Genomic DNA, 288,358 nt, shown 5'->3' with positions numbered 1-288,358 from the left:
CTGGGTGTGAAACTTCAATGTTCATTACTAAGAGTGGCTTGGTAGTGTAGTATAAAGGCCTGACACATATAGGGTTAACGTGGGACTGAGTACAGTACTGCCCACACAGTGACATAAGAGAACACGTGACCCACACCTATTAGTCAGTCTAGTGTTGGACAGAGAAGCATGCACCAGCAACCATGAAGAGAGCTCCAAGATTGAGCCCTTTACTGTATACATGTACATAGCTCTTGTAGTTAATAAATGCATACAGTTAACCTACTTAACAACAAAAACTTCATTAAGGCCTACAGAGTGGTACCCAACACCCTACAACAGATAGCACCACCACTGACAAAGATGGCCATATTTTCCAGACTAGACCTGCAACAAGTGGTGAGAGAACCAACACAAGAAAAATCTATTTGACTTCATCCTCACCAATCTACCTCCTGCTGATACATCTGTCCAGAATAGTATCAGTCGGACTTACAACCACAGAGCCCTTATGGAAACAAAATCCCGTCTTCACACCAAGCATACCCTTATCGTGTTATGTGGCACTACCGCCATGCAAATTGGGATGGACTCAGAACAGATCTAGCAGCTCCAAGCTGGGCCTCCATGTGGACCATCAGCAGCAGAATTGTATTCAACCACAATCTGTAACCTCATGACCTAGCATATCCCCCAGTCTACTATTACTAACAAGCCAGGTGGCCAACCTGGTTCAATGAAGAGTGCAGGAAGGCATGCCAGGGGCAGCACCAGGCATACCTAAAAATGAGGTGTTAACCCGCTGAAACTACAACACAGGATGACTTGCATGCCAAACAGCAGAAGCAACATCTGATAGCCAGGGCTAAGTGATGCCACAACTAATGGATCAGATCTTCAGATCTAAGCTCTGCAGTCTTCCAGGTCGCGAATGTTGGAATATGAAACAACTAAGAGTTGAGAGAGAAGGAGGCTCCAGAAACATCAAAATCCTCAATGATGGGGGAGCCCAGTATGCCAGTACAAAAATCAAGGCTGAAGCATTAGCAACCACCTTCAGATAGAACGATCCATGTTGGCTTCCTCCTGAGGGTGGCTACATTACAGATATCAGTCTTCAGCCAATTTGATTCACTCCACATGATATCAAGAAGTAACTGAAGGCACTGCATACTGCAAAGGCTATGGGCTATGACTACATCCCAGCTGAATTACTGAAGACTTTTGATCTAGAACTAGCGGCATCCCTAGTCAAGTTGTTTCTGTACAGCTGCATCTACCCAGCAATGTGGAAAATTGCCCAGGTATGTCTTGTCCACAAAATACAGGACAAATCCAAAGCAGCCAATAATTGCCCATCAGTCTATTGTCAATCGTGAACAAAGTGATAGAAGGTATTGTTGACAATGCTATCAAGCACCACCTACACAGCAATTACCTGCTCACTGACGTTCACTTTGGGTTCTGCCAAATCCACTCAGCAACAAGTCACCTTACATCCTTGGTCAAAACATTGCAAAAGAGTTGAATTCAAGGTGTGAGGCAAGAGTCACTGCTCTTGACGTCATGGCAGCATTTAACCGAGTGTGGCATCAAGAGGCCCTAGCAAAATAAAGCCAATGGGAATCAAGGGAAAAACTCTCCACTGTTGGAGTCATACTTAGTGCAAAGAAAGATGGTTATGTTTGTTGGAAGTCAGTCATCTCACCCTCAGGACATCACTGCAGTAGGTCCTCAGGATGGTGTCCTAGGTACAACCATGGTCAGCTGCTTCATCACTGACCCTCTCTCCATCATAAGCTCAGAAGTGGGGGGGGGGGGGGGGGGTTCACTGATGATTGCACAATGTTCAGTGCTATTTGCAACTCCTCAGATAGTGAAGCAGTCCGTGTCTGCATGCAGCAAGACCTGAATAACATTCAGGCTTAGGCTGATATGTGACAAGTAACATATGTGACACCCAAGTGCCAGGCAATGACCATCTCCAACAAGAGAGAATCTAACCATCACACCTTGACGTTCAATGGCATTATCATTGCTGAATCCCCCACTATCATCATCCTGGGGGTTAGCATTCAGAAACTGAACTGGGTCAGCCATTTAAATACTGTGACTTCAAGAGCAGGTCAAAGGCTGGGAATTTTGTAGGGAGAAACTCACTTCCTGACTCTCCAAAGCGTGTCCAAGATCTAACAGTCAGATGGAATATTCTCCACTTGCCTGGATGATGGTAGCTCCAACACACAAGAAACTCGACACCATCCAGAACAAAGCAGCCCACTGGATCAGGACCCCATCCACCACCTTAAATACTCACTGGGGGTCAGTTAGCTCAGTTGGCTGGACAGCCAGTTTGCAATGCAGAGTGACATCAACAGCATGGGTTCAATTCCTGTACTGGCTGAGGTCATCCATGAAGGCCCCATCTTCTCAACCTAGCCCCTCACCTGAGGTCTGTTGACCCTCAGGTCAAACACACCACTGGTTATCTCTCTCTAATGAGAGAGCAGCCTATGGTCCTCTAGGACTACAGTGACTTTCATTCATTTCATAAATATTTACTCCCTCTACCACCTGTGCACAGTAGCAGTATTAAGTACTATATGCAAGATGCAATGCAGAAAATTGCCACAGCACCTTTCAGACCTGTGTTCTCTACCATCTAGAAGCGTGGCAGATGCATGGGAACATCACCATTTGCAAGTTCCTCTCCAAGTCACACTCCATCTTGACTTGGAAATATATCACTGTTCCTTCACTGCCACTAAGTGAAAATCCTGGAACTCTCTCCCTAACAGCATTGTGGTTGTTCCTACAACTCATGGACTGCAGTGTTCAAGAAGTCAGCTTGTCACCACCTTCTCAAGGGCAATTAGTGATGTACAATAAACATTGGCCCAGCCAGAGGCATTCACATCCCAAGAATGAATTTTTTTTTTCATTGTTTCACCTCTCAATCTGCTTATCATGTCATTGGTCAATTTCAGTCTTATAATTTAGGGACTGATTCCATGATTCTGTGGAATAGGCTCTGAAATTGGTTGAGGGATTGCTCATCCAATTTAGTAAGCAAACTACGCCAATTACAAATCTGATCTTGTTGCAGGTGAAGACATGGAATCAGCCCTCTAGCCTGAAAGAATTGACTTCATGGGAGAAGAGCAGAGGAGTGGAAGCTATTGAACAGTTTGTTCAAAGAACTGACACAGACACTGAAAGGCTGAATGGCCTCCTTCTGTGCTTTATGATCCCATGATTCTTTTATGATAGAACCACCCGACTTCTCTTAGTGGGACATTGTCATCCTTAAAGTTAAAAAAAGCATTTTGGCCCAGTCAATATTCACACAACACAGCAATTTCAGTAACAAAGAAGGAAATAGATAGATTTCTGGACTCTAAAGGCGTCAAGCATTATGGGGAGAGCGCAGGGGCACGGCATTGAGATGGAGGATCAGCCATGATCATCTTGAATGGCAGAGCAGGCTCAAAGGGCCGAATGGCCTACTCCTGCTCCTATGTTCTGTGTTTCTAAATACTATTGCACCATGGAATTTACTGTGTTAGCTGTTGTAAAAGAGATGACTATAGAGAAAGTGGATGCATTGGTTTTGGTCTTTCAAAATCCCCTGAATTCAATAACAGTCACAGTGGCTTGGAATGTGGCAAATACAACCAAATTCAAGGAAGAGACAGAGAAAATAGGACTACAGGTCAGATAGCCTAACATCAGTAATCAGGAAAAAGCTGGAATTTAGTTTTAGAGATTTGGTAACAGAGCGCTTAGAAAATCATGACCTGAGTGACCAGAGTGAACACAGTTCTGAAACAGAAATCTGGCAAGGCTTTTCAGCATCTTTGAGGATGGCCTTTGCAGTGGGTGGGGCCAAGAAAATAACATGGGGTGGAATTGGCCCTGGCCAATGAGGATACAGTGAAGTGCAAGGCATCCTCAGACAAAGAGGGTGATGAGGATGACCAGCTGCAGCATCGGGAAAGACATTGTCAACTTACACTGTTGCCGTTTACCTTGGGTGCAAGGCCAGCCACCCTTGCCCAATGTTACCTGGTTCACAATCAAAAAGATGACCACAAACTCCATGGACCCTCCAAAACAGCACTTGGAGTGATCCATGGTACTCCTGCACTTCCAAAGGGACAGTAGATAGAAATGACAATGAAACAAATCACCCCTTTATTATAAACATTGGCACACACAAACACGCTGAACTTCCATCATCTGTCAACTCTAAAGGTAGGTCATCAGCCTGGGGCTCAGCAAGGGAGGGGATGGCTGAAGCAGGTATGGAGGGGTTGGCTGAAGCAGGTATGGAGGGGATGGCCGAAGCAGGTGTGGAGGGGATGGCTGAAGCAGATGTGGAGGGGATGGCTGAAGTAGGTGTGGAGGGGATGGCTGAAGCAGATGTGGAGGGGATGGCTGAAGCAGGTGTGGAGGGGATGGCTGAAGCAGGTGTGGAGGGGATGACTGAAGCAGATGTGGAGGGGATGGCTGAAGCAGGTGTGGAGGGGATGGCTGAAGCAGGTGTGGAGGGGATGACTGAAGCAGATGTGGAGGGGATGGCTGAAACATGTGGAGGTGATGGCTGAAGCAGGTATGGGGGGATGGCTGAAGCAGGTATGGCGGGATGGCTGAAGCAGATTTGGGGGGATGGCTGAAGCAAGAATGCGGGGGATGGCTGAAGTAGGTGTAGGGGGGATGGATGAAGCAGTTCTGAAAAAGGCCTTTTGCTGCATTCCAGTGCTGCCAACTCTTTAATGGTCATCCTTAGCATGGATCGAGAAAAACAGAGAGTAGGAATAAACAGGTTTTTTTGGGTCAGCAGGCTGTAATTAGTGGGGTAAACCAAGGCTAGCAGTGGACTTCAGCTATTTACCATCTCTATTGATGACTTAGATTAGGACATCATGTGTAGTGTATCCAAGTTTGCTGACAATACAAAGTTAGGTGAAGAAGTAGATTGTGAGGAGGACACAAAGAGATTGCAAAATGATTTAGACATTTTGAATAATTGGGCAAGAATGTGACAGGTGGAGAATAATGTTGAGAAGTCACAGTGGTGGTGCCCAGAATTTTCCATTCATTTAAATAAATGGTCAGAACATCACATGGAGTGAATCCAACAGCATCCATGATTTCCTAATATACGCTTTCAGAAGCCAAGGCTCCCTGCCAGGAACAATCATTGTCAATAGTAACCTTGTTATTTCACTATTATAATTTTTTTTTGTGTTTAACCCCAACTATACTACAACAATAACGTTCATTTATGTAGTATCTTAAGAATAGTAAAACATCCTCAGTTGTCTCACAGGACCAAAAGAAAAGACACCACACAAAATAAATAGCCATTAAAGGGAGCTGATCAAACATTTGGTCAAAGAGGTAGACTTTTAAAGTGTCTTAGAGAGGGAGAAGTAGATATGCAGAGAGGCATGGAATTCCAGAGTTTAGGGCTTAGATGGCCAAATTTAACTTTGTACTATATCATCAGAATTTTATGGAAACATATAGATTAGAAATATTCAGATCAGTCATTCTGTTCCCTATTATTATTGCAATTTCAAATGTAACCTCATCCACAAGGACTGGAACATTGCATTAAAACGTTGTAACATTAGCCCGTTTCTGCTATCTGAAAGATGTGCTTCTGTGTAAAAATGCAGAGAATTTATCCCTTTTGGATTTGAAAACTCCATGACGTCCTTAGCTGCCACTGAGTGATAGAATAGCACAAAACGTTAAACAGTTAATTCTTGAAGTGTTCTGACCTTTGAATTCTTTTCTTATCAATGATAGCTAATTTGGTGGAAAAATTGCAAGTTAGCTACAGATTATCACAGTAGATGAACAATGGCCCTCAATGGTCAGATCAGAAGAGATTAGAGCTATTTCCAGGATATTTGGTATGGTAAGCTTCCAGGTACACATTATTGACAAAACAAAGTCGTGTCCATTCTCGCCCTTTATGAACAATATTTACACATGCAGTTAGCACAGGTGCTGAGTGTTAACTTGTCAAAACACAATAAAATTGGTTAAAAAAAAGACACATTCAAAATAATACAATGATTTGTATTTTGACTGATTACTATATTCCTTCATCTCAGTGGTCTTCAAAACAGGAAATACAAATATCAGGCGCTTTTCATATCAGACTATATTACCCTTACACCCCAATCCATCCCAATCATTGATTTATGTATGACCTAGTACATTTGCTTAACGACTTTCCTTCCAGCCACCTAACTTCCCCAAATCTACACAAGACTAGTGCATAGCACTGGAGGTCTGCCATTGTCCACAGAACAATAACCCATCACAGATCAGTGTTTCTATTAGAATAGCATTCAAATATCACATTAAAAAGGCATGAAAAGCAATTGGCTTTATATCAGAGTTATATTTCTGGTAAAATGCGGATGTGAAGAATATACGTTAACTGAAGTTTCAAACTAGGAACAGACCTTTCAGGTCCCTGCTACCTGTGTCAGTGTTTAATCTATATCAGAGATATGGTGCGCAATTTTCAATTGTCAGCTGACTGCCTTTTACTTGGAAAAGGGGAACCTGCAGTTCAAAACTATAATATGGATACTAAGGCCCAGCTGATGCAATTTTCAGGCGGGCCTATAATTGAGTGCACAAAAATTCCGCCTATTTAGGCAGGAAACTACTTAAATATGTGCATCAGGGCTCGACATCGTAGTAGGATCCAGATTGAAATTTTGAAGTACAATTGGGCAGTGAGTGATCCAAACAACAGTAACCACTGATGACTGCTCCACAAATGGGAGAAGGAGCACTCCACAAAGTACTGCAGCCAGCAGGTGGCCCAATCCAACCACTGCCATTATCACCCAACAGGATCCATTCAAGATCAGCTTGACCTCCATCCACCTCAACATAGGAATTAGCTAATTTTTTGCCCTCCCACAATCAGCAAGAGAACATGTTGTGTGCCCACAGCCTATCAGCTACATTCAAACAAGACCCAAACCTGCTTTTATTCCTTTCCTTCAGAGCTTCTCTTCTTCAAGTACACATCTAATTCTATCTTAAGTATCATTGTTGACTCATTGATTGAGTGAAAATAGCCACACTGTGTGTCAAAAAGGGATAATTAGAATATGGAAAAAGACAAAATGATGCTCTCCGCTTTATACTCATGCTGACCTCTTAAGTAAAATTAACAAGGATTACTTATTCTGATCCAGAAGAAAGAAATCCTTTTTCTGTTATGCATCCTCCAACTCTCAATTAAAGCAAAGGAGTCATGTTTTTAATGGGGAGATTTGAATATGTTCATCAGTGAATCCTGTCAATGACTGCAATATTAGTATTAGCTCCCAATCTAGCTGACCAAGATAACTTACCAGAGTGTCTTTAAAAGAGTCTTTTTGGAGCAGATTTTGAAGTTTGCACAGGTTTGTATCATGCTATGTTAAACATCTGTCAACCTTGACTTCAGCGCTGGTTAGAAAGTGGTTCAAATACCACTTAAACCCTTTCAATTTGTTTATGAGTTATCAAATCCTGAAAAATGCTGATAGTGTAATGTTTTACACCAACAGCAAGTTTGCAGCCAGGGTTAGTAATCTTACAAATTACTACAGTTATGCATTTCCTATCCATTCAGCACAGAGCTCAAAATTACTGCAGGGCTTTTCAGCAGGTAATCTCCCCCAGGTGGTCCATTCTGATCACTTGCTATGTAAACCTGTTCACTAATGCTACGTAACGGGGCTATCCTGTAACATTGACAGATTTGTGTGCCATACACACATCCACTGATTTCAAGTGAAAGTCATGTCAACAGAGTTTAACTTAAAGGCAACTAGGCAATTCTTGGCTTCAGTGATTTTTTTTTCAATAACCCCTGTCACTTTTTTTGTGCAACACCAGAGATGATTGTCCACACCTGCAAATATGCCACTCTCCAGTGGCTAATTCAAAAACCAGCGTTAACAGAATGGATTAGACTCAAAATAGTGTCGCTAGACATACTGCCTGATCAACACCAACAATTTGAAAGGGGGCTTCCCTTGGGCACACAGAGGAATGCCAAGTTATGCAGTTAAATGCTCATTAACGGCATTTGCCAGAATGTGTAGAACTGTGCTGTTAGTTGTTACCTTTAGTGGGAAGGATCAGGATGCTGCATAGTTCTGACTCACTGACAATGATAGCATGCTGCTCCTCGGATCAACAATGAAAGAAAAAACAAATGTTGAAATGATGAATCCCTGACATACCATCAATTGACGTTAAATTGAAAGCTATTGTATGTGATGTTTTGCAGTGCACAAACCTTTATGTGGAAGTAGTGAGAAGGGGAACAACACATAAGAGCAGAGGAGTCCTTTCCATTCAACTTTCCCTATACTTTCTACACTCTGAAATTCCAGTGGCTTCTGTTAAAGGCCTGTGTTTGTCTAAGTAGTTTGAACTTCTTCTATCACAGAAATGGGAAGGTAGAATTGAGGTGCTGCAAATTCAAAGAGAATGAACAATAAAGGCCACATGTGTGTCATGAAGTAATCATGTGGCATAGGTAGTGTTAACCTAACCACTGGTGCAGGCAAGTCAGCATGTATCAGTGCCAGTCCCCAGCTCGGATAAATGGGGAGCGTTAGCAGCAGGAAGGGCATCCGGCCGTAAAATAACTCGCCCAATCCAAAAGCAATAGTTAACATGAAGGGTGATCAATCAACATTGCAGTGATTCCATCTAATAAGGAGAAAAGCTGAAAGAGAGAGGTGGCAAAAGTTGTGATACAATGCTTTGAAGTGGGAAACCCCTATAAAATGTGACTGCAACAAGATTTTCAACTCTATGGGCAGGATTTTCAGGTCAGCGGGCAGGCGTGGGGGACGGCCCCGAGAGCGGCCGGGAAATGGCTAGCCGCCCGCGATCGGCCCCTGACCGTGATTTCATGCTGTAGGGCTAATTAATGGCCATGCAGCGTGAAACACGCACTGAAAGGCTCAGCGCTGCTGGGATGGGGGTGGGTGGAGGATGAGTGATGAAGTCTGCGCAGGCATGAGGGAGCGCTTAATGAAAGCTTCCTGAAGACAGAGAGCTACCTCAGGGAGCTGAAAAATTTTAAAATCAAGAATAAAGATTTGGAAAATCTGAAAAAAATGTCCCCACATAGGGCTCACTCACATGAACATATACATGATAAAAATTATGTCAAACCATTTTTATTTTTTTAATTAATGTTGGAAACCTCACCCTGCCCGTGGATGAGCTTTCCTCAAAAATGCAAAGACCGCCTGGCCGATTCGCCTGCCCACCAACTGTAATGTTGGATGGGCAGTGAAAAATCTCTCTTAGTTAACACTTCAATGGCCTTAATAGGCCTCTAAATTTTTGGTGGGGGTGCTGCTGGCTCTCGCAAAAGCCCACTGGCCAAAATATTACACTAGTGCACGATGATATCAGGACGCTCACCTGGCGTCTTCACACAAACATTACACCCGACCGAGTCAGGTGTGCGCCCACCCACAGGATGTAAAATTCTGCCCTATGTTTCATCTTATCTGGGTGTGCTTTGCTAAGGTATGTGAAGGTTTAGCATGAGAAAACATTCATGTGAAGCGAGTTGACAAGCAACTCATTCTAGCATGAAACCTTAGGTCATCTACTCGGTTCATGGTACTGGTGAGTGGTCTTAACTGCAAGATTCCTTGAATTATGCCACCTCTGCAGCATTTATTGCATGTCCTGTAAGTACCACACACCATACCGAGCATGACAGTCAGCACAATTTAGTTCCAACAGGCCATTAAATCAGTCCTAAATTGTCTTCATATTTTAAAAATATACAGCAATTCCCAATGAACTTAGTTATTATAATTAGAAGACATTGGCTACAACAAAGAAAAAGCCATCTGGTTTTCAGTGGTATAGAAAGTTGGTATCAGCTCAGAGGATACTGTTTCATCCTGTTGGATATTGTTAAATATTTGCTTGGACAACCCAAACATGCCTGTGAGGTTAACAAAGGGACCATTAAAACTGTGAAGTCACACCCAGCAGATTGGTAATTATTTGAAAAAATTAATTTTCTTATTCTCTCAGGTTTGGCAATCTTCTCAGCAGTTTTATCAAAGTATTGTTAGTGTCTAAAGATAATTAACTTCAGGACCTCCACCTATTTCAACAAACAAGGAAGACAAAAACATTGCAATGCTCTGTCCACTGGGTATTCCCACTAATTACTGATTATTATGGATGACCTGGATGACAAGCAGATGGAACAGATGGAATCACTTGAGGCACTATGTCTGGACACTGAGCCGATCTCACTACTGCCTCTCACAGAGAGTGTACAGGAACAGGTCCTATTGGAAGAACTGGGCATTTACAAACTGCGCTTCATCAAGGAAGCAATTGGCCACCTCTGTGAGATATTATGGCTTTGGTTACTTCCAGTCAGACACTGGAACCATATGTCACATCAGCTGAGGGGCTATGTGGACCAGCATTCAATGAGTGACAGGTGCCCTCATCTGCAGTTCGTCTGGCTTTATTATTTATGGCATTTCCACTGAGCAGCAAAGTTTCAGTTCCATCAACTTCCCCAGGATTACTGGCTCCCTTAGGGTGCACATGGGTACTGATGGCCCCATGTGATGTTAAAGACTCCTTTTGAGGACTCTGTCACTTTCACAACAGACAGGGGTGCCACTCTCTAAATGTGCTAATTGTCAGCAATGCTCAACTGAGGATCTGGTATTTAGGCAGCAATCACATCGCCGATTTATCTAACACGGAGGGACAGGGGATGGACGGGGGAAAATGGCCTACCCTTGGAGCCATCACCAACAATGCGGCATGGGAATGGTACAAACATACACATGTGGCCCCAGCATCACAGATGCCAATTTGATTCACTCCGTGTGATATCAAAAAACGGCTGAAGGCACTGGATACTGCAAAGTTTTTGGGCCCTGATAATATTCCGGCAATAGTGCTGAAGACTTGTGCTCCAGAACTTGCTGTGCCCCTAGCCAAGCTGTTTCAGCATAGCTGCAACACTGACATCTGCCCAACAATGTGGAAAATCGCCAGATATGTCCTGTCCACAAGATGCAGGACAAATTCAACTTGGCCAATTATCACCCCATCATTTTACTCCTGGTCATCAGCAAAGTGGTGGAAGGGATCATTGACAGTGCTATTAAGCAGCACTTACCTGCTCACTGATACTCGGTTTAGGTTGCTCCAGGGCTACTCAGCTCCTGACCTCATTACAGCCTTGGTCCAAACATGAACAAAAGAACTGAACACAAGAATTGAGGTGTGAGTGACTGCCCTTGATATCAAGGCAGTGCTGGACCAAGCATGGCATCAAGCAGCCCTAGCAAAACTGAAGTTCATGGGAATCAAGGGGAAACTCTCCACTGGTTAGAGTCATACCTAGGACAAAGGAAAATGGTTGTGGTTGTTGAAGGTCAATCATCTCAGTTCCAGGACTGCAGGAGTTCCTCAGGGTAGTGTCCTTGTCCCAACTATCTGCAGCTACTTCATCAATGACCTTCCTACCATCATAAGGTCAGAAGTGTGGGTGCTCATTGATGATTGCACAATGTTCAGCACCATTCGCAACTCCTCAGATACTGAATCAGTCCATATCTAAATGCAGCAAGACCTGGACAATATCCAGGCTTGGGCTGACAAATGGCAAGTAACATTCATGCCGCACAAGTGTCAGACAATGACCATCTCTAACAAAAGAGAATCTAACCATCTCCCCTTGACATTCAATAGCATTATCATCACTGAATCCCCCACTATCAACATCCTGGGGGTTACCATTGACCAGAAGCTGAACTGGACTAGCCATATAAATATGTGACTACAAAAGCAGGTGAGAGGCTTGGAATCCTGTGGCAATTAACTCACCTCCTGACTCCCCAAAGCCTGTCCGCTATCTACAAGACACAAGTCAGGTGCATGATGGAACACTCCCCATTTGCCTAGGTGAATGCAGCTCCAACAACAATACGCCATGCAGTACAAAGCAGCCCTCTTAACTGGCACCCCATTCACTTTCTCCATCATCAGAGTATAGTCATAGCAGTGTGTACCATCTGCAAGATGCACTGCAGCAACTCACAAAGGCACCTTCAACAGCACCTTCCAAACCTGCGAACTCTACCATCTAGAGGAGATGAACATCATGGGAACACTATCACCTGCAAGTTCCCTTCAAAGCCACACAGTATCCTGACTTGGAACTATATTACCGTTCCTTCATTGTTGTTGGGTCAAAATTTTGGAACTTCCTTCCTAACCTACACCACATGGACTGCAGCTGTTCAAGAAGGCAGCTCACTGCCTTCTCAAGGGCATTTAGGTTTAGGCAATAAATGCTGGCCTCATCAGCGACACCTACATCCCATGAAAGAATAAATAAAAGAATGAGTGATGGACAGTATCAGTGATATTTTCAAAGCACTCTTTCGGAACCTGGACAGATTGGTGAGAGGAGGGGGACGTCCTACACTAGGCCTCCAATAAAGTGGCAATGATTGTGCTGGCCTGCTACGCAGTGAACCATTTCTCTCTGTAAGGAAGGCTCTTCCTTGACTTGGCACACAGGTACTCATGGAAGAATGCTAGCGCACATGTTCCTGGGCACATTAATGGTGGTTCTCCTCCTCCATATAATCTTTCCTCTCTATATTCACAGCTACCCCCTCAACCTCGTCATCTCACGTGGTCTATCTACTCCCATTGTGTCACTTACAGATAAACCTACCTCTGATCACTTTCTTGTATCCCTCTCCACTCACATCCTCAATTCCCCTCCCAACCCTGTTTCCTTCTGTGTCCATCCATGGAAAAATTCTCCGCCAAATTATCTGCAAGGGAACTATCAAATTCCTAGCTATCTCGCCATTGTCCCTCCATTTGCCATATTTCTGTAGCTACCAATCTGCCTAATCACACTCTCAATTACACTTTGATCCCTTGTCCTTATTGAAGCCATTACACTCTCACCCTTATCATTTCCCCTAGTACAGATCCCAACTCCACTCCCTTAAGTCCAAAGAATGCAAATGAACATTTATGGTGCACATTGCCATATAAAGCACTATCAAATCCAATTCTCCTCTGTTGAAGCTGTTCCCAAGAATTCAAAGCTAATTTCCACTAATGTTCCCTTCCCCTAGAACTGAACTTTCATCTTTCTCTAGTTTCTTGCATACCTCCCTTCATGCCCAGTCTCAAGTTTAACTTATCCATAAGAGCCACCTTATGCTCCCTCAACTTCAATCCCATCAAACTCTGGACCACAAAATTTTCCTTTCTGGCTGCAATGCCCTCTCTATAGTCTCTGAACACATCTTCGCCTCCCAAATCCATGTCCAGTTTTTACTCCACTTCACCTTTGAGACCTTCCAATTGGGTTTTGTGCTACTTTCCGAGCACTGAAATGATGCTTATCACATCTACAAATGACAGCCTAAATGACTGTGACCATGGTAACCTCATCCCTTTTGTTCTGTCTGCAGCCTTTGACAGAGTTAACCACACTTCCACACCTATAACATCTCCCCTCCATTGTCCAGCTGGGTGGAGCAGCCCTAATTCTATTTCTATCCATCTAGTTGTAGCTAGAGTATCACCTGCAATGGCTTCTCATCCCACTCCAGCACCATTACCTCCAGAGTCACCCAAGGATTTATTTTTGGCCCTCTCTTATTTCTCACTTACATGGTGTCCCTCAGCAACATCAGCCAAGTATACAATGTCAGATTCCACATGTATGCTGCAGACCACCAGTTCTCTCTCACCATCATCTCTCTCAACTGCTCCACTGTCTCTGATGTGTCAAACTGCTTGTCCAACATAAAATATTCCTCCAGTTAAGTATTGGAAGACTAATGCCATTATCTTCTTTCTTTGCCATGAACTACATTTCCTAACCACCGACTCCATTCCTTTCCCTGGCCACTGTCTGAGGCTGAACTAGGCTGTTGACAAGCTTGGCCCTAAGCTGAACTTCTGATCCTATACCTTCAAGATCACCAAGACCACCTACTTCTACCATTGTAACATTACCTGTCTCTGTGTCTGCCTCAGCTTGTCTGCCACTGAAAATCTCATTCATACCTTTATTACCGCCAATGCTCTCCTTGCTGGTTTCCCATCTTAAGCCATCTGTAACCTTGAGCTCATTCAAAAATACATGACTTGTACCCTAACCCACACCAAGTCCAGTTCAACCATCAACCCTGTGCTTGCAAGGCTACATTGTCCCCTGGTCTGGTAATGGCAAATTTAGAAAGTCTTATCCTTGTTTTCAAATCCCTTCATCACTTCATCCATCCCTGTCTCTGTAACATCATTCAGCCCTCCAATGCTCCAATGTCTGCACTCCTCCAATTTCTAGTCCCTTGAACATCCCTGAACTTCTTTGCTCCAACATTGGTGGCTGTGCCTTCCTCTGCCAAACTCCTAAGCTCTGGAATTTCCTCTCTACCTCTCTCTCCTCCTTCAGGAAGCTTCTTAAAACCTACCTCTTTGACCAAATTTTTTGGTCATCTGTCTTTATATAACTCACCATCAAATTTTTTTTGATAATGTGTCAGAGAGGTACCAGATGTTTAAACATGCAATCTAAATGCAAGCTGTTAGTTTTACAGCTGTTTTGTATGTTCATCCCTCAAATCATATGGTCAGTTTTACACTGAATGTGCAAAACATTGCAATCTGACCTAAATGCCTTATGTGCACACTGAAATTTCTTGAAATATACCTAAGTAAAAGTTGACATTAGCAAAAAAACAGGGAAGCCTTTTGTCTGAAGAAGTCCATATAGATGTTATTGGACTCAAAGCACAGATTTTACACTAGCAGAGATAGCAAAACAGTGAACATTCAAAGCATAACATGGCTGCAATGCAAAAAATAATTTTTGAGGAGAACTTTTTAAGGTAAGAGTCCTTTTCACATCTGTCATTCTCTACTTTTATCAGCACCACCGTTTGGCCAATTTATTTTGTGGAATTTGTAATTATTTTGAGCCCCAGCACTCTCATACCTACTTTCTCCCACTTCAATAAATCTCCTCCAATCACAGCAGCACAGTTCAGTCAACCTCCTTCTGCTGCTACCTGCACACATTGAACCTGCTACTGTCCTCATTATTACTTTCCACCAGCAGCACCCATGAGTGGAAACAGTTTTTCCACATCCAGCCTATAAAACTGATGCACAATTTTAAAAATGTCTTTTGTCAAGAAAATTTTGGTATAAGTATAGTGCTAGATGGACAGAGGGCACAATACCCATCTAATGACACAAAAACAAAAATTGCTGGGAAAACTCAGCAGGTTTGACAGCATCTGTGGAGAGGAAGACAGAGTTAATGTTTCAAGTTTGTATGACTCTTCTTCAGAACATACAGACTCGAAACGTTAACTCTGTCTTCCTCTCCACAGATGCTGTCAGACTTGCTGAGCTTTTCCAGCAATTTTTGCTTTTGTTTCAGATTTCCAGCATCGGCAGTATTTTGCTTTTATCCATCTAATGATATATGCCACTAATCAGGGTGTTCCAGCAAATCCCAGCCTATTATTATCACAATGCTTTGGAGTATGGTACAATTGGAGACATTGCATTCCAAAGTAATTGACAGAAATATGTTAATTCTCAGCAAATGAAGGGATGAGGAAGCCTTCTTTGTTCTCTTTAGAGAACATGAGCTCAGCGTCTTTTGTATTAATTACACTGCTACTTTTCAAGGCTTCCTATAAAGAACAGTTTCCACTTAGTACAAAGGTATTATTTACACCTGAATGAGACAGCAAAATTAATTACAGCTGCTACAGCCCTGAAGGACTGAGAAATTCCAGAAGTAAAGAGATTGTTCTTTGCATGATACTGATGGATTCAATACTGACATCTAACCACTGCACTAAGATCAGTGTAAAAACCATCTGCACAGTACCAGTAATGCCTGGTAGACATAACCTTTAGTCTAGCTGGCATTGCAAAATGAACAAATATATCTAAATAGTATATTTATGATATTAACATAGGAATAGGAAGCCTGTTGTATGAAGAAATCCAAACGCATATTCCATGACTCAGAGCAGAGATTTTATCCAGGCAGATTGCCTCACATTAGCAAGGCAGAGATGAAAGAGCAGATGAACATTCAAAGCACTACACATGGGACCTGACTACAATTGCAGAAAGAAGTTCATTGATCTGAGCAGAATTGCTATGGTAAGACTCCTACTCACATGTTACTCTCTGCTTTTCCCTGCAGGGCTTGGAGCCCTAGCACTAACAAACCTTCACTTTCCCACTACAATTGCTCACTTCCAATCACAGCAGCACACTTAACTGAACCACTTTCTGCTGCTACCTGCACACTGAACCTGCGACTGCCTCACCATTACTTCTTCCAGCCTCTCAGGGCTGTGTCATCTTTCCTGCCCCACCAAAACCTTTCCACCCTGTCAAGCACATCTTCATACACTTTTATAGACCACACGCTAAAATATTCTTTTCTACTCTCCTCCGTCTAGCTGAACTTGTCCTCACACTGAAAAATTTCTCCTTAAACTCCTCTCACTTCCTCCAAATAATAGGTGTGGCTATGGGTATGCGTATGGGCCCCAGCTATGCCTGTCTCTTTATGGGGTATGTGGAACATTCCTTGTTCCAGTCCTACTCCGCCCCCCTTCCACAACTCTTTCTCCAGTACATCAGTGTTGCTTCATGCTATCGTCTGGACCTGGAAAAATTTATTAATTTTGCTTCCAATCTCCACCCCTCCATCATTTTCATGTGGTCCATCTCTGACACTTCCCTTCCCGTCCTTGACCTCTCTGTCTCAATTTCTGGTGATAGACTGTCCACCAATATTCATTAGAAACCTACCGACTCCCACAGCTACCTCGACTACAGCTCCTCACACCCCGCTTCCTGTAAGGACTCCATCCCATTCTCTCAGTTCTTTCGCCTCCGTCGCATCTGTTCTGATGATGCCACTTTCAAAAACAGTTCCCTCTTCCTTAACTGAGGTTTTCTACTCACAGTGGTTGACAGAGCCCTCAACCGTGTCCAGCCCATCTCCTGCGCATCCACCCTCACACCTTCCTCTCCCTCCCAGAAACATGATACTGTCCCCCTTGTCCTCGCTTATCACCCCACCAGCCTCCGCATTCAAAGGATCATCCTCCGCCAACTCCAGCATGATGCCACCACCAAACACATCTTCCCTTCACCCCCCCACAGTGGCATTCCACAGGGATCATTCCCTCCAGGACACCCTGGTCCACTCCTCCATTACCCCCTACACCTCAACCCCCTCCCACAGCACCTTCCCATGCAACCACAGAAGGTGCAACACCTGCCCCTTTACTTACCCTCTCCTCACCGTCCAAGGGCCCAAACACTCCTTTCAAGTGAAGCAGCATTTCACTTGCACTTCCCTCAATTTAGTCTACTGCATTCGTTGCTCCCAATGTGGTTTCCTCTACATTGGAGAGACCAAACGCAGACTAGGTGACCGCTTTGCGGAACACTTTCGGTCTGTCTGCAAGCATGACCCAGACCTCCCTGTCGCTTGCCATTTCAACACTCCACCCTGTTCTCATGCCCCCATGTCCTTCCTTGGCCTGCTGCATTGTTCCAGTGAAGCCCAACGCAAACTGGAGGAACAGCATCTCATCTTCCGACTAGGCACTTTGCAGCCTTCCGGACTGAATATTGAGTTCAACAATTTTAGATCATGAACTCTCTCCTCCATCCCACCCCCTTTCCGATCCCCACTTTTTTTCCCCAATAATTTATATAGATTTTTCTTTTCCGACCTATTTCCATTATTTTTAACTGTGGAAATTTTAAATTTCCATCCATTGTTTTATCTCTACATTTTAGCCTATTTCGATCCCTTCCCTTCACCCCACCCCAGCCCCACTAAGGCTATCTGTATCTTGCTTGTCCTGCTTTCTACTCTTAATTAGCACATTCCTTATCACCACCTTCAACACCTCTTTGTCCTTTTGTCTATGACATCTTTTGGCTATCTCCACCTATCACTGTCCCTCTATCCAGCTCTACCTGTCCCACCACCACCCCCCCCTCCCCCCAACTTAAACTAGCTTATATCTCACCTCTTTTCTATTTTTACTTAGTTCTGTTGAAGAGTCATACGGACTCGAAATGTTAACTGTGTTCCTCTCCGCAGATGCTGCCAGACCTGCTGAGTTTTTCCAGGTATTTTTGTTTTTGTTTTGGATTTCCAGCATCCACAATTTTTTGCTTTTATCATTCTCTTCTTCATGCAGGGCAAGCTGTGATGCTGGAATAGATGGGGGAGGGCCATCAAACATCCGCATCTTGTCCCCATGAGGAGAGGCAGCCACAGCAATTGTAGGGAGGAGGCAGGTTAAGAGAATTGTGACTGGTGAGGCTGGAGGAAACTTATACATTATTTGCACCTTCGATCCTGTGATCATTAATCCATCACACAGCCAATTGATTGGCAACAAAAATAGTGGCTGGAATTTTTTGCCTCTATTGGCCTCGGGTGTCAAGGCGGGCATGAGCAGACAATACGGCGAGAAGGCCAAAATTCAGTTTTATGCAGCCGTGAAACCAGTTTGCAATCTTCCACTCCACCCATCAATGGCGGGCTGCCTTTCCCACCATCCAACGTCAGGAACTTAATTTCAGTTCATTTGTATCTCAACATCTTGCTTGCCTGCCAGAATCATCACTCCATGTCAAATTTACCTCCCACATTGGCAGGAATACACATCCGCCCAGAACACGTCTGGACAAGTGTGACGTACAAAAGTCAGGACTTACTGTCAGGGCCTTGCTCAGATCACGGACATCCAAGGAACAGAAGATGCTGGAACCCTACCACTACCGGACCCTGGAGGAACACACGTATCACATGGACATGGCTCTGCCACAGACAAGCTCGCTGAAGGTGGGAGGTCTCCGTTGATGTCTGGGATTCGCTTCAGGACATTGCGGTCTTAGCCATGGACTGCTATAGATGATAGGCGAGGGGTGGGAGAGGAAAGTCTGGCTGTGAATGGGAGAGGAAGGTGAGCGATGGGGCAATGTTCGGAGGGGGAAACAGAAGTGTCAGGGTGGAGTGAGGTTGGGAGGGCGGGAGGGGATGATTGTCTCAGGGTGGGGTGAGGTTGGGGGAGGGGAATGAAGGTTTCGGGGGCTGAGATTGGGAGGGGATGAAGGAGTACGGAGGGAGGAGGGTGTAATGGGGAGAACGTGGCAACTGGAGAGGTAGGTGTGAGGAGGTTTAAGAGGAGTTCGGAAGAGGGAAGGACTTTGCAGGGGTGAAGGAGTTCAAGGGGTGAAGGTGCCCCAGGGGGATGGGAGTAGGGGTGGGGTTATCCAGGTGAATGTGCAAGGGATGGGTCTGTGGATCAATAACTGCCTGCTGGGGGGGCAAACTGAGGATGGGTGTGGTAAGTATGAGCGGGTGCAGAGTGAGCCAGAAAGGTGGGAGGCTGAGGGTGCGGCGGTAGCGGTAGAAGGGTCAAAGAAGGAGGTTGTTAGGGACTCAGAGGCAGACACAGGCCCTGGGGGTGGGAAGGAGGAGGTCGGAGAGGTCAATGTAAGCGGGGGTAGGATTCTCAGGAAGGTAGGGATCATGCACATTCACCTGGACATCCTGGAAAGGCAAGGGTTCTGGTTGGTAGGTTACGGTGGAGAAGTGGAAGGTGATGCTGGGGGGTCAACAATGATGGGGCAAAGGACATGGGTGACTGGGGGAGGGGAAAGGATGGGGGAGCTGAGAAGAAGCTTAACGACAGCCATGTTTTTCAAATCAAAAGTGAGCAGAGCCTGATGCTGGACGGGCACTGGTGCTGCATGGGAGTGTGGTCAGTGGGTGGGTGGAGATGCAGATCACCTCAGATGGACAACTGAAAGGGAACCCCAACAGTTAGCATTGAAAATGTTTGGGACATTGAGATGAGTGTGATGGAGGAAGGCTCCACTTGCATGGAAGGGTGCTTGCATGAGGCTCCAAAAGCCCTGTAACATACAAACTTCTCCCTCCAGAATCACTCATAGTCTGGCTGCGTGTAGCTGGACTGCTCATGAGGAGCAGGTGCAGTGGGAGGACTCATGAAGCCTGTCAATAAAGCTGAAAGACACCATTTCACATTATTCAGTGAAACTGAATATATTTCCAGATTATAAAGTGACAAAACATGTTCACCAGTGCAACCACTTGTGATTAGACATTTTTAACTTTTCTAGTTAAGGCCTACCACTTCTTCTAGGCACTCCCTTACATCCACTGCAGGCATGGAGACAGCCTATGTAATGGTTGGCCCTGATGCCCCTGATGACTTCAGAGTACATCCTCTGGAGAGATGAGGCCTTGAGAGCCCCAGCTTACTTTGACTGTCTTCCTGTGGGCCAGCTGCTCTCTCTGTAATGACAGAGGGTGTCACAGATGAAGAGGACTCGGAGGGAGCGGACAGCCTCTGAGATTCCTGAATGGATGACCCAGGGGTGTCCAGCTGCTGCTCCTCCTCCCTTCGGGTGCCTGAGGGCCCCAGCCTGACTCTTTGAGGGGAAGGTGCACCTGGAGGGAAGCTGAGATGCCCTGTTTCCCTCTCACTTTACTGTAGGAACTCACCCATCGCTATCACGATGGAGTGCAGGTCTGCGCTCACATCCATGTTCTGCTGGACCTCTCCATGGGTCTCCATGGTGTCCATCATCCTTCCCATGGAGACCTCCATACACGCACATGTGGGCACCACTTTATCAGAGAGCTCTTTAATGGAGGAGATGCCTTCTTTCCTCTTGGAGGTGAGGGCCTGGATGGAACTGAGGAACTAGCTGGCTAAGTCACTTGGCAGAGCCCCCTGTGAACCAAAGTAGAGATAATTAGTGCATGGCAACAGAGTCAAAAACAGGAGTGAGAGCACTCACAGTTGCGTTAAGAGAGGGGTGATGTGGTTCAGGATATTCACGTGGGTGTTTGCCACAGACCTCACCGTTGCCACAGGTAGGGTCCATGTCCTCACCAGTCAGTGCGATGGCACACTCCTCAAAGTGAGTGTGGGGTCTAAAGTCGGCCACTCCATCCAGGATCTCTCACTGCTGTTGTCTTCCAGCTTCTCCTTCATGAAAACAGATGGAGAAAGTGTGAGCAAGACACATGGCACTGCGTGGAGTGTTTGTGTGGTGAGCAGACCCATGGACAGGATGAGGACCCAAGCTCCAGAGGATATGAGCCTGATGGAGATGTGAGGGTGTGTGTGAGAGTTAGTGGTGTTGTCCTTTGAGGTGTAAGATCCCTTTGGATGTGTGATGGGTTTGGGATTGTGTGACTTGAGGCAGTTGATTTACCCTGGTGGAATGGATGAGAGCATTCATCCTCTTCCTGCACTGGATGGCTGACCACCTCTGTGCTCCGGTAGCACTGACTGCTGCTGCCACTGCCTCCCAGGCCAGATTGGTGACTCTGGTGGACCTCCTGTGGCCAGACCGGGAGTTGAGGGCATCACGGTGGCCTTCCACTACATCCAGCGGTGCCCCAGAGAGGTATCACTAAATTTGAGGGCTGCCACCTTCTTTGTTTTTGGGTTCATCTGTTGCCTGGAACAGTCCTGGTCTGAAGACCAAGTCTCAATACATGACATTGGCAGCAGCCTGGTGCAATTTAAATATGCCACACGCCAGCAAGTCAGCATGTTTCCCGTGGATTATTTTTTTTATTCATTCACGGATTGTGGGCATCGCTGGCTAGGCCAGCATTTATTGCCCATCCCTAACTGCCCTTGTTCAGAGGGCATTTAAGAGTTAACCACATTGCTGTGGGTCTGGAGTCACATGTAGGCCAGATCAGGTAAGGACAACAGATTTCCTTCCCTAAAGAACATTAGTGAACCAGATGGGTTTTTACGACAATTGACAATGGTTTCGCAGTCATCATCAGACTTTTAATTTCAGATTTTTTTTATATATTGAATTCAAATTTCACCATCCGCCATGGTGGGATTCGAAACTGGGTCCCTGGAGCATTAACCTGGGGCTCTGGAATACTAGCCTAGTGACAATAGTGAGGTGTGACGCGCCAGGAATGGGACAATACGACGCAAAAAGCTGCCATTGCGGCCGACAGGTAAAATGTCCTTTTTCCGGCCCACTACTGCACTTGGTGCAATTCGGAAACAATCCCGCCCATTGGTTTATGCTGCTACTCCAGCACGGCTGCTCATGACAAATGGGGAAAAAAAACTCATCTGTAGGGAGATGATGCTTCATAGGTCTCACTTACCTCATGATGGTCCAAGCAAAGTTGGGGGAGCCCCTACAGGCAGCAATGAAAGGCAAATGCATCATCAGATGTCTCTGTACTAATGAGGCAAATGTACCAGAATGTCATAATGGGTAATGTTATTCATAACACCCGAGGTAGCTGAAGGTATTACAGCATTTTAATATTGCATCTGTAATGTGGTAGGCTTTACCAAATTAAGAAAGCTAATCCTTACTTGTTTTTATTATATTTAAAGAAACTTGGGCTGCAACATAAATATAAAGCTCTTAATCACAGAATCACAGTCACAGAATCACAGAATCTTTACGGTGCAGAAGGAGGCTATTCAGCCCATCAAGTTTGCACTGGCTCTCTGAAAAAGCATTCCACACAGTCCCACTCCCCTACCTCATCCCCATAACCTTCCATAACCATTTTCTTTCTTATCAGATAGCGTCCAATTCCCTTTTTAATACCTCGATCAAACCTGCCTCCACCACTCTCTCAGGAAGATCGTTTCAGACTCCAACCACCCTCTAGTTGAGGAATTTATTCCTCACATCACGTTTACTCCTTATGTCATTATTTTGAATCTGTACCCTCTAGTTCTTAATGCTCCCTTGAGTGGGAACAGTTTCTCACTATTTACCCTGTCCATACCCCTCAGGACCTTGAATATTTCTATCAATTCTCCTCACAGCCTTCTTTTCTCCAAGGTAAATAGTCCCAACTTCTCCAATCTATCCTCATAGCTACAGTTCTTCATCCTGGGAATCATTCCTATGAGCCTCCTCTGTACTCTCTCTAATACCTTCACATCCTTCCTCAAGTATGGCGCCCAGAACTAGATGCAGCACTCCAGATGAGTTCTAACTAATGTCATGTACAAGTTCAACATGACTTCCTCACTCTTGTACTCAATGCCCCTATTAATAAAGCCTAAGATACTATATGCGTTATTAACTGCTCTCTCAACATGCCCTGCCATATTCAGCGACCTATTTTACATATACATCAAGGTCCCTCTGTTTCTGCATCTCTTTTAGAGTTTCTTCCTGTATTTTATACTGTCTCTCCATATTCCTCCTGCCAAAATGAATCACTTCACACTTCTCTGCATTGAACTGCATCTGCCACTTGTCTGTCCAATCCATCAACATGCATATGTCCTCTTGAAGATAAATACTAACCTAATCACTGTTGACAATGGCTCCAAACTTTGTATGAAATGCAAATTTTGAGATCATGCCTTGAACACCACAGTCTGGATTTTTAATATATATCTGGAAGAGCAAGGGTCCCAACACTGGCCCCTGGGGAACTCTACTACAAACCTTCCTCTAATCTGAAAAATATCCATTAACTATTACTCTTTGTTTCCTGTCACTCAGTCAATTTCTTATCCAAATGCCTACTTACCCTTTTATTTCATGAGCCAGAATTTTGCTCACACGTCTGTTGTATGGCACTGTATCAAATGCCTTTTGAAAATCCACATATACCACAACAACAGTTTTGCCCTTATCAACCTTCTCTATTACCTCCTCAAAAAGTATTGTTAAGTATAATTTTCCCTTAATTATCCTGCACTTGTCCAAGCAGCTATTGATTTTGTCCCGAACTATAGCTTCCAGAAGTTTCCCTACCACTCAAGTCAAACTGACTGGTCTGTAGTTGCCGGCTTTATCCTTGCATCCCTTTTTGAACAAGGGTGTAATATTCGCAATTCTCCAGTCCTCTGGCACCACCCCTGTGTCTAAGGAAGACTGGAAGATTATCACTAATGCATCTGCAATTTCCACTTTCACTTCCCTCAGTATCTTTGGATGCAGCTCATCGGCCCTGGTACATTATCAATTTTAAGTAAAGATAGCCTTTCTAACACCTCCTCCTTGTCAATTGTAAACCCTTCTGGTATACCAGTTGCCTCCTCTCTCACCTCAGCCTGGGTAGCATCTTTTTCCTTTCAAAAAACAAATGCAAAGTACTCGTTTAATACCCCCACTATTTCTCCTGCCTCCATGTGCAAGTCCACATTTTTATCCCTAATCGGCCCTACTCCCTCTTTTCCCAGAGATAAAAACAAAAAAACTGCGGATGCTGGAAATCCAAAACAAAAACAGAATTACCTGGAAAAACTCAGCAGGTCTGGCAGCATCGGCAGAGAAGAAAAGAGTTGACGTTTCGAGTCCTCATGACCCTTCAACAGAACTAGGTGAATCCAAGGAAGGGGTGAAATATAAGCTGATTTAAGGTGTGTGTGGCGGGGAGGGGGGGGGGCGCGGGGTTGGGGGTTGGTGTGGGGGGAGAGAAGTGAAGGGGGGTGGTGTGGTTGTAAGGACAAACAAGCAGTGAAAGAAGCAGATCATCAAAAGATGTCACAGACAACAGAACAAAAGAACACATAGGTGTTGAAGTTGGTGATATTATCTAAACGAATGTGCTGATTAAGAATGGATGGTAGGGCACTCAAGGTATAGCTCTAATGGGGGTGGGGGAGCATAAAAGATTTAAAAATATTTAAAAATAATGGAAATAGTTGTCTCCTCTACATTGGAGAGACCAAACGTAAACTGGGCAACCGCTTTGCAGAACATCTGTGGTTTGTCTGCAAGAATGACCCAAACCTCCCTGTCGCTTGCCATTTTAACATTCCACCCTGCTCTCTTGCCCACATGTCTGTCCTTGGCTTGCTGCATTGTTCCAGTGAAGCCCAGTGCAGACTGGAGGAACAACACCTCATCTTCCGACTAGGCACTTTACAGCCTTCCGGACTGAATATTGAATTCAACAACTTTAGGTCTTGAACTCCCTCCTCCATCCCTACCCCCTTTCTGTTTCTTCCCCCTTCCTTTTGTTTTTTCCAATAAATTATATAGATTTTTCTTTTCCCATTATTTTTAAATATTTTAAATCTTTTATGCTCCCCCCACCCTCACTAGAGCTATACCTTGAGTGCCCTACCATCCATTCTTAATTAGCACATTCGTTTAGATAATATGACCAACTTCAACACCTATGTGTTCTTTTGTTCTGTTGTCTGTGACATCTTTTGATGATCTGCTTCTATCACTGCTTCTTTGTCCCTACAACCACACCACCCCCCTCCACTTCTCTCCCAACTCCGCACCACCACACACACACACACCCCCCCCACCCCACCCCCCCCACCCCCAACACACACCTTAAACCAGCTTATATTTCAGCCCTTCCTTCGATTCACCTAGTTCTGTTGAAGGGTCATGAGGACTCGAAACACCAACTCTTTTCTTCTCCGTCGATGCTGCCAGACCTGCTGAGTTTTTCCAGGTAATTCTGTTTTTATTTTCCCACCCTTTTATCATTTATATGCTTATAGAAGACCTTGGGATTCCTTTTTATATTAGCTGCCAGTCTCTTTTAACGCTATCTCCTTGCTTTTCTTATTAGTGTTTTCACTTCCCCCTGGTCCTTCTATATTCAGCCTGATTCTCCATTGTATTTTCCACCTGACATCTGCTGTATGTGCACTTCTTCCTTTACATCTTCACCTCTATAAAAAAATTAAATTTTTTGATGAACAAGGACGTTGTGACAAAACTGATAGTGAAGCTGCTTCAGTGTTTTTCTCAAGTAAAGAAAATAATTGACATCGATCTCTTTACTTGCTAGAAGTGTTACATTGAGTAATGATAAAAAAACTATGTCCAGTATTCATGTTATAAATATAAATACCCACTAAAAAATGAAAATCAACTTATTTCAAAATTGGCATGAAAATGCTGCAAAAACAAATCATGGACTGTGTCAGCATTGACTGACCATTGACTGCCTCTGCAATGTATAATAAGTGTTTTTTATAATCTCTCAGGCACAAGCCTGGGAAAATTTTATGGAGACCCTGGGCTGCCCAGGCATCAGGGTCCCCTTCTCGACCTCCCCGGCTGGGTCCAAAGGAATGCAAAGCATGACATTTGGCACCGGCTTGGCTGCAGAAGATGTTGGAAAGATGATATATTGAGATATCAATCCACCTTTGGGCTCCACTGCAGATTTTTTGTCAGGGTTTACCCTCTTAGTCTTCAACTCTCCCAAGGTATCCACAAAGTAGTGGAGCTATTTGCCCACAGCTGGCAGTTTGGTTCATGAGTGCCAAGGCATGTCCACATGTTAGACGGCCTGCTCGCTGCATGTCTGGGGGTCCAACCTCTTCTGAGTTCCTCTGAAACTTTAGCTTGGGACTGCAAGGGACCCAGCTTCCAGATGTCACCATGAGGAGGCACAGCTGAGCACTTACCAATGGAGAAGCTAGGTAGACAGAGAAAGGCTTATACATCTGGGTCTTTTTTTCACATTGCTGCTAGCCAATGGTGTGGGTTGAAAATGAGAAGCAAACTAGCACACAAAAGCAGGAAGCATGCCAACTCTCTTCAGCCATCGACGAGATGTATTACATCGACTTGTTGTTATATCAAGAGAAAGTACCGCTTGACACAATTTCGTAGTGCAATCTCTATCTGCTATTTTAAGTCTATTCTATATATAAATAAGCCCGTTTGTTTTAAATGGTAAGCTCAGTGTTATGCAAACAATGAAAGCATGGTGGCATCCAGTAGTAGAAATGTGACAAATAGAGAAGATGTTTGGAGTGAGGAAAATAAAAAGGGATGTCAAAATAAATGGCAAAGGTTTTCATCATCTTATCTTCAATGTTTCTGAATTTGGTTAAATGATTCTAAACTTCAAGGAGCTGTTACTCCTTACAGCCAAGAACTCTTAAGTGAGTAATGCAAATATTGTTGCTTTATTTGTTTTAATAGCAAAACTCACCAACAAAGTTTTCCTAAAATATTTGGCAAATTTGAGAAGTGCCAGTTCCTGTGATTTCTGTTTGGCTTGACCTCTGTGCAGTCATTTCAGCTGAAGTTACAATTGAGAAAATAAAATAAAGATCCTTTCTTCATGGACAGCAAAAGCAGTTTTTGGTGTTGTAGGTTTAATCAAGGATGAGTAGAAGAATAAACTAATGGCCCAGATTTCATTGTAGATACCCCTGCACATCACAAAACAAAGAGATGATTATGGAGTGAGTGCATTACACTATTAATTATACAACTCTATATTTTCCAGGGAGTTTTGCATCAGTTCTCCCGTTACCCTTGACAGAAATGGTGAGAATATGGTTATCATAGCTCGATTCTCCCCATTAAAATTAATGTCAATCGCAATTTGAGTCTGTCATCACATTGCTGCTACTTAAACTTAAAAATAAAACACTGGCGAACTGACTGGTGTGATTTATTACTCCAAGATTCAGTTTAGACTCCTAGTTAAAAGTGTATTCCTGTTGCAAAGATTGAACAAGAAGGATTTTTGAATATATGCATCCTGCGCCTGGGACTTTCTATTTTTAGTATTGCCACACTATTGCCTAGATAATAAATGCAGGCTGGATGGGAGCGGGTTGGTGGAGATCGGAGGGGGGTGGGGAGTCGGGGGAGGCAGGTTGGGGAGGGGGGAGTGGGTGGGGAGAGGGGGGTACTTGGAAGGTCAGATTTCCTGGAGGTCCTGTCAAATGTAATGGCTTGAGAGGTTAGCTGTGTGTCGGGAGGGGAAAACACATGGAAAGGGGAGCAGAGATGAATCGTACATTGGGTGTCAAGTGTAGGATCACTGGAAATTGGATGTTGGATATCCAAGGTAGGTGAGTTGGATATGGGAGGTCAAAGATCAGGGTGGGCGGTGTGGTTCTGGGCACAGGGACTAAATCTGATAGGCTAGATAGGCTGGGAAGAAGCATTCCCGCTTCCCCGGTCCACAAGCAGTGCTTACCCTATTACACCTGGCCATTTCCAGCTGTCAGGTCACCTGAGGCTCTGGAAAAGGATGTACCAGAATTAATCCTGGGAATTGATAACGTTTGAGGCATGCAGCCTAATTAAATTATTTAAATGGCAGCCCTGCTTCTGGAGAGCAAGTTCATAGCCAAATCCCCACCCTCACAATCTGCCTTCGTTCAAAATAAAAGTGAAGATGGTATTTGCCATTGAAAAAATTTTAACTCACCGCCCCCATACTGGGTGGGGTTACAATTACTCCCTATATATACAAAGCCATCCCAATTATATGATTGTATTTACATTTTAAGTGACCTGTTTCCATGGATGCGTCCCTGAATCGGTGAGGGGGGTGCTGCAGTCTTCTTGCCTTTCAGGGTCATGTCTTCTGTGCAGCAGTCCTGGGCTGGAGGCACTGAGAGTTGTGCACGTGGCTGCAGGTGAAAATGGCACTCGGCATGAGGAAGCAGTGAGGTGACAGTGTGGCGGGCAAATGAGAACCCACCTGCCATTGAAACAGCGTGTTTCCTAGGAATGCATGATTAATGAGGCGGGATTGGGACGATACGACATGAAAAGCTGCCGTTGCAGCCAGCAGGTAAAATGTTCTTTTTCTCACCTGCTACTGCATTTAAGACCATGAGACATAGGAACAGAAATTAGACCCATCGAGCCTGCACTGCCATTCAATCATGGCTGATATGTTTCTCAACCCCATTCTCCCACCTTCTCCCCGTAAACTTTGATCCCCTTACCAATCAAGAACCTGTCTATCTCAGTCTTAAATACAATCAGTGACCTGGCCTCCACAGCCTTCTGTGGCAATGAATTCCATAGATTCACCACTCTCTGGCTAAAGAAGTTTCTCCTCATCTCTGTTCTAAAAGGTCTTCCCTTTACTCTGAGCCTGTGCTCTCAGGTCCTAGTCTCTCCTACTAATGGAAACATCTTCCCCATGTCCAATCTATCCAGGCCTTTCAGTATTCTGTAAGTTTCAAATCAGATCACCCATCATCCTTCTAAACTCCATTGAGTATAGACCCAGAGTCCTCAAACTTTCCTGATATGTTAAGCCTGTCATTCTTGTGAACCTCCTCTGGACCTCTCCAGGGCCAGAACATCCTTCCTGAGATACGAGGCCCAAAATTGCTCACAATATTCTAAATGTGGTCTGACCAGAGCCTTATAAAGCCTCAGCACCACATCCCTGCTTTTATACTCTAGTCCTCTCGAAACAAATGCCAACATTGCATTTGTCTCCCTAACTACCAATTCAACCTGCAAGTTAACTTTAAGAGAATCCTGGACTAGTACCAAGTCCCTTTGCACTCCAGATTTCTGAATTCTCTCCCCATTTAGAAAATAGTCTATGCCTCTATTCTTCCTACTAAAGTGCATGACCTCACACTTCCCCACGTTGTATTCCATCTGCCACTTCTTTGCCCATTCTCCTAACCTATCCAAATCCCTCTGCAGCCTCCCCGCCTCCTCAATACTACCTGTCCCTCCACCTATCTTTGTATCATCTGAAAACTTAGCCAGGATGCCCTCAGTTCCTGCAACTAGATCATTAATGTATAAAGTGAAAAGTTGTGATCCCAACACTGACCCCTGTGGAACTCCACTAGTCTCCGGCTGCCATCCTGAGAAGGACCCCTTTATCCCCTCTCTCTGCCTCCTGCCAGACAGCCAATCTTCTATCCATGCCAGTACCTTGCCTCTAACACCATGGGCTCTTATCTTACTGAGCAGCCTCCTGTGCCGCACCTTGTCAAAGGCCTTCTGGAAGTCCAAGTAGATAACATCCATTGGCTCTCCTTTGTCTAACCTACTTGTTACCTCCTCAAAGAATTCTAACAGATTTGTCAGGCATGACCTCCCTTTGATGAAACCATGCTGACTTTGTCCTATTTTACCATGCACTTCCAAGTATTCTGAAATCTCATCCTTAATAATGGACTTTAAAATCTTACCAATGACCGAAGTCAGGCTAATCAGCCTATAATTTCCCATCTTTTGCCTCACTCCCTTCTTAAACAGGGGGGTTACATCAGCGATTTTCCAGACCTCTGGGACACTCTCTGACTACAGTGATTCCTGAAAGATCACCACTAACGCCTCCACTATCTCTTCAGCTATATCCTTCAGAATTTTGGGGTGTAATCCATCTGGTCCAGGTGATTTATCCACCTTCAGATCTTTCAGTTTTCCTAGCACCTTCTCCTTGGTAATGGCCACCATACTCACCTCTGCCCCCCACCCACCCCCCCCACCCCCCCCCCCCCCCCCCCCTCCAACTCTTTTGAACTTTGGGGATGTTACTTGTGTCTTCCACTGGGGAAGACTGACGCAAAGTACCTATTCAGTTCCTCCGCCATTTCTTTGTTCCCCACTACTACTTCTCCAGTGTCATTTTCCAGTGGTCCAATGTCCACTTTTGCCTCTCTCTTACCCTTTCTATATCTAAAAAAAAAACTCTTGCAATCTTCTTTTATATTACTGGCTAGTTTACCCTCATATTTAATCTTCTCCCTCCTTATTTCTTTTTTAGTTGCCCTCTGTTGGTCTTTGTAGGCTTCCCAATCCCCTGGTTTCCCACTGCTCTTCACCGCATTGTATGCTTTCTCTTTAGCTTTTATGCTGTCCCTGACTTCCCCTGTAAGCCATGATTGCCTCGTCCTCCCTTTAGTATGCTTCTTCTTTTTTGCTGTGTCTCCCAAATTACTCCCAGAAACTTCTGCCATTGCTGTTCCACTGTCTTTCCTGCTAGGTTCATCTCCCAGTCAATTCTAGCCAGCTCCTCCCTCATGCCTCCGTAGTTGCCTTTATTCAACTGTAATACCGTTACATCTGATTCCAGCTTTTTCCTCTCAAATTGCAGGGTAAATTTTATCATATTATGGTCACTTCCTCCTAAGGGTTCCTTCACCTTAAGCTCCCTTATCAAATCTGCCTCATTACACATCACTAAATCTAGAATTGCCTGTTCCCTAGTGGGCTCCACCACAAGCTGCTCCAAAAAGCCATCTCGTAGACATTCCACAAATTCCTTTTCTTGGGATCCACTACCAACCTGATTTTCCCAGTCTACCTGCATATTGAAATCCCCCATGATCACTGTAACCTTGCCTTTCTTACACACCTTTTCTATTTCCTGGTGTATCTTGTGCCCCACATCCTGACTATTGTTCGGAGGCCTATACATTATGGTTTTTTTACCATTGCAGCTCCTCAACTCTACCCACACAGATTCTACATCATCTGACCCTACGTCATTTCTTGCTATTGATTTAATTTCATTTCTTACTAACAAAGCAACCCCACAGCCTCTGCGAACCTGCCTATCTTTTCAATAGGATGTATATCCTTGGATATTTAGCTCCCAGTCCTGATCCCCTTGCAGCCATGTCTCCGTGATGCCCACCACATCATACCTGCCAATTTCAACCTGTGCCACAAGCTCATTTACCTTATTTCATATACTGCGTGCATTCAGATACAACACCTTCAGTCCTCTATTTCCTGTCCCCTTTCTCATTGTCGTCCCTTTATCTGATGTGCTTGAAGTTAGATTCCTAGCCCTTTCCAAACACTCTGTCCTATTTTGTGTTCTGGAGACTTTAATAGCCTTTCCTGGGCTCGCCTTTCTTTTCAGTTTTTTCATAATTTTCCATCAAGTTGAATCCACCCCCCCACATGCTAACCTGCTGCTTTGTTTCCCATTAGTCATACTTCTTGGAGTTTAACCCTTCCCTCCGCACCCCCCCCCCCAGATTTTCTTCTTTAAAGTCCTGTTGACCACCCTATTTACCCTTTTCGCAGGAAGATATGTCCCAGATCGGTTCAGGTAGAGACCGTCCCAACGGTGCAGATCCCTCCTGTTCCAATACTGATGCCAGTGCCCCACGAAATGGAACCCCTCTTTCCCGCACCACTCCTTTAGCCACGAGTTTACTTCCCTTATTCTCACGTCCCTATGCCAATTTGCACGTGGCTCAGGTAGTAATCTGGAGATTATAACCCTTGAGGACCTGTTCTTTAATTTAGTTCCTAGTTCCTGATAATCCCCAAACAGGTCCTCTTTCCTCTTCTTACCTATGTTATTTGTCCTGATGTGGACCACAACAACTGGATCCTTCCGCTCCCTCTCCAATATCCTTTCAAGCCGATCAGAGATGTCCCCGTCACCCTGGCACTGGGCAGGCAACATACCATGCAGGACTCTCGATCCTGCTTACAAAGGATGCTATCAATTCCCCTAATTATAGAATCCTCTACAACTACCACTTGTCTTTTTGCTCCCCCCTCTTGAATGGCCTCCTGTGCCATGGTGCAAACCTGGGATGATTCTGCCCAAAGTGTTAAACCCAAGCCCCACTCTGCTGTTCAGAGGAAATGGCAATATTTGAAGAAAAGTAGGAAGGTTTCCTCTTGTCCTTGGTTAACATTCATCCCTCAACCAGCTCTACAAAAACAGATTTGACTATTCATTTTCTGTTTGTGCCACCTTGATGTGAAATAATTGGTTGCTGTTTTGTGAGTGCACTTCAAAAGTCTAAATGTAAGTTCTTTCTTTACTCCTCCTCAGCCACCAAACTCAGCCGAGCACTTCCTAATGCAACAGCAGAAAACATTCCTAAACTGGACATCCTTACCTGCAAATTTAGACTTACGATTGTATAAGAACATGAAAACCTATAGGACTGACATATCAGAATGCTTATAGGGTTGAGGCTGTCCAGCTGTGCCAGGTATTATTGGAATACATTTCATCAGATTTCAATTAAGCTATGAAATTGATTTCTCCCAATATTGGTTCTGTCATCAATAAGGAAGGAGGCTTTTTTACAAATTCACCTCCCATTGACTTTTGTATAAGTGTCTGTGGCTGGGATTTTCTGTACCTGCAAGCGTTGGGCATATTCGATGGCATGAGTGGACAATATGGCGAGAAGGTCAAAAATCGGTTTCACAACATCATGAAACCAGTTTGCGATCATCTAGTCCGCCCGCTGATGGCGGGCCGCTTTCCCCACCATCGGATGACGGAACCTCAATATAATATATCAGCACATCAATATAAGGCCAGCCCACTGGAATTATGACCTCCGCCCACTGCCTCCGCTGGATTGTGCACCCATGTTGGCAGGAAAACATGCCAACATGTTTCACAACAGCATATAGTGCCCTTGGCGGGCTGCACTTTGCTCAGGACTTCGAGGTTTGTTTTCTTACCTTGCTTTGGGCAGCACTCGCAGTCATCAGCACCAGGCTTCACAGACAGCACCACATCACTTTTAGGGGGGCTCACAGACAGGTCTCTACCTACCAGATCAGCCATATGTGGGTGGCTTTTCAATAGCTGCAGGGCTAGGGCTTGGTTGGGGAAGGGGGAGAAGTGGCCTCAGGCAAGGGAAGAGGCTGCAGGATGAGAGCTGCACTGGGGAAGGAGGATATCCCAGAGTGTGTGTGGGGGCACATGTTGATTTGTGCAAGTGGCCTCAAGATGGTGAGGGCTGAGGAGGCAGAGTCCAGAGGAGTTGAGGCCAGATGGACATGTGAGGGTGAGTGTGAGAGAGTGAGAGGTGATGTCTCTTAAGCTGGCAGTGAGTGAGATGCCAGTGAAAGCCAGTGAGTGTGTGATGGCCTTTTGAGTGTGAGAGTTTAGAGAGATGAGATGGTTGCCATACCCTGGCAGCATGGATGAGATCATTCATCCTCTATCTGCATTGGATGGCCAACTTCTTCTGTGTGACATTGACACTGATCACAACTGCCATCACCTACCAAGCCAGAGTGGTAATGTAGCTGACCCTCCTGTGGCCAAAGCAGGGGTAGAAGACATCACGGTGGGCCTCCATGACATCCAATAGGGACTTGAAGGCTGCAGCCTTCTTGCCTTTTAGGGCTATGTCTTCGTTGCAGCAGTCCTCGGCTGGAAGCACTGAATGCAGCTGTACTTTAAATATGGTGCCTGGCGTGATAAAGCGGCGAGGTGATTGCGTAGCAGGTGAAAGAGAGCCCACCTGCCATGGAGACGCATGTTTCCCGGGGATTCATAATTAATGCAGTGGGTTTGGGACAATTCAGCGTGAAAAACCACCATTGTGACTGGCGGGTAAAATGCCTACCCACCTGCTACTGCATTTACTGCAAATCTGGGATGATTCCATCCTATGTTGAGCACATGCACGCCTCCAAACTGAAGGAGACAAATTAGAGTCGAAAAAACGCTGTGAGCTCAAAATTAAAGCAAACTAATTAAAAAAAAATAATCTGTCAGTACTGTTCCTGCTCTCGCTGGGTGAACATAAACCAAGAATCAGCCAGAAGCAGCATTTTTTACTCTCTTCATCCTCCCTTTCACTGTGTTTAAAAGTCAACGAACAAGAGATCACAAGGTAAAATGTTCAGATGAAAGACATTCCCTCACAGGGCAACAACCCTCATTCATGTGTCAAACAGCAGAGGCATGCTGGTAATAGAGCCACTTTTACCTCAGCAAGTGTGCCTTCTTCAGGAATTCAGACATTTCATGGTCTGTGGTACCTTTCTTCATTTCTACTCAAAATAAAGACAAAACACCATTTAATCCTGCTTTATCACTGTCAGCCTCTAGCCCTGAAGAAATAATGCGGGTGCAGCATCTTCCTAGACCCACGACCCACCCATGGACACCTTAAATAAGAGGTACTTGGTTCAATGCATAAGAGGCTACTCAGGTTTTTAAACAGCAGGCCTGTTAGGCACAAGCGTGCAAACCATCTTTGTAAGCTGGTTATTTTGACAAGAGCTCCATTGTTTGTTGCCAGCTGTCCCTATCTGTATCTGTAAATGGGAACAATGTTTCAGTGTAATGTTACATGAGTGCCTGAACAGGCTGAAGTTCAAATATTCTAATGCTTATGTTAGCAACACCATTTATTATAAAAGAAATGTGCAATGAAATTAACCATACACATCATCAGAGCCTCATTCTCTTTGATCAGCTTGTCAATTTAAATGTTAGCCAACTCAGTGTAAAAGATGGAAGGCCCTGATGAAAAACCAAGGGAAGAGATAATTGGACACTCAAATTAATTGCACTGAAAGCCAAGTTTCCTGACCTGGCAGTTAAAATGTTAAGTCCTTTTGACAGAGGAAGCTGGAAACATGCCACCTGACAGTGATTATTCAGAAGACGAGTCTACAGCTCTTTTACACCTATCTCCGTTTAAGCTAATTCATTCATCTGGCAAGAAATCACAGTGGCCGTGAAGAAATTCTTCCTCATCTCAGCTCTAATTGGATCAGCCACTTACCCTGAGACGGTGCCCCCATGTTCTAGATTCTCCAGCCTGGGGAAACAACGGGTGAAAATTTACAGTCCTGTTGGGGCAGGACTGGGGCCGTAAAATGCGGCAAGTCCATCGACTTCGCCAGGACCATAAAATCCCACCGGCGTAAAATCTACCCAGTGTCTCAATATCTATCCTGTCAAGCCCCTTCATAATCTTGAATGATTTAACTGGATTACTTGTCATTTTTCTAAACTCCAGAGAAAATAGCCCCAATTTACTCAGCCTCTCATCATAGGACAACTCTCTCACCCCATGATCCAATCTAGTGAACCTTTGCTGTACTGCCTCCAATGCAAGTGTTTCCTTCCTTAAATATGGAGACCAAAATTGCACACAAGTATTCCAGATATAGGTTTCACCAAAGCCTCGTACATTTGTAGGAAGACTTCTTTATTCTTGTACTGCAATCCCCTTACAACAAAGGCTACCATGCCATTTGCTTTCCTTATTGTTTGCTGTACCTGAATATTACACTCAAGTCTATCCGAATATCAAGATTTACAAGTTTCATGACTCTTAAAAACATTCTGCTTTTCTATTCTTATGACGGAAGTGAATAACCGCACACTACCCCACTTTATAATCCATCTGCCACCTCATTACCAACTCATTTAACCTGTCTATAGCTCCTTGCAGCCTCTTTGTATTCCCTTCACAGTTTGCATTCCCAACCTAGCTTTGTATCTTCAGCAAACTTAGATATGTTACTCTGTGTCTCTTCATCTAAGTCATAAACATAGCTTGTAAATACCTGAGGCGCCAGCACTGATTCTTGTGGCACTCCAGTAGTCACAGCCTACCAACTTGAAAATGCCCAATTTCTCCCTACTCTCACCTTGCTGCCCGCTAACCAAATCTCTATCCATACTAATATACCATCCCCAAATCCAGGAGCCCTTTAACTTGTACTTATCTTTTTGTGTGGCACCTTTTCAAATGCCATTTGGAAATCCAAGTATACCACATCCGCTGGTCCCCTTTTATCTACCCTACTGGTTATGTCCTCAAATAACTCCAATAAATTTGTCAAATATTATTTCCCTTCCGTAAAACCCTGTTGACTTTTTCTAACCATACTACACTTTTCTAAGTGCATTGTTAAGACTAACTTAGTAATTTATTCCACTTTGCTGCGTTAAATTTTATCAGATATGTATCTGCATATTTCACTGGTCTGTCTATGCCCTCCTGAAGTCTGCTACTATCTGTTTACTACTGAGTTTACTTCTGAGTTTCATAACATCTATAAACTTTGAAATTATGCCATGTATACCAGAGTCCAGGCCACTAGTCTTAACACCTTAGGGGCATCACTGTATACTTCCCTCCAGGATGAAAAACAATCATTCACCAGTAGTCTCTGCTTTCTATCCTTTGGCTAAGATCATATTCGGGCACCACTGCTTATTTAATCCCAATAGGCTTCAATTTTGCTAACATCTCTATTATATGTTACTTTATCAAATACATTTGAAAAGCTTACACATTGAAAGATTATGTGCAAAAGATCCACGGCATATATAATACTTGAAAGGGTACCTTCCAAATGGAGAGGGTGTCCTCAACTTAGTTATATGCTATAGTTGATGGTTCCACAAGACATAGAGCCTTATTAGTTTATAGTAAGAGGCCATTTAGCCCATCACTCTTTGCTGAAGTAATCCAAAAATCCAGGTCATCGTGAGAATTCCCCTGCTCTGCATTTAATAGTTTCCTGGAATCTTTCACGCCCACGTGGGAGGGTAAAATGGTGCCTTAAATAAATAGCTGATCCACAAGAGTGCAGCACTCCCACAGTCTCCATTGTGCAATTGTAATAAAAGTCTCCATTTTGCAGCTGGCTGCAGCCATGTAAAATTCCAGACTAGTGTGCCACAGGGTAAGCTACCTGGGACCAGATTTTTCTGTGCTGCAGACTATTCAAACTAATGGGAAGCGACTTGATTCAGAAAATTTGGCAAGGCCCATGCTTGGATTGCAGATGCAAATGAGCCCAGGCATGCGGCCACCTCAGCATTGTATTATTTGAGTTTAGCCAAGCCTGATCCTGTTCTCATCTAACACCAATTCAAGTGTACTTCCCAGCAAAGTTTGATCAAAGAGAAAAAGAACTTGAACTTAAACAAAAACAGGAAAGACGCTGGAAAGACTCAGCAAGTTTGGAAGCATCTGTGGAGAGAGAAGCAGAGTTAATGTTTCAAGTCCACATGACTCTTCTTCAGATTTCCAGCATCCGCAGTACTTTGCATTTAAGAACTTGAACAAATTTAGTACCTTTCATGACTTCCAAACTGCTTCTCAACCAATTAAGTATCTTTCATGAATAATCACTCTTGTAATGTAGGGAATCACAGCAGGCCAATTTGAGCAAAGAATCTCATGATCTCTAGAAACATAGCCAGGTGATTGGTTTTGCAGGTATTAGAAATGGTAATCTCAGTTGATTTTTTCTCTTGGTTTTCCAGGGCAGCTGAGGCTACAGCACTCTCATAACTGCCAACTTTAAGAAGGGTTAGATCGTGTCTGATTTTTCTGTGTAAGTGACATTGAAAAGCACAATGACATAGATCAGCTAGACTTCCAGAAAGTCTGACAAAGTTCTATATGAACATACACTTGGCACAGTGTCCAAACTAACTAAAGCTTTGAACGATCAAGAAATTGGCTGAAAGAGAGAAAGCAGTAAATATAAATGAGAGCAATGTTAGGCTGAGTAAGGAATGGAGTACCTAAGGATTGGTGCTGGAGACCCTAGTCTTTCTGATCTACAAAGGAGACATGTTTTCAGAAATGTATCACAATCCCAGATAGTACTAAACCATGAGAGGCAGTGGAGTCCGATGAAGTAGTCAAAGGATTGAAGGAAGCCCAGATATCATGCTGCAGCTGTATAGAACCTTGGTTAGGCCACACTTGGAATATTGCATGCAATTCTGGTCGCCACATTACCAGAAGGATATGGAGGTATTGGAGAGGGTGCAGAGGAGGTTTACCAGGATGCTGCCTGGTCTGGAGGTTCTTAACTATGAGGAGAGGTTTGAAAAACTTGGATTGTTCTCACTAGAGCGACCGAGATTGAGGGGTGACTTGATAGAAGTTTACAAAATTATGAGTGGCATGGGCAGAGTAGATAGTCAGAAGCTTTTTCCCAGGGTTCAAGAGTCAATTAATAGAGGACATAGATTTAAGGTGAGAGGAGAAAACTATAGAGGAGATATGCAGGGCAAGTTTTTTACGCAGAGGGGAGTGATTGTCTGGAATTCGCTGCCAGAGGAGGTGGTGGAAGCAGGTACGATAGTGGTGTTTAAGAGGCAGCTTGACAAATACATGAATAGGATGGGAATAGAGGGATATGAACCCCGGAAGTGCAAAATGTTTTAGTTGACGGCCAATATGATCGGCGCAGGCTTGGAGAGCCAAAGGGCCTGTTCCTGTGCTGTACTTTTCTTTGTTCTTTGTTCTATAATAACCGATCATTGCATAGTATAGTAGATTCAGCACAGTTTAGGTATATTGCAATAAAAAATGAGTAAGTATTTAGTAAATGGTATTGAATAAGCCAAGAGAAATGCTGAAAACTATCTGGGAGTGATAGTAGGACTCATGCTCACTCATTGCAACAATCAACAAAATAAGAACGTTGAACTATATTTCTAGCTAAGTATGTAAAAACCTGAGGCCCTCATGCTGAAATTGTGTAGTAACCTTGTCAGGACATATCTTTAGTTCTGCATTCAGTTCTGGTCAACAACTCACAAAGGAAATACTAAAGAATTGGGCGAGATCATGTGGGATGGAGATCCTGCTGCCTATCCACCTCCGTCTGATTAAGACCAGGGCAGGAAGGCTCAAGGATGGCCTTGCTCCAGAGGCTAATGGAGGGCCATGAATGGCCACTTAAGGGCCTCATCCCGCTATCATTGTTTACCCAGTGCCGGACAGGGGCCACACTACATGGCCTCTTTGCCAGGAAAACCCTGGCAGGTACACCTGGGGCCTGGTAGGGGGTGGGTCCTTCCTTGTCAGACCCTGGTTGGAACAGAAGGACCCAGGTTAAGATCCCCTTTCCCCTACCCCCCTCTTCATCAGGGCTCCCTGTCTGGCTCCGGAAAACCCGCCCAATCATTTGTTTCCCAGGGCTCCAACATCGAACCCTGCTATAGGCTGTAGTGCAGTACTGGAAGTGGCCACCTCTTCTGGTGGTGCTGCTTATATGGGAGAACTGCTGAGCTCTAATTGGCCAGATATCTGTCCAGCACCCAGATTTATGGGTGGAAATTCCCCTCACAGGAGCTGGGAAGCCCGACAGTGGACAGACAGGTACCCAATTGGGATTAAATCCATCGAACCTCCCAAATATGGCTTCAGCAGGGCTGACACTGGTTTCTCAGCTGTTGGATAGACCTATGTCAAGACCATGAAATTCCATCCCAAAGCTTGGAACTGTGAAAGGAAGCATTCTGGGGCAGATCCTACTGACAGAGGTTTGAGCTTTGGGTGAGCAGCTGAAAAAAAATGTACTTGACTACAATGAAAGGAGGTAAATAAGAGAAACACCTCATGAGGGATAAATATGGGCCAGGATACAGGGGAAACATCCCCTATTCCTCTTTAAAATTGTGCTATTGAATCTTTCATGTCCACCTGAGAGTTTGGCAGGGCCTTGGAAACATACCACATCTACAAACTTTCCACAGACATTACCAACTTTAGAAAATAAATAGCTTTTTATTCAACTATGATGCTCATGCATGTGGCATTTTCACTTTTCAAACAGTTGATTTTATATGGAATTATTATCTTTCAGTAGCAACAATCCCACAATTAACATAATCTTAATCACAAAGTTAAAGCAAACACAATCACTGTAACTAGCAGCATGCTGAACACCATAGCCACAGCATCCTTCATTCTTACAGGAGGATCTTCAACAAAATCCTATCATTCCAGACTTCTTTCTGAAGTATATTGACCACAAAAATAATGGTATTTGCTGACAACCCATCAGTGATACATACTTTGAAGATTATATGATCTGATGTGTGCAACCAGGTAGGTATAAATAATCACAGACAACACAAATCCGCAAGAATTACTGCAAGATGAGATAACCAGGGCTGCTGCAAGAAGTATTATAATTTTGCTTTTGTTTATGAGGGAATCGTGAATAGGAAGTGATGCATAAGTATGAAAATCAGATACAATTTGTGGTTTCTCAATCACAGATGATTATAATGTATCAGTCCTATTGAAAGTAAAGGTAATGTTGAACAGTATTATTTTCACCAGGGTTTTCAGTGAAAATAGAGCAGTGGATCAGCAGAACTCATGTGGAAATTCTTCCCCTGCAATTTTACAAAATCGTAAATGTGAGTATGATTTACATATTTACAATGCTGCAACATATAAATAACAGGAAACCTTCCTGCACACTTTGCCAGTGTAAAAGAGTAATCATATTAACTAAGTAATGCCTGCTTGTTAGACTACAGCATACAAAGTAACAAGATTCACTCATAAAAATGTTGAAACAGCAGTTTTACATAAATTGGAAATAAAATTTATTCAAATTGGCGATCATTTTCAGTGACATTTCCTTACTCGTAGCTACATGCAGAGCAATATTTTAGTTTTTACCACTTTCCTTACTGACATCACAGTTCTCTCCCAGACCAATTGTATTTACAGCTGCCACTCTGAACTGGAATGCTCCTTTCACATACTCAGCCTGCCAGGTGCAGAGGCTGGTGCTACAGGACACGTTCCACTCCACTTCCCACGGCTCTGATGCACTCATCTTTCCCTGAGAGCCTTTCGCTACATCAAACTACCTGTGGATTGATTGTAAAAACAAGCGAGATAGAATCTTTCTGCCTTGCTTTAACGTGCTTTGCGCAATTGGGAAGGTCACAGAGATGAGTGAAAAGTACTACACATCTCCCAGATTTCTTTCATTTATCAATCTTAAATTGACAATTCACAATTAAGGAGACAATAATCTTGGCCTTGCAGATCTATTGATTAATAGATTCTAAAGTAATCAGACTGTAATACTTACAAGCATTTCAAAACGTTAGCACTTTTTGCAATGGCTGGTAATATTGCTCACTCCATTTTCCAAAGAATGTTACAGGTTTTGGCACCATACACTTGGCACTTACACTGGCCATAATATCTTACTACCAGAGTGCCTGAGATGTACCAATCTGGAAATGACCAGGCGTTGCAAATCTCAGAGATGATTGAAGACTCAATGCACCAGAATGAACTTTGCTGCAAATTTTCATTAAGTATTTATATATATAAGGTTGCCACTTGTAATGCAAAATCAATGCTGTTGATACCTTAACTAGAACTGAATCTACAATAGCAGGTATTTATTAACAGCAGAATCTTAATCAGGGAGTTCTCATTTGCAGAAAGCCTGTTTTTTTAAGCGGTTTATCAAAGTATTCAGTGTTTCTATTGCATATTATTGTCATGTTCAGCAATATTTTAACCATTTTTCCATGGAAGAATTTGAAAAAAAAGTTACTTTCAATTTTTTACAAAGCATTTTGCACTCAAATAAGTTGAAAAGGCTAGCTAGTTAAGACATTAATGAATAAGCTTTTATAGCTTTTATGAATAGTTTCCTCACAGATTATAAATAATAAACATTACAATAGTTAGTCTAAAAAACCTTACATCCATTGTATTTGAATTCGTTGATCAATTTTTGGCTGTGAACAGAGAGAGACTTGACAGAGGCTTAAACCCAGATTGGAATGTGAGCACTTTGAAACAAGATGCTACACAGCCAATTAGGTTTTTGGAAAGGGAAATCTATGAAGCAGTGACACTCTGAAAAAGCTACAAGAAAGATACAATGCAGGGGGCTTTGGAAATCAGCTTGTTTTTGTCAGGAAAGATCGCTCACTGATACAGAGAAATTTGGCATGTTCTCTATTTTGTACTATTACACAAAGTCGAGTTGTCCAATTGTAACCAAAATTCTGTATGTTCAGCTTATTATGAGAAATAGCAGTTTAACAACTGTATGTCATGTCCCTTTATATTATGAACTTTGTCAATATTTTTAAAATTTGGCATACACAGGCTATTAAAACAGCTGCTGCAAATCATGTGACCTTTGACATTTGAGCTTCAGACAGTCCTAAGTCTGAAACAAATACCTAATTAAATATGGACATTCACAGCCATCCTGGGAATCCACACATCCTTTTGTTTAAGGATGGATAAAAACAAGAGGACTATGGAATTCTGGCTGACCTGATGCTCGGACCTGAACAAAAAGGGGGCATCAAAACTCAATATGTGTGTAGAAACACACTCTGGGAGGCTTCTTAGTCAAACAAAATGAACTTTATTTACACAAGAGCTTCCGTGGCTGCTCGTATACAGCCAGTCCCTCGTACAGCTATTTTTTCCTAGGAAACCCCTCCCTAGAATTTATCCCCCCACACCAGCCACACACTGGTTGAACAAATCATGTGACCCCTATTCAGTTGAACTGATCTTAAAGTGACAGTCATCACAGTGTGGAAAACAGATGTGAATCTATCTAATAACCTTCCATTGATGGTTCCCACATCCAACCTACTGGGTGAATCTCAGGGTGTCAAACAACAACACGGGATGATTGGAATCAACATACACACCACCCTTTTGTTTGGTAAAAAGACTTTTAACTTGTGGAAGTCACAGGATGAAGGAACCATTTTTGCAATCTACTTTTAAATCAGCAAGAAGCTGCTTGCAAGCAGACAGATCCAATAGAAAGTCAGCAAATTAACTGCAAGTCACCCAAGCAGCCAAGGTAATAAACAACAATACCTTGAAAGTGGGAGATCCTAACAGAGAGAAGAAATCCCTCAACCTGTTCCAACTTCAAGACTACCTGAGGATGAACCTCCTAGAAATTTGACTACAAGAAAGCTCACTGCCTGCTGAGAATCTTTTGCTTTACAAGACCTTCACTTCAACTTTATAGTGTCAATTTCATCTAAGAAACTACAGGCCTGCCATGAAAGAGACCAAGATAGTGATAAGCTGAAACAGTATAGTACCTTCATCTGTATCTAATCTTTGTGTGTTTGAGAGTGTATGTGAGATGAGTGAGTGAAATGTTGTATTATTTTCAAGGTAAGTGAGTGAGAATAAATGATCTTCTCTGTTATTAAATTCTCAAAAGCTTGCTGTTGAAATTATTTAATTTAGTGTCCACACTCTGAAGGTAAAAAAACACAAACCTCTTACATTCAAACATACTGACCAAGGGCAGTGAAAGGATACATAAATTCTGTTTGTAACAGATGTTGCACTGTGTTTGCTCAGCCTATCAATGGTAGCTGAAAGGAATGATAGAGAGCTAGGAAAAGGTGGTGGGGTAGCTCTGTTAATTAAGGATGTCATTAGTACAGTAGTGGGAGATAACCATGGCTCGAAAGAGCAAAATGTAGAATCAGGTTAGGTGGAGATAAGAAATAGTAAAAGTAAGTGGTCATCATTATTTTAACATTGATCCTATGTTCAATTGCGCTCCAAACAGTCAGTGTATCATTTGATATCAAACCGTGTAACTTGGAATCAGTCTTGATCACAAAAACAGTGCTCGTTATCATCAAATAATCACTCAATTAACATCATGATTTTCCTAATCCTATGGTCATCAATGTGCTTAAATGCTTTCAAAAGCCATCACAGCTTGTTAAATTTGTGGAAGTGATCGTTGGCATTAAAAATCAATCATTAGGCATTATAGGCAACAAGGCAATCAGATAGGTATCAGTGCAGCTTCCTACATGTCATGATGAGAAAAATAAACAATTCTTATTTCTTATTTTTAAGATGTTTCCCAAGAATTTCTCTCACCCCTTCCATTTCAGCTGGTATGTTACCACTTCCTTCCAATCATTCTCCAGCAACTCTGCTATGCCAACTCTGCCAGGGTCACCAATTCAGGGGAAAAATAAGTGAAGCTTCACCAGAAGGTGGGGGGGTGGCGGGGGGGTGGGGTGGTGGCGAGGAGGTAGAATGATAAAGGAATAGTCAACAACTAAAGTAACAAAGTAAATGTGGCACCATTAAGAAATAAGGGTGCAGTGGAATTAAATTTAAAAGTATATAATAAAATAAGAAAGCTAGCAACTCACCATGCCTCTTCGACAGCATCTTCCAAACCTTTGACCACTACCACTTAGAAGGACAAGGGCAGAAGATGCATATGGACACCACCTCCTGTATGTTTCCCTCCAAACCACACACCATCCTGACATGGAACTATATCACCGTTCCTTCACTGTCACTGAGTCCAAAATCTGGAACTTCCTTCCTAACAGACAACTTGGCCACTGACCTCGAATATCTGACTGAGCTGGTGGTCAACATGGCCCAGGACAACAAGAAGACCCATTCAGTCTCCACTACCTGCAGCTTGCCATCTGCAATAACAAGGAGCTCAACAAGCTGCTGGAAGGAGTCACAATAGCCCAGGGCAGGGTCCTGCCCAACATCCAGGCCATGCTACTGCCCAAGAAAACTAGGCAGCTCATCAAGGTTTATTTCTGAAAGGGGAAAAATCAGAAAAAGGTAAAAATGTATTGTGAATAAAAAAATTTTAAAAAGAAAACAATCTACCGCCCAATGCATGGTCCCACTCCCCTGGTCCCATTCTTCCTTCATCCGTCTTCCCCTTCTGGAAGTCAGCACCACCCAACTCTCAGGCCTAGACCTCTTCCCTCCCACAAAAACCTGCTGGAAATGTACCTGCATGGGCCTGTGTACCAGCATCTCCCACCCCCAACCAGGTCTCAGGGCCTACCCCCCACCATGACCTCTCCTTCACAAGCCTCAGGGAGTACCACCATTGTCTACCTCTACCAAGTCTGGGGGAGTTAGTCTTGCCACCCCCATGATCTCCAGTCCATTCCTCCCCCCACCACAAGGACCTCCCGGCCATTTCCACACCCGCCCCTCACCAACCTGATCATTTACCTCCCTCTTGCTGCCATTGCTGGTCCCATACTGGCTGTAAACTTGCAGCAGAGCAGGCCTTACTGTCACTTCTGCTTCCGGTCAATCCTGTGATCCAAGCTCTTAACTGTGGGGTGGGCAGGTGTGGGGGGTTGGGAAGGAATGGGGTGGAAACTGCTGCAATCCAGGAGGGTAATCAGGATGGGTTTGTGGGGTCAGGTGGAGTTGGGGCATCAGCAGATGTCAGGAGGATTGAATTCTCAGCACCTTGCTCCATGGTTGTAAACCATGGTTGGCTTTGGAACAGAAGAGACAGAGGGGAGATTTGATTGAGATGTACAAAATTGTGAGGGGCCTAGGTAGAGTGGATGGAAAGGGTCTATTTACCTTAGCAGAGAGGTAAGTGAATTGGGGGCATAGATTTCAATTGATTGGTAGAAAGATTAGAGGGGAGATGAGGAAAAATGTTTTCACCCAGAGAGTGGAATAGGTCTGGAACTCACGCCTGAAAAAGGCAGAAACCCACAAGTCATTTAAAGGGTGTCTGGATATGCACCTCAAGTGCTGTAACTTGCAAGGCTACGGACCAAATGCTAGAAAGTGCAAAGTGACAGGAGCTACACATAAGACTTGGGGTACAGGAAGAAATAAGTGGGACATGTCAGAAAGATTTGGCAATTATCACGGGTGACTTCAATCTACTCATAGATTGGATGAATCAGATTGGCAGAAGTAGCCTGTAACATGACTTTATAGCATATATTCAGGACTGTTTCTTAGAGCAGTACATTCTAGAGCCAACCAGGGAGCAGGCTATTCTAGGCCTGGTAAAGAGTAATGAGACAGAATTAATAAATAACCTCATAGTAAAGGAGCCTCTACGTGTCAGACATCATAACATGATAGAATTTCACATAAAACAGAAAATGCTGGAGAAATTCAGCAGGTCTGGCAGCATCTGTGGAGAGAGAAGAACAAAGTTAACATTTCGAATCTGTATGACTCCTCTCCAGAAGAGTAGGACCACAGCAGGACCCCAAAAGCAGGCCAGGGCACTCCAGGTCCTGGCCCTCCAGACGATGCCTGCTAAGGTCATTATAGATAGGGTTCAGCAGGCTGCCTCCACCTCCACTGTGGATGTCGAGGGAGCACAAAGATGTAGCAGCAGGGTTAGGAAAGTTAAGAAGACGTAAATGCACAGCCTGGGCACGGGTGTTAATCACTTGTACATAATGTTCATTATTGTCAATAAACTCCCAAGAATGTCTCCCTGCCTGTGGCTCCTTGTTCTGATGAGCAGTGTTCATGTCGCTCAGATATTAAACTTTTCTGCACAAGATAAAGGCAGGTGTCTCAGTCCAGGGCCTCTTCCCTGTGCTCTTTGCAGCCTTCAGACCAAAGTGATAGTCCAGCCTCACACTTCCTGGACACATTACTGATGCCTGCTCCTCAACGGTGCTCGTCCTTGCTGCCAGAATGCAGTGGGCAGGTGCCACAGAGTTCTTTCATTCGCTTGGTGTGCTCTCAGCACCCCTAATGTGGGATTGGCACCCATCTCTTCAGTGTCTGTGACCAGTGACATTGTGAAGGGGTCGGGTGCTGAAGACGGACAAAGGATCATATACATTTAAAGTTTCATGGCTACATCTCCGTGATATGACCCTGATCACAAAGTGCAAGCGAGCTGCCCATGCCAGACAGAAGTCAGACATTCACAGAGGCTATGTGAAGATCTATGGAGTGTCCTCGCTGCATGTCGTCATCATCCTCTTCGAATCAAGTGACGATTAGGGCCTCTTACTGTGTCTCCATGACAGAAGCATTATCACAGGAGGTATTTGCACAGCCATAAGCCAAACTGGAGTCAAATATTCACAGATGCCATGTGAGGATCTATGATGTCTCCTCACTGTATGTTGTCACCATCCTCCACAAATCTAGCAGCTATGAGAGCATCCTGAGTGTGCCAGCCTCGTCTGGCTAGTGGGAAGGCCGCATAGTCTTCATCGTCTCTTTTGAGGACCTCCTCACCCTCATCCCTGTCAACGTCCTCCTCACTAGGGCAGATCTCCAGCTCTTCTATCTCCTCCTCAGCCAGCTCTCTCCCTGTTGCAGCGCTTGGTTGCAAAGGGTGCAGCAGGTAACAATGATACGTGACGCCTTCTGTGGACTATATTTCAGGGCTCCATCAGACCGGTCCAGGCACCAGAACCTCATTTTCAGTAGCCCAATGGTTTATTCCAACAAGTTGCAAGTTGCAGCACAAGCCTCGTTATACCTTTACTCTGCTGCTGTGTGAGGCCATCGCACTGATGTGATCAGCCACGGCCTCTGCGGGTAGCTCTTGTCCCCAAGGAGCCATAGCTGCAGCCTCTGTGCACCTCTGGAAGATGTCAGGGATCCGTGACCGACTGAGAATGTAGGAGTCATGGACACTCCCTGGAAACCGTGCACACACCTGCAGGATGTATTTGTGGTGGTCGCACATTCAACAAATGGAAGCCCTTGCAGTTGATGAAGTTGACCGCTTGTTGCAACAGAGGTCTGAGCTTCATGTGAGTGCAGTTGATAGCACCCTGCACCTGTGGGAAACCTGAGATCTGGGCAAATTCAACTGCTCTTGCAACCTGGCTTACCTGATCCTGGGTGAAATGCACAAAGGTGTGTGCCTTCACGAAGATGGCATCTGTAACCTCATGGGTGCATTTGTGGGTGGAGGCTTGACCTCTCACAAAGGGGACCTGTGAAGCCCTGAAAGGACCCACTGGCGTAGAAATTGAGCGCCAAGGCAACCTTCATGGCCACAGGAACTGGATGCCCTCCATGTCCCCGTGGCACCAAATCCTGCAGCAGCTCGCAGAAGTGAGGGACCATTTCCCTAGACATGCGCAGTCTTTGGCGACACTGGTTCTTGGTCACCTGCATAAATGAAAGATGGCGTCCATAGACTTTGGGTGTAGTTAGGTGCTGAGCAGTGGCAGCTCACTGTGGCTCTTCAGCAGCATGTGTGGGAGCCCCGGCTGCCCCTTCTTCCTGAGGGTGCTGCTTCTCAGGTACCCCAGGTGCCTCAGTTTCTCTCTTCTCCATTGTCCTAGCTCTCTGCATGCCATGAGGCATACAGCTAGTCCAGTAGGCTCCATGCTCCTGATGTACTCCTCCTGCCAGATGAAAGAGAGTGACACGTTAGCTTGCGTGTTCTAAGAACCTCTTTTGGTTAAGTCTTAATGCATCCCAGAGAGTGCTGGCCACTGCATGGGTTGCCAGAGATTAGTGCACTGCATGGCCGCCCAAAACCCCACTCTCTTCCGCCCCAAAGCACCTGACCAATTGGCGGTAGCTTTGCCCACTGGACTGCATGCTGTGCTCTCAACTCAAGTGCAGGCATCTCCTAACCTGCACTGCAAGGCTGCACTGTTAGCTTGAACCATGGGGGAGGCTGGTCCAAAGCTGAATGATGACATTGCAAGGAGCTGTGAGCACCTCCACCAGTGACTACTCCATGGCCAGCTTTCGCAAGGAAGTACAACATACGCAGTCATCCAATTGTTCTTCAGCCCACTAAAATGCTTATTAGTTTACAGTCCATGCCCAAGGGTGAAAAGCTCTGGAGCACTTGGTGGCATTTTCAGGCCTCTGCATTGGGCAGAGAAGCTGGAGGCCTAACTTTAAGCATATAAATGCTGCTCCATCTGAACTGTCTCAGTTGTGGAGCAACAGTCACTTTATACAATGTTTCTCTATTGCGTGGCCACTTCCCACCTGCCCTCCCCAAGCACATGCTTGTGCACTACCATCAGCCGCAGGACAGCCCTTCCCATCCCCATGAAGTCACCTCAACCTTGGTGCAGCCCTTGCACCTCCCCAACTCACCTCAATCCCAGGACAACCCTTCCCCCCCCACCAAATTGCCTCAAATACAGGACAGCCCTTGCCCCCCCAACAAAGCACTTCAACGTTGAACCCAACAGGCAACCCTCCTGAGCACTCCACAACGTTACTGTGCACTCACCTCTGAGTTCCCCTCAAAGTGCAGCTCGTCAAGTGCACGCTTTATATATGCTGTTGTGAAACATGTTGGTGTGCAATCATGCCAATGTGCTCGGATGATCCAGCGTGGGGGGGATGATTCTGGCGGGTGGGGCTTATAAAGATATGCAGGTGTATTACAATGAGATTCCTGACATTCAACAGTGGGAAACACAACTATTGACTGGCAGAATGGACGATTGCAAAATAGTTTCACAACGTGAAACTGATTTTTGGCCTTCTCGCCATATTGTCTGCTCATGCCGCCAAACATGCCCGATGTTAGCGGGCATGGAAAATTCAACTTTAAGACTAGTATTTTAAACCTAAATAAAGGTAATTATAAGGATATGAAAGCAGAACTCATGGAAGTAAATTGCGAAACTTGGTTAAAAGGTAGGAGCGTAGAGATGCAGTGGCAGACTTTTAAGGAGATATTTAATAACTCTCAGCAAAAAGTTATCTCAGTGAGAAAGAAAGACTTTAATACATCATCCATGGATGAATAAGGAAGTCGAGGATAGTATCAAATTGAAAGAAACACTGTACAAATCTGAAAAGATTAGTCGTAGGTCAAAAGATTGGTCAAATTTTAAGAACCAGCAAAGAATGACTGAAAAAAATAGAGGGCAAAAGAAGAGTGTGAGAGAAAGCTAGTTAGTAATATAAAAGCCAATAGTAAGAGTTTCATCAAGTATATAAATAGGAAAAGAGTAACTAAAGCTACTGTTGGTCTTTTAGAGAGTGAATTTGGGGAATCGATAATGGAAAACAAGGAAATAGCAGAGGAGTTGAATGGGTCTGTCTTCATTGTGTAAGACTTAGAAAACTTCACAAAAATACTTGAAAATCAAGAGGTGAACAGGAGGAAAGAACTTAAAACAATCACTATTGCTAGGGAAAAGGTACTGGGAAAACTATTGCCTGAAGGCTGACAAATCCCCAGGACCAGATGGCCTGCATCCTAGGGTCTTAAAAGAAGTGGCCGCAGAGATTGTAGATGCTTTGATTATAATCTTCTAATATTCCTTAGATTCCGGAACGTTCCCAGTGGATTGAACAAAAACTAATGTAACACAATTATTCAAGAAAGGAAAGAAACAGAAAGTAGGAAACTGCAGGCCATGACCCGAACATCTGTCATAGGGAAATTGCTGGAATCCAGTATGAAGGAGGTCAAAGCGGAATACTTAGAAAATCACAATGTGATCAGGCAAAGTCATCATGGGTTTGTGAAAGGGAAATTATGTTTAACTAGCTTATTAGAGTTTATTGAAAAAGTAACAAGGAAGGTGAATAAAGGGGAACCTGTAGACGTGGTTTACTTGGTTTCCAGAAGGGGTTTGATGAGATGCCACAACAAAGGTTACTACATAAAATAAGATTGCATAGCGTAGGGCATATTAGCATGGATAAAGGATTGGTTGGTTAACAGGAAGCAAACAGTAGGTATATGTGGGTATTTTTTGGGTTGATAAGCTGTGACAAGTGGAGTGCCATGGGGATTTGTGCTGGGGCCTCAACTATTTACAATCTATGTCAATGATTTGGATGAAGGGACTGAATGTATGGTAGCTACATTTGCCAATGGCACCAAGACAGGTAGGAAAGTAAGTTGTCAAGAGGAGGTAGAGGGTCTGCAAAAGGATATAGACTGGTTAAGTGAGTGGGGAAAAAATGGCAGATTGAGTATAATGTGGAAACATGTGAACTTGTCCAATTTGGCAGGAAGAATAGAAAAGCAGGATATTATTTAAATGGAGAGGGATTGCAGAACTTAGTGGTACAGAGGGATCTGGGTGTCCCGGTACATGAATCAGGGAAAGTTAGTATGCAGGTGCAGCAAGCGATCAGGAAGGCAAATGGAATGCTAACATTTGCTGCAAGTGGAATGGAATATAAAAGTAGGGAGGTTTTACTGCAGCTGTAGAGGGCTTTGCTGATACTACATCTGGAATACTGTGTACAGTTTTGGTCTCCTTATTTGAAAAAATATATAATTGCATTAGAAGCAGTTTAGAGAATGTTCACACAACTCATTCCTGGGATGAGGGGCTTATCCTATGAAGAAAGTTTAAACAGGTTGCACTATACCCATTGGAGTTTAGAAGAATGAGGGATGATCTTATTGAAACATATAAGATCCTGAGGGGATTTGATAGGGTAGATATCAGGAGGAAGTTTCCACTTGTGGGAAAGGCTAGAACCAGGAGTCACAATTTAAGAATAAGAGGTCCACCATTTAGGATGGAGATGAGGAGAATTCTTTTCTCTCAAAGGGTCATTAGTATGTGGGATTCTCTTCCCCAGAAATCAGTGCAGGCTGTGTCACTGAATTTATTCAATACAGAATTAGACAGGTTTGATAGACAAAGGAGTCAAGGGTTATGGGGGGCAGGCAACAAAGTGGAGTTGAGACACAAGCAAATCAGCCATGATCTTGTTGATTGGTGAAATAGCTCAAGGGGCTGAATGGCCTACTCCTGCTCCTAAGTCCTATGTTCCTATGAAATGAAGGATGCATAAAAGTCAAAAGCTGAAGGAAGAGGGAGTTCTCAGTTGGTGGGTTGGGGTGTGGGATTTAGGAATAAAGGAGATTACAGAGATAGGGAGGGAATGTTGCTATGAAGGGATTTGAACACAAGGATGAGAATTTTAAATTCAAGGTATTGGAGGACCAGGAGCCAATATAGACCAGCAAGCACTAGGGTGATGGGTCAGAAGGACCTCATGAAGTTAATACAACCTCTTCCACTCTCCCATATCCTAGCAAGTCTCCAGTCAAAACTACATAACTCCTACCTCACTGTGACAAGTATCACAGCAGAAACGTTAGAATGCAGCATTGACCACAGAGAGTCAGAGGTTTTGGTCTGAACAATATGTATTCAACTGTGGGTGACATAAGTTTCAATTCTATAACTAAAATATATGAGATGGATGTTACCATGCTTGACTTGCAGGTAATTATTGATGAAGAAATTCATAGACCTTTCTTGTGCTATGCAATCACTGTTGATAATTGACATTAACCTTTGGAGAATGTTAACCACAGCCCTGTGTGTGAGAGCTTCATCCCAAATATAAATGAATCAGTTCATATTACATGATCATAAAACGTGGATTTTAAAGTCAGATTCAATGAGACTTGCAATTGAACCACACCATCTGATCTTAATGCAAGCAAATTCTTGTCAATTTCCTAATCCAAAGAAACTGTTATTAAATTCCCATACTGGCTGCACCCTAGAAGCCCAATGAGCAAGTAGGTTGCTCAGTGCGGTTTTTAACCAAATCGATCAGAAAGGTTCAATGATTGTTCTTTGTTCTACATCGCATTACCTGTTTTCAGCTAGAGCACAGTTAGAACACAGTCAGCAGAAGTTTATAAATCTTTATCATTACTTTGTGGCATCTATTCAAAAGTTCATTTGTATGGAGCATGGGTGAAGATAGAGACTATACTCATTCTCCCATGCTGAAATAGTGGCACCAGCCTTATTGTACATCAAGTATCATTCACGCCACACAAGTGCCAGGCAATGAACATCTCTGACATTAGAGAATCTAACCATCGCCCCATGACATTCAATGGCATTACCATCGCTGTTGAATCCCCCACTTTCAACATTCTGGAGGTTACCATTGACCAGAAACTGAACTGGACTAGCCACATAAATACTGTGGCTACAAGAGCAGGTCAGAGGTTGGGAATTCTGTGGAGAGTAACTAACTCATCTCCCAACATACCAAAGCCTTTCCAAGATCTACAAGGTGCAAGTCAGGAGTATGATGGAATGCTCTCCACTTGCCTGGATGAGTGCAGCTCCAACAACACTCAAGAAGCTTAACACCATCCGGGATAAAGCAGCCCACTTGATTGATACTCCATCCACAAACATTCACTCTCTCCACCGCTGATGCACAGTGGCAACATTGTGTCCTATCTACAAGATGCACTGCAAAAACTCACCAAGGCTCCTTAGACAGCATCTCCCAAACCCACGACCGTTACCATGTAGAAGGACAAGGGCAACAGACACATGGGAACATCGCCACCTGGAAGATCCCCTCCATACCACTGATGATCCTGATTTGGAAATATATCGCTGTTCCTTCCCTGTCACTGGGTCAAAATCCTAGAACTCCCCCCGAACAGCACTGTGGGTGTACCTACACCACATGGGGGTCTGCAGCGGTTCAAGAAGGCAGCTGACCACCACTCTCTCAAGGGCAATTAGGGATGGGCAATAAATTCTGGCCTAGCCAGTGATGCCCACATCAGATGAATGATTATAAAAAGTAAATAAATAAATAATAAATTTTAAGACTTTCGTTGGAACTGAAAAATTATAGGGAAATTTAATTCTAAAATGTTATTTTACATTTTCTCAATGAAATAAATCTAATATTCTAAATGATAAAAGCCACTTTGAATAATGAGGCAATTAATTTAATAAAACCTACCCTATGAAAATTGTCTTGCAGGATGTTGTACTTTTAAAAGTAATATCCTTAAATGTTCATCCTTATTTGTGGTATAATTGCTTAAGTTCCATAATGTTTTAGCATGTGAATAAAATGTGTCCAATATTATAATGTAATTCTCCTCCACAGGAACCACAACACCGTGTGAAATTGTACGTGTGAAACATTTAGGAGGATTTTCCCTTTACAGGTGGATGTGGCAGGCAGGCCCAGGAGCAGCCGTGCAAAAGTCTGCCACCCGCAAACGGGCCCCTACCGCGATTTCATGCTGGTTGGCCAAGTAACAGTGCCAGCATGAAAGCCGAACTGAAACGCTCAGCGCTGACTAGGTGGGGTCGGGAGGAGGCTGAGCACAGATGTCAGCGCATGCATGCGGGCATGCTCAGTGAAAGCTCCGTGAACATATGAACATATGAAATAGGAGCAGCAGTAGGCCATTCAGCCCCTCAAGCCTGCCCTGCTGTTCAATAAGATCACAGCTGATCTGCCCCAGGCCTCAACTCCTCTTTTGTATCACTTCCTCATAGCCCTCAACTCCCTGATATTTCAAAAATCTATCTACCTCCTCTTCAAATGCTTTCAGTGATCTAGCCTCCACAACCCTCTGGGATAGAGAATTCCAAACATTCACTACCCTCTGAGAGAAGAAATTCCTTCGCATTTAAGCTTTAAATGAGTGCCCTCTTATTCTGTAACTATGTCCCCTAGTTCGAGGATCCTCCAACAGTGGAAACATCTTCTCAACATCTACCCTGTCAAGACCCCTCAGAATCTTGTACATTTCAATAAGATCACCCCTCATTCTTCTAAACTGTAATGAATAAAGGCCTAACCTGCTTAGCCGTTCTTGATAAGTCAACCCCTTCATCCCAGGAATCAGCCTAGTGAGTCTCTTTTGAACTGCCTCCAATGCCAGTATATCCTTTCTTAAATATGGGGACCAAAACTGTATACAGTACTCCAGTAGCGGCCTCACCAACACCCTGTACAGTTGCAACAAGATTTCCTATTTTTAAACTTAAACCCACCAGCAATACAGGCCATAATTCCATTTGCCTTCTTAATTACTTGCTGCACCTGCTAACTTTTTGTGTTTAATGCACAAGAACACCCAGATCCCTCTATGCTTCACCTTTTTGGAGTATCTCTCCATTTAAATAACGGTCTGCCTTTTGATTCTTCCTAGCAAAGTGCTTGACCTCATACTTTCTTATATTAAACTACATCTGCCAAGTTTTTGCCCATTCACTCAACCTATCTATATCCCCTTGCAGATTCCTTATGTCCTCATCACAATATGCCTTCTCACCTATTTTTGTAACATCAGCAAATTTGGATATATTACATTCTGCCCCCTGCTGCAAGTCATTAATATAGATAGTGAATACTTGAGGACCCAGGACTGATCCTTGTGGCACTTCACTAGTTATATCTTTCCAGCCTGAAAAAGATTCATTAATCCTGACTCTCTATCTTCTGTATGTTAACCAATCCTCAATCCATGCTAATACATTACCCCCAATACCCGGAGCTCTCATTTTGTGCAATTACCTCTTATGTGGCACCTTGTCAAATGCTTTCCCTTTATCAACTCTGCTTGTTATATCCTCAGAGGACTCTAGCAAATTTGTCAAACATGATTTCCCTTTCCCAGAACCATGTTGACTCTGATTGCGTTAAGCTTTTCTAAATGTCCTGCTATTTCTTCCTTAATAATGGACTCTAGCATTTTCGCAATGACAGGTATTAGGCTGACTGGCCTGTAGTTTCTTGCTGTTTGTCTCCCTCCCTTCTTGAACAGGGGGGTTACATTAGCAGTTTTCCAATCCGCTGGGACCCTCCCAGAATCCAATAAGATTTGGGATGTTTTGACCAATGCCTCCACTATCTCTCAGCCACTTCCTTTAAAACCCTTGGATGCAGGCCATCAGGTCCTGGCAACTTGTCTGCCTTTAGCCCTATTAGTTTGACAAATACTTTGTCCCTCATGATAGAGAGTGTTACAAGGTCTTTCTTCCCATTAGCTCCTTGCTTATTTGGAATGTTTATCGTGTCCTCCACAGTGAAGACCAATGCAAAAGGCACAGGGCTGCCTCAGGGAGCTGAAGATTTTTAATTTTACAAATAAAGATTTCAAAATTAAGGAAAACATCTCCCCTCATGTGACTCTGTCACATGAGCAGGGACATGTTAAAAATGAGTTGTAAAAGTTTTTTTTTTAATCATTCTTCGAAACCCTATCCCACCCATGGATGAGGCTTCACAAAAAATGCAAAGGCAGCTTGGCCTATTCGCCCGCCTGCCAACCATAAGGTTGAACAGGCAGGGAAAAATTCAATTTAATTAATTTATTAATGGGCTTAACAGCCCTCTTAATTGTCAGTGGGCGCACTGCTGATTCTTGGGCGTGCGCCGACTGAAGTAGCACACGAGTGCATGTTGATGATGTTGGGACTCTCACCTGATGTCATCACATGCTACTTCACGCTCGTGCATGTCAGGCGCATGCCTGAACGCTGAGGTGAAGTTAGTAAAATTAGTATCGGGTCTTCAGGCACAGGAATCTATTCATCTCTAAAGCAAGTATTAGGCACAAGCAGACATGTTGGGTGGAATTTTACGGCCTCTTTGGAGCAGGAGCGGGGCCATAAAACGCAGCGAGCTATTCAAAAGTCCATCGACTTCGGCAGAACCATAAAATCCTGCCATCATAAAATTCCTCCCATTACATGTCAGAGTAGATATGGTAGAGAATCCAGGGATGAAGCATAGGTTGAAGGGGAAGGGGTGAGTTAGGTGTTGGCAACATTGGGAACTGAGGCTTTCAACTGAAATTTTTTTTTTAATTTTGAGAGTAGCAGTGCGGTGAATGGAATTGGGAGATTTGCCTCAATTTTACTTTAACGTGAAGGACAGCAGGTCTGAAGAGAATGGGACTGCGTGGTTGAATTGATTTATTTTCAATGTTAAGGGGATTGGGGCTGAGATAAAGAGGAGCAGGAGCTTGATCTCAATTTTTGTTTTACATAATAGATACTGGTCTGGAGTCACTGAAACCACCAAGGTCTTTATTCACGTGAAGGGTAGCAGAGCTTACAGAGCAGGAGTTACCTGGAAGGGGGAAAAAATAATGGCTCGAATTTTTCCATCAGTGGTGAAGGGAAGGCATTTGACAAAATCTCGAAAAAAGCTGCCCACAAAGATATGGCAGGCCCCAGAGTGTCCTTTTCCTCTATTCCAACATGACTTTGAATCTGGCGCCATCCATAGCGAATCCGTGGCATCCAGCAACAGGGAAATCATCAGGCAGGCTGATCAGCCAATCAGATTGAAGAATTCTGGTTCAGGTAGGAGAATTGCTTCCTGAACAGCCTGGGCAGCAACGGCCTCCGGCCTGCTGAGTACCCTTCTCCCCTCCTCCTCACTCTCCCAGCAATCTATCTGCTCTGGATGAGGCCATGGAGTGATTTGAAAGAAAGATTTGCATTTATATCATGCTTTTCATGACCACTAGACATCTTAAAGTGCTTTACAGCTAATGAACAAATTTTGGAAGTGTAATCACTGTTGTAATGTCAGAAATGCGACAACTAACTTGCACTGAGCAACCTCCCACAAACAACAATATAATAATCAGCTAATCTGCTTTTTATCATGTTGTTTGAGGGATAAATATTGTCCAGAACACAGAGGATAACTCCACTGCTCTTCTTCAAAATAGTGCCAAAGGATCTTTTATGTCCACCTGCACGGGCAGATGGGGCCTTGATTTAATGTCTCATCTGAAAGGCAGCATCTCTGACAGTGCAGTTCTCCCTCAGTGCTGCACTGGAGTGTCAGTTTTAATTTTTGATCTCAAGCACAAGAGGGACTTGAGTAATTAGACTTGAGTGCCCTACCAATTGAAACATGGCTGACACTAATTAAAGCAAGCACAATTTTAAAATCAAGGCATTACTTACCAAGGGGCTAATGTAGGTCAGTGAGCACAGGTGTGATGGATGAACGGGATTGGTGTGGGTCAGGGCACAGGTAAAAGAGTTTTGGATGACATCAAGTTTACAGAGGGTAGAGTTTGGGAGGCCAGCAGAAGTACCTTGATTTAGTCCAGTCTAGAGGTAACAAAGGAATGAATCAAGCATTTGAAACTTTGCCACACAAAGTCATTTCTTTTTGTCGGGATACATGAAATGTCATGTCACCTCCTGAAAAGAAAAAATAATTTATCTTTCTGAAAGTCATGTTATCTATGGTTTATGCTTGACAATCTTCTGAGAGAGTCTTTTTTTCAATATAAGTTGGCCATATTGGTTTTCTACCTAGGTATGAGTTTGAGTTCCTGGAGAGCTGATCACACATATTAATCTATGAAATAGAAACAGAAAGTGCTGGAAAAACTCAGCAGATTCGGCAACATCTGGTTCAGGTAGGAGATTTGTTTCCTGAACAGCCTGGGCAGAAACAGAGAGGAAACAGAGTGGAGAGAGAAACAGAGTTAAAGCTTCAAGGCCAATTTAACTTCTTCAGAATTATTTTATGAAAGTTGGGTGAAGTTCTGTTTGTTTGATGGAAATTTTGGGGAGACATCATGCTCAATCACCATCTGGAACAGGAAAGTTGTTTTGCCTTGTTGTTTGAATCATGTTTGTTGACAGGGAGCTCCATGAGGTTAATATTGTCAAATATCTTGTTTTAGAATGGACAAGGTCATTTTTTTCTTGTCTGAAAGACACAAAAATAAAAAAAAGTGAAATCTTTGTTTCATGTGAACATACTGTCATGGAAAGTATTATTTATTTAATATAATTTCTGAATGGTAAATACTTGAAAGAGGACAACAATATCCTTCCAGGGAACATCAAATTGAAATTGTAGAATTAAATTAGTCAATAAATTCACAAAAACTATCTAGTGTGCTTTACCTACCGAATGCCTAATATTAGCAAACAATGTTTGCAAGCAGACACAACAGCTGAGCTACAGACATGGCTTGAGCAGTGACCCATGGAATTTTCATGCGAAGTAATCACAAAGTTAATTGGACTCTAGTTTATATATAAAAATGAATGAAATATTCTCACCTAATGTGCCATTTCATCTGTCACTGCAGGTTCCTGTAGAAGCACTTATCTATTAAATTGTAATTACAAAACTTAGTAATCGATATGTGGCTAGTGATGAAACATATGTATTTATGATAATGCACTGTCAAATTAACTACATCTAAGAATTTATTTTCACATGCAAGTCAATAATAAGATACGTTCCTGGCATTTCTTGGAGAGATATGCAGGGACGTTCCTACTTAGTCTTTCGTTATATCAGCGAGGTCACAAAGATATTCAATTTATAGAAGTTTAAACAAAGGAAACAAATGAACCGTAAAGTAAATCTTCTGATTGCATTTTTATATTTCTTCTTGGTGTGAATGTCTAATAAGATCAGTAATGTAGGCCTAGGCCACACAATCCGTCCTCACAGGACAATCCCCTTACCCCAGCAACCAGTTTAGTGAACCTTTATTGCATTCCCTCTAGGGCAAGTATGTCCTTCCATAGGTAAGGAGACCAAAATTGCACCTAGTACTCCAAGTGTAGCCTCACCAATGTCTTGTATAATTGCAGTAAAATTTCTTTACTCTTTTACTCCAATTCTTTTGTAACAAAAGCTAACATACTGTTTGTATTCCTAATTGTTTGCTGTAGCTGCATATTAACTTTCTATTCTTCATGTACAAGGACACCCAGTTCCCTCTGTATGCAAACATTTTCCAGACTTTCACTATTCAAAAAGATTTTTTTTTTATTTTTCCTACCAAAATTGATAACCCTACACTTCACCATGTTGTATTCCATCTAAAATGTTCTTTTTCTGTTCACCCAATCTGTCTATACTCCTCTTTGTGTCCTCCTCACAGCTTTCCTACTGAACTTTGTATTGACAGCAAACCTGGATATGTTACACTCAGTCTCCTCATCTCAATTATTCATATTGATTGAAATTAACTGAGACCCAAGTACTGATCCTTGCAGAACCCCCCTAGCTGCAGCCTGCCAACTTGAAAATGTTCCATTTATTCCTACCATCTCTGTCAATTAACCAATCTCAATCCATGCTAATATTTTACCCTCAATTCCATGAGTCCTAATTTTGTTCAATAACCTCGTGTTGACACCTTATTGAATGATTTTTGAAAATCCAATCACACTACACCCATGTGTTCCCCTTTGTCCATCTTACTACTTACACCCTCAAAGTACTTGAATAGATTTGCCAAACATGATTTCCCTTTCATAAATCCATACTGACTGTGCTTAGTAATCTTATGATTTTCTATGGGCACTTTCATCACATTCATAGCAATATATTCTAACATTTGCTTATTACTGATGTTTGTCTAACCCTAAAGAGTTTCCCTAAAAAGACTCTAAATTTTGGATTTAATTAAATCACTTTCAAAGTCAACATAAAATTCTATCATATCATGGTCACTTTAACTCCCAATGCTGATGTTCAGATGCCAGGAACATTTGCTTATGCGCACTTGGCTCATGCTTGTCTGCTGCTGTATGCACAAGTTCTCCCACTGCTAGCAGCATTGATGTGCACTCGTCAGCCAGTGCCGTTACTGGTTTGCACTTGCGTGTGCTGACATCACTCACTAAACCACGCTCTCCAACTCTAGGCAACAGCATGCTGGTCACTCCGCCTCCACCTCTCATTGCCTGCAGCTCAGAGAGCCACCCTGTCCACTACTGGAACGCTCCTTCTGTTGCCTGTCTCCCTCTCTTAAGCGTTCACTGGCCCCACTCCCAAACCTTCACCTACCCTCTCCTGTGCCCCTGCTGGCCCTCTCCTGAGCCCTTGCCACCTCTATCCTGCAGAAGTACGTATATGATGCAGCATTGTTTGCAGTTTCCAATTCAAGTTTTATTTTTTTTCCCACCATGACCCAGTGTTAAAATTGCAAACAGAGCTTTTAATACAAAAATAATTATAATCAGTGTCTCTACTCAGGTCCAAACAGCAGATGAATACGGCCACTGCAGTTCCCCAGGGATTCAGTACTTTGCTGTCTAACCCAACAGACCTGCTCCTCCCCTCCTTCTAACTTTGTTAGCTCTGCACTATTCTTGATGTAGGCAGCTCCCTGGCATGTCACTGGCTTTGACAATCACAGGCACTACAACTACACATGTGGGAAGTGCTCCCTCTACAGTTGCAGCATCACCAAACTCAGCCAATTTAGCTTATCAAGTCTAAATTTCCTGATTTATACTCTGCTCTATGCAAGTACTCTTAGGGGGCCTATAAAAAGCTCCCACCAGTGTTTTCTGCCCCTTGCATTTCTTAGTTCTACCCAAACTGATTCTACTTCTTCATTTTCTGAGCCAAGATCCTAATAACTTAAACTCGAGTTATCAGTCTGGCCCACAATATCCAAATGCACCAAAAGGATTTAGCACAGGAACTGGAGATTCCCAGTCTCCATCTTTGTGAGGGAATTCCCTTTCAGCCTTGTAAGACAAGGAGCCTGCGGCTGTGAAAGAGGCTTGAGGACCAATACTCATTATTTCAGTTCCATCCTTTCAAACTCTCTTCAATAGAGGTTCATTTGGTGAGAATGGATGTAAATACCTGCCTATGGTATAAAATGGACCACAACTCGAGATCCCGGTTAGGATCATGACATGTGTCCCTCTAGAAGAACCCAAAGGGAATTTTTTTTTTACAGAGAGGCCAACAATTAAAATTCCCTTAATTTTTCTTTGCACAGGGCGGGTCACAAACTGTCCTGAGCACAACTACCATTTCTGGTACATCGATGATTACTTCGGTGCCGCTTCATGCTCTCGTCGGGACTTGGAAAAATTTATTAATTTTGCTTCCAATCTCCACCCCTCCATCATTTTCACGTGGTCCATCTCTGACACTTCCCTTCCCTTCCTTGACCTCTCTGTCTCAATCTCTGGTGATAGACTGTCCACCAATATCCATTACAAACCCACCGACACCCACAGCTATCTCGACTACAGCTCCTCACACCCCGCTTCCTGTAAGGACTCCATCCCATTCTCTCAGTTCCTTCGCCTCCGTCGCATCTGTTCCGATGATGCTACCTTCAAAAACAGTTCCTCTGACATGTCCTCCTTTTTCCTTAACCGAGGTTTTCCACCCACGGTCGTTGACAGGACCCTCAACCATGTCCGGCCCATCTCTCGCACACCCGCCCTCACGCCTTCTCCTCCCTCCCAGAAACATGATAGGGTCCCCCTTGTCCTCACTTATCACCCCACCAGCCTCCGCATTCAAAGGATCATCCTCTGCCATTTCCGCCAACTCCAGCATGATGCCACCACCAAACACATCTTCCCTTCACCCCCCCATCGGCATTCCGTAGGGATCGCTCCCTCCGGGACACCCTGGTCCACTCCTCCATCACCCCCTGCTCCTCAACCCCCTCCTATGGCACCACCCCATGCCCACGCAAAAGATGCAACACCTGCCCCTTCACTTCCTCTCTCCTCACCGTCCAAGGACCCAAACACTCCTTTCAAGTGAAGCAGCATTTCACTTGCATTTCCCCCAACTTAGTCTACTGCATTCGTTGCTCCCAATGTGGTCTCCTCTACATTGGAGAGACCAAACGTAAACTGGGCGACCGCTTTGCAGAACACCTGCGGTGTGTCCGCAAGAATGACCCAAACCTCCCTGTCGCTTGCCATTTTAACACTCCACCCTGCTCTCTTGCCCACATGTCTGTCCTTGGCTTGCTGCATTGTTCCAGTGAAGCCCAACGCAAACTGGAGGAACAACACCTCATCTTCCGACTAGGCACTTTACAGCCTTCCGGACTGAATATTGAATTCAACAACTTTAGGTCGTGAGCTCCCTCCCCCATCCCCACCCCCTTTCTGTTTCCCCCTTCCTTTTTTTTCCAATAAATTATAAAGATTTTCCTTTTCCCACCTATTTCCATTATTTAAAAAAAAAACACCCCCACTAGAGCTATACCTTGAGTGCCCTACCATCCATTCTTATTTAGCACATTCGTTTAGATAATATCACCAACTTCAACTTTAACACCTATGTGTTCTTTTGTACTATTGTTGTTGACATCTTTTGATGATCTGCTTCTATCACTGCTTGTTTGTCCCTATAACCACACCCCCCCCTCCACCTCTCTCTCTCTCTCTCCGCCCCCCCACACACACACGTTAAACCAGCTTATATTTCAACTGTTTCTTGAATTCGAACTCAAGTTCTGTCGAAGGGTCATGACGACTCGAAACGTCAACTCTTTTCTTCTCCGCCGATGCTGCCAGACCTGCTGAGTTTTTCCAGGTAATTCTGTTTTTGTTTTTGTTTTGGATTTCCAGCATCCGCAGTTTTTTTTGTTTTTACCATTTCCATAAGCTGCTTACATTTTAAACATTACTGAACTTTCACAAAGTTGTGACTGCCCTGTTTATTTCTGTGCAAATTACAATCCAGATTGCTACACAGCCGCACTTTTGCGCCTCTTAAAGGGAACATTGCTCTCCTCCCACTGATCCCATTCTATATCTCCACCACTCTGTGGCCCCAACACACTCCCTCTAACAGGTCACATTATGCTTCTAAATTCTCAGGTCCCAACCAACCTCATGTCCCATTCTTCCTCTCCTCTGACTGGTTCTATTCTCCCTCTCCTCACACACCTTCCATTTCTGCTGTTTTCACATATCCCAAGCCAGCTCTACTCTCACACCTCCCATTCTAACTCACTGCTTGCTGGCTGCGATCTCTATCCTCACACATTCCATTCTACCCCTCCACATATTGATTCCAGTCTACCTGCCCGCACGCATACCACACCTGGGTTTTCAGCTCCCCTTTCCTAGCACAAGAGTGTGCACTTGTATAGATGGAATGAAAAAGGAGCAGGGAGGATGCTCATAAAGCGTCTTAAAAACTATTCACCATGTCAAACAGCAAAAAAAAAACATAGGTTTGGATTTTTGCAAAGTTGGGGAGACTCAGGGGACCTTTTAAGGACCTTCTAGGGCCAAATCCACCCCCATTTCCAGTAAATTATATTTTCACTAGGTGGGGGGGGTTGTGCAGAAATGGAGCCAGGACCTAACTGCCACATGTGAGGAACCCAAACTCAGCAGGGCCATTTGAACTCAGTGCTGTGTTTGAACAGGCCTCATATTTTGTGCCACAATGGCCTTATCCCACACTGTAGAAGTTACAAATCTTTAGAGAAGATGTAAATGTTCATGAAGTGGGGTAAAGTATGTAGAACTGTGAAGCTGTGAAGTTATTTAAATGGCCAGCCTTTTAAAACTGTCTATGAGAGCTGGAAAAAAATATGTTCCTGAAGTCTCAATAGCTGTTTGTTGACGTAATATTAAGTGGTATCATTACACCATTAATAATGCTTGGCTGAATTCTCAACCTATCGTTATCATAGTGGGGGTGCTGTAAGTTCACAGTTTGAGTGACAGCTCAAAGAGGTTACTAAAGGATTAGCTCTCTTTGATATGGGGTTAGGAATATAGATGTTTGTTTTTATAATGGTCTAAGACCTTGAGGGGATTTAGCTTGAATTGGCTTTCATGAATGGGGCTGTTTTGTTAGTTAATGAACTCAGTAACAGATAGAACTTTATTTCATCTCAACATGGCTCCTGAGATCTGTCCATGATGGATACTGGGTGAGTTGGCATGGTGGGTGGGGGGATGGTTGGAGGGTGAGGGGGCGTGATTTATGAGGGCTAGAGAGCTTAGTATTTCACAAAACAACTGGGACAAAGTCCCAGAGAACTGAGGAGGGCCTTTTAAACAGACTGCCTCGGCACTTGGCAGGTCCTGTAGCTGCCTCCAATCTTCATCCAATTCCATCCTGCAGTGGTCCCCCAGAAGGAAGATCCCACAATTTGGGGCACTTTTTTCTGAGGCAGGTGCAGAAAACCAGGAAATTTTCCAACTCCTGCTATCTAACTCGGGAGCAAAAATCCAGGCCAAACAATCTGGTTTCTGATCAATTATCCATGAACCTAGACTGCTTCATTTAACTTGTGGTTTCCAGGCTGGTAGATGTGACTTATTCAATACCAGATGTAGGTGTTCATTGGCCATGATACCTATATATGATCAATAACCAAAATTGTGTCATAGAACAATCCATCAAAAAGCATTAGCTTCCCATTGAGAATAAATTAATTGATCATTTTCATCCCTGACTGTGGTGATCTGGTTATGCCCACTGCCTGTGTGACCTTCAGCTGCTGTGAGTCTTTCTAGGCCATTCAGCTCCAGATTAAGGCCTGGGGCATTGACAGCTGCTGAATGGGGTCACATCATGTTAACTGTATATTAATCGTGTTTACACAGGAACATTAGGACCAGGAGCAAGTCATTCAGTCCTTCAAACATCCTGTACCATTCAGTAAGAATGTGGCCGATCTGTTAGTGGTATCAACTCCACTTTCTTGCCTGACCTCATAACCCTTGACTCACTTGTCTATCAAAAATTTGTCTATAAGTAAATCTGATTAATTGTGGGCAGGTGGTATGGCATTAACCGGGCATTCATTTGAGCCTCTATAAATGGGCACAGGCTAAAACAACAGCTGTTGTGTTGGGAGGTCTATGCTTATAATGTCTAACTCTGTAAATAAATATAAATATGTGTGAAGATTGGTTCCAGTTCTATCCTTCATCAATTGGCTTTCGGGAATAGAACACATAGTGTCTAGCTCTAATCCAGGGCTGGTAGCCAGACATTCCGCAGGCCTCCTCACTTCTATCCAGCTCAATCACTCACCTTCCCAGCCATAAACAAAAACAGAAAATGCTGGAAAAACTCAACAAGTCTGGCAGCATCTTTGGAGAAAGAAACAGATTTGATATTTCAAAACCGTATGACTCTTCTTCAGAGCAAAAGAGTGGTAGAAATGTGATGGATTTTATACTGTTAAGAAGTGGAACGGGCGGAGCAAAATATAAGGTCAGGGACAGGTGAGAGCTCAGGAGAGATTTGAAAAAGATGTCAAGGACACAAAACAAAGGGGGTGGTTAATGGTAGTGTTAAAGACTAAAGAAGGTGCTATTAGTGGAATAAAGGTAAGATGGCAGAATGTGTTAATAGCAGAACAAGGGTCAGTGCTCTGTGAAAGCAAAACGTAAGCAAAAGCGACAGATGGCCCTGTGGGGAGCAGGGGCAGGTGAGCTGGGGAAACAAATTGGATTAAAAAAGGGGTCAAGATGGAAGAGAGAGTTCATGGTCTGAAGTTGTTGAACTCAATGTTATGTCCAGAAGGCTGTAAAGTGCCTAATCAGAGGATGAAGTGCTGTTCCTCCAGTTTACATTGAGCTTCACTGGAACATTGCAGTAGGCCAAGGATGGACATGTGGGCATGAAAGCAAGGTGGTGTTGAAATAGCAAGCGACAGGAATGTCTGGGTCATGCTTGCAGACTGAGCAAAGCAGTCACCCAGTCTACATTTAGTCTCCCCAATGTAGAGGAGATCGCATTGGGAGCAGCGAATGCAGTAGACCAAATTGAAGGAGGTGTAAGTGAAGCACTTCTTCACCCTAAAGGAATGTTTGGGGCCTTGGACAGTGAGGAGGGCGGCAGTAAAGGGACAGTTGTTGCACCTTCTGTGATTGCATGGGAAGGGGATGAGTTGGAGGTGTTGGAGGAGTGGACCAGGGATTCATGGAGAGATCGTTCCCTATGGGTTGCTAACTAGGAGGGGGGGTGGGAGGGTAGGGGGGTGAGTGGAAGTTGTCTTTGTTGGTGGTATCATGCTGGAGTTGGCTGAAATGGCAGAGGATGGTCCTTTGAATACAGAGGCTGGTGGGGTGAAAAGTGAGGACAAGGGGGACACTATCATGGTTCTGGGAGGAAGGAGAAGGGGTGAGGGTAGAGATTCGGGAGATGGTTGTGGGCCTTATCAGCCACTGTGGGGGGGTGGAATCCTCAGTTCAGGTAAAAGGAAGGCATGCCAGAGGTGCCATTTTGGAAGGTAGCTTCATCAAAATAGATGCAACGAAGGCAAAGGAACTGGGAGAAAGGGATGGAGTCCTTACAGGAAGCAGGATGTGAGGAGCTGTAGTCAAGGTAACTGTGGGAGTCAGTGGGCTTGTAATAAATATTGGTGGACAGCCCATCACCAGAAATGGAGACAGAGAGGCCTAGGAAGGGAAGGGAAGAAATGAACAATGAGAAGGTGGGAGAAGGATGGAAATTGTAAGCAAAATTAATAAATTTTTCCAGGTCCAGACGATAGCTTGAGGCAGCACTGAACCAGTCATCGATGTACCAAAAAAGGAGTTGTGGGAGGGGGCCTGAGTCAGACTGGAACAAGGAATGTTCCACATACCCCATAAAGAGACAGGCATATCTGGGACCTATGCAGGTACCCATAGCCACACCTTTTATTTGGAGGAAGTGAGACAAATTAAAGGAGAAATTGTTGAGTGAGAGAACAAGTTCAGCCAGACAGGGGAGAGTGGTGGTGGATGGAGATTGTTCGGGCCTCTGTTCAAGGAAGAAGCAGTGAGCCCTCAAACGTTATGGGGGGATGGAGATGTAGAGGGATTGGACATCCATAGTGAAGAGGAGGCGGTTAGGGCCAGGGAATTGGAAATTGTTGATGTAATGGAGGGCATCAGAGGAATCACAATGGTGGGAAGAGACTGGACAAAGGGAGAGAGAACGGAGCCAAGATAAGAAATGAGTTCCGTGGGGCAGGAACAGGTTGACAAGTTAGGTCTACCAGGACAGTCCGGTTTGTGGATTTTGGAGAGGAAGTAGAAGCGGGCGGTCCGAGAATGGGAGACTATGAGGTTGGAAGCTGTGGAGGGAAGATCTCCAGAGGAGATGAGCTCAGTTACAGTCTTGGAAACAATGGATTGATGTTCGGTGATGGGGTCATGGTTCGGGGGGAGGTAGGAGGAAGTGTCTGAGAGTTGGCGGTCAGCTTCTGTGAGGTAGAGGCCAGTATGTCAGGCAACAATGCACCACCCTTGTCGATAGGTTTGATAATAATTCAGGGTTGGAACTGAGAGAACGGAGTGCGGCAAGTTCAGAAGGAGACAGTTCAGTAGGTGAGAGGAGCAGAGAAATTAACACGGCCGATGTCATGCCAACAGTTCTCAAAGAAAAAATCAAAAGCAGGTAAGAAGCCAAATGGAGGGGTCCAGGTAGAGAGAGAATACTGGAGGCGGGTGAAAGAATCTGTTGAACAAGGGAGGACTCCTGCCCAAAGAAGTGAGCATGGAAATGAAGACGGCAGCAGAAGAGTTCAGCGTCGTGTCGAGCCCAAAATTCATTGGGGTGAGGGCGTAAGGGAATGAAACTGAGTCCTTTGCTGAGCACCGAATGTTCAGTGTCAGAGAGGGGAAGGTCAGACGGTATGATGAATACACAGCAAGGGCTGGAATTAGAAGAAGGGATGGAGTCAGAGGGAAGGGATGGAGGGTCCTAGATGGGCGCTGGTATCAATAAATTGTTGGAGCTTGCATCCTTTAACACCTGAAAGGAAGAGAAGAAGTTTCTTGTTCAGGCATTGGATGAGATGAAGAATGAAATGGAACTGGGGACAAGGACAGCTTTGAGATAGGGTGAGGCGGTGCTGCTGGAGGGAGAGGTCGAGTGTGTTCATATAGTGGTGCACGGCACTGAGAGTGGATCTCAGGATGCCAGGATTCAAGCATGCTTTCCCAGCCAGCTACAGGGAAATTTTCCCAAGTCTCTCCCCCTCCTACAACCTTCAACCACTGAATCTGAAGCACTTCCGTCTTTGGAATCTCTGTCTATCCCTGGGCTCTGAGACCTTATCCAACTCTTCTCCTCCTACTCTTCTCACCACATGCAGCTCATTTCTGAGCACACCTCCCCCTTCTTCCAACTCAAGATCACTGCTCCTCAAATCACAGCTGCACTTTCTCCTCTGCTCTCTCCAGCAGCTCGCTGATTCTCCAATCTCAGATTCCCTCTCTCCCATGCACGCTGTTCTTCTAATTACAGATTCCCTCTGTCCTGCACTGTCTCCAGCAGCTTGGATTTTGCCATTGAGGTTTGATATTTTCATGAACTCGCCATTGTGTGCGAGCTGTTGGTTTCAATGCATGTTACATACCAGATAGGTGCATGTGAGCATCTTAAAGGGAATACTGCCCACAATGGCACGTGTTTTTGCTTTCTAGTGGGGTGATGGGGCAACATGAAGATGAGGCCAGGTTAGCTCTGCTGTTGCTGGACAGTGGAAGTTGGTGCTGAGGGATTATCCCAGTAGAGGGTGCTATCGTACCAAGTTCTGTCTGTGATTATAGTTAAAACATCTCAACCACCTTAAATGAAGACAAATGTAAACTTTGATTTAATTTGAAACCTCAGAGCACTTGTGGCGATTAAATTTTACACTCACAATAACATGTCAAATTCACAATTATATATTTAATTAAACTATGAACAAGTCATTTTGGAGCAATACATTGCTCATTTGGTCACAAAATATTCTTAAATTCAGTTAACATTATGGCAATCAAATTCCACCAGACTGGAGCTTTAATCATTTGGTTTATACTTCTGCCACTAGTAACATTTTGCATTTGCATTACCTGGACTAAATTGCTGCTGCGCAATGCACAATTCCCAGCAGATTATGCAAAATATTTTCAAGCCCAAATGTGACAAAAGAGCAGGTAGAGGAAAGGATATTTTAAAATTTCTTTGAAAAACACTTATCAAACAATTTAATTATTAGAAGATTTCAAAAATAAATATATTCCTGCACTAATCACTGTACAGTATATTGTACGTTTAATTATAAAATACTATAATATTACAACTGTTTTTTACAGTCCTGGCTGATAAAGCTTGGGACTACTGGGAATGTTGTTTAGGTACTCTGCCAAATCCTAACATTTGGATGGGTTTGATGTACTTTCAAGGCAAACTTATGAACATAAGAAAAATGATAGACAGTAAAAACGACCCTAACTACCCTCCCAGAACTATGTAATCTCAAGGGAAAGAGGAAAAGACAGATTAAAAAAAACCCAGGTAATTGAGAGAAACCAATCTTGAAAATTCCTCTCTGACCCCCTTTAGGTCATCAAAGCTAGTGCCAGAGGTCACATCGACCTTGATTTATGTTACTGGATACTTATCTCTTGTATGAGATGATATCTTTTCCAGCTAGGAATAACTGCAGCTCATTCTTGAAGGAATTCAGTGAACTGTCTTTCACAGCATGAGTGGCCATCATTCCCTGGGAATATCGTCCAATTTAGCTTTTTTTTAATTCATTCACAGGATGTGGGCTTTGCTGACAAGGCCAGCATTTATTGCCCAATACTAGTTACCCTTGAGAAGCTGGTGGTGAGCTGCCTTTTTGAACCACTGCAGTCCATGTGGTGTAGGTACACCCACAATGCCATTAGGAATAGAGTTCCAGGATTTTGACCCAAAGACAATGAAGGAACAGCAATATATTTCCAAGTCAGGATGGTGAGTGACTTGGAGGGGAGCTTCCAGGTGATTCCATCTATCTGCTGCCCTTGTCCTTCTAGATGGGTTTGTGGGTTTGGAAGGTGCAGTTCTAAGGAGCCTTGGTGAATTCCTGCAGTGTATGTTGTAGATGTTACACATTGCTGCTACTGTGCATTGGTGGCAGAGGGAGTAAATGTTTGTGGGTGTGGTGCCAATCAAGCGGGCTGCTTTGTGCTGGACTGTGTCAAGCTTCTTGAGTGTTGTGGGAGTGGTACTCATCCAAGCAAGTGGGGAGTATTCCATCATACTCCTGATTGTACATTGTAGATGGTGGCAGGCTTTGGGGAGTCAGGAGGTGAGTTAATTGTCACACAATTCCTAGCCTCTGACCTGCTCTTGTAGCTACAGTATTTATATGGCTAGTCCAGCTCAGTTTCTGGTCAATGGTAACCCCCAGGATGTGATAGTGGGGGAAGTTGATTCAGTGATGGTAATGCCATTGAATGTCAAGGGGTGATGGTTAGATTCCCTCTTGTTGAAGATGATCATTGCCTGGCACTTATGTGGCATGAGTGTTACTTGCCACTTGTCAGCCCAAGCCTGGATATTGTCCAGGTCATGCTGCGTTTGGGAATGGACTGTTTCAATATCTGAGGAGTTGCAAATGGTGCTGAACATTGGGCAATCATCAGCAAACATCCCCACTCCTGACCTTATGATGGAAGGAAGGTCATTGATGAAGCAGCTGAAGATGGTTAGGTTGAGGACACTACCCTGAGGAACTCCTGCAGTGAAGTCCTGGAGCTGAGATGACTGACCTCCAACAACCACGACCATCTTCCTTTGAGCTCGGTATGACTCCAACCAGTGGAGAGTTTTCCCCCTGATTCCCATTGACTCCAGCTTTGCTAGGGCTCCTTGATGCCACACTCAGTCAAATGCTTCCTTGATGTATGGGGTAGTCACTCTCACCTCACCTTGGGAGTTCAGCTCTTTTGTCCATGTTTGAACCAAGGCTGTAATGAAGTCAGGAGCGGAGTGGCCCTGGCACAACCCAAACTGGGCGTCAGTGAGCAGGTTATTGCTAACTAAGTGCCACTTGGTAGCACTGCAGATGACCCCTTCCAATTCTTTACTGCTGATCGAATGTAGACTGAAGGGGGCGGTAATTGGCCGGGTTGGATTTGTCCTGCTTTTTGTGCATTTTTGGGCAATTTTCCACATAGCCAGGTAGATGCCAGTTTTGTAGCTGCACTGGAACAGCTTGGCTAGAGGCGCGGCAAGTTCTGGAGCACAAGTCTTCAGTACTATTGCTCTGACCTTGCATAACTTGGAAGTGTGACCTGGGTGCTCCCTAACCTATACAATTGAAACAACTGCTCGATATAAATATAATCTAATTCCTTCATTATTAACCCCATTATAAACCTTGATTAAATCTCCTGTGTTTGTGCTTTTCATAAGCATACAGACCAAGCTCTTTGTGCCTATGGTAACTGAGGTGTTCCACTGATTATTGATATTATCGGCCTCCTCTTCATCCTTCCAGAATCTCAATATTCCCAGCATGTCAGGAGACCAATATTCCAACTAAGGCCTGACCAAGGCCTTTTTTGGGGGGTTCCCAACCTTCCCGCTTTTGGTGGGAGTCTCCCAAAATAATCTCTCAGTGCAGCTGCTGTCGACTTGGGAGAAGCAATCCTGTTTGTGCATTTTGTGCATATGTGGCCCACTGGCTGTTGTGGGCCTGCAACCAGGCTGCATTGCCTGAGTGCTGCAAGCTCCCTTGATTTTTCAGACCTCACTGCTCCATTGTGAGTTGTGAGAATGACAGCAATGAGGTTAATGTAAATTGCCTGGAAACTCTGGGAGTCCTGAGAGAGTAACTGTGAGAGAGATAGAGAGAGGGAAACATAAAGTGGGAAAGGGTGAGAGAAGCACAAACTGGGGTGATAAGGAGCTCCTGTTGGCCAGTGATGTGCATTGTTGTGTGTTTTATTCCAGGAGTCAGGCAGTTTTTGTGCTTCTCACTGAGGATCGAACATTACCTCCCTTAAGCTGCACTTCAGAGCTAGGATGTGGAAGTCAGTTAATTGAATTAGGTTTGGTTCTTGATTTATTTATGAATTTTATAACTTGCCACCCATCATATTGTTACATTATTTGTAAAGAGTTAGGAACTAATTGTTAGTCAGGTTAGCAGAGATATAGAATATACAAGAAAGGATATAATGTTGGAATTGTATAAAACACTGGTGAGGCCACAACTGGAGTATTGTGTGCAGTTCTGGTCACCACAGGTGACAGGAAGGACGTAATAGCTCTGGAGAGAGTGCAGAGGAGGTTTACAAGAATGTTGCCAGGGTTAGAAAAGTGTAGCTATGAGGAGAGATTGGATAGGTTGGGGTTATTTTCCTTAGAACAAAGAAGGCTGAGAGGTGACTTGATTGAGGTGTACAAAATTATGAGTGGAATAGATAGAGTGGACAGGATAAAATTGTTTCCCTTGATGGAGAATTCTAATGGGATTAGAAAGGGCAGCTGGGTGTCCTCGGGCTGACATGGACAAGATGGGCTGAATGGCCTTCTTCTGTGTTGTAACTTTTCTATGGTTCTATGGTTCTATGTACATCCAGGATGCCACAATTTTTGCTGCACTGCAGTCAGGTGCCAAAGACAATGTATCAGTCCACCAGCCACATGGACAGCAGCAAGAAATGGACTCAATAAAGCTCCAGCAAGGTTCAAAATATACAAGGGATGGACAAATCTACCCTCAAAAACACCCAAAAAGTCTGGGAAAATTCAATCATGGGTTGACCACTGAAAGGAAAGTTGCCCCATACGTGGAAGTGACAAAATCTGTGAGCAGCTACTCCTCCAATCACAGGCTGTTTCTTTCCCGAGCATGCAGCTGATAAGCTCACTAGTGGCAGAGGCTGCTCCGGTAATGCTGCCAGTGCAGCAGCCTCTGGAGGTGTCCCCGACACCTTCACACCAAGGTCGACTGCCAAGGGCATCTCAGTCCCAGACAGACATTAGCAAGCAGTCTGCTTCCACCTCATCCTCAGCCACGGTGGGGGGGCAACTTCTAGGTGTGTCTGTGAGTGGAGGCCACTGCATTGGTAATGTCACTTTGTGGGTCACTTGGGTGTTTCTGTTGTAAATGATGTCAAACTGTTCTGGATAAAGCACTGGGCATGTTGTTGCGCTAAGGAGGACCTGGTTGTTTCCAATTCACCATGACAAAAGGAAGGAGAATGGAAATTAAGGGATAGCAGAGCAAAGGAGTGTGTTGGGAGGAGTGGTCTGAACTTAGTGCTTGCGGTGGGGGGTTTCACTGGTGGGGTTGAAAGCGAGCAGTCCCTATTAAGGACACCCAGCCATTCACCTACCCCAGGAACTGCCAGCCTCTCAGAAGGCTGGCAACTCAACAACCTCCATAATGCTATCAGGAGCAGTGCTCCCTGCTAGAAATTCATTGGAGGAAGAGCACATATTGGAGCAATTGTCTACTCGGTGATGACCATTGTGCTCAGGTGGCATTGTTTGTAGAATCTCTCAGCCTCTGTGGCAAGGTTATGAACTGGAGTCATCAACCCCCTCCTCACGTGATAAGGCTTACCTGCCAACAGCCATTCATGACTTCCAAAGGCACCATGAAAAGCTGCAGCATCTCGATTGCTCGAGGATGAAGGCAGTATGGCAGATTCAGGAGAGCATGCACAAACCTGCATAAAGCACTTGCTTTGGTTGTAGACCAGCTGACTGTTTAGGGAGTGGAATCTGTTCCTGTTGAGGAATATCTCTGCCTGGGCAGTCAATGCCTTGATGGCCAACACATGGGGCAGCATTTTCCCCCCATCTGGGAGGTTGCGCAGGAGTGGGCGGGTTCCCGATTGGCGCCATAGTTGGGGCCGCGCTGCCATTTTACTTGAATTGGCCCACCCAGCTGTGCACTCTCTGTGCGGGCGGTTGGGGGGTGGTGGTGGGGGGGTGCAATTCCCTGAGCCAGGAGTGCGCTCTTGCATGCATGCGCACGAAAGAGTGCGCAGATCTCCCTGAGGCGGAGTGCCGCATGAGGGAGATCAGCTCAAGATTGAAAGTTCCATCAAAGGCAGAAGAAAATATCCCTGACACATCCCCTCACATGACACTGTCACCTGAGCTGGGACATGTCAAATCCTTTTATCTAAACATTTTGTACAAATTTTAAAACCCTGATGAAACCTCATCCCGCCTTTGGGATCCAGGTCCATTAATCATTTTAATTACTTTTTTAATGGCCTTAATAGACCTTCGACAGTTCACAATAGGCTGTGTGCCCGCTGAACTGAAAATCTAAATGAAGCAGGGTAACACATGCCCGATGTCACCCCGCATTATTTTACGCGTTGGCGAGCAGGCCTCTCCCTAGCTCACTGACTGGAAGATACAGCCCATGGATGCAATCAATGATTCCCTGCTTCTGAGGGAATCCAGTGAGAGAGGCATATCCCACTGACCTTTGAGCTTGAACGATGTGATCCGCCTTAAATTCAACACAATTGTAATTGTAATTATAACTGTAATTGTAACTGTAATCCCCTGCCCTCTCAACCTAACAACCGTCACCTCTGCCACACAATGTTGCATTGCTGCCTACAAGATGGCACCCATTTCTGCTGCTGCTGTGACGCTTACAGCCACAGGAAGGCCATGATGATGGTTCCTGTGAACCCTTGGATGATCCTCAACGAAGTACACAGGTCAGCAAACATCAGCCTGGGCAGGCACAGCCACCTGAGGCTGTGATGCTCCAACATGTCCACTTAGCTTCTTCTTCATTTCTTCTCTGATATTCACGCTGGGGGTGGGGACCAAGGGTAAAATCTCGGCCCAAGAGCCTGCATCAAACTCAGATTGTGCATGTGAAGAGCCGCTACATTCCCTCTACTCCATACCACAAGATATTGATGATCGCTGAGTTGAGCACAAGCAAAAAACCCATGAAGTATAAGAGCAAAAAATGTAGAAGCCGAAGGCTGAAGGTAACAGCCTTGTAACAGATTGAGGTGGGAGAGGGGAAGGGGGAGGGGGAGAGGGGGAGGGGAGGGGGGGCAAGGGGGCAAGGGGGAGAGGAGGGGAGGGGAAGGAGTGGGAGAGGAGAATGGAGGGGAGGAGAGGGAGGGAGGGGGAGGGGAGGAGGAGATGGGAGGGGAGGGGAGGAGGGGGAGAGGAGGAGAAGGGTGAAGAGGAGGGGTAAGGGGGAGAGGAGGGGAGGAAAGGGGAGGTGGAGGGAGAAGTGGGGGAGGACATTTGACATGCTCATTTCCTTTTTCTATCTTTCTCATCCCATAGAAATTGGTTCTTGCTCTACTACAGGGAAAGGAGCTAATTGTTTGGTGAGTATCTGGTAAGTGGGTAAGTTCTATTCTACCCCTAAGGTTTAAAATAGTACACAATTTGATGGTAAAGTTAATAAAATAGATAAGAAAGCAGCATAAATAAGTGATTAATATAATTAAGTAATTATTTAAAACACATTAAGGATGGCAGGACAGGTGAGGTGTCAAGGCTGCAGCTTGTGGGAGCTCCTGGATAACATTGTGATCCAGGGCAAACACATGGGCAGTAAGTGTTTGTGGCTTGAGGAACCTCAGCTCAGAGTCATTGAGCTGGAGAATGAGCTGCAGACTCTGTGACACATCAGGGAAGGTGAAAGTTACCTGGATGCTTTATACCAGGAGGCAGTCACACCACTTAGGATAGGATCTTCTGATTTGGTCAGTGGCCAGGGACAGGAGAGTGTGACTGCAAGTGAGGCAAGTAAGGGGACCTAGAGGGCAGGAGTGTGGGAGTGTGAGCCTCTGCAATTGTCCAACAGGTTTGAGGTGTTCTCAGCTTGTTTGGATGAGGGTGGGGGCTGCAGGATGGATGAGTAAACTGACTATGGCACCGTGATACAGGAAGCCATTCAAGTCAGGGAAGCAAAAAGGAGTGTAATGGTAGTAGGGGAAATTAATTTGAGGAGCATTGACACTGTTCTCTGTAGCAAAAAGTGAGAGTCCAGATAGACTTGTTGCCTGTTCCGTGCCAAGGTTCAGGGCATCTGCTCAGGGCTGGGGAGGAACTTGCAGTGGGAGGGCAAGGATCCAGTGGTCATGGTCCAGGTAGGTACCAACAACATAGGCAGGATGAGGAAGGAGACTCTGCGTAGTTAGTATGACAAGCTAGTATAAGAAGCAGAACCTCAAAGATAATAGTTCCTGGATTATTAGCTGAGCCACATGCAAATTGGGGTAGGAAAAGTAAGATTAGAGAAATGAATGTGTGGCTCAAAGACTGGTGTGGGAGAAGTGGGTTCCAGGTCTTGCGGCACTGGCACCAATATGGAGAAAGTGGGATCTGCACTGTTGGGATGGTCTACACCTGAACCCCGTTGGGACTGGTGTCCTCGCCTAATTAGGGAAGTAGAGAAGATTTTAAACTGAATAGTGGGGGCAAGGATCAAATTTGGAAAGATGTGGTAAACCAAAGAGTAGAGATAAGGCAAGAAAGAAAGTTATTAATATAGGAAATGATAACTGGACTACGACAGGAAGGGACAGAGAAAACAATTCTATGAGTAAATCAGCAGATAAGGTTAGACACTACAAAATAATAAAAGGCCAAAATTAAAAGGTCTGTATCGAAACGCACATAGCATTTGAAACAGAAGAGTTGAACTGATAGTGCAAATAGAAATGAATAAGTACGATCTGATAGCCATTACAGAGACATGGCTACAGGATGACAGATTGGGACCTGAATATTGAAAGGTATGTGACATTTAGGAAGGACAGGAAGTTAGGAAAAGGTGGAGGAGCGGCTCTGTTAATTAACGCTGGTATTAGCAGATTAGAGAGCGTTGACCTAAGTTCAGGAAACCAGGATTTAGAAACAGTTTGAGCTGAGATGAGGAATGATAAAGGCAAGAAGTCACTTGTGGGGGTGGTGTACAGGCCCCCTAATTGTAACTACACGGTGGGACAGAGTATAAAAGAAGAGATAATGGGAGTTTGCCAGAAAGGTACAACAATAATCATGGGGGATTTTAATCTACATATAGACTGGAAAAATCAGATGGGCAAAGATAGCATAGATGAAGAGTTCATAGACTCTTTCCGGGATAGTTTCTTAGAACAGCACATTCTGGAGACAACCAGAGAGCAGACTATACTAGGCCTGTATTGAGCAATAGGATAGGATTAATTGTTGACTTCCTAGTGAAGGCACCCCTAGGTAGCAGCAGTCACAATATGATTGAATTTAACATTCATTTTGAGGGAGAAATGAGTACGTCCAAGACTAGTATTTTGAACATAAATAAGGGCAATAATGAGGGCATGAAAGCGGAGCTAGCTAAAGTGAACTGGCAAATGAGGTTAAAGCAGGTTAATAGATGTTCAGTGGCAGACATTTGAAGGGATGCTTCAGAGTACACATAATATATACATTCCAATGGGAAAGAAAAATTCCAAAGGGAGGGCCCACCTGTGGTTAACTAAAAAAGTTAAAGGCAGTATCAAACTTAAAGAAAAAGCATATAACTACACAAAGACGAGTGGCAGGTCAGAAGATTGGAAAGAATATAAAGAACAGCAAAGAATAACTCAAAGTTTAATAAGGAGGGAAAAATTAAAGTATGAAACAAAGCTAGCTAGTAATATAAAGATGGATAGTAAGAGTTTCTATATATATTTAAATAAGAAAAGAGTTAACAAAGTGAGCATTGGTCCGATAGAAAGTGCATCTGTGGAATTGATAGTGGAACGTAGCGAGATGGCGGATGAATTAAACAGGTCATTTACTTCGGTCTTCACTATAGAGGATGCAAGTAACATCCTGGAAATAGCTGTTAAATCAGGAAATGGAAGGGAAGGAGGAACTCAGGAAAATTACAATCACCAGGGAAGTGGTATCAAGCAAATTGTTGGGGCTGTGGGCTGACAAATCCCCGGGTCTGGATGGACTTCACCCTAAGGTTTTGAAAGAAGTGGCTAGTGAGATAGTTGATGCATTGGTTTTAATTTTCCAAATTCCCTAGATTCGGGGAAGGTTCCATTTTATTGGAAAAAAAAACAAATATAACTCCTTTATTCAAAAAGGGATGGAGACAGAAAGCAGGAAACTACAGCCCAGTTAGCCTAGCATCTGTCACAGGGAAAATGTTATAAGCTGTTATTAAAGATGTTATAACAGGGCACTTAGAAAAATTCAATGCAATCAGGCAGAGTCAACATGGGTTGGTAAAAGGGAAATCATGTTTAACAAATTTATTGGAGTTCTTTGAAGGAGTCACATGCGCTGTGGATAAAGGGGAACTGGTGGATGTACTGTGCTTAAATTTCCAAAAGGCATTTGATAAAGTGCCACATCAAAGGTTATTGCAGAAAATAAAAGCTCGCAGTATAGAAGGTAACATATTGGCATGGGTAGAAGATTGGACAGCTATCAGATTTGGCATAAATGGGTCTATTTCTGGCAGGGTGTGATGAGTGGTGTGCTACAGTGTTGTAAATCTTTGGAACTCTCTTCCTCAAAAGGCAGTGAAAGCAGTGTCTTTGAATATTTTTAAGGCAGAGCTAAATAGATTCTTGATTAACAAGGACGTGAAAGGTTATCGGGGGTAGGCAGGAATGTGGGGTGAGGTTAAATTCAGATCTGCCATGATCTTATTGAATGACAGAGCAGGCACGAGGGGCCAAGTGGCCTACTCCTGTTCCTAACTTGTATGTGCATATGTTCTTATGTATGTATGTTTGTATTGATATTAATACTCATTAACATTTTGAGTACTGACAATTTGAGGTTAATTTGAATTTGGGTATCAAATAACAAAGAAAGAAGATTACACTATTCAATTTTACCTGTTCTATGTAGATAGATGAAAATGTTAGTTATTAAAGAGGGCAGTAATTTTTTAAATTCAGATTGGCTGCTAAGATCATAAGATTACTTATAGCGCAGTTTTGCAACACAATTAAAGATATTGAAAGGTACCAATGTAGCTCTCATGACTTGTGGAGACAGTCTCCCATTACTTTGGGTTTGATATGTTATGAGACAGCCTTTCGGTAAAGCTGAGTTATTTAAAAACCCCAGAGGGAAACTTTAAACAACTGTCATAACCTATATTTTTAAGTGGTATGTGTGAGATGCAACTCTAAATTCAGGAATCAGACCATCAGTTCTCAAGAGGTTTTATTTTAAACTAAATGAAACATTTTATTAAGTTACAACACATGAAACACATATACATGGCTACAAATTACTACTATCATAACTTCTAACAAATTCCCAAACTAATCTCCATTAAGGCAACAGTAATCCAAAGACTTTCAATAGACATCAGGCAAAGCATTTTCACCATACAAATTCAAAATGAGGTTCCTCTCACTTTGGTTCCTGTGGAGACAATTGGAGGCTTACAGCCACTTTGACCTTACATTGCCTCTCCTCTGCACACACGAAAACTGCTGAAGTTATACCTAGCACAGCTCATTGGATGTAAATTTTCATTGTATCACCAGCCTCTTTTAACAATAAAACCCCTTTCATAGTACCAATTTTATTAGTAATATAAACATATTGCTTGGTCTCTGCTAGCTACTTACCACATTTCACTCACCTTCTTGAATGCTCTATTCAAAAAATGCAAATGCACTCTACCTCTCTTACATCTCAAAACTAGTACACATCAAAGCACCCAGACTAGTTGGCTTTAATCCTATTAGGACACAGCCACAGACTAAACCTCTATTTTAAAAGAAAAATATTTTCCAATCATATGATATACATTAATAGCTTCATGACAGCTATCACCATGTAGTCAAGTGTAGCACCAGGTTTGTAAAGAACTCAGGGGGTCCTTAAGCACTTTTTAAACTTACCTGGAGTTGACTTAAATGTTTGGCCAATTCCTGCATGTCTCCAAACATAACATTTCAATGGGTGGGAGAGAAGCTCTGCATGTATGTAAGCATGACAGTGCAGGCTTCGCTTCAGTACAGAATTCTACTTGGAAGCAGGCAGTGAAAACAAGGTCTGGCTAGAACTAACATTGCAGCAGCTTATCCCAAAGCAGTAGATGCATCATCATGCATCATAAGTTTATTTTCTCCTGTTATAATTCCCACTGTGCTGCATTGAGAGAATTTCCTGGAATTGGCCTCTGACAGCATTAATCTGAACCAACTGTTATGAAGTGGACAACAGTGAATCCTTTACTATCTGATTCTATCTGCCTTTCTGCTTCTTCCTAAGTGGTTCTAGCTGAGACTGGAAATTTAGCCTGTGTAATACTCTCCACAACCAGTCTGTTAAAATCAGTCTCATTTTAATTACCATTAATCCATACCTTTACAATGATTGTAAATATTATGTTTACAAAAGGACTTAAGAAAAATGTTGTCCAGTTCGCATTTTGCAGAACCAGTACTGTTTAGTAAATGCAAGATCAAAGATGTCATCAAACTGCCTCACCAAACTCTAAACAACAGTAAAATGCATTTACATTGCACTCTTCACATAGTAAACCATCCTAAAGCAGCTCAAAAGAACATTACCAAACAAAATTTGGCACTGGCTGGGATTTTCCATGCCCACCAGCGTCAGGCATGTTCGGTAATATCAGCGGACAATGTGGCATAACCAGTTTCACAATGGCGTGAAACTAGTTCATGATCGTCCGCTCAGCCCACCATCCCACCATCGGACATCGGAAAGCTCATTGTTACGCATCTACATATCATTATTAGGCCAGCCCACTGGAATCGTCCACCCCCACTGGATTGGCTGTCCACTGTGGGAAAGCATGCCAACATGTTTCACAACAGCACATAAAAGGTGTGCATTTGGTGGACTGCACTTTGAGGGGAACTCTAAGGTGAGTATGCAGTAACATTGTGCAGCGCTCGCCAGGGTCACCTGTTGGACTTAAAGCTTGAGGAGGATTGGAGGCAGGGGGCAAGGCCAGCCCTGCCATTGAGGCACCTTGTGGGGCAGGGGGGGCCAAGGGCTGCCCTAGCGCACAAGCATTTGGGATGGGAGGGTAGTGTGGGTGAGGGAAGTGGCCATGCATTAGGGAAACCTGTAGAAAGTGACAATTCCTCTGCAACTGAGGCATTTCAGGTGCAGCCACATTGATACAATTGGAGCCGGGCTCCTAGCTTATCTGCCCACTCAAGCAATGCAAAGGCATCAAAGTGCTACCAAGTGCTCCAGAGCTTTTCATTCCCCCAGCACAGGCTGCAAACTCAGAAGCATTTTAGTGGACTGCAGAACAGTTGGATGATTCCACTCATTGTACAATCTCATCGCTAAAGCTGGTCATGGAGCAGTCAGTGGTGGAGGCACTCATAGCCCCTTGCAATGTCAGCATCCCAGTTTGGATCAATCTTCCCGAGGGTTCAATCTAACAGCGCAGCCTTGTAGTGTGGAGTGAGGGAAGTGGCCACACATTAGGGAAATCTATAGCAAGTGACCATTCCTCTGGATTGCATGCAGTCATGTGGGCAAAGCTGCTGCCAATTAATCGGGTGGAGTGGTTGGAGGAAAGTGGGATTTCGGGCAGCCATGCAGCGCACTAATCTCTGGCCATCCAAGTGGTACCCAGCGCCCTCTGGGAAGCATTAAGGGGCCTTCACTCTTAATCAGGGCATGTTCTAAGTACACCCATGCTAACCACATGTCACACTCTTACATGCTGCCTGGCGGATCATGGAGCCTGATGAATTAGCAGTATGCCTGATGGCCTACAGAGAGCAAAAGCGATGGAGGCGAGAGTGACTGAGGCTCCTGGCTGTGCAGAGGCAGGAGCAGCACCCTCAAGAAAAAGGGGCGGCTGGGTCTCGCACACACACCACCAAAGAGCCACAGTGAGCTGTTGCTGGTTGACGCCTGGGACACCCAGGGTCTTTAGACACCACCTTTCATTCCTGCAGATGACCAAGAACCAGTGTGGCTGAAGACTGCACATGTCTATGGAACTGGTCAGTCACACCTTCCAGCTCCTGCTGGATTTGGGTCCACGGAGACATGGAGGGCATCCATTGCCATGAGAGTGACTGCAGTGCTTAATTTCTCAATTTCTATGCCAGTGGCTCCTTTCAGGGCTCCACAGATGACTTCTGTGGGATCTCACAATCCGCCACCCACAACTGCATCCATGAGGTCACGGATGACATCTTTGTGAGGGCACACAACTTTGTGCATTTTGCCCAGGACCAGAACAGCCAGGATGCAAGAGCAATTGAATTCAGCCAGATCTTGAATTTCCCAGAGGCAAAGAGTGTGATCGACTGCGCTCATGTGGCACTCAGATCTCCATTGTACCACACAGGGAACTATATCATTAAAGGGATTCCACTCGCTGAATGTGCAGATGGTGTGCGACCACCAGAAATGCATCCTGCAGAAGTGTGCACAGTTTCCATAGAGTGTGCACAATTCCTACATCCTTAGTGGGTCACAGACCCCTGAAGTCTTCCAGGGTCCACAGAAGCTGTAAGGATGGCTCCTCGGGGTCAAGGGCTACCCGCTGGGGATGTGGCTGATGACACCCGTGAGGCAGCCTCAGACTGCAGCAGAGCGATGATATAATGAGGCTCATGCTGCAGCTCGCAACTTGATGGAGCAGACCATCGGGTTGCTGAGAATGAAGTTCCAGTGCCTGGATCAGTCTGGTGGAGCCTGGCAATACAGTCTGCAGAGGGTGTCATGTATCATCAACGTTGTCTGCTGCGCCCTTTACAACCTGGTGCTCCAACTGGGGGATGAGCTGGCTGGGGCAGAGATGGAGGAGCTGGAGGTCTCCTCCAATGAGGAGGCCGCCGATGAGGGTGAGGACATCCTCAAAGGTGACGATAATGGGGATGAGGCCCTCGCACTGGCTAGATGAGGCAGGCGCGCTCAGGGGGCCCTCATAGCTGCTAGATTTGTGGAGGGTGATGACAACATGCAGTGAAATGACCCCATAGATCCTCACATTGCACCTGTGAATATCTGTGACTCCAGTCTGGCTTATGGCAACGTGAATACCCTCTGTGAGAGTGCTCCTGTCATGGAGATGTGGTGGAGGCCCTAATAGTCACTCGATTGCAGGAGGATGTTGACGACATGCAGTGATCCATAGATCTTCACATAGCGTCTGTCAATGTCTGTCTCCTGTCTAGCCAAGGGCAACTCGCCTGTACTCTGTGATCAGGGTCGTATCATAGAGATGCAGCCCTGAAACTTTAGAAGCGTCTGATCCTTTGTCCATCTTCAGTACCTGAGCCCTTCGGGAACACAGCATCACTGGTTACAGGTGCTGAAGAGATGGGGGCCAGCCCCACCTTAAAGGTGCTGAGAGCACACAGAGAGAATGAGAACTCTGTGGCGCCTGCCCACTACATTCTGGCAGCAATGAGAAGCATCATTGAGGTGTTGGCATCAGTAATGTGCCCAAGGAGTGTGAGGGCGGACCATCATTTTGATCTGAAGGCTGCACAAAGCACAGGGTAGAGGATCTGGACTGAGACACCTGCCTTTATCTTGTGCAGAAAGTTTCATATCTGAGTGACAAAAACACTGCTGATCAGAACAAGGAGCCATAGGCAGGGAGACATTCTTGGGAATTTATTTACAATAGTGAACAGAATGTACAAGTGATTAGCACCCATGCCCAGGTTCTGCAACTAATTCTCCTTCACTTTCCTAACCCAGTCACTATGTATTGGTGCTCCCCAGTAGGGGTGGAGGCAGCCTGCTGACTGTGACACCCTGTCTGTGATGACCTTGGCGGGCATCCTCTGGAGGGCCAAGACTTGGAGGGCCCTGGCCTGTTTTCGAAGTCCTGCTGTGTGGTAGTGGCACCCTCCTCAGCCAGTTGTGCTGGAGCTGCTGGGGGCATGATAAGAAGGGATTCGGATGGGCTGGACACTCCCGGAGTCGCCTGGATGGATGACAACGGGATGTGCACCTGTGGATCCTCATCCTTATGGGTGCCCGGGGGCCCCAGGCTGACCTTGAGGAGAAGGGGTAGCTGGAGTGAGATCAAGCTGCCTGGCGTCCCTCTCGCGTACACATTGTTGGAGGCCAACTATGACATCAGCAATGGATTTGAGTCTGCGCAGCAGTGACGTCCTGGACCAAGGTCTCCATGGCAGCCGCCATCCTGCCAGTGTTGACCTCATTGCAATGCTGGTGCTATCACTTCAGGGTGAAGGCAGGCGGACTCCTGCATCGTGCCTTGCAACCTGAGGAGAGCAGTGAACATCCCTTTCTGGTGTTCCTGAGCTTGCCTTTGCAGCTCCAGCAACTGTGACATGATCGAGTCCAGAGGCTCGTCATCTGGCTCAGATTCAGCAACGTTCTGGCCTCCAGCAGTTCTCTGAGTGCCAGAAACCTGGGAAGTCCCTGCCTCCGCCTGCTGTGGATCAGACAGTGCGATGTTCTCACTAGAATGTGATTCCGAGGCTATTCTAAAGCTAGGTCCCACCAAGGTATGCGTCTCTATGCTGGTGGACGGTGTGGGTGAGCGCTGTGATAGGTCTTCCAGGAGGGTGCCTTCAGGTTCCTCTTCCAAGGTGTCTTTGGGGTTTGATTGGAGGCCCTGGGTCATGGACTCTGTCGGCTGTTTTCCAGGTGTGCCTGCGAAAATAAGGGGAGATAATTAGTGTATGGCAGTGGCCTGTGAAACAGGACACATCACTCACAGCATGGTTGTCTCATGGATGTTGCACTGCTGAATCCTCACTTGGTAGAACACCGCTAACATCACATCAGCACAGGAACGGTCCAGATCCTCACCGGTCAGCTGGATGGCTCTGTTTTCAAAGTCCGTGAGGACCTTGATTTCAGGCATTCCACCACCAGTCTGCAGCCTCTTCATGTTGTAGTGTTCCAACTTGTGCTGTGTGGAGAGAGATGGAGAGAGTGTAAGCAAGACGCTTACCAGGCCAGATGATAAGCATGCCTGGCCTGTGTGGGTGGTGCGGTCCCACAGATGGGATGAGGTCAATGAAGATGTGTGTGAGAGTGAATGGTGATATCCCTTGAACTGGCAGTAAGTGAGGGCTTTGTGGATATGTGATGGGTTTGTGAGTGTGTGAGTTGAGAGTGATGAGAAGAGTGATTTACACTGGTGGAACAGAGGGGATCATTCATCCTCTTGCAGCACTGGGTGGCTGTCCTTTTTTGAAGGGCACTGGTGCTGACCACTGCTGCCACTGTCTCGCAAAGCTGGTTGGTCATGCTGCTGCCTATCCTGCGGCCAGAGCATGGGTAGAGGACATCCCGGCAGGGCTCTACCACATCCAAAAGGCATCCCAGTGATGCAACGCTAAACCTGGGGGCTGCAGTCTTTTTGCCTTTCGTGGGCACCTTTCCTGCAGTAGTCATGGGCTGGAAGCACTGAGATGTGTGCATACGGCTGGACTTTAAATATGGGGCCCGGCGTGATGAAGCAGTGAGGTGATGGCGTGGTGGGCGATTGAGAGCCTGCCCACCATGGAAATGGTGTATTTTCCAAGAGTACATAAATAATGTGGCGGGATTGGGACAATACGGTATGAAAACTCACCATAGCAGCCAGCTTGTAAAACATCGTTTTACCTGCCCACTACTACATTTAATGCAAATCTGGGACGATTCCACCCACTGAGCCACTTAAGGAGATAGTGAACTGCAAAAGAACAAAGACACCTTGGTGTGCATGTTCATAAACCCCTGAAGCTAGATAAGGACAGATAGATAAGGCATACAGGGCATTTTACATTATTAACTCATACATAAATATATGAACAAGGAGGTTATGCTAGAACTGTATAAACACTAGATGGGACGCAGCTAGGGTATTGTGTTCAGTTCTGGGCACTATCTTGCAGGGAGGACGTGATCGTATTATAGAGGGTACAGAGGAGATTCACGAGGATGTTGCCAGGAGAATTTTAGCATTCAGGAAAGATTGGATAGGCTGTGGTGTTTTCTTTAGAAAAGAGGAAGTTGAGGGGAAATTTAATTGAAGTGTATAAATTATGGGGTGCCTGGATTAAATGGATAGAAAGGATCCAGCAGAAAGGTCATTAATCGGAGGGCATCGATTTTAGGCTATGGACAGAAGGATTACAGAGAAATTCAAAAGAATTATTTTCACTCAGAGGGTGCTGGGGGCCTGGAACTCACTGCCTGAAAGGGTGGTAAAGGCAGAAACCCTTGCTGCATTTAAAAGGTACTTGGATATGCACTTGAAGTGTTGTAACCTACAGGGCTACGAACGGAGAGTTGGAAAGTAGGATGAGGTTCGATAGCTCTTCTTCAGTTGGCACAAAGACTGTATATTGAACACCCTCCTTCTGTGCCGTAAATGTTCATGATTCTATGCTTCTACAAGAATGTTAAAATTAAAGCATTGCTTAATCAGAAGCCAATTATGTCTCTTTTATGACCTGATCACCATTTGTGAGAGTAAAATAGGTTTTCTTATGCTAGAAATCGATTGAAGGAGTCACAAAGTAAAAAGATAAGCTATCATTGAGGAAAAAGTAATAATTGACCCAAGTTAATAAAATAAAACATTTATTTTGAAAAATATACTTTATTCATAAAATATCTGAAAGAACATTACAAAACATCTCTAAATCGCCATCACAAAAAGTGCAATCAGATTCAACTTTTACACATGGATCAATGCAATCAATGAATATTACAATAATTTCAATATGGTCATTACAGACAGTCAGACAGTGCAATGGTATTGGAGTTATCAACATTCATCATGTTGCACTCTGAGATCCTTCAATACAATTATAATGCAATTAGTATTTACTACGTACATTTATTGTGAGCCGTACAGCCCGAGGGGTCTATACCTTTCCCAGCCCCTCGGTGCACTATGGCAGAAAGGTTTTAAACAGTGACCTTTCACCATTGTGCCTTTGCAGCGGCTGCCCCACGCTTTAGTGTGTCCCTTAGCACGTGGTCCTGGACCTTGGAATGTGCCAGTCTGCAACACTCAGTCGGGAACAATTCTTTTCACTGGAAGACCAACAAGTTTCGGGCGGACCAAAGAGCATCTTTCACCGAGCTGATGATCTTCCAGCTGCAGTTGATGTTTGTCTCGATGTGTGTCCCTGGGAACAGCCCGTAGAGCACAGAGTCTTGTGTCACAGCATTGCTCGAGATGAACCTCAACAAAAAGCATTGCATCTCTCTCCAGACCTTCTTTGCAAAGGCGCATTCCACGAGGAGGTGAACAACAGTCTCTTCCCCGCCACAGCCACCTCGAAGGCAACATGCAGAGGGGATAATACTCCTGGCGTGTTGGAAGGATCTGATGGGGAGGGCTTTTCTCACCACCAACCAAGCTACATCTCGGCCCTTGTTGGAAAGTTCTGGCAATGAGGCAATCTGCCAAATGACTTTGACAGTCTGCTCGGGAAATCATCTGACAGGATCAACCATCTCCTTTTCCCACAGGGCCTCTAGGATGTTATTTGCCGACAACTGCCTGATGGACTTGTCATCAAAGGTGTTTCTCTGAATAAATTTTTCCACGAGGGACAGGCGGTACAGCACAGTCCAACTTCTTGGAACGTTCCACAGCAGATTTGCCAGACCCATCCTTCGCAACACCGGGGACAGGTAGAACCTCAGCACGTAGTGACACTTGGCGTTTGCGTGCCAAGGGTCTATGCACAGTTTGGTGCAGCCACACACAAAGATGGCCATCAGTATGAGGGTGATGTTGGGCACGTTTCTTTCCCCCTTTATCTAGAGGCTTGCACATCACATCCCTGTGGACACGAATCATTTTCGACTTCCAGATAAAACAAAAGATAGCTTGGGTGCTTGGACTACAGATCCAGAGTAAAATCCTTCCAAAAACTGCAGCTTCTCTCCATCAATCAGTTGCCAACATCAATGCTCTTTATCCTCAGACTGTCGGGGCATCACCCTAGAAATCCCATCTTCTGTCAGGAAGTAAAAGCATCCTAACAGAAGGTGATGATTTTACCTTATACACTGCCCACATTATAGCAAAGAAATGTTAGTATCACAGAAATTCTAACCAGTTTAATAAATATGTTAAATTGTAATTCTGATCAGATTTCTTCAGTCTGAGCTTTTTATTTTAGCCTCATATAACAGGACACAAGTAAGAGCATACCAGCAATTACCTGGAGGTATGGTAGTGTTGTGGCTTATCTAACCGAACTAGTAATCCAGTATCCTACAGTTCAATATGAGTTCAAATCAAGATTTCAATTCAGTTAAATAAATAAATTTGGAGTAAAAAGCTAGTGTCAGTAACAGTGACCATGAAGCTATTGGAGTGTTGTAAAATCCCAACTAGTTTACTAATGCCCTTTGGGAAGGAAACCTATTGTTCTTACCCTGTTTGGCCTAATGTGATTCCAGTCCTACAGAAATGTTGATTTGTAAAATAGTCGTATATGTGTGTGTGTGGGTGTGTGTTTGTCACACTTAATTGGATTAAAGGCAGCTGGTCTGTAGGCTTTGATGTAAATATGGGGGAAGTTTAGAATGTAAGGTGTAAAAGGACATTTGCATTTTTAAATAAACCAGCCCAGATTGTTTTCAAAGGAGGGGTGAAACGTGTTGCCTAACCAGGTGAAGTTTAGAAACAGTGTGTTTATTTTTCCCAAAGATCACTTTTAAAAGTTAGTGCTATGAGAGATTTTTATTATCAGAAAGATAAAGTCCAAAGACATCACGAAACAATGGGAATCTGCATTCAAAGGGGAAAATATGTATAAAAGAGTGAAAGCTGTGTGTAAGGGTATGTATTTTTAAGATCTAGTAAGTGTGAAAAGCCTTCAGCATCTATGCCTCAAGCTGCTGTTTTTAAAGAACTAAAGTTAAGAAAACTCACTTTGAATTCGACTGGTTCAGGGTATTTGTGTCACCTTGCCTGGGTCTTTTAAAATCTATGTGTCTTACTGTTGCCTTAATGAAAATGTAACTGGGAGTCAGATTAAGTAGGGGATTTAGAAGTTATCATAGTAATAATTTGTACATCTATGTATGTGTTTAAAATCATTTCCCTTATTAATAAATGTTTAATCTAGTTTTGTAATCTGGTCTTATTACTACTGAATTCAAGGCACACATCTCAAAATTTATACAAATTGCAAAACAAGTTGTGGCAGTAGTTTAAAGTTTCCCTTTCAGATTTGAACTCAGCATTTACCATTGGCTGTGCCATTTGAATAATGAGGAAATGGGCCTGGGAGTCCTCCACATTGACTCCAGGCCTCATGAAGTCTCATCACAGGAGTAAGATTAGGACATTTAGCCTCAAGCATGTTCCACCATTTAATGAGATCATGGTTGATTTGCAACCTAATACCATGTATCTGCCTTTGTCCAATATCTCTAAATACCTTTGCTTCACAAAATTCTATCAACCTGTGATTTAAAATTAACAATGTATCTAGCATCAATTATCATTTGCAGAAGACAATTCCCAACTGCTTCACCCTTCGCAGTTGGAAAAGCAAAATATTTCAAATGCTGAAGATCTGAAATAAAAACAGAAAATGCTGGAAAAACTCAGCAGGTCTGGCAGCATCTGTGGAGAGACAAACAGAGTTAATATTTTGAGTCCAATGCAACTTTGAGTTCCGAAGAAGAGGCAAATCATACTTGAAACATTAACTCTGTTTCTCTCTCCACAGATGCTGTCAGACCTGCTGAGTTTTTCTGTTTTCATATCAATTGGAAAATGCTGCTTGACCAAGTTTGCAGTAGGTGTCAAGAGAATCCAACTACTTGACCTTGTGCTCACCAACCTACCTAGGCAGATGCATCTGTTCATGGCAGGAGTGGCCACTACAGTCTTATCAAAGACAAAGTCAAATTTCACATTGAGGACACTTTCCATCATGTTATGTAGAACTTCCACCATGCTAGATGGGACATCAATTGTGGGCATCCATGAGGCACAATCGGTGATTAGTGGGGGCAAATGTATTCCATCACAATTTGTAACTTCATGGCCTGGCATTTCCTCACTCCACTATTACCATCAAGACAAGCCTAGTTCAATGAAAAGTGTAGAAGAGCATGCCAGGAGCAGCAACATCAGTTTCTGAAAATGAAGTGCCAAAGATGAAGTTACAACACAGGAATGCATACTATCCTGCAGAAACGATGTGCTGTCAAGAAAGCTAAGTAACCCCAGAAACAAAATATCATATCAAAGCTCTGAGGTCCTCTTGTACCCAGTCATGAATGGATATGGATAATTAAACAATTAACAGGATGAGGAGCCTCTACAAACAACCTTATCCTCAATGGGATCAAGAACATAAGTGAAAACCATAAAGCAAAAGTGATAGCAATCATTCAAGGCTTCAGCCAATTTAATTTACTCCACATAAGATCAAAAAATGTTTGAGTACATTGGATACAGCAAATGCCATGGGCCTTGATAACTTCTCTGTTATAATGCTGAAGGCAATGCTCCAGAACAAACCATCTCGCTAATCAGTCTGTTCCAGTGCAGCTACAACACTGGCATCTACCTGACAATGTGAAATATTTCCCAGATATGTCCTGTTTGCAAAAAGCAGGGCAAATCCAAATGGCCAATTACCTGCCCATTATTCTACCTCAATCATCAGCAAAGTGATGGAAGGTGTCATTGATAGTGCCACGAAGCAGCTTTAACAGAGCGACAACCTGCCCACAGATGCTGAATTTGGGTTTCACTAGGACTAGTCGGCTCTAGGTCTCAGTGGAGTTTTAGTTCAAAAATGAACAAAAGAGATGAATCCTAGAGGTGAGGAGAGTGTGGATGCCCTTGATATGAAGGCAGTATTTACTAAAGTGCGGCTTGAAGGAGTCAACTAAAGTCAATGGGAATTGGAGGAAAACTCTTGCTTGTTGGAGACATACTTAGCACATAGCAAGGTTGTTGTTATTGCTGGAGGCCAAGTATCTTTGCCTAGGACAACACTGCAGGAGTTCCTCAGGGTAGTGTCCTCAGCCTAACCATCTTCAGCTGCTTCATCAATGGCCTTCCCTCCATAATCCAACCTCCAGAAGTGGAGATGCTTGCTGATGATTGCTCAGTGTTCAGTATCATTTGCAGTTTCTTAATTAATGAAGCAGTCTCTGCTCACAGCCAACAAGACCCTGTACAACATTTAGGCTTGGGCTGTTAAATGACAAGCAACATCTGCACCATAGAAGTGCCAGACAATGACCATCTCCAATGAGAGTCTAACCGCATCCCCTTGACATTCAATTACATCATCATCAAATTCCCCATCATCAACATCTAAGAATTACCATTGCCCAGAAACTTAACTGCAATAGCCACATAAACACTTCAGTTACAAGAACAGGTCAAAGGCTTGGTATTCTGTGGCTAATGTCACGTTCCAGTATATTATAAACTTTCAGTCAATACGTTAAAGTTTTGAATACAAATAGACTATTAAAACGACTGCTGAAAATTATGTGACTGATGGCATTTTGAGCTCCAGACAATCCTGAGTCTCAAGCATATACCTAATTAATATATGGGGAATTCACAGATTTCTTTGTTTAAAAATGGACCATCAACAAAAGAACGATGGCATTCCAGCCAGCTCATCTGCTCATTTTCACTCCTGTAGTTTGATTCCATCCAGGAAAAAGCAGCCTGCTTGATCAGCACCCAATACACTACTTTAAACATTCACCTCCTCCATCATTGTTGCACAGTGGCAGAAATGTATGCTCCCTACAAGAACTGCAGCTACTCACTAAAGTTCCTTCACAGCACATTTCAAAGTTGCAATCTTTACCACCCCTAAGCCACTGGTCGGGAAACGAGCCACTGCCCGTGATTGGCCCCCGACCAAGATTTCACACTGGCTGGCCAATTAACAGCCAGCCAGTGTGAACTGCACACTGAAATGCTCAGCACTGACAGGGTGGGGGCGGGGAGAAGGCGGGCGATGACATTTCCGCAGGCATGGGTGAGCGCTGTGAGAAAGCTACCTGAAGGCAGACAGCTGCCACAGGGAGGTGGAGACCTGAAAGTGCTAAAATAAAGTTTTTGAAAGCTGAAAAAGTTGATTATGATGTCCATGCATCATAATCAATCACCTGAAAATATAGCTGATAACAAATGTTGTTTAAAAAAGATTATTTTTATTTTATTTCATCATGGAAATTTCATCCCACCCTTGGATGAGGTTTGATGAAAAATGCAAAGGCCACCTGGCCATTTCGCCCATCCGCCAACCATAAGGCTGGACGGGCAATGAAAAATCGGAGTCAATTTTGCCATTGGGCTTAATTGCCCCCTGAACTGTCGGCAGGCATGCATCTGACTTAAACATGTGCCCACCGAGAGAAATATCACGCAAGTGCGGGATGACATCAGGACGCTCAACATCTTCTTGCGCTATTTTATGTCCGATTGGGTTAGGTGCGTGTCTGCCCATGAGACATAAAATTCAGCCCCAGAACTTTTTGGAGAATGGACTTTAAACCTGTACAAGTCACATGGCAAGGAAGCTATTTTGTTACTTGATTTTAAAATAACAGCAAGAAGCTGTTCTGAAGAAACAGAATTCCATCAGAAAGCCATCGAACCAGCTGCAAGTCATCCAAGCAGCCAAGGTAATAAATATAGATACCCTGAAAGCGGGAGTAGGATTCCCCCCAACCTGTTCCACTTCAAGTTCACCTGAAAACCAGCCTCCTGGACATTCAACTGCAAGAAGCCTCACAGATTACTGAGAATCCTCTGCTTTACAAGACCTTCACTTCAACTAAAGCATCGATGCATCTAAGAAGCTACAGGCCTGCCATGAAACAGACTGAGATAATTGTAATTGTATTGTTTTACCTTCATCTGTATCTAATCTTTTTGTGTGTGATAGTGTGTGTAAGTCAAGTGAATGAGACAGTGAGTTTTAAACCTCTGGGACAAGTGTGTGATAATAATTTTTAGAAAATTCACAAAGCTTGCTGCTGAGATTATTTAAATTGGGACCATCGCTCTAAAGGTAAATTTTGTCCATGACACAAGTGACTCACCTCCTGATTCCCCAAAGTTTTTCCACCATCAACAAGGCACAAGCCAGGACTGTAACGGAAAACTCTCCACTCGGCTGGATGAGCAGCTCCAACAACACTCCAGTAGCTTGACTCCATCAGGGCAAAGCAGCCTGCTTGATCAGCACCCCATCCACCACTTTAAAAATTCACCCCTTCCAACACCGGTGCGCAGTGGCAGAAATGTATACTATCTACAAGAAGGACTGCAGCCAATCACTAAGGCTCCTTCAACAGCACCTTTCAAACTTGCAACCTTTACCATCCTGAAGAACAAGGGCAGTAGGCAGAAAGGTAACACCACTAAATTCCCCTCCAAGTGTCACACAGTTCTGACTCGGAACTATATCGCTGTTCATTCATTGTCACTTGTTAAAATGCTGGAACTTCCTCTTTAAAAGCAGTGTGCATGCACCTCCATGACATGAACTGCAAAGGTTCAAGAAGGTGGTTCACCATGGCCTCCCCTGGAACAAATAGGAATGGACAACAATTGTCAGCAACACCCAAATCCCATGAATGAATATATTTAAAAGAATTTCTTACCCCATCCTATTACTACAATCTGCTCAGATCCACATTCTTCCTAAATGCTATGCTTCAGTGTCTCAAGCTTTGGGCACAGAAGTTCCGGCCATTCTCATAACTCCCTCCCTGAACCTCACCTCTACCTCTTTTTAAACTATTAAAAACATTCTTATAACCCACATAACTGTCCAACCTTTTTGGTCCCACTTCTTAATCTCTCTCACTTGGGGTTTACTTCCCTACAGCTTCTTGTGAAGCAGCTTTGAAGATTCTTTTACTTAACAGTGCTCTTATAAATGCAAGTTATTGTAGTGCCATTGGGTTACATGGCTGATGGACATGGAGGAAACAATAGATGGAAAGTAGGGGTAGAAAAAATCCAAGAGTGAGAGCAGGGATCCAGGTCAAGTGGGTAAAAATCATTCAGCAGCTGAGGGACCAATTGCTGGTTGTGGCAAATGGACCCATCTGACAAAGTGCTATCAATAGGCCTTGAAAATGGAGCAGCATAGGCAGGAAATACAGGGGACTGAAGGCCTGAAAATACAAAATGGGGCTGTTAGTAGTTGGAAAAATCATCAAGGGTCAGAAGTTCAAAAATTGTTTTTAGAAATAACTTTAAAACTAAAACTTAGTACTTAGCTAGCTGCTTACTTCATATAGCAGAGAACAAAACTAGTGACACATTGAGAATGAGAAACATTAAAAAAAACTGCAGCTCAGAGCCATACAGCAGCCCAAACATGGAAGTACAACATTAAGAAGCAAGTGAGGCACTGAAACAGTGTTATATATTGCCACATGACATTGGAATGTCCTATTAGGCCAGCATTATCTACAGGTAACACATGAAAGAATTACAAAGGATTATTCAATAGAATGTGTCAGAACATTTGACAATATGTAGTTTAAAATATAAACATTATGTTATAAGTCACAGTTGAGTCTTGATTTTTGCAATCAGCAGGTAATTCTGAGTGTATAACACAGCATGTCTATATTGTTCCACGTGTCTATATGGTTCCACATGCAAATGTTGCATGAAATAATATGTAAGTAAAAGTAGCCTGTAGGTTTATTTACATTCTTTAATTATAAAATTATTGAAACAAATAAGTTATTTTTAATGCAAAGAAACATTGAAGTAAAGAACATGACAGTTTACATTTCTTCAGTGCTTCTCTAATTCAGGAAGATGTTGCATTCCATTTTAAATTAGAAAAGGAAAAAAAGTGACAAATAATAAATAAATGATGGCATGGGAGGACAAAGTACACTTCTAAATGCTTTCAAAAGACCACATGCAGCTCTTTTCCCACCACCCATTTCATAAACACACTCTATTTCATCCACACTCAATTAACGGAGGCATTGTACCTGATTGAATCCTTCATTCCCTCATCAGCTCTTCTCTAATTCTCCCAGTTAATATTGGCACCATTCTTTCCCCCTCCCTTATTAATTCAACCTGGTACTCTTCTCCTCTCCAACCTATTTAAGATGGTGCTCTTCTTCCATCTCCCCTTTCAATCTGGTACTCTTCAATCACCCCTCCATAGTTGTTGCTGGCATCTTTTGCTATCCATATTCATGCTTTCATTTCAGCTTACACTGTCACTTTATTTCCTTCCCCATCCCAAAGTGCTACTCTCAGCTTTTGCCTCTTCCACCCTCCTCTTTTTAACTATTGATTTTCTCTGTTGTTATCCATTTGCCTTTCCCTTCATCGCTATCAATATCTTGTTCTTTCATTTTCCCTTTTCTGTTCTTTCCACTATCAACCATTCCCCTCTTTCATTGTCACCCTCTCCCATTGCACCCAATTTCCTCCCAATTAACACTCTACCCTTCTCCATGCCAAACAGTTTTATCCTTCACTTCAACATGCATCTTGGCTCCTCCACTCTCCATGCCATGTATTATGTTTTACTAAATGCATTTGCTCCCCTCCCCTTCCTTTGGAATTAATTTTTCCTTTGCTCCCATTTCTGTTAATGTACCAGACAAGCCTACTCCTCCTGAGTCCTTCCAGCGTTAATGACCCAGACAGTGTGTATACTGGAGCTAGGAATGCCAGCAAGAATGGGAGTTCCCATCTCCAATATACAATGGTAGTAGGCCAGCCCATTAGCACTGAATGTCTGGATTAAGTGCCTTAGGGGCAAGGGGATGTTATGTTAGGGAGGAAAGGGTGCTTGAATTTTTTTGACTTCACACCACAAGTATGAATAGGGGCCTAAATATTGACTGCTCATGTAAAAAGTGGGTATTTAGCATTTTTGTCACCTGATAAAGGCCTAAAAGATTATGAAGAGTTATGATAGGATAATTGGTAATTGATTACTTCGACTTGTTGGCAAGATAGCAATAAGTTAAAAAAAATCACAAAAATAATGGGAAGGTGGTATTAAAGCACCTTGGGAGGTTTTACTATGTTAAAGGCGCTATATGAATGCAAGGTTTTTATTGTAGTATGCGTTTCCACCTCCCCCCGTCCCATCATCATTAAAGCAGAGTCCACAGATTCTCTTCAATGGAAATTAGACGAGTGTTTTGAAATACAAATATTAAACTTTCTGTGAGGGAGCAGAACAATGGGATTCGACTGGAGAAAAGCACAGGGCTGATGGGTTCATTGATCTGTTTCCACTTGTTTAAACTGGGAGACATAGGGTTAACCAGTGCCATCAAATAAGAGAATGAAAAGCGTCTCTTTTTATTAAAGGAGCACCACTAATAAAACACAGATCATAAACAAAACTTAACATTGAATAATAATATTATTTCCTGCATCTACTTCACAGTCCAGTGTCCCTGCAGTGGCCTGTGAAGGCTTGTGCTTTGTAGGTGACGACTTGCGGCTTTGCCGCTGTGCTGTTTGATTGCTGTAATTCTCTGCCGGGGTGCCGGCTGAAACTTGACTGGAGGCGGAGACTGGCTCAGTGAATGAGTCTCTCCCGCCCACAGTCTGCGCCAGCTCTCCCAGCCCAGCCCGCCCCGCACAGGGAAAGCTGCTAGAAAGTTACAGGCAATGTCCTGTCCCGCCGCCTTTTGTTTTCTTCAGGAATTAATAATAATGTGGCCAACTCTCTGTTCTTTAAGGGTTGTGACCCTCTTGATGCCGTTTTCTTCGGCGCAATTGACTGGGTCGCGGGGACAGGGTGAGTGAAAGTTTAGTTGAACTTCATTTAAAGGGGAATCTCTTCGACTGTACACTGGGCACAAAGTGTTGGCTGGGGAAACCAAGGGAAGCGGGTGGGTCTGACTACGCATGCATTGAGTGTTTTACCAAAATCCTGGGATGCCTGACTTCTTCCCCGAATACAATCAAAAGTTGGAAAAGTCCAAAAGTGTCCATTAATTCCTTTGCATGCGGTCTTCCACCACCTCCCCCGACTTGTTACTTCCTGGAGAATGGTTGCTTTGCTCCAATAAGACCAGTGTTGAGCAGGTAGTATATATACTGTGCTGAAATCTGATTCTCTCCGCTTCACAAACAAGGACGTTACTATATAAGTAGGGTACACGCCTTTACTTTCTGGTTAGTTTTGCAGAGGTTAATTTCTTGCGTGTTTGTGTCAATTTCTTTCTCTCTGACAAAGTTAGCTATTAGAGCAGCCTCGTCTTTGCTATAATGATTTTCACATAGAGGTGAATTTCTTCCCGAACTAAAATCAGATTTAGAAATCGTATTCAAAACGCTTTTATTCGGATGGTCCCTCTTTTAAAGTTTGTTTCACAAAAAAACTGTGCATAGGTGTATTGCAGAATAAATGTTTCAAGCGGTACATACAATGCAACTTTGACATTGTGAATTGATAGCCTTTATTATTCTGCTTACACTGCCAAGTGAGGGAATGGTAAAGCTTTGTGCATTTGTATTCTCACATGGTGTTTGTCATGTCAGTGCCGTCAGCAATATTTCGACCCATTAAGAAGAGATCACTGATTTAGTGTGCATGTTTTAATCATTAGTTTCTTTTAAGTGGTGCAGTAGATTCGGAGTTTCAGTAATGTTTGTTTTGTTTTTGAGAAAAATGTGGCTCCGATAGTGCAGCCCTTGTGTATTACTGCTTTATCTAAGTAATAGCATTTATAGGTAGATTTATAATCACACCTGAAGTACTGTTAAAAACTGCACTTTCCTGAGACACAATCTCCAGTATAAAATGAACATAAAAATAGGAACCTGGTCATCTTTAATTATTGTGCTTCATCCTAACTGAGGGAATAGACAGCTGAATTTTATTTATTTTTCTGTAGGAGCTATTGATCATTTTTATAGTCCCTGATGGTATTGATACTATCTCTGGACCTCCTCAACACTATTAGCAATAACAACATTCATTTATATAGCTCCTTTTATTTCCCAAGCTGCTTTCTGGAGCATTACCAAACAATATTTAAAATTAAAACAGAATTACCTGGAAAAACTCAGCAGGTCTGGCAGCATCGGCGGAGAAGAAAAGAGTTGACGTTTCGAGTCCTCATGACCCTTCGACAGAACTTGAGAGAGTGCAGTAAGTTCAGAGAGAGAGAGATTAGAATGGGTGAGAGGAGCAGAGAAATTGAGACGACTAATGTCGCGCCGACAGTTCTCAATGAAAAGATCAAGAGAAGGTAAAAATCCAGAGGGGGGGGTCCAGGTGGAGGGAGAATACTTGAGGTGGGTGAAAGGATCCGTTGAATGGGGAGAGGACTCCTGCCCAAAGAAGTGAACCCGGAGACGAAGACGGCGGAAGAAGAGTTCAGCATTATGCCGAGTCCGAAATTCATTGAGGTGAGGGCGTAAGGGTATGAAACTAAGTCCTTTGCTGAGCACTGAACGTTCAGCATCGGAGAGGGGAAGGTCAGGGGGTATAGTGAATACATGGCTGGGGCTTGGATTGGAAGATGGGGTGGGGATGGAGGGACAGGCAGGGGTGGAGGGTCCTAGATGGGTGTTGGTGTCGATGAGTTGTTGGAGCTTGCGTTCCTTAGCACTTGAGAGAAAGAGAAAAAGTTTCTTGTTGAGGCGTCGGATGAGCCGAAGAATAAAATGAAACTGGGGGCACGCGCAGCTTTGAAAAAGGGTACGGCGGTGCTGCTGGAGGGAGAGGTCGAGTGTGTTCATATGGCGGCGCATGGCACTGAATGTGGATTTCAGAATGTAACGGGAACAGCAGTCCGAGAAACGTTTTATGTCCCGGAGATATCTGTAATCCTGGGTGGGTTCGAAACATGAGGGGTGAAATTTCAGTTGAAATCCACGTGGGGTAAGTCGGAGACGGAGACAGTCACTGAGAAAGGAGATATGGCTGTGAAAGCGGGTTTTAGTAAACACCTTGTCAAACACCAGGAGGGAAATGGAAAGCAATGAAGGTGAGCAAGGCAAAAGAGAGGTACGGAAATCTTGTCGCAGAGAAGAACAGAACTTCTTCAAGGAGGTAGGCATTTCTTGAAGAGCAGTGGCAGTCAATTAAACACAGAGATAAAAACAAAAAAACTGCGGATGCTGGAAATCCAAAACAAAAACAGAATTACCTGGAAAAACTCAGCAGGTCTGGCAGCATCGGCGGAGAAGAAAAGAGTTGACGTTTCGAGTCCTCATGACCCTTCGACAGAACTTTTAAATATTTAAAATTGACCATATAAGCCAAATCTGGCCTTTTGTACATCCCTGATGCTCATGGCTCTAAAGTGAGCTGCTGCCTCAGCCCTATTCTCTGGGATTCCCTCCTTAAATTTCCCTATCTTTGTTCTCTCCTTTAAGATGCTCCTTAAAATCTTTATCCTTTTTGACCTCATATTACCTAATGTGGCTCAGTGTTAAATTTTGTTTCATTATGCACCTTGGGAAGTTTTACAATATTAACGATGCTATAGAAATTAAAGTGTTGGTTGATTGATTCAATCCATACAATTTTCAGATTGTAGGGAATAAAGTCAACTGACCGATTGGTGTGTAGCCATTAAAAAACCATTCAACAAATGTCTCAAATTGTAACTTACTATTGGAAGAAATTAATGTTAATATAACAAGGTAAAGTAGTTGCATTGTTCATGGAATATAAACTTTTGTTGCACATGCATGGTATCAGATATGGTTTGCCTGCTTTTCTGATCAGGTTTTCCAGGGAATAAAGGGACATAGGAACAGAGCTGGCCTTTGGGATTAGGACAGTAGCTCATGAAGGATCAACACCAACATAGACTGGCTTGGTTGAATGGCCTAGTTTGATGCTGTAATTTCTCTGTAATTTTAATGGAACAGAATGCTCACTGTTTATGTGGTGAGTCTGGAATGTATCCCCTACATAAGAGGAACTTAACAATTCACAATTGCTGCAGGCTCAAAGTGAATTGTATACTTCACTGACAGGGATGAAGTCTGTACTGAACATCCAGTAATGAACATTTGTGGCACAAAAATAAGTACAATTTCCTAACATTTCTTCTAAATTTGTCTCAGGAGGTATTAAAGCAAAAAGTTCATAATTTTACTTTAATACTTTTAGCTGGAAGCCAAATTTCACATTTTCTACATTTGTTTTCAGGATGTAGGTGATGCAGGTAAGGCTACATGCTGCTCATCTAAAGTTGATCTGACAAGGTGCTGGTGGACTTTGTCCTTTAACATCTGCAGTTCATTGGCAGTGTTGTCCAGTAGAAATTGTGGCTATGGGAACACAGTATTTACAATATGCGATAATTGTAGTAAAAAATGCTTCACACAATATATGTGAAAGTATTTCATGTATATATTTACTTAATAAGTATGCCCTTTCAGTGCAAAACTTTGCAATCTTTCTTTCACCAAAGTTTGAAATCCTGGCATGAATTTTTCAAGCACAATGTATCTTAGTATAGTTTCCAGGTTTTTGACCAGCAGTTACAACTGGTACTTTGACATCATGAGTGATTGCTAAGAATCATGGCACAGTGAAACATGCAAGATCTGTCCCCACTCATCCACGAGAATGTCGTTCGATGATGAGTGCCCTTTCCGCAATGTGCCCTGTTGGAGTTGTTAATTGGAGTTGTTCTGATGATGTCATCTGGACTCAAAGCGTCAACAGTATTCCTCTCCGCAGACACTGTCAGACCAGCTGTGTTTTTTCCAGCTATTTTTGTTTTTGTTTTAGATTTCCAGCATCCGCAGTATTTTGCTTTAATCATGGAGTTGTTAATTATTGGCTAGGTGTCCTTCTGCTGGTCTGGAGCCGTTATTCAGATTGGTTGGTTTGTCCACAATGACAAGTGTCCTCTACCGATATTGTTGCTGGTGTTTCTGTAGTATTGACCTCCATTTTTAGTGTGATGCATGCCATTTTAATAGCCAATAAGACACACAACAACTACAAAACTCATACATTCTTCTTTCTGTCTTACCATTTCATCAATGAATATGAACAAAATGTTGAAGTACAAATGCTGGGTGAATGAGTATTGAGATTTCATGTCTGATGATGGTGCCCTTTGCTCAATTTTATTTACTAATCAGAAATGCAATTGGCCTCATCTGGATTGTCAGCATATTGCTAATGTATTGGACTGCATTGTTTTTGTATGATATCTCCAAAATGGTTTAGAAAGGGAATTTCAGAGTATTGGTCCAAAGTGATGAAAGAACAGCAGTATATGGGCAAGTCAGGATGACGTGTGCTTTGGAGACAATCTTGGAGGTAATCATGGCCCCACAAAGTTGCCACTCATGATTTTCTCTGAGGCATAGGTTGCTGGGGAGGGAGTGCTGTCAAGCTAACCTTGGATAGTTAATACACTGGGTCCTATAGTACATAATCCAGATTCAGCACATGGTGTTGGATATGGGAGTATAGTGAATCTAATAATGCAGCGATTTAGATGAATAACTGTCAAGCACATGAGTTATTGGAACTCTACCTATGAGGTCAGAAACGGGGATGTTGGCTGATGATTGCACGATGTTCACAACTCCTCAGATATTGAAGCAGTCCTTGTCCAAATGCAGCAAGACAATATCCAGGCTTGGGCTGACAAATACCAAGTAACATTAGTGCCACACAAGTGCCAGGCAATAACCATCTCCAACAACAGACAATCTAGCCATCGCCCCTTGACATTCAATGACATTACCATCGCTGAATCTCCCGCTATCAACATCCTGAGGATTACCATTGACCAGAAACTGAACTGGACTAGCCATATAAATACTATGGCTATAAGATCAGGTCAGAGGCTAGGAATCCTGTGGCAAGTAACTCACCTTCTGACTCCCAAAGCCTGTCTGTCCATCATCTATAAGGCACAAGTCAGGAATGTGACGGAATACTCCCCACTTGCCTGGATTAGTGCAGCTTGAACAACACTCAAGAAGCTTGACATGATCCAGGACAAAGCAGCCCGCTTGATTGGCACCCCATCCACAAACATTAACCCACTCCACCACTGACAAACAGTGGCAGCAGTGTGTACCATCTACAAGAAGATCTTATGATGGAAGGAAGGTCATTGATGATGCTGCTGAAGATGTTTGGGCTTAGGAGACTACCCTGAGGAACTCCTGCAGTGATGTCCTGGAACTGAGATGATTGATCTCCAACAACCTAACCATTTTCTTCCAGCTAGGCATGACTCCAACCAGCAGAGAGTTTCCCCCCACCCTGGATTCCCATTGACTCCAGTTTTGGCAGGGCTCCTTGATGCCTCACTCGGTCAACTGCTGCCTTGATGTCAAGGGCAATCACTCTCACCTCACCTCGGGAGTTCAGCTCTTTGTCCTTTTTTGAACCAAGGCTGTAATGAGGCCAGAAGCTGAGTGACGCTGGCAGAACCCAAACTAAGCATCAATGAACAGGTTATTGGTAAGCAAATGCAACTTAATATTATTGTTGAGAATAGACTGATGGGGTGGTAATTGGCCGGATTGGATTTGTCCTGCTTTTTGTGTACAGGGCATACCTGGGCAATTTTCCACATTGCTGGGTAGATGCCAGTGTTGCAGCTGTACTGGAGCAAGTTGTGGAGTACAAGTCTTCAATACTATTGCTGGAATATTGTCAGGGCCCATAGCCTTTGCAGTATCCAGTGCCTTCAGCCATTTCTTGATATCACGTGGAGTGAATCAAATCAGCTGAAGACTGGCATCTGTGATGCTGGGGACATCTGGAGGAGGCTGAGGGGCTCATCCTTGACACTTCTGGCTGAAGATTGTTGCTTCAGCCTTATCTTTTGCATTAACTTGCTGCGCTCCACGATCATTGAGGATGGGGATATTTGTGGAGACTCCTCCTCCAGTGAGTTGTTTAATTGTCCACCACCATTCACGACTGGATGTGGCAGGACTCCAGAGCTTAGATCTGATCCATTGGTTGTGGAATTTCTTAGCCCTGTCTATCACTTGTTGCTTATGATTTTTGGCACAAAAGTAGTCCTGTGTTATAGCTTCACCAGGTTGACACCTGATTTTTTAGGTATATCTAGTGCTGCTCCTGGCATGTCTTCCAAAACTCTTCATTGAACCAGAGTTGATCCCCAGCCTTGATGGTAATGGTAGAGTGGGGGATATGCCGGGACCATGAGGTTAAAAATTGTATTTGCGTACAATTCTGCTGCTGCTGATGGCCCACAGCACCTCATGGATGCCCAGTCTTGAGTTGCTAGATCTGTTTGAAATCTAGCCCATTTAGCACATGGTAGTGCCACACAACATGATGGAGGGTATTCCAAATGTGAAGATGGGACTTTGTCTCCACAAGGACTGTGTGGTGGTTACTCCTACCAGCACTGTCATGGACAGATGCATCTGCAGCTGGCAGTTTGGTGAGGATGAGGTCAACTATGTTTTTCCCTCTTGTTGATTCCCTCACCACCTGCCACAGACCCAGTCTAGCATGTCCTTTAGAACTTGGCCAGCTCGGTCAGTAGTGGTGCTATCGAGCCACACTTGGTGGTGGACATTGAAGTCCCCCAACCAGATTACATTCTGCACCCTTGCCACCCTCAGTGCTTCCTCCAAGTGGTGTTCACCATGGAGGAACACTGATCCATCAGCTGAGAGGTGTGGTACATGGTAATCAGCAGGAGGTTTCCTTGCCCATGTTTGACCTGATGCCATGAGACTTTATGTTGAGGACACCCAGGGCACCCCCTCCCGACTGTACACGACTGTGCCGCCACCTCTGCTGGTTCTGTCCTGCCGGTGGGACAGGACATACCCATGGATAGTGATGGTGGTTTCTGGGTCATGATCTATCAGGTATGATTCTGTGAGTATGACTACATACTCATGTGAGTACGAGGCAGCTCTCCCAATTTTGGCACAAGCTCCCAGTTGTTAGTAAAGAGGACTTTGCAGGGTTGACAGGGCTGGGTTTGCCCTTGTCGTTTCCGGTGCCTAAGTTGATGCCAAATGGTCTATCCAGTTTCGTTCCTTTTTATTGACATTTTAGCGATTTGATGTAACTGAGTATCTTGCCAGGCCATTTCAGAGGGCATTTAAGAATCAACCACATTGCTGTGGGTCTGGAGTCATATGCGCACCAGACCAGGTAAGGACAGCAGATTTCCTTCCCCAAAGGACATCACTTAACCAGATGGGTTTTACAACAATCGACAATGGTTTCATGGTCATCATTAGATTTTTAATTCCAGATTTTTATTGAATTCAGACTCTACCTTTTGCTGTGATGGGATTTGAATCTGGGTTCCCAGAGTATTACCCTGGGTCTCTGGATTACCACTCTGCTGGCAAGCTCTGAAGAAGAGTCATACAGGCTCAAAACATTAACTCTGTTTCTCTCTCTACTGATGCTGCCAGACCTACTGAGTTTTTCCAGCATATTATGTTTTATTTCAGATTTCCAGCACCTGCAGTATTTTTGCTTTAATCTTTGTATCCACTGGAGTTTAGAAGATTAGGAGGCAACTTGATTGAAACATATAAGATCTTGAGGGGTCTTGACAGGATGGATGTGGAGAGGATGTTTCCTCTTGTTGGAGAATCTAGAACTAGGGGTCATTGTTTAAAAATAAGTGGTTGCCCATTTAAGAGACAGATAAGAAGAAATTTCTCTCTGATGGTAGTGAGTCTTTGGAATTCTCTTCCTCAAAAAGCAGCGGAAGCAGAGTCTTTGAATATTTTCAAGGCAGAAGTAGATAGATTCTTGATAAACAAGGGGCTGAAGGGTTATCGGGAGTAGGCAGATACAGTCAGATCAGCCATGATCTTATCGAATAGCAGAGCAGGCTCAAAGGGCTGAGTGGCCTACTTCTGCTCAGTGCATTTTACTTGCTATTTTGCTGGTTATGAGAATACTCCAAAATGATTGTGCTTACCCTACCCGAAAGAATGTCCTTCAGTCAGTTCTTGATGCTTGAGAGCTTGAGTGGCAGCTGGATGCACTGAGATGCATCCACGAAGCTGAGAGTTTTGTGGATAGCATATTTTTAGATGTGGTCATCCCACAGCTTATGGAAGTACAGACCGAGAGGGAATGGGTGACCATCAGTCAGAAGAAAAGTGTCAGGCAGCTAGTCAGGAAATCCCCAGGGTGCATCTCGCTCGAGGACCGTTTTTCAATGTTGGATAATGGTGAGAGTGACGGTTCCTCTGGGGAGTGGAGCCACACTCATGGCAGTATGAATGGCTCAGCTGCACAGAGGCGGAGGGAAAAGAGGGAAAGAGCAATAGTGGTAGGAGATGCGATAGTAAGGGGAACAAGACAGGCATTTCTGCAGCCGTAGATGTGACTCCAGGATGGTACATTGCCTCCCTGGTGCCAGCGTCAAGGGTGTCACTGAATGGCTGCAGGGTATTCTAAAAGAGGAGGGCAAATAGACAGAGATCGTGGTACATATTGGTACCAATGACATAGGTAGAAAGAGGGATGAGTTCTTGCAAGCAGAATTTAGGGAGCTTGGAAACAGATCAAAAAACAGGACCATCAAGGTAGTAACCTCTGGATTACTTCTGGTGCCAAACGCTAGTGAGTATAGAAATAAGAGATTAATCCAGATGAATGCATGGCTGGAGAGATGGTGTAGGAGGGATGGCTTTAGATTTCTGGGACATTGGGACCATTTCTGGGGGTGGCGGCACCTGTACAAGGTTGGCAGGTTGCACCTTAACCGGAATGGGATCAACATCCTTGCGGGAAGGTTTGCTAGTGCTGTTGGGGAGGGTTTAAGTTAACTTGGCAGGGGGGTGGGATCCTGAAAGGAGATTAAGCAGGGAAAGATGCGCAGCCAAAATTAGACGAGAGAGTAAGTGAGTCTGGAAGGCATAGAAATTATAGGCCAGTTAAAGCACAAGGAAGTTTGGCAAAGTTGGATGATATTTATTTGAATGCAAGGAGTCTGACGAATAAGGCAGATAAGTTGAGGGCACAAATTTACACATGGAAATATGATGTCATTGCTGTCACAGAGACATGGTTGAGAGAGGGGCAGGATTGGTAGCTCAATATTCCAGGATAAAAGGGTCTTCAGGTGAGCAGGGAAAGAGGTAAAAGAGGAGGGGGTATTGCAATATTGATCAAGGAATCAATTACAGCAGTAAGGAGGGATGACATCTTAGAAGGCTCCTCAAATGAAGCCATATGGGTAGAACTTAAAAACAAAAAAGGAGCAATCACATTGCTGGGAGTGTACTATAGGCCCCCAAACAGTCTAAAAGAAATAGAAGAGCAGATGTATAGGCAAATTTCAGCAAAGTGTAAAAAGGTTAGTAGTAGTGGGGGATTTCAACTTCCCCAACATTAACTGGGTTAATCATCATGCGATAGGTTTAGAGGGAGCAGAATTCATAAAATGCATCCAGGAGAGCTTTTTAAGCCAGTACGTAAAAGGTCCTACAAGAGAGGGGACGCTCCTGGACTTAATTTTAGGGAATGAAGCTGGGCAAGTGGTAGAGGTATCAGTGGGGGAGCATTTTGCAGATAGTGATCATAACTCCATTAGATTCAAGGTTGTTATGGAAAAGGACAGGGATGGGCCAGAAATCAGAGTTCTAAATTGGGGGAAGGCCAATTTTAATAAGATCAGATGTGATTTGGCCAGAGTGGACTGGGAGCAGCTACTTTTAGGTAAATCTGCATCAGAGCAGTAGGACTCATTCAAGAAGGAAATAGGGAGAGTACAGGGCCAATATATTCCAGTAAAGATAAAGGGTGGTACCAACAAATCCAGGAAACCCTGGATGTCGAGGGATATACAGGATTGGATAAAAAGAAGAAGGCTTATGGCAGATACTGAAGGTTCAAAACAGCGGAAACCCTAAGAGGAGTACAGAATGTGTAAGGGGGAACTTAAAAAGGAAAGTAGGAGAGCAAAAAGAGGGCATGAAAAACATTGGCAGATAAAATAAAGGAAAATCCAAGTTATTTTACAAGTACATTAAGAGTAAGAGGATAACTAGGGAAAGAGTAGGGCCCATTAAGGAGCATAGTGGTAATTTGTGTGTGGAGTCAGATGATGTAGGTAGAATTCCAAATGAATACTTTGTGTCGGTGTTCACAAGTGAGAGGGACAATGGGGGTATGGAAATCAGGCAGAAGGACTGTAATATAATTAAAGAAATTAGCATAGAAAGGGAGGAGGTTCTAAGTGGCCTGGTAGGTTTAACAGAAGATTAACCTCCAGGCTTGGATTAAATGTATCCCAGGCTGTTGAATGAGGTAAGGGAGGAGATAGCAGGGGTACTGGCAATAATTTTCAATACCTCTCTGGCCACAGGAGAGGTGCCAGAGGACTGGAGGACAGCCAATGTGGTACTCTTATTCAAGAAGAGAGGAAGGGATAAACCAGGGAAGTAAAGGCCAGTCAGTCTAACCTCAGTGGTGGGGAAGCTATTCGAAGCAACTCTGAGAGACAGAATTAATCTACACTTGGAAAGGCAGGGATTAATCAAGGACAGTCAGCATAGTTTTGTTAAGGGCAGGTCATATCTGACCAATTTGATTGAATTTTTCGAAGAGGTAACCAGGTGTGTAGATGAGGGCAATGCATTTTATGTAGTCTGCTGGGAGACTGATAATGAAGGTAAGAGCCCATGGGATCCAAGGCAATTTGGCAAATTGGATCCAGAATTGGCTGAGTGGCAGGAAGCAGAGGGTGATGGTCGAGAGGTGTTTTTGTGACTGGATACCTGTGTCCAGTGGGGTTCCACAGGGATCGGTGTTGGGTCCCTTGCTGTTTGTGGTGTATATAAATGATTTAGATTTGAATGTAGGAGGGTTGATCAGTAAGTTTGCAGATGACATGAACATTGGTGGGGTGGTAAATAGTGAGGAGGATAGCCTGGGGTTACAGGAGGATATGGATGGGCTGGTCAGATGGGCTGATCAGTGGCAAATGGAATTTAATCTGGATAAGTGTGAGGTGGTGCACTTGTGCAGGACAAACAAGGCATGAGAATAGTAGGACCCTGGGAAGTAACGAGGATCAGAGAGACCTTGGTGTGCATGTCCACTGGTCCCTTAAGGTAGTGGGACAGGTAGATAAAGTGGTTAAGGAGGCATATGGGATACTTTTCTTTATTAGCCGAGGCATAGAATATAAGAGCAGGGAGGTTATGCTGGAACTGTATAAAACGCTGGTTCGGCCACAGCTAGAGTATTGCTTGCAGTTCTGGAATCCCCATTATAGGAAGGATGTGATTGCACTAGAGAGAGTGCAGAGAAGATTTGCCAGGATGTTGCCTGGGCTGGAGAGTTTTAGTTATGAGGAGAGATTGGATAGACTGGGGTTATTTTCCCTGGAGCAGAGGAGATTGAGGGGGGGACATGATTGAGGTGTGTAAAATTATGAGGGGATAGAGAGGGTAGACAGGAAGGAACTTTTCCCCTTGGTGGAGGGATCAATAACCAGGGGTCATAGATTTAAGGTAAGGGGCAGGAGGTTTAGAGGGGATGTGAGGAAGAATTTTTTCACCCAGAGGGTGGTGGAAATCTGGAACTCACTACCTGAAAGGGTGGTAGAGGCAGAAACCCTCATAACATTTAAGAAGTATTTGGATGTGCACTTGTGATGCCATGGCATACGAGGCTGTGGGCCTAGTGCTGGAAAATGAGATTAGAATAGTTAGGTATGTGTTTGACCGACAGAGAACAGATGGGCCTTCTTCTGTGCTGTGGACCTCTAGGACCCCAGGACTCTATGACTTGATGACATCACTGTTGATGCCTGAGAATCCCCTTGAAATGGCATCAGATTCAAACTGATCTCATGGAAAGAAGAAATCCACAGTACAACGATCACTATATTGTTTCACATCTGTCCATGAAATCTGGGCTTTTGTATCAATCACTTGCCTTCAATTCCATGAGCTTTATCTTTATCCCTTATTGAGGACTTCATTGAGTAGCTTCTAGAAGTTCATGGAAAGAACATCATAGACATTCCCCCATCCCCAACTTTAGTCGCCTGCTCAAAAAAGTCAGTCATATTGATCAGGCATGACCTACCATTTACAATTCCATTTTGGCCCCTTAATCAGCTGAAAATTTTTATGGTGGTCAGTTACCCCATCCTTAATTAATGGATTCTAGTAATTTACTGACCATAGGCATTAGACAGACTGGTGTGCAATGTTGTAACATGCCTTAAAGAGATTAAAGCATGACCTCACTAGAAAGAAAGTGTGGCATGCGATCCAGTTTAGTTTCACTTTTGTTTTCAAGCAGAGCACACACACACAGCTCTGCTGCTGATGTGTCTTCAAGCTTTATACTTGTTTATATCTGCTCTCATGTGCCTAGTCTTAATAAATGAACACACGGGATGTTTACCCAATCCTTTATGAATGATTGGTGCTTTTATATCATTATAAAAGCATGATATACAATTCCCTTGGCCAGGATTTTAAAGCCTTGTCATGGCATGTTTCACCCTGGTGGATGTGGTGAGCCATTTAAATCCCCCTTCAGTTCGGCGGGACCACAATCCCGCCAGGTGAGAGGAGCTGTAAAATCCTGGCCCTGTTTTCCCCCACCCACCTTTTTTTTGAGTGAATTTGGATTGATTGGCAGTAGTCCTGTCCACACCCTCTATTTAGTTATCAGCATTCTAATGGCTACTAAGGTAGTCAGTTTGTATTATTGTTTGTTTCAATCATTCACAGAATCTCACAGTGCAGAAGAGGCCCTTCGGGCCATTGAGTCTGCACCAACACGTGAGAAACATCTGACCTACCTACCTAATCCCATTTACCAGCACTTCGCCCAAAGCCTTGAATGCTATGATGTGCCAAGTGCTCATCCAGTTACTTTTTAAAGGATATGAGGCAACCCCCCTCCACCACCCTGCCGGACAGCGCATTCCAGACCATCACCACCCTCTGGGTAAAAAAGTTTTCCCTCACATCCCCCCCAAAACCTCCTGCCCCTCACCTTGAAATTATGTCCCCTCATGACTGACCCTAAGGGGAACAGCTGCTCCCTATCCACGCTGTCCATGCCCCTCATAATCTTGTACATCTCAATCAGGTCGCCCCTCAGTCTTCTCTGCTCCAACAAAAACAATACAAGTCTACCCAATCTCTCTTCATAACTTAAATGTTTCATCCCAGGCAACATCCTGGTGAATCTGCTCTGCACCCCCACCAGTGCAATCACATCCTTCCTATAATGTGGCTACCAGAACTGCACACAGTACTCCAGCTGTGGCCTCACCAAGGCTCTATACAACTCAACATGACCTCCCTATTTTTGTTATCGATGCCTCGATTAATAAAGGCAAGTGTCCCATATGTCTTTTTCACCACCCCACTAACATGCCTCTCCACCTTCACAGATCTGTGGACACACACACCAAGGTCCCTTTGTTCCTCAGAACTTCCTAGTGTCATGCCGTTCATTGAATACTTCCTTGTCAAATTACTCCTTCCAAAGTGTATCAGCTCACACTTCTCAGGGTTAAATTCCATCTGCCACTTATCTGCCCATTTGACCATCCCGTCTATATCTTCCTGTAGCCCAAGACACTCAACATCACTGTTAACCACCTGGCCAATCTTTGTGTTAGCCGCAAACTTATTAACTCTACCCTCACATGGTCATCTATGTCGTTTATATAAATGACGAATAATAGGGGACCCAGCCCAGATCCCTGTGGTATGCCACTGTACAGAGTCACTAAAGCATCCTTCTGTCATCACCCTCTGTCTCCTACCACTAAGCCAATTTTGAATCCACCTTATCAAATTACCCTGGATCCCACGTGCATGTGCCTTCCTTATAACCATGGCAAAGGCTTTGCTGAAATTCGCATAAGTTACATGAACTGCACTACCCTCATCTACACACTCGGTCACCTCAAAAAATTCAATCTAATTTGTTAGGCATGACCTCCCTCTGACAAAGCCATGCTGACTATCCCTGATCAAACCTTGCCTCTCCAAGTGGAGATAGATTCTCTCCTTCAGAATTTTCTCCAATAGTTTCCCTACCATTGACGTGAGACTCAGTGGCCTGTAGTTCCCTGGCTTATCTCTACAACCCTTCTTAAATAGCGGAACCACATTAGATGTTTGCCAGTCCTCTGGCACCTCCCCCGTGGCCAGAGAGGAATTAAAAATTTGGGTCAGAGCCCCTGCAATCTCCTTCCTTGCCTCCCTCAGCAGTCTGGGACACAAATCATCCTGACCTGGAGATTTGTCCAATTTAAGCCTGCCAACACCTCCAATACCTTGTCACTCCCTATATCAATTTGCTCAAGAACCTCGCAGTCTCTCTCTCTCTCTCCAAGTTCCATACCTTTATCCTCATTCTCTTGGGTGAAGACAGACATGAAGTATTCGTTCAACATTCTACCGATGTCCTCTGGCTCTACTCATAGATTGCCCCCTTGGTCCCTAAAGGGCCCTACTCTTTCCCTGGTTATCCTCTTCACATTGATATACTTATAGAATATCTTGGGATTTTCCCTACTTTTACCATCCAGAGCTTTCTCATATCCCCTCTTTGCTCTCCTAATTGCTTTCTTAAGCTCCACCTTGCACTTTCTGTACTCCACTAATGCCTCCGGTGATTTGCTCCCCTTGTACCTGCTAAAAGCCTTTATTTTCCCTCTGAATCCTGAATATCTCTGGTCATTCATGGTTCTCTGGGCTTGTTACTCCTTCCTATCACCCTAGAGGGAACATGTTGAGCCTGTACCCTCCCTATTTCCTCTTTGAACCCCCTCCCCACTGCTCCTCTGTAGATTTCCCTGCAAGTAGCTGTTCTCAGTCTACCTTGGCCAGATCCTGCCTTATTTTACTAAAATCCACTCTCCCCCAATTCAAAACATTTTTTTGCAACTTGTCGATTTCTTTGTACATAACAAGCTTAAATTGTACCATATTGTGGTTGCTATAAATTAAATGCTCCCCCACCACCACCTCAGCCACCTTTCTGGCTTCATTCCCCAGAATTAGGTCCAGCACTGTGCCGTCCCTTGTTGGACCCTCTACATATTGACCTAAAAAGTTCTCCTGTACACATTTCAAGGACTCCACTCCATTCAAGCACTTAACACTAAGTCTATCCCAGTTAATGTTGGGAAAGTTGAAATCACCTAATATAATTACCCTATTATTTTTATACATACCTCCACAAATTGTGCTCCTCAATTTCCCACTGTCTATCTGGGGGCCTATAATAAACACCTAACAATGTGGCTGCCCCTTTTTTATTCCTAAGCTCTACCCACGAGATATCATCTCTACTTACTGCAGTAACTGATCCCTTCACTAATAATGCAACGCCTCCTCCTCTTTTACCCCCTCCTCAGTCTCGCCTGAAGATTCTATATCCCGGAATGTTGAGTTGCCAATCCTGCCCCTCCCTCAACCACGTCTCAGTGGTGGCTACTATATCACAATTCCACATGTCAATCTTCACCCTTAACTGATCTGTTTTACCTGTAATACTCCTGGCATTAAAGTTGAGGCCATCCAGCCTTGCCTTACTCCCTTGAAACTTAATGCAGCTGTACTCCCTCTGACTTGATTGTTTTACTGTATTATGATGTATTCTGCTAACATTCTGTGTCCCCTCCCCTGCCGAATTAGTTTAAACTCCTCCCAACTGCGGTAGCAAACCCGCCCGCAAGGATGTTAGTCCCGCTCTGGTTCAGATGTTATTATTACTACATGAGTAATAATGCTACTTTGATATCTAGATTGACATTACTGTACTAAAATACACTTTAAAGCAATCTTAAGCAAAATATGTAATCTTTTTTCTCAATGTCCACCTTTCAAATCTATTTTATGTTAAAGTTAGAAAGTACTTTTAATTTGAATTATATTTAAAACTATTACCCAAACTGATTTTTCAGAGGACTGAATCCTGATCTCTAACCTGTTTACATCATTGCAATTATCAGGAGGAATGGTAGTGTGACATTCAGGCTAACAGCGAGCGGCCTGGATTAGAATAACTAGGTCCTTTAATCATGCAAGATGCTGACCCTTAGCAAAATGAGCTATTGCATCAGAGGTGCTTAAAGAATTTGTTGGCTTCTTGGAGTAGCATGTTCTGTGATCCTTGCAAAAATGCCTCTGTTTGATTTTGATTATGAGCGAACATGGTTGTTGATTCAGTTTTGTTTGTGTGGACGATCATCTTCAATGTGAAGGTGTAATGCAATATTTCTACCTGTAATGGGAAATTTTACAGTTTTGCACAGTGCCTTCAGTAATGCAAGTATGCATGAAAGTTATTCAGTGAATTTTTACCAAATCATCTTTAAATCCATGTTGAAATTTGGTAGTTCTACCCTCCTTGGAGCCTAAGAATTGAACTTTGAATAGGCTGAGGCTAAGTAATGACGTGGCTGATACTTAGTAGGGGTACTGTTGTCTACAGTTGATGTATCTTTTTGAAAATATAATTTAAATAATGAAGTTAAGACAAATAAAATGTGTGAACCTGCCTTTGTGTTCTATGTCCTTGACAGATTTACTTGAAAAGACAGAGTAAATAACTGGCAACTTTGTTGCTCCAGAAATTGTTTTTGTAATCATATAAACATCTGTATCCAAAATGTAGTGGGTTAGCAATTTGAAACATGATTGGAAAGGTTAAATCTGAACTATTGCTGCTGAACTGTGAAAAATTAAATTAAATGCTTCCAGTTGAAAAACTTTCAATTTTCTTGTCCATACACTGTGTTCTCAATTATGAGTCCAGATCATGTGTAGTTTAAACATTTTGGGAGTAAGTTTCCCTCTGAGTGATTCTCAGAAATATTCCCTTTTCTGTTTTAGAAAGGTCAATATTATTGTTCATAGTATTGAAGGTTAGAAAATTACAAAGTAGAATTTTATGACTTTGAAACATGTTTGTGAAGGGAACAAAACTTTCATCTTTATTTAGAAATACCAATAAGTTCAGCTTTGACAGAAACTTTTGTGTAAGTATATCCTTCCTTCATTATCTGAAATCTTGTATTGATTAAAAAGAAAACTTGATATTAGCCTGTTATGCTTCAGTGGATAAAAATGTATGGCTGGGATAGTTAGTCATCCTTGTTATATTTACTGAATGTAATTTATTTTAACTTGTTTAAACATAGGGACCATAAATATAAGAAAGTGCCTTAATGAATTCAATGAGGAATTCTGAAAGAAATTATTTACTTAGAGAATGGTAAGACTGAATTTCACCACCACATGGGGTGGTTGAGGAGAATTGGAAAGATGCATCTAAGAGGAAGCTAAAGAACTACGTAGGAAAGGAATAGAAGAATATGTTGTAGGTAAGGTGAAGGAAGATAGGCTTTCATCCATGTGGAGCATAAACACAGCATAGATCCATTGCGCTAAGCACCCTCTTCCTGACCTAGCATTTGCCGGAGTGTAGTATCTTACAGCATGCTCTGTTGGTAAGGCTTGTTCTTTTTTTTTTCCCTGTAAGTTACTGGAAGTGTGAGCTGATCAAAGTTCAACGAGGGCAACCTTGGTGCACTACAGGATCGTAGTATCTCCTTAACCAATGAGACTAAAGATTGAGAAATAAATAGAGGAAGGGCTGAGAATGAAGGCGAATCAAAGGGGTGAATTCAATGTCAAATCAGGTACAGAAAGGGGAGGAAAGGTTGATTAAGCAAAAGAGTAAGGTGAGACAAAGGAAAAGGAAGAAATAAAAATTGCCATTTTTTCAATCTCCAACAATAATTCACAATCTGACGGAGCAAGACTTAACACGTAAATTCACTTTGTAGGTTGGAGAGGTAGATTTACAGTCAATATCCATTACCATATTGTTAAGGGTTCTTGCGGAATTAACTACTGGACTTAACTTTCTTTGCAACTCCTGAGATACTGAAGCAGTCCATGTCCAAATGCGGCAAGAACTGGACAATATCCAGTCTTGGGCCGCCAAGTGCAAAGCAACATTTGTGCCACACAAGTGTCAGGCAATCTCCAACAAGAGAAAATCTAACCATTGCCCCTTGATGTTCAATGCCTTTACCATCATTGAATCCCCCACTATCAACATCCTGGGGGTTACCATTGACCAGAAACTGAACTGGACTAGCCATATATATACTGTGGCACAAGAGCAGATCAGAGGCTAGGAATCCTGCAGTGAGTAGCTCACCTCCTGACTTCCCAAAGCATGTCCACCATCTACAAGGCACAAGTCAGGAGTATGATGGAATACTCCCCACTTGCCTGGATGAGTGCAGCTCCCACAACCATCAAGCAGCTCGACAGCGTCCAGGACAAAGCAACCCACTTGATTGGCACCATATCCCCAAACATTCACTCCCTCCACTACCGACACACAGTAGCTGCAGTGTGTACCATCTACAAGATGCACTGTAGAAATTCACCAAGGCTCCTTCGACAGCACCTTTCAAACCCACGACCAATACCATCTAGAAGGACTAGGGCAGCAGATAGAACACCACCAACTGGAAGCTCCCCTCCAAGTCACTCAACAACCTTACTTGGAAACATACTGCCATTCCTTCACTGTTGCTGAGTCAAAATCCTGCAGCTGCCTTCCTAACAGCACTTTGGGTGTACCTAGAGCAGTACAAGAGGCAGTCACCATCACCTTCTCAAGGGCAATGAGGGATGGGCAATAAATGCTGGCCCAGCCAGTGAAGCCCTCATCCTGTGAATGAATTAAAAAAAATTGTCCTGCAGCTTTCTTCCACACTATCAACCAACATGGCCATTTTTCCTATCAAGTGCAAAATTCTTAATCATGCCCCTTACATTTAAGTCAAAGTCATTGACATATACCATGAAAAGCAAGGGACTGAATACTGAGCCTTGCGGAACTCCACTGGAAACATCGACCATTCAACTTTTTTTCATCCCATTGAACCAACTGAACCAACTGTGGTTTGAGCTTGCCACTTGTCCTTGGATCCCATGGCTTCAAAACTTTCTGATCCGTTAACCATGTGGGACTCAGTCAAAAGCCTTGCTAAAGTCCATGCAGACAACTTCAAAAGTGTTACCCCCACCGACTCAACTTTTTACCACCTCAAAATACTCAGTCAAGTTAGTCAGACATGGTCTTCCCTTAACAAATCGATACCTACTGTCCTTAACAAAAACAGAATTGCCTGGAAAAACTCAGCAGGTCTGGCAGCATCGGCGGAGAAGAAAAGAGTTGACGTTTCGAGTCCTCATGACCCTTCAACAGAACTGGGTGAATCCAAGGAAGGGGTGAAATATAAGCTGGTTTAAGGTGTGTGGAGGGGGTGGGGTTTGGGTGGGGGGAGAGAAGTGGAGGGGGGTGGTGTGGTTATAGGGACAAATAAGCAGTGATAGAAGCAGATCATCAAAAGATGTCACAGACAACAGAACAAAGGAACACATAGGTGTTAAAGTTGGTGATATTATCTAAACGAATGTGCTAATTAAGAATGGATGGTAGGGCACTCAAGGTATAGCTCTATGGGGGTGGGGGGAGCATAAAAGATTTAAAAATATTTAAAAATAATGGAAATAGGTGGGAAAAGAAAAATCTATATAATTTATTGGAAAAAACATAAGGAAGGGGGAAGAAACAGAAAGGGGGTGGGGATGGAGGAGGGAGCTCAAGACCTAAAGTTGTTGAATTCAATATTCAGTCCAGAAGGCTGTAAAGTGCCTAGTCGGAAGATGAGGTGTTGTTCCTCCAGTTTGCGTTAGGCTTCACTGGAACAATGCAGCAAGCCAAGGACAGACATGTGGGCAAGAGAGCAGGGTGGAATGTTAAAATGGCAAGCGACAGGGAGGTTTGGGTCATTCTTGCGGACAGACCGCAGGTGTTCTGCAAAGCGGTCGCCCAGTTTATGTTTGCTCTCTCCAATGCAGAGGAGACCACATTGGGAGCAACGAATGCAGTAGACTAAGTTGGGGGAAATGCAAGTGAAATGCTGCTTCACTTGAAAAGAGTGTTTGGGCCCTTGGCCGGTGAGGAGAGAGGAGGTGAAGGGGCAGGTGTTACATCTTTTGCATGGGCATGGGGTGGTGCCATAGGAGGGGGTTGAGGAGTAGGGGGTGATGGAGGAGTGGACCAGGGTGTCCCGGAGGGAATGATCCCAATGGAATGCCGACAGTGGGGGTGAAGGGAAGATGTGTTTGGTGGTGGCATCATGCTGGAGTTGCCGGAAATGACGGAGGATGATCCTTTGAATGCGGAGGCTGGTGGGGTGATAAGTGAGGACAAGGGGGACCCTATCATGTTTCTGGGAGGGAGGAGAAGGCGTGAGAGCGGATGCGCGGGAGATGGGCCGGACACGTTTGAGGGCCCTGTCAACGACCGTGGGTGGAAAACCTCGGTTAAGGAAGAAAGAGGACATGTCAGAGGAACTGTTTTTGAAGGTAGCATCATTGGAACAGATGCGACGGAGGCAAAGGAACTGAGAGAATGGGATGGAGTCCTTACAGGAAGCGGGGTGTGAGGAGCTGTAGTCGAGGTAGCTGTGGGAGTCGGTAGGTTTGTAATGGATGTTGGCGGACAGTCTATCACCAGAGATTGAGACAGAGAGGTCAAGGAAGGGAAGGGAAGTGTCAGAGATGGACCACGTGAAAATGATGGAGGGGTGGAGATTGGAAGCAAAATTAATAAATTTTTCCAAGTCCCGACGAGAGCATGAAGCAGCACCGAAGTAATCATCGATGTACCGGAGGAAGAGTTGTGGAAGGGGGCCGGAGTAGGACTGGAACAAGGAATGTTCCACATACCCCATAAAGAGACAGGCATAGCTGGGGCCCATGCGGGTACCCATGGCCACACCTTTTATTTGGAGGAAGTGAGAGGAGTTGAAGGAGAAATTGTTCAGTGTGAGAACAAGTTCAGCCAGACGGAGGAGAATAGTGGTGGATGGGGATTGTTCGGGCCTCTGTTCGAGGAAGAAGCTAAGGGCCCTCAGACCATCCTGGTGGGGGATGGAGGTATAGAGGGATTGGACGTCCATGGTGAAGAGGAAGCGGTTGGGGCCAGGGAACTGGAAATTGTTGATGTGACGTAAGGTGTCAGAGGAATCACGGATGTAGGTGGGAAGGGACTGGACAAGGGGAGAGAGAAGGGAGTCAAGATAATGAGAAATTAGTTCTGTGGGGCAGGAGCAAGCTGACACGATCGGTCTACCGGGACAGTTCTGTTTGTGGATTTTGGGTAGGAGGTAGAAGTGGGCCGTCCGAGGTTGGGCGACTATCAGGTTGGAAGCTGTGGGAGGAAGATCCCCAGAGGAGATGAGGTCAGTGACAGTCCTGGAAACAATGGCTTGATGTTCAGTGGTGGGGTCATGGTCCAGGGAGAGGTAGGAGGAAGTGTCTGCGAGTTGACGCTCAGCCTCCACGAGGTAGAGGTCAGTGCGCCAGACAACAACAGCACCACCCTTGTCAGCGGGTTTGATGACAATGTCAGGGTTGGACCTGAGAGAATGGAGTGCAGTAAGTTCAGAGAGAGATTAGAATGGATGAGAGGAGCAGAGAAATTGAGACGACTAATGTCGTGCCGACAGTTCTCAATGAAAAGATCAAGAGAAGGTAAGAATCCAGAGGGAGGTGTCCAGATGGAGAGAGAATATTGGAGGTGGGTGAAAGGATCCGTTGAACGGGGAGAGGAGTCCTGCCCAAAGAAGTGAGCCTGGAGACGAAGACGGCGGAAGAAGAGTTCAGCATCATGCCTACTGTCCTTAATTAGTCCATGCATTTCTAAATGGCAAATTGTACTGTCCATCAATTTTTTGCAATAATTTGCCCACCAGCAAGGTCAGTCTGACTTGTGATTACTCAATCTATCCCTTCCTCCCTTTTTAATCAACTGTACAGCATTAGCAGTCCTCTAGCACTCTGGCACCACACCTCTAGCCAGAGTGGATTGAAAAATAATGGTCAGAGCCTCCATAAGTTCCCCCTTTCTTCTTGTAGTAATTGCAGCTTTAAGGAATGTAGTGACTGTAGCTTTAAGACTTATTGTGTCGTTTGGTATCATGAATTGGTAGACATCGTTAAGGGGCACTTTCAACCCAAACCCTCAGTCGCCATGCAGCGGTTCAGATTTAATTCAAGGATTAGAGGCCCAGGGGAGACCATTGCTATATATGTGGCGAAATTGAAACAACTGACTGAACACTCTGATTTTGGGGAGACCTAAGCAATATGCTGAGGGATCTTTTCATCTGCAGTGTGCATGATGATGCCAATCGACGACAATTATTATTTGAAGTAAACCTTGATTTATAAAAAGCACTGGAAATAATGCTTATGATGAAAAGCACCAGATGGGACGCGCAGGCTATACACGGTGCACAATATGGTGCCGTTTTCCAGTTGGAGTGGGAACGGACAGCCAGGCATGGTACGAAAAGCCTGGACTCCGCCGCAAAGCGGGAGACGGACCCTGCTACCTGAAAATTTAAAATAAGTACAGGAAACAACTCAGCAGCAAATTTGAAAACGAATTGTTACCGATGTGGAAGCAATCATGCTCCTGAAACTTGCCGTTTTAAAGAGGTGGAGTGCTATTTTTGCCATAAAAAAGGGCACGTACTAAAGTATTGTGAAGCAAGATTGTGACAGACTCCCAGGCAACAAACTAAGTTAATCAAAGTACATAATGTAGAAGAACCAGAAACCAGTAATTCTGACATTTACTTCCTATTTAGTGTGAAAGTAGGGAAGACAGAGTCAATCACTCTTACTCTGCAGGTAAATGGAAAACCTTTAATGATGGAAGTGGACACTGTTACTTCAACCACTGTCGTGGGAGAGCATACTTTCAAATATTTAGACAGTACTCAACAATTGAATTTGGAGCAAACTTCAGCTAAATTGAAAACTTATACTGGTGAACCAATCAAAGTGAAGGGTATTACCACTGTACCTGCTTATTATAAGCACCAAACAGCACAACTTCCAGTGATAGTAGGAGAAGGTGAAGGACCAAACCTCCTAGGTCATGATTAGTTGAAAGAAATTCAACTAAATTGATCTGAAATTTTCCAGCTACGAGTAGGAGGACTGCCAGAGTTGCTAAAGAAATATGACAAGGTTTTTCGAGATGAACTGAGGAGAAGCAAAGGCCTAAAGACTAAGATCTACGTTGACTCGGAAGCAACTCCTCATTTCTTTAAAGCAAGGCCAGTAACCTATGCTCTGAGGGAGAAGGTTGACACTGAATTAAACCGTTTAGAGAGGCAAGGGGGTATTACAGTCAGTTCAATTCTCAGAGTGGGCAGCACCTATAGTCCCTGTCTTAAAACTGGATCAGACCATCTGGATCTGTGGGGACTGTAAGCTAAAAATAAACAAAGCTGCCATCCAATCCCCAAGGATGAGGATCTCTATGCTAAATTAGCAGGAAGAACAATTTATACTAAACTAGATATGAGTCACGCGTATAGCAGCTGGAATTGGATGATACCTCCAGAGAGTTTGTGACCATAAACACCCACAAAGGGTTATATCGATACATGCGTCTGCCTTTCGGTGTTTCTTCAGCCTGCGCAATGTTCCAAGGATGATGGAGAGTTTGCTGCTAGGACTACCTCAAGTTATGGTCTACCTGGGCGACGTCCTAATAACGGGGTTCACGGAAGCTGAAGACTTGGCTAATTTGGGGGAAGTCTTAACGATTTTTGGAAGAAGGGGTGTGCTTAAAATAAGAAAAGTGTACATTTCAGGCAAACAAAGTCATTTATTTGGGTCAGCAGGTGGCCCAAAGGGCTACACCCAGTAAAAGAAAAAGTTAAAGCTGTTTGCCTAAAAATGTATCTGACCTCCTAAGTCATTCTTGGGTACAGTTAATCATTATGGTTAATTCCTACCCAACTTATCAATGGTCCTAGCCCCTCGACACATTATTAAAGAAAAACTAGCTTTGGGTTTGGAAGTCACTCCACGAAGAAACCTTCACAAAAGTTAAACAACTCTTACACTCTTCAAACTTGTCAGTACACTACGACCTGACAAAGGAACTGGTCCTAACCTGTGGCGCGTTCCTCTATGGCGTGGGAGTGGTACTATCGCACAAAATGAATGACGGTTCAGAAAGGCCGATAGGCTACATGTCCAGGACCCTTTCCACAGCTGAAAAAGGGTATTCGCAAATCGAGAAAGAAGGTTTATTGATTATTTTCAGAGTTAAAAAATTCCATCAACACGTACATTGCTGACACTTTATGATAGTGTCTGACCACAAACTGCTCTTGGGTCTGTTTAGCGAGGAAAAGGCTCACCTCCCACAGCTTTTGCATGGATTCAAAGTTGGGCTCTAATTTTATCCGCATATGAATACACTTTTGTGCAGAGACCAGGGGTGCATATAGCCAATGCTGATGCCCTAAGTCGCCATCTTCTGCAGGAGAGCAATAAACATGCCCCAATTCCCCAAGAGACAAAAACATAAAAACAAAAAAACTGCGGATGCTGGAAATCCAAAACAAAAACAGAATTACCTGGAAAAACTCAGCAGGTCTGGCAGCATCGGCGGAGAAGAAAAGAGTTGACGTTTCGAGTCCTCATGACCCTTCGACAGAACTTGAGTTCGAGTCCAGGAAAGAGCTGAAATATAAGCTGGTTTAAGGTGTGTGTGTGGGGGGCGGAGAGATAGAGAGACAGAGAGGTGGAGGGGGTTGGTGTGGTTGTAGGGACAAACAAGCAGTGATAGAAGCAGATCATCAAAAGATGTCAACGACAATAGTACAATAGAACACATAGGTGTTAAAGTTAAAGTTGGTGATATTATCTAAACGAATGTGCTAATTAAGAATGGATGGTAGGGCACTCAAGGTATAGCTCTAGTGGGTTTTTTTTTATATAATGGAAATAGGTGGGAAAAGGAAAATCTTTATAATTTATTGGGAAAAAAAAGGAAGGGGGAAACAGAAAGGGGGTGGGGATGGGGGAGGGAGCTCACGACCTAAAGTTGTTGAATTCAATATTCAGTCCGGAAGGCTGTAAAGTCCCTAGTCGGAAGATGAGGTGTTGTTCCTCCAGTTTGCGTTGGGCTTCACTGGAACAATGCAGCAAGCCAAGGACAGACATGTAGGCAAGAGAGCAGGGTGGAGTGTTAAAATGGCAAGCGACAGGGAGGTTTGGGTCATTCTTGCGGACAGACCGCAGGTGTTCTGCAAAGCGACCATACTGGCAATGAATTTCCTGGATTCCTCACTGGTCCGTGCAAGGCAAATAAGAAACTGGACGAATCTTGATCCAGTTCTGTCTGGGGGGAGGGACCAAGTGTTGGAAGGATGGTCCCAGGAATCAGTCCCTTCACCCAAAGGAATGAATTGAGCAATAAGGATGGTATCCTGTTAAGGAGTGTGCGAGTAATTGTTCCTTCACAAGGAAGGGAACTACTCTTAGCAGAGTTGCAGAGCGCACATCCAGGAATCTCAAGAATGAAGATGATCACACAGATTTACATTTGGTGGCCAGGCATGGACAATGATATCGAGAAGGTGGGTAATCACTGTACACAATGCCAACAACCACAGAAGTTACCTGTTGTGGCCGCACTACACCCTCAGGAATGGCCTGGAAGACCCTAGGTGCACGTAGATTATGTCAGTCCTTTTCTAGGCACTATGTTCCTACTCATAATTGACACTCATTCCAAATGCCTAGACGTGTACGAGGTTAAGTCACCAACATCAGGTGCGAATATAGAAAAATTACGTCAAAGCTTTTCTATACATGGATTGCCAGAAGTAATCGTCCCAGACAATGGTACTAGCGCTGAATTTCAAAGATTTGTCAACCTAAATGGTCTCAAACACGTAAAGATAGCACCATATCATCCATCGTCTAATGGATGAGTTGAGAGAGCAGTACAGACTTTTAAAGCTGGGATGAAAAAAATTATCAGGAGGATCATAGACTAAAATTTCACATTTCCTGTTTCAATAGAACAAACCCCCTTGTCGTACCATGTAGAAGTGGAGAGTCGGATCATCGACAAACATGTGGATCATTTGAGAAGAAGGGAGATACCCGAACAAAATGATGATCCACCTGTAACTATTGTAGAACCTGTGGTCCCTGTTCAAATTGTTCAACCAAGGATAGACATACCAGAAGTCTCTGTTGAAGTAGATAACACTGAACTGCCTTTACCTAAAGAGGTACCTGATGTTGCAGCAGTTCCAGACAATGTGGATCATGTAAGAGATTCAAAAGTCATGAAGCTATGATGTTCCACCCGGATCAGGAAACCACCTGAGAGACTGAACTTATAATTCTATGACCCGTATTTATATTTGTAATGTCACAAAGGTAGATATTCTTGTAAATACAAACCGTACCAAAAATTTAAAGGGGGAGGAATGTAGTAAACATGGCTTTAAGGAATGTAGTGACTGCAGCTTTAAGACTTATTGTGTAGTATCACATGACAGTATGAATGAATCAGTTCTAAGTGTGGGGAACCTTAGAGTGGGAGCTCTTCTTCGACTTGTGGAGCTTGATGGAAGCATGTAACTGCTGCTGCAACGTGTAAACAAAATTCAGTGTTTCTAAAGAGAAACCTGTCTGGAAAATCAAGTCCATAACGCTTCTCTTAGCCTATGATAAATTTCACCTGGGCCTGGTGAATTGTCCATTTCACAGAATCACAGTGCAGAAGAGGCCCTTTGGCCCACCAAGTCTGCACCAACACGTGAGAAACACCTGACCTACCTATCTAATCCCATTTACCAGCACTTGGCCCACAGCCTTGAATGTTATGACATGCCAAGTGCTCATCCAGGTACTTTTTAAAAGATGTGAGGCAACCCACCTCCACCACCCTCCCAGGCAGTGCATTCCAGACTGTCACCAGCCTCTGGGTAAAAAAAGTTTTTCCTCTCATTCCCCCCCCTAAACCTCCTGCCCCTCACCTTGAACTTATGCCCCCTTGTGACTGACCCTTCAACTAAGGGGAACAGCTGCTCCCTATCCACCCTGTCCATGCCCCTCATAATCTTGTACATCTCGATCAGGTCACCCCTCAGTCTTCTCTGCTGCAACAAAAACAATCCAAGTCTACCCAACCTCTCTTCATAACTTAAATGTTTCATCCCAAGCAACATCCTGGTGAATCTGCTCTGCACCCCCTCCAGTGCAGTCACATCCTTCCTATAATGTGGCTACCAGAACTGCACACAGTACTCTAGCTGTGGCCTCACCAAGGTTCTATACAACTCCAACATGACCTCCCTGATTTTGTAATCAGTGCCTCGATTAATAAAGGCAAGTGTCCCAAATGCCTTTTTTACCACCCCACTAACATGCCCCTCCGCCTTCAGAGATTTATGGACACACACGCCGAGGTCCCTTTGTTCCTCAAAACTTCCTAGTGTCATGCCGTTCATTGAATACTTCCTTGACAAAAGTATTCCTTCCAAAGCGTATCACCTCACACTTTTCAGGGTTAAATTCCATCTGCCACTTATCTGCCCATTTGACCATCCTGTCTAAATCTTCCTGTAGCCCAAGATACTCAACCTCACTGTTAACCACCCGACCAATCTTTGTGTCATCCGCAAATTTACTAATCCTAACACTTGCAATGTTTCTTCTCTCAATATGCTTATCTCATCCTGGTAGGATGAATCTAACTTGGCTAATTAGTTCCCTATTTCTTGTAGCTTGGATGGAGCTAGGTAATCTTGTACATTGTTGGTAGATGCCAGTGCTATAGTTTTACTGAAACAGTAAGGGGGGGCAGCTAGTTCATGTGAGCAAGTCTTGAGTCCTAAAGCTGGAATGCTGTCAGGACTGGTTGTATTTTGTGGTAAAGTGAGGTACCCTGTTCCTTTAAGAGAATGCAAGTGTACTGATCATGTGACAGCACTGACAAATCATTGTACAGTGAGGGCAACTGGGAACTATAAGTCTAGTTCTGGAAGTTTCTGAGTGAGCACATTTGATCTGGTACTCTGCCCTATGTATCAATAAGCTATCACTGCTCCCCATTACTGATTGCAAGCAACAATTGAGGAGAACATAGGAAGACTTGCAGTTAGAGTTTGGTTGGCTAATGAACGCATTTATCCAACACATAAAACATTTGCTATCTGTAGTGCATCCTGCTACTTCTAAATGTCCCTTGGGATTAACCAAATTGACACTGGTATTTATGTTGAGGAACTTGGGAGGAGGCTATTTTGGATGAAGTCATTTGCAAATGCTTCAGCAGTAATGTTCTGCAATATTTAAAATGGAACAATCTCCATTTTATCTTTCGTGTGTTGTTTTATCTATACTACGAGCTTGCATTTTATTCATTGCCGTTTGGTTTTGCCCCAGCTTGTCAGTAGTAAAAACCTGTTCCTTAGGCAATTAATTTGGTTGCCCAACACAAAGCTTGGAATGAATAAATGATCAAAATGTTGACCAAAAGCCCTTGAGGTTCTTGTACATTTAAATGTTTTAGTGCTTTTCTGACATTGCTCCTACCCATGCAATATTCATTATAGCCATGTGACAAGTTTTCATTAGAAAGCCAGATTGAGTTACTGTAGAGTGTATGCTAACAGTTTAGCTTTAAGCAATGTTGCAGTGGCATAGGAGTTCTAAAGTGGCTATACTCATTGCGTTTTGGTGATATGCTTGTCACTGTGACATTTATAAATTGTGATCACAGTCATTTTAATTCAGATCTGTTTGAAATAAAAGAAATTATCACTTAAAAGGAGAAGGATTGTTTTTAATTCCTTTGGAAAATTAAATGGGCAGTATCTCAACTGACAGTTAGGAGCTAATATCCAACAATGATTTTCCAGATCTCATAAAAAGTCACCTCCTGAATCTTGCAAGGGTCTAGCCCTGGCCCTCTCTTCTTCCTTATGTACAAGCCTCAATGACATCATCTGCAGGCACATCATCTGCCGATACTGCCCTCCTCTACCTTGTCATCACTTCCCTTGACTCTAAAACCAAATCTCTGCTCTGACTACCCCTATGACATTATTAATTTTGTCCAAATGAACATCTGGAGTACAATAAAAAAAAGTTGGAAAAACACAGTAGGTCAGGCAGCATCTGTGCAGCAAGGAAGGTTGGGTAAATGTTTTAGGTGAGTAATCTTCCATCATACAACTGAAATGTTAACCCTACCTTCCTCTTCCCCCTGATGTTGCCTGGTTTGCTGAGTGTTTCCAGCAATTTCTGTTTTGTTCTGTGCTTTGTTGCTTTTTGAACATCTGGAGGCCATCATTTTTGATCAAAAGCAAAATACTACGGACACTGGAAATCGGAAATAAAAACAGAAAATGCTGGAAAATATCAGCATGTCTGACAGCATCTGTGTAGAGAGAAACACAGTTAATGTTTCGAGTCTGTATGGCCCTTCTTCAGAGCTCTGAAAACCTGCTGAGTTTTCCAACATTTTCTGTTTTTATTTTATCATTTTTGATCCCTGCCTTGAACTCCATTCCCTAGTTACAGGCTCCAGTGAAAGTGACTGTGTGAATCCAGCATCTTGTTCCACCCAGGGCAAAGTTTCAAATTCCACATTTTATCAATCAGCAATTTGCTTACTTACAGCTGTGCATCATTACCTGCCCCTGCCTCTCCCTTCTCTGCCCCTCCCTCTTCCTTATCACAGCTCTAGTCTTGATCTATGCATTTGTCATCCTTAGGCATAATTTTGCCCACTCCATTCTCATTGGTCTCCCATCCACCATCCCCCATAAACTCAACGGACTGTGGGTGGGGTTTTCCAGGTTTCCCAACCACTGCCAGGATCATCCAGTCCAGCTGAGAGACAATGGACGTTTAGTTGGACTGCCGCTTCCCCCGCGGCAGGCCCAGAAAATCCTGGCCTGTATCCCACTAAAAATTTAGCACTCATTCATCCCATTCCACGACCCCCTCCCCCCAACCTGCCACCCACCAATGTACAACTTAAAATTCTGATCTTCATCTTCAAATCCTTTTAAAACCTAAGCCCCACGATTTTTTTTTGTTGCAACTTACGTAAGCATAAATGCTCCACCAGCTGTTTTTGGCCTTCAGGCACTCATTTGGGCATCCTGCCCTTTTGTCCCACAATTTGTGACAGAACTTTCAGCTTCCTTGGTGGTTCTTGCTGGGATTTCTCCCTAAACCCTTTCCTACTAGAGTACCGGGAGTGTGCTGTACAATTGGAGGTGCAGTCTCTCGGATAAGGAGTTAAACTGAAGTCTTCTCTGTCCTGTTATATGTACATCACTGATCCTGCCCTCCTGCCTCAGGTGCCCAAATCGTGGGTTGAGAATCAACCTATTCATTCACATGAAGACCCTTGGCAGAAACCTGCACCCCTAAGTATACGTCATCCTCAAATCGAAGGACCACTGATAATGAGGATGACATCACAGATCCTGTGACATTAATTGAAGGAGAGCTGAGAAGTTCTCCTGAATAAAAACAAAAATTCTTGGAAAACCTCAGCAGGTCAGACAGCATCTGCGGAGAGGAATACATTTAACGTTTCAAGTCCGTATGACTCTTCAACAGAACTAAGGAAAAATAGAAAAGAGGTGAAATATAAGCTGGTTTAAGTGGGTTTGGGACCGGTAGAGCTGGATAGAGGGCCAGTGATAGGTAGGGATCACCAAAATATGTCATATACAAAAGGACAAAGAGGTGTTGAAGGTGGTGATCTTATCTAAGGAATGTGATAATAGGTGATATTAAGGGTAGAAAGCAGGACGAGCAAAGTACAGATAGCCCTAGTGGGGGTGGGGTGGGGTGAAGGAATCGAAATAGGCTAAAAGGCAGAGATAAAACAATGGATGGAAGTACATTTAAAAATAATGGAAAGAGGTGGGAAAAGAAAAATCTATATAAATTATTGGAACAAAGGGGGATAGGAAAGGGGGTGGGGATGGAGGAGAGATTTCATGATCTAAAATTGTTGAACTGAATATTCAGTCCGAAAAGCTGTAAAGTGCCTAGTCGGAAGATGAGGTGCTGTTCCTCCAGTTTACGTGTTTACGGAGCCTCCCCGTCCACCCGCTGGATCCATCGCTCCCTCCACCCCGCCGGTCGCTCCCTTTCCCATTGAGGACCCGACAAAAAAGTTCTCCTGAATGTTTGACCAACATTTATTCCTCAACCATTACCATTAAATTATGGCCATTTATTTTGTTGGACCTCGCTGTGTACAAATTGGCTGCCAGGTTTCCCATCGACTGCGCTTTGGAAGAACTTAATAGTGTGTCAAATGCTTTGCTTATGAAATGCAGTGCATATAAACATTGTATAGATGCAGGTCCAGCCCCTCTAATCAATATACATAGTGAGGTGTTGACATTGAAAAATGGGTTTCTCTTTTCCTTGTTTCAGTCAGGGGATAAACGCCCCACCCCAAAATATAACTAGCTACCAAAATACTGGCACCAATCTAATCTCTTACATACGAACATATGAAATAGGAGCAGGAGTAGGCCGCTAGGCCCCTCAAGCCTGATCTGATATTCAGTAAGATCATGGTTGCTCTGAATGTAACCTCAGAACTTTCCCCAACCACACATAAGCCTAAACGTTTCATTTCTACCTCTTCCCAAGGTACACAAACTATGTTAACTGAATTGTTCTGGTAGATTAATTCATTCAGTTTCTCCTTTCCTATCATTTAATTCCCTCTGATGTTGACTATTCCTCCTTGTATATTACAAACCCCGCATCCATGCCCACTTCCAGTCTACTAAGCCCTGTTTCCTACTGTTTAGCGTTTGTTATATTTTTTATTTTGCTACATTTTTCTGTTATAAACTGCTATGTCCACATTTCTAATGGAAACTGTTTATATAAACTTGTCACCATAAATGATATGCTCCTGCTAGTGATGGTACTGTAGCTCAGTGTTGTTTCCCAGCTTCTTGGCTTGTACTGCAGAGAGTTCATGCATCTGCCACTCTTGCTTCCCAAATTGCCATAAATTATACTATTAACTGTAAAAAAATAATGTATAGTAAATACAAAGAAGTAGGGAATGACTTTAAAATGGGAAGTGAATTATACCTGCACGATTTAGTTGGCAATCAAAAAAAAATCTCGTTAAAAATTTGTTTTGATGAAGGGCCAAGCGATGGGGGAACAATTCCATTGTGTTTCAAATCCTTAAGTACTTTTGTGTTGTCTCTTTTAATATGAACGATATGTAGGCCAAGGCACTGGGCTGTTTAAATGGAAGCTGTGAATTCTACTTAGGATGAAACATCATCTGTCATCGTGTGAGTGTCAATACACAACCTGTTCTCTGGTTTGTCACTGAAATGTGAAGGGTTTCTCTTAATTTTATTGATGCCTTTTGTCAATAAGCAATTGTCATGAGGTTGAGTGATCATCCAGGCAATTTGGGCTTGTGAAATGTTCACATGCAAGATTGCTACTGTTGCAGGTGATGTATAAGGTTGCTTGGGGCCAAACTACTCTAATGTCTGTCAAAGAGTGAAAAGCCACTGCCTGGAATATATAATTGGTTTAAAAACTTTTTTTTTAAACCACTATTTAGAATCAGTAGCTTCTTTTTTTAATAAAAAAGGTACTTCAGGAAGAAATACCTTTAGGTGCGGGAGGCTGTCTGGACCGGGTATAATTACTGTCTTCTATCCCTTGTTGTTTGCACTCAGTTCAACCTTATTTCCAGGGGACATACTAACTTAGAATTCTGTAGAGCAAAGGTGCATATTTACATGAAAAAAACCTCATTAAAAAGATTTTTGGAGGGGTGGGGGGGGGAAACGCTAAAGAAATGCAAACACGTTCTTACTTTTATCTCAGTGAACTATTTTAAAAAAACTGGTATTTAAGCTTGTTCATTTAACTTGCCTCTGCTTGTACTTACTTAGTAATAAGATTGATTAGCAGTTTTGGTGTCAGGTATTTGATCTGCCGGGGTTGGTTTCCCACCCAGCCTTCAGAGGTGAGGAGTGCATTGTGGGAAACCCATGCCATTTCTGGTGTGTGTACCATTGGTACAAGGATAGATTGTTAAACTGGAACACATTATTCCCAGTCATTTTTTGTACAAGGCTGAGATCCAGTTAGGAGGTGCACTGCTTCCAGCAGAAGCTACCTTTTTCAGCCAATGCGGATAGAGTTTGGGTTGAAGAAATTTATTTCTAATAATTGTGAAAGCTCTTTTGTACTGCAGTACCTACCTATTAAGAATTGTGTTGTATATATTAATTTCTTCTTGAACTGCTTTTGAACAGCCTGTTCAAATGTCATTCCAATCCCACCCCCGCCCCAGGACGCAAACGAAAACTATTTCTTTAAACGGTGTGCCAGCTGGCCTTTAAAGAATATCAGGCTTAAAGAAAAATAAAGACGACCAGAATCTAGAAAAGAACACACTGTAAAAAAAAAAATCATTTTTGATTAATGACCTATTTTAACAGGTGATGGATGCGGTCACATGCTGTTAGGTCCAGGCAGTGGAACGTTGACATCAAGGAATTATCCTGGAACCTACCCAAACCATAGCTGGTGTGAATGGCAAATCCAAGTGCCTGAAGGAAAGAAAATTTTCCTGAAATTTGGAGACTTAGATTTGCAGCAGTGCATCTCCGATTACCTCAAAATCTTCAAAGGAACGTCTTCATCAATGACTGAATATGGTAAGTTCATGACTGTAATTGTTCAAATCTAGTAAATGCACTGAATTTAAATGACAAGCCAAACCTGAAGTGGTTGATTCATAGGTAATAACCAATGTGACTGTGGAGCAATTACTTGCAAATCAAGTCTGGAACAGGTTAGCAGAAATGGAATGAAGACTTCATTGGGATTTTATCTTCGTTAAATGGTAAATAACATAACCTCAAAGTAAACTGTGTTTTGAAGTGGAGGTGCCCAGACCTAAGTGAATCTTGTTGTATTTTTGCCAACGCCTGCTCTTGTGTTCACCGCTAGACTACAGCTTTCAGCAGCAGATCAAACCTATTATGAACTAAATCCTGGGTTTTTATCCAATATTGTGAACAGGTTTAGCAATTTGCATCTAATTGTGATATGTTGTGCACTGGAAAATATGTAGGATGTCTGCCACCTTCTGCCATCACCCTCAAAGGTGTAAAATAACATGCCCTTGATCAATCCATTCCATTAAAATTACTTCAATTAAAATTCACAGGTCAAAAATACAAAAGCAAAAATGCACAACAAGATATTTAGTACAATGATCAAACTTGTACAACACTGCAGCTATTTACATTAAAAAGAATCTGACTGTCTTGAAGTTCTTTTTAATAAATTCACAAAAATACAGCCTTTAGTGCTTAGTTATAAGAAGCTCCCGGGGGCACCTATAACAGGAAATAGGGAACTGAAAACCTTGGGAAACTTTGTCAGTTTTAGAGAATTTTTTCTCTTGAATATCAAGCAACCTCTTCTCAATAAGCAGGTAATCAAAACATTAACGGCTGAGTTTTTGCTCCTGAGTCGGGTGCACAGAGTTGGAACCCGTCTCGGGACAAAGTGCCCTGGATCTTCAGCTTTTTCATGGTGGTGGGGGGATGAGAGAGTGGTGGTGTTAACGGGAGTCAGGCCCACCACCCCCAGAAAGAGTGCAGAGGTGAAAACAGGAGCTGCAGGGTGCCGAGTGGGCCGATTAAAAGCCCCGCTTCTGTGCTCTGGAACTTCGTCTCAGCGGGAAAAAAAATAATAAAACCAAGAACAGCCATCTAGCCCTCACCCCCCACAACTCCTCACCCCCCTACACACTGTCTCATCATGCCAACTCATGCCCTCCAAGCCAACCAAACCCCCCTACCCATCCCCATGACCCCTTCATACCTCCATGCTGACCTATGTTCCTCTAACCAATCCCATGACCATCTCATACCCTCCAAGCCAACCTATGCTCCTCTACTGACTCCCATGGCACTTTACAGCTCCTTTGTCAACTAAGTGCCAACTCAGGGCTACACTTGAACCCCACCCCCCCCCCCCCCACCCCAAAATCAAACTCATTGCCATGGCCCTTTAAAGTCCCTATACCATTTGTGGAGGATGACGGGATAGATGTGCAATGGCAATAGGATGAGGATGAATGTTGGCTGTTGATATGGAGATTTGAGGAGGTGCCCAGAGAGAAAGGAATGTGTGTAAACAGTAAGGTGTCAGTCAGAGGAATGCTGTGCAGGAGAATGCTGGGGAAGTGAGAGAGTGATGACTGACATCAGAAATTGGTATAAAGCTCATCAATCTTGACCTAATGAAGTTACTTTTTTTATTCATTCACGGGATGTGGGCTTCACTGGCTGGGCCAGCTTTTATTGCCTATCCCTCGTTGCCCTTGAGAAGGTGGTGGTGAGCTGCCTTCTTGAACCACTCCAGTCCATGCGGTGTAGGCGCACCCACAGTGCTGTTGGGGAGGGAGTTCCAGGATTTTGTCCCAGCAACAATGAAGAACCAGCGAAATATTTCCAAGTCAGGATGGTGAGTGGCTTGGAGGAGAACTTCCAGGTGGTGGTGTTCCCATCTATCTGTTGCTCTTGTCCTTCTAAATGGTAGTCATCATGGGTTTGGAAGGTGCTTTTGAAGGAGCCTTGGTGAATTCCTGCAATGCGTCTTGTAGATGGTACACACTGCTGCTACTGTGTGTCGGTGGTGGAGGGAGTGAATGTTTGTGAATGTGGTGCCAATCAAGTGGGCTGCTTTGTCTTGATGTCTAGCTTCTTGAGTGTTGTTGGAACTGCACTCATCCAGGCAAGTGGAGAGTATTCCATCACACTCGTGACTTGTGCCTGTAGATGGTGGACAGGCTTTGGGGAGTCAGAAGGAGAGTTACTCGCCGCAGGATTCCTAACCTCTGTTGTAGCCACAGTATTTATGTGGCTGGTCCTGTTCAGTTTCTGGTCAATGGTAACCCCCCAGGATGTTGATAGTGGGGGATTCAGTGATGGTAATGCCATTGAACATCAAGGGGTGATGGTTGGATTCTCTCTTGTTGGAGATGGTCATTGCCTGGCACTTGTGTGGTGTGAATGTTACTTGCCGCTTGTCAGTTGAAGCCTGGACATTGTCCAGGTTTTGCTGCATTTGGCCATGGACTGCTTCATTATCAGAGGAGTTGCAAATGGTGCTGAATATTGTGTGATCATCAGCGAATATCCCCACTTCTGACCTTATGATGGAAGGAAGGTCATTGATGAAGCAGTTGAAGATGGTTGGGCCAAGGACACTACCCTGAGGAACTCCTTCAGTGATTTTTTGGAGCTGAGATGGCTGACCTTCCTTTGTGCTAGATATGACTCCAACCAGTGGAGAGTTTTCTCCCTGATTCCCACTGACTCCAGTTTTGCTAGGGCTGCTTAATGCCATACTCAGTCAAATGCTGCCTTGATGTCAAGGACAGTCACACTCACATCACCTCAGGAGTTCAGATATTTTATCCATGTTTGAACCAAGGCTGTAATGAGGTCAGGAGCTGAGCAGTCCTGGCAGAACCCAAACTGGGTTATAGCTAAGCAAGTGCCACATGATAGCACTGTTGATAACTCCTTCATTACTTTACTGATGACGGAGAGCAGGCTGAGCAGGCAGTAATTGGCCAGATTGGATTTTTCCTGCTCTTTATGTACAGGACATACCTGAGAAATTTCCACATAGCCAAGTAGATGCCAGGGTAGATGTCATTACACCCCTTCTGACACTGTATTCAGGTTCTGGACACCACACTCCTGCTGCTCACATCCTCCGCTACTTCCAGCCATGTATGTTTCATCAGTTTGTCTGACATCTTCCTCCCATCCTGAGGAAAAAGCACATTCCTTCTGGTCTTTACTGCTGCTTGTATGGCCTGCAGGGAGGAGTCAGAGAACCGAGGAAGATGGCAGGGGAAACCTTCATAATTCTTCCTCTTTGTTTTACCTCACAGTCAATGTTTCCCACAACTATTCTAACACCCTGCTGCAGTCCATTTAAGTAGAGATGCTTTATTGACAAAAATGCCGGTCATCATCCTGCTGCGCTCTGTGATTAGTTATGAAACCTCGATGTGGAACGCTAAAGCCTAAGCTAAGCTGAGTGGCTAAGTTCAAGGGCCATGGCATTGCTCGCTTCAACTGTAAATGAGTTCCTGGCCCACTACCAGCCTCCCCGCTGTGTGCCAGATAAAATTCTGCCTACTATTTGCGACTTTTTTTTTAGGAGATGTTGTCTTCCCTAGTTGCCAGGTTAACTGCTGTGTGGGTGTGAGGGTGGTGTGGAGAATGGTGGAAAAGTGATCTGTTTGCCTTCCTTTCTAGGTGAGCAACTGCATTTCATTTGGTACTTATCAATTCTTTGAATCAGTTAGTAAGCAAATTTAAGGAATTGTGTTTATTCATTCATGGGATGTGGGTGTTGCTGGCTACATTGTTCTTGATTTTACAAAATCTTCTCAAATTACAGGTGAATTTATTCATATCAGTTTTCACCCTGGAGAACAGGTGATTGTCATTCATCTAGTTTAAAATGGGAGTGCACCAAATGAAATGTGTCCAACTGGATTTAATAAGCTGTAATTATATGACCCATTCTTTGCAGGATTTGAATGAGAGTTTGGCATATTGACCTGACTCTTTCCACCCACTGCAATTTGGTAATTACCTGCTATCTATCCCCCCACCTCACCATTCCTATTGCACAGCTAATATTTTGAATTTGCAGGCCTGTCTTCTTTTTTGCTCACCAGTATACAGTTGTCTGCATTTTAAAACAAATGGAAAATTATTAAACTGCTATGTCCAAGTCGGATACTAGAGCAAAGTACTGCAGTTACTGGAAATCTGAAATAAAAACTGAAGATACTCGACAGGTTTGGCAAGATCCATGGATAGAGAAACAGAGTTAACATTTCAGGTTGGTGCCACTTCGTCACCACTGAAACTTTTTTTTAATATGTTCATTCTTGCACTGTGGATGTCATTATCAAGTCTGGCATTGATGGTCCATCCCTAGTTGCCCAGAAAAGGTGGTGGTTGACCTTCAAAGAGCAGTCAAAAGTCAAACATTGCTGAGGGAGTAAAGTCAAGTGTACGGTTGGTAAGACAGGTTTGCTTCTCTAAAGGATATTAATGAATTAGTTCAGATTTAACTAGAATCTGAAGCTTCATGATTACTTTTACTGATGCCAATTGTTAATTTCAAGATTCATGTCCTCTGAATTATTATTCCCATAACATCATCATTGCACTCCTCCCTCATTAAATGGTCTCATGTACTAGAGCCTCTCATTATGCTGGTCTCTTCCAATACCAGTTTTTGGATGAAACAGTTTGTTGTATTTAATCTCTCCTATCCTCTACCTTATCACAGATCTTTCCTTTTGCTGTCCTTCCTATCCTCCTCCCTTTAACTTGCTCAAAACCTATTACATTTCTAATTTTTCCCAGTTTTGATGAAAGGTCATTGATCTGAAATGTTAACTCTGTTTCTCTCCACAGATGCTGCCTGACCATCTGAGTATTTCTAGAATTTTGTGTTTTTATTTCAGATTTTCAGCATCTGTAGTATTTTGCTTATGTAGTGTAGTTTGTTGTATTGTATTCATTGGCTAAGAGTTCATTCTAACTATAAAGGTCAACACTGTTCTATTAATGACCTATCAATGGAAAAAGCACTTTCGCATATTAGCACCATTGAATTAAGCAAATAGATACTCTATTTTCTACAAGCAGGGAGAAGGAGTAAGAAAGAACCTGAGCTGGGTAATTCTGTTACTTTGAAACCAGTTAGGGATCGTGTTCCTCAAGCTTTTGAATTCCTTATCACGTGATGCTAAATATTTGACGAGCAACATTTTAGAATAATATGGATTATATATTATACTATATGTTAAAAAAAAGTCCAGCTTCAGATCTGCCTTTTGGCTTTATTCTGATTAGGTTATAGCCCATTTTCAATTAAAGAATGGAATAAAGACCTTAAGCTGTGTGATTATCTAATTCCTAACTCTGTCCTCTGTTGGCAAAAGTTTAACATTTTTGCAATCCAAAGTTGAAATATGCTAACTACCTGAAATGAATTGCTAATGTTCCACAGTACTCTAAAATTATTAAATATATCCATTTAATTTTGATATGTTGGCATTCATCAGAAAGACAAATGTCATGGTCCAGGATGTTGCCAACCCACCACCAGCAATCTGTCACTTGATGAAATGAACAGATGCATTGCAAAAACTGCAGCTGTTATGTCCTAGAGAGTGTGGAACAACAGTAACCTGACTGAGAACACCAAGCCGCAAGTCTATTCAGCCTAAGCCTGCACGCACTCTTCTACAGGATGAACAGTTTCCACCTACCCTGTCTCAGACATCCTTGGCATCTCTTAGCAGAACAAGGTCACCAACTCAGAGTTGCTAAGCCAACGACACCTGCGCTGGCTCAGTCATGTTCATCAGATGGATGACAGCTGTGTACCCAAAGACCTTCTGTACAGTGAACTGGCCACTGTGACCTCCTGGGTGTTTATACCTCCGCTACAAAGAGACCTGCAAGTAAGATATAAAGATGGTGGATATTGACACTGATAACTGGCAGACAGTCGCTGACAGCTGTGAACTCTTGAGGCTGATTGTTTCGAAGGGCATTGAAAGAGGTGAGCAGAAATTAAAATCTCAACTGACCAAGAAGAGGGTCCAGAGAAAACAGCGGCCAGCGAATTGGGCACCTTCTCAGCCCACTCTCTTCCTCTGTAGCAAATGTGGCAGCTACAGTCATGCCAGAGTGGGGCTCCTGAGCCACACCAGGCGATGTTTACGCAAACCATCACTTACGAGACAGAAGGCTACCACAGGGTGCAGGCCTTGTGAGCATTGAATTTGAAAGAAATTAGGAAGCTCTTTCCAAATATGTTTTCCCCCATAATTATTTCCATTCAGTCTTCATTGAAGACAGGATTTCCTGGAATCAAAGAACTTTTACAAAGCTTGTAGCATAGGTTCTGTGGTATTGTAATTAGTATGTGGCTAGATGAGGATGTCAAACAGGAATTATAGGAGCAGCATGAGGGGGAGGAGCAAATTGCATTGGGGAAATGGAGCCAAGATAATTGCAAAATTGCTGTAACTTGAAAAAAGTAGAAATGGAAATGAAAGCAAGGAAGCTTAGTAATGTTCACATGTTTCAACCAGTTGGTTAAGGTTTTAAAAGCAAAATGTGTTCATCTGTAAAAAGTTGAGGTTCAATAATAAAACACGTGGACGTCTGTAAAAGGATGAAGAATCATTTTGAGGGATAAACAAACCTGCATTTTCAGCTTCTCTCGCTCTAGTTTTGTGTTTATGTACCATTGGTCTTTAATGTTGACTTTGTTCCTATAACTCTGCAAGGAACTCGCTTTATGACTCCCGTCTCATTAGGTGGCACTAAGACAGACTCACTAGAACTCTGTTTTATCTTTGGTTTGTGTCAAAGTTTTGGATCTGAATTGAGATAGCATTTGGGTATGGAGTTAAATAACTAGGAAAGAGAAACATCATCATGTTTCGGCCCCCATTTACAACCATTAGACTCCTACTGAAAAGCTGATTTGTATAGACTTTTGGTGTTCTTTGTGGTTGAGAAAAGCCTGCTGATACTTGTTGTCTAGGCTCACACAAAAGGCATAACCTTATATGTCAGTTGTTGGTGTCTATGGAACCATACACCAGCAAGATTCAGCCCCTCAGGGAGTACAGCTGTATTTCTATTATTTTTCAAAATATCATTTTTAGAGAGTAAGCTTTTTTTGTATAATTGAAAGGAAACTAGTGTTAGTGATTAATTTAGTCATAGTCCCCAAATGGTCATTGTAATCAAATGATCATGAAATAAGAAGTTGTCAGTCCTGTGATGATCTATAGGGCAGCTTTTAAACCTCAAGCTGGTAACTGAGCAGAGAACTGCTCAACTTTTGAAGTGCTCCTGATGTTGAACAGCTGAAATACCTAATTGTACTAAACTGTAAATGAACTTGGAGAAACTTGGCATGTGTCGTATTTCAGGATGTTTGACCATGTAGCATTGGAAGGATTGGATATGCTTCAAACTGAAGGCCACAAAAGGATTAACCTCCTGCCTGTTGCCAGAGCTGGAGGCAGAGGGAGGGAGAGGAAAAGAGATACGTAGTTAAGACTGACCATTCCAATCCAATAGGGTGGGGAGTGGAGAGGGATGGAGTGATGCTGATGTAAAACCATTCTGTGGATCATTCACAATTCATTCTGAAAGCAGAGTTTAAGGAAACTAGCTTACTGCTGAGGAACAGGAGAAAGGAAACAGCAGGTTTGATATTAATTGCAAAACTCCGCTGAGAGAGGAAGGTAAAGCCAAAACCAGCCTATGTTAAATCAAGAGAGTAGACTAGGCTCAGAGCAAAGTTGGTTTGATCCAGTGATGGAATTGTCCAAGAGGCATATTGCTATTGCTTACATGTTAGGAAGAAGGATGCTGGGTCAAGTCCTATTGTGGTGAGGCTTACTTCAGATGTTTATCTATTCACTCAATGACTGAAGTATAAACATTAATAGTTTCATGCCTGGCGTTGACTTTTGAATGATTGATAAAACTAGCAAGAAAAGTAAACAGAAAAGCTTGCATTTTATATGGCATTTTTTTATGACCTCAGGTTAGCTCAAAGTGCTTTGCAGTTAATGAAATACTTATGCACTTTTATTTTGTAATGTTGGCAAACAGCAACCAGGTTATCACAGTAAGATCCCACAAAGGTGCACATTTGGAATATTAACCTACAATTTGATCAAAACAAGTTTTTGAAAATTGACATACTTAATAAGGTAATGAGCAGATAATTTGTCTTCAGTGAAGTTGCTTAAGGGATAAGTATTGATTAGGACATTGGGGAGAATTCCCTTGCTCTACAAACTCATAACATGGGATCTTTTTCACTCTAAGGGCAAACAGGGCCTTAGTTTGATGTCTCATCTGAAAGATGACACCCCTGGCAGTGCGGCACTCCATCAGTACTACACTGGAGTATCAGCCTAGATTTATCAATCCTCTGAAATTGGATGAAATGTGGAAGATTACAGTCTCCTGTCCATATAACAAGGGGTTCCGAAGGTTATGCTATTAGTGTCTCGATATTTGATAGTGAAAGTAAATCTCTGTACATTAGGGTCCTGCTTAAACTGAGAATATCCAGTACAAATCTAAAATTTGGAACATTGCATCACCAGTATCCGGAGATTATGTTCCAATTAAGCTCTCAGTTGTTACATTAAAACAGCTGAATGAAAACTCTCAAATCTGTGATGTGTTGCTAAACCTCTTCTTTTCCTTTTTGGTGTACCCTGAAATATTTTAAAGCTTTAGCAATGCTGTTCAAGCTTTTTAAACTGTCAATACCATTAACAAGAGAGAAAAAAATGCATTTAATGTGCAAATATAGACCAAGGCCTCTTAGATGCTGGTAGCTTATCAAGGCTGTTAAAGTTAACTTTCAGTTTAATACTAATGGCTGCCCTTAGGTATTGGCAAGCAAGGATTTGATGCCTGCATTTGCATGCAGCTTTCACTCTTTTTCAAAATCAACTTGGGCACTTTCATCCCCACTAATTCAAACATTGTTGATGGCTAGCTTTTGGAATCCACAAACAAATACATTCTGTATATATGTGCATCTGTGTGTGTGTCTATGTGAGTGTGTATATGAAATCAAAGTGTATATGAAAATGGAGAAATGATGGCAGAAAATTGTTCAGAAACCACTTTAACTACTCTGCAATGTTTAGAATATGGAATTGATCATGTGGCATTTTGAGATCATTATAGTAATTGCCACAAGGTTAAAGTGAACTATATCATTTGTTCCGCCACGTGATCATTTACAGTACTGAACATGTCAACTTTCAAAAACTCGATTTAACCAAATTGCAGGTTAATATTTCAAATGTGCACCTTTGTGAGAGGATGAGGCCCTTCGTAAAAATGCTTTGCTTCTCTCAAAGACAGATATATTTTTTAAATTATTCTGCTGCCCCAGTAGAATGAATGCAGTAGGACACACACTAATATTCTGTAGTTGAGCCTTGTAAGTAGTGGCAGTCTTCCATCTCTTAAGACAATGGTTTTGTGTCGGGCTTATAAATACAATAACCAAAAGCCTGAAAGGATGATTAAAACAGATTCTGTACTAAATTTCAACAGGGAATTAGATAAACAGTGTGTGAAAGGGTCAGTGTGTGTGTGTGCCAGGCTCACTCCCAGTCTCGGGGTGCTCACTCACTCAACCTCACCCACTGTGATTGGTGTGTGCATGTATTGGTGTGTGGTGGTGAGAATAAGTGAGAAACCTGAGACTGGGAGTAAGGCAGACACACATTCACTCTCCATACCACCCCTAACTCGGAGCCACACATGTATTCACTCTCATCGACTCCTACACAAAGACACTCTCTCTCTGTCTCTCCTTGAAATCCAGATAGACCACCAGTTACATCCTCAAAAAATTCCAGTAGATTAGTTAAGCATGATTTCCTTTTCGTAAACCCATACTGACTTTGTCTAATCCTGTAAATGCTTTCCAAGTGTTCTGTTACCACATCTTTTATAATTGACTCTAGCGGTTTTCCCACTGCTGAGGTTAGGCTAACTGGCCTGTAATTCCCTGTTTCTCTCTCCCTCCATTTTTAAATAGTGGGATTACATTGGCCACCCTCCAGTCTCCAAACATAAATTCATTCTCATTGACTCCTACACAAAGACACTCTCTCTTTTCTCTCTCTCTCTCTCTCTTTCTCTCTTCTCTCTTCTCTCTCTCTCCCCCTCCGAATAGGAACTACTCCATGGTCTATAGAATTTCAGAAGATGACCACCGATGCATCCAATATTTCCAGGGCCACTTGCTTTAGTACTCTGGGATGTAGATTATCAGGCCCTGGGGATTTTTCAGCCTTTAACCCCATTAATTTTTCTAGCACCATTTTTTTTACTAACACTGATTTTCTTCAATTCTCTCTCACTAGACCCTTGGTTCCCTAACATTTCTGGGAAATTATTTGTGTCCTCTTTTGTGAAGACAGAACCAAAATATGTGTTCAATTCTTCTGACGTTTCTTTGTTTTCCATTATAATTTCCCCCGTTTCTGGCTGTAAGGGGCCTACATTTGTCTTCACTAATCTTTTTCTCTTCACATATTTATAGAAGCTTTCACAGTCAGTTTTTGTTTCCTGCAAGTTTATTCTCATATTCCATTTTCACTACCTTGATCAATCTTTTAGTCCACTTTTACATGATCAGAGTCATACAGACTCGAAACGTTAACTCTGTTTCTCCCTCCACAGATGCTGCCAGACTTGCTGAAAATTTCCAACATTTTCCTTTTTACTTCCGATTTCCAGCATCTGTAGTATTTTGCTTTTATATGAAAACACCTGTTTGTTCACTGCTAGCAGCTAATGACTTCAAGCAGTCAATTTATGACTAACATAATACAATATTTGACTTGCTGGATAGTGGCCCTAATTTTGCAGCAACAATAATAGTGAGGTCAATAGCATTCACTGTTATTGCGGGTTAAGTCAGATCATTTCTGGGGCAGGACTTTTAGAGCCAATGGAAGCGGAAACTGAGACAGGCAGCCAATTGATGTAATTAAGGGGGCAATTAAGACTTATTTCCTGCGCTGAATGGAATTTTCCAGTATTCATTACATTTTTTTTCACCCCTGTCTCCTTGTTGGCACCAGTAGCCCCCACCTTGTAAAGTGAAACTGCTGGTGTGTCATCGCTACAGGGCCTCTTATTGGCCCAACAGCCTTAAGAGCCTGTCTGCTGTCCTTAATTAGACAACAAACATGCTCTCTGGGCATTAATTGGCTAACCCAGCTAAAATAGATGTCAGGCTACTGCAGCCGACATGGTGTGAAGTTGGGACCCACACTCCGGGTCCGGACCCATAGGAGAAAATCCTCTCCCTGGTATCTGGCAGGTGCAGTTAAACTCTGAAATCCAGAATTGCTTTCAGAAATACCCAGCTGTCCACTGGACACTCTGTTCTGGATAGGGCAGATAGAGGGAAACTGTTTCCACTGGTGGAAGGGTCAGGAACCAGAAGGCACTGATTAAAGATGATTGGGAAAAGAAACAATGGTGACATGAGGAAAAGCTTTTTTATGTAGTATGTGGTTAGGACCTGGAATGCTCTGCCTGAGATGGAGCAGGAGACAGTTTCAATCGAGACCTTCCAAAGAGAATTAGATAATTATCTGAAGTGAAATAATTTGCAGCACACTGGGGAAAGGGCTGGGGAGTGGAACTAAGTGATTTGCTCTTCCAGAGAGCAGGAAAAACACAATGGGGTGAGTGGCCTCTTTCTGTGCTGTGGCCATTCTATGGTTCTATAAAGAGCAATCATATAAATTGGGTATGTTCTGCCTGGAAAAGAGGTTAACTGGTGATCTGAATGCTGTTTTTTGGATTCTGGATCAAGTCAACCATGACATTAGGACCTTGTTATAGTAGATAACATTAATCTTTAGGGACTATTGACCAGTGATATGTGTAGTTAGAATATGAATTAATCATAAAGTTATCGTAAATCATGTTAGTGCAAAATGTTATATCCATCTGAATTTTTAATTAGCCAAGACACAGAATTTGAATATAGAACGATGTCACCCAACTGCATTTTTAACTAGAACTAATGTATTTCTGAATAATAAGAAGAGAGTGCTCAAATAATATTCTGGAATCCGAATCTATTTAAATCAGATCTTATTAGGCTAGATGTTTTGTTTGTTGAAGTTGTTTGCATCTGAAAATTCTTGGCTTGTCACTCGAGGAAGTAATATAAAGTGGGAAAGTTTTGATTAATTGTGAACCATAGATATTTATAGTGCAGAAACCATTCAGCCTGTTAGCTCAATCAAAATCAATCACATTACCTTCTTTGGTAGGCACCCAATTTAAATGATAAGTCTTTTCTGAGAGAGAAAAAGTGCTGATCATAATGTGAAAACCTGTTTAAAAAGTAAGCATGTGTCAATAAGAAAGATGAGCTCAAACTTATAGCACACCTTATGTCTGCAAAATATCTTAGTCACTACACTTCAGAAATGCATTCTGTTATGTATACAAATAAAAAGATGTAAGTTGGGACTCACCTTTACTCTAAGCCTCATTTAATAACTTTTTGTTTATCTATAGGTACTTTTTGTGGAAACTTAAACTCGATCTCCAGAGAAATCCATATAGACAGCAATGAAATGAGCATTCAATTTAAAAGTGGCTCCCACATATCAGGACGTGGCTTCTTGCTGTCATACACCACTAGCAGCCATCCAGGTAAGGCATTACAAACTAATAGGCTTATCTTGATTCTAACAAATTAATTATTTTAGTTAGACCTATAACGAGATTTTAAAAAGATCAGCAGATAGATGACAGTCTTAAAAAGAGGCAAAATCACATCAAAATTGCACATTAGTAATTAAGTACATTTGATCATCAGACATGAGAACGCAGACGGACTCCTCCATTGTCCACTCTAGTCTGCTGGGTGACTGTTGAATTGCTGCTTGATGTTCCGCTGCCTGTCGTTGCATCTCCAGCATTGATTTGGTGGCCGCTTCCTGAGGATCATCATCTGACTTGGACTGAGTGGTTGGCTGGTCTCCAGCAGCCTTCTGAGTGTCAGAGACCTGGGCTGTCTCTGCCTCCAGTTGCTGCGGGGATGTGTCAGTGAAGTGTTCCCCGGAAAGTGAGCCCGAGCCTAATCTACATCTGTGCCCCACCTAATCCCTGAGCTGGCGGAGGGTGTGTGTGAGTGCTTTGATGGCTCTTCTGCAGCTTTGTCCTCAGATATGAGGTCCGGGGGCTCGCACTTGTGGTGCTGGACTGGCTTAGGGGCCTAGATGTGCTTGTGCCAAGAAAATAAAAAAGAGAGTTTCAGTTAATGACCATGAGCTAAAAGACTACACGTGACTCAGTGGATGTTAGGATTTGATGAGGTGATGGAGCCCTGATCGTTACTAAGTTGGTTGGAGAGGCTGATCTCCCCTTCCCCTATCCTTGCTAGCCAGCTTGGTTGAAGCCTCCTCAAACTCGCTGAGGGCAATGATGTCAGCTGTACCTCCCCCGGTCTGCGCTCTCTTGTGCCTGTTGTGCGCTAGCTTGGCCTGTATGAAGAAGAAAAGAAGGCATGTGATGAGAAGAGATGGAGCAGAGGTTGGGTGAGATGCATGTCCCCTGTGTGTGGTGAGCCCTACCCAGAAGGGCCAAAGGATGGAGTGTGAGCAATGTGATAGATGGGATGGTGGTGATGTGAAAGCCTCAATGAGAGAACGAATGTTGAAGTGTGTCCCCTGCTTATGGTTGTGTGAGATCCCTGAAGAGATTAGCCGTTTGAATGCCTGATGCCGTGATGAGAGTTTGATATTAGAGGGTGTTGAAGGATGACTTACCATGATGGAGCGGATAAGGTCATTCATCCTCTTCCTGCACTGAGTGGCATTTCGGGTGCGGGTATCAACCATGTTGACTTGTTCTGCCATGGTGTCCCACGCCCGATAGATGCTTCCTGCAGCCAACAGTGCAGTAGAACACATGCCATTGTCCCTGCACCCGTCTGACCAAGGCCTGAAGGGCCTGGTGGGTGAAGCGGGATGCAGTCTTCGTCCTGAGGCCCTCAGCCTTTCTCTTATGCATTGCAGACATCTCTGTTGGGCTGGAGAGATTGAGATTGTGTTGGACTGGCGTTTAAGTATGGCACCTGGACCTTCGAACCCACAAGCTGACGGCAGGCAAACAAATTTGCTGTGAAATGTCAATTTCAAATGTCAAACTTGAGTGAAATACGCCTCTGAATAATTAATGAGACTCCAAGCACAGGATCAGGCGCGAGTTGCTGCCATTACGGATAGCGGGCTGGACGCTGTCAAAATCACCCGTCACCGCACTTAGTTTCATTTTGGGAAAGCTTTGTCCATTAACTCTGCTTCCCTCCACAGATACTGCCATAACTTCTAAGTATTTCTCACATTTTCTGTTTTGTTTTAAAGAAGTTGTTGCTCCTGAGAATACAAATGAAAAGATTAGAGTTATGAGTTAACATGTGGAGTTAACTCACTGCAGCAGTTCCTCAGGGTAGTGTCCTCAGCCCAACCATCTTCAGCTGCTTCACCAATGACTTTCTTTCCATCATAAGGTCAGAAGTGGGGATGTTTGCTGATAATTGCACAATGTTCAGTGCCATTCGCAACGACTCAGATACTGAAGCAGTCGATATCCAAACGCAGAAAGACTGGGACAATATCCAGGCTTGGGCTGACAAGTGGCAAGTAACAGTCGCACCACACAAATGTCAGGCAATGACCATCTCCAACAAGAGAGAATCCAACCATCGTCCTTAGATGTTCAATGGCATTACCATCACTGAATCTGCCACTTTCAATATCCTAGGGGTTACCATTGACCAGAAACTGAACTGGGCTAGCCATATAAATACTGCGGCTACAAGCAGGCCAGAGGCTAGGAATTGTTTGATGAATAACTCACCACCTGTCTCCCCAATGCCTGTCCACCATCTACAAGGCACAAGTCAGGAGTATGATGAAATACTCCCCACTTACCTAGATGAGTGCAGCTCCCACAGCACTCAAGAAGCTTCACTACATCCAGGGCAAAGCAACCTGCTTGATTGGCACCACATCCACAAACATTCACTCCCCTCCACCAACAATGCACAGTAGCAGCAGTGTGTACCATCTGCAAGATGCACTGTAGGAATTCACCAAGGCTCCTTCGACAGCACCTTCCAAACCCACGGCCACTACCATCTAAAAGGACAAGGGCAGCAGATAGATGGGAACACCACCACCTGGAAGTTCCTCTCCAAGTCACTCACCAGCCTGACTTGGAAATATATCACCGTTCCTTCACTGTCGCTGGGTCAAAATCCTGGATCTCCCTTCCTAACAGCATTGTGCGTGTACCTACACCACATGGACTGCAGCAGTTCAAGAAGGCAGCTCACCACCACCTTCTCAAGGGCAAGTAGGAATGGGTAATAAATGCTGGCCCAGCCAGCGAAGCCAACACCCCAGGAGTGAATTTTAAAAAATGATAAGCAATTTTGATATCAGTGTGTGTGACAGTTTGTTTTATTCCCTTTCGTCCATTTTGATATACATCTTCTGGCATCATTCCCATTAAGTTAGATATTCTGCTTGAGGACAGAAGTATTGAGTCACAATATTAGGGCTGAAGACATTCAGAAAGAATAGGCACATAGGACAAGATATGTGGCGAGAGAGTACATGCCAGTGTGGGAATAGAGCAAGATTTAACTCACTGAAATCTATTTATTTGTGTATTTATTATAATAATTAAGTTAAAAATTAAACGTAATCTCACTATTTCACTTCAGCCCTTGAAGACTGGAGAACACGTGTTGCTAGATATGAGACTTCAGTAGCTGGTATTCATAACAAGATTTCATTGTTAAATCCCTAGGTCATGCTGTCATTTAACAAATTATTGTGCAGTAAAAGATGCACTTAAGATTGTAGGGGACACTGGGTCCACTCATGGGAATGACTAATAATGCTGCAGCTGTGATAATATTTAATACAAACCCGAAAAGTTGGCAATAAGTTATGTATCAGTAATCTGGTCAAAAGTAATGATCTACCATTTACCAGTCATATGTGTAGTTAACTTAGTCTAGCTGTTTTCTATTTTTAAAATAATGTAGACTATCTTGGAAATATAAATGCCACTAAAAACTAAAATTTTAATATTATTGTATTCAATAATGTGAGTTCAGAGTAAATTGCATTATGTGTAGCATCACTCTGTTATATGCATAGACAAATAGATGGAATTACCAATGTGATTTGCAACATAATAGTAGAACACTCACATTCCATGTAAGAAAATAAAATTTGACTTACTAAACTAGCCTCAATTATATGTTAAGAATTGTAGATTTATAAAAAGAAATGCTGCTTATAGTTGATATTTGATGAATCCTTCCCTTTTAAAGGTTAGCCTAGCTGCAGTACATATAGATTTATAACGTATATTAATCTTGATTTTTACTCCATGCAGATTTAATTACATGTTTGGATAAAGGAAACCACTATGATGAACCACAGTTCAGGTAAGAAAAATGAATGGGGACATTATTCCATATAATATTTTGTAATATCGATTGTACTAAAAGCTTATAGCAAGGAGTTTCCAGGAGGTTGTGCCAATTATTTTCAGCGCAATCAAACAAAGTGGCCAAAAGAGTTCCAGGAAATCGCGGAAAGGAGCACAAATTACATCAGTACAATTTTTTCCATGTTTCCATGACTTTCTGCGTTAACTCAAGAAACTTTGGCCAGAATTCCTGCCTTGACATGGAGGCAAGAACTGAGGCAAGCAGGGGCACTGTAGTGTGCCAGTTTGTTGGCACCATCCCTCCCAGGAACTATTTGCTGGAGGCTAGTTCAGGGACAGAATGGCAACCTGCCTGAGCTTGTCGAGTTAACAAAGTCCAATTGAGGTCAAACATAAGAGTCCAACTGGCATTCCAGTCAGCTTGTGGACGTGCACCACCAAGACCACCACCACCATCCCCCGCCCCCTGCCCCCACCGGCCTTGGCATCGGGAGCGAGGTAGCCGCATGAAAGTGGTAAACTGGCAGCAGACTGAGGGGCCAAGATGCCTCTCAGACATTCCCTGTCTATTTGGCCATAGCTGCAGCTGCAGGCCCCTCTCCACAGTGGTGGCCCAACAGCTGTGGTAATATTTTCTTTCAAATGTTTTAAAATGGCTGAGAGTGTGCCTCAAGGTGGAAGTGACCTCTCTCTCCCTTACCTCCAATGGTAGGCTGCAGCCCCTTCAGTGCTGGAGGGCCCCTTGTTGGCCCTCCAGCTTTGAGGTCCTGCCCACCATCCTTAATCTGGCCCCTAATTGACCTATTTAGGCAAAATCACTGTCAGGCGACTGATTCCAATACATTGTGGGGTCCGGACCCACATTTGACCCCAACATCAGGGACCTGACCCAAACTGCCAAATCCTGCCACTGAGTGAGGCCAGATTCTTGCATACAAAACTGGCCACACCCCAGATCAACTTAATCACCTTTTTAAGGATGGCAAGCTGTTACTAGTGGGGTGCCACAGGATTCGGTCCTTGGGCCCCAACTATTTACAATCTATATTAATGACTTGGATTCAGGGATAGAAGGTACTATAGCTAAATTTGCAGCTGACACCAAAATAGGTGGGTAAGTAAGTTGCAATGAAGAAATAAGAAATTTACAAATGGATATGGACAGGTTAGGTGAATGGGCCAAAATTTGGCAGATGGACTTTAATGTGGACAAGTGTGAGGTTATCCATTTTGGTCGGAAGAATAAAAAGGTGACTTATTATTTAAATGGAGAAAAACTTCAGAATGCTTCAGTGCAGAGGGATCTGGGTGTCCTCATGCATGAATCACTGAAAGCTAGCATGCAGGTAATAAGGAAGGCAAATGGAATTTTGGCATTTATTGCTAAAGGAATAGAGTATAAAAATAGGGAAGTGTTGTTGCAACTGTACAAGGCATTGGTGAGACCGCACCTGGGGTACTGTGCTCCGTTTTGGTCCCCTTACTTGAGGAAAGATGTAGTTGCATTGGAGGTGGTTCAGCAGAGGTTCACTTGATTGATTCCAGAGATGCAGGGCTTGTCTTATGAAGAGAGATTGAACAGTTTAGACCTATACTCACCAGAGTTTAGAAAGATGAGAAGAGATCTAATTGAGGTATATAAGATGTTAAAGGGGATAGACAAAGTAGATGTGGAGCGGATGTTTCCCCTTGTGGGGCATTCTAGAATGAGAGGCCATAGTTTTAGGCTAAGGGGTGGTAGATTTAAATCAGAGATGAGGAGAAATTACTTTTTTCAAAGGGTTGTGAATCTGTGGAATTCACTACCTCAGAATGCAGTGGATGCCGGGACACTGAATAAATTTGAGGAGATAGATTTTTAATTAGTAACAGGTTGAAAAGTTACGGGGAGAGGGTGGGAAATTGGAGTTGAGGCCAAAGTGAGATCAGCCATGATCATATTGAATGGCAAGGCAGGCTCAAGGGGCTGAATTGCCTACTCCTGCTCCTAGTTCTTATGTTCTTAATTGAACCTGTTTTCAGGCCTTTGAGGAGGATCTTAAAATTAAGCTTTCTTTGTAGGTGCAAGGACACTAATAGGTACATTGATTTTTTTAATTTACTGTACAACAATGTAACTAGTAAATGCTTCTGTACAGTTTATTAAAGCCATTTTCAGTTCTTTCAGTCAGGTTATGCAGAGGCAGTGATTACAGGAAAGAGCACAGTGAGGAAAATGCTAGTATTTTGTGATCAGTGCCACTTTCAACTTTATTAGAGCTGCATCAGGTATTCACTCTTAAATGTTGTGTTAAAAATGCTCCATAAAAAAAAATACATCTGAAAACACAGCATGATTGTGTCGGTTCATGACAGGTTTTATGTTTGATGTGTAAATCAGTCTGAATGGAAACTTGAGCAAAAATTCGCTTCCCCAGAACTAATACAGTTTTGAGTGCAATTGATCTCTGACCACACCCAAAGCAGAACTCCTGGGATTGAATTCTCATTTGTGGGTTCTGATCCTGCTATTGAGAGGAAATATGGATTGGGAATGCACACATGGCATCAGGACCCAGAAGGCAATTTTTGTAGAGGCAGCTAATTTAGCGATTGCCTTATGGAGCCACGTCCAATTAAGGCAGGGGGATGTCCAATGGGAGGCCCTCCAGCACTGACACATCGGCAGCCTCACTGTCGGAGGTGGAAACTGCAGATGAATGTAGGAGAGAGAGGGAGCTTCAAAATGGAAGCGCCTTCTGAAGACTTTTAAACAACTTTAAAGTAAAATAAAAAGAGGCCACAACTGCCAGATTGTCACCGTAGAGGGGGAATCCCTCCAAAATCTGGCCTGCAGTTGACCATTTTACAATCATGGCTATGGGGAGGTGGGGGGAGGGCAAGGTAATGGTGGTTAAAAATGGTAGGTGGAGGGCTGGCCCCTGGTCTGCAGCTGGAAAGCTACCTCCATGCATTGGCCAGGATTCGGCCTTAGCCGGGAGCCCACCTGCCAACTGGAAAATTCCAGCTGGCGTCTTCACACTGATCTTAATAGGTGGGTTTAAAAGGCTGAATTGTCTACACCGAAACAGGTTCTTCCAAAATGGCCCCAACGTGGGAACATGTCAGCAAATCAGCATGCTGGCAGGAGGAGGGAAATTGTGGGCCGGTCTGCCTCCAGTCCCGCCAACGCAGTCATTTAGAAATTCAGCACATAGCCTTCGGCCAGAATCGTCCGCTCTCGTTGGTGGCAGGCGTCATGGCGGGCGTGAGTGGACAATATGAGGAGAAGGCCAAAAATCAGTTTTACGCCATCGTGGAACCGTTTAAAATCATCCGCTCTGCCTGTCAATCGCGGGCCACGTTTCCCACCGTCCAACGTCGGGAACTTAATTTTAATGCATTTGCATTTCACTTTTGTGCCCTCAGGCTGGAATCAACTCCCACATCAAATTTACCTCCCACATCGGCGTGATTTACAACTGCCTTTAAAAGACATGCACCTGGCAAGCTGAACTTTGCGGGGAATTTGGATGTGAGGGCACACAGCTTTGCACAGCGCTCGTAAGCATCACCCAGAGGACATCAAGGAAAAGGCACGGCACATTCTTGGGGGTGGGGATTGGGGGGGAGAGGGTGAGGGAAGCGGCCACACACTTGGAAAAGCTTATCAAAAGTGAGCATTCTTCCGCAGCAGAGACCGTTCAGAAGCACCTCCATTGTTATGCTTGGAGTCAGGCCTCTGAAGCTTTTCTGCCCACTCAAGCAATGTAAGAGCATGAAAGTGACACCAAATGTTCCAGAACTCTTTCCCCTCGGGCGTAGACTGCAAATTAATGTGTGTTTTAGGGGGCTGCAGAACAATTGGATGACTAGGCAAGTTGTACAATCCCCTTGCAAAAGATGGTCATGGCGCAGTCACTGGTGGAGGTGCTCACAGATCTTTGCAATGTCTTTATTAATGTTTGGACCTGTATCCACCATGGATGAAGCCAACAGCGCAGCCATACAGTGCAGGTTAGGAGAATGCCTGTGCCTGAGCTGAAAGCACAGCATGCAGTCCAGTGGCTGAAGCTGGTCAAGTGGAGGAGGACTGAGGTGGGTGGGGTTTCGGACAGCCATGAAGCTCACTACACTCTGGCCATCCAAGTGGTGGCCAGCACTTTCCTGCATGTTTGAAGGGGACTTGAACCAAGAGAGGTCTTTAGGACACATATGCTAACCCAAGCGTCTCTCTCTTTGATCCTGCAGAAGGAGAACATCAGGATCATGGACTCTGGTGATTTAGCAGTATCCCTCATGGCTTACAGGGAGCAGAGGGAAATGAGAAGAGCACATAGGAGGCACCTGGCTCACCAATGGGAGGAGCACCACCCTCAAGATTAAGGTGCAGCAGGGCTCTCCTGCGCACGCAGCTGAAAATCCACAGCGAGCCATCACTTGTAGGCGGCTCGCTAGACCCAGGGTCTATAGATGATGCTTGTCATTATACAGATGACTGAGAACCAGTGTCGCTGAAGACTGAGCATGTCCAGGGAACTGGTCGGTCACATATGCCACCTGCTGCATGATTTGGCATCATGGGGACATGTAGGGCATCCACTGCCAATGGCCGTGAAAGTGACTGCAGCGCTCAATTTTTATGCCAGAGGATCCTTCCAGGACCCCACAGGTGATCTCTGTGGGATATCGCAAGCCTTCACCCACAAATGAGGAGGTCACAGGAGCCATCTTTGCAAAGGCACAGAACACCCGGTATCAGGAAAGCCAGGAAGCAAGAATGCTGGGATTTGCGCAGGTCTCTGGTCTTCCACAGGTGCAGGGCGCCATTGACTGCAGTCACATGGTACTTAGATCTCCAAGGCAGCAAGCAGTCCAGTACATCAACCACAAGGGCTTCCACTCAATGTTCAGCTTGTCTGCAACCACTTCAAATGCATCCTACAGGTCTACACACGATTTCCAGGGAGGGCCATGACTCCTACATCCTTAGCCGCTCTCAGATCCCTGACATCCTCTAGGGTCCAGAGTGGCTGCAGGGTCGGCTCCTTGGGAACAACGGTTACCCACAGAGGATGTGGCTGATGATACCCGTGCAGCGGCCACAGACTACAGCAGAGAGACAGTACAATGAGGCTCATGCCACAACCTGGACTTTGGTGGAACAAACAATAGGCTAATCGAAAATAACATTCCGGTGCCTCAACAGGTCTGGTGGAGCACTGAATACAGTCCCCTGAGGATGTCATGCATTGTCGTAGCTTGCTGCCCGCTACACAACCTGGTGCTGCAATGTGGGGAGAACTGGGCTGAGGAAACATAGCAACATAGAAAATAGGAGCAGGAGTAGGTCATTCGGACCTTTGAGTCTGCTCTGCCATTCAGTATGATAATGGCTGATCTCCTCTATTTCAACGCTGTACTCTCACTCTCTCCCCGTACCCCTTGAAGCCTTCAGAGTCTAGAAATCTATTTCCTCCTTAAATATATTCAGTGACTTGGCCTCCACAGCCTCCTGTGGTAGAGAATCTATAGGTTCACCAACCTCTTGAGTGAAAAAGTTTAATCTCATCTCAGTCCTAAATTGTCTACCCCGTATCCTGAGACTGCGACCCCTTGTTCTAGTCCCCCCAGTCAGAGGAAACATCATCTCTGCATCCAGTCTGTCCATTCCTGTCAGAATTTTATATATTTCAATGACATTTCTTCTCATTCTTCTAAACTCCAGTCAATACGGGCCTAGTCAGCCCAAACTGTCCTCATACGACAATCGTGCGGTCCCAGAAATCAGTCTGGTGAAACTTCACTGTACTCCCTCTATGGCAAGTATACCCTTTCTTAGGTAAGGAGACCAAAATTGCATACAATACTCCAGGGGCTGACTCAGTGTGCAGGTCACATGAGGAGACATGTTTTCCTTATTTTTTTAATTTTATTTTTAATGTTATAAATCTTCAGCTCCCTGAGGCAGGTCCATGCCTGCAGGGAGCTTCCTGTGAGCACTCCTGCGCGCATGCGCAAACTTCTGCGCGTGCCCTCCTCTCCTCCCCTCCCCCAACACCCCTCCCACCCCACATCGGCAGCGCTGAGCATTGCAGTGTGCGATTCATGCTGCCTGGCTGTTAATTGGCCAGCCAGCGTGACATGGCAGTCAGGGCCCAATCACAGGCGGCGGACCGTTGCGTGGCTGCCCCCAGCTCTGCCGGCCATACCCGCCCGACAAAGGGAAAATCCTCCCCTAGATGTGGTCTCTCCAAGGCCCTGTATAGCTGCAGTAAGACAGCCTTCCTCCCTTACTCGAGTCCTCCAGCAATAAAGGTCACATACCCTTTGCCTTCTCAACCGCTTGCTGCGCCTGCATGCTTGCTTTCAGTGATTGGTGTACAATGACACCCAGGTCCCTTTGTACATCAACATTACCCAATCTATCACCATTTAAATAACACCCTGCCGTTCTCTTTTTCCTACCGAAGTGGATAACTTCACACTTATCCACATTACGCTGCATCTGTCATGTATTTGCCCACTCACTTAACCTGTCTAAATCACCTTGAAATCTATCAATACCCTCTTCATCGCTCACATTTCCACCAAGTTTCATGTTGTCAGTAAACTTGGAAATATTACATTTGGTTCCCTCATCCAAATCATCGATATATATTGTGAATTGCTGGGACCCAAGCACTAATCCCCACTAGTCACCAGCTGCCACTTCGAAAAGAACCCATTTATTCCTATTCTCTGTTTCCTGTCTGCTAAACAATTCTCAAACCATGCCAATATATTACCCCCAGTCCCATGCGCTTTAATTTTACACACTAACCTCTTACGTGGGCCTTTATCAAAAGATTTCTGAAAATCCAAATGCACCACATTCACTGGTTCTACCTTATCTATTCTGCTAGTTACGTCCTCAAAAAACTCCAGTAGCTTTGTCAAACATGATTTCCCATTCATAAACCCATGTTGACTTTGTCTAATCTCGTTGATATTTTCTAAGTGTCCTGTTATCATATCCTTTAATAGATTCTAGCATTATCCCTACTACTGATGTTAGGATAACCGGTCTCTAATTACCTGTTTTCTCCTCCCTCCTTTTTTAATTAGCGTGGTTACATTTGTCTCACACACAGGAGGAGATGGAAAAGCTGCACATCCCCTCCAGTGAGGAGGATGTCGAACGGCTTGAGGGTGATCAGGTCCTTGAAAGCAAGGATGCTGGTGATGAGGTCATTGGCCAGATGAGGCAGGCATGCTTGAGAGGCCCTCATAACTTTGTGAAGGATGATGATGCAGTGAGGCCAGTCCTGACATCCTCACCTTGCATCTGTGAATGTTTGACTCCTGTGTTTCTGATGGCAGCGCATATACCCTCAGTGCTCAGGCTCATGTCATGGAGAGGCAGCGGAAGCCCTAATAGTCACTAGATTTTAGGAGGATGATGACGACACGAGGACACTCCATAGGTCTTCACATAGCCTCTGTGATCATCTGACTCCTGTCTGATTGACGGCAACTCACTTGCGCACTGTGATCAGGGTCATGTCATGGAGACACAGCCGTGACACTTTAAATGCATCTGTTCCTTTTTCCACCTTCAGCACCTGATCCTTTTTCCACCTTCAGCACCTGTCCCCTTAAGGAGCACACTGTCACCGGACACAGATGCTGAAGAGCTGGGGGGGCCAGCGCCACCTTAAAGGTGCTGAGAGCTCACAGAGAGAATGATGCAACTCTGTTATGCGTGCCCATGATATTCGGGTAGCAATGACAAACACCATCGAGGTGCAGGCATCACTAATATGTCCAGTGAATGTGAAGCTGGACCATCGCTTTGCTGTGAAGGTTACACACTGCACAGGGAAGAGGCCCTGGACTGAGACATTCTTGGAAGTTTATTTACAATAGTGAACATTATATACAAGTGATAACACCAAAGGCCTCTGGCTTACTCCTTGAGGAGAAGGGAAAGCTGGAATGAGATTGAGCAACCCCGTACTCCTCTCACGTTGACACTGTTGGAGGCCAACTACAATGTCAGCGATGGAGTTCAGCCTATGCAGTGGAAGACCGATATCCTGGACCAAGGTATCCATGGCAGCTGCCATCCTGCCAGTGTTGACATTGGTGTGTTGGCATGCTGGCGCTAATACCTCAGACCAAATGCAGACAGACCCCTCTATTGTCCCTTGCAATCTGAGGAATGCAGCAGACATTTTTCCTGATGTCCCCTTGATTGTCTTTGCAGCTTCACCAACTGATTGAGGACCGAATCCAGAGTCCTGACTCGGACTCAGCAGATTCCTTACCTCCAACTGTCCTCTGAGTGCCGGTGACCTCAGATGAACAGATTGTGTGCTGGACTCACCAGATTGTGATCCTGAGGCTGCTCCACATCTAGGTGTATGTCACTGCGCTGGTGGAGGGTGTGGGTGAGCGCTGTGATGGGTCTTTCAGTGCTGCCCTCAGGGTCCTCATCTGAGGTGGTCCCAGCGCTGGGGTTGTGGTCAAGGTTGCTTGAGAGCGATGTGGCAGATGTGTGTAAGGGAGAAATTGGAGATTATTAGTGCTTGGCAGCAGAGTTGCACACAGAACAGTGGACTCAAAATAGCATTGAGAGAAGGATGATCTGGTGCATGCTCCTCACGTGAATGCTTGTTGCTGACCTCACTGTTACTACAGGAATGGTCCACGTCCTCTCCGGCCAGCTGCAATGCATGACTGTTGAACAGAGTGAGGACCTTGATGTCCGGAACTCTACCATCGGTTTGGGACCTCTCCCATTGGTTGTGTGTGATCTCATCCTGCATAAAGATGGTTGGAGAGAGTGTGAACAAGGTGCATGCCAGGCCAAATCAGAAGGATGCCAGGAGTGTGTATGTGCTGAGTAGAGCGAGGGAAGGAATGAGCAGGCGATCTCCAGAGTGGATGAGGCAGATGCAGATCTGAGGGTGTGTGTGGTGATGTCCCTTGAGCTGTCAGTGAGTGAAATGCCAGTGAATGTGTGATGGGGTTGAGAGTGATGAGATTGTTGACTTGCCCTGGTGTCACAGATGAGATCATTCATTCTTTTTCTTCACTGAATGGCGGACCTCTGTGTACAACGTTGGCACCTCTGCCACTGCCTCTCAAGCCAGAATGGTGAGATTGATGGAACTCCTGCAGCCAGAGCAGGCGTAGAGGACATTGTGGTGGGCCTCCATAGTGTCAAAAGGACGTCCCAGGGATAGATCACTGAATCGGGGGGGGCTGAACTCTTCTTGGCTGTTGGGGCCATGTCTTGAGCGGAGCAGTCCTGCGCTGCAAATATTGAGAAGTGTGTGCTCGGTGTTATGACACAACAGTTGTTAAAAGCGGAGTTATTTAAAATCGGAGGGAAACTTTAAACAACTGTTATAACCTATATTTTCAATTGGTACATTTGAGATGCAACTCTAAATTCAGGAATAAGACCACCAGTTCTCAAGAGGTTTTTATATAGCATTTTCACCTTACGAAATCAAAATGAGGTTCCTTTTAATTTGGTTCCTTTGCAGACAGTTGTAGGCTTACAGGTTTAGATCTTACATGCCTCTGACCTGCACACACAAACTCTTCTCAGGTCACACCTAGCCTTTGTCTTTGAATGTAAATTCTCATCATATCACCAGGCCCTAGTACCAATTTTATTAGTAATATAAACATTGCTTTGTATCTCCTAGCTAGATGCAAGATTTCACTCCCATTCTTGGATGCTCTATTCAACAAAATGCGAATGTACCCTCTACCTTACTGTTTACATCTCAAAACTACTGTACATCAAAGCACCCAGACTAGCTGGCTTTAATCCAATTAACACGCACACAGACTAATCCTCTTTTTTTTAAAAAAAAAAATTTCCAATAACAATATCTCTTCCTGAATATGGCTGTAGTTTAAATATGCGCCCAGAGTGAGGAAGCAGTGAGGTAATGGCATGGCTGACAAATCAGAGACCTGCTGCTAGTGATCCAGGGTGATTCCTATGACTGCATAATTTATGAAACGGGAAGGGAATGATACGGCATGAAAATCCGCCATTGCGGCTGATGGGTAAAATGTCCTTTTTCACGCCCACTGCTGTACTTAGTGCAAATCTGACATGATTCCGCCCTGTGTCTTTAATGATTATTATTATAGGTAACAATGAGGGACTATTTAACATTGCCTTTATGATCCCATGTTAGAAGAATTAAGTTCAAATGTATTGACTGCGAGGTTCGTGTAGCATCTGTCATAGGCAGAGCCAAACCACAGGATAATGATGTGGTGGGAGAGGAAATGGGTGCACAGAAAGCTATTTTGAGGTGTGACTGGAAACCAGTATGTTATCCACAATGCATGGCTTTCTGCCTGTCCGTGACTCCTGGCAATCATTGAAAGAGTGGAGGTTAAATGCATCATATCCACACTTCAAACTTCTTTAGGGAAGAGGAAGAAGTGAGGGAAATAATTTTTCTAAACTTAAGTTGATTTGTGGAATGATAAAGATCATTTGTAGTATTAAGCCTGCTCCTTCAACAGAGAATGTATAATATACTCCATAATGTACTCCATCATGGGCTGGATTTTACACACACCAGCCGACAGGTTTAAAAGTGGGGTTGGCTCATAAAATCCCGCATGTGGTCTTCCCGACATCAACCCACCTGCTTCCAATCTGAGTGAAATTTTATAGGTGGTGAGGAGACATTGACAGCCTGCCCACCTTTGGGCCTATTAAGACCTTTATGTGAAACAAAAGCAAAAATTGCTGGAAAAACTCAGCATGTCTGACAGGATCTGTGGAGAGAAAGGCAGAGTTAACATTTCAAGTCAGTCATATATATGGACTCTGCCTTTCTCTCCACAGATCCTGTCAGACGTGATGAGTTTTTCCAGCAATTTTTGTTTTTGTTTCAGATTTCCAGCATCCCGCAGTATTTTGCTTTTATCTCAAGGTCTTAAAGTGGCTAGTTATGTGGCTGTTTATTTTGCCAGTGACAGGCGGAGGCCCACACCATGCAGGAAGTCCAGCAGCTTTAGCAGTGCGGGCTGTTGTCAGGCAAGGGCAGGAGACCTTCCTTTGTGGGCCCCTGGGCCCTTGGATGCATCCCCCCCTCCCCAACCTGGTCATTGCTTCCCCCTTTTAACTACCCCCCCGCCCACTTCTGTCCTTGAGCTGGCCTCTTGAACCCAGCCCCCAACCCCTCTCATGACACTCACTGGGACTCTTGATCCTGCACTTACCAGGGCTCCTTGGCATGGTGGGACTGCCTGTAGTCACAGCAGTGGCCACCGCACCCGCACCCCTCTAGCGATGATGGGACCATGGAGCTACCAGCCATCCTGTTGGCCAGCAGCTCTCTAAGACAGGGCATCCTCCTGTAATATGTGTGGAAGCCTTGCCTTAAAGGAATTAATGCTGGTCCCAGCATTAAATTGCACTAGGGCAGCCATCAGGCTCATGGGTGAGCTGCCCTGCTAATTTTTAGCCAGGGAACGGGGTCCATGGTACCCCCTAAACTTAAGACCCTTGTCTATTTTTCTCATATAGATTTAAATGTGCTGTATAAATACTTCCTTATCCAATTTCCAAGTTTAACTTGGCAGAGGTGTGGGAATCAGGAGATAATCAGAGAGGGATACCAAGGTGCAAAGAATATTGGGAGACACAGATAATACTGGAGTGGGAATGGTAAGGCATTAGGTGGGTTCAGTGTAGGAGGGAAAGTAGTGAAGTCTAAATTAGGATTACAGCGCATGTTTGTGAATGCGCGGACTGTGGTAAATAAGATTGGTGAGTCACAGATAGCTATGTGGAAATAAGATATTGTGGCGATAACAGAAAGCTGGCTTAAAGAGGGACAGAACTGGGTGTTAAATATTCCTAGATACAAGGTGTCCAGGAAAGGGGGAGGGGTGGCATTATTGATTAAGGAGAGCATTGCAGTACTGGAGAGAGAGGACGTTCCGAGGGGTCAAGGAAAGAATTTATTTGGCTAGGGCTAAGGAACTAAAAAGATGCAGCTACATTGCTTGGTGTCATCTATAGGCCACCAACTAATGGGAAAGATATAGAGGAACAAATTTGCAAGGCAATTACAGATCTGCATGAATGATGGAGTAGTTATAATGGGAGACTTTAATTATCTGAATGTAGACTGCGATACTGGTAGTGTAAAGGACAGAGAGGTCAAGAGTTCCTAGAATGTGTCCAGGAGAGTTTTCTACAGCAGTATGTTTCCAATCCAATGAGAAAGACTGCCAGACCTAGTTCTTGGGAATGAGGTGAGCCATGTGGATCAAGTGTCTGTAGGGGACAGTGATCATTGTATCATAAGGTTTAGGTTGGCTATGGAAAAGGACAAGGAGCAACCCACAGAGTAAGAATAATTAACTAAGGGGTAGTGGGATGCGGTGGGGTGGGGGGGTGGGGCGGGGGTGGGGGTAGTGTCAGGAGGTGCAGGGAAACCAACTTCAATGGGGTAAGAATGGACCTGGCTCAGATAAATTGGAATCCAAGAATAGCAGTCAAAACTGTAACTGAACAATGGGCTGCCTATAAGGAAAAAATACAGTCAAGGTACATTCCCACAAAGGGGAAAGATAGGGCAAAGAAACCCAGAGCTCCCTGGATGATGAAAGAGATAGAGATTAAAATGAAGTAGAAAAGGTGTGGTTATGACAGATGTCAGGAGGATAATACCAGGCGGAGAACCAGGCTGAACACAGAAGTCTCAAAGGGGAATTGAAAAGGCAAATAAGAAAAGCAAAGGGAGAGCATGAGAAGAGATTAGCAGCTAACGCAAAAGAGAATTTAAAGCCCTCTGTGGACATATAAATAAAAGAGGGTGGTAAGAGGGGAAGTGGAACCAACCAAAAAGGGGATTTGTGCATGGATACAGGGGGCATGGTTGAGGTATTAAATGAATACTTTGCATCTCTTTCCCAAGAAAAACTATGCTGTCCAGGTTATGGTGAAAGAAGAGGTAGTTCAGACACTTGAAGGGTTTAAGACTGATGAGGAGGGGGTATTAGATAGGTTGCCTGTACTTAAAGTTGAAAAGGTATCAGGACGGAATGAGGTGGAAGTGAGAGTGTAAATTGTGGAGGCCAGTCAGTTAAACCTCATTGGCGGGGAAGCTTTTAGAAACGATAATTTGGCACAAAATTAATAATCACTTGTGCAATTGTAGGTTAATTAAGGAAAGCTAGCATAGATTTGCTAAGGGAAAATTCTGTTTAACCAACTTGCTGGAGTCTTTTGAAGAGGAAACAGAGGGTTGATAAGTGTAATGCTGTTGATGTGGTGTACATCGACTTCCAAAAGGCATTTGATAAAGTGCCACTCAATAGACTTAAGCAAAGTTAGACCTTATGTAATAAAAGGGATGGTAGCAACATGCATACACAATTGGCTGAGTGACAGGAAACAGAGTGGAGGTTTTTCGAACTGGAGGTTTATAGTAGAATTCCCCAGGGATCAGTGTTGGGATCCCTGCTCTTACTGGTATGTATTAATAACCTAGAGTCTAGGTCTTAGACCTTGGTGTACAGGTACAATTTTAAAATTAGCGGATGATATAAAACTTGAAAGTATTGTGAACTGTGAAGAAGAGTGTGTAGAACTTCAAAAGGAAATAGGTTGGTGAATAGGATGGACATGTGGCAGATGAAATTTTATTCTGAGAAGTATGAAGTGATTCATTTTTGTAGGAAGATGTGTTTTTGAAACAATTCCTATAGAAACTTAATGCCAAGCTCTTAAAAATAGATTATTGTCTCTCAGCTTTTTCCATATCCTTCCACCCTGAGATATTTCAAGGATGAAAATTCAGCCAAGTGCTATATCTGTAGAAAAATTTGTTTGAAATTCATGGCCCCTTTTAGGCTGTTGCAGTCCTTTTGTTACATTTTGGAACAAATTAGATGAGTAATTAATGTCACCCTTGAAATGACAGAGTTGGAAGGTCGACTATAGTAATAGGGTTTTTTTGGTTGAAGATCCTTTAAATAAAGATGTGGAGTTGAGCGTTATGTTAAAGTAGGCTATCTATTGGAACTTCAGTGATTCTAACACTGTAGCTTGCATCCGGATTTACTACACTTACACTTTAGAAGAATGCTTAATTCATTTGATATTTTTCATTTTGTTTTAGTAAGAATTGTCCTGCTGGTTGCAAAGCTGTGATAGGAGAAGTTTCTGGTGATTTTTCTCAAGGATATAGGCATGTGAGTACAAAACAAAAGAAAATTGTGCATTTGTTCTCTACAAATTCCTTTTATAGACCATCTTTGTGAAATTAAAATGTTTGGAGTTCAAACCTACCTTGTCACAAATCTATAGGTTTAATAATTGATGTTGTGGTGGCTGAGGAGGGAACGAAAAGGAGAAATTTATTTTCAAGCACTATGTACTTCTTAACTAATTTGGATGTAGTTAAACATAAAAAGTTGATTCAGTGACAAAGATTTTGAAATGTAGCATAATACATCTGTCCACTTTCTTTCATTTTTAGTTTCACCTTCATGATTGCATAGTTTGTGTTTATTTCATGTTTTTTACAGCTTTGCATCAGAAACAAATTCTGATTGGCTAGGTATCCCCTGCTCTCCTATTTTGTAAAATGAGTAAAAATGGCTTTAAAGATTTCCTGAATGTTAACAACTGCCAGCACTTAAATAAATCTGTAATATATTTTTAAATTTTATTCATTCTTGGGATATGGGTGCCACTGGCAAGACAACAATTATTTCTTGCTCATCCTTAGTTGCCCTTGAGATGTTCCCAAATATATTATCCGAGTTAATGCCTTATTTACAAAAGAATTTGCCTTTCCGGAAGGTGTACAGGAAAATTTTTAGCACGATAAAAGGTTGACACAAATGATTTGTAATACAACAAAAGGATTTATAAACTACTGATTTCTTGCAGGTTGCACTATAAACAAATTGCTGGTCTGGATAAGTTTGTACTCTAAATCAATACATGTGCTTTATTCAGAGAATTAGGTAGTTCTCTTTTTAGTATTTCTGATCTGAACATTCTGGGTTGAATTTTCTCTCGGTTGAGGGTGGGATTGTGCACGCAGAAGCGCTCGAAGGAGTACAGAAATCTCCCTGAGGCACAGAGTTGCCTCGGAGATTAGTTTAAGTTCCGAAAATTTTAAGACATGTCCCCTCATGTGACAGTGTCACATGAGCTGGGCCATGTCAATGAACTTCAATGAAAAAAATTATTTAATTTATAACCCCTTCATGAAACCTCATCCCGCTCATGGATGAGGTTCCATGAAAAATGTGAAGGCCGCCTGGGCTCTTTGCCTGTCCGCCAACCTTAAGATTGGACGGGCAGCTCAGGTAATTGGTTAATTGCCTTTTTAAATGGCCTTAATCGGCCTTTGACAGTTCGGCAGGTGCGCAGCCGAGTCAAAGATTCAGACCTCTGTTTTATTAAGCAGGGGTGGGGTTGGTGCTGTGGAGCAGGGATGGGGGAAGGGAGCGGGGTTTCTCCTCATTTGCAAGAGATTATGAACACGAGTCACTCCGAGTACATTGCAATAAAGACTGGTCAACCTGTATGGCTATTTGACTCTAGCCAAAGAATCAACTTTTCAAACACAGCGCCATCATTTTTATGGTGCCTTTTAACATAGTAAAACATTCCAAGGTGCTTCACAGAGCCAAATAAGGAATTTTTAGGACAAGTGCTCAAAAGATTAGTCAAAGAGGTAGGTTTCAAACAGTAAATAAAAACAGAAAATGCTGGAAATACTCAGGAGGGTAGGCAGCATCTATGGAGAGAGAACCAGTTAACATTTCATGTCAATAACCTTTCACCAGAACTCACTTTTGTAATAGGTTTTAAGGAGCCTCCTTAGTGAAGGAGAGAAGGGAGAATGGCTGCATAATTCTAAGGTGCAGAGGGATTTAAGTGTTCTGGTACATGAGTCACAAAAAGTTAGTATGCAGGTACAGCAAATAATTAAGAAGGCTAATGGAATGCTATCCTTTATTACGAGAGGGGTTGAACATAAAGTAAGGATGTTATGCTTCAGTTATACAGGGCATTGGTAAGACTGCACCTTGAATACTCTGTGCAGTTTTGGTCTCCTAATTTAAGGAAGGATGTAATTGGAGGCGGTTCAAAGGAGGTTTACTAGATTGATACCTGGAATGACTGGGTTGTTTTATGAGAAAAGGTTGGGCAGACTGAGCTTGTTTCCACTGGAGTTTAGAAGAGTGAAGGGTGATTTGATTGAAGTATACAAGATCCTGAACGGCCTTGACAAGGTGGATGTCAAAAGGATGTTTCATCTTGTGGGTGGGTCCAGAACTAGGGGGCATTGTTTTAAAATTTAGGACAGGGATGAGGAGAATCTTTTTCTCTAAGCCTTGTGCAACTTTGGAATTCTCTGCTTCAGAAGGCAGTGGAGGCGGGGTCATTGAATATTTTTTAAGGCAGAGGTAGATAGATTCTTGTAAGGCAAGGGAATCAAAGGTTATCAGGTTTAGATGGGAACATGGAAATCGAAACACAAGATCAGCTATGATCTTATTGAATGGTGGAGCAGGCTTGAGGGGCCGAATGGTCTACCCCGTTCCTATTTCTTATGTTCTTATGTAGGTAGACAAACTGAAAAGTTTACAGAGGGAACTCCAGAGCTTAGAGCCAAGGCAGCCGAAGGCATGACGTTGGAACTGTGCAAGAGGCCAAAGTTTAGGCTATACAGAGATTTCAGAGGGTTGTAGGGAGGGAGGAGGCTACAGAGATGTGGAGGGTTGAGGTAATAGAGGGATTTGAAAATAAGAATGAGAATTTTAAATTTGAGGTGTTACTGGACCAGGAGCCAATGTTGGGAGAAAACTCGACTTGGTGATGGGACTTGGCGTGAGGTGGGACACAGGCAGCAGAGTTTTGGATGGTAGAAGTTGGGAGGTCGGCCAGGGGACCATTGGAATCGTCAAGTCTAGGGGAAATAAAGGCAGGGATGAGGATCACGGCAGCAATTAGACAATTCTTCATGCAGAAAGTTGTTGGAATACGGAATGCTGTGCCCCACAGGCAAAGATCATTGTTAGCCATCCTGTCAGTGGTCTGGTAGTATAGCAGTTGATGAAAAATTAGGAGACTGGTTAATGGCCAGAATTTTATGTTCAACGAGCGGGTGTGCACCCAACCTGAAATCACGTGAAATAGCGCAAGTAGTCATCGGGCATGAGTCCCAACGCCTTCATACTTATGCACAACATTATAGTCGGCGGGTGCGCGCGGGAGTTGGAAGCACGGCCGTCAACAATTAAGCAGGCAATTAAGCCCACTAAATAAGCGATTACTAGAGATTTTATGTGGCTTTCGCACTTTTACATTTGGCGGCTAGGCGGCCTTCACGGTTTTGCTTCATATTTGATCCAGGGCAGGATAAAATGTCCAGGACGAAATAAAGTAAAGATGGTGTTTGAAGCTTGAGGTGTTATGAGTTCTGCTGTCAGTTGCTTGAATTTGCATTACAGAGAGAATTTGTGGCATTTTCTTTTGCGTAAATGTAATTGAAACAAAACTGCAGCTCCCTGAGGCAGCTCCACAGCATTGGTCAGCCTTCAGGGAGCTTGTTGGAAACGCCCGCCTGCATCTTCACTTCTCTTGGTGCCTCGCATCTTCCTGTCATGCCCCCCCAAAACAGCACTGAGCCTCTTTCAGCGCACATTTCACGCTGGCTGCCCACTAATTGGCCAGCCATCGTGAAATCGCATACAGGGTCAGATTGCGGCTGGACACAGACATCATGACTGCTTCCGGGCCCATTGATCAAGTGCGCCCGACAAGCGCAAGATTCAGGCCAATGTTTGTGATTCAGCAAGTTTTTTGCACTAATGGAGTAAGCCAGAAGATGTGTCAGAGGTTGCCATATTCCTGGATTTTCTGAAACATGCTTCAGCATTCCTGAAAATGAATATTTGTAGTGATGTTATGGGTTAAATGCTGATCAGGACACTGGGAGTATTTCCTTGCTCTTTATTGACCATACAATAATCTCGCCCACCTGAGTGGGGAAAATAGTACCTTGGTTTAACGTTTCATTCAAATGGCAGAATTCCCTCTATACTGCATTGGAACATAGCCTCGATAATGGGCTCAAAACTCCAGAGTAGTGTTTGAGTCTATAATCTTCTGATGTGGGATTGTTACCACTGAGCCAAGGCCGATTCCCAAAGAGGAAATAGTCTTTCCCTATTCACAAGATCAAAACCCTTCACCATTTTAAAAAAATTCTTGAATCTCTCCTTAACTTTCTCTACACCAGTGGAAATAGTCCCAGGATCTCAAGTCTCTCATCACACTCGAAAGGTAGGATTATGCTAGGGATGGGAAACTATGATTATGAAACATCTGTTTATTCTTTGAGCATCAAGTAAGTAATTTATTAGCACATTAATGTTACCCATTTGACCAACTATTATTTTTTTTTAGACATCTGCCCTTTGTAAGGCTGCCATTCATGCTGGTGTAATACTGGATGAACTAGGTGGCATGATAGATATTGTTCAGCATAAAGGTCTGAGTCGATATGAAGGCATCCTGGCAAATGGTGTTTTGTCAAAAGAGTAAGTAACAAGTTTCCTTTAATTTACTTCAAGTATAAATTCATTTGAAAAATAGAATTTTTTTGTTGCCATAACAAATGTAAAATAAATTGAAATGTTAATTTTCTCCCCCATTCTGCTCAAAGGCAACTTGAAAAACAAAATGTGTGGTAGAAAAGACAATCAAATTTAGCGTTTTCTCTCATAGAAATTTTTCTTGACATCTAGGAGGAAAAATTGTTTGCATAGTGCCGCTTCAAGCAAAATTATGCAGACATACGCGATTCCCCACGGGCAGACAAGCTCATAAATGCAAACATTCCCTCATTTTTTTAATTCACTCATGGGATATGGGCTTCACTGACTGGGTCAGCATTTATTGTTCATCCCTAGCTGCCCTTGAGAAGTTGGTGGCGAGCTGCCTTCTTGAACCGCTGCAGTCCATACAGTGTGGGTATACCCACAGTGCTGTTAGGAAAGGAGATCGTGGATTTTGACCCAGTGACAGAGAAAGAATGGTGATATATTTCCAAGTCAGGATGGTGAGTGACTTGGAGCGAAACTTCCAGGTGGTGGTGATTGATATTGAGTATCTCACACTGGCTGTGCAGTCTGCCCCTGGAAAATCACTATTGTCACCGTTACCCTGCTTGAAGTGGCACTACACAAACAAATCTTTCCCCCATTGTCTTAAGGGAAAGAAAATGAGTAAGGCAGACAATGTAGCATTTAATCTGTATTTCATTCCTGTGTCGGCTTAGATTATGTGCTGAAATCTGTGGTGGGGCTTGAAGCTACAACCTTCTGACATAGTGCGCTAAGCCAAGCTGCAACTTGGGATAAAAGCCATTCATGCTCACTTTTAAAATGTTTCAATTCAAAATATATCGTATTGACTTTATCCTCTTTGTTATATTTTCAGTGGATCCCTGTCAGATAAGCGGATTGTGTTTGGCACTAATGGTAAGATGGCATTGTTACGAATAGGAAGTTTATAAGATTGTCATGTTTTGGGACTGTCTCTTTAATTTAGGGTAAAATGGAGGAATGAAGGGTCATGTGACCAGTTCTGCAATCTGCTTGGGTGGCTTGGTTGTTAAAGGGGAGCCCAGGTTATTTTATTGAGACGACAGTGCAAGGCATTCATACCTGTGGATTATGATCAGGGCATCTGTGATGACTTTGGGTAGGCTGTTAGGCCTGGACTTTTGTCCGTGTGTTAGGTGCATAGAGCCAGGAAAATTCCCGGCTTTGTGAACCCAACTTCTTTAAATGTGGACCCAAATGCCTAATTTTCAGTCCAGTGTGAGCGGTCTATATTAGTAAAAGGGGTGGGTGACCCTAGTGAATGATCAGAGGTGGGCCCAGCATGGGTTTGCTGACTCGGCCACATATAAAAAGCGGGCCTTTAGGAAGGCTCGTTTGAGGGGTCAAAAAGTGATGGTCGGGTATACATGCTTCAGAGAAGATGTCATTGACTCGTTAGGTAAGTGGGGTAAAGGTTGTCCAACTGTTAGCCAACCCTGGGTCAGATGGCCCGTCATGGGCTTTCCCTGGGAAAAAGCTACTTTTTGCTGCCTGTTCAAAGTGTACTCTACTAAAGCACTGAAGTCATGGAGCAGATTCACAAAACACAGCCATGGAGGTAGCATCGTCCTGGCACCACTACCTGTTAAAGGTATGCAGTAACGTAGTTTGTTTTGTCGTTCATGGGAGGTGGGCATCGCTGGCTAGGCCAGCATTTATTGCTCATCCCTAACTGCCCTTGTTCAGAGGAGATTTAAGAGTCAACCACATTGCTGTGGTTGCAATGTAGGCCAGACCAGGTGAAGATGGCAGATATCCTTCCCTAAAGGACATTAGTGAACCAGGTGGGTTTTTACAACAATCGACAATGGCTTCATGGGGCAGTATTTTTAGGTCGGCAGACAGGCATGATAAGCGGGCCAGGGAGCGGCCGGAGACTGGACCACAGCCCGAGATCAGTCCCTGACTGCGATTTCACGCTGGCTGGCCAGAAGTGCAAGCTGAAGTGCTCAGCACTGTCAGGGTGGGGGCATGGTAGGAGGGCAGGTGCTGATGTAAGTGTTGGCACGGGCGAGCGCTGAATGAAAGCTCTCTGAAAGCAGAGAGCTGCCTCAGGGAGCTGAAGACTTTAAAACGATTAAATAAAGATTTTAAAATCCAGGAAAAAAATTTCTACGTATCAGAATCAGTCACTTGAACATATACATTATGTTCAATGAAAATAGTGCTCATACATTTTTATTTTTTTAATTTAACAACGGAAACCTCATCCTGCCTTTGGATGAGGTTTCATCAAAAATACAAAGTCTGCCTGGCCGATTCGTCCATCCACCAACCATAAGGTTGGATAGATCATGAAAAATCTGGGACAGTTGGAACCAAAACAACTTTTATTGTCGTCTTAATTGATGGTGGGTGTACCTCTGACACTCGCGCATTCCCACCAACCAAAATATCATGCGAGCGTGGGATGACGTCAGGGCCCTCACCCAATGTCATCACAAGCAATTTTGCATCCGATCGGGTCGGACGCCTGCCCACACACCGACCAAAAAATTCTGCCTGTGGCCACCATTAGATTTTTAATTCCAGATTTTAATGGAATTCATATTCCACCATCTGCCATGCTGGGATTTGAACCCTGGCCCCTAGAGGATACCCTAGGTCTCTGGGATACTAGCCCAGTGACAATACCACTATGCCACCACTTCTCCCGCAATCCCACAGATGAACAGCCTCATGGATATTATCCCATCCACTTGCCTTCTTGCCACCCATCTCATAGATTGTGCCCACAAGGCTGAGCCTTAACCAGGTCCTTCACATTTGCACACTCTCATGGCAATGCAGTGTGACTAAGAGGGAGTAAATCAATAGGGCTGTCCGTGGTCATGGAGATCAGCATGCTGCCTTGGAGTCACAGCTGCAGCATAGAGCCATTTTCTCCACCGCAGCTTACCAGTAATCATTGATGAAATGTTTAAAATGGTCAATTCATGTAGGCTTGCAAAGTGATTGGGAGCATTGTAATCTGAATGGCTCACAACTCTCTTCGCCTTACATTTGTATTGTTAGAATGTCACACAGAGGAACCGCTGGGGAAGGGTTGGGTCTAATTGCCCCATGCTTCTTAGATCGGGACCTGCACGTTTTGGTCTACGAGGTCCAGAAGAGTAGAGCAGTTCTGTCCCCTGCTGGCTGGCGTAATCCACCAGTCACCACAAAGAAGGCCTGGATTCAAATTGCAGCTGTGGTGAGTGCAGCAGGTGGCTACAAGAGACATGGATACAGTGTCAGAAAAGGTTCAGTGACTTGCTGCATTCTGGCAAAGTGAGTAGCTTGGCTCATCCACATAGAGGTCCAAGGGAAGGGTCATATGTACATTTGTAGCTCAGGTGCGAGACATGGCACATACCCCTGCTTCAGCATTGAGGCTTGTATGTGTAAGCTGCTCATTTAAGTGTGCACAGAACACATGTGAATGAGCACTGTGATGCACGGACACAGCGAAGAGAGATTTCCCTGCATGCATTATATATCAGGCTAACAATAAATCATGTGAATGTGAAAAACACCAAAGTGATGGCCCAACTGAGGGTGGCTCAGTCTAGCTGAAACTGATTCGCTCGGTGTAACAGGTGGAGATTTCCAGGGTGCCAGAGCAGCTGTCTGTTGGTAATGGTGAATCACTGGTAGCGGGTGATAAAGGTAATGGTAAATTCACCTTCAAACATGGTGGTAATTGTGGAGGTCATGATGTCAGTTCACTGAATACAAGTGGAAATTAGCATGAGAGGGAGTTCAAGGGTGGGGTTGCATATGAGGGCAGCATGGACATGTTTAAGGCAATGGCATGCATTAATGAGAAGGGCTGTACCTAAATAACCCCTTCTGTACCTCACACAAGTCCCAGCTCCACTTTCTCAATCCCTGGCGTAGATCACCCCTCGGACATCAGGAGAAGGAAGAGATGTCCGAGAAGGCAGCGTCACACCAAACAACCCCACAATCCACCAACTCAGATACCAGCATATCAGAGGGATGTAGCGCGTGTAGAGTCGATGGCACAAGGTGAAAGTCACCGCACCAGATTTCAGGAGGAGGTGTCAGGTCCTCCTAGGAGGAGGGGGGAAAGTCACGATGATGTCCCAGTGGGCAGGAACCTGGAGCCTCTGGAGTCACCTTTTGAGGCACAGTATTTAGATAATCAGCAGCAGATGTGTGGACATTTGGCAGAGTTCCCTGAGGCAGAGGGAATTCCAGGACTCCAAATGGAGTAGTCCATCAATATCATGAGCTTCACATGGCCCCAGGGTTTCAACTGCATGTGCTCTGTCCATGAGAGGTTGGCCAATCTTGTGGAGAGATACATGCAGCAACACTCAGACTGCATGCAAGAATAATGTCTCGGCCAGGAAAGGGTGCAAGCCTCCCTCCGTAGCCTGGGTCAGTCCACTCAGAGTTTGAGCGCTGACATATAGTGCATTCAGGGTATCTCTCTTTACTGTGCCTGTGCATCACAGTGCTCATTCACATCTATCCTGTGTGCACCTTAATGAGTAGCTTATACATGAGCTGCATACCCTGAACAAGATGGTCGCACTGTTGGTACAGTGGTTGCTGGAATGGACAACTTCTGTGCACTAGCAGCCAGCCTTATCAGCCCCATCTGAAGGCCAGCCAAGAGCTATGGAGGTCCACCTCCCCAGCCCCTCTGCCAGAGCATTTGTCTGCTCCACATGTGTCAGTGACCATGGCTGCTCATGCAGAGACTGCAGCCTGAAGGAGGTCCCCAGTGGCTGTCTGCACAATGAAGCTGGTCACCATGCTCCTCATTGCTGTATAGACCAAGAAGTGAGCAGCCTACCTCCACCTCCTCGGAAGCAACACGGGGTTGGGGGGAGTATGAGTGAGCACAGGGCACCGTCTCAGAGCACTAATAGGTTCACCGTGGTTACACTTTTCACATTGTAAATATCACATTTGAGCAATTTTTCAATATATGCACATTGACTCACAGATGACTTGGTATGTGCTTGTACACCGCAAAACTCAAAAAGAATGTTAATATTATGAAGGGCGTTCTTACTAGTGATAGTGAAGATGGCATGCTGAGGTCCATCTTGCATTGATGTAATCAGGAGGAAAGGTATGACCATATTTATGACTCATCGGAAGGCTTCTTCCTTCTCTGGTCTATCACATAATAATCCAGTGTTCAAAGGCTCAAGCACTGAGAAGCTCCTTACTTCTTTCATTGTTCATCCATGCTGTGCATTACTAATGCTCTGGAGGACGAATTCCTGGAATGTATAAAAGATGGTTTTCAAGAACAGCATATTGAGGAACCATGTAGAGAATGGGCTCTTTTAGATCTAGTATTGTGCAATGAGAAAGAGTGATTAATAATCTCGTTGTAAAGGAGCCCAGAGGGAAGAGTATCCATAATGTGATAGACTTTACGTTAAACTTGAAAGTGATGTAGTTCAGTCCGAAATTAGGTTCTTAAATCTAAACAAAGGAAACGACAAAGGTATATGGGGGTAAATTGGCTATGGTAAATTGGGGAAACTACATTAAAAGGTATGATGGTGGACAGGCAATGGCTTTCATTAAATGAATTAATACATGGTTTACAACAAATCTACATTCATTTGAAGCACAAAACCCAGCAGTAAAGATGATCTAACCATGGTTAACAAGAGAAGTTAAAGATTCTATTAGATCAAAGCAAGAGGCTTATAAATTTGCTGCAAAAAAGTAGTAAGCCTGATGATTGGGAGCACTTTAGAATTAAGCAAAGGAGGACCAAGAAACTGACAAAGAAAGAGAAGATAGAATATGAAAGTAAACTAATGAGAAACATAAAAACTGACTTTAGAAGTTTCTATAGATATGTAAAAAGGAAAAGATGAATAAAGACAAATGTGGGCCCATTACAAGCAGAGACACAAGAATTTATAATGGGGGATAAGGAAATGGCAGAGAAACAAAACATGTACTTTGTGTCTGTCTTCAAGGAAGAAGATTAACCTCCCAGGAATACTAGAGAACCAAGGGACTAGCAAGAATGAGGAACTGAAAGAAATTAATAAAAATGTAGAACTGGAGAAATTAATGGGACTGAAAGTTGTTAAATGCCCTGGACTTGATGATCCACATCCCATAGTGTTGAAACAAGTGGCCGTAGAGTTAGTGGATGCGCTGGTGGTCATTTTCCAAAATTCCATGGGCCTGAATTTTTCAGATGGCGGGCTCTTGCTAGCCATTACCCCCTGCTGACTCCCAAGTGTCCCACAGCCATTTCACGCTCAACTGAGCATTAAGTGGCTGCAGGTGGGACTTCCGCCCCTCACTTGGAAGGAAGTCCCGCCTATGAGAGCTGCCAGCCAATCAGATTGGCCACTTAATTGGGGCAAGGGCGGGCTTCCCATCTGAGGCCTTGCCCACCTCAGTGTAAAATTACTGTGTAGTCAATGCAGGCAGGAACCCGGAGGGAATCCAGTTCCTTCAATTTCATGCACCCACCAATCCCCCCGCCCCCCGCACCCACCCCCCGGCCCCGATCTAAAAACCCGCTGGCGGGTGAGCATGATATTCTGGCCATAGATTCTGGAACAGTTTCTGCAGATTGGAAGGTAACAAATGTAACACCACTATTTAAGAAAGGAGGAAGAGGGAAAAGGGGGAACTACAGATCTGTTAGCCTAACATCAGTAGTAGGGAAAATGCTATAATCTATTATAAAGGATGTGGTAACTGGAAACTTAGAAAATAATGGTAGGATTGGGCAGTGTCAATTAATAAAATAGAAATCGGGTCTGACAGATCTGTTAAGAGTTTTTGAGGATGTAGCTAGCAGAATAGATAAGAGAGAAGCGGTGGATGTTGTGTATTTGGATTTTCAGGAGACTTCGTACAGGAAGTTAGTAAGCAAAATCAGCCATGATGGTATTGAATGGCAGAGTAGGTTCGGTGGGCCGTGTGCTCTACTCTGGGTCCTATTTCCTATGTTCTTATGGGATTGGTGGTAATATACTGGAATGGATTGAGGATTAGTTAACAGACAAAAAACAGAGAGTAGGAGTAAAGGGTCATTCTCAGGTTGGCAGGCTATGACTAGAGGGGGGGTAATACAAGGATCAGTGCTCCAGATATTCACAATATGTATCAATGATTTAGATGTGGGGACCAAATGCAATATTTCCAAATTTGCTGATGACTCAAAACTTGATGGAAATGTGAGTTGCAAGGAAGATATAAAGAGGCTTCAAGAGAATTTAGGCAGGCTAAGTGATGAGCAAGAACATGGCAGCTGGAATATAATGTGGAAAAATGTCAAGTTATCCATTTTGGTAGGAAAAACAGAAATACAGAGTATTTCTTAAATGGCGAGAGATTGAGGAGTTTTGATGTACAAAGGGATCTGGATGTACTTGTTCATAAGTCACTGAAAGCCAACATGCAGGTGCAGCAAGCAATTAGGAAGGCAAATGTCCATTATATCAAGAGGATTTGAGTACAGGAGTAAAGAAGAGTTGCTTCAATTGTATCGAGCCCTGGTGAGACTGCACCTAGAATATTGTGTACAGTTTTGGTCTCCTTATTTAAGGAAGGATATACTTGCCATAGTGGGAGGCTCACTGGACTGATTCCTGGGATGACAGAATTGCCTTTTGAGGAGAGATTGAGGAGACCGGGCCTTCATTCTCCAGAGTAAAGAAAAATGAAAGGTGATCTCATTGAAGCATACAGAATTGATACAAGACTCGACAGGATAGATGCAGGAAGGATGTTTCCCCTGGCTAGGAGGGCTCTAGAGCCAGGGGACACAGTCTCAGTATAAGAGGTAAGCCATTTAGGCTTGAGATAAGTGAGTGAAAAAATTCCTCCTCATCAATTGTGGAATTCTCTACACCAGAGGGCTGTGGAAGCTCAGTCATTGAATATGTTCAAGACTGAGATCGCTAGATTTTTCTAGATTTGAAAGATATCAAGGGATATTGGGATAATGCAGGAAAATGGCATTAAGGTAGGATATCAGCCATGATCTTATTGAATGGTGGAGCAGGCTCAAGGGACCGAGTGGCCTACTCCTCCTATTTCCTATGTTCATGCTTAATTTGACGGGAAGCTTAATGAGAAGAATCTACGAGCAGTTCAGGTCAGCAGGCACATCGCAAGCATGAGTGTGGGTCCAAGGCAGTCATCTGCATGGCAGTGTTAGGTATTGGCCTGGGTGTTAGCATCACAGGGCGAGATGATGTGTATGCTCCAGAAAATATTGCTAGTCTGCTGTCCCCACTACTTTGGCAGCATTTCCATTGCAGGTGGCAGAGAATGTGCTTTGTATGGGAAGCTGAGGTCTGGAAGCCAAGAATGTTGCATGTGCCACCCACTGCAGAAACTGGACCATTAGCTAGAATGGATGGTGTGCAAGTTCATTCAAAGAGATTTTGTTGAACAGTTGTGGGCTTATCCTGCGCTATATGCCTCATCTGCACATACAATTATATCAGCACGTATTGTGTCTGAAGCCTTAAGAAATAATAACATTCTCAACATTGTGGGCATGGTTTAAGTGTGCACAGGGTGGCGGCTTTCACACCTCATTTACAGGCAATGGCATTTATGTGAGGGGCCCAAGTTGTGAAGGACTTTTTACCATGTGTGTTTACAATATGTTAAAGCCCAGGGTTATGCTGGTGTGGGTTGCAGCCATTTTATTTTGTCTGAGTCAAGCTCATCGATGTTCTTTCTCTCCCTTGTCAAGGTTAGGCATTCCTCTGAGTAATTGTGGAGTCAATGTAAAAGGTTGTTTGGTTGGAAGTTGTTCATGGCAAGTGTGGGATTGGAGGACCCTATGAGAACCTATTCTGCATAAGGACATGCCTGGTAATGAGCCCATCCAACACAGAGTCAGCCCTGGCTACATGGCCATGTCTCTCAGCTTCTCTGCTATCGGTGGCCTCCTGATCCTCCTCTGTTTCAAAATTGTTTGAATGGCTAGGGGCTTCCTCCTCCTCCTGCTCCATATTGTCCTCATCATCCTCCACCTCCTCAGAGGTGCCAATGACATCTTCCTCTTCGAGTTATGGGCCTCTATAATTCAGGATACCCTTGCTGGGGCTTACTGCAGAGCTCCACCCAACGATCGAGACACTTGAATCACATTTTTAGAATGCCAGTGGCCTGCTCAACTGTACTCCTTGCGTTGACACGGCTGCTGTTGTAGTCATGCTCTGCCTCAGTTTGAGGGCTCCTAAAGAATGTCATTAGTTAGGTTCTTAAGGGGTGCCTCTTGTCCCCTAGAAACCAGCCAAGCATCTGCAAAGATGGCTGAAATAGCTGACAGAGTTGGGAACTCCTTAGTACGAAGATGTCATGGCAGCTACCAGGGAACTTTGCACACACTTGAAGAAAGACCTTGTTTGGTCACAAACCACCTGTCCATACATTGAGTGAGTGAAAGGCCTTCTGAATGATGAAGCTGTCCACATGTTGAGTTGGGGCCTTTAAGATGACAAGGGTGCAACCAGTAACCCCCTGTACCTGAAGGAAGCCTGCTCACTGGGCAAAAGCCGTGGCGCACTCTGTCTGAGATGCCAGATCAGCAAGGAAATTGTGATCACTTACATGAGCACACAGAGCATTAGTTACAGACTTAGCACAGCTGTGTGCTACTGACTGGGATATAACAAACAGGTCTCCTGCTGATCCCGAAAAGAGCTTGAGGAATAAAAATTGAGAGCAATGATTACCTTTACAGTCTGGGCAAGGGAGTGAATAGAGTTTGGTTCAAGTTGTTGGTGGACCATGCAATATATGTCAGTTACCCCTTCACAGCTTAATCTCAGTCCCCTTTGGCACTGGTTCTCTGTCATATTGAGATAGGATGTCTGGTGTTGGTACACCCATCCCATAGTGTAATATCTGGTTGCCCTCCCTCTCCTCCTCCTCCCTGGTGTGCATGGCACTGCCTCTGTCTCCTGATCTTGTGCCCTCCCTCTGATCTTCAGCTTCTATGGCATCTATGTGTGAGGGTGCTATGCCCATCTTGTATTTTCTTTCACACAAAGCGCTATGCGCCTTTCTCAAGCACAAAGTTCTTCCTGTCACCTCCGTGCATGAGTCAAGAGGGGAAAATAATATTGCCCTGCAAGTCTAGAAGGCCCACCCTCCTCCTACCTTGAGTTTAAGCCAAACAGCTGGTATCGAGTTTTTACCACTTATACGGCAGTAAATAAAACTTTAAAACAAATTCCTGTCCAAAATGGGTGCCCTGGCTATCTTAAAAAAAAATCCACAAAGTTCAAATCAGCTTTTACCAGGTCTAAGCTATGCTTGTCAAGTTTCACACTCCGACTTCACCAAAATCACACATACTTGGAGGCAGCTGCTGATTTAAATGGGCAGCTGCAACCGCGAAATATGCACGCATGAAACGTGACCCAGCCCCATTCCCGTCCCAGAGAAAATGGTAAGTGCCCTGTTCGGAGGCGGGACTTTTGATTTCCGGACCCGTCCACCATTTTTGCACCAATGGAGAGTCTATCCATCATTCCGAAAATCCAGGCCTTAGTCTCACAGGGAGGTGTTAGGAATGTCAGGTTTTAGACAATTTAAAATATAATTGTTTATGTTTAATTCCAAGAAAGAATGGAGTTGCGGGTTCAGGAGAGTATTTCTACCTGGATGCAAGGCCCATGTGATTCATGTTGCCATGGAGTTGGGCTTTGAGAGGGGAACAGGTCATAGAAAGCCATTGTAGTATCAGCTTACAGGGTTTTCTTAAGATTTCCCCGGACTCCTCAGACAGGTCAGTCTGCAATAATCTGGGAGAGAGAGGTCAAAGAGATAGAGGCAGCCAGTCTGTATTGTTCACTACGCAGAATGTGAGTGGGAGCTCGCACTCAAATTGAAAAGTTCAAGGTCGTGAGGTGTTAAACAGGGCTGGAAGATTTGGCTAGAGGGAAAAAATCTCCAGAGTAACTCTCACTGTGAAAGTCAGCTCAGGGATTAGAAGTTATCAGGCTGGAAAAGGAAGCAAGTCAGCAGGAGCTGAGAATAGCTTTGGAATAGTTCCTAGAGAATGAAGTAACCACTAAAGGGATAGTATAAAGTATTACAACAAAATGGGATTTTCAGTAATTTTGAGGGGAGATGGTAGTGTAATGGTAATGTCACTGGACTAGTGATCCAAAGACCTCAGCTAATGCTCTGGAGATAAGGGTTCAAATCCCAACAAAAAATCAGGATTATAAAGCTAGTCTCAGTAATAGTGACCATGAAACTATCATCAATTCTTTTAAAGACCCATCTGGTTCAATGATGTCCTTTAGGGAAGGCCTATATGTGACTTCAGGCTCATAGCAATGTGATTGACTCTTAACTGTCCTCTACAATGGTTTAACAAGCCAATCAGTTCAAGAGCCATTAGGGAAACGCAACAAATGGTGGCCTTGCCAGCGATGACCACATCCCATGAAAGAATAAATTAAAAAATGTTAATTGGGGAAGGTTTTTTCTGTAGCTTAAAGTGTAAGTTGCATACAAAAATAGTGTTTAGTCATTGTTGCTTTTAATTAGTCTGTTACAGTAAAAGTCTTAAAACTTGAAATCTTGTCATGTGATCCCCTCAGTCAGTCACTGGAAGTTTAAATGACAAAACATTTTAATTGCATGCCCATAAGTATGTTTTCTCATTGAAATGTAACATCTTTAGGATCAGCATTTGGACAAAATTCAATTATTGACACACTGATTTAGCACTAGGTGCAACTCTTGTTGTGGAAATGCTCTAAAGAAACTTATGTTCGCACTCCAGCCAAAGTTATACACGTTCATGCAAACGTCACCTTATTGAGTACAGTTTGTACTTGCCCTTTTCCAAAAGAATATCTAACCTCTGCTGAACCTCACCAGGATTGACTGGGAAGGTGCTGGCCATAAAGAGGATTCAAAAGTCCTGTCTATCTACTCTTCTCCAAGACCTAGGGTTGCTGAACTAGACGTAGCCAGTAATCGAACAGATTTTGGGGAGCATAGCTTCTTCCCCAACCCCTGCTATTATTTAGTTCTGTATTGTTCCTTCCTTTCCAGATGTTTCCCAGTATCACTGTAAGATGACAGATAGCAGGAAGGCCTGACATTGTCATGTAAATACTCAGAGTGGCATTTGATCTACATGACGTTCACACTCTGTGTTTACAGAAAGGAAAAGACAATTGTTTCTTTAAGCTTTATACAAAAATAAATCAAATTCACAATCCAGTTGAGGCAATATAAACTCATATCCTTTTCACCTTCAAATATCAACCCGCCTGTATCTGGCTCCCTGCAACAAAGGTTTGGACAACCCTGCAACAAATGAAGATCTAACCAGTTTTCAAGCAGTTTAGTTGATATGGGGCAGGATTTTTTGGATGGTGGGGTTTCCTGTTCTGCCACCCAAAGAGCTGGTGGGAGACACATCCCTACCGAATACATCAGCTGCTAGCCAATCTGATTGGTTGTGAGCTCTGTATTCTCAGCAACGCTAGTGGCAGAAGTGGCCAGGACTGGGACTGGAAGTAGCGTCCAGTTTCTAAGTCCTGAGATCCAGGGCCAGGTAGGTGTGAGGGGGGGAGGCGCATCCTGAAACCCAGAAGGGGAGGTGAGAACCCGGGGGGGGCGGGTGGGGTTGATGGGGTGGTGAGGGAGGGAGAGGACTTGATGGAGAGGCTGGGAGGGAAAAGGGGCCCTTGAGGGAGGCACTCCCCTTCCTACCTGAGACCCAGCAGGGAGATCTGCCAGGCTTCTCCACTGCTGTTGATCTCTTCCCTCCAGCCTCAAAATTAAGGTCAGGTGGGAAGCACCACTTAAGGGCCCCAAATGGGTCAAGGTTGGGCAAGCCACCCTCCATAAAATTGTGGGAAGATCTGCGACAGGAATTACTGGCCACCTCACCTGCAAACCTGCCAGTGGGGGACTGTAAAATTTTGTCACTGGTTTTGGAAGTAATGAGTCATGGCTTACAAGCCTATTGCAATTCTTTGAGGAGTTAAAGTATTAATGAATGATGGTAATCCAGGTGTAACACAATTAGATTTTCAGAAAGCCTTAGGCAGATTTCCTTGTGTGCAGCTAGTAAACAAATTCAAAGATCATGGATTAGCCAATGGCCTAAGTGGATTGGCAACTGGCTTGGCAATGGAAGACAGGTTAGTGATGAAAGGAAAATGTTGTACTTGAGCAAAGAACCATTGGACTTCCATAGGAATCTTTGCAGAAATCTATTTATAATATTTATGAATGATATGCAATTGGGCAATTTTAATGCTAATTAATGTACTGATTATTTAATATTTTTGGAATGTATTAGTGTCTTCTACTGTAAAGACTGATGCGAAGTATTTATTCAACTCCTCTGCCATTTCCTGGTTCCCCATTATTATTTCCCAGCCTCATTCTGTAAGGGGCTTATGTTCACTTTGGCCTCTCTCTTCCTTTTTATGTTTAAAGAAGCTCTTACTGTCCGTTTTTATATTACATGCTAGTTTACCCTCAAAGTTTATTTTCTCCCTCTTTCTTTTTTGGTCATCTTTTATTGTTACTTAAAACTTTCCCAATCCTCTGGCTAACCACTAACCTTTGCCACATTGCATGCTTTTTTTTCCAATTTGATACTATCCTTAACTTCCTTCCTTCTTCCTCACAGGGATATATCTTTGTTGTGAGTCATGAACTATTTTCTTAAACATCTGCCATTGTTCATTAATCATTAAATTCAATAATTTTCTGCTAAACTCCTTTCTCAGTCCACTCCAGCCAACTCTGCCCTTATTCCTTTGTAATTACCCTTATTTAAGTTTCACACAGTTGTTTCTGACCCAATTTTCTCATTCTCATGCTAAATTCTACCATGTTATGGTCACTGTTTCCTAGAGGATCTTTTACTCTGAAATCAATTATTAAACCTACCTCATTACACATTACCAGGTTCAAAATAGCCTGATCCCTGGCTGGATCCACAACATATTGTTCCAGGAAACTGTCCCGAATACACGCTATGAATTCTTGCTCATAGCTACCTATGCCAATTTGATTTTCCCAATCTACATGAAGATTAAAGCCACCCATGATTAACCTACTGCCTTTTTTACATGCCTTCATTATCACCTGATTTATTCTCTTTCCTACAGTACAGTTAGGGGGCCTATAGACTACTCCCACCAGTGCCTTCTTCCCCTTGTTATTTGGTACCTCCACCCATATGGATTCTACATCTTCTGATCCAAGATCATTTCTTGCTATTGTACTTATTCCATCTCTTCCTAACAAAGTTATCCCACCACCCTTTCTTTCCTGCCTGTCGTTTCAAAAAGTCACATACCCCTGAATATTTAGTTCTCAGCTTTGATCTCCTTGTAACCATGTCCCCATAATGGTTATAAGATCATGCAAATTAATCTCTTTGTGGCATTAGTTCATTTATTTTGTTCCAAATATTAAGTAAAGAGTCATTAATTTTGAGTTTTTACCATTTTTTCCCTTTTTGACTATATTTGCTGATTTTTTAAAATATTTGTACACTCTGTCCCTTCCTGTCACACTCTGGGTATCACACTGAGTATCATTACCCAAGTAGCTGCCCTGCAATGCCACCATATCCTTTTGTTTTGTAAGCCTACGTATCCCTTACCCAGAATCCTCCCCACCTCTATTTAGTTTAAGGCCCTCTCTACAGCCCTAGGTAATTGATTTGCCAGGGCACTGGTCCCAGTATGGTTCAAGTGAAGCCCATCCCACCAGAACAGCTCCTTTCTATCCAGTACTGGTGCCAATGCCCCATGAACCAAAACCCATTCCTCCCACATCAATTTTTGAACCACGCATTTAACTCCTTGACTTTATTTACCCTATGCCAGTTTGCCCGTGGCTCAGGTAATTATCCTGCTTGGAGGTCCTGCTTTTTAATTTAACTCCTAACTGTTCAAATTCTTTCAGCCGACCCTCCTTTCTAGTCCTATCAACGTCATTGGTATGAATATGGATGACAACAACTGGATCCCTCCCCTCCCACTCCAAGTTCCTCTCCAGCCCTGAGGAGATATGCTTAACTCTGGCACCGGGCAGACAATACATCCTTCGGCTTGCAAGAGCCTAGTAACTGTTGGACAGTGCAGGGGCAGAGGCTCCTCGAACATTACCCCCTTGGTCCCCAGACCTGTCTCGCCTCTTTCTTTACCAACTATACAGGCTGCTTTTAAGTTTTCTCTTTCAGGCCTGCTGCAAAAAGTCATGGCTTGAAGCTAGATGTAGTGGTCAGCACTTTTCTATCAGCATTATTTTACTACCAGGGTTAAAATAATGTCAGTCAGAAAATGGAGGGTAGTTTTTTTATAAAGTTCCTAATTACTGATTGACAAGTGTTACTGTGCAGAGCATTGACTGTAGTACGGAAAGACCTTTAAGTAAAAGGGTCTGTCAAAACCAATACGTAGAACTCATAGAGTATGTATTGGCACCACATCCACAAACATTCACTCCCTCCACCACTGACGCACAGTAGCAGCAGTGCGTACTATCTACAAGATGCACTGCAGGAATTCATCAAGGCTCCTTAGACAGCAGCTGCCAAACAGATGACCACTTACCATCTAGAAGGACAAAGGCAGCAGATCGATGAGAACACTATCGCCTGGACGTTCCCCTCCAAACCACTCACCATCCTGACTTGGAAATATATCACTGTTCCTTCACTGTCGCTGGGTCAAAATCCTGGAACTCCCTTCCTAACAGCACTGTGGGTGTACCTACATCACATGGACGGCAGTGGTTCGAGAAGACAACTCATTACTGCCTTCTCAAGAGAAACTAGGGATGGGCAATAAATACTGGCCCAGCCAGCAACGCCCATGTCCTGTGAATGAATAAAAAAAATATGATAGGTACAGTTTGCAAATCATTGGACCTTGATTATCTTCTGGGTGTGGGTGCTGTTTTTGGTTGGGAGGGATCAGGGACTTTAGTGAGTGGAGTTGGGGGGGTGGGGGGGTTGTGTGGAATGGTCAGTTTGGCTCTTGGAGGCCAGGGATGAGGTCAAAAAGGGGGGGGTTGCCGCCGATGGGCACAGGCGACCTTCCTAAAGGTAGTAACTCCACCCCCTTCCCCATTTTTTACACTGAGTTGCAAAAGTAGAGGACTGGCCTTCGTTCCACTTTCCCCAGATGCACGTATTATTGTGGCAGAGGTGGAATGAGGCCCTTAACTGGCAATTAATTGGCCAATTAAGGGCCTCAATAGGCCTAAGGGGACGTGTCACCTTACCTGCCCACTGTAACATGGGGGACAGTTCAAGGGTGGGTGGGAAGGCGGTCGCAAGTCCTAATGACCAAATATCACTTATTGGCTATTTGGGGAAACCATATATAAACAGAATTGGGCTGGAGGAATTGCCACTAGCTGACTCTGCATAAGGGATTGGCCAAGAGGGAGGTAGCGAACTCAGATTTTGTAGCAGAGCCCAGATTTATATGTGTTTTATCCATGGTGTGTGTTCTCGGTTACTGGGTGATGTCCAATATAGCATGTGAGGAATTTCACACTGTTCCCCATAAATGATGAATTTGTATGATTAGACAGGTAAATGTGGATAATGTGTTAACCAAACAGCAGCCACGGCATTTGCTGCGCAAAAGGTACAATGAGCACAATGCCGAGTTCCTCGGCTAAGTCTCCACATAGCCCACGAAACACTGAGACTCTGGAGGCTTGGCACAAATCTCCATAATGATGCGTGTGTACATGGCCCTCCCAAGCAATGTTAAATTTGCAGGTGAGGGAGCTACTGGGAGTGATGTGATGTACATGAAGCATTTTTGCCCATGATATATTATTGGCTTGCTTTCTTGTTATTGGTGCATGCAGGATTTAAACTAGTTTCAGTTAAAGTAACCCAGATGGCCGTAGTACATCAGTCTATGTTCTTTTTGAAACCTAATCCCCCAGTGTTATCACATAGCTTCATCGCCCAGCCCTAAAAATGAACATATCCTTGTCTTTACTCAGGTTGTAACCGACCATTGGGAATGGAATTGGGACACATTGCAGAACATCAGATCAATGCCACGTCATTCTGGCAATGGACAGATGAAAACGGTCAAGTTACCAGTTGGTCTCCAGGCAAAGCACGACTTAATGTTCCAGGGCCTGGATGGGCTGCTGCTGAAGACAGTAGCCAACAATGGCTTGAAATAGATTTGGGAGAGAGGAAATTCCTCACAGGTTAGCTATAAGTCAACTATTTTTAATTATACAAGGAGGAGTTCAAGAAATATTTTTAGATTATAGGTGTTCAAAAGGCATATTGGTTCAAATGCGATTGATGAAGGGAATGTATCTTTACAGCATTACTGTCAATTAATTTTTTCTTCATACTAACAAGGTGTTAAGATTATGTTGAATCTTGCTTAGTGTAAACAACTGTGCTCCTAAAATTAACAAATAAGGATGTTGCTTTCGTGATTGTTTAATAGCTGCACTCTAATATTTTCTGGAGTTCTTAGCAATCTAGTTTTGCTTAAGTCGGGAACAAATATCCTCATTTGTTCAATGAATGTTGCAAATAAAATAAACTCTTTAGAAAGTGTCACCCTAAAATAAGATTGAATGAAATACCTTTGTCTGCTATTTTAACTGCAGCATTAACTGATTTAAAATAAATTGAACCCTTAACATAGCAGGTGGAGAAATTTCATCTGAACATGTTGAGTGTGTACAATATTCAAAGTTTTTAATCTCATGTGTATATATATTATTGGCACTTGCCAGTATCAGGATATAACTAGTTTATGCTCTTGTCAAGATATGATTGCTGGAATTTTCTGTGCCTGCTGGCATCGAGCATGTTCAGCGGCGTGAGCGGACAAAATGGCAAGAAGGCCAAAAGTTGGTTTCACGGTGTCATGAAACCAGTTTGTGATTGTCCGCTAAACCCATCGATGGCAGCCACGTTTCCTGCCATTGGCCATCAGAAAGCTCATTATTTTACATCTGCATATCACTAAAAGGCTAGCCCGCAGGAATCACTCCCTACACTGGATCATCTGCCCACATTGGTGTGATAGCACACAGACGTGCTTCAAAACTACACATAAGTGACTTTTCATGGCGAGCTGCACTTCGTTCGGATCTTCAAGATTTGTTTGCCTACCTTGCTTCAGGCAGCACTTGCAGTCATCAGCGCAAGGCTTCAGACAGCACCACACCACATTTTGGGGGGCTCACAGGCAGATATCTACTTATCAGACCAGCTGTAAGGCGGGGTGGCTTTGTACAGCTGCAGGGCTAGGGCTTATTTGGGGAAGGGGGAGAAGTGGCCTCAGGCAAGGGAAGAGGCTGCTGGGTGAGGGCTGTACTGAAGAAAAGGGTGTGTGGGGGGGCACATTTTGATCTGTGCAAGTGGCCACAAGATGCTGAGGGCTGAGGAGGCAGTCTCCAGAGGAGATGAGGTCAGGTGGGTATGTGAGGGTGTGTGTGTGATAATGGGTGGTGATGTCCTTTGAGCTGGCAGTGAGTGAGACACCAGTGAATGTGTGATGGGCTTGAGTGTTTGAATTTAGAGTGATGAGATGGTTGCCATACCCTGCAGCACAGGTGAGATCATTCATTCTCTATCTACATTGGATGGCCAACCTCTTCTGTGTAATATTGGCACTGGACATGCCGTCACCTATCAAGCCAGAGTGGCAATTTAGCTGCCCCACCTGTGGCCAGAGTGGGGGTAGAGGACATCACAGTGGGCATCTGTGGCATCCAAAAGGCCCTCGAGGGCTGCAGTCTTCTTGCCTTTTGGGGCCATGTCTTCTTTGCTGCAGCCCTGGGCTAGAAGCACTGAGCGCTGCTGTACTTCAAATGTTATGCCTGGCGTGATGAAGCGGCGAGGTGACGGCATGGCAGGCGAATCGGAGCCTGCCATGGAAATGGCATGTTTCCTGGGAATGCATAAATAATGCGGCGGTTTTGGGACAACATGGCATGAAAACCCATCATCGTGGCCAGTGAGTAAAACATTGTTTTACCCACCCGCCACTGCACTTAGTGCAAATCTGGGACAATTCTGCCCTTAGTAGAAATCAAAACCTAAAACGGCATATACTCAATTTGGTGTGAGGGCTGGAGTCAAAATGAACTTTTTTTAAGGCCAGTTTTGGAAGGCTTCCCTCCCAACACAATGGAGCGTAGATCAGAGAATTGGGTGCAGGAGTCAACATATTCAGTGAGTGGTTTCCCTGATTTTCCATTTGTTATTGCCAAATGACTGACTTGTCCAGGAAAAAAAATGTCTCTCAAACTGTAGGTCATTGATAAAAATTCAGCATTGAGGTAGTGTTTGGAAGAGTTTTATTTTGCACCACTGGAACCAAGGTTTGATGCTGATCTTGGATAGTAAAACAGAGTTGATCAATATTTAGTGGCCATTGGAGATTTGACAGTAAGGAAAGATGACTCCAGGCAGTGATAAGGAAGTGCTTTAAATGGAAGAATGAGGAGTGATTAGGAGAAAACATTTCTTCTGCTATGCAAATAGCAGAAAAAGGCAATTCTGGAAGCAGCTGGACAGAATAAACAAATGATTTGCAGCATAAGTGAAAATAGTACATCATGTAAGATGTATTTGGATTATTTGTGTATAACAGGGTACGAGGGTCTGGGAAAGGAAGAGTAACTTCTGTTACTGGCCTCTGGGCATGTGTTTATTTCAAAATGGTAGATAAATACCATTAGAGATATTTGTGAGGTACATATCTTTCAATACTATTTGACTTGTGTAAGGCTCTTCACTTCATTCAGTCATGTACATGATAGGGTCCCCCTTGTCTTCACTTATCACCCCACCAGCCTCCGCATTCAAAGGATCATCCTCCACCATTTCCGCCAACTCCAGCATGATGCCACCACCAAACACATCTTCCCTTCACCACCCCTGGCGGCATTCCGTAGGGATCGTTCCCTCCGGGACACCCTGGTCCACTCCTCCATCACCCCCTACTCCTCAACCCCCACCTATGGCACCACCCCATGCCCACGCAAAAGATGTAACACCTGCCCCTTCACTTCCTCTCTCTTCACCGTCCAAGGGCCCAAACACTCCTTTCAAGTGAAGCAGCATTTCACTTGCATTTCCCCCAACTTAGTCTACTGTATTCGTTGCTCCCAATGTGGTCTCCTCTACATTGGAGAGACCAAATGTAAACTGGGCGACCGCTTTGTAGAACACCTGCGGTCTGTCCGCAAGAATGACCCAAACCTCCCTGTCGCTTGCCATTTTAACACCCCACCCTGCTCTCTTGCCCATATGTCTGTCCTTGGCTTGCTGCATTGTTCCAGTGAAGCCTAACGCAAACTGGAGGAACAACACCTCATCTTCCGACTAGGCACTTTACAGCCTTCCAGACTGAATATTGAATTCAACAACTTTAGGTCTTGAGCTCCCTCCTCCATCCCCACCCCCTTTCTGTTTCTTCCCCCTTCCTTTTGTTTTTTTCCAATAAATTATATAGATTTTTCTTTTTCCCATCTATTTCCATTATTTTTAAATATTTTTAAATCTTTTATGCTCCCCCCACCCCCACTAGAGCTATACCTTGAGTGCTCTACCATCCATTCTTAATCAGCACATTCGTTTAGATAATATCACCAACTTCAACACCTATGTGTTCTTTTGTTCTGTTGTCTGTGACATCTTTTGATGATCTGCTTCTATCACTGCTTGCCTGTCCGTACAACCACACCACCCCCCTCCACTTCTCTCCCCCCACCCAACCCCCCCACCCCACACACACACACACACACACACACACACACACACACACCTTAAACCAGCTTATGTTTCACCCCTTCCTTGGATTCACCTAGTTCTGTTGAATGGTCAGGAGGACTCGAAACATCAACTCTTTTCTTCTCCTCCGATGCTGCCAGACCTGCTGAGTTTTTCCAGGTAATTCTGTTTTTGTTTTGGATTTCCAGCATCCGCAGTTTTTTGTTTTTATATATGCAATATGTTACTTCAGTGAATTTGCTGTATTGCAGTAATAGATAAACACAAAGCACAAAATTATCCTCCAGATCCTATACAATTTGTGATGTATGAGTCCGTTTTTATTTTGTCTGTAAAGAATCACACTGCAGATAATATTGTCATTTAAATAAATGGTTATCCTGTAAATATGCTACCTTTAGGAATCATGTCCCTCTCCTACAACAAGCTGAATTACAATCAAATACAGGCATTGTACAACAGTGCATTAGGTGTAATGTGTCTGGCATGTTTGTATTTTGTGGCAAACATAGCAGTTGCACAGGAATGATGTCAGACATGCTGCTCAGAGGCCAATATCAAAAGTTACTCTTCCTTTCCCAGACTTCCTTACTCTGTTACATACTAAAAAAAAATCCCTCTAACCTCTCGCACGACTCCATCGAGAGCCTGAAGGAAACTACGTGTAATTAGAGATTCTAGTTTTATTTTGAGTATTATTGATTTGAAATGATGAAATTGCTGCAGTATGTTCATAATGTTGCCTTAAACATCAACATTTTTTCCTTCCTTTACAAATGCTGCGTTACTTGGTAAATCCTTCCAGCATTTTTTTTAAATATTTCCTGGGTAACCTTTCAGAAATTAATCTTGGAAAAATGTTAATCTTTGTGATGCCATTATTTTAGACAATGCTTAAGAAATTAACTTGACCATCAGTTCCTTCTCTCCCTACCTCCCTTTCCAAATGATGTGCAGCATGCACTGTGCCAAAAATTCCTACAGCTGTGTGGAATAAATGTATAATGGTTTAATTTGAAGTTGAGCCAAATGTAGAACAGAATATGAATAGTATGAAGAAAGTATGGTTGACTTGGAGCTGAATAGCTGTATGCTAATCATGCATCGAGTTCAGAAGTGGGTCTTTGAGTAGAGAAGGTCAAGGATGTAACTGGTAATTACTCCATTACTGTATTTTATTTGGAATCTGAGGATAATTCTTTATGTAGCATGACTACATTGTAAGTTTTCAAAATAATGCAATATTAAAAATTCAGAAGAGGTAATTCGTATTTTTGTATCACCTCTTCTAAATCATTTAACCCTATGGACACTTAATGAACATAAGAACATAAGAAATAGGAGCAGGAGTTGGCCATTCAGCCCTTTGAGCCCAATCCACCAATCAATAAGATCATTGGCTGATCTTCTACTTCAACACCATTTTCCTGTACTATCCCCATATCCCTTGATATTTTTAATATATAGGAATCTATCAATCTCAGTCTTGGATATACTTAACAACTGAGCCTCCAAAACCCTCTGGGGCAGAGAATTCCAAATATTCACCACCCTCTGAGTGAAGAAATTCCTTCTCATCTCAGTCCTAAATGGCCTCCCCCAAAGAATATGCACGATACCAACATATTTATGCAAAATGTAATTGTCAATGAAAATAGTATATTTATATTGTTTTGTAATCTCTTCAGGAATCATAACCACAGGTTCCACACTTCCACGTTTTCTCTTTTACGTAGAGACTTATAAGGTGTCCTTCAGCGAAGATGGTCAAAAATGGAAGGTTTACAAAGAAAGCAACAACAATTTTGAACGGGTAAGTATGTTTGGAAAAATGTGGATTTACATCAGTTCAGAACTCTCAACTGATCGTAGCTATTCATTGTTTAAATTAACTGCATTTTGATTGAGATTATCTAAAAAAAAACACTTCTGGAAATCTATATTTGTGCGAGTAGGCATTGATTATAATGTATTTTATTTTAAAATTTTCAAATATTAAACTGCTATAAGCAAAGATAGGTATGTTCTTTATGTTCTAAAGCTATAGCTGCTCATGCTTAGTGATATTAGTAGTGATATGTAGGGTATTTTTAAAATGTTTTATGCTCTTCTCAAAACGTAACACAAATATTAATTGCAGATATTTGAGGGCAATACTGATTACTGTCAACTGACCCGCAATAATTTCATCCCTGCCATCTTTGCACGTTACATTCGTGTCATTCCACAAAGCTGGACTCAGAGAATAGCCATGAAAGTGGAGTTAATAGGATGCCAGCAAGTACAATGTGAGTACATTTTGATTCAAATTAGAAAATCCTAATGTGAAGGACACATTGGCATGAAATTGACTCATTTTTAACGAAAATCGATCAGTCCATTATGACGTAGAGTTTCTAATTATATTTCCAGTAAATCAATCTTTTATCACTATACCTGCAATATTTGTATAATAATCATGAATCTTGTGTGAATGTTCTTTTGACTTAATTACCTGATGTTCATAGACCATTAGAAAGGAAAAATTTGCATTTATAATAGTGTCTTTCACGACCTCAGAATGTCCCAAAGCACTTTACAGCTAAATAATGACTTTTGAATGAAGTGCCTACTCTATTTCTGACTACGCTGAAGGATTTTACAGATCTTTTATTTTAAGGAAACTTCAAGTTACTTCTATATTGTTAAGAATGAGAGATTGAAATAATAAAGGTTAAACGCACACTTATTTTGTGCTATAAACATAGGGACAGGAACTCTTCTTGGGCAGTAACGCAAAACAGGTGACAGCCAACCAAGAGCTTTTCTGAGACTCTGCCCAATTATCTTTGCTATTGAAGTATCTTTGTACAACACCTTACATGTCGACATGCAGTATAAAAGTGTGTCACAGATTATTAAGTAGTTTTGAAGTATCTTGTAATGCAGGTGAAAATAGCAGCCAATTTGCACAAAGCAGGGTCCCACAAACAGCAGATATAAATTATCACATAATCTGCTTTACTGGTGTTAATTAAAGGGATAAATGTTTGCGGGAAAATCAGAAGAACCCCCCTCTGCCCTTCTTCGAAGAGTGTGATAGAATATTTTAGGTAAAACTGAGAAGGCAGATGGGGCCTAATCCATGAGACATGGATGCTGATCAAGGGTGAGCCAAAAGAGGAATTTGCATTTAAAAGTTTTTGATGGATGTCTGCACATCCGTCATAAAACATTTATTAAGTGATACTGGTGAAGCATGCCTGAAAAGTATTTTCAGTTTGCCACATTTGAGACTAATGGAAGTCTGGGCACAGATAGGCGCTTTGCATTTCAAAAATGGCCTCACTGCAAAATTACTGAAGCAGTTCCTGCTTTTGAATTTTTTACTTGAAGGACGCTGGTCTATGTTTAAGAACATGGAAATTTGGATAAAATCCACTAAGAACGATAAACATAAAAAGATGATGGAAATTATGTTATAGTTGTTTGTGTTTTAGCTGGAAAAACATGACCTTTGCAATAAGATTCCATCCCATAACTTGGTGGATACTATTCATTGCATGTTGCTTTAATGCACAAATTCATCACTGGTAAGGGAAACAGCCATTGAAAGCTTGGATGCTACTTTAGGACATAGAATAGGCCATTCAGTCCATTGAGCCTGCTCCACCATTCAATACAAGCATGGCTGATCATCCACTTCAATGCTTATTTCCCACACTATCCCCATATCCCTTTCTGTCATTGCTATTTAGAAATCTGTCAACCTCTGTTTTACACATACTCAATGACTGTGCTTCCACAACCCTCTGGTGTAGAGAATTCCAAAGATTCACAATCCTCTGAGCAAAGAAATTTTTCCCATCTTGGTCCTAAGTGGCTTCCCCCTTATTCTGAAATTGTCCTCTAGTTCTAGACTCCCCAACCAGGGGAAACATCTTCCTGTGTCTATCGTGTGTTTCATTTAAGTATTTTGTAGGTTTCAATGAGATCACTTCTCATTTTTCAAATCTCTAGCGAATACAGGACCAGTTTCCCCAATCTCTCTTAATAGGACAGTCCCACCATCCTGGGAACAAGTCTGATGAACCTTTGTTGCACTCCATCTATGGCAATAATATCCTTCCTAAGGTAAGGGAACCAAAACCACACACACTACTCCAGGTGCGATCTAGCCAATTGAAGCAAGACTCCACCACTCCTATTCTCAAATCCTCTTGCATTAAAGACTAACATTCCATTAGCCTTTCTACTTGCTTGCTGCACTTGCATGTTAACTTTCAGTGATTTATTGACGAGGACACCAAGTTCCCTTTGTACATCAACACTTTCTAGTCTCTCACAATTTAAGAAATACTCTACACATTGGCTCCTCCTACCAAAGTGGATAACCTCACATTTTTCCACATTATATTCCACCTTCCATGCTCTTTCCCACACACTAAGTCTGTCTAAATCCCCTTGAAGCCGCTTTGCATCTTTCTTACAACACCACTATCCCACATAACTTGGTGTCATCTGCGAAATTGGAAATATTAGATTTGGTCCCCACATCCAAAACATTGATATATATTGTGAACAGCTGTGGCCCAAGTACTGATCCTTGTGGTACACCACTAGTCACAGCCTGCCACTGTGAGCATGACCCGTTTATTCTTGTTTCTGTTTTCTGTCTGTTAATGAATTCTTAATCCGTGCCTCCTATCCCATGCACTTTGATTTTGCTAACCAACCTCCTGTGGGGGACTTAATCAAAAGCCATCTGAAAACCCAATTACACTATATCCACCAACTCCCTTTTACCAATTATGTTAGTAACATCCTCAAAAAAACTCCAACAGGTTCATCAAACATGATTTCCCATTCATAAATCCATGTTGACTATGCCCAATCAGATCACTGTTATCTACATGTCCATTTATCGCATCCTTTATGACAGATTCCAGCTTTTTCCCTACTACTGATGTAAGGCTAACTGGTCTGTAGTTCCCTGTTTTCTCTCTCTCCCCTTTCTTAGGTGGTGGGGTGAGCTTCCAATCTTCAGGGAACATTGCAGAATCTATAGAACTTGGGAAGGTGAGCACCAGTGCATCCATTATCTCCATGGATACCTCCTTCAACATTCTGGGATGTGGAATATTAGGCGCCGGGGACTTATCAACCTTCAGTCCTGTTAATTTCTCCAATACAACCTTCTTACTAATGCTAATTTCCTTCAATTCCTTATTCTCCCTACTCCCTTGGATCTCTAATTCTGGGAGATTCCTTGTATCTTCCTCAGTGAAGACAGACACAAAATAATTGTTTAGCTTCTCCGTCATCCCTGACTCTGCCTGTAATGTACCCACATTTGTCTTAGCCAAACGTTTCCTTTTTACGTATCTATAGAAGCTTTTACAGTCTTTTGTTTTTTGCTAGTTTACTTTCATATTCTATTCCCGCTTCCTTTATCAGTTTCTTGGTCCTCCTTTGCTGTATTCTAAAAATGCTCCGCAGGTTTACTACTATATCAGGCAACTTTATAGGCCTTTTCTTTTAATCTTATACAATCCCTAACTTCCTTTGTTAGCCACAGTTGACTGACTTTTCTTTTTGAGTTTTTGTGCCTTGAAGGAACGTTTAAGTGCTGTAATTGCTGCTGCAGAGACTGCCTCCTGTGCCGTTAAAATTCTGTGATTATGGTCACTCATCCCTAAAGGTTCTTTTACAAAATGATTATTAATTAGCCCTTTCTCAAAACATAATACTAGATCTAAAATAGCCTGTTCTCTAGTCAGTTCCTGAACACACTGCTCTCGAAAACCATCCCTATCACACTGCAAGAGCTCATCCTCCACAGCATCAGTGCTCATTAGATTTACCCAGTCTATGTGCATGTTGAAGTCACCCATGATCACTGTATTACCCATGCTACATGCTTCTCTAATATCCTGATTAATACCATGCCAGGTGATGGCGTAGTGATATTGTTGCTGAACAAGTATTCCAGAAACCCAGGGTAATGCTCTAGGGACCTGGGTTTGAATCCTGCCACGGCAAGTGGTGGAATTTGAATTCAATAAAAATATAGAATTAAAAGTCTAATGACCATGAAAACATTGTTGATTGCCATCTGGTTCACTAATGTCCTTTAGGGAAGGAAATTTGCGTCCTTATCTGACTGACCTGCAGGAAACATCTCAGCACCAGGATGTCACTACAGGAGTTCCTCAAGATGGTGTGCTCGGCACAACCAGCTTCAGCTGCTTCATCAATGACCTTCCATCCATCATTAGGTCAGAAGTGATGATTGCATCATTCGCAACTCCTCAGATACTGAAGCAATCCATGCCCAAATGCAGCAAGACCTGGATAATATCCAGGCTTGGGCTGAGAAGTGGCAAGTAGCATTCACAAGTGTCAGGCAATGACCATCTCCAACAAGTGAGAATCTAACCAGCGCTCCTTGACATTCAATGGCATTACCATCAGTGAATCCCGCACTATCAACATTCTGGGGGGTAACCATTTACCAGAAATTGAACTGGACTAGCCATTTAAATACTGTCTCTCTAGTCAGTTCCTGAACACACTGCTCTCGAAAACCATCCCTATCACACTGCAGGATGTGATAGACTAGGAAGCCTGCAATGAGTAACTCACCTCTTGACTCCCCAGAGCTTGTCCACCATCTACAAAGTACAAGTCAGAAGTGTGATGGAATACTCCTCACTTGCCTAGATGAGTGCAGCTCCCACAATACTCAAGACCCTTGACACCATCCAGGACAAAGCAGCCTGCTTGATTGGCAGCACATCCACAAATGTTCACTCTCTCCACCACCAGCATACAGTAGTGCAGTGTGTACAAGATGCACTGCAGGAATTCACCATGGCTCCTTAGACAGCCCCTTCCAAACCCATGACCACTACCATCTAGAAGGACAAGGGCAGCAGATACATGGGAACACGACCACCTGGAAGTTCCCTCCAAGTCACTCACCATCCTGACTTGGAAATATACTGCTATTCCTTCACTATCACTGGGTCAAAATTCTGGAACTCCATCCCTAACAGCACTGTGGGTATACCTACACCACATGGACTGCAGTGGTTCAAGAAGGCAGCTCACCACCATCTTCTCAAGGGCAACTAGGGATGAGCAATAAATGCTGGCGCAGCCAATGAAGCCCATATCCAATGAATGAATAAGAAAAAAACTATCACTCCTGTTTGGTGGCCTTTAAACATCAACTACCAATGTTTGCTGCACCTTAATGTTTCTTGGCAAAAGATAAACAGATTCCACATTTTGTTCTGATCTGAGATCTTCCCTTACTAATGTACTGATCCCATCCCTTATTATCTGTGCAACACCATCACCTTTTCCTTTTTGCCTGTCCTTCCTAAATGTCAAGTGTCCTTGAATATTCAGTCCCCAGTCTTGGTTGCCCTGGAGCCACGTTTCCGTAATGGCAATTAGATCTTACCCATTTACCTCTATTTGTGCCTTTATATCATCTACCTTGTTGCGAATGCTGCGTACATTCAGGTAGAGTGCCCTTAACATTGTCTTTTTAACATTTTTTTTCATTCTAAGCCTAATTGATGCCAGCCTTCTAATTTTGCTTGCTACTTTTCTATTTCTTGTTACCAGCTTTACTTCCTTCCAATTTGAGCTACCCCTCCAGTTCCCATCCCTGTGATAAGCTAGTTTAAACCCTCCCCAGTAGAACTCCAAATCTCCCTGCGAGTATATCAGTCCCAGTCCTGTTAAGATGTAACCCGTCCATCTTGTACAGGTCCCACCTGCCCCAGAACCGGCCTCAATGCCTCAGAAAACTGATGCTCTCCCTCCTACACCAATTCTCCAGTCATGTGTTCAGTCGCTCCTCAGTTGCTCAATCTTCCTATTCTTATGCTCACTATCATATGGCATTTGGAGTAATCCTGAGGTTACTGCTCTTGAGGTCCTGCTTTTTAATTTCCTTCCTAACTCCCTAAAATCTGCTTTCAAGACCTTAACCCTCTTCCTATCTATGTCGTTGGTACCAATGTGGTCCATGATCTCTGGCTGTTCACTGTCCCCCCAGGAGCATGTCCTGCAGCCACTCCATAACATCCTTGACCCTGGCACCAGGGAGACAATAAAGCACGCTGGAGTCACATTTACAGCCGGAGAAATGCCAGTCTGATTCCCCTGACTCTCAAATCCCCTATCACTATTGGTCTTCTGCTCTTCTTCCTCCCCCCACTGTGAAGCTGAGCCACCTGTGGTGCCATGGACTTTATATTTAGCTTTGTTTTACAGATTTTCCTGTAACTCATAAAAATACAGAAGTTGAGTATCTGATGATTGTCAAAGTTGGGTTAAGTCACCTTCATAGTAAAATCCCATTTTTAAAGTTGTTCTGATGGCGGCAAGTTCTGTCAAAATATATGGATGTTGGCCTGTTGAACGTTTTATTGTGGTTACTTTTTAAAGGACTTCCTGTTTAGTAATTGTCCAGTTCTTATAGTTTATTTTTTGCCATGAATATTCTTATAAGAAAATGTAGCACTTGCCTTGCAAACCACCCTGGAATAATCAAAGAATTTTACAACCAATTAGTCTATTACAGAGCTGCAGTTGCCAGGTGCACTGACATCATTGCAACCCCTTTTTGGTTCCACAGAATGTGCCAGTGGTTTTGTCTTGTCTTCTCACATGCTTTAGATACCCTATTCTAATTAGGGACCTATTGAAATTAGTTCTCAAGTAATACACTAACCATAATATCGATTAAATATTCACTGGATAACTTAATTACTGCATGATGTCAGCCAAGAATCCCTGGTCTAAGATGTGACAAACTTGTCAGTCCAGCTGCTATCTGTGTTCTTCAGGAAATGGTGTGTACTCTAAATCAGAAACCTTGATAAACAATCCATATCCACCACTGTTGTTCAGCGCCCTTCTGACTCATCTTAGCAATAGCGTTTGGATCCCTAAGGATTTTCAAAGACCTGATGGGTGGGAAAATCACTGAGTTCAATTTTAATGGTAATGGGCAGCAGTAGATTGCCTGCACAGCTTACAGCCCAACTGATGGACTTTCCTTTCCATTGAAGATCATGTGGTGTGTAAAACTGGCAGCCAACCCACACTCCTCATCACCCATGTGGTGGGATAGTTAAGCATTGACACAATTGTGTCCGAATTGCTATTCACAAATTCTCAAAGGCCATTTGCTCGGATGCTTAATCAGTGCTGCTTTAATTATCTAATGCCTTGCTGTAAAGGTTTTTCACTAATTTCAGTAATAAAATCTGGATAAAATTCTATTTCCACATTTAACACTGAGTTTGTTGAAAAGCTCCACTTCAAAGTTTATTAAAATCTTCTATGGCAGAATTAATTGGTATGTGTCAATATGTACTTACAGTAGTAGCTATGCTGGTTGGGGACACAGTAATAGGAAACTTAAGTGTTAATATGTATAAATCTGAGAAAACAGACTCCCCAACTGTAAAATCTTGAAAAACGTCAGCACACAGTGTACCACCCCGTCCACCAAGTGTCTTACCAGTAATGACAGATCGAGGGCGGAATTTTCTGCTCCCGTTGGCGGTGGGTGTATTTGGCAGCACGAATGGACAATATGGGGAGGAGGCCAAACATCAGCTTCAGGGCCATGTCTTCACTGGAGCAGTTCTGGGCTGCAAGCATTGAGAACTGTGTGCGGGGCTGCAATTTAGATATGGTACCAGGAGTGAGGAAACGGTGAGTTAGCGGTGTGGCAGGCGATTCAGAGGCCACCCGCCAGTGAGATGGCATGTTTCCTGTGGCTGCATAATTAATGATGTGGAGAGCAGGCAATATGGTGTGAAAACCTACCATTGCGGCTGACGGGTAAAATGTCGTTTCTCACGCCCGCTATCGCACTTAGCGCAATTCTGGGATGATTTTGCCCCTAGATTTTGGATTAAAAACTTCTTTAAAGATATTAAAAGAGAGAGAGCCAGATAAAGTTTCAAACTCAGAAAAAAAAAATTATTCATTTGGTTATACAGAATGCCCCCACTTTCCACCAGGAGTTTTGAACTCCCTCTTGTCTTTGTTTGTGGATCTGAGCTTTTATCTCCTCAAGAAGTATCACTCATTGGAGTTGAGTACCTGGCTTATGCTGCCTGTGTGAGGAGTCTGAATTGGGCAGCTGCAGTCAAAATTGCAATGTCTATATTGACAGCAAAAGTGGGAATGATTTTGGGAGCAGAATCCACTCCCCCGCTCTCCACCCACCCCCCCCCCACCACCACCACCACCCCACCCCACCCCCCCCCCAAACCTTTGTGCTGCTGAGATTGGAATCTGAGCTTGTTTTATGGAGGTAGATCTGTCTGATATCAGTGGGGAAAAAAGGGGAGCTGATCTGACACACTACACTCCTGCTGGAAATCAAATGAAGGCCTGAAGGAAGTAAGTGGTGGTTGGGAGGGCAGAAGGACACTTCCACACAAACTCCCTCTTTTTAAAACCCTTCCCCGTCTCCTGAGAAGGAAGTCCAGGTCTCAGGGAGGGGAGGGTAGTTTTCCATGCCTTCCCCTCTACCATTGAAAAGACATTGCAGAATACCCACATCTTATTGTGAGTTAACTGCCGCTGCCACCTCTTCCCACTTCTGTCTCTTTCTTTTCCCCATTTTTTTCATCTTCCCCTCAATACCTTGCACTTTCCTGCCCTTTCTCTCCTCTTCCTGTCTTCCATGTCTCTCTAATGCGCCCTGTCCACTTTCCATTCTCAATTTCCCCTTCCCCCACCAATCTATTCTTCTTCACTAGCAGGATGCAATTCTTCCCTGCCCTTTGTCCCTGCTTAACCGAATACTACACTCAGCTTTGATGTCCCATGTGCAGCACCACTGAGCATCAAAATACAAACAACTAGTCAATTTATTTTAAAAAAAATGAAGGATGCATTTTGTTGATGAAAGTTAGTTGAATATCAACCATGTAAATTTCTCCATTCAATATTATATGAATATTTAATTTGTTCAATGTAAATCCATGTGTCTGCCACTTTAATGGAGGGTTCATCCATGTATTCCAGGTGGTCATACCCAAGAGGTACCCCAGAATTTGCACTAAGGGACACCCTCCCCCACCCCCTGCCCAGAGGTCCACATGCAAGGACTGCACAGGAATTGACTGGGAAGTTCAAAATTCCGATAAGCAATTACCCTACACTAGGAGCCGTGGCCACAATTTTTCAATCGGCATGCGAGTACATGCCCGACCTGCTCGAGTGTAAAATTTTCTCTTTTATAAATACCTTTCTCTTTGAGTGTAAATTTTCCATTATATAACTAGGCTTTTAATTTTATCTCTTCCAACGTTAACACCCTTTCATCCCACCAATTTTATTAGTAAGCTGAAAAAAATAAACACATTGCTTGGCATCTTCTAGCTAGGTGTAAGATTTCACCCGCAATCTTGAACGGTTTCTTCTAACAAATGCAAATTTACACTCTACCTTCTACCCGCCTTACGTTTATCTAATTAACATCTCAAAACTGCAATACATCAAAGCACCAGACTAGCTGGCTTTAATCCAATTAAGACACACACACAGACACAGACCCCACTAGAACAGGCCGAATGGGCAGGCGGGCAGCCGACAATTTCAAAAACATCACTCAAGGGTGGGATAAAAAGGGTCAGTAGCATTGCCAGTGTGAGTAGTGAGGAGTTTTGGAGATAGCTTGCTGCTGGCTGCTTTTTTGAACTTGACAGCTTCAACTCAGTTCTGAGCTTCATTCTTAGCATTTCTAGGCTTCATTTCAAGACCTATTGGTGTCTCCAAGGCCCCAGAAGGATTCAGACCATGTATCAGACAGCCTTCCCTTACCCTGGTAATGGGGATAGTGGTCTCCGCTGGTGGCACCTCCTCTGAGGAGGTAGAGAAGTGCAGAAGTTAGAGAAGGCCAGGTGTCCCAATGCAGCCTTCAGGGGAGGGACCTGTGGGAGGAGAGGTGCAGGCACAAGGGACGCAGGGCCAGCAGGAAGTCCAAGGCGGAAGGGGCCACAGAAGATGTCACTATCCTGCTGCCAGGGTTCACAGGTGGTGATGCAGCTACCTCAATATGTCTGAGGTGCAAAACCGAAGGAGGCCTCACCTCTCAAGGGAGGCAGTGACCTCCATTTCTCTGATGATTGGGCCGGAGATCAGCTCCGACTGCGTGGGTGGACACCCCATGGCCGTGGCTTTGGAGGTCACAGTGGCCCTCAACTTCTATGTCTCTGGCTCTTCCTAGGGTTCACTGGGGGATCTGTGTGGTGTGTCCCATCAGCTGTCCACAGTTGCATCAAGCTGATGACTGCCGCTCTGTACTGACCTTTATTCTTTACCATTGGACGAGGCCAGCCGAGTTGAGTGTGAGCCAGAGGCTTTGCAATGATCGCTGGCTTCCCATCGACTGCACACATGTGGCCAACAAGGCGCCAGCGGGTGAGCTGGGTGCCTTCATCAACAAGAAAGGATTCCACTCCATGAACACGCAGATAATGTGTGACCACAGGACGCAGATTCTGCAAGTCTGTGCAAGGTACCCTGGCAGCTCCCATGATGCTTATATCCTGAGTCATTCCCAGGTGCCAAGGCTCTTCAGTGTTCCAGCCCGACTGGATGGATGCTGCTGGGTGACAAGGGACATTGAAGAGGTGGCTCATGATGCCTCTCCGCCACAAGAACAGAGGCCGAGAAGCGTTACAATAAGAGTCATGCCTCCACTTGGGCGGTGGTAGAGAGGACATTAGATCTTCTCAAGATGTACTTCTGATGCCTGGACCATTCAGGGGGTGCACTGCAATACCCCCCAGTGCAGGTGTCACTGATCATGGTTCATGCTGCGCTCTCCACAATCTGGCACTGGCAATGGGGGACCCACTGGAAGAAGAGGATCCTGAGGTAGCTTCACAGGCCACAGATGATGAATCAGAAGAGGAACACAGTGAGGAGAATGCCGAGGGCATGGAGGCAGACGTCTATAACCTGCAGGGACACATTGATCCAACGCTCCTTCAGCTAGGCTGCCAAAGTACAGCTTCAACCTCATGTCAGGACTGCCACCTCCATTCCGGATTTCTGAAATGACCATTTCATTTGCACCCAAAGTCCACTCAATGCCCGGGCAGTAAATTATCGAGCCACTCACATCCAGCATTACATACTGGCATACCCTGCACCAGAAAGAAAAACAATGAGGCGTACACAGGCCATTAGAATCAAAGCAAATTTAATGTTATTGTCACATTGAAAGCATAATGACATTACCATTACTGGTGTTGATGTCCACACCAGCAAACACAAATGAACAGAAATTCATTTGTGACCTGTCCCCATTGTGCTCATGGTGCCTCTAACTTATGCTTGCGAGTGCTACGTCTTGGTGCCTCCCCCTCGCTGTCACCGGCATTGGAGCCAGCCTGCTGATTCTCTTGTATTGTTGGCCTTGGTGGCCGTCCTCTGGCCAGTGGAGCCTGTGCTAGCCCCACCTGGGATGGAGCGGCCAGTGCTACGGTTGGCATCTCCCCAGTCATTGCAGCCTCATCAGATGCAACAGTCACTGGCGGAGGGGCGGTGGAGTTGCTGCCGTCATCCAGAGCGCCCTGAGAGGAGCCCACGGAGACGACAAGCAGCTCATGTTCCAACAAGCTCTGGACCTCCCTGCTCACCAATGATGGACGGGCACCTAGCTGAGACACTGGGTGCCTCATCCATCTCCCACACAGACACTGTCCACCTGAGGTAAGTACCTGTGTGAGGGCTTGCAGGTCTGAGCGCAACCCCAGGATCCCCTAATTCTGACCTTGGAGCTGCCTCTCCATGAGAGTCACCACTCTCTCAATGGAGGAGGCAGTATGCTGGGCCGTGAGGGTCAACCCAGTGCTCACACTCCACATGGATTCCTCCACAATGGAGACCATGGCACGCAGACTCCCATAGATCTCCGCCAGATCCTCCCCCACATCCTGCTGGACATCCAGCATCTGCTGCCTAATGAACGACTCCAGAGGCTTATCATCAGCCTTCATCTGAGCATTGTCCCGACCTCCAGCAGTCCCCCAACTGCCAGCACCCTGGGCCCTTACCAATGTGCATCAACATTCTAGCTGCCGATCTAATGCCCACCGAGGTGCTGGTATCTGCTCTGGTGCCTGGTTCAGAGTGTAGATGTGGTGCAGATGCAAATGAAGCCCGGTGGTCCTCTGGCTTCAGGAGTGGCCCTTCGGGTTCCACAGAGCGAGCGAGTGCATGCTGGTGAATCTAAGGGAGAACAAGGACATGTCATTAGTTAAAGTCAGCACACTGTCACCGCACATGCCAGGCACCCTGGTGAGACAATGGGGACCTGCATCATGGTGCCATCATCTTTCAATGATCAATGGGGTTCCAGTTTTGTGACTCCCATCAACGAGGTGACTACACAAGAATGGTTGCACAACCTGAAACTCTCACCTCTGTGCATTGCACTCTTACCTTCGTCTGGCACCCCCATCTTTCCGTGCCCGGTAGCATGTGGAGCGTGCCGGCTCTCCAGCTCAAGGGTGTCCTGCTCGAACATCGTGAGCAGCAGGAGGTTGGGCAGCTGTTTGTGACCTCTTTGCTTGGTCATGGCTTGTATTCTCCTGGAAGGACAGTGGAGTATGGATTAGTCCACTATCTACCTGCAGCACCATTGCAGCCTGGCTATACGCAGCTGAGGAACACACGTCCAAGTCGTGGTCCTCTAGCCGCAAGGCACTTAGTCTCAGCAGCCAGGTCTCGCCCCCTTGGCCAGCTCTGGCGTCATTAACAGTTGATGATCAGACTCTAACGCCCCTGAGGTCCACGGGGTGGGGGGTGGGGCAGCCACACCTTAACACTTATGCGCATTGACGCATGCCAACATGGTACTCACCCTTCCTGAGCACAGCAGGTCATTGAACCTCTTCCGGCACTACACTCATATACACCTCACCACGTCATGGCTGCTAACCAGCGCTGCCACCTCCTCCCATGCCCTCTTTGTGAGAAGCGATGGCCTCTTCCCATCTCTGAGGACTTGGGTGTCCCTCCTGACAGTCACTTCCTCCAGGAGGACCACGAGGCACTCAACTGAAAAGCGGGGGGCCGAGTGCCCACCTGACCTGCCCGCCCACTTGGCATCTCCAGCCACACTCGACTCCATCACTTTGCTAATGCAGAATAGACTTCCTTTCATGACAGCCTTTCTGGGGCTGCCTGGGCCACTTTTAAACCGGCCGCCAAGTCGCCACTGGACCCTGCGGCTGACAGGCCCCCGTCCCCACTCGGCCCTTACCGACCAGTGACAAGCCGGGTTTCACACTGGCCAGGCCCTAATTGGCCTACCAATGTGAAATCACAGTCAGGGGCTGATCACGGGCAGTGGCCCGTTTCCCAGCCGATTATATGCACCGATGGTAAAATTCAGGCCCATCTGATACTCTGATTTAAAGTGGAGACATCGGTTGATTCTGACTCTCTCAGAATAGTTACCAGGAAAAGTTAGAAGAATTAAAACCTCTTCTAACTCCAGGTTAACTATAGTACTAACCCCTCCGACTACCCACCCCCCGACTACCTTCCAACCTTCCCAATCACCCAACTACCCCCACCATCCTACCAACTACCCTCCTGAGCCCCTGGCTACCCTGCAACTACCCACTGACTAATCGCCCACCCCATCGACTAATCCCCCACCCCATCAACTAATCCCCCACCATGCCCCTCTGACTATCCTCCAGGTCCCTCAAACCCCCCCGTTATCCTCCTGACTGCCCCCCTTACTGACCACCTGACACCCCCAATTGATTGACCACTTGACCCCTCCTTCCCCACCCCCGTGACTGACCCCCGACCCATCCTACCCACTTCACTTACATGTTTACCTTTTCCCTGATTTCTCAAAGTGGCTGGGACCTTTTAAATTTACCTGCTCTGTAGCAGCTAGTGCAGTAAAAAGGGGGTGTGGCTTCCTTTTGCCTGACCCTGCTGCCCTAGACCGAAGGCCTCGGGAACCCGCTGTACTGCACTTTTCTTCTCCAGCCCAAGTCGGAAGGTCAGGCTCAAAATGTGCAGCTCTATTCCTGTGTAAGTAAAAAGGAGGCAATCCGACTGTGATTGCCGCACCTCGGACGTTCAAGCCCAGATATCACAACTTGGTGTGCGATCTCTGTTCCACTGGTGATAATGCACAGGAAGAATTCCGGCCGTATTTTCTTTGAATGGGCATATATAGTTTCTGATTTAATGCTTTACAGTTAAATACTTTGGACATTCTGCTAAATTAAAGGTGCTATATAAATGCATGTTTTTTAGTTTAAATGAAATCAGGTACTATCTACTTTTCAATGATCTGTTAATTTGGGAATCCAAACCTCCTTTGGGAATCCAGGCCTCCTTTGGGAATAAGGCCTTTGAATCCTCTATGCAGCAGAGAGAGGAATGCAGCTGAAAAAGGAGGAGACTGGAGAAATGAATGGGATGGTGAATTCAAAGTGCAGAATATAGGGAACATGTTGAATCCCTTCAGAATATGGGCAGAGGAGAGATCCAAATAAAGTAAAAATATCACTATCAATTATGTGATTACCTATTGTTTCAGTGTAATGGATATGTGATTTCGCCCATCCTGACCGCAACAGATTTGATGTAATCCTTGCAGGGAAAAGTAGCCTGCATTTGCTTACTGAGAAATACTGCAGTTAGATATGTATCCTTTCAACAAGACAAATGATTTTGCATTTTTCTAGCAATTACAGGTGTTAAACAAAAATCTATTCATCATATTGATATACTGGAAAAAGAAAATGTGAACAATACAGACCCTATAATTACAAAGGATGTAACTTGTGGTAAGACAATACTATAATCACCTGCTTTATTTATTTTAATCAAATTAAACAAGAGCTGGTCGGGGATTTCTGCCTGAATTAGAGTTTGTGACATAAGTACACTTCCTATGTATAATGGTAAGTAATTTTACTGTTAAAATTAGAGACTAGACCCCCGAAATTCTACCAGAGTTCTACCAGTCTCCTGCAGTAACTCCAAGAGGCGGCCAGAGAACCCTAAGGGAAACAGTATAAGCAGATTTCATCTTATTTCCCTGGGCATTTTGCAGGTATCCCATCAGAGTTATAGCAGATGAACTGGTAGAATCTCAGCAAAACTTCAGGGCCCAGTAATCACCTTACAGTAGCATCAATAAAATTGACAATTTCTGGGGTTTAAAATATGTAGAACTAATGGGCAATTGATTCAGTTGGAGATGTTCTGTTAAGAGATGCTGCTGGTTTGGCTTCTCCTTAAAGGACACTTGCTGGTAATCCTTGCTTCAGTAAGAGAACTGTTTTGTGTGTAATTAAGGAGAAAAAAGCTCCAATCACAAGATCCATTGCACTGGAAAGAATTATGTGATTTACCTATTTTCCTTCTCTCTTAACTCAGGAATAAGACTCGTGGCTATTCTGGTTCCGATTGTACTTTTTGTAGTCCTACTGATATTGGGAATTTATATTTTCAAGAGTTTAAGAAAGTAAGTTAATACTATAAGGAATTTACATTTTCAAGAGTTTAAGACAGTAACTGGTTGTAAACTTTTCTGTAACCTCACAAATTAACTGAAGCAATTTACTGTATAAGGAGCTAATAAATCAGCTTTGTAAAAATATGTTTATACACATTCAAATAGCCTGGATGTTCTTGCTGCCATTCAGTCTTTTTGCTCCTCACAGTCCCCACAGAACCAATTTAAAAATTTTCTTCAGTGGATTATTATTTTAATTATGGGCAAGTTTGTTTAAAAATGTCTCCTCTTGGTAAAGGCATCTTGTCATTTTTAAGGTCTAGGCAGATCTTTAACCTGGACCTAAGTAATCATTATTTTTGTAGGGCAATGAAGGCACAAATAATTGACTGCTTTTGTTCTTCAGTTAGGCAACCTATAAAATAGGGCATAGAAATTGAATTGGGACCTTAGGCTTCTCGGCATGTAAAAGGCATGCATTTTCATAGTCAGCTGTTGCAATATATTTTTGAAATTCTAATAATTACTTTTATCTTGCAGCAAGAAAACAGAAGATTCTACTGGCACTTACAGTCAAAAAACAGGTTAGGAAGAAAGGCTTGCATTTATATTGCACCATGCTTTGCCGTAGGACATCACAAAGCACTTTACAGCCAATGAAGTAATTTTGAAGTGTAGCCATTGTTGTAATGTTGGAAACATGGTAATCAAGTTGCACACAGCAAGGTACAACTAACAGCTGTGTGGCAATGACCAAATAATCTGTTTATAATTATGTTGGTTGAGGGATAAATATTGGCCAGAACATCAGGAGAACTCCCCTTCTCTTCAAAATATTGTCAAGGGATCTTTTACATTGCCTGAGAGGGCAGTTGAGGCAGTTCAAGGTTTCATGCAAAAGGCAACAGTGGAGCACTCCTGTAGTACTGCACTGGCATGTCATTCAGACTTTATGCCCAGACCTCTGAAGAGGAAATTGAACCCACAGCCATATGACTCAGAGATGACAATGCTACCACTGACTTAAGGAAAATAAGCTGTTAAATATAATAAATTCCCTCCTTCCCCTTTATCTACTGTTCCTCATCCTATTCTCACTAAACTGCTGATCACCCAACTTCCCCTCCTGGTCCCCGTGTTAGCCGGTATTATAAATGGTTCTCTCCTTCAGATGTTGAACCCCTCTGCTTTAAGTCTGCTGTCATCTTGCTCATCAAAAACAAAACAACTGTTGACCCCTAAGTCCTTGAGAACTACAGTCCCATCTCCTATCTCTCTTTCCTCTCAAAAAGTGCCTGAACATGTTTTGCCTCCCAAATCAGCTCTCATCTTTCCCAGATCTCCATGTTTGAATCCCTCACAAATTACATCCTAGGTGACTGTGACAAAGGTAAACTTGCCCTCCTCTTCTTTCTCATTATGTTTGTTGCCTTTGACAGGGTTGACCAGACCATCTTCCTCTAACGCCTCTCGATTGGCGTCCAGCAAGGTGGGACGGTTCTCACTTGGTTCCATTCTTTTCTAATTGTAGCCATAGAATTACTTGCAATGACTTCTGTTCTTCTGCACTGTTCGCTGTAGTGTCTCCCAAGGATCTATTCTTGGCCCCGTCGTATTTTTCATCTATATGCTGCCCCTTGGCAACATATCTGAAGGCACAACATTAGTATTCACATGTAGGCTGACAAGACCCAGCTCTACCTCATCGTCACCTCTCTCAACTCCTCCACTGTTGCTAAGTTATCCAACATCCAGTACAGATTGAGCAGAAGTTTCCTCCAAATAAAAATTGGGAAGACTGAAGCCATTCTTTACAGTTCCCGCTCCAAACTCCATTTCCTAACTACCGACTTCATCCCTCTCACTGGCAACAGTCTGAGATTAAGCCAGCCTGTTCACAACCTTGGTATCATTTTTGATCTTGAGATGAGCTTCCGACCTCATATTCATGCATTAAAACGTTAAAAATTTCCACCTCCGTAACATCCCTTGACTTCACTCATGTCTCAGCTCATCTGCTGGTGAAACTCTCATCCATGGCTTTGTTATCTCTAGATTTGATATTCCAAAACATCCCAGCTGGTCTCCCACATGCTACCCCCTGTAATATTGAGGTCATCCAAAACTCCATTGCCTGTGATTTAACGGATACCAGTCCCATTTCTCTATAATCCCTGTGCTTGCTGACCTACATTGGCTCTTAGTTAAACGTCTTGATTATAAAAATCTCATTCTTGTTTTCAAATTGCTTCACTGCCTTGCCTCTCCCCATCTCTGTAATCTCCTTCTACCCCACAATCTACTGAGATATCAGCACTCCTCTAATTCTGGCCTCTTGTGTATTTCTTATATTATTGCTCGATATTGGTGGCCATACCTTCAGTTGCTTGGGACCTTATCTTTGGAGTTCTCTCTCTACACATTTCTGCCTCTCTACCTCACTTTCATCCTTCAAGACATTTAAAACCTACCACTTTGACCAAGATTTTTGCTATCTGACCTAATATCTTTGTGGCTCATTGTCATTCTTCATTTTATAATGCTCCTGTGAACCCCCTTGGGACGTTTCATTACATGAAAGCTGCTATGTAAATAATATTTGTTGTTGCCTACATCCTCAAAAAGCTCCTCATTGATTTGTAAAACATTATTTCCCTTTCAGTAAAACTGTGTTGACTCTTCCTAATCATACTATGATTTTCTAAGTGGTCTGTTACCATTTCTTTAATAAGGAATTCCAGCATTTTCCTGATGACTGATGTCAGGCCAACTCACCCATAGTTCCCTGTTTTCTCTCTCCCTCCTTTCTTAAATAGCGGTGTTACATTTTCTAATTTCCAATCTGCTGGGATCATTCTAAATTCTAGGGAATTTTGGAAAATCATAACAGTACATCATCTATCCCTGCAGCCACTTTTTTTTAGAATCTGAGGATGTAGATAGACCATGAGGTCCTGGGGATTTGTAGACTTTCAGTTATTGACTAACATTAATTGTTTCCTTTATAGGATCCCGGATTATTTCAAGCAGGTATTGTGACTTTAAGATAAGGACTAAGACTGGCTTCTTCCAACAGAGTTTTAAATTTTGGTCCATAAAACTCTACCGAGAATTTGCCTCACCTGTTTTCTCTTTCACACTTTTGAGCAACCAATTAAGCTAAATTAAGAAAATGAGGGACAAAGTAAGAGACAGCTCCTTAAAGGGTTACTGCAGAAGGAAACCAAAATCACAAAGGATGTTTTCTCTTTTATATGTTCAAATGGGTACTTTGCGAGTTAACTGATAAATTACCAATTGAACGCCTTGTGAGTTAACTGTTTCCTTCCCCAACAGTCCCCTCTTCTTAAGATGAAAGTAACCCTTAAGTTATCTATGTAAAAAGATGGATCTTCTTTTCCATAACACAGTCATCAATATATTTTTCCATTCAATAAATCCACCTTATTCACCCTTCTTTAAAAAACCCACATGTATCAAATGTCCACACAAAAGAGTGTTCCATTTTTTTGTCTTCTCAAAGGAAAAGACGTCCCCCTTTGAGGATCTCCAATAACTTTTTGGAGTTCGCTCCCCTTTCCATGAAGCAGTCAGAAAATTGGTAGCTACTCTCAATCCATTTGATCTTGGCGATCTCCTTATCTCCTAACATCTGTTTTATGCTCGAAATGTCAATTCACAATTTCTCTTCATTAACGCACTTCATTGAGTGAACATTTTCCCAAAGTGACTTATTCTCTATAAGACATTCGATAGGTACCATTCCTGAATGTTCTTTTCTATTTAAAATTTCTGCCAGCATCTTTGATATAAAGAATGTCATATCTGCCACTTCGACAAGAGCAAGTCTCTGCTGCTGACGTACTTTTTACAATTCTTCGTTTTTTTTTTGGTACCCATGCAAAAAAATCTCAGGGCAACATTTACCTTTCCCCATGAGAAATATTATAAATCCTCCTGCACTCAAAAATCTATCACATAGATTTGCATAAGACGCATCACTGAACGCAATCAGTTTCATTTTTCTAAGATCACTCAAATATGGTAATTTCAAAACACACTGGATTTTTAATTTTGTAAATGTTTTGTTTTTTCGAATGATTTCTTTAACTTTGGGAATCATTCATTTTAGTGCTCAATTCCATAAGAGCAAAACTGACGGCCGGCCTTGTTTGCTTAGCCAATTGAGTTGCCCAGTTAGAATTCTGAGTTCCTCTTTTTTCATTTCAGAAGCCGCTGTATCTTTCTGGGAAGCCCTACCACGACTAATTGCAATGGAATTGACATTCTCGAAGTAGTATTGCTGATATAAAAGGATGTGTGATCTGTTCTGCCTGATTTCTAATCCAATGTATTTAAATGCACCAAAAGCCTGACTTCCAATTTTAAACTCTGTTCTGAGCCCATTAATGACAACCGTTTCAAATTTGCTAGTACTACCCCACAAAAAATCATCCACATGCATCATAAAGATGCTTGCAATCTTCCCTCAATGGTGCCAATAAAACATTGCCAGGTCTGCTTCCAACTGAAGACAGCCCAACTTTAACAAAACTGACCTCACTGAGAAATGCCAGGTGTCATTTAAACTGTATATACATTTATTTAGCTTCCAGAATTTCCCTCCTGTGTTTGGTGCCACTTTTGGTAGGCAGAGAAAACTTCCCTTTGAAGTTGGTGTCTCTGCAAAAAGGTAGCTTTAATATCAATTGACATGCATTCCCAACCATTTGTAGCTAATGGAGCCAAGAAGATCTACAGAATAACTTTTCCTGCTTTAGGTGAACCTACTGTTATATCCTGGTCACCCAATTTTTCTTCAAAACCTTGTGCCATTTGCCTGGCTTTAGCTTTAGAAGTCCCATCATGAAGCACCTTTTCCATGCATAGCCATCTATGAGATAGGGGACATCCAGCTCTATCTGGCACCTCTGTGCATACCCCAAATTCTTTCTAACCATGTAGTTCATGCTGTTTGGCATCTAATTTGTTTGAAGCTACTAAGACTTGTCGATGACATGGGCTTCTGCTCCTTGTAGCATTACCAGTCTGTGCCGCATTCTCTTAGCTTGTTAAGCTACACCTTCAATCCTGGCTTCTATCACACTCAGACTGTTACTGTTTGATCTCCCTCTCCCATTTATAGATGTTCTTTCAACCGTTCTGATCTCTTCCTAGAGGCATGTTCACTCCCAGGCCCACTGTCTGAACTGACACTGCATTTCCGTGCCTTCCATTTTTGTACTTCATGTTTCCAATCCATAGGCCTAACCTCCTACCCTTTCGCTCATAGATTTAACCAGTTTTTATGTTTTCCCCTGGCCTTCCCTGCTCTAACTACAATCATTGCATCCCTCCATTGGCTGGCCCTTTCTGGCAAGTTTCTAACTTTAGTGCCAGATTTCGGCAGTTGTCCTCTGGGACAAATCACCTCATCTCGTTTGTCTGAATTACTGTCTCCATCTTCAGATACCCTGTCAACTTCAGTTACCTGGTCCTCACAATCATGCAACATATGGATATGAGAAGTACGTGGTTCCTCATCCCTTCCTACAATCCTTTCCGGACCCGCAAATTTGTAATCCGTGCCAACTAACCTCGATGAGTGTACCCAAATAGTCTGGTTTCCATGTTGTAAAATAACTGTTTTACCATCTTTAGCTATAACCTTCCCTGGCCCTTTCCAATTGTTAAGTCCTTCTCTTTTATAGTATACCATGTCTCCCTGATTAAAAATAGTTTCTGATGGTTGTAATTGTGTCTTCGACCTTGCAGAATTCCTTCTGAAACTTTGGCTTTAAGGAACCCTCTTCTACCCGTGTGTAGTGCTTTTAAATACTCAGAAAAAGTAGAGTTGGAGGATGATCACTCAGGACTGAAGGAATTTTTGGATTTCTACCAAAATACAACTGATATGGACTGTAGCCTCCAGCCATCTGCAGTGAATTCTTGGTATGGATAGCCCAAGCTAGAGCTAATATTAATTTACAGCTTGGTGTATCCGCCAATATTTTATGAAGCATCTCATCTATCACCGTGTGATTCCTTTCACACACGGTTACTAAAAGGGCTTTCTGCTGCTGTATGCATAACTATTATAGTCATGTTTTCGCACATATCCCGAAACTCATCATTGGCAAATTTCTGCCCCCACCCCATTGTCAGTGAGGAATTTTACCAGTGGTTCCAATCCAGTCCCTATTCGCTTTTCCATTATCTGATCTACAATTATTTTCTTTTCCTTACTGTGTATGATTGTCGACTGGCTAAACCTTGTGGCCAAATCTACGAAATGTAAAATAAAAAATGTTCTTTTCTTTATCCCACACCTTTTAAATCTATCTCCACAACTTCATTGAAATCCCTTGCTAAGGATAGACTCACTATGGGCTGCAGTGGTGTCCTTCTAAGTTCAGTGTACTCTCCATCCCTTATTCCTGCATCCCTTAGCAAAATTTTTAATCTTTGTGAAGAAGGGTGGGCAAACTGCCGATGCAATTTTAACACAATTTGCTTTTTGTCTTCTAAATTTCTAACCCCTGATGCTAATAACACGTCTTTAACTTCCTGAGTAGAAAAGTTAGATTCCATTAAAGGAACATAATAGTCTCCAGATCGCATAAATTGCAGATCCACAATCCACATTTCCAAATGCAATAGTCTTGTTGTTCTCTCATTTGCGCTTTCTTCATTGATGGCCTGCGCAATAGTAATGGCATTTCACTTGACACTTTGTCCGTACTAATGAAACGATTGATTCCAGCTATCTTACAGGGAGTCACTACCCTTTTTAAAGATTTTAGGGTATTATCATCTCCAAATCTAAAACTGTTGGAGCTCTCAAATTCTTTAACCTTATTCCAATCCTTGTCATTCAAGGAGTCCAGGTAGCATTTTAACCAGTTTATTCCACAGACTGCCCGGGGAATTGGCCAAGCACGCTGTGTCGGAAGGGACAAAGGCAGTGACCAAATAAGACAAGAAGTTGTCAGAGGAGTAGGGAGACAGAGCAAGGTGTGATTTACAGAGAGGGCTGCACCACCATTATGGCAGTTTTGGCCAGACAAGTCATGGAAAGTATAACAAGGTGGGGACTCTTCATTCAGGAAAAAGATGTCATCATTCTCTCAGCAATGTCTCCATCAAGGCCATGATGTTAATGTGATCGTCCATTGTAAACTTATGGATGGCAAGGACCTTGTTCATAAGTGAACCTAAGTCTGGAAGGTGCTGTGGACCAGAGCAGTGATATCTGATTCACTGGCAGAGTCCACAGGGTCAGTCCTGAGAGAGACAACTAGGCGCTGGGCAAGATTAGCTCCTAGCAAGTGCACTGGGCAGAAAGGCTGTAAAGAGAGAGGATATGATGGCGCAGTTAGGATTGCTGCTCATTAGGGAGTGATGAATGCCTCAGTAGACCCTTCAGAGGATACTAACAGGGGCATAGAAGAAAGCTGCAGGATTAAATAATTAAACCATGATAGATCAGTAGGAAAGATGATGATTGCTGAAGGATTGGGATTTATGAGGATAGAATACCTAAAGACAGAGGAAAAGAAAGGAAGTATAATGGTGGGAGGGGGAAAGAAAGGGGGGGGAGTTAAAATGTTGGGCTTGGGTCCAAAGCAGCAGCCAAAACGAATGTTTTGGACTATGGAACTAAGTTACAAACAAAAACAAAAATAGCTGGAAAACTCAGCAAGTCTGACACCATCGGCGGAGAAGAATACAGTTAAAGTTTTGAGTCCGTATGACTCTTCATCAGAACTAAGTTACATAGGTATTGTTATGTGCGACATCAAGATAGCTTTACTTTGAAACACACAGTAAATAAGGAGGAGACAGCATGAAAGATAAAACAGATTTAAAATATTGCTATTTAAGGTGTATTCCTTTCTCTATTCTTACTTCCAAAGTTTATTACTGAACTGAGTTTATGAATTGCCTGCAATTTTCCACCTCATCAATGCTGCAAGTAAATCATATCCGTATGACATATGTTGCTGGCAGAAATGCAATAATTATACTGTTCTAAAATTATTTATAGAAAGCTTATAGCTGACTTTGATCATTGCTTTTGCTTTGTCACAGTTGAAAGCTGTTTTACTGTTGAATTTCTATTGACATCTGCTGAAGGATTCCCATTCATTATTGACTAATTTCTAGCTAGGTTCCTTTGTAGCTATTAGCCCCATAAAATATGTAACTTGGAGGCCGAATGCCATTTTTGGGTATCATCTTGGGCATCTAAAATGAATTTAGCAGTGGAGCCAGTGAACATTGGGTCCAGGCTAGCCCACCACTAAATATTATGCCTTCCATCTGTTTTACACCCAAGAAACAAGGAACAGTACTATTTTTTTTACCACATCATTGCTGTTTATTGTTATTGTTAGTTTGTACTGATTAAATGCTATCTGTGATGCAAGCATTCCCACATTTCCATCCACTAAGGAATTAGATTGCTAGTCCTGAGGATTTTCTTTTCTTCCTTGGTCTGCCCTTCTTGGGAATTGCATGTAATCCATTACTGTGTAGCAAAAGAATGTTTATTGTCATCTGTGGCAGACCTTTGAATTTGACAACTACTTGAAATTCTCATCACATCTCTTATGGAATTCTCATCAAAATCGTGAGGTTTCACTTATGATTCCTACATTATAAAATGCTGCGCTAAAAACAAAAAAACTGCGGATGCTGGAAATCCAAAACAAAAACAGAATTACCTGGAAAAACTCAGCAGGTCTGGCAGCATCGGCGGAGAAGAAAAGAGTTGACGTACGTCAACTCTTTTCTTCTCCGCCGATGCTGCCAGACCTGCTGAGTTTTATAAAATGCTGCCCTTATTTAACTGATGTCTTCCATGTGCATTCATTTGGGACAAATCATTTCATACACAGGGTGACACCCTCGGATTTTTGAATGCACTTTTACGGTGCACAAAATACGATTAAATGGCAACTTGGATACTTCCGACTTTATCTGACCCACAGACCTCATCCCGCATTGATGAAGGGTCCTGAGAGATTCGGAATTGTTACTCACAACCTGACCCACTTCCTTCTGAGCTGCTGTATTGGTTGTTCCTGTACTGGATCATGGAATTTCTAATTTCACCACCAAGTGGATGCTCTGTTTCTCCACCAATCAATATTGTCAAGTATTCATTCTTTTATTATATTCACCCAACTTGATTCCTGGAATGAGGGAAGGTTGGACAGGTTGGGCCTGTATCCATTGGAGTTTAGAAGAATGAGAGGTGATCTTATTGAAACATATAAGATCCTGAGGGGACTTGACAGGGTGGATGCTGAAAGGATGCTTCCCCTTGTGGGAGCAATTAGAACTGGGGGACAGAGTTTAAAAATAAGGGGTCTCCCATTCAAAACAGGGGTGTGGAGATTTTTTTTTCTCTGAGGGTCATGAATCATTGGAACTCTCTTCCCCTAGAGAGTGGTGGAGGCAGGGTCATTGAATATTTTTAAGGCTGAATTAGATAGATTCTTGATGATCAAGAGGGTCAAAGGGGAAAGGGGGAAGGAAGAGAAGGGGAGTTGAAGCCACAATCACATCAGCCTTGATTTTATTGAATGGTGAAACAGGCTCAAGGGGCCAAATGGCCCACTCCTAATTCATATATATATTTGTAAGTATGTTCATATCTTCTCATTCCATAGATAAGGGAGTCAAGGGTTATGGGGTCAGGCAGGAAAGTGGGGCTGAGACCACAACCAGATCAGCCGTGATCTTGTCAAATGGCAGATCAGGCTTGAAGGGCCAAATGACTACATCTGCTCCCAAGTTCTATGTTCCATTGAAAATGTTATTCATATGATTTATTGCAGTTTGCTGGAAACAATTCACACAGCCTTTCAAAAGACACCAATCAACTGAGTTTACTATTAGTTACAGCCATGAAAAGGAGGCCTTGCAAAAACTTGATGTTGTCAGGAGCGATTCATCAGGTAAAAGGAAGTATTGTGAATCAACACCTGAGAAACATTTACATGCTTAAGCTTGTGAAACGTTTGAAAGGAGCTGCCTTAAGCCGTGGCAGAATAATTAATATTGTGATGTTACCACTAATACAATATAAAAGTAATTTATTTTAAATTAGAAGTGCTATTGCACATCTCCTACTTGCATATTTTAAATGACAGTCTCTTTGAAGTTTGATAAATTCTTACTGTAAAAGCCTAGGAAATCTGATCATGCAGCCAGAATTTGTGCACTTTTTAACCGGCTGGATGCTGAAACTTGAGAGTGATCCCAATATTTCTATGTTACTTTTGGGGAGGTAAATACTTACACAATGTACACAATTGCTTTCTTGGAAAGTCCCATAAAATAAGCTTTAAAATAGCTCCAAAATCTATTTGGGTGTTGTTTTACAATGTGGGTTAGTGACGGGGGATTAAAGTTATGCACTAACATGTTTTATCTGTCCTTTGTTTTGAAGATTACCTGCCATCTCCAATGGTTAGAACAGTAAGAGTGGCAAGAAAAGGCTCTACCTTTAAACCAATAGACACAGAAGTTGATGATGGAACTGGTCAAATGGATACTCTAAGTCATTATGTCATCCCACTTATTGAAAACCAACATGAATATGCAGAACCTTTAACTAATCAGGAACCAGTATACGCAACCCCAATTGTTGAAAAGGTGCAGCACCTCAGTTATTCTACAAGAAAGAATTTATGTGCAAAAGAAACTCCCTATAAAGTACCAGTGACCTCTTTAACAAAAACACCTTTGTTTTCTCAAGTGACTAGTTCTGACATTGAACACAATATTTCTAATGGTAATGGATTACACCCAAGTAGTGTATTTTATCAAATACCACAAGGTATTACTGACAGTTCAAAGAATGGCAAGGCAGAATATGATCAGCCAGCAAGTAACAGCACCTTGATTGTTGGCAGATTTTGTGGTAATTGAGTTTTTTTGCCATCGTCAATGAAAAGAATCTGGTATCCAAAAAAAAATCTCTAAAGCTGTGAACAGATAATTCAAGATTTTACTCATCATCATAGAATAAGAATAAACTGCAGGAGTAACACCAAAGTGGAGTATTTGGGTAAGCTGTGATAGTTGCATGCCACACCTGACAGTTTCACCGAGCTATTGCTAGACTGAAATTTTAATTCTGGCATTATGTAAACTTAACAAACTTAAATTGGTAAACGGGCAAAGTTTCGAAAAAAATGTGCGCAATTTTGTACACTTTTCTATGTTCCCTACCTTAATTGGTATAAAATATGCTGCTTAAAACACAAGTGCAATTTGATACGTGAGATGCTCTTAATGTGATTGGCTACACGCTTTTGCTTATTCATAGTAGTAGATTATCATCTGTGGATGTTTTCAATTTATATTGATGTTTTACAAGAATTTTAACTTCTGAGGAATAGAAATAGTTAGGAATTTTTAACTATTCTTGCCTGTTAAATGGTGAAATATTATGAGAAACCTTTTGCTGTTGCATAAAAGATTTTTTTTTCAATCATTGTTGGTAACTGGAAAGAAGGGTTTTTGAAGTTTGCTTTATTCTTGTAATGTGTGCGCTAATGTAGTTCATAGTCACAATTTGTTGCTGGCTCATTAGATGATCTACGGAAGTTAGCAGTTTGTAAACATCCAGAAGATATTCAGTTTATTATTCTCTTGGCTGTAAATTATTTATTTAATAGCCAATAGTTAATACCAACCACTGTATATAGTACTCTTACTGCATTGTTTACATTTGACAGATTTAACTTCCTCAAAATAACTGCTGTTTTCAAAAGAACTGGCAAATGAGAAATTTAGTTTTGCTTCAAGTTCAACACTAAGTCTTTCATTGCTGAATTCAAACTCTAAATGGTTATTCACTATTGTGATGTTATTCTGTAACAGTGCTAGAGGCACTGAAAAATATGTTTATAACTATGTTATTAAACTATGTAATTTCTTCAAAAAGTTCCATAACAATATTTTTTATTTATTAGTCTTCATTTCAGTTTTTAAAACATTTTCCCACCCTACCTTTCCGCCAAATCCTGCAAAAGCAGTGTTCCATTGTTGCCAAAAGTTCAATGGTACTTTGCCCAAGTGGCGGTTTTCCTTTGTATGCCTAGATAGTGTGTTAAAAGGCTTTGGAGCATCCCTGTCCACATACTTTTCAAAAGGATAATTGGTCTATCCTAGTTTATATTTCTTCTTCTCCCTCCCTAAGTTGCTAAAGCTGATGGAGATCCAACAGATTCTCCAGTCAATATCATTTTATGAACTAGCCAGGCTACTGGAAGAATATAAAAATGTATATGTTTAAATTACGTTTCTAGTATAAGCTGTCATAGTTTTCCTTTACAAACTGAATGATTTTATATTGTACAATTATAAAGCTCATGCAGTAGAAAGTAGTTTATTAATATCTGCATAATTTAAGTTTTCAGTGGCATTCCTATTAATGGAAAAGGATGATCTAAGGCAATTCAAAATTAAGCAGGTTTTTAAGAGAAATGTAAGGATTATATAGATACCACATTAATTAATGCAATTGTTTGAATAACTGACACAAATAATGATTTTTACAGAAGCTTTACAATTCTAATTTAATTGAATTCAGAAAAGCATTACTGTATTTGAATGATTCTTTGAAAATTATTCATTCTTGGGATGTGGGCGTCGCTGGCTCAGCCCATCCCCAATTGCCCTTGAGAAAGTGGTGGTGAGCCACCTTCTTGAATGGCTGCCGTCGATGTGGTGTAAGTACACCCTCAGCACTGTTAGGGAGGATGTCCCAAAGTTTTGACCCAGTGACAGTGAAAGAATGGAAATATATTTCCAGGTCAGGATGCTGAGTGGCTTGGAGGGGAGCTTCCCATGTGTCTGCTGCCTGTGTCCTTCCAAATGGTAGTGGCCATGGGTTTAGAAGGTGCTGCTTAAGGAGGCTTGGTGAGTTCCTGCAATGCATCTTGTAGATGATACATACTGCTGCCAGTGTGTCGGTGGTGGAGGGAATGAATGTTTGTGGATGGGGTGCCAATCAAGCAGGCTGTTTTGTCCTGAATGGTGTCAAGCTTTTTCAGTGTTGTTGGAGCTGCACTCATCCAGGCAAGTGGGGAGTATTCCATCACACACCTGACTTGTGCCTTGTAGGTGGTGGACAGGCACTGGAGAGTCAAGAGGTGAATTACTCTGCACAGGATTCCTAGCCTCTGACCTGCTCTTGTAGCCACACTATTTATATGGCTAGTCCAGTTCCGTTTCTGGTCAATGGTGACCCCCAGGATGGTGATAGTTGGGATTCAATGTTGGTAAGGCCATTGAATGTCAAGGGGCGATGATTAGATTCACCTTTGTTGGAGATGGTCATTGCCTGGCACTTGTGAGGCATGAATGTTACTTGCCACTCATCAGCCCAAGCCTGGATATTGTCCAGGTCTTGCTACATTTGGACATGGACTGCTTCAGCATCTGAGGAGTTGTGAACAGTGTTGAACATTGTGCAGTCATCAGTGAACATCCCACTTCTGAACTTATGATGGAAGGAAGGTCATTGATGAAGCAGATGAAGATGGATGGGCCTAGGACACTATCCTGAGGAACTCCTGCAGTGATGTCCTGAGGCTGGGATGATTGACCTCCGACAACCACAACCACCTTCCTTCATGCTAGGTCTGACTCCAACCAGTGGAGAGTTTTCCCCGATTCCCCTTGACTCCAGTTTTGCTAGGGCTCCTTGATGGCACACTCGGTCAAATGCTGCCTAGATGTGAAGGGCAGTCACCTTCCCCTCACCTTTAGAGTTCAGCTTTTGTCCATGTTTGGACTAGGACAGTAATGAGCTAAGGAGCTGAGTGGCCCTGGTGGAACCCAAACTGAACATCAGTAGGTTATTGCTAAGCAAGTGCCGCTTGATAACACTGTTGATAACCCCTTCCATTACTTTATTGATGTTCAAGAGTAGGATGATGGGGCAGAAATTGACTGGGTTGGATTTGTCCAGCATTTTGTGTACAGGACATAACTGAGCAATTTTTCATATAGCCAGTTAGATGCCAGTGTTGTAACTAAACTGGAACAGCTTGGCTAGGGGCACAAGCCTTCAGTACTATTGCCAGAATATTGTCAGGGCCCATTGCCTTTTCAGTATCCAGTGCCTTCAGCCGTTTCTTGATATCATGTGGAGTGAATCAAATTGGCTGAAGACTAGCATCTGTAATGCTTCGGACCTCCAAAGGAGGCCGAGATTAATCATTCACTCGGCCCTTCTGGCTGAAGATTGTTGCAAATGCTTCAGCCTTAACTTTTGCTGGGATAAAGTTCCACAAGTGGCAAAAATCGTCTGGTACTTTGCCCAGACTATATGAATATAGATCATGAGTTGTTATCAGGCAGTTCAACTGGAGCTTTGGGGGAGATGCGAGAGGTAAGGGTAATATTGCATTAAAGTTGAGTTTAATTTACATAATATGCTTCCTAGCAGAGCTTACAGGGATGTGAATAAGGCCAAGAACTTCCATCATTCTCTTTTTGGCTGTGGAGGTTATTTTAGGTCCTACAATTACTAATCTACCTGAGAATAGTTGAGCAGCTGAAGCATTAAATAAAGGGACTTCCAGGTATCTCCGTGCTGCATCAAAAAGAATTTATCTACAAGCCATTGAATGAAATAACATGCATCTGTATAGGATTGCTTATGTTCTCAGGACCTCCCAAACACTTCACAGCTAAATAAAGTATCTTTGCCATGTAAACAAACACCACAATCAAATTGTATCGAGCAGTGAGATAAAAAAAACAGGTTAATCTGTTGCAATGCTATTGATTTTAGGTTAGACATCAAGGGCACAATTTTGAGCTCAGTGGGCTGCCATGCTCGGTGGGCCCAAGAGCAGGCGGGAAGCGGCCTCCCCACGATGGGCCCCCGACTACGATTTCACGCTTGCCGGCCAATTAAGGCCCACCCAGTGTGAAACGCAGCTCCTCACTGGTCAGGAAGGGCCGAGTGGAGTCGGGGGCCTGCTGGCTGCTGGGTCCAATGGCGACCGGGCGGCCGGTTTAAAACAGCACAGACAGGTCCTGGAAAGCTGCCATGGAAGAATGACTGTGCTGTGTGAGCAAAGTGATGGATTCAAGTGCAGCTGGAACCACCAGGCGGGAGGGCAGGTTGGGTGGACACTCAGATCCCGCTTTTCAGATGAATGCCTTGCCGTCCTCCTGGAGGAGGTGGCAGCCAGGAGGGACACCATTGTTCCCAGAAATGGGAGGAGGAGACCACCGCACCTCACCAAAAGGGCATTGGAGGAGGTGGCAATGCTGGTAAGCAGCCATGACGTGATGCGACTCACATGGGTACGGTGCTGGAAGAGGTTCAATAACCTGCTGCGCTCAGGAAGGGTGGGTACCATGTTGGCATGTGTCAGTGTGCAGAAGTGTTAAAGTGTGGCCGTCGCCTTGTGGACCTCAGGGATACTAGACTCTGAGTGCCAACTGTCAATCACGCCGGAGCTGGCCAAAGGGGTAAGCCCTGGCAGTTAAGGCTGAGTGCCTTGTGGCTCGAGGGCCAAGACTCAGATGTGCCCTGTGAGGTGTTCCTCAGGTGGAGTTGGCCAGGCTGCATTGGAGCTTCAGCTAGTGGACTAATCAATGCTCCTCTGTCCTTTCAGGAGAAGACAAGCCATAACCAAGCAGAGAGGTCAAGGCAGGCAGAGGCAGCCCAACCTGCTGCTGCTGACCAGGTTCGAGCAGGGTGCCTTTGAGCTGGAGAGCCAGCTCGCTCCACGTGCAAACTCGTGTGGAGAGGCGGGGGTAAGATGAAGGTAAGACTGCAGTGCACAGAGGTGAGGGTTGCAGATTGTGCAACCATTCTAGTGTAGTCTCTTCATTGATAGCAACCTCAAACCTGGAGTCCCCATTTATCATTGAAAGACGATGGCACCATGATGCAGATCTCCATTGTCTCACCAGTATGCCTGGCATGCACAGTGACAGTGTGATGACTTTAACTAATGACATGACCTTCTTCTCTCTTTTAGATTCAACAGCATGCACTCACTCTCTGGATCCCGATGGTGCATATTGGTGAAGGCACCTGACACTCACTTAAGTGCAGGTGGAGGCAGAGAGTGCCAAGGCTGCCGGCAGTCGGAGGACAGCTGGGGACCAGGGCGATGCTCAGTCCAAGGCAGGTGATGAGACTCTGGAGTCATCCATTAGGTAGCAGATGCTGGATGTCCAACAAGATGTGCAGGAGGATCTGGCGGAGATCCATGAGGGTCTGCATGCCATGGTCTCCATTGTGGAGGAGTCTGTGCAGAGCATGAGCACTGCGTTGACTGCGTCCTTCATTGAGAGTGGCAACTCATGGAGAGGCAGTGCCAGGGACAGAATCAGGGGTTCCCGGGGTTGCGTTTGGACCTGCAAACCCTCACACAGGCAACTGACCTCAGGTGGTCAGTGTCAGTGTGGGAGATGGAAGAGGCACCCAGTATCCTAGCTAGGTGCCCGTCCATCAAGGGTAAACAGTGAGGTCCAGAGCCACTTCATGACACATGAGCTGCTTATTGTCTCTGCGAGCTCCTCTTGGGGTGTCCAGATGATGGCAGCAACTCCACCTGCCCCCGCCAGTGACCGTCGCATCTGATGAGGCTGCGTTGACTGGGGAGATGCCAAGCGTGGCAGTAGCCGCTCCCTCCCAGGTGCGGCCAGCACAGGCTCCACTGGCTAGAGGACAAACCCTAAGGTCATCAAGGCCAAAAAGACGGCAGTCATCAGGCTGTCTCCAATGCCAGTGCCAGCGAAGTTGGGGGGGGTGGGGGGTGTGGTGGCACCAAGATGCAGCACTCGGAAACCTAAGTTAAAGGCACCATGAGCACAAGAGGGACAGTTCACGGGTGATTTTCTGTTCATTTATGTTTGGTTTATAAGTCTGCTGGTGTGGACATCAGCACCAGTAATGGTAATATCATTATGCTTTCAATGTGACAACATTAAACTTGCTTTTGTTCTAATAGCCTGAGTATGCCTCACCTGTTTTCTTTCTGGTGCAGGATACGCCAGTATGTAATGCTGGACATGAGTGGCTCGATACTTTATTGAATAGGCAGAGTGGACTTGGTTGCAAATAGGTCATTTCAGGCATCTGGCACGAGGAGGAAGCAGATCTTTGGTAGCCAAGCTGAAGGAGTGTTGAATAAAGGCATCCCTGCCACGCTGGAGTTTACAGAGGTCTGCCTCCACGCATTCAGCATTCTCATCTCCGTGCTTCTCTTCAGACTCTCTGCTGGATTCATCATCTGTGGCCTGTGCAGCTGTGTCAAGATTCTCTTCCTCCAGTGGGTCCCCCCTTGCCAGTCGCAGATTGTGGAGAGCGCAGCCTGCAACCACTATCAGTGACACCTGCTCTGGGGGGGTATTGTAGTACTTCCCCTGAATGGTCCAGGCATCAGAAGTGCATCTTGAGGAGACCTATGATCCTCTCAACCACAGCCCTTGTGGAGGCATGACTCCTATTGTAATGCTTCTCTCCCTCTGTTCTTGGCTGGCGGAGAGGCTTCATGAGCCACCATTTCAATAGATAGCCCTGGTTACCCAGCAACCATCCATCCAGGCGTGCTAGAGCACTGAAGAGCCTCAGCACCTGGGAGTGTCTCAGAATATAAGCGTCATGGGAGCTGCCAGGGTACCTTGCACAGACTTGCAGAATCTGCATCCTGTGATCACACACTATCTGCACTTTCATGGAGTAGAAGCCCTTCCTATTGACCAAGACACTTGATTGACTGGCTGGCACCTTGATGGCCACATGTGTGCAGTTGATGGCACCCTGGATGTGGGGGAGCCCAGCAATCACTGCAAAGCCTCTGGCTCACTCAGCCTGGCTGGCCTCGTCCATACAGTAAAGAATAAGTGTCAGTACCCACCAGAACAAAGCTTCTGTCACCAGCTTAACACAGTTATGGATAGCTGATTGGGAGACTCCACACAGATCCCCCACCGACCCCTGGAAAGAGCCAGAGGCATAGAAGTTGAGGGCCATTGTGACCTTCAGAGCCACTGGCACAGGGTGTCCACCCATACAGTAGGAGCTTATCTCGGGCCCAATCATCTGACAAATGGAGGTCACGTTCTCCCTTGTGAGACGGAGCCTCCTTTGGCATTGCACCTCGGACATATTGAGGTAGCTGCAGCACTGGCAGCAGGATAGTGACATCTTCGGTGGCTCCTTCTGCCTTGGGGCGCAGAGCCAGCATGAAGTCCTTATGCCTGCGCCTCTCCTCCCATGGGTACTTCCCCTGGAAGCTGCATTGGGACACCTGCCCTCCTATTTCTTCTGACCCTCTCTTCCTCCTCAGAGGAGCTGCCACCAGCAGAGACCACAATCCCTATTACCAGGGTAACAAAAGGTTTCTTGTACCTGGAAGGGTCCACACAGTCTGAATCTTCCAGGGCCTTGGCGACACCAATAAATCATAAAATGAAGCTCAGAACAAGGATGAAGCTGTCAAGTACCAATAAGCAACCAGCAGCAACTAGCTCCTAAACTCCTCACTGCTCACACTGGTAATGCTTGTTGACTCTTTTTATCCCTCACTTGGATGAGGTTTAGCAAATTGTTGGCTGGCTGGCTGCCTGCCTGCCCATGGGACAAGCGCGAAATTGCACAGGCAACATTAAATACAGCTTAACCAGCCTTGAAGTTGATGGCAGATGTGGCTCCGACTAAACTATTACGCAAGTGTGCGATGACATCGGAACACTAACCCAACATCATCATGAGCTATTTTATGTTCAAGCAGATTGGGTGCCCGCCAACTCAGCAAAAAGATTCTGCCCCTGGAGAACACTACTGCTGTTCCAATAATGCCACAGGATTCTCTCTTTCCACCAGATGGCCTCAGTTTAACATCTCATCCGACAGATGCCATCTCAGTACTGCAATGAAGTGAAGTTGTGCAGAAGACTCTGGGATGGGGTTTCAATGTACAATTTTCTGACTCAGATAAAATTAATACCACTGAGCCAGGCTAAGATCATTTCTTCAGTAATTTAGAACAAAATATACAAATATAAAAATTACATGGGTGGTATCTAAGTGCCATAATGGTGGCTCAGTTTTGTAGCAGAGCAACTTTTGAGGCACATGGTTCTCAGTTCAAGCTCTACCTGTGTTTAAAAACCATGGTCCAAGCTGACACAGTACAACACTGAAGCTGTTCTGCGTTGCCAGTGGGTATTGTCCTTCAGTAAATGTGTTGAGCTGTTGGATGAGCCTTAAGTTTTAAGAGGCTGTAAAAGACTCATTTGCACTATTTGGAAAAGGGCAGGAAGCTCTTCTAGTGTTGTAATCAACATTCCATATTTGTCTACTTAACAGTAATTACATGTAATTGAGACAGACTATCCAAATGTAAATTATTTTTTAAGTTGTCTTTTGTCTAACATTTCCCATTTCTCTTGAGCTCTGAGTTCCAGTTTGTACCATCTTCTCTACTTACCTTGACATAAAACTGTCTTGATCAATGATAAATGTTTCAAGGCAGAATTTTCTGTGGTTCATCCTCCTAGCAAATGGAGGCTGGAGAAACTGTAAACAGCTGTTTGTGCCATTACTAAGAAGAATTTATTTGAATTAGGTTTGGACATGCTCTATGTCCATCACAGTCCTATACTATTGAATTGGAAAACTGCAGGTTCCAGCTTTGTCAGTAACAATGAAGGAATATGGAATTATTGTCCTACCTCTCCTCCTTATGCTGCCTAGAGTCCATCCTGACTGCATTTAGCTATATGTAAACAGGTGCATAGAAACTGCATCGGGGAAATACATTCTCTGATGCTTTTTGAGATATTTAGAAATTGGCTATGGCTTAGTGATATTATCACTGTACCAGTAATGCTCTGTGGTTCGAATCCAATAAATTGGATAATAAATAATATTGAATCCAATAGAAGTCTGGAATTAAAAGTCTGATGATCACCATGAAACCATTGTTGATTGTTGTAAAAGCCCATCTAGTTCACTAATGTCCTTTAGGGAAGAAAACCAGACCCACAATGTCGTTGACCCTTAAAATGCCCTCTGGCTTGCTAAGCCAGTTCATTCAGTTGTATCAAACCACTACAAAGTCACAAAAAAGGAATGAAACGGGGAGGGCCAGCTGGCATCAACCTAGGCACCAGAAATGACAATGGCAATCTCAGCCCTGTTGACCCTGCTAAGTCCTCCTTAGTAACATCTGGGCCTAGTGCCAAATTTGGGAGATGTGTCTCACAGATTAGTCAGCCTCACAGAATCATATCTTACAGATAACGTCCTAGACACCACCATCACCATTGCTGGATATGTCCTGTCCCAGCGGCAGGACAGACCCAGCAGAGGTGGCAGCACAGTGGTATACAGTTGGCAGGGAGTTGTCCTGGGAGTCCTCAACATTGACTCCAGCCCCCATGAAGTCTCATGGCATCAGGTCAAACATGGGCAAGGAAACCTCCTACTGATTACCAGGTATCACCCTCCCTCAGTAGATGAATCAGTGCTTCTCCATATTGAACACCACTTGGAGGAAGCACTGATGGTGACAAGGGTGCAGAATTTACGCTGGGTGGGGGACTTCAATGTCCATCAAGAGTAGCTCATTGGAACCACTACTGACTGAGCTGGCTGGGTCCTAAATGACATAGCTCCTAGACAACAGTGCAGTAGGTGGTGAGGGAACCAACAAGAGGGAAAAGCATACTTGACCTGATGCTCACCAACCTGCCTGCCGCAGATGCATTTTTCCATGACAGTATCGGAAGGAGTGACCACCACATACTCATTGGGGAGACGAAGTCCCGCCTTCACATTGAGGATACCCTCCATGTTGTGTGGCACTACCACCATGCTAAATGGGATAGATTTCGAACAGATCTCACAACTCAAGATTGGGCATCCATGAGGAGCTGTGGGTGATCAACAGCAGCAGAATTGTACACAACCACAATCTGTAACCTCATGACCTGACACTCTATCATTACCATCAAGCCAGGGGATCAACCCTGGTTCAATCAAGAGTGCATGCCAGAAGCAGGACCAGGCATACCTAAAAAGGTGTCAACCTGCTGAAGCTGTAACACAGGACTACTCGCACGCCAAGCAGCACAAGCAGCAAGTGATAAACAGAGCTACCCAATCCCACAACCAACAGATCAGATCTAAGCTCTGCAGTCCCAACATATCCAGTTGTGAATGGTGGAGGACAATTAAATAACTCACAGGTGGAGACTCCACAAATATCCCCATCCTCAATGATGTAGGAGCCCAGCACAGCAGTGCAAAAGATAAAGCTGAAACATTTGCTACAATCTTAAGCCAGAAGTGCCAAGTGGATGATCCATCTCGGCCTGCCGGACGTCCCCAGCATCACAGATGCCAGTCTTCAGCCAATTTGATTCACTCCACGTGATAAAGAAATGGCTGAAGGCACTAGATACTGCAAAGGCTATGGGCACTGACAATATTCGGCAGTGGTACTGAAACCTTGTGCTCCAGAACTAGCCAAGTCCCTAGCTAAGCTGTTCCAGTACAGCTTCAACACTGGAATGTACCCAGCAATGTGGAAAATTGCTCAGGTGTGTCCTGTAGACAAAAAGGACAAATCCAACCCTGTCAATTACCACCTGCTCAGCCTACTGTCCATCGTCAGCAAAGTAATGGAAAGGTCATCAACAGTGCTATCAAGCAGCACTTGCTTAGCAATAATCTGCTTACTGGTGCCCAGTTAGGGTTCCACCAAGGCCACTTAGCTCCTGATCTCATTACAGCCCTGGTTTCAACATGGACAAGAGCTGAACTCCCGAGGTGAGGTGAGAGTGACTGTCATTGACATCAAGGCCACATTTGACCGAGTGTGGCATCAAGGAGCCCTAGCAGAACTGGAGTCAATGGGAATCATGGGGGAAACTTTCTGCTGGTTGGAGTCATAACCAGCACAAAGGAAGACGGTTGTGGTTGTTGGAGGTCAGTCATCTCAGTTCCAGGACATCACCACAGGAGTCCCCCAGGGTAGTGTCCGTGGCCCAACCATCTTCGGCTACTTCATCAATGACCTTCATTCTATCATAAGGTAAGAAGTTGGGATGTTCAATGATGATTGCACAATGTTCAGCACCATTCGTGATGACTCAGATACTGAAGCAGTGCATGTCCAAATGCAACGAGACCTGGACAATATCCAGGCTTGGGCGGATAAGTAACATTTGCGCCACACTTGTCAAGCAATGACCATCTCCAAGAAGAGAGAATCCAACCATTGCCCCTTGATGCTCAATAGCATTACATTCACTGAATCCCCCACTAACCAGAAATTGAGCTGGACTAGCCATATAAATACAGTGGCTACAAGAGCAGGTCTAGGAATTGTGCAACAAGTAACCCACCTCCTGACTCCCCAAAGCCTGTCCACCAACTACAAGTCACAAGTCAGGAGTGTGATGGAATACTCCCCACTTGCCTGAATGAGTGCAGCTCCCACAACTATCAAGCAGCTCAACAACGTCCAGGACAAAGCAGCCCACTTGATTGGCACCACATCCATAAACATTCACTCCTTACACCACTGATACACAGTAGCTGCAGTGTGTACCATCTACAAGATATATTGTAGGAATTCACCAAGGCTTCTTCAACAGCACCTTCCAAACCCATGACCATGACCATCTAGAAGGTCAAGGGCAGTAGATAAAGAAGTCATACAAACTTGAAATGTTATCTCTCTCTCTCTACAGATGCTGTCAGACCCACTGGGTTTTTCCAGCGTTTTTTGTTTTCGTTTCAGATTTCCAGCACCTGCAGTATTTTGCCTTTAATACATAAGGGCAGCAGATAGATGAGAACACCACCACCTGGAAGCTCCCCTCCAAGTCACTCACCATCCTGACTCGGAAATATATTGCCGTTCCTTCATTGTTACTGGGTCAAAATCTTAGAACACCCTTCCTAACAGGACTGTGGGTGTACCTACACCACCCTCAAGAAGGCAACTCACCACCATCTTCTCAAGAGCAACTAGTGATGGGCAATAAATGATGGCCTAGCCAGCGAAGCCCACATCCCATGAATGAATAAAAAAAAACATAGGGTATTCAGAATTCAAGCATGAGTGGAGGAAACAAAATGTTAGTCACAGCCTGTGAAATTATCCTGAATATTGCCTTGCATGAGCCCCAAAGGAAACTCAATTTTGGTGCATTTGATTGGTAGTTCAGAGCTGTTGACATCCCTACCAAATCTATTTAGAGTTAAAGTCGATTCTAATTTTGGTAAAATGTCCTAGCCCCAAGTTCAGCCCAAGTAGAGAAAATCCTGCCCCAAAAATCTAGGCTCATACCTCTGAAGGGAACCAAGACAAGGGAACTGAATTATCTGTTTATAATTGAAACTCATCTCTATCTCTCACATATGTTTCTCAGTAATGCAAGAAAGCAAAGGTTAGCAGAATATATTGAAAATTAAAACTTAAGGCCACTGGGGAATCTTCCATGCTGAAGGAAGCTCCCACAAACTGAATACAGTGCCAACAGTAGTCATCATCATTACTACAATGTTAATTCTGATTTTAGTATTTGCTAAAACAATTTCAGATGGTGAAATGCCTTTCAAATTTAATATGATTTGTAACTTTAGCAAATTCTGACTTGACTGGTTTCAGATGCAGATAATGGTGGGTGGGGAAAGACACAAAATGCCCCTAATTTGGTATCAAATGACTGGTATACAAAATGGAAAACAAGTTTATACTCAATTAATTAAGTACCAAGCATTAACAACCCTCACCTAGATGAGCATAATTAAACTCTTAACACAAATAACTCCAATCGTCCCTGCTTTTGGCTTCCAATGAATCTTAATGGCAAAACCTGCTTCACATTTAAAGAAAAGCTTTCATACAAAGGTATTTTTTAAAAACACATTTGCTATTTCATATTAATTTTACTACCTGCAATCTTTCCTATATGTATTAACCTTGATGTACCAGCATTCATAAAATATATTTCATCTCAATATACAGGTTACAATATATATATGTATTATATATGTATTATATTCATATACATCATAATAGCCATCTCCCACTAGGAAAAAAGTAATATGGAGGGAGAAAGGGAGTATTATGAGATGTCCCTGAAATTCATTTGCCCACTAAAGGTCAAATGTAGTCAGTTTGAGAATTTGATCATAGCATTTGGCTGGCACATTAATTAGTCTGACCTTTTTGTTTTGTAATTTTAATATACTCCATAAGAGGTTCTGTGTGACCTAGTTATAAAGTACAGTTGCAAATGTTGGCCTTTGAGGGAACCAATTTGGAATTTTCTAATTGACAGATTTAGCAGAAATGCAGCTTCCCTGTCATCACATTATTTTGATACAACCTCCCCACTACAATATAAGTGGGAGAAGGTTCATTTTCAATTTTCAGGATGAAAAACTATTGACTTACACTGAGGAATATATTTTCATATACATGAAACTTAAAAGAAAATCAAAGCCACCTATTTCATATCACAGACACACCTAAGAAATGTATAAGATCAGAACCCATATTTCAGACATTTTTGGAGTTGTTCCCTGGGTATGCACTAGTTTGTCTGCACCATCACTATTACTGTATTGTGCTTTGAGCCATTAGCCAAACATTAGACACTATCTCCTGCTCATGACGTGGCAAGACCACACTTTACACCCACTCCTTTTTATAGGTTAATTATGTTATACATTTTTACTAATTCAAAGCAGTTTTAGTTTTGCATTAACATTAAATTTGTGGTGTAACTCGGATGTGTTGCTTAAATTGAATTTGAAATTTCCAGCAGGTAGTCTTCAATTGGAGCAAGAAAAACAATCTGGGAGCTTTTTACTAGAGTGATAAAAAAATTGTCAGCTTCATGTCAACATTAAAATTAACTCTCCTTTCAATACAGCTGTGTAGTGCTTTGATATTTCTGATCATAGAGTGAAGAAATAATGTTAGAGAACTCTGGCCCACTAGCTCTTCACTACCCTAAACAGGTACAGCACTTGTAGCAAATCAGCATCCCTAGAACAGTCTAATTTTCTTGGGCATAACATTGGTTACAAAATCTGAAACAGGAGAACTGAACAATTAATATTGGCAGTTAAATTCTATGGTTTTGTTTTTTTTCTTCAAAAGACTGAATAAGCACCAAAAAGAAAATTCTTGAAAAGTTAAATGGTTTCTAACTGATGAAATAAATGAGGTTACAGTCTTTAAAGTTAAGGATATAAACTTTGTAGATTAGAATATTCCCATATGTTTTTTGTATTGTACTTCACAGTGCAATTGGATGTTTCCTGTATAAATTCACATTTGCAATTGGTTAGCTTTAACTTTCAGCCTCTTATCCTCCCACACCCCTTGTTTTCCTTCATGGGTATGAAATTTTCAATTTCCTTTTTCACAATCTTGAGAAAATCACTTTTTCATTCACTTTGGTATAGTTAAGTTTTCTGTAATTGTACTTGGGTGCAAAAGGACAAAAAAAAACAATGACATTCTCATTTAGGTGAAGTTAAGACTTCCCAATGCACAAGGAAATGAATATAAGCCATAAATATATTGGAGTGTTAAACAAATGTAAACAATACATTAAACACTTTAAAACAAGTGAATATAATGAAATAAATTAAACAGATCTTTCTCTTTTCCCCACTGTTTCATTGACATAACCAGAATGTTGTGCTGAAAGAAAGGCAAGAGGCATAAATCTCTGTGAATGAAATTCACTGGTAGTATTCCAGTGCTATAGAAAAATATAAACTGAACAGAAACCAGCAGTTATGTAAAAGAATATTCAAGCATATTATGTAGTGGGACTTTGAGATGAGAAGTTTTCCAGATAAGCAAGCGTGCCACTAATATGAGCATTATCATGGGCATAGTGAAATCAGATGTAGGAGGTCTAGGAAGTAGAGCAAACTTGGTACATCAAAGACTCTATGCATTATATTTGAATGCTTTGTCACAAAAGCCAATTTGCAATTGCAAGAAATAAAATCTACATTCCTATAGATGCACGACAAATTTATTATCCCACAAATTCTGAGCATGCACCTATCTACAGGTAACTTATCATCTATTGGTGAAAAGATGAAGAACTTAAAAAAAGCATGGCTTTGCTTCTCGAGTCATACTCTATTGAGGCTTCAGAAGCAGTGGAGAATCAATTATATTTAACAGACAAACCATCAAGAATAATAAATGGATGATGTATTATTGAAGAAAATTTCCTTTCCAGCTGCTTCAGCAAGGAACGAAACCCAAGTGGCATTGTGTAACCATAGCAGTCAACATATTTGTAGACAACAAAAACAAAAATAGCTGGAAAAACTCAGCAGGTCTGACGGCATCTGCAGAGAGGAAGACAGAGTTAATGTTTCGAGTCCGTATGACTCTTCATCAATACTAAAGAGAAATAGAAATGAGGTGAAATATAAGCTGTTTAAGGGGGTTGAGACAGGTGGAGCTGAATAGAGGGCCAGTGATAGGTGGAGGCAAAGGAGAGATTGCCAAAGATGTAATAGACAAAAGGTCAAAGGGGTGTTGACGGTGGTGATATTAGCTAAAGGATGTGCTAATGATGACATTAAAGGTAGAAAGCAGGATGAGCAAGTGACAAATGGCCCCAGTGGGGTGGGGTAGGGATCAAAATAGGCTAAAAGATGGAGATGAAACAATGGATGGAAATAAATTTAAAAATGATAGAAATAGGTGGGAAAAGTAAAATATTTTTAAAATTATTAGGAAAAAGGAGGGTGAGGACATCCTCACCGCCCTTTTCGATCCCTTTTTTCTAATAATTACATATATTTATAATTTTTCTTTTCCCATCTATTTCTATTATTACTTTTAAATTTATTTCCATCCATTGTTTCATCTCCACCTTTTAGCCTATTTCAATCCCTTCCCCCTACCCCACCTCCACTAGGGCCATCTGTCACTTGTTCATCCTGCTTTCTACCCTTAATGTCACCATGAGCACGTCCTTTAGTTAATATCACCACTTTCAACACCCCTTTGACCTTTTGTCTATGACATCTTTGGCAATCTCTCCTTTGCCTCCACCTATCACTGGCCCTCTATTCAGCTCCACCTGTCCCAACCCCCTTAAACAGTTTATATTTCACCTCATTTCTATTTAGCATTTGATGAAGAGTCATATGGACTCAAAACGTTAACTCTATCTTCCTCTCCACAGATGCTGTCAGACCTGCTGAGTTTTTCCAGCTATTTTTGTTTTTCTTTCAGATTTCCAGCATCTGCAGTATATTGCTTTTATCTTTGTAGACAACGGTCATTTACAGTATAACTTTAATGCCATGAAAGGGGTGAGGGGGGCACAAAAATAAGCATTCACCATAAACTGTACCTTTATAAATAGTTAAAAATCCAATAAAGCTGTATGTACAATACAGAGTTGCTTATACAAAAATGACAAAGAAACCACTAGTGCTGCTGAGAACAAACTTACACTATAAAAAATGAAGCATTTGTTTCATTATAATATATAAATAGAAAGAGTGTGAACTCTACCGTGTAAATATAGAAAAAAAACATGAGAAGCAAATATACCTTTTTCAGGAGTTTGTGTTCAGAAAATAAGTTATTTTCTGTCCAACAAAAAGTCATCAATCTGCAATGCTAATTCTGTTTCTCTCTCCACAAATGCTGCCTGACCTGAGTATTTCCAGCATTTTTGTTTTTATTTCAGATTTCCAGCATCCACAGTATTTATTTTTTATTTTACAATCTGTGTACTTCTCTGTTGTAGTATTGTGAAGTTCTCTATTGTCCAAATCCTTGTCATTAACTGAAAATCATCCTTTAGCATGTTCACATAAGTTTGATATTGAAATATTGAAATTTTGATGGGAATTTGCGCTTCATATTGCACCTGCACTATTTGAACAAGGCCAGGATTCATGTGTTATAATGAATTGGTGCAGTGTAACAAGTGATCAATGTGTAGAGACCAGTACATACAACATGCTTCCCTTCCAAAGCTGCAAAGCACCTGAAGAAGTGATACTATATCGAATATACCAAGATCACCTTAGCTTTACTAGATATTCCATTTTATACCCTTTTCAGAATAACCTGATAATTACAAATAGTGCATTTCAATTCTGGTTTGGATATACATAGGAACTGAGTATCTACAACAATGTAACTCTGTAACTTTAAATAATTATTACTACTGGATTAGGAAATGTACTTTAACAAATTAGTCTTCCAATGAGGTGCAGGTATGCAAGCTAAATAATCTATATCTCATTGGCTCATTATTTTTGTATCATCCTAAAGTTTAAACACAAGATATCACGCTTTTACTATTTGTAGATATTAAATTAATATGTCAATTCCTAGCTAGATTAACAGCAACATTTAATGTAATGTGACTACATTCTTTACGGACAAGGCTAAGGGTCAGGACAAGGTTCTATTGTACCTTTAGGAAATCCAGTTAACAGTTCTGCATATATTTAAAGACAGATTAGATTTTCCAATTAATCACATACGAATAATGAGAAGCAAATGCAATGTCATCAATTTTCTCCAAATGGTTCAATTTAGAAGCAACAGTACGGAAAAAAATTGACAAAATGTAACTGTAACAGGATGAAAGTGCTTCTTGTGCAGATTTTGTGCACAAAAGAACCCTAAAGGGAAAGTGCAACAGGCAGTCTGAAAACATCCCAAAAGACACTGTTTAACTATTAAGCTAGCACCTAATATGTGTTGTCTCCCTCTAGTTTCAAATCCTCAGTTAGCTGTAACCTCAGAACATATATGCCATCAAACAAGTTTACTTGCGATGGTTAATTCATACAAAAATCAAAGTATTTTTGTACATGCAGAATTGTTAATAATGCAACTCCATGGTATATTTGGAACTCCTTAGCCACAGAACATAATCATGGTGATCCCTAATAAACATTATTTTCAGTACAAGTATACACAGTTGATCACATTCACACGATGTTCCTTCTGTTTTGCCAGTCAAGTGCAGAAATATCATGTTAATGTTCAAGTAACATAGGGATAACTTAAGATGAGCATTCTGCACAATCTTTTTGTTTGGGTGTTGCATCTTCTGAAGCTGTTTCACTGTTCGTTCCTGCATCCCCATTTAAGATGGCATCTAGAACTGGTTTCTGTTCTGTCACTTATATAAAAAAATACCAGTATTAATAGTTTATCCAAAAAATGCATGCAAGTGTTTTAGCTGCTTTAGGATTTATGTTTTTGACAAGTTTTCATACTGCAAATAAAATGTATTTGTATCATTTAATCGTATAATATGATGAAGCTAATTTGCAGGAACACTTAAAGGTTAAGTCAAGTTAGCATACTGTTGAGTACCTGTTAGCAGCTGACAACAATCATAACAGTAGACTGCCCTGGCACATGAGAAATGTGTAGACTTTTTAGCAGGAAGAAATAGAAGCTAATTTCTAAAACACAATCTTTAGTGAAAGAGATTAAAGAGTATTCACCCAACAATTTGGCTGGTAATGGCAGAGCGTAATGAACCCCACAGACTAAGAAAGTCCCAGCCTGTGTTGAATAAGGTACATACCAACTGCACAACAGTGTGCCAATGATGGCCTCAATTCACCAGGATAGAAAGAGGAGAAAAGTCAACCAAGCTTCTTATTTCTGTATGTATAAACATTAGATGTCGGTAGAATATAGCTTAACTATTGATGTCCTTCATGTTTGACCACTCTGCTGACACTCAGTCTAGACTCACACTTGGAGATTATCCTTTTGGGCAAGATATTGGAATGCGGTAGGCTCCTGAGCAACCACACTATATAATCTTTATTCAGTCCGAAAGTATGGTTGTCAAATTTGGCTCAGTGGTAAAATTCTCACCTCTGAACTCAGAAGGTCATGGGGTTGGGTTCAAGTCCTAGTTCAAAGATGGGGCACACAATTTAGTATCTAATTTAGTGCCGCCTTTCAGTTGAGATGTTAAACTGAGAACTCAGCCAACTTTCAGGTGGATGAGACGCTATTTGAAGTGAAAGCAGGGGATTCTCCCATCTCCTGGCCAAAATTTATTCATCAACTAACATTACTAAAACATATCTGGTTAAAATCACACTGCAGTTTATGGGGGCCTTGCTGTGCACAAATTGGTGCCACATCTGTGCAATAAAACATTAACTATACATCATTGATTGTAAAGTGCTTTGAAACATCCTAAGGGTGTGACAGGTTCTATATAAATTCTCTCTTTCTATGTTATTATTTCTTTCTATGGTATTTAACATCTTGGGGTGCCTTAGTACCATTCAAGTCAATAATGTTGACCATTTTCAAATTTCTACCTGCTAAGGGTTTGGCGTCACCACTTCCATCATTTCTGCCAACAGCTGCATTTCTGCTTTCCTCCAGCTCATCAAGATACAAGCGATAACGATGCCCAGTCTCATCCTCATAATCCACATTTTCATCATCAGAGTCTATCTCTGGAGCAACATACACCACTTCAAACTCAATCTCTCCTCTCTTTGAAAGAAAAGACAACGTTTGGGTTGAGATGAGGAATTATAAAGACAAGTCACTTGTGAGAATGGTGTATAGGCCCCCTAATTGTAACTACACAGTAGGACAGAGTATAAAAAAAAGTTAATGGGGAGCTTGCCAGAAAGGGTCAGCAATAATTATGGGGGGTTTTAATCTACATATAAACTGGGAAAAATTAGATGGGCAAAGGTAGCATAGAAGAGGAGTAAGATGAGGTTAAGGGATATGTCAACAGAAGTTGAGTGGCAAACATTTAAAGGGATATTTCAGAATACACAGAATATATACAATCCAATGAGAAAGAAAAATTCCAAGGGGAGGGCCCACCATCCGTGGTTAACTAAAAAAGTTAAAGACAGTATCAAACTTAAAGAAAAAGCATATAACTACGCAAAGACGGTGGCAGGTCAGAAGATTGGAAAGAATATGAACAGCAAAGAATGACAAAAAGATGAATAAGGAGGGAAAAATTAGAGTATGAGAGAAAATAAGCTAGTAATATAAAGATGGATAGTAAAAGTTTCTATAGATATCTAAATAAGAAAAAAGAGTTAACAAAGTGAGCATTGGTCCTACAGAGAATGCGTTTTTGGAATTCATAATGGAAAGTAGGGAGATGGCAGATGAATTAAACAGGTATTTTGCTTCGATCTTCACTATAGAGGACATTCCAGAAATAGCTGTAAATCAGGAAACTGAAGGGAGGGAGGAACCCAGGAAAATTGCATTCATCAGAGAAGTGGTATGGAGCTAATTATTGGGACTGCGGGCTGACAAATCTCCAGGTCTGGATGGACTTCACCCTAAGGTCTTGAAAGAAGTGGCTAGTGAGATAGTTGATGCACTGGTTATAATTTTCCAAAATTCACTAGATTAAGGGAAGGTTCCATTTCATTGGAAAATAGCAAATATAACTTCTTTATTCAAAAAGGGAGGGAGACAGAAAGCAGGAAGCTATGGGCCAGTTAGGCTAACATCTGTTATAGGGAAAATATTAAAAGCAATTATTAAACATGTTATAGCAGGGCACTTACAAAAAATTGAAGGCAATCAGGCTGAGTCAACATGGTTTTGTAAAAGGGAAATCATGTTTAACCAATTTATTGGAGTTCTTTGAAGGAGTCACATGCGCTGTGGATAAAGGGGAACCAGTGGATGTACTGTACTTAGATTTCCAGAAGGCGTTTGATAAAGTGCCCTATCAAAAGTTATTGCAGTAAATAAAAACTCATGGTGTAGGGGGTAACATATTGGCATGGATAGAAGATTAGCTAACTAACAGGAACAGCATAAATGGGTTTATTTCTGGTTGGCAGGATGACGAGTGACATGCCACAGGGCTCGGTGCTGGGGCCTCAATTTTATACTAGTTATATAAATTACTCGGATGAAGGAATGGTTGCTAAATTTGCTGACAACACAAAGATAGATAGGAAAGTAAATTGTGAAGAGGACATAAGGAGGCTACAAAGTGACGTAGATAGGTTAAGTGAGTGGGCAAAGGTCTGGCAAATGGAGTTTAACGTGGACAAATGTGAAATTGTTTATTTTGGCAAGAAGAATAAAAAAAGAAAATTATCTAAATGGTGAGAGATTGCAGAGCTCTGAAATTTAGAGGGATCTGGGTGTTTTAGTGTGTAAATCACAAAAGGTTAGTATGCAGGTGCAGCAGGTAATGAGGAAAACTAATAGAATGTATCATTTATTGTGAGAGGAATTGATTATAAAAGTATGGAGGTTATGATTCAGTTGTACAGAGCTTTGATGAGACCATATCTGGAGTATTGTGTACAGTACTTGTCTTCTTATTTAAAGAAAGATGGAACTGCATTAGAAGCAGTTTAGAGAAGGTTTGCTAGACTAATACCAAGAATGGGCGGGTTGTCTTATGAGGAAAGGTGGGACAGGTTAGGCTTGTATCCCCTGGAATTTAGAAGAGTAAGAGGTGACTTAAGTGAAACCTTTAAGATCCTGAGGGATCCTGACAGAGTGGATGTGGAAGGGATGTTTCATCCTGTGGGAGAATCTAGAACTAGGGGTCACTGTTTAAAAATAAAGGGTTGCTCATTTAAGATAGAGATGAGGAGAATTTTTTTCTCTGAGGGTTGTAAATCATTGGAATTCTCCTCCTCAAAAGGCAGTGAAAGCAGAGTCTTTGAATATTTTTAAGACAGAACTAGACAGATTCTTGATTAACAAGGGGGTGAAAGGTTATCGGGGGTAGGTAGGAATGAGGGGTTGAGGTTACATTCAGATCTGCCATGATCTTATTGAATGGCAGTGCAGGCTCAAGGGGCCGAGTGGCCTACTCCTCCTAATTCATATGTTCACATATTAAATATTTCGCAACTGAACACCAAAAAAGGTTTTTGTAACTTTCTATTGCTGATAACAAAGCAGAATTATAGAAATGTATGAAAACACAAAGCATTCTTATGTTTGAAAAATGATATAAATAGGCTATAAATTTAAAAAGTACTCATTTAAACATATTGTAAATGTTTGTATTCATCTTGCCAAGAAGATAGGTAGACTTTAGTTGGAACACAAAATACACAGCAGGTCCATCAGCATCAGTCCAGCAAGAAGCCAGATTAAAATTTCAGGTGCATGCTCTTTATTAAAATTGCAAAGTGGTAGGTGCATAGTCAGAACTGGAAAGTGGCAAACAAGAGAGCCTTATTTTAGCTACCGCATACATGTACCTCTATACAAGGTCAGTTTAATTACCTGCTGGGAGAGAATAGTAACAGCTTCTTTGTGTTTGGCATCTCTTAAATTGATTCCATTAACAGCTAGTATGGCATCTCCAACATGCAGGCCACCACATCGCTCAGCAGGCTGACCTGGGTGGATTTCTGATATTAGAATTGGGACTCCATGCTCTTTGCCACCCTGTTTGATAGTTAGAAAGCAGTCACATTTAGTCAAAATCTGGACAATGCGCTTTTTTTATTTTCAATCTTACAAATTATCTCATCACCCATGGTACTTTATAAGACTTCATGCTAGTATAGTAGTTCTCAAGCATGTTAAACTCTAAATTCTACTGTAATTTTTCAGAATTATAAATACCTGATCATATCTGTTTCTGTCCTTGGTCTGCCACAATGTTCCAGTGAAGCCCAACGCAAGTGTGAGGAACAGCACCTCATCTTCTGATTAGGCATTTTACAGCCTTCTGGACTAAACATCAAGTTCAATAATAAGAACAGAAAATGCTGCAAAAACTCAGCAGGTCTAACAACTCTGTTTCTCTCTCCACAGATGCTGTCAGACCTGCTGAGCTTTTCCAGCATTTTCTATTTTTTTTTAGGTTTCCAGCACCTGCAGTATTTTGCTTTTATCAAGTTCAATAACTTCAGAGTGTGAACTTTGTCCTCCATTTTTAATTGTGGTTTTTTTTGCCAAGTGCTAGTCTGTATCTTGTCTTCATGTGTTTGCTTTAACAGAGCTGCCCTTTATTCTGCCGTTAGCACTTACACTGGATCAATGTTTTGTTTCTCTAGCACAACCATGACCACTCCCTTGCCTCTTGTTCTATGACATCTTTGTCATTTAACCTCCCCCACCCTCTAACCTATTCCTGACCTTGCTTTTTGTTCTACTTTACCCTCCCCTCTTCTGCAGTATTTTAGTTTTATTTTACTGCACACTGTATTCTCGGGGCAGCATTAAAGTCTTGATGAGGTGCAACTTCAACTTTCTCCAGTTAAATACATGTAAACTTGTCGTTTGTGTCTTTGGCTCCAGCCACACTTTTTTGCCATTGCATTAGGCTTCATTAATCTCCTAAAATGTTACTTTGAAATTAATACAGGAGGTGCAAAACCTCAGACATCCTACCTAAGCCTAAACTAAGTCCCTTCTCTTACCATTGCTAGCTACCAACTTGTTTCAACCTCCGGAACATTCCTCGCCTCTGTTCCCGGATCTCTGCTGCTGCATATGTGTTTCATAGATGTAAATTATTGTTGTATTAGCCAATATGCATTATCCTATAAGCTCCCGATCAGGTATCAGAGTAAACAATAGTTTGCAAATCACAACATAAATTTTTCAATACAACCTTTTAAAACTTTAATTTTTAAAGTTGTGTGTGCAGTATCAGGGTTACCTTGAGTGAGATTAAAGGTCATAGGTAGATTCTATTCACAAATGTAACCATAATTCATACTTATAGTGTACACTGAAATAAGAGAATCTAAGCTTTTTAACTTTGTGCACACCAAGGAACACCATAAACCTCTTACATGTTTAACTAAATATACTCATTAACTTGCACGTACCTCAATCTACAGACAGCAGATACTGGTGTCCTAATGTGAGATTATCTACTGACAAAGCAATAGCTGCAGGAACAGCCATTTACAAACCTGCAGCCCAAGAAATTTCAACAAGTCCACAGGAAATCAAGAAGCCTGTGCTTTGCAACTCAATCTACATTTGTGGGCCTCATATGTCCCACAGGTAACAATTTGTACGCCAGAAGCAGTTAAGGCAACACTCCTATACTGTTTGCTGCTGAGTACTGGCTCACCATCCAAAAAATTGAAAAAAATGTATCAACTTCAGATGCCGCATACTACTGCTCACAAAGCCAGCATATATTACAAGATCAAGGGTATACTGCATATCATCTTCTTTTCATTAAAATCAATGGAAAATTTGTCCTTTACAATATCTGCCATTTAGGCTTCCCCAGATTAATACAAATGAAGCTTCAGCATGAAGTCAACAGTCCAAAATAGCATCTCTCTCTTCTACCCATAATGGTGCTTTGCTGTACTCCAACTAGCCAGCTGTATAAATGTCAGAAAATAAATGTTAAAACATTCTTACTGTAATAGATATGCCAAGACCTTCATGATCCTCTTTGACTAACAGTACTTTCCGAATTGGCCCAACACCTTGGGTCTTCCTTATGATATCTGGGTCCTGTTTCAGAAAGAAAAAAAGTAAATCATTTTTAAACATGGAAATAAAGACAAGCTCTCAAGGTTCTTGTTAAATTCTTATTAGAAAAATGTACAATTGATAGAAAAATATGCTTAATACTATTATACACACTTGACAAATAAGAAGTAGACAAATTGGAATTTATTTTTATTTAATGTTGACTGAAGTGATTTATAATTGGGCAATAGTTCCCTGAGGCATTAAGAACATAAGAGTCTAGTGAAATCTAATCTTATTGCAATTAATGATAAATTAGCAACTGAGATCAAACAGTCTGACAAGGAAATTATTAAAAACATGGGAGTTCAATTTAAGAGGTTAAGAATGTAACCATGTTATTATGCTTTCAGAATTCTCATTTTTCAAAAGTTCTAGCACTGCTAGAGATCATTTACAGAGGTGATGGGCCATAACTTCCAATGCTGGTTTTGCAAATTACGCTGACACTTCCATTCACCAGAGCTGCTTGGGGTCAGCATTGAAAGACTCCTTGCAGAACCCAGCGAAGTGCAGCTCTGGCGAATTCAAGGAGGCCACGCCCCCTATTTTACAGCACTTGCTGTCATAAAGCAGGTAAGTTTAAAAGGCCAGGGAAATTGACAGGCCAGGGAGAAGCTAAGTGTCTAAGGTAAGTGGATAGGATTTGGATAAAGGTTTGCGGGGTGGGGGGAGAGAGGGGGAGGATCCCCCCCCCCAACCCCGAGGTAGTGGGGAGGCATGGGTGGAGGTGGGGAGTCCGAGGTCTGGGGACGGAGGCCAGTCACAGGTACAGTGGGTAAGGGGTTGGGGTCCAAGGTCAGCGGTGGAGGTCGATAGGAGGTGCGGAAAGTGGGGGAGGGGCTGTCGGAGGTGCAAGTCCCGTGAGGTTGGTCTGGGTTTTTACAATAATTACTCAGACGTTTAAAGAGGTTTTGGTTCTTCTAGCTTCTTCTGCCTAACTACTAGTATAACCCTGACGGAACCATCCAAAGTTTGCAATTAAAACCGCATTTTCAGATGGTTCCCAGTTCAGCACAATTGCCCAGAGGAAGTGTGCACTTCTGGACAATTGCCATGCAAACCCTTGACTGGGAACTTCCCAGAGGGGATTCCCCAGCGCATCTTTGGGGTACCCCAAAATCTGATGCTGGGGAGCTCAGAGGTTACAGGCCGATATATATTATTCTCATCCCTGGTATCATACTATTAAATAACTTCTGCATCCACTTGAAGACCTTGATATCCTTCTTAAAGTGTGGCGCTCAGAATTGAATACAATGCTCCTTTTCTGCAAGAATTGCTTTACGTATGTATGTGAAACATAATTTGAGCTGTAGGGATGATTTAGAACTTGCAGGAACCATTCAGCCCATCAACTGAAGCTGTCTATTATAATCCCATTTCCCAATATTCTTTTATATTCTTCCTTCTCAAATACCTACCCAATTCCTTTTTAAATAAATTTATTGTCACTATAACATCAACTAATTGTGGTCACGCTTTCCAAGTTCTAACAACCCGGATTTTAAAAAAAAAATCACAACTTCCTTGCTCATTCCTCTAGTGATCGTTCTGAGTAAATGTTCTTTTGTAACTGATTCCCCAACCAAGATAAATATTTAATTTGTTAAAACTTCAGAATTTTGGAAACATCAATCAGATCCTCCTCTTAGTCTCCCCTTCCAGACAAATATAATTTCTCATTCTAGATATCATTCAAATGAATTTTGGCAGTGCCCCTGCCATGGCTCCAAAATCCTTCCTGCAACAAGATGCTCAGAACCATACATAATACTCCACTATACCCTATTCATTGTTGGCAACAATTTCACTTCCTAGCATTTATATTTAATGTCACATGTCCCTGTGAATAAAACCCAGAATCCCAGTTGGTTTTGTTTAAAAACTCTTTCTACCTAAACCCCCACTTTTAAAGATCTATGTATCTGTACCTAATAAATCTCTGTTCGGGGTCTATATTCGTTGGTTATTTTCCAACATATACGACTTTGCATTGAACTGCATTTGCCAAGTCTGCTAATTTGTTTGTATCACACTAAAATCTCGTATTATTTCTGAGTTTTTCATTCCTCCCAATTTGCTATTGTATGGCCCTTAATCCATTGTTCTTAAGGGATAGGTTATGAAGAATGCTTTCATGCAAACAATGATCAAAATGTGGAATGCCCTGGCCCAAGGAAAAGCTGTTCCCATTAGCTGATAAAACAAGGAACTGAGTGACACATTTAAAGTTTCGGGCAAAAAATGCAGGGGGAATGTAAGAAAATAAAAGAATGACTTGCATTTATATTGTGCTTTTCACAATCATTGGACATCTCAAAGTGCTTTACAGCTAATGAAGTAGTTTTTGAAGTGTAGCAGCATTGGCGGAGAAGAAAAGAGTTGACGTTTCAAGTCCTCATGACCCTTCAACAGAACTCTGTTGAAGGGTCATGAAGACTCAAAACGTCAACTCTTTTCTTCTTCGCCGATGCTGCCAGACCTGCTGAGTTTTTCCAGGTAATTCTGTTTTTGTTTTGGATTTCCAGCATCCGCAGTTTTTTGTTTTTATATTATTATAGTTTTTGAAGTGTAGTCACTGCTGCGATTCATGAAAGAACTTTTTCTATGCAGAGTGGTAATGACATGGAACTCGCTGTCTATGTGGAAGTGGAGTCAAGGAATGATTTCAAAAGGAAATTACATGGACACTTGAGGGAAATTAATCTGTACTGCTCTGGGGATACAAGAGAAATATGGGACTGACTGGATTGCTCTTCAGGGAGACAGCATGGACCCGACAGCCTAAAGGGCCTCCTTCTATGCTAAAATGACTCAAAATGAATATCAATATTAAATGAATTGAAACATTCAAAACAGTATTGGATAATTACCTAAAGTAGAAAATAAAAAAGAGCATGGGAGAAAGCAGGAAAATGGGTCTGGATTAGATGAAGAGAGGAATAGGGGAAAAGTGTTAAACACTAAGCTTAGCACAGGTACAAAAGTCAAATAGCCTTCGCATGTGCCATAATTTCAGCTTTTCTGTTGGCTTTGATGAGTCTTGTGAAAGTTGTATAAGGGCATAAGCAAGGTATAATATGAGCAGCACAGGCAAACTAACAGTCAAGTTCTTACAGTATTGGAAGTAATATGGAGCTCATAAAAGCAGTAACTGTCAGCAAAAAGGTAATGAAAAGACAGGTGTAGTTGAACAGCTCAGGTGTGCAATACTATTTGAAATCACTTCTAGAGCCATAAGCAAGTTAAAAAACTGGAATACCACTTCAGCTTGTGGAGCCATTTCAATGTTTGGCCTTGGGGTCTTAATTCATAGAGTTATAGAATGGTCACACAGCACAGGAGGCCATTCAGGCTACTGTTTCCATGTTGGGTCATGTAGTCCCACTCCCCGCCCTTTCCCTGCAATTTTTCTCTTTTCAGATAATTATCCAATTCTCTTTTGAAAACCATGATTGAATCTGCTTCCACCAAACTCTCAGGCACTGCATTCCACTCACTGCTTAAAATGTTTTTCCTCATGTCACCTTTGGTTTTTTTGCCAATCACCTTAAATTGGTGTCCTCTGGTTCTCAGCTCTTTTGCCAATGGATGGGAACAGTTTCTCCCTATCTATTCCGTCCAGACTCATGATAGTGAGCACCTTATCAAATCTCCTCTCAACCTTCTCTAAAGAGAACAGCCCCAGTTTCACCAATCTACCCTCATAGCTGAAGTCTCTCATCCACAGAACCATTCTCGTAAATCTTTTCAGCACTCTTACCAATGCCTTCACATCCTTCTCAAAGTGTGTTGCCCAGAATTGAAAACAATACTGCAGTTGAGGCCAAATCAACATTTTTTCAAATGCCCACTTTGATAAGCGAGGGGATGAAAGGTTATTGGGGATAGGTGGGAATGTAGAGTTGAAGTTACAATCAGATCAACCATGATCTTATTAAATGGCAGAGCAGACTCGAGTGGCCTACTCCTCCTCCTAATTTGAATGTTCCTATGTACCATAACTTCCTTGTTTTTGTACTCTATGTCTATTTATAAAGCTTTATTAACTTATATGCTTTATTAACTACTTTCTCAAACTGTCCTGCCACCTTCAACGATTTGTGCACAAACCCCAATCTCCCTCTACTCTTGCACCACCTCTAGTCATATCCTTTATTTTATACTGCCATTCCTCATTCTTCCTACCAAAATCTATCACTTCACACTACCCTGCATTAAATTTTATTTGCTATGTGCCCATCCATTCCACCAGGCTGTCCATATTAGTTTGAAGTTTATCACTATCCTCCTCACAGTTCACAATGCTTTCAAGTTTTATGTCATCTGCAAGTGTTGAAATTCTACCCTGCGCATCCAAGTCTAGGTCATTAACTTAAATCAAGAAAAGCAGTGATCCTAACACTGATTCCTGGAAAAACCACTTCATTCCTCCAGATGAAAAACCAGCTATTCACCACTATTTCCAGTCACTGAGCCAACTTCATATCCATGCTGCCACTGTCCCTTTTATTCCATGGGCTTCAATTTTGTTGATAGGCCTCTTATTGAATTTTATCAAATGCCTTTTGGAAGTCCATGTATGCCACATCCAGCACATTTCCCTCATCAATTATCTTTGTTACTTCATTGAAAAACTCAATCAAATTAGTTAAACATGATTTTCCTTTAACTTGCTTTCCTTAATTAATCCATATTTGTCCAAGTGACTGTTAATTTTCCCCCCTCCCCAATTATTGTTTACGATTAGATAATTATCAATATCTAAAAACATTCCCACCACCGAGGTTAAGCTAACTGGCATGTAGTCGCTGGGCCTATCCTTACTCCACTGTTCAAAAAAGGGTGTAACATTTGAAATTCTCCAGTCCACTGGAACCACCCCTGTACCCAAGGTGGGTTACAAGAGTATGGCCTGTGCCTCTACAATTTCCACCCTTATTTCATTCCGTACCCTCGGATGCAGCTGATCCAGTCCAGGTGACGTATCAACTTTAAGTACATCCAGTCTTTATAATATGTCCTCTATCAATTTTTAGCCCACCCAGTCACTGAACTACTTCCTTTTTCACTGTAACTTTAGCAATATCTTCTTCCTTGGTAAAGATAGTTGTAAAGTAAACATTTAGTACCTCCATCATGCCCTCTGTCTCCATTCGTAAATCCCTTAATTGCACAGCTCCAGGGGATTTTCATTATTTGAAAGGTTGTTAACTAACACATAAGTTAATATTATCTTTCATTGGAAGACTGAAAATTTAAATTTTACATACGTGCCCAGGCGGTGTGGGCAGGGGCCGTTTAGGGTCGTTGCGCCCCCGACACGCCCTAATAACAGTTTTATGTCTATGAAGATGTATTTCTGCTTCCAGCTGGTTCCAGAGTTTATCATGAGCAGGTCCTTTCATGTCTCGACCCAAAAGTTGGATTTGTTGCACTCTGCATAGAAGTATTAGCCATTAGAAAGATTGATGTTTTTGCCCTTAAATGTGTCCACTTGCTTGCTGAGCCAATGCCTGACTGAATTAAAGTTCCTTTTCATCTTAATGGAAATATCAAATATCAAATGTACCATGAAATCAAAACAGAAAATGCTGAAAATACACAGTGAATATTTGAGAGGGGCAAACAGTCAAGTATTTCAGGTGTGAGCATTTCACCTTTAGATGCTGTGGGTTGCCAACATTTTCTGCTTATATTTTTCATGTGCAGCATTCTACATAAAATGTACCACATGGGTTAAAGTGTGTGTTTGTGTACATACACATTATGTTAATTGAGAAACATTGCAATCAATGGTTTATATATATATATATATATATATATATATATATATATATATATATATATAGAGTGTTTTGTCAAATGCATCACTAAAAATATATGCATTCCACCTTTTTCAGCTCAAACTGTGACAATTTAATTTCTCCTTAACCCCTTAAAATGTTACTGTATAACTGTACCATGGGTTCAAATGCTAAAAGTTTAATTGTTTTATTGGTTTAATAAGTTAACATAATAAAAATATTTTTAAAAAATGTCTGAAAAGCCCCAACTTTTTTTCTGTTGGAAATGTAGTAATAGTCACCTCACCTGCCCGCCAGCTCCTTATCCAGGTACTTAGCAGCCAGCCTTGCACCATACACCTCAGCTTGTAGAACTGCTATATGACGACGCAAGGCTTCATTCTCTTTCCTCAGCAGTTTTACATCAACTTCTAGCTTTGCTTCCTTCACTTTTTCTTTTTTATTGGATTCTAATTCTTTCTCCTTTCCAGAAAAATATAGACATTAGTGACCAACACAAGTAATTAGCCCTATTAGAATATAGTGTCCTTTGCAATCACAAGCACTACCAAGATTGTGACACCCCCACACTTAAGAATATCAATGCCAAAATCTAAAGAAGGAATGGATTGACCTCAGCTCAAATGTGACAAGAGAACTCAAGTCACCAACAAAGTGTTCTGGTAGATGACTCAAATGACAAGAAAAATGGTATTTCACGAGACCACGATACCAATAGGTAAAGCACAGTTTCAAACTCGGAAACAGAATTTAGCAATATTAAACTAGAAACAATAAAATATCACTCTATCTAGCCATCTTGCTTTACCATTTTTAACCTGTGGAAAAACTGAAAAAAAATATATGGACTAATAGTAAATATGCAGGAATTGGGAGAATACACTTTGCCTTTATATAATCATTTTAAGCATCACAAAGTCTAGTGGCTGTTATGACCATCATATGCTGCTCATAAGACAAAGGATATTCATTGCACTTGGAAGCATTTTATAAAAGCTACCTTTGTTCTGAGAAATGACACAAACTAAGAAATGTGTAGTGCGATTTTCTTGGTGCCTATATTACTTTGAAATGCAGGCTAAGGGCGGGATTTTCCAGCCCTGCCCACCACCGGGATTGTCCGGTCCCAGCCAAAGGTCAGAGGGCTTTTGGCTGGGCTACCCAATCTCCCGCAGCGGGTCCCACCACGACAGTGCTGGAAAATGCCAGCCTGAGTTTTTTTTCCCCCTTAGCAGATGTATATCTAGATTAAAACCTTCTGTAAAAATGTATAAAACTATATTAAAATACCCAAAGTTAAAAACATTCATCTGACCAAAATTAGCAGAAATGGTTCATTTTCTTAGATTTAACAAATTATTTTTAAAACTTACTTTAATCTATCATTAGAAATACCTGGAAAAACTCAGCAGGTCTGGCAGCATCGGCGGAGAAGAGCAAAGTTGACGTTTCGAGTCCTCATGACCCTTCAACAGAACTAAGTAGAAATGGGAAAGGGGTGAAATATAAGCTGGTTTGGGGGTGTGGGGGGAGTGGTGGGGGGTGTTGGGACAAGCAAGCAGTGATAGGAGATAACCAAAAGATGTCACAGACAAAAGAACAAAGAGGTGTTGAAGGTGGTAATATTATCTAAAAGAATGTGCTAATTACGAGTGGAGAGCAGGACAAGCAAGGTAGCTCTAGTGGGGGTGGGGTGAAATAACCGATGAGTGGAATACATTTAAAAATAATGGAAATAGGTGGGAAAGAAAAATCTATATAAATTATTAGAAAAAACAAAAGGGAGGGGGAAGAAACGGAAAGAGGGTGGGGATGGAGGAGGGAGTTTAAGATCTAAAGTTGTTGAACTCAATATTCAGTCTGGCAGGCTGTAAAGTGCCTAGTCAGAAGATGAAGTGCTGTTCCTCCAGTTTGCGTTGAGCTTCACTGGAACAATGCAGCAAGCCAAGGACAGACATGTGGGCAAGAGAGCAGGGTGTAGTGTTAAAATGGCAAGCGACAGGGAGGTCTGGGTAATGCTCACAGACAGACCGAAGGTGTTCTGCAAAGCGGTCACCCAGTCTGCGTTTGGTCTCTCCAATGTAGAGGAAACTGCATTGAGAGCAACGAATGCAGTAGATTAAGTCAACTTTGCTCTTCTCCGCCGACGCTGCCAGACCTGTTGAGTTTTTCCAGGTATTTCCATTTTTGTTTTGGATTTCCAGCATCTGCAGTTTTTTGTTTTTAATCTATCATTGCTGAGAACAGCCAATAAAAATAATCAAAGTTTGACATTTATGAAAGGACATATTAGTAACGTGCATTCAGCCAACAGTCAACCCAGTGCTTCAGCCCAAAAATATCTTTTCCTGTGTGACTTATCATGAAAGGGTAAGATTGATGGATGCCAGTGACAGTTGTCAGTGAATCCAAAAACAAACACCAGTGTATTTACTTACCATCTCATCCACTGAAAGGACAGACTTGGGACAGGAAAGAAAAAGGAGTTAGGAAGGTAGCAGACATTAAAAACATAAAAAGTTAAACACTTGGGGGGGAAAAAAAAGAGAGAAATCACTGAATTTTGCCCAAAAGCAGAGCAGGGATAATATTCCAATATTAATGGCCAAATGATTGCACTGAATGATTACTTTAGTGAATAAAGGAACACTAGAATAAAACAATCTGCATATCAAAAAGAAAATACACTTATGGGCAAAACAAAGTGAAGAAAGTTGTACAGTACTGTTTTTAAAAATTATTTGCAAGGAGTGCTCAGAGAAAACCTGAAAGAATACAAAATTGTAGCCCACCTCGGCTGTTCACCAGGAGGCACATCTTGCCACTACCAGGTGGCAAGTTGGCTACTTAAATGATATTTTATCTGTCTTCCAGGCCTTGGGAAACACAGTCATTGAAGGGAGGTGAAGACCGCTGCCTGGAAAATCTAAGTGCCTTTACAGTACAGTTTGTGGTCAGATGGAGTAGCAGCATTTCCTTCTAGTCTTTCAAGTTTACCTTCTTCCATGCCCACCATCAGAACCGTTCCCACCACCACAGTCTTACTCTTACAGTGACCATTTGCTCTTGGTCCAATTTCCTACCCATGTTCCCACTAACACAGCTGCAGTCTCTCTACTTGCTCCTGGGGCTGTGGTCTCCTCCAGAGCATTCTCTGCTCAGCAGAGAGAGCCAAGCCTGCCAATCAAGGTCAGCTTCAGGGTAGGAACCCTGCCTGAAAACAAAAGCACGCTGTGAGGTTAAAACTCCGCATCATGAGGAGAACCTGGAATTCCAGAAAAAAGCTGCTGCCCCTCCCCACCAACATTGCTGAACCCTCCTCTGTCAACATCAGAGCAAACTGACATAGGGCTTCTATAGAAGAATCTATACAGGCAATTCCAGGAGACTGCATCTTGGAAGATTACATCGATTGCGACTGATTTTATTTTGTTCATTTTAATGAATGGAGAATCATGACAATTTCTAAATTGCCGATAAGGCCAATCTTATAGCGCTTACAGCTGTAAGAGTCCCAAGGCGTGTATTGACCAGTGAAGGTAGGCTTGCGGTAGACCTTGGCAGAGAATCCCGTGGCAGATTTCTCAACTCAGGCATGTTGCATGTCTTAAAGATGGAGATAAACAATGGATGGAAATAAATTTAAAATTATTAATAGAAATGGATGGGAAAAGAAAAATATATTTTAAAAAATAATAACTATTAGAAAAAAGGGGATTGGAAAGGGGGTGGGAATGGAGGAGAGTTCATGACCTGAAGTTGTTGAACTCAATGTTAAGTCTAGCAGGCTGTAAAGTGCCTAATCGGAAGATGAGGTGCTACTCCTCCAGTTTGCGTTGAGCTTCACTGGAACATTGCAGTAGGCCAAGGACGGACATGTGGCATGAGAACAGGGCGGTGTGTTGAAATGGCAAGCGACAGGGAGGTCTGGGTCATGCTTGCAGAGAGGCTGAAGGTATTCTGCAAAGCGGTCACCCAGCTTGCATTTGGTCTCTCCAATGTAGAGGAGACCGCATTGGGAGCAGCGAATGTAGTAGACTAAATTGAGGGAACTGCCGCTTCACTTGAAAGGAGTGTTTGAGCACTTGGACGGTGATGAGGGGGGAGGTAAAGGGGCAGATGTTGCACCTTCTACGGTTGTATGGGAAGGTGCCGTGGGAGGGCATTGAGGTGTAGGGGGTGATGGAGGAGTGGACCAGCGTGTACCAGAGGGAACGTCCCTACAGAATGCCGACGGTGGGGGGCGGGGGGGCGGGGGGGGTGAAGGGAAGATGTGTTTGGTGGTGGCACCATGCTGAAGTTGGCGGAAATGGCGGAGGATGATCCTTTGAATGCGGAGGCTGGTGGGGTAATAAATGAGGAAAAGGGGGACCCCTATCATGGTTTGGGAGGGAGAGGAAGGTGTGAGGGCAGATGTGCAGGTGATGGGCTGGACATGGTTGAGGGCCCTGTCAACCAACTTGGGTGGAAAATCTCGGTTAAGGAAGAAGGAAGACATGTCTGAGGAATTAAGATAAAAGCAAAATACTACGGATGCTAGAAATCGAGAACAGAAACAAAAATACCTTGAAAAAATCAGCAGGTCTGACAGCATCTGCGGAGAGGGATACAGTTAACGTTTTGAGTCCGAATGACTCTTCATCAGAACACAATGTCTGAGGAACTGTTTTGGAAAGTGTCATCATCGGAACAGATGCAACAGAGGCGAAGGAACTGAGAGAATGGGATGGAGTACTTACAGGAAGCAGGGTGTGAGGAGCTGTAGTCGAGGTAGTTGTGGGAGTCAGTGGGCTTGTAATGATTATTGGGGGACAGTCTATCACCAGAAATTGAGACAGAGAGGTCAAGGAAGGGAAGGGAAGTGTTAGTGATGGACCGTGTGAAAATGATGGAGGGATGGAAATTGGAAGCAAAATTAATAAATTTTTCCAGGTCAAGAGGAGAGCGTGAAGGGGCACCAAAGCTATCATCGATGTACCAGAGAAAGAGTTGTGGGAGGGGGCCTGAGTAGGACTGGAACAAGGAATATTCCACATACCCCATAAGGAGACAGGCACAACTAGGGCCCATGCGGATACCCATAGCCACACCTTTTATTTGGTGGAAGTGAGGCGAGTTTAAGCAGAAATTGTTCAGTGAGAGAACAGCGTCCAACATTAGATGTGATTCCACAATTGGACAAAATTTGCTAAATAATCCTCAAGTCTGCTAAGAATTACGCTGACAACCAATTTAAGATTGTCAGTCAGACTTGCATTGTGGCACATTTACTCGAAGCTACACATATCAACCCACGGGGCCCTGTTCTTTGCAGATAGAAAGAACATTTGCGCACATTGCACCAATTTCAGCTAAACAAAATAAGTGACGGCCATTTGCTGGTTCATGCCCAAGGGCAATGTCTTGGCCTATCAGAGTTAAGCTGCCTGGTTTAAATTTCAAACAATGCTTTACAGCTAACTGTCAGTCACAATCAAGTGGTGCATTCTCCATAGCAACGCTTCTATCAATCACAGTCCAGTCACCAACCAATCAGCATTCTCTTCTCATTCAGTATAAATATGTTGTTTCCCCTGACATTGGTATTTTCTTGCGAATAGTCCTAATGAGTGCAAGATGAAAAGCTTTAACAAAAATCAAATCTCTTTTCTTCAGCAATAATCAGTCTCTAAGAAGCATTTAAAAAGGCTTTCCAATCCTTTTGAATACTGAACTTTGTGACAAATTCAAGAGAATTGACTTGAAGAAATTATTTACCTTGAAACAAATTCATCCTAAATAATGCTGAACTAACCATACTCATTAGAACAAAATTAAAATCAACAACTTTGTTGCTGGTTTCAACATTTAGCTAGGACATACCAGCTTGGCCTTGATTGAACTGGAGTCAACATTCTGCCCAGTCTTGGCATGCAGCTGCAGTTGGACTGCATGAAGCTGGAGGAGCTGATCATGTACTTCTTTCTCTAGCACGACTTTCTCAGCCTGGGTATCGATCAGCTCTGACTTCAGGTCCAGCAGCTGAGCCTACAGAACAAAATGAAAAGCAGATGGGTTAACAGCTGAAAATATTATAAGCAGTGTTCCGATCACATTTTCATTTTGCAGAAGGGTAGCATTTTAGGGTTTAATTTTATACACTTATAATAAATACACACAGGATATATAATAGGTTCCATCTATGTCCCTTATCAAACATATGGAAGCAGATATACCCAAATCTTGTCTTGAGGAGTAAAATTGGCTATGGCACTTCAGGAATCCAACCGCTTCAAACAAAAGCAGACTTTATAATTTGTCCATAATACTGTTCAGCAGCAAAAGGATACTCAATATATGCAGAAGCAAGTTCACTTGGTGGTTTAAGTTGAACTTATATGCTTAGCTTATCGTATTACTTTAATTTTTTTCTTTCTTTCAAACACCATGATTCAATGATAATGTTATTGATAATCCCATCATCACAACATCAAACAACCACAAAGAAAATTTTTGTACGCACTAAGATATTTTCCTTATGGCTTAATCAATAAACAGGAAATAAGTAACTTTCTATAGTGTGCAACACAGCACAATACTGTATTGTAGGAATTTATGACATGACTGTGTTTGTGACATTCTGGGCAGCTTGCCAAACAGGTCATGAGTATACCGAACTCACAGCTTTAATTGCACTACCAGATCCTGCAGACTCTCTCAACTCGCACTGACAATTTGCCCTTATGTCAATGTGTACATTTGAACAAAATGATTTTTAGTATGATGTAGCCATTAATTTTTGATATGCCTTGTCTTTTCACCTACTTTCAGGCTGGGTGATATTCTGCGTTACATGCATTGGCCTCCATCTTGGTATTTTAGTTTAAAAAAAGGCTGCAACAAACTCCAATGTGGTCACTGCCCAAGGACTAAATATTTTACACACACAACCGAATAAACACCAAGGGCAGGATTTTCCAGCCCCTCCCACTTCTGGGATCATCTGGTCCCGCTGAAAGTCAATGGACTTTTGGTTGGGCCGCCGAATCTGCCACGGCGGGTCCTACCATGACAGGAATGAAAGATTGCAGCATTTATACTTAAATGGCAATATTAAACAAAGAAGGGAAAGCACCAAATCTTCCTCTGCTTTAAATATTTACCAATTTCCCCATAAAAGGTGCAATGATTGGTCTCGCCTCAACCACTCCTTATAGCAAAGCACCTCATGCTCCAGGAACCCTCTGAACAAAGAGTCTTTCCCCCATTCGTTAGTTAAATTGATCTCACTGCTGTCACACTAACCATATCTGCCAGGCCAGTGGTCTTTAAAAATAAAGTGAGTAAGTTTTTCTTTATGTTGGTTGGAGGGGGAAGGTGAAGACTATGGAAGCTGGGAGCTGAAAAACAGAAAAGCAGCTAGCATCAAGACCAAATGAAAATGATTCAGCAGACTCAATTCAGTCCTCATCCTCATGCTGCGAAGCTTGCTTCAAAGTCAAATTAAAGCTACAAGGTTCATTACTGTATACAGTTTTGAAGTAATTTTGCGCAAAAGCTGCAGATCAGATCTAAAAATATATTAATTAAAAATGCACACGATCTATGGAGGAAGAAATGGTATTTGGCTTAAAAAGTTCAACTCTTACAGGAATGTACACATGTGAAATCTGCAATGGTAGATCAATTTTAATTATTTTTAAAGGCTTGAACTGACAATGAAAGTGCTTCAGTCTTTGAAGTGTTCCCCAGAATATGAAGTGTCTCCCATTTACAATATGATTACATTAAACAGGTGTACCAGGACTGTTTAAGGAACTACTGAATTTGCTTTATATCACATGCTGTGCAACAGTTTTCAGCAATTAGCCTCACTTAAAATAATTGTGATGTGCATTTCCACACGCAACATGCATGTCCAATTAACACTGCAACAGATGGAGTATCGTCCCACTTTACATCATGTTGTGATCATAATGGGCAAGGTTTCACATAGACCTCCACTTACATTACTCACAAATGGTCTAAGCTCCAAATATAGAAGAGGTCCTTCCTCTTCTTTTTCCCCTCTCCAAAAAAAACTGATTTGGATCAACATTTCCATAGAAGCATGGGATAAACATAGCCAGTTTGAAAAGGTATACATCTTACTCCACTTACATTATTCATCAAGCAATTCATACTAAACTGAAAGAGCCTAGCCTATAATAGCCTGGTCCAAAATATGCTACCCTAATAGTGGAATAAACTTTTCACACAAAAATATTTCATTAAAAACCAATAGGGTTCAAGGAGCAGATAGTTATGGCAGTAAATCACTGGACCAGGTTTGATTCCCAATGGAAGTCAAATTAGCTGATCTCAGCTAGGGCAGCAATTAGAGTGTTACTCTACTGCTACGGAGGAGATGATGAGCAAACTATTCTTGAACCAGAGAGCCAAAATCCCTGAAAATGACGCAGTACAGGAACTGGAGAAATAACTAGCCTAGCGGTTGCTCAGACAGAGTTTATATAGGGGAGGTTAATACACAAGTGACCTGAGAAAATTTTCAAAAATCAACATTACCATTAAAACAATTGTCTAATCAAGATGACTAGTGTAAAAAACACAACAGAGGAAAACAATAATTTAGGTAGGGGGAGGGGAGAGGTGTCAAATATGGTGGTTGAGGGAGTTAAAAAAGAAAGGACAGCCATCAAGCTGAAAAACACTTCAGCCTGATACCAGGTTTTCTGTTTTACTAAACAGAGAATGATGCATGGAAAGCTGCAACATGGACAGAAAAAATTGATGAGGTTTTTAAAATTGTTAATGAGCGTCAGTTTAAACACAAGATTCTGAGATGGCATGATTGCATTAAATGCTTACCAGTTACAGTTCTGATTCATGCAAGCTCTTGTTCCAGATTTATACTGGATTGATTCATTAAACCTTAGAAAAATATTCTGCAGGAAAGGATTTTTATCTTAGGAATACCAGAATTTTTCTAACCATACTCCTTCTTATGCTCTGAAGAAGTCATACAGACTCAAGATGTTAACTCTGTTTCTCTCTCCACAGATGCTGTCAGACCTGCTGAGTTTTTTCAGCATTTTGTTTTTATTTCAGATTTCCAGCATCCACAGTATTTTGCTTTTATCCTTTTTACACCTCCCACACTCCACAGCCTGAGGTCTGCAAAGATCACTGAGTATGACTGCTTATCCAGAAATCGAAAACACAAGCAAATGGCATTTTAAAATCTCTTTAAAGAAATTATTTTGTGTGACATCTTTTGTGTTCTGAGAACTTATGGACCCTCCACCTCCCCTTTATAAACTATGTCTTAACAATCTATTATACCCTCTGAAATAATCTTAGTTTGGCAAAACCACACAAATATAAAAAGTGATGAGATCATGTAGGTTTAAAACGATATCTGAGTAAACATTTATCGATCACATTAGTGCTAGCCAGTGTCCGTCACTGCTGTCCCTGTAAATGTAACAAGTGGTCGGTGGTTAGTTCCATCTTTCATAATGTCACTGATGGAACTTCATGAGGTCGTTCCAGAAAAAAATATGCAAAATATCATTTCCTGAATTGTCTCTAACCGGCTGTTTTAATTCCTAAAATAAGAAAAATATGAAATAACTAAACAATTCACTCACCCTCTACACGTTTATTAATAGAATTGCAACCTTGTTGGTCCATTAAAAGATAAACGTAAAAGGCTTTTTAAATAGTATGCAAGCTATAGTTTAACAAAAGTCTAAATGAGTCTGTTGGTTAATTGTGGGGTGTTCAGATTTCTTCTTTAAATATCAAAGGTCTCTAACAGGATCACAACAATTGTATTTCTTGTTCCACTTGGATGACAGCATTCCGCTACACTCTTGCACATGCCAGCCGTACTGGTACTGTTTCTTACTGAAGTGCAGGGATGCATAATTCACAGAACAGTGTGTTTAATTTTTTTCAACAAGTTACATCCCTCCGGGAAGAGCTACCTGTTGCAGTCATTGCCAAGTTATACCCTTAATCATTTCAGTCTATCTACAATAAAAGTTAAAGATGTGGTAATGACAGGAAGCTAAAGAAACATATAGTGCAATTGATCCTGAGTACAGTGAACAAAGAACAAAGAAAAGTACAGCACAGGAACAGGCCCTTCAGCCCTCCAAGCCTGCGCCGATCATATTGCCCGTCAACTAAAACATTTTGCACTTCTGGGGTCCGTATCCCTCTATTCCCATCCTATTCATGTATTTGTCAAGCTGCCTCTTAAACACCACTACCGTAACTGCTTCCACCACCTCCTCTGGCAGCGAATTCCAGACACTCACTACCCTCTGCATAAAAAACTTGCCCTGCACATCACCTCTATAGTTTTCTCCTCTCACCTTAAATCTATGTCCCCTATTAATTGACTCTTCCACCCTGGGAAAAAGCTTCTAACTATCTACTCTGTCCATGCCACTCATAATTTTGTAAACTTCTATCAAGTCGCTCCTCAATCTCCGTTGCTCTAGTGAGAACAATCCGAGTTTCTCCAACCTCTCCTCATAGCTAATAACCTCCAGACCAGGCAGCGTCCTGGTAAACCTCCTCTGCACCCTCTCCAACGCCTCCATATCCTTCTGGTAATGTGATGACCAGAATTGCATGCAATATTCCAAGTGTGGCCTAACCAAGGTTCTATACAGCTGCAGCATGACTTCCCAGCTTTTATACTCAATACCCCTGCCAATGAAGGCAAGCATACCATATGCCTTCCTGACTACCTTATCCACCTGTGTTGCCACTTTCAGTGACCTTTGGACCTGTACACCCAGATCCCTCTGCCCGTCAATGCACTTAGGGGTTCTGCCATTTACTGTATAATTCCTGCCTGTATTATACCTTCCAAAATGCATTACCTCGCATTTGTCCGGATTAAACTCCATCTGCCATTTCTCCGCCCAAGCCTCCAACCGATCTATATCCCGTTGTACACTTTGACAATCCTCCTCACTATCTGCAACTCCTCCAACCTTGGTGTTGTCTACAAACTTACTAATTAGCCCAGTTACATTTTCCTCCAAATCATTTCTGTATACCACAAACAGCAAAGGTCCCAGCACTGATCCCTGCAGAACTCCACTAGTCACAGCTCTCCATTCAGAAAAGCACCCTTCCACTGCTACCCTCTATCTTCTATGACCAAGCCAATTCTGTATCCATCATGCCAGATCACCTCTGATCCTATGCGACTTTACCTTCTGTACCAGTCTGCCATGAGGGACCTTGTCAAAGGCCTTACTGAAATCCATGTATATAACATCCACTGCCCTTCCATCGTCGATCATCTTTGTCACTTCCTCGAAAAACTCGATCAAGTTAGTGGGACAAGACCTCCCCTTCACAAAACCATACCGCCTCTCACTAATATGCCCATTTGCTTCCAAATGGTAGTAAATCCTGTCACGAAGAATCTTCTCCAATAATTTCCCTACCACTGACGTAAGACTCACCGGCCCGTAATTTCCAGGATTATCCCTGCTACCCTTCTTAAACAATGGAACAACATAGGCCATTCTCCAGTCCTCTGGGACCTCACCCGTAGCCAGTTAGGATACAAAGATTTCTGTCAAGGCCCCAGCAATCTCCTCCCTTGCCTCCTTCAGTACGCTGGGGTAGATCCCATCTGGCCCTGGGGACTTATCTACCTTATTATTCTTCAAGATGCCTAACACCTCCTCCTTTTTTTATCTCAACATGATCCAGGATATCTACACACTCTTCCCTAGACAAATCAACCGCTAAGTCCTTCTCTTTGGTGAATACGGATGAGAAGTATTCATTCAGTATCTCTCTCATTTCTTCTGGCTCCACACACAGATTCCCACCTCTGTTCCTGAGTGGGCCCACCCTGTCCCTGGCTACCCTCTTGCCCATATATAAAAGGCCTTGAGATTTTCCTTAATCCTGGTTGCCAGTGACTTTTCATGACCCCTTTTAGCCTTCCTGACTCCTTGCTTAAGTTTCTTCCTACTTCCTTTGTATTCTCCATGGGCTTCATCTGTTCCCAGCCTTCTAGCCCTTACGAATGCTTCCCTTTTCTTTTTGACTAATCTCACAATATCCTTCGTTATACAAGGTTCCTGAAACTTGCCAAGCTTATCCTTCATCCTGGCAGGAACATGCCGGTCCTGAATTCTTATCAACTGACGTTTGAAAGCCCCCCACATGTCAGTTGTTGATTTGCCCTCAAACATTCGCCTCCAGTCTAGATTCCTCAGTTCCTGCCTAATATTGTTATAATCAGCCTTCTCCCAATTAAGCACCTTAACCCAAGGACTCCTGTTTTCCTTATCCACCAGCACCTTGTAATTTACTGTGTGTCAAGAGCTTTGGATAAAACAACAAAGTTGTACACCGAGGGGCAGGGAATTGTGTAGACCCCTCGAGCTGTACGACTCACAAAGATTGTATGTAGTGAATATTAAATGTATCATAATTGTATTGAAGCACCTCAGAATGTAATATGATGTACATCGATAACTCCAATACCATTGCACAGTCTGGCTGTCTATAATGACCATATTGAAATGACTGTAATATTCATTGATTATATTGAAGCACCTGGTGATCCATGTGTAAAAGTTGAATATGATTGCAATCTTTCTGATGGCCATTTAGAAATGTTTTTTAATGTTCTTTCAGATATTTTATGAATAAAGTATATTTTTCCAAAAAAAAACAAAGTTGTACAAGATATCAGCACAAGTCAAAGGACAGTTCTCCAAGTAGTTCAGACTGGCCTGCTCTACAGGTTCTACTGGTAATTAGGATAACTATCACACTTCCGCCCTATATCCACTTATGAATTACAATTGTAGTAAGCTCGTAGTGCACACACCTTAAACCAATTTTCTTTTTTTTCTTACTGCCTTTCTCTTCTTGACAGCGTATACAATTTCCTGGAGCTTAGTTGCATCATCGTGTAGCATCCACTTTGCAGATTCAAAGTGGCCATGATTGATCACCAGCCTTTCTCCATCTGGAGCAGGGCATTACAGGTTATTCAATCCTGTCCTCATCCAACATTTGTGCTTCAGCACAGCTTGCATGCAATCAGCAATTTCCCCCTTCCTGAGGGCCAGGTACATTTAAAATCTTAGCACAGACCTGGAATCAAATCTGGAACATCTAGCCAAGTTACTCACTTATTTTTTTATTATTCATTCATGGAGTGTGGGTGTCGCTGGCTAGGATTTACTGCCCATCCCTAATTGCCCTTTTTCTGGGGGCATTTTAAGAGCCAACCAATTGCTGCAGGTCTGGAGTCACATGTAGGCCTGACCGGAGGACGGCAGATTTCCTTCCCTAAAGGATATTAGTGAACTAGGTGGGTTTTTACAACAACCAACAATGGTTTCATGGTCATCTTTAGACTTTTAATTCCAGATTTTTATTGAATTCAAATTCCACCATCTGCGATGGTGCGATTTGAACCTGGGTCGCCAGGGTAATGCTCTAGGTTACTCTACGTACAATCCACCCAAGGAAATTTCAAGCTTATTTCATTTAATACACTTGAACACAGTTCTCTGTCAAAATGGAGCATTTCCTTTTTGTTTCCATGTTGAAAGGAAGACGAGAATGCAGTTTTCCAGGTGTTGAAAAGCATTATAATACTTCAAAAAATCACTGAACTATTTATTTTCAATATTATTCTAGCCCAACTGAAACTTTTCACAAAATGAAAGGAATGTTTAAGTATTTCCCACAAATTGCAGCTAGGCACACAACTGTTGATGGATTACGGAACCTATTAAAAGACTAATAACTGTATGCCATAAAAAAGAACGTTAGGAAGTGTCACTGACAAGGGCAGCATGTTTTGCCCATCCCTAATTGCCCTTAAGGATGGTGTGGTGAACCGCCTTCTTGAACCGCTTCAGTCTGTTTGGTGTAGGTACTTCCACAGTGCTGTTACAGACGGAGTTTCAGAAATTTGATCTAGTGACAGAGAAGGAACGATAATGTAGTATCAAGTCAGAACGGTGTGTATACTTACATTCATACGTATTAACATGCAAACGAGGAGGTGTAGACCATTTGGCCCCTCAAGCCTGCTCTGCCATTCAATAAGGTCATGGCAGATCTGATTGTGGGCTCAACTCCACATTCTACCTACCCCCAATAATCTTCGACTCCCTTAAAATATTTATTGACCCTGTCTCCACCGCTCTCTGGCGTAGAGAGTTGCAAGGGTCCACAATCCTCAGAAAAAGTTTCTTCTCATCTCTACCTTAAATGGGAGACCCCTTATTTTTAAACTGTGCCCTCTAGTTTAGTTTCTCTCAAGGGGAAACATCATTTCAGCATCCACCCTGCAAAGTCCCCTCAGAATCTTATATGTTTCAATAAGATCACCTCTCAATCTTCTAAACTTTAATGGATACAGGCCCAGCCTGTCCACCCTTTCCTCATAAGATAACCGCCTCATTCCAGAAATCAGTCGAGTGAAACTTTTTTGAACTGCTTCTAACACATTTATATCCTTTCTCAAATAAGGAGACCAAAATTGTACACAGCATTCAAGATGTGGTCTCACCAATGCCCTGTATAACTGAAGGATAACATTCCTACTTTTATATTCCATTGCCCTTGCAATAAACGACAGCATTCCATTTATTTTTCTAGTCATCTGCAGAGACAGCCCATAAAGCAACGCAGAGTTCGGAGAGAGAGAGAGAGAGAGCCAATAGAACAACGTGGAGTTCGGAGAGAGAAAGCCCATTAAGCAGCGGGAGTTTGGTGAGAGGGAGAGAGAGCCCATAAAGCAGTGCACATTTCGGAGAGAAAGAGCCCATAAGGAGAGTGGATCTGCGTGAGAAGGGCAGTGGCGGCAGTGAGACCCTTCAACCTGTTTCTACCTGTCAAGAGCCGAAGTGTGACGTCAAAGGAAAACAGGTAGATGATTGTAGGTATCTCTTCTGTGTCTCTTTTGATTGGCCAAGTGGTTTAAATCAGAAGACGTTATTACAGTTGAAGAGTACAGTTAAGAAATTCACTTTTAAAAATACTTAACGTCCAAATTAATTAATTAGATAGAGATGGCTGGGCAGGCGATGTGTTGCAGCTGTAGTATGTGGGAGCTGGTGGACACTGGTGTGATCTATGGTGACCACATCTGCAACAAGTGTTGGTTGCTCAAGGAACTTGGTTCATAGTTGATGACTAGGAATCCGAGCTGCGGACACTGCGACACATCAGGGAGGGGGAGAGTTACCTACACACAGTGTTTCAGGAGACAATCATGCCCCTTGGATTAATTACATCAAATCTGGACTGTGGTCAGGGACAGGAGGATGTGGCTGCAAGTGAAGCAGGTATGGGGATCCAGAATTTAGCTTTGGAGGAGCCTCAACCAGTGCCCTTGTCCAATGGGTATGAGGTTCTTGCTCCCGGTGTGTTCAAGGGCACAGACTGCAGGGAGGATGAGCAAACTGACCACAGCACCATGGTACAAAGCGCCATTCAAGTTGGGGGAGAAAAGAGAAATGTAGTAGTAATAGCAGATAGCGGAGTTAGGGAAATAATTACCGTTCTCTGCAGCAAAGACAGAGTCCCAAAGGCTGTGTTGCCTACCTGGTGCCAAGGTTAAGGACATCTCTTCTGGGCTGGAGAGGAACTTGGAGTTGGAGGGGAGAGATCCAGTTGTCATGGTCCATGTAGGGACCAATGACATAGGTAGGATTAGGAAAGAGGTTCTGCTGAGGGACTACGAGCAGCTCAGGGCTATATTAAAAAGCAGAACCACAAAGGTAATCTCCGGATTACTACCTGAGCCACATGCAAATTGGCGCAGGGTAAATAAGATTAGAGAAATAAATGCGTGGCTCAAAGATGGGTGTGGGAGAAATGGGTTCCGATTCATGGTGCACTGGCACCAGTACTAGGGGAGGAGAGAGCTGTTCCGTTGAGACGGGCTTCATTTGAGCCATGTTGGGACCAGTGTCCTGGCGAATCATATAACTAGGGTTGTAGATAGGAGTTTAAACTAATTATTGGGGTTGGGGAAGGTTGGGCTCAATTGAAGGGAATTTTTTAAAAATCAAAAAGAAACAAGAGAGCAGAGCTGCAGGGTAATGGAGAGGCAAACAATTATCGAAGTGTGACAGGAATGGGCAGAAAGTATAAGCAGAAGAGTGCAGCAGAAATTAGAACCAAAATGAGTAAGAGTGGTTAAAAGTCAAAGATTAAGGCTCTTTATCTGAATGCATGCAGCATTTGTAACAAGATAGATGAGTTGACGGCAAAAAAAAACAAATGTGACTTGATAGCTATTACAGAGACGTGGTTGCAGGGTGACCAAGACTGGGAACTCAATATTCAAGGGTATTCGACATTCCGGAAAAATAGGCACAAAGGAAAAGGAGGTGGGGTAGCTTTGTTAATGAAGGAAGGTATCGAGGCAGTGACGAGTGGTGATATATGTGCAACAGATTGTGATGTGGAATCAGTTTGGGTGAAAATAAGGAATAGCAAGGGGAAGAAGTCACAGGTGGGAGTCGTCTATGGGCCCCCGAAGAGTTGCCTCACTATAGGACAAAGTATAAATCAGGAAATAATGGAGACATGTAAGAAGGGTGCTACAATTGTCATGGGTGATTTTAATCTGCATATTGATTGGACAAATCAGATTGGCATGGGTAACATGGAAGATGAATTTGTAGAGTGTATCAGGGATTCTTAGAGCAATGCGTTGCAGGATCTATCTGGGAAAAGGCTATTTTAGATCTAGTAATGTGTAATGAGATGGGATAAATAAGAGATATCATAGTTAAGGATCCCCCAGGGGGAAGCGATCACAACATGGTAGGATTTCAAATTCAGTTCGAGGGCGAGCAACTCGGGTCTCAAACCAGTGTCCTCAACTTAAATAAGGGCAATTACAGAGGTAAGAAGAGAGAGTTGTCTAAAGCAGACTGGGAAATAGACTAAGGGGAAGGTCAGTGGATGAGCAGTGGCAGACATTTAAGCAGATATTTCATAACGCTCAGCAAAAATTTTTCCCAGTCAAAAAGAAGGACTCGATGGGAAGGATGAACCACTCGTGGTTAACACAGGTGGTCAGGGAGAGTATCCAATCAAAAACTAAGGCACACAAAGCAGTGAAAACCAGTGGTAGGCCAGAGGATTGGAAATTTTTTTTAGGAACCAGTAGCGGATGACTAAAAAGCTAATAAAGAAGGAGAAAATTGATTATGAAAGTAAATTGGCAAGAAATATAAAAACAAATAGCAAGAGCTTCTACAGGTATGTGAAAAGAAAGAGGGTGACTAAAGTGAGTGTGGGACCCCTGGAGGATGCGACCGGGGAATTGATAACGGGAAACAGGGAAATGGCAGATAATTTAAACCAATATTTTGCGTTGGTCTTCATGGTGGAGGACACTATAAGCATCCCAAAGATGTCAGATAGGCAAGGAGCTAATGGGGGGAAAGATCTTGCAACAGTCTCTATCATGAGGGGCAAAGTATTTGACAAATGGAGCTAAAGGCAAACAAATTGCCAGGACCCGATGGCCCGATGGGGTTTTAAAGGAAATGGCTGCAGAGAAAGTGGAGGCATTGGTCGAAATACTCCAGAACTCACTGGATTACCAGCGGATTGGAAAACCGCTAATGTGATGCCCCTGTTCAAGGAGGGAGGGAGGCAAAAAGCAGGAAACCATAGGCCAGTCATCTGTCGCTGGGAAAATGCTAGAATCCATTATTAAGGAAGAAATAGCACGATATTTAGAAAAGCTTAACGCAATCAAACAGGGTCAACATGGTTTGGGGAAAGGGAAATCATGTTTAACAAATTTGCTAGAGTTCTTTGAGGATATAATAAGCAGAGTTGATAAAGGGGAACCGACAGATGCAGTATATTTGGATTTCCAGAAGGCGTTTGATAAGGTGCCACATAAAAGGTTATTGCACAAGATAGGAGCTCATGATATTGGGGGTAATGTATTAACATGGATTGATTCACATATAGAAGACAGAGTGGGGATTAATGGGTCTTTTTCAGGTTGGAAAAACTTAACTAGTGGAGTGCCACAAGGATCAGTCCTAGGGCCTCAATTGTTTACTATCTATATTAATGACTTAGAGAAGGGGGCAGAGTGTAATGTTTCAAAATTAGCTGACAATACAAAAATAGGTGGGAAGGTATGTTGTGATGAGGACATAAGGAATCTGCAAGGGGCTGTAGATAGGTTGAGTGAGTGGGCAAAAACTTGGCAGATAGAGTTTAATGTCGGAAAGTGTGATGTCATGCACTTTGGCAGGAAGAATCAAAAGGCAGACGATTATTTAAATGGAGAGAGACTCGAAAAAAGTGCTGCACAGAAGGATCTGGGTATTCTTGTGCATGAAACACAAAAAGTTAGCATGCAGATGCAGCAAGTAATTAAGATAGCAAATGGAATTATGGCCTGTATTGCTGGTGGGTTGGAGCTTAAAAATAGGGAAGTCTTGTTACAACTGTACAGGGTATTGGTGAGGCCACAACTGGAGTACTGTTTACAGTTTTGGTCCCCGTATTTAAGGAAGGATATACTGGCATTGAAGGCAGTTCAAAAGAGATTCATTGGGCTGATTCCTGGGATGAAGGGGTTGACTTTTCAAGAAAGGCCAAACAGGTTAGGCCTTTATTCATTAGAGTTTAAAAGAATGAGGGGTGATCTTATTGAAACATACAGGATTCTGAGGGAGCTTGACAGGGTAAATGTTGAAAAGATGTTTCCACTTATGTGGGAATCTCAAACTAGGGGACATAGTTACAGAATAAGGGGACGCTCATTTAAAACTGAGATGTGAAGGAATTTCTTCTCTCAGAGGGTAGTGAATGTCTGGAATTCTCTATCCCAGAGATCAAAGTATTTAAAGAGGAGGGAGGTAGATTTTTGAAATATTTGGGAGCTGAGGGCTATGAGGAGGTGGCACAAAAGAGGAGCTGAGGCCTGGGGCAGACCAGCCATGATCTTATTGAATGGCGGGGCAGGCTTGAGGAGCAGAAGGGCCTACTCCTGCTCCTATTTCTTATGTTCTAACGCAACAAGATCCCTTTGCACCTCAGAGTTCTGCAATCTCTCTCTATTTAAATAATTCAATATTTTTCCAATCTGTTAGGTGGGGTATGCAGGAAGAAATTATGGGGGCTTGTGAGGAAAGTATGGTGATAATGATGGGTGATTTTAATCGACACATAGATTGGGTAAATCTGATTGGCAAAGGTAGCCTAGATGATGAGTTCACAGTGTGTTTTCAGGACAGTTTCTTAAAGCAGCATGTTTTAGCACCAAACAAAGAGCAAGCTATATTAGATCTGTTATGTGTAATGAGATAGGATTAATTCATGACCCCATAGTGAAGGTGCCCTGGGTGGCAGTGATCATAATATGACTTGCATTTTTATTTTTCCTGCCAAGGTGGACAAGTTCACATTTTCCCACATTATACTCCATCTGCCAATTTTGTTACCCACTCACAACCTATCTGTTCTCTTTGCAGGCTCCTTAAGTCCTCTTCACAACTTATTTTCCTACCTACCTTTGAGTCATCAACAAACTTAGCAACCGTACATTTGGTCCCTTCATCCAAATCGTTGAAATAAATTATAAATAATTAAGGCCCCAGCATGGATCCCAATGGCACAGCACTTGGTACATTTTGCCAACCCAAAAAAGACCCACTTATCTCTACTTTCTGCTTCCTGCTAGCTAACAAATCCTTTATCCATGCTAATGGATTGTATCACGAGCTCTTATTTTGATGTGACACCCCGTCAAATGCCTTCTGGAAATCTAAGTACAGCACATCCACAGGTTCCCCTTCATCCAAATCCAAAAGTTCCCCATTGCTTGTTATTTCCTCAAGGAACTTCAATTAATTAGTCAAACATGATTTCCCTTTCACAAAACCATACTGAGTCTACTTGATTGCATTGAGATTTTCTAAATGCCTCACTATAACCTCTTTAATAACAGATTCCCACAATTTCTTCATGACAGATGTCAAACTAACTGGCCTGCAGTTTCCTGCTTTCTGTCTCCTTCCTTTCCCCTGAGTAGGGGAGTCATATGTGCTTTTTTCCAATCTGATGGGACCTTTCCAGAATCTAGGGAATTTTGGGAAATTGAAACCAATGAATCTACTATCTCAGCAGCCACTTCTTTTAAGACCCTAGGATGAAGTCCATCAGGGCTTGGGGACCTTTCAGCTTTCAGTCCTAATAATTTTCTCAGTACCCTTTCCCTGGTGATTGTAATTGTTTTAAGTTCCTCCTGCCCTTTCACCTCCTGTTCACAAATGTTTCTGGGATGTTATTTGTATCCTCCACAGTGAAGACAGACACAAGATATCTGTTCAATTCACCTGCCATTTCCTTATTTTCCATTACTAATTCCCCATTCCCACTATCCAGGGGGTGAATATTCACTTTACTTACTCTTGTCCTTTTTAAATACCTGTATAAACTCTTACTGTTTTTATCTTTCTAGCTAGCCTTCTTTCATACTCCAATTTCTCCCTCCTTATTAATCTTTTAGTCATTTTTTGCTATTCTTTATAGTCTACCCAATCTTCTGATCTACCACTCATCTTTACAGGATCTATATGTTTTTTCCTTTCAATTTGATACAATCTTTAACTTCTTTAGGGAAGGTGTGCCCTTCCCTGAAAGACTTTCATTCTCACTAGAATGCATCTTTTCTGAGAATTCTGAAATATCTCCTTAAATGTCTGCCACTGCATCTCTACTGACCTTACCTGTAACCAAATTTCCTAGTTCACTTTAGTCAATTCTGTGTTCATGCCCTCATAATTGCCCTTATTTAAGTTTAAAACACTAGTCTTAGATCTACTCCTCTCTCCCTCAAACTGAATATGAAATTCAATCATATTATGATCACTGCCACCCAGGGCACCTTTACTATGGGGTCATGAATTAATCCTGTCTCTTTGCACATTAACAGATCTAATGTAGCTTGCTTTCTGGTTGGTGCTAAAACATACCACTCTAAGAAACTGTCCTGAAAATACACTATGAACTCATCATCCAGGCTACCTTTGCCAATCAGATTTATCCAATTTACCAGTAGATTAAAACCACCCATTAATTATCACCAAACCCTTCTCACAAGCCCCCAAAATTTCTTTCTGTATAGCTAATGTGACTCTTCTATTCAAGAAAGGAAGGAGACAGAAAACAGGAAACTGCAGGCCAGTTAGCTTAACTTCTGTTGTAAGGAAATTGCTGGAATCCATTAAGGAAGTTTTAGTGGGGTGCTTTGAAAATCTGAATGCAATCAAGTAGAGTCAACATGGTTTTGTGAAAGGGAAATCATGTTCGACAGGGGGCCTGTAATCCACACCAGAAGTGACTTCTTACCTTTACATAATAGATCTACCCTTCCACCTTTTCCTAGCTTCCTGTTCTTCCAAAATGTCATGTACACTTGAATACTCAGGTCCAATAAAGAGGTCCCAGTCTTTGTCATCCTGTGAAGCATTGTCAACAATCTTCAGCCAGATTTGCCAAGTAGATGATCCATATCGGCCTCCTCCTGAGGTCCCCCACATCACTGATGCCAATCTTCAGTCAATTCAATTCAATCCACATGATACCAAGCAATGGCTGAAGGCACTGGATACTGCAAAGGCTATGAGCCCTGACAACATTCCAGAAATAGTACTGAAGACTCTGCTCCAGAACTAGCAACGCCCTTAACCAATCTGTCCCAGTACAGATACAACACTGGCATCTACCCAGTAATGTGGAAAGCTGCCCAGGTATATCCTGCACACAAAAAGCAGGACAAGTCCAACCCAGCCTATTACTGCTCCATCAGCCTACTCTTGGTCATCAGTAAAAAGTGATGGAAATACTGTGGCTACAACTGCAGCTCAGAGGCTAGGAACCCTGCGGCGAGCAACTCACCTCCTGACTCCGCAAAGCCTGTTCATGATCTACAAGGCATAAGTCAGGTGTGTACTGGAATACTCTCCACTTTCCAGGATGAATGCAGTTCCAATAACACTCAAGAATCTTGACACCATCCAGAACAAAGCAGCCTGCTTGGTTAGCACACCATCCACAAACATTCACTCCCTCCGCCACCGACGCACAATAGCAGAAGTGTGTACCATCTACAAGATGCACTGCAGCAACTCACCAAACATCCTTAGGCAGCACATTCCAAACCCACGATCACTACCATCCAGAAGGACAAGGGCAGCAGATAGATGGGAACACCACCATCTGGAAGTTCCCCTCCAAGTCACTCACCAGCCTGACTTGGAAATATATTGCCGTTCCTTCACTGTTGCTGGACAAAATCCTGGAACTCCCTCTCTAACAGCACTGTGGGTGTACCTACACCACATGGACTGCAGCAGTTCAAGAAGGCAGCTCACAACTACCTTTTCAAGGGCAATTAGGGATGGGCAATACAAATACTGGCCTAGCCAGCAATGCCCACGTCCCATGAAAGGATGAAAAAAAAGCCCAGAGCAGATGTCTCAAAACCTGACAGTCTGGAGTCCCACTCTCAGCTGAAGAAAACTCTGTCCATCCCCCTGACTATACTGACCCCAACTGCCACTACATTCCTATAAAGTCCCCCAACTTGGATGACTTCCTGTACCATGGTTGGTTAGCTCATCCATTCAGGCTGCAAAAATCTCAAGTCTGTTGGACAATTGCAAAGGCTGAGGCTCCTCCACTTCTACCTTCTGGGCCCCCATACTTGCCTCGTTCGCAGTCACACCCTCCTGCCTTTGACCAAAACAGAAGGCCTTGTCTTATGGGGTGTGACTGCCTTCTGGTACAAAGTGCCAGGAATCTTCCCTCCTCCCTGGTGCACTAGTGACAGCAGCTCGGCCGACAGCTCAGTGATTCTGAGCCGAAGCTCCTTAGGCTGCTGACACTTATTGCCTAAGTGTTTGCCCTGGATCACCCCAGTGTCCAGGAACTCCCAAATTCTGCAGCCGCAACACATCACCTGCCCGGCCATCTTTATTGTGTGTTAATTAACTTATTCTTAGTTAACTTATAATTACTAAACACTGCTACTCCAAATATCCTTTGCTACTGCTAGTAAACCTTATGATTACTAAAAAAATTACGATTCTTGAAAATAAACAGGCAAACTATTCACCAACCACTTGTTTTCCAGTGATTTCGATTTCGCCCAGGAGCCACAGGCTGGACAGGATTGGATGGCTCTTCTAGATGTTGATTACCGCCTCCAGGTCCTCTTTTCCCCCACTCTTGCAGATGGTAGTTACTGCATCGAGATCCTCTTTTCACTTAGTCTTCTAGGTACTACTGACTGTCTCAGAGTCCTCTTTTCACCTGCTTGGGGGGGAACCTGAAGGTGGTGAGATTCCCATGCACCTGCTGCCCTTATCTTTCCAGATGGCAGAGATCACGAGTTTGGCAGATGTTGTCAGAGTTGGTGAACCTTGGTGAGTTGATGCAGTGCATCTTGTATACAGTACATACTGCTGTCACTGTAAGTCACTGGTGGAGCAGTGAATGTTAAGGTATTGGATAGGGCACCAATCAAGCAATCTGCTGTGTCCTGGATAGTTTCAGGCTTCTCAAGTGTTGATGCAGCTGCACTTATCCAAGCAAGTGGAGAGTATTCCATCACACACCTGACCTGTGCTTTGTAGGCGGTGGACAGGGTTTGGGGAGTCAAGAGCTGAGGTGCTTGACACAGACTTCACGGCCTCTGACATGCTCACAGTAGCCACAGAATTTATATGGCTGATCCAGTTAAGTTTCTGGTCAATGGTTAATCCCCAGGATGTTGATGGTGGTGAATTCATTGTTGGTATTGCCATTGAACATCAATGGAAGAAGGTTAGATTCTCTCTTGTTGGAGATGGTCATTAGCTGGCAGGTATGTGCCGCAAACATTATTTGTCACTCATCAGCCTAAGCCTGAACATTGTCCAGGTCTTGCTGCACGTGGACATAGACTACTTAGGTGTCTGAGGAATAACGAATGGTACTGAACATTATCCAATTATCAGCAAATAACCCCACTTCTGACCTTAGGATGGAGGAAAGGGTAATAATGAAACAGCAGAAGATGGTTGGGCCTAAGACACTTCCCTGAGGAATTCCTGCAATTATATCCTGGGGCTGAGGTGATTGACCGCCAACAACTATAATGATCTTCCTTTGTGATAGGTTTAATTCCAACCAGTGGAGAGTTTACCTCCTGATTCCCATTGGCCCCTGTTTTGCTAGGGCTCCTTGATGCCACACTCAGTCAAATGCTGCTTTGATGTCAAAGGCAGTCACTCTCACCTCACCTCTTGAATCCGTGTTTGGCTGCAATGACACCTACCTCTGGCAGAACCCAAGCTTAGCATCAGTGAGCAGATCATGCTATGTAAGGGTGATAGCATCATCAATGACAGCCGCCATCACTTCGTTGATAATTGAGAGTAGGCTGATGGGACATTAATTGGCCAGTTGGGATTTGTGTTGCTACTTGTGGATGAGTCAAACCTGGGGAATTCTCCACAATGCCATGTACATGCCAATGTTAAGGCTGTATCGGAATAGTTCGGCTAGGGGTGCAGTTAGTTCTGGATCACAAGTCTTTAGTAATATTATTAGGGTGTTGTCAGGACTCATACCCTTTGCTGTATCATGTGCATTCACCCGTCAGTTGATAACATGTGTCGTAAATCAAATTGGTTGAAAACTGGCATCTGTGATGCTGGGGTGTTCAGGAGCAGGGCAAAATGATCACTCAACACTTCTGGCTGAAGATAGTTGCAAATGCTTCAGCCTTGTCTTTTGCACTGATGTGCTGGACCCCCTCATCATTAAGAATGGAAAAGTTTGTGGACCCTCCTCCTTCTGTTAGTTATTTAATTGTCCACTACCATTCACAACAAATGTATACAGAAGCATAATGAACAAACCATATCTATAATGACTGTGTTTAGACAACATTAGAGAATTGTATCCTATTATAGAATGCAGCAATCCCATACAACTGTAGGATGCATCGAGTCAGAGCCTCCCAAGATACCTGCATTTTTTGTGGCCTTGTGGAGTCCATGGACCACGGATATATGGGTTGCAATCATTTCCAGTCCCTTTTTGGTAATCTTAAAATGTATTTTTTAATTTTTGGTTGCACTTCAGTCCCATACTCCTGATCCTTGGGCACCCAGTGCGGGGCGATGGGGGAGGTGGAGGGGACCTCCTTGTGGGCCTGGCCAAGTTGGCTATTAATAGGTTCAGACAGCGGGCGGTCTCCCGACCCGACTGTTTGCCTCTCTTCTGTGGTTATATTCATGACCAGGTGCCTTTGGAGAGGGAGCACGCGGTGTCCGTCAGCACCGTTGAGGCCTTCCGTGACCAGTAGGCACCGCAGGGGCTGGGGTGCTTTATTGACCCCCTCATAATCACATTTTGGTTCGATCTTTGTAAGTTTCCTTTGTGATTCTGTCTTTTTTGGTGTAGTTTCCTATTAAGGGGCTGACTCCTTAAATTTGTTCATTTGATCTTTTGTTAATTAGTTTTACTCAAAAGAGTATAAATGCAACTTATTTCTCTTCCTTTATTGTATCCATATTACGCCTGCTCCCCAATACTGATACAAAAGCTACTGAAATAAAGAAAATCAATTCTAAAATGAGATAGCCTATGCAGTATCAATTTAGACAAAATAGAAGTGGATTAATTTATATAGTTGCAATAGCAACAGTTAGATAATATAAATTAAAAGATTACAGATTTTGTGGTCATTTACCTCAATGCTGTTTATGGGTCCTTTGTGCATGTATATTGGCTCAGAAGATAGGAACAGGAGAAGTCTGTTCTGCCATTCAAAGGCATCATCACCGCTCTTGACCTAACTCCATTCCCCCACATCCGGTGATACCTTCAGTTAACAAAATCTATCAATCTCAGGTTTAAAATTTACAATTGACCTTGCATTAATTGCTATTTGCAGAAGAAAATTCCAAACTTCTACCATCCTTTGTATGCACAAGTGTTTCCTAATTTCACTCCTATCATCCATAATCTTCTCAATTCTAGGAAATACAACCAGAGTTTGTAGAATCTCATGATGCAAACCTTGGAGTACAGGTAATATACTGGTAAATCTCTGCTATATGCCCTCCAAGGCAATATATTGCTTTTAAAATGTGGTGTCCAGGATTGTTCACAGTACTGTAGGTGTGATCTAACCAGGGCTTTTGTACAACTGTAGCATAATTTCTACCCTCTTGTATTCTAGTCCTCTAGATATAAAGACCAACATCCCTTTAGCCTTTTTGAACTTTTATTTACGGGATGAGTGTGTTGTTGGCTAGGCCAGCATTTATTGCCCATCCCTAATTGTCCCTAATTGCCCCCGAGAAGGTGATGGTGAGCTGCCTTCTTGAACCACTGCAGTCCACATGGTGTAAGGACATCCACAGTGTTAGAGAGGGAGTTCCAGAATTTTGATCCAGTGACAGTGAAGGAACAGCGATATATTTCCAAGTCACGGTGGTGAGTGGCTTGGAGGAGAATTTCCAGGTGGTGGTGCTCCCATGTATCTGCTGCCATTGTCCTTCTAGATGGAACAATCGTGCTGCCTAAGGAACCTTAGGTAAGTTTCTGCAGTAAATCTTGTAGATGGTACACACTGCTGCCACTGTTCATCGGTGGTGGTGGAGGGAGTGAATATTTGTGGATGGAATGCTAATCAAGCCAACTGCTTTGTCCTGGATGGTGTCAAGCTTCTTGAGTGTTTTTGGAGCTGCACTCACCCAGGCAAGTGGAGAGTATTCCATCACACCGCTGACTTGTGCCTTGTAGATGGTGGACAGGCTTTGCAGAGTCAGGATTTGAGTTACTCACCACAGGATTCCTAGCCTCTGACCTGCTCTTGGAGCCACAGTATTTATATGACTAGTCCAGTTCAGTTTCCACTTAATGGTAACCCCCTAGGATGTGGATGGTAGGGGATTCAGCGATGGTAATGCCATTGAATATCAAGGGGCGATGGTTAGTTTCTCTCTTGTTGAAGATGGCCATTGCCGGACACTTATGTGCTGCAAATGTTACTTGCCACTTATCAGCCCAAGCCTGGATATTGTTCAGCTCTTGCTGCATTTGGACATAAACTGCTTCAGTACCTGTTCAAGACATTTTAATGACCAGTGTACATGGAGACCCAGGTCTCTTTGGACCTCTCCTGTTTCTCGCTTTTCTCCATTTATAAAGCACTCTATGTCATCCTTTCCAGGTCCAAAGAGGAACACCTCGCATTTGCCAACACTGAAATTTGTCTGTCATAGTTTTGCCCACTTTTATGCTTCCATCTACACTACTTACAATACTGCCTATCTTTGCATCATTAGCAAACTTCGTCACGTAGCCTTCTATCCCATCTTCTAAGTCATTAATAAATATGATGAATAGTGGAGGCCCCATCACAGATACTGCTAGTTACATCCTGGCAGATACAGAATGTGCCCATTATCCCTATTCTCTGTCTCCTGCCACTCAGCCAATTTTCTAACCAGGGATTTGCATTCAGTTCCATGAGTTTCACCTTTAGCTAAGTTTCTTATGAGGAACTTTATCAAATGCCTTCTGAAGTCCATATACATAACAACTCAAATATTCCCTTGTCCACCATTTTAGCCACCTCCTCAAACAATTCCATCAGGGTCATCATACCCAACCAACCCTTTTCATATCCATGCTGGTTCTCTCTGATCAGCTGAAAATCTTTAAGATATTCAATCACCCTATTGTTAATTATAGGCTCTGTAATTTACTGACACAGGTGCTAGACTAACTGCTCTATAATTCCCTGATTTCCTCCTCAATTTTTCTTAAATACCAACTGACATGCACAAATTTTCAACCTAAAGGGATGGTTCCCAAATCTAGAAAATTTTGGATGATTATAGTTAGCATCAGTAATATTCTCACCTACTTCCTTTAAAACCATCTGGATCTAAGGATTTGTCACTGGTTAGTGGAGTTATTTTCTTCATTACTGTTTTTTGCTTATGTTAATTTTGGTAAGTACCCATTTCTGATTCAATATTAGTTTCCTTGGAAAGTCCAGCATACGATCCTCTTCCTTTACTGTAAATACTAAAAGTAATTATTTAATGGGTCATTAGTTTTCAAGGGATCCACATTAATCCTGATCATCCTCTTTTTCCTTAGCATTTCCTTGAACACATTTTTGTGTTCATCTTGATACCTCTGGCAAGTTTCTTTGCATACTTCCTTTTTAGAATTCTTATTATCTGTTTTGTCATTTTTTACTGTTCTTTGTATACTCCCCATTTGCCAGGACCTGTGATTTTGTTTTGTGTTTTTGTATGCAATTTCTTTCAATTTTAGGATGAATCTTATTACATCTTGAGTCATCCACGGCTGCTTGTTGGCAAGTAAAGCTTTTGCACTTTCGGGGTATAATCTGTTTCTACATCACATAAAAAATTTTGAAGGCTGACCTTCTGTTATTAACAGTGGAAAATCTCTCCCTTAGCAGTCGAGGTATTGCAAAAGCTCGAATTGGATGTAACAAAACTGTATTTGTCCTCAGACCACTCAATCCACTCACCCCTCCTCCCCACCCCAAATCGGGCTGATCCAATACAGGGTCTCTATGGAGAAATTATCATTAATGTTTTAAACCCCACCCCCCGTAAGGGATTGATCCAATGCAAGGTCTCTATAGAGAAATGTAGAATCTCTTTTCACAAAGTTAGATTAAATCACTCTTCTCACCTCCAGTTTATGGTTAATCTGGAAGACGGTCTGCGCCTTGTGGCAAAGCTGTGCGAAGCTGGAGCTGAGCGCCGTCATCTTCTGGCGGCCCTCGTAGGTGATCTCGGACTGGTCGGGGTCGATCTCCCCCAGCAGCAGGTCCACATCCACGAAGGCCTTGTCAAACTCCTTCTCCAGCACCTCCAGCCAGCGGAACATGGAGGGGCCCGCAGCCGCCGCTGTTGCCGCCGAAGACGGCGCCGGAGCCCCAGCCGAAGAGGCCATAGTTAGTCTGGGTGGCGGTTGGTGACCGCAGCCCTGAGCCGGAGCCTACCCCCGGATCTCTGTTCTCCTCCAACACCCGCCTCCAGTTCCGGTTGTCAAGGCGCCTGGCACTCGATTACTTCCGCCTGCCACAACTGTAACAGACCAGCGAGCGGAGCGGGGAGTGATCGAGCGGTTACGGTGGAGGGGCGGGACCTAAACTACGTCATAAACCCCGCCCACAAATGACACCTCCTCCCCACCACTTCAGTGCTGCACTGAACTTAGATTGATATGCGCTGTGAGAAGTGCCCCACACACTGAGCCCACTGCCTCTTTTGCAAGCTATTGATGTAATTCAAATTTGTCTGTGCTGGATAGTTTTGCCATGTTAAATCCAAGTACAGATTGCATCTGATTGATACTCCTGGTTCAAATTTGTCACCTTCACATAGAGTGAGTGCAGAAAGGTAGGCAGCTAGATCAATATTCATGTGGACTACAATAGAGATTTAATTTCTGAACAGGGGCAATTAGGGATTGGCAGTAAATTTTTAAAAATGTAGTTCATATCTAATTTTAAAATATGAAATGTATGCAATTGTAAAATATAATTTTGAGATTGGTAATTAATAGCATTGCAAATGCTTTTTATTAAAGTGTTTCTCTCTCAATGGCTTCACATAACTGGACGCTGGTTCCTCTGTCTGGAAACAATATTTTTTTCAACAATCTGCCCTTGGCAAGGGTGAGTGCCCTGGTCACTAACAATTATCCTACTTGCATTATCCTGTTTACTGGATGAATTAGACATTGTTTTGCACAAATCAGCAGATACTTGCTTTGGAATAAAAGATATTAAGATCAAACCAGCCTGAAATAACTAATATATTTATTGTTATGACCACAGCCGATGTTAATTGCTGTGCAAACCAAATCCCGGAGGGAAACTTGGCTTACGGGCCATTTTTTTTTGTATTCTGAAAATGAGAAGAAGACATAACGATCTCGGTAGTATGAAGTTCAGTAATGCTTCTGAGATTTAAAAAAATTAAAAGTAAAAGTTTTATTAACAAGAGAAAACATAAGCACACAAAATTACATATACACAGTTACTTAGTCTTGCAAAACATTCAACCAAAAGACTCCCTACCTAGTCAGACCCACAAGTAATCACCTTGTAGGCAACACTCCCTTTAAGTATAAAAATCCAGTAATATTACCCCAGGCAAACTGCTGTAGCTTTCACAAAGGCATACCACATGACCTCTAACTATCTTCCACTCTGCTGTGAAAATCCAAGACTTCAGAACAAGACTGCTTGTTGCAGCCCAAGACTTTTCTGGCTGATTCAAACTGCATCTTCTCCCAGCCTAGAGAAACAGCTAACAGCTCCCAGCTCAGCTCACAGCCACCTTAAGTTTTCCACAGTAACTCTAAACTACCTTTCTCCCCATTTCATTTCATGTTCCATTGTTCTCACAAGTCTTTGAAACTCAAATCCTTCCAAATATAAAATCTTCCATGTTTCTATTTTTTCCTCTGTTTTCAGGTCTTTAAAATGTAATATACCCCTTTCTATTTGCCTATGGAGCTCCTGCAAGATGCAAACATGTTTCTTATTACCTCTGATTTCCCTTTGATATTCAGACGAAATCTCAACTTATCTAAAAATACAAATGTTAGATCCAACCTATTTACTTATACTTCAATCCTAAAGCCTCTACCCCTTTATGTTTTAAACCCCCCCCAAACAACCTGCTTCCTAGTTACCTCTACCCAGCTTAATTAAATCATTTACACACACACAGCCTTCTTTACAGAATAATACAATATTCCCCAAAATTATTAAAAAGAATGACCTCCATTTCTCACACTTATTTATGAATAAAATAGTAATTTAATGCACAACGCTGCAGCAAATAGTAAAGGCCAAAATATAAAAATATACATATATATAAGAAAGCGTATATCTTTCACCCTCAAAAAAATAAAATAGGCCCAGATTTGGCCACTAGGTGGCATGAAGCCCTGTTGAGGTTTAGGACAGAGAATGGAGGATTGGCATAATGTTGAATCCTAAACAAATTACAATCTATACAATTATATCTGGATCTTTGTTTCTAATTTTTCTGAGAATTTATTGGTAAAAAGCAAATTACATATATTCTTCTTATTCTGACAGGCAGATATAGGAACATAGGAAATAGGCAAAAACAAAAATACCTGGAAAAACTCAACAGGTCTGACAGCATCTGCGGAGAGGAATACAGTTAACGTTTCGAGTCCATATGACTCTTCATCAGAATAGGAGTAGTAGGCCAGTTGGCCCCCCAAGTCTGCTCCGCCATTCAATTAGATCATGGCTGATCTTCTACATCAAAACTATTTTCCTGCACTATCCCCATATCCCGTGATATCTGCAATAACTAGAAATCTATCAATCTCTGACTTGAATATACTCAATGAGTGAGCCTCCACAGCTCTCTGGGGTAGAGAATCCCAAAGATTCACTGCACTCTGAGTAAAGAAAAAGATATACCATGCTGTACTTCTGACCTGTATACAAATAGTTTGAATCCACTAGTATCTTACATGATAAAATTCCTTTTGTGTAGACATCCTGGATGATAGAATGAAACATACTTAAGTGCTAATATTCTTGAGTATTCAGACCACTAGTTCAGGAAGCCCTTCTTGTTTCATTTGAGAGACAAAGTGCTCTAATCAATATTTGGATTTAGCTTACTACTCCTACAATCATAATTAGTTGCTGAATGAACTGATTGAGGTGACTAAGATAAAAGCAAAATACTGCGGATGCTGGAAACATTGAGCATATACTGTGGATGCTGGAAACATTGAGTATATACTGCAGGGAAACATTGAGTATATACTGCGGATGCTGGAAATCTGAAACAAAAACAAAAATAGCTGGATAAACTCAGCAGATCTGACAGCATCTGTGGAGAAGCAGACAGTTAATGTTTCGAGTCCGTATGACTATTCATCAGAACCAACATATTCTTGCTTCCTTCCCGTCATTTCCAAAGTTATTCTCTTCAGTAATACGAAGCTAATGTCCAGAAACTGACACCCGATAAAAAAAACATGAACTGGAGCAAAAGCAGGAAAGTTTTCGGAGGTTTCGGAACTAAATTTCATCACAGCGCCTCCTTCCTGCTTGTCGGAAATTACTTGGACAAAATGCCGGTTTCGTCTGTTAATTAAGATTATTCAACATCTGACAACTGTCCGAGCATTAGTTTGTTTTGTACAAACTGGATCTCGCTGTGTCTAATGAACAAGGCCAGAGAGACAGAAACCAAAAAAAGATTAAAAATGAGTAGATTTTGTGGAGGGACTCTTGTGTTTTTTTTTTATGAGGAGGTAGTAATTTAACCGTAGTCTGCACGTAAAATGGATAATTTCACAATTTGGGTTTAAACTTTCTTTAGTGCGGTGATAAAATGTCGCCAAGGGGGCACCCGGATTTGAACCGGGGACCTCTTGATCTGCAGTCAAATGCTCTGCCACTGAGCTATACCCCCTTGCGAAAAATGCAGTTCGGAATGCCTCCCTTGTCTATAGGATGACCGGCCTGGGCCATTGTTTTCCAAAAAGGCTCCAGGCTGATCGAACGCATCGCGGTAAGTGGCGGATAGACGCGCAGCTGGGAGCTGCTGCAGCTCTCTCATGTCCGGAGTTTCCAGGCGGCCTGATCCCAGTCTGCAATTTAGTGCCAGAGGTTCTTGCGCCAACAATAGCGTCCCCCCACCAATTCCTTGAAAAGTTGTAAAAGTTTTTGTACTTTGTTGTTAAAAATAAAACAGTCCTTACTGGGGTTGGATTTTGCTTTCATTTGCCAACTGCCTTTAGCTTAAAAATAAAAACAAAAAACTGCGGATTTTGGAAATCCAAAACAAAAACAGAATTACCTGGAAAAACTCAGCAGGTCTGGCAGCATCGGCGGAGAAGAAAAGAGTTGACGTTTCGAGTCCTCATGACCCTTCAGCAGAACTGGAGTTCTTGAGTTCTGCTGTTAGAGCTGCGGAGTTTTTCCAGGTAATTCTGTTTTTGTTCTGCCTTTAGCTTCATGACTCGCTCCTGACTGTGGAGCCCAGCTTTCTGGAGAGAACGAAGATACTAAATAGCCTGTGATTTTGCGAAGTCTATTTAATTCTAAAATTGAATCTAAAAGTACCAATGGAACGAATCGGCAGCAGTTATGGAACTATAGTTTAACTGGTCTAACTGCACTTCAGGTGGCTTTGACAGAATTCATGCATTGACATAACTCTCATGTGTCGCCTCTTTTTGATTGAGTATTGGCTTGACTGTCATCAACCAAAATCAAATTAACAAAAATATCCCCTTTGTAAAGGGACACACACAATATTATTAAAATTATAAAAATATAAAAATGAAGCATCAAATGATAATGTTATTTCCTACTCCATTGCACACTCCAGTTCCTCCAGTCAGGAAAGACCTCAAACAGGCAGACTCCACATCCTTCCCCATGACCACCAAGGCTCAGCGATAACTGTGGAAAAGGGGCACGCAGTCAAAGTGAACAACCTCATGGACTGCAAGCTTTCTGCACCTGGTACTAGCAATATTGGCCAGGCACAGGAGCAGATCCATAATACCCCGTGCTCAGCACCAGGTAATCAAAGTGGGACTAAAGTGCAGGCTAAACTCTAGACCACATAAGTTACAAGCAGACTGGGAGTCTGCGAATCATTCTAAAAATCTATTTGATGAGGCTGCTCCATATAACACTCCCAGCCCCAGATCTTCAAAGGAACAATGGAGGGCTCCTGTGTAGAGAGCCCTCCACGTTGGTTGGGGGGGGTCCACCGGTTGTGAAGATGGAAAACTATAGTGTTGATGCAAAGCATCTTGCTTCCAACTGACACTGTAATTCTAGTTTAAATGCGGCCTGATTCCAGAGTTAAGGCACAATCTAACACCATGAGTGAACAGAAGGAAGAACTCACTCTGCTTTGCTTATAGCAACATAAGAACAGGAGGAGTCCATTCAGCCCCTCGAGTCTGATCTGCCATTCAATGAGAGTGGTTGATTGGTATCACAACTCCAGGAGTACTCAGGGGGTGTGACATGCTCAAACAGGCACTCAGCATTGGAGGCTGCTGGGAGTGAAGATATCCTGAAGGAATGTAGTGCAGACCATGGTGCCAGTGGGCAAGGGACTGTACATTGGGGAACAGCGAAGTGTAAAAACTGAGTTGTTATAGAAGATTCCATAGGCAGAGGGACAGATAGATATTTCTGTAACTGTCATCATGAATCCCTAATAAAGGACATCACAGAGAGGGTGCAGAATATTCTGTAGGGGCAAGAGATTAAGCCAGAAGTTGTGGTACACGTTGATACCAGTGACATGGCGAGGACAGGCAGTGAGCTAGGGAGGAAGTTAAAAAGTAGGACCCCCAATATGGTAATCTCTGGATTATTCCCAGTGCCACGCACTAGCAAGAGTAGAAACAGGAAGATAGGGAGAATCAATGTATGGCTTGAAACATGGTGCATGAAAGAGGGCTGCAGGTTCCTGGGATCGGGTCTGGGACAGAAGGCACCTATTCTAAAATGACGGCTTGAACTTCAACAGATCTGTGACCAATGTCCTCGCCAGGAGGTTCAATAGTGTGGTTGGGGAGGGTATAAACTAAATTGGCAGGGGCTGGGCAACATCAGGTAGAAATAGAAAAGAGGAATAAGGTGCATAAAATGAGAGTGCTGAGCAGTACTTGGGAAGGGAGTAGTTGCATATTATATAGGAACAGGCTTAGAAGCATTGTGAGGAATGCAAAGACAGATTAACAACGCATGTATGTAAACGCACAAAGTGAGGTGAATAAGGTTGGTGAGCTACAAGCACAAATAGCATCTTTTTTATTCAATCACAGGATGTGGGCTTCGCTGGCTGGCCAGCATTTATTGCTAATCCCTAGTTGCCCTTGAGAAGGTAGTAGTCAAGGAAGGTGGTGCCTTCTTGAACTGCTCCAGTCCGTGTGGTGTAGGTACACCCACAGTGCTGTTAGGAAGGGAGTTCCAGGATTTTGACCCAGCGACAGTGTAGGAGCGGTGATATATTTCCAAGTCACGGTGGTGAGTGACTTGGAGGGGAACCTCCAGGTGGTGGTGCTCCCATCTATCTGCTGCCCTTGTCCTTCTAGGTGGTAGTGGTCCTGGGTTTGGAAGGTGCTGTCTAAGGAGCCTTGGTGAATTCCTGCTGTGCATCTTGTAGGTGGTACACACTGCTGCTACTGTGCGTCGGCTGTGGAGAGACTGAACATTTGTGGATGTGGTGCCAATCAAGTGGGCTGTCTTGTCCTAGATGTGTCCAGCTTTTTCAGTGATGTGGGAGCTGCACTCATCCAGGCAAGAGGGAAGTATTCCATCACAGTCCTGGCTTGTGCCTTGTAGATGGTGGACAGGCTTTGGGGAGTCAGGAGATGAGTTAGTTGTCACATAATTCCTAGCCTCTGAACTGCTCTTGTAGCCACAGTATTTATATAGCTAGTCCAGTTCAGTTTCTGGTCACTGATAACCTCAAGATGTTGATAGTGGAGGATTCAGTGATGGTAATGCCATCGAACATCAAGGGGCAATGGTTGGATTTTCTCTTGTTGGAGATGGTCATTGCCTGGTACTTGTGTGGTGCAAATGTTACTTGCCACTTGTCAGCCCAAGCCTGGACATTATCCAGGTTTTGCTGCATTTGGACATGGACTGCTTCATTATCTGAGCAGTCATGAATGGTGCCGAATGTGATGCAATCATCAGCGAACATTCCCACTTCTGACATTATGATGGAAGGAAGGTCATTGATGAAGCAGCTGAAGGTGAATGGGCTGAGGACACTACCCTGAGGAACTCCTGCAGCCATAGAGTCATAGAGTCATAGAGGCCTTCAGCACAGAAAAAGGCACTTCAGCCTATCGAGTCTGTGCTGGTCAAACAAGTACCTAACTATTCTAATCCCATTTTCCAGCACTAGGCCTATAGCTTTATATGCCATGGCATCGCAAGTGCACATCCAAATACTTTTTAAATGTTATGAGGGTATCTGCCTCTACCACCCCTTCAGGCAGTGAGTTCCAGATTCCCACCACCCTCTGGGTGAAAAAATTATTCCTCAACCCCCTCTAAACCTCCTGCCCCTTACCTTAAATCTATGCCCCCTGGTTGTTGATCCCTCCACCAAGGAGAAAAGTTCCTTCCTGTCTACCCTATCTATGCCTCTCATAATGATGTCCTGGAGCCGAGATGACTGATCTTCATCAACCACAACCACCTTCCTTTGTGCTTGATATTATTCCAACCAGTGGAGAGTTTTCCCCCTAATTCCCATTGACTCCAGTTTTGCTAGGGCTCCTTGATGCCACATTCAGTCAAATCAGCCTTGATGTCAAGGGCAGTTACTCTCACCTCTCCTCTGGAGATCAGCTGTTTTGTCCATGTTTGAACCAAGGCTGTAATGAGGTGAGGAGCTGAGTGGCCCTGGCAGAACCCAAACTGGGCATCAGTGAGCAGATTATTGCTAAGCAAGTACAGCTTGATAGTTGATGACACCTTCCATTAGTAGACCGATGGGGCGGTAATTGGCTTGGTTGGATTTGTCCTGCTTTTTGTATTAAGGACATAATTTGGCAATTTTCCACATAGCCGGGTAGATGCCAATGTTGTAGCTGTATTGGAACAGCTTGGCTAGGGGCACGGCAAGTTCTGGAGCACAAGTCTTCAGTGCTATTGCTGGAATATTGTCAAGGCCCATAGCCTTTGCAGTATCCAACTCCTTCAGCCATTTCTTGATGTCATATGGAGTGAATCGAATTGACTGAAGACTGGCATCTGTGAAGCTGGGGGCCTCCAGTGGAGGCCGAGATGGATCATCCTCTCAGGACATCTTGCTGAAGATTGTTGCAAATGCTTTAGCCTTATATTTTGCACTGCTGTGTTGGGCTCCTCCATCATTGAGGATGGGGATATTTGTGGAGCCTCCTCCTCCAGTGAATGGATTGTCAGTGACTCCATTCACGACTGTGTGTGACAGGACTGCAGAGCTTAGATCTGATCCGTTAGTTGTGGGATCGCTTATCATTTGTTGCCTATCACTTGATGCTCATGCTGTTTGGCACACAAGTAGTCCTGTGTTATATCTTCACCAGGTTGACACCTGATTTTAGCTATGCCTGGTGCTCCTCCTGGCATGCCCTCCTGTACTCTTCCTTGAACCAGGGTTAATCCCTCAGCTTGATGGTAAAGGTAAAGTAGGGGATATGTGGGCCATGAGGCTACAGATTGTGTTCGAGTACAATTCTGCTGCTGATGATGACCCACAGCGCCTCATGGATGTCCAGTCTTGAGTTGCTAGATCTGTTCGAAATCTATCCCATTTAGCATGGTGGTAGTGCCACACAACACAGTGGAGGGTACCCTTAATGCGAAGGCGGGACTTCATCTCCACAATGACGGTGCAGTGGTCGCTCCTACCTATACTGTCATGGACAGATGCATCTGTGGCAGGCAGGTTGCTGAGTATGTTTTTTCCTCTTGTTGGTTCCCTCACCACTTGCCACAGACCCAGTCCAGCAGCTATAATTTAGGACTCGGCCAGCTCGATCAGTGGTGGTGCTACCGAGCCACTCTTGCTGATGGACATTGAAGTCCAACACCCAGAGTACATTCTGTGCCCTTGCCACACTCAGTGCTTCCACCAAGTGATGTTCAACATGGTGCAGCACTGATTCATCAGCTGAGGGTGGGCGATGCATGGTAATCAGCATGAGGTTTCCTTGCCCATGTTTGACTTGATGCCCCATGGAGTCAGAATTGATGTTGAGGACTCCCAGTGTAACTCCCTCCCAACTGGATATCACTGTATCACCACGTCTGCTGGGTCTGTCCTATTCTGCCGGTGGGACAGGGCATACCCTGAGATGGTGATGGTGAAGTCTGCAGGATATGATCCTGAGTGAGTGTGGCTATGTGAGGCTGTTGCTTGACAAGTCTGTGAGACAGCTCTCCCAATTTTTGCACTAGCCCCCCAAATGTTAGTAAGGAGGAGGACTTGGCAGAGTTGACAAGACTGCAATTGCCATTGCCATTGTTGTTTTCGGTGCTAGGTCGATCTGTCCAATTTTCCTTTTTTGTAACTTTGATACAACTGAGTGGCTTGCTAGGCCATTTCAGAGGTCAACATTTAAGAGTCAACCACATTGCTGTGGGTCTGGAGTCATGTGTAGGCCAGGTAAGGATGACAGATTTCCTTCCCTAAAGGGGCATTAGTTAACCAGATGAGAACCAATCGACATTAACTAATGGTCATCATTAGACTTTTAATTCCAGATTTTTATTGGAATCAAATTCCACCATCTGCCGTGGTGGGATTCAAACCCTACACCCCAGAGCGTTATTCTGGGTCTCTGGATTACTAGTCCAGCGAAAATACCATTATGCCATCACCTCCCCTTAATAGGAATATGTTGGGAATATGTTGAATTGGCAATGAGAAACGTGGCTTAAAAATGGTGAGGACTGTAGGCTTAATGTACAAGGGTATAACGTGTTCAGAAAAGATAGAGAAGGAAAAAAAGGTGGTGTGGCAATACTGATTAGGGAAGACATTGTAGTGTTCCAAGAGGGAATGTGTTTGAGGGGATCCATTTGGTTAGAGTTGAGAAGCAAAAGGGGCAAGATCACGCTACAGGGGTATTGTTACGATCCCTGTAGAGACCAATAACTTTTAAAAAGAGATTTGAATTTTCATTAACTGACGTGAAGGAATTACATCACAAGATTTCAAGTTTTAAGACTTTTACAGTAACAAACAAACTAAAACCAACATCGACTACATGTTTAAGTAGGCAACTAATAATTTAAATTACAGAAAATATATCCGCTTTTAGTTTCTTTACACAATATGCCACGATCTCCACAGAATTATAGGCCGGGATTTTCCGGCCCTGTCGCGGGCAGGACCCGCCGCTGGCGAGGCGGCGCCCCAGCCAGAAGTCCATGGACTTGCACTGGGACTGGAAAATCGCGGCGGCGGTTGGGTGTGGAAAATCCTGTCGATCGTCTTTACAGGAACCAGTCCAAAGTTACTGCCAGCTTCAAATGAGCTTGCTTCTTTCTCTCTCACTGAGTCATCAGTTGAAGGTCATTTCCCTCAGTCTACTCGGTATCCCCGAATCAACTTCCACTCCAGCGATTCCTTCTTCCGGCCTCTTCAGGATGAATCTTCCATTGTCCTTAAATCTCTGCAGGTTTCATCTCTTCAACCAGAGGACAAACTCTTACCTGGTAGCTAACAGGGAACAGCCCTTTTTCCTGCTGTCCAAAATGGCTGCTATGCTCCTGTCTCTCTCTCCCTTTGTCCAGGGTTTTTTAATCAGACTGCCCAAGAGTATATAATTCTACACATGTCAAAGCCAGCTGCTCGGTTCTTAGCTTCTAGGTGTTAAACCTGGCACATGGATTTCAAAAGCACTTGAACTGTCCTTATGGTAATCAGGACATAAAGGCCTATTGTTGGGCAGAACTAATAGCAGGTCCCATGTCCCTTTTCATAACTCTATTTTACCTTCAATTAAAGAGACAGTTAAAAACATACCTATCTTATAAAACTTCACATTCGTAATAGTATTCTAATAGTGAGAGAGAGAGATAAAAGACCAAATCTGCAGGGAAATCACCAAGATGTGTAAGAACTATAGAGTGGTAATATCAGGGGACTTTAATTACCCAAATACTGATTGGAATAATATCAGAGTAAAGGGTAAAGAGGGAGAAGAATTTCTGAGCTGTATTCAGGAGAACTTCCTTGACCAATATGTTCTCAGCCCAACTAGAAAGGAGGCATTGCTAGTTCGGGTGCTGGGAAATGAGGTGGGCCAAGTGAATCAAGTCTGTGGGGGAACACTTGGGTAAGAGTGATTATCATATCATAAGATTTACACTAGAAACAGGTACAATCGAAAGTAGAAGGTCTAAATTGGAAGCAAACTAACTTCAATGTGATCAGAAGGGATCAAGCCAGGGTAAAATGGAACCAAAGACTGACAGGAAAATCTGTAATGGAACATTGAAGGATCTTTATGAAGAAGATTCCTTGAGAACAGACTAGATACATCCCAACAAGGGAAAAAGGTAGGAGTACCAAAAACAGGACTCCTTGGATGAGGAGGGAGATAGAGGGTATGATGAAACAATAAAAGAGGGTGTGAGATGTATGTAAGGTGAATTCTTCAAGTAAGAACCAAATCAAAAACAATAGGTTGAGAAGGGAGATGAAGGGCAAAATAAAACTGGCAAAGAGAATATGAGAATAGAATGGCAATCAACATAATAGGGAGCCCAAGAATCTTCTACTGGCATGTAAATAGTAGATAATTTAGTAAGAGGTAGGGTGGTCCTATTGGAGGCAAAGAGGGTGATGTGTGCTTAGAGGTGCAAGGTAAGGCAATGGATAGGGTGAAAACTTAGAGAGAGAAAGTACTGGAAAAGCAGGTTATGTTTAGAGTAGATAGGTCACCTGGTCCAAATGGCTTGCATCCCAGGTTGCTGAGGAAAGTGGGGGTGGAGATAGCAAAAGGGCTTGCCATAATCACCCAATCTTCCCTAAATATGGGGGAGGTACCAGATGATTGGAAAGTGGCATATGTCACACCCTTATTCAAGAAAGGATGTAAGGACAGCAACAACCGGCCATTTTGTTTAATAATAATCAGGGAAAAGATAAACAGGCTCTTGTAGAGGTTTGAGTTAATTAAGGATAGCCAGCAAATATTTGTAAAAGGCAGATCATGCTTGACCAATCTAATGGAATTATTTGATGAAGTAACAGAAAAGGTTGATTAATGGAATGCAATGGATGTTGTCAATATGGATTTTAATAAAATGTTTGACAAGGTAGAACCATAGAAACTAGGAGCAGGAGTAGGCCATTTGACCCTTCAAGGCTGCTCCGCCATTCAATATGATCATGGCTGATCCTCTATCTCAACACCATATTACCGCTTCCTCTCCATACCCCTTGATTCCCCTAATATCCAAAAAAATATTAATTTCTTTTTTGAATATCCTCAGTGATCTGGCCTCCACAGCCTTATGCAGTGGAGAATTCCACAGGTTTATCACCCTCTGAGTGAAGAAATGTTTCCTCATCTCAGTCCTAAATTGTCCTGTCCCATTTCCTGAGACCATAAGACCGTAAGACACAGGAGCATAAACGAGGCCATTCGGCCCGTCAATTCTGCTCCGCCGTTCAATCATGGCTGATAAGTTTCTCAACCCCATTCTCCCGCCTTCTCCCCGTAACCTTTGATCCCCTTACCAATCAAGAACCTATCTATCTCGGTCTTAAATACACTCAATGACCTGCCTCCACAGCCTTCTGTGGCAATGAATTCCATAATTCACCATTCTCTGGCTAAAGATGTTTCTCCTCATCTCTGTTCTAAAAGGTCTTCCCTTTACTCTAAGGCTGTGCCCTTGGGTCCTAGTCTCTCCTACTAATGGAAACATCTTCCCCACGTCCACTCTATCCAGGCCTTTCAGTATTCTGTAAGTTTCAATCAGATCCCCCCTCATCCTTCTAAACTCCATCGAGTATAGACCCAGAGTCCTCAAACATTCCTCATATGTTAAGCCTTTCATTCCTGGGATCGTTCTCGTGAACCTCCTCTGGGCCCTCTTCAGGGCCAGAACATCCTTCCTGAGATACGGGGCCCAAAATTGCTCACAATATTCTAAATGTGGTCTGACCAGAGCTTTATAAAGACTCAGCAGCACATCCCTGCTTTTATATTCTAGTCCTCTCGAAACAAATGCCAACATTGCATTTGCCTTCCCAATTACTGACTCAAACTGCAAGTTAACCTTAAGAGAATCCTGGACTAGGACTCCCAAGTCCCTTTGCACTCCAGATTTCTGAATTCTTTCCCCATTTAGAAAATAGTTTATGCATCTATTCTTCCTACCAAAGTGCATGACCTCACACTTGCCCACATTGTATTCCATCTGCCACTTTTTTGCCCATTCTCCTAACCTGTCCAAATCCTTCTGCAGCCTCCCTGCCTCCTCAATACTACCTGTCCCTCCACCTATCTTTGTATCATCTGCAAACTTAGCCAGGATGCCCTCAGTTATTTCATCTAGATCATTAATGTATAAAGTGAAAAGTTGTGGTCCCAACACTGACCCCTGTGGAACTCCACTAGTCACTGGCCGCCATCCTGAGAAGAACCTGCTTATACCCACTCTCTGCCTCCTGCCAGACAGCCAATCTTCTATCCATGCTAGTATCTTACCTCTAACACCATGGGCTCTTATCTTACTGAGCAGCCTCTTATGCGGCACCTTGTCAAAGGCCTTCTGGAAGTCCAAGTAGATAACATCCATTGGCTCTCCTTTGTCTAACCTACTCATTACCTCCTCAAAGAATTCTAACAGATTTGTCAGGCATGACCTCCCCTTGACGAAACCATGCTGA

General features: G+C 43.1%; 2 protein-coding genes and 1 non-coding gene across 6 annotated transcripts; 1 reads left to right on the top strand and 2 right to left on the bottom strand.

Annotated features, from left to right (window-relative positions):
* Positions 1–97,042: 97,042 nt before the first annotated feature.
* dcbld1 (discoidin, CUB and LCCL domain containing 1) lies at positions 97,043–216,415 on the top strand. Of its 4 annotated transcripts, none has more exons than XM_041187295.1 (15): positions 97,043–97,198; positions 130,812–131,030; positions 143,550–143,687; positions 147,453–147,504; positions 161,648–161,720; positions 165,961–166,094; positions 166,996–167,036; positions 183,153–183,368; positions 188,661–188,737; positions 189,065–189,212; positions 203,679–203,780; positions 204,376–204,463; positions 204,995–205,038; positions 214,300–214,419; positions 214,914–216,415. In XM_041187295.1, exons 1-15 carry the CDS (start codon positions 97,069–97,071, stop codon positions 215,393–215,395), a joined length of 2,064 nt encoding a protein of 687 aa, XP_041043229.1. In that variant the 5' UTR covers positions 97,043–97,068; the 3' UTR covers positions 215,396–216,415. The 4 variants fall into 4 exon arrangements, with proteins under 4 accessions (XP_041043229.1, XP_041043228.1, XP_041043232.1 ...); XM_041187294.1 differs by having other exon boundaries at positions 188,613–188,737; XM_041187298.1 differs by lacking the exons at positions 214,300–214,419; positions 214,914–216,415 and adding an exon at positions 213,448–213,508 and having other exon boundaries at positions 188,613–188,737.
* Positions 216,416–231,857: 15,442 nt separating this feature from the next.
* Positions 231,858–274,973, bottom strand: gopc (golgi-associated PDZ and coiled-coil motif containing). Its single transcript, XM_041188773.1, has 8 exons — positions 274,590–274,973; positions 251,670–251,834; positions 246,094–246,269; positions 245,274–245,439; positions 239,884–239,979; positions 237,772–237,936; positions 234,843–235,023; positions 231,858–233,671 (listed from the first exon to the last, which is right to left on the bottom strand). Exons 1-8 carry the CDS (start codon positions 274,851–274,853, stop codon positions 233,553–233,555), a joined length of 1,332 nt encoding a protein of 443 aa, XP_041044707.1. The 5' UTR covers positions 274,854–274,973; the 3' UTR covers positions 231,858–233,552.
* Positions 274,974–278,311: 3,338 nt separating this feature from the next.
* Positions 278,312–278,383, bottom strand: trnac-gca. The gene has a single exon. It is a non-coding gene; the product is annotated as a tRNA-Cys (tRNA).
* Positions 278,384–288,358: the final 9,975 nt, after the last annotated feature.

The sequence above is a fragment of the Carcharodon carcharias genome, chromosome 5, assembly GCF_017639515.1.
Source record: "Carcharodon carcharias isolate sCarCar2 chromosome 5, sCarCar2.pri, whole genome shotgun sequence".
Taxonomy (NCBI): domain Eukaryota; kingdom Metazoa; phylum Chordata; class Chondrichthyes; order Lamniformes; family Lamnidae; genus Carcharodon; species Carcharodon carcharias.
This window is presented reverse-complemented; position numbering and strand designations above follow the sequence as displayed.

Bases quoted from the DNA above. Each gene is read 5' to 3' on its own strand.
- dcbld1 (XM_041187294.1), top strand. From the start codon at position 97,069: ATGTCCTGTCCCGCCGCCTTTTGTTTTCTTCAGGAATTAATAATAATG. The intron at 97,199-130,811 runs GTGAGTGAAAGT...CTATTTTAACAG, and splicing joins GACTGGGTCGCGGGGACAGG to GTGATGGATGCGGTCACATG. The intron at 214,420-214,913 runs GTAAAAGGAAGT...TTTGTTTTGAAG, and splicing joins TGTCAGGAGCGATTCATCAG to ATTACCTGCCATCTCCAATG.
- gopc (XM_041188773.1), bottom strand. From the start codon at position 274,853: ATGGCCTCTTCGGCTGGGGCTCCGGCGCCGTCTTCGGCGGCAACAGCG. The intron at 237,937-239,883 runs GTAAGAATGTTT...ACTATCAAACAG, and splicing joins GTCTTGGCATATCTATTACA to GGTGGCAAAGAGCATGGAGT. The intron at 233,672-234,842 runs GTAGAAATTTGA...TTTTTATATAAG, and splicing joins TGACGCCAAACCCTTAGCAG to TGACAGAACAGAAACCAGTT.